This window comes from Bos taurus, chromosome 24 (genome assembly GCF_002263795.3).
Source record: "Bos taurus isolate L1 Dominette 01449 registration number 42190680 breed Hereford chromosome 24, ARS-UCD2.0, whole genome shotgun sequence".
In the NCBI taxonomy this organism is placed as follows: Eukaryota; Metazoa; Chordata; class Mammalia; order Artiodactyla; family Bovidae; genus Bos; species Bos taurus.
In genome coordinates this window covers 50,037,773-50,296,587 of record NC_037351.1, presented here as the reverse complement: position 1 = coordinate 50,296,587, position 258,815 = coordinate 50,037,773, and the positions used below count along the sequence as shown (strand labels likewise).

The 258,815-nt window shown below is 46.2% G+C and overlaps 1 protein-coding gene and 1 non-coding gene across 6 annotated transcripts; one reads left to right on the top strand and one right to left on the bottom strand.

Moving 5' to 3' along the window:
* Positions 1–15,508: 15,508 nt before the first annotated feature.
* On the bottom strand, positions 15,509–188,799 carry MAPK4 (mitogen-activated protein kinase 4). 5 transcript variants are annotated; one of them, XM_024984294.2, is made up of 7 exons: positions 188,179–188,343; positions 78,640–78,786; positions 77,335–78,528; positions 28,298–28,442; positions 26,648–26,809; positions 22,445–22,646; positions 15,509–18,725 (listed from the first exon to the last, which is right to left on the bottom strand). In XM_024984294.2, exons 3-7 carry the CDS (start codon positions 77,878–77,880, stop codon positions 18,014–18,016), a joined length of 1,767 nt encoding a protein of 588 aa, XP_024840062.1. In that variant the 5' UTR covers positions 77,881–78,528; positions 78,640–78,786; positions 188,179–188,343; the 3' UTR covers positions 15,509–18,013. The 5 variants fall into 5 exon arrangements, with proteins under 5 accessions (XP_024840062.1, XP_010817168.2, XP_059736834.1 ...); XM_010818866.4 differs by lacking the exon at positions 188,179–188,343 and adding an exon at positions 188,714–188,799 and having other exon boundaries at positions 77,335–78,786; XM_059880851.1 differs by lacking the exon at positions 188,179–188,343 and adding an exon at positions 188,615–188,701 and having other exon boundaries at positions 77,335–78,786.
* A 28,019-nt stretch (positions 188,800–216,818) lies between these two features.
* MIR2285CG (microRNA mir-2285cg) lies at positions 216,819–216,877 on the top strand. Its single transcript, NR_162334.1, has one exon. It is a non-coding gene; the product is annotated as a microRNA mir-2285cg (primary transcript).
* The last annotated feature ends 41,938 nt before the right edge of the window (positions 216,878–258,815 follow it).

Here is a 258,815-nt window from a genome sequence, read left to right as displayed (position 1 = left end):
GGGAGGTACCAGTGACGGATGGTATGAAATCTGTTGATTTCCGATTTCTGAGGGCGCTAAATTGGCCTTTTGACAAATGACAAACATCTTGGAGCCTCCTCCCCAGAGGAGAAGGGGTCTCTGATAGTGGAACTTCCTTCCCCACCCTAGGAATGGGGGTTGCTTTCTGTGTTTAGGTTTATTTTGGAGTCCTTGCCATGCTACAGTCCTATAGAGTAGCCAACCCATGAGGCTGGCAAATTCACGATTCAGCTGAGTAGAATCGTTTGGGGAGGTGGGAAAGGAAGGGACACTTCCTTCTGGCTAACTCTCTGTGGGGCTGCCCACCGCCCCTCCCGTCTGGAGCAGGTGGTCAGCAGACCCCGGACAGGAGCCCGGTTCTGTCTGTTCCTTTGTCTTGGCTCAGTCTGGTCAGATCTCATTTGCCTCTCCTTCAGGCCTTCGCAGCAGCTGCTGGCTGCTTTTTTGCAGCAATTTCCCCCTCCCTGCCTGCTGCCCATGCTTCTCCTTCCCCCCGGCAGCACCCCCTGTCCTCCTTGCACTTCCTAGTAATTCCATCACCAGGCGTTTGATCCAATTTGGGGTGCACAGCCTCCCAGGAGTGGCAGATGGAAGGCACCAGAGTCTGCAGGTGAAGAGCTGGCTTGGACTGCACCTGAGGTTGGAGCTGCTCGAAGCCTAGGAGCAGCCACGGTGGATCAGTTTCCAACCTCCTGCACCTGGCTGGGAGGTCCTTTAGGGTGGGAGTTTTGCACATCCTGCAGCTCAGCTCTGAGCACCACAGGGGTGCTTCATCTGCTGTGTTTAACCCTGTCCCGTCCTGCCTGGGGCTCTTGTTGCCATGGAGACTTGCGCAGAGCAAAACTCTTGTGGCCCTAGAGCCATCCATCCAGGTGTGTGTCTACCTAGCTCCGTCTTGTGAAGTAGTCATCTTTCCCACTACACCTATGCGCAGGACTACGTAAGAGGGTGTGCTTCTGGACTCATCACGTGTGCAATGGACATAGGACAGGGTTCACACCCCGAGTTGGGCAGGCGAGGAACCCAGGACTCCTCTCTCCTGGCCCCGAGTCTTCTTGCTACCATGCATACATGTGCCCCAGCCTTCTTGACATTTCTGTTTCCCTGCAGCCCACTTAACGGAGGATGAATCCATTCTCTGCCCTCTGTCTACTGGCCCCACTGGGCTTAAGCCTGGGCTCTGTAGCCTAGTCCCGTATCTCACAGCCCGAGCCCTGCTTCCCTGCCTCGGCCGCTCAATTTCACACACGCTGCCCAGAGCGCGGCTCTGACTCAGCCAGATCCCCTACTTCTGTTCTCACATCTGCCTCAGCACAGGGAGGCCCTCCTCTGGCCCCGACCCTAACTGGACCCTTTACTGACTCTTAACTGGACCCTATCCTTAACTCCCCCCACAGCACCCCTCACATTTGACACTAATTCTGTGAGTATTTTTCAGCAAGTTCTTAGTTTCTTGATGATCTAAAAATAATCCACCTCCTCCCCCTATTTTGAACTATTAACCTCTCTGCTCAGTGTATGAGGTTTGCATTTTGAAGCCCTGATTAAAATTGCTTAATATTCCTTCATAGCTGACAGCCACCCCACTCCCCCCAGGCTCGGTAGGAACACAACAGCAGTAAAGGTAGAAACTGTGGTTCCTTTCATCATGGTCATTATTTCTTGTTTTTTCCCCACTCGCCCCCAATACCCAGGGGAAGGGAGCTGGGAGCCACGGGCGAGGGAGGGGATGACAGGCAGGTGGAGGGTGCTCTGGGGAGGAGGGAGAAGGTGCCCCTGGTGTAAGCCCAGAGGGTCAGCTCGCTTGGCGGCTTCATCCTGGGGTGGTCGCTGATGACTGCACCCTCTCAGTCATGAGGCGATCAGAACGCACCGCCCTCCAAATATATCCGCTTTGGCATAAAGATTATTTTGAGCTGAAGGCAATGAAGAATCAAAAGATGGAGAAAGAAACCCTCTGGGGCTGCTTTCCTCATCTGATTAGAAGCAAAAAATTCTGGGAAATAAGGCTGCTATAAATTCCTTCTAAAGGGCAGATTTACCCTGCAGAAGGGAGAACTCGAGTAAAATCCACACCAAATCCCTCCCCTAGCGGGGCTTTGTGGCCTTGGAGGAGATGGAAAGTTAACTCACACTTGTGTTGTGGTGGTGCTCAGTCGTGTCCGACTCTTTGCGACCCCATGGACCGGAGACCTCCAGGCTCACACTTGTATAGACAAATACTATCACAGACTTCATCTCTTGATTGCGCTCCTAGAAACTCTTTTCCTTTTCCCCAAAGCCCACGAAAGCCTTTTCCGCCCCCTCCCTTACCCCTACTAGAGGTATCCTCTGACTTCAGCTGCACTTGACCCTAGAGCAACTCAGGGGTTAATTTGTGTATAATTTATAGTTGGACCCCCCCCCCTCCGCCGTACCCGAGGTGCCTCTGCATCTGTGGATTTAACCAACTCTGGGCTGAGTGGTATTGTAGTATTCACTATTGAAAAAATATCTGTGAATAAGTGGACCCTCACAGTTAAGATCTGTGCTATTCAAGAGTCCACTGTATTTAGTTACTTCTAAATACTGCTATTGCTGCTAAGTCGTTTCAGTCGTGTCCGACTCTGTGCGACCCCATAGACGGCAGCCCACTAGGATCCTCCGTCCCTAGGCTTTTCCAGGCAAGAATACTGGAGTGGGTTGCCATTTCCTTCTCCAATGCGTGAAAGTGAAAAGTGAAAACGAATTCGCTCAGTCGTGTCTGACTCTTAGTGACCCCATGGACTGCAGCCCACCAGGCTCCTCCGTCCATGGGATTTTCCAGGCAGGAGTACTGGAGTGGGGTGCCACTGCCTTCTCCACTTCTAAATACAGTTACTTCTTTTCTTGCCCTCACATGTAGGCAAATGAACCTTTTTCTGTGGTCAGTCTTTTGTCAGTTGAATTCATGGACCTCAGCAGAAGAACCTAAGAGGAGAGAGGAAAAGTCTTTCCTCTCTAACAGTTGCAGCTCATAATGTGGACAGTGACAGCCAGCGGCCTAGACTCTGGACCCAGGTTCAGATCCTTGGTCAGCAGTGAGGGTCCTTTCAAGGACCACCCCCCCATCTTCCTGTGGGAACCCCATTCAGCTTCTCTGGAATACTGCAGATAATTTTAACTTAGAAGGCACAATTTTCTGCTGCCCATTACCCCAGTCCCCAGAGTGAACATGTTAAGCCTTCATCTGAGGTGGTTTACAGAGGGGGACTGATATAATAATCATAATAATAAACAACTTTTTGCTTCACAGTCTTTACACACAACAATCCATATTCATCATTTTTCGCAGCACCCTTGAACTGGAAGTACAGCTATTAAAATCAAAGTGAAAGTGTTAGTGGCTCAGTCATATCTGACTCTTTGAGACCCCATGGACTGTAGCCCACCTGGCTTCTCTTGTCCATGGAAATCTCCAGGCAAGAATACTGGAGTGGGTTGCCACGCCCTCCTCCAGGGGATCTTCCCAACCCAGGGATCGATCCAGCATTGCAAGTGGATTCTTTACCGTAACCTCCAGCAAATGAGAGTTTGTCACCGTGTTGCCGTCTTATCAGTTGCTTGCTTCTCATTAAAACTTTGTAGAGCTTCGAGTGTTGTAAACAATGAAGCATCGCACTTCCAGGGAAGGTCAAGGCCTGGCCCCAAGGAGTAATTATGTCCTTGGGGAGGGGAGATGCTGGGGACGGCTGGCTTCCAGCTCTTTCCTCTCTTGCATTGCTCTCGCCTTTGGTTCCAGGAAGACCATTTGCTGTGCTGAGAAGGGGCCAGGGAGGTGGAACTGGCTTGGGGTTACTCCAGGGCTGGTTATCTAATAAATAAATTTCCTCGAATGGAAACCCCTTCAGGGCGCCTGGATTCTCAGCCACTCCTATGGTATCTGTCCTTGGTCCTTTCCTTCCTTGTAAGCCGTCGCTAAGTCAGATGGTGGAAGCTCTGGTCCCGGGGGCACGTCACCCCATCTGGGCACTGGCGGGGGTGTGCAGGTGGGCTGAGCCCTGTTTGACAGACCATAGGATCAAGCTGGCGATTAGAGCAGGGAATTCTGAGCTTGACTCTGATCTGTCAGTCCGGCCTCCCCAGGAACCCCCTCCCTAGAGGGGTCAATTCCTGAGATTCCAGGCCATGCATATTGAAGACCAGTCTATCCTCCCATTGGTTTGTGCAAAAGAAACGTCTCCCTCAGGCTGGACAGCAGCAGGTGAGGGAATAAGTGAGGGGAGACACTGAGGCGATTGATCTGAGCCAGCAGCCTCCACAGAGGCCGTGATAAGAGAAAGGAAAACAAAAGTTTTACAGAGCTCCTAGGAGGTTTTCCCTCGCACCGGCTGGAGGCGTTTATGGCGAGATTCTCTGCTTCAAACTGCTCTGGGCTTGGAGGGCTGGCTCCTGCCTTGCCTCTCCAGGCAGAGGGACGTGGGGGGAATCTGGGGAAGGTGGGAACAGCTGGGAACAGCTGGCAGGCTGCGAGATGATGACCACCCCACGTACAAGCCAACCCCAGGGTCCTAAACTTGGCGACTTCACAGAGCCCAATGCCACAACCTAGCAGGATGTCCCCCTCCCTCTTTGAAACCAGTAGATATTTTTTCTAGAAGAGAAGAGCCAAAGAAGTGACCCACTTCTCACCTGCACGACAGGGACGCTGGCCTGAGCTCTGGAGCGCAGACAGGCCTGGCCCAGTCAGAGGCGGGTGGGGAGGTCCTGCTGGGGTCAGTTTACCTCAGGGGGCTGAGCTTTCCCCCTCCCGCTGTCCAAGCGAAGGGAGTCCTGAAGCAGCAGGAAGAGGCAGGAAAAGACAGAATGGAGTCATGGAATCATGAGAGGCTCTGGCTTCCGCGGGAAGGGACCCTGAGGAGGGCTTCACGTAGCTTCCCTGTACCTACTGCCTTGATGACATGAGTCCCAGGGGCCTCCCAAGAGATATGGCTTCTCAGAGCCTGAGCTGAGCGGGGGATGTGGTAGGTCGCCCTCACGGGGCGGCTGAGGGTTCTTCTTCAGGGCACAGAAGAGACTGGCTGAGGCTGGGAGTCCTGCAGGATCCAGCCAGAGAAGACACGAGAAGTGCCATCCCAGTGCTGTTGCTGCCGCCGGCCAGCTAAGCGGTCTGACTGCTCCGCCTGGGGTAACGTGGCAGTACCGTCTCTAAGAGGAGAAATGGGCCACTTGGACTTCACTACCGAGGAGAGACCCACTACAGGGCTTTGGGGTAGTAACCAGGCCAGCCCAGAAGGCAGCATTTGAAATGCTGAAGGCTCCCAATGTGGAAGGAGAGAAGGCCAAGTTCTGGGGCCCCACGTTTCCAGGGCTTTCTGATCTGAGAGCTCCTCCTCTGAAATCCCCATCCTGTCAGATTCTCTCCGGGTCTGACCTGGCTCGCCCTCTTCTGTGACAGATTTCGGAGACTTTGTCCAGAAAAACTTTCCCCAGAGGCTCTTCCCTCTGCTGGTGGAGATTTCCCCTCATTCTCAGCCCAGCTCAACCTCCAGCATCAGGTTCCCATTCTTCCTTCCATCTGGTTTCCATCTTTCTTCCCTTGAACAGAGGTCTCATAGGAGAGCTAAGCATCATAGATTTTCATTTGGGACTCTAATAAAAGATTAACAGCAGAAAAACTGTTTATTAGCATGCAGTGCACATCACATGGGAGAAACCGAAAATGAAGCATATCTCAAAATGATGATTCAACTGTGGAGAACTACGCAGAGATTCCTCAAAAAGCTGGGACTAGAACTTCCATATGACCCAGCAATCCCACTGCTGGCATACGCCCCGAGGAAACCAGAATCGAAAGAGCCACATGCACCCTACTGTTCTTTGCAGCACTATTTACAATAGCTGGGACGTGAGAGCAAAACTTAGATGTCCATCGACAGATGAATGGATAAGGAAGTTGTGGTACATGTACACAGTGGGATATTACTCAGCTATAAAAAGGAATGCATTCGAGTCAGTTCTAATGAGGTGGATGAACCTGGAGCCTATTATACAGAGTGAAGTAAGTTTGAAATAGAAAGACAAATACTGTATGTTAATGCATATATATGAAATTTAGAAAGATGATAACGATGATCCTACATGCAGGGCAGCAAAGGATACACAGATGTAAAGAACAGACTTTTGAACTCAGCGGGAGAAGGTGAGGGTGGGAGGATTTGAGAGAATAGCATTGAAATGTGTACATTATCATATGTGAAACATGACCAGTGCAAGTTCGATGCATAAAGCCAGGCCCCCAAAGCTGGTGCTCTAGGACAACCCAGAGGGATAGGGTGGGGAGGGAGTGGGGGTGGGGGTTCAGGATGTGGGAGGAACACATGTATACCTATGGCTGATTCATGCTGATGTATGGCAAAAAACATCACAATACTGTAATTATCCTCCAATTAAAATAAATAGATCAATTGAAAAAAATGGTGGCTCAGATCTCTGGTTTATATAGCATCTTCAACAGACGACAGTGTGTCTGTAGAGAAATAACAGTCAGAGGAAGCAGTTTCAGGCTTCCAAGGGTGGCAAGTGGCAGGAAGGTAAATGAATGGGAGGAAATAGAGTGAGGTTTGTTTGTAGAATCCTCTGGTGCCTTCTCTGGGCTGTTAAGAGTCTGTCTCCAATAAAGGGAAAATTTACATCTTCTCTCTAGGTAGAAAGAGGACAGATAGGGAGAGCTTTCTTACACTTCCATTCCATTCAGTCACTCAGTCGTATCCAACTCTTCACGACACCATGAATCGCAGCATGCCAGGCCTCCCTGTCCATCATCAACTCCCGGAGTTCACTGAGACTCACGTCCATCGAGTCAGTGATGCCATCCAGCCATCTCATCCTCTGTCGTCCCCTTCTCCTCCTGCCCCCAATCCCTCCCAGCATCAGAGTCTTTTCCAATGAGTCAACTCTTTGCATGAGGTGGCCAAAGTACTGGAGTTCTTACACTTACTGCTTCTTAATTGCCTTCAGTTCAATATAATTTTGAGGCCAATGTGGCTTATTTTGGCATGGTATATTCTGCTACCCTTCATTCCATCAGAGGCTCAGACTTTTCTGCCCATCTCACCCGAACTTCTCAGACCTCTCTCTTTCTCTTGGGCTTTGCTTTCAATCTAGCTGGCAAACGTGTTTCACCAGCTAGTGGTGAATTTAGCTGGTGCAACGTGTTTTTCCTTCCAGGTAACATGGTGCATGGGAGAATGGAAGGACTGAGATGGGAGACATTGGCTCTGGGACAGGCTGGAGTAGCAGGGTCAGTGAGCGGGGTTCTTCACTGCGGGGCTTTGTTCAGTCCATTCGGGGAACATCTGGCACGCTGGTGAGAGGTCTAGCCTTGACCACCTTTTATATCTGACCAGGTCCCCTTAGGGTTTTAAGGGATGACTTTTTGTTTTTATAGTCTTTGACGTATGGAGATCTTCATAATAAAGAGCTATCTTAATGAGTTCCCTCCCCTTTTGACCTAATTTTGCAAGCTCCTTGATGGCAAGGAGGTTCGCCTCCCCCCGCCCTTTACTTGGCACTTGGATGTGCCAAGTGGCTATCCTTGGCACAGTGCCTCCTGTTTTCTGATTCAGACTGAAATTTCCTCTACATGCACAAGGCAGACTGTGTCGAGTCTAATAAATAAATCACAGCTCAGAGTGACGGGATCCAAATGTAAAATGCAGCGTCTGGCACCACTGGAGATAAAATAAATTACCTGTAGTCTGGTAAGCAGGTCATCTTGATCCTCTGCTTTGTTCTGGTGACTTCTGTGATTGATTTTGCTAAACTCAGAAGAAGCAGAAAGACATTCAGATTCAGGGCTTTGAGTGAAATGAAAGTGGTTGGGCCAAGAGATGAGATAATAACACTTTTGCGAAGGGAAGTGAAGAGAGAAGAGCTTTGATTCTCAGCTTCTTCAGGGCTTCTGTCTAGTCCTTCCTGAGGCTGGACTCTGCTTCCGGCCTTCAGATTTTTAGAAACACTATTGTACCTGTTTTTGTTGTTGTTGTTCGTCATTAAGTCGTGTCCGACTCTGCAACCCCATGAACCACAGCACGCCAGGCAATAAATGCTACTTTTGTTTGTTTGTTTAGGGCAATTTAAGTGGGTTTGCAAACAATCTTTAAGAGGCCAATGCTTTTATAATTTGATTTGATTTGAAAGAGACCTGCCCCACACAGACTGAATGGTGTTTGGAGTTCTGCTAGGAGAGTCACTTTTTTTAGCTTGAAAAGAGGAATACCTCACTGAAATGAAATATTATTGTAAAAGAATTAAGGCCATAATCAGCTCATAGCATTCTAGAACTGTGCTGTCCAACAGAAGTATATAATTGAAAACTTTTGCATTAGCCAGCTACTTTAAAAGAAGTAAAAAGAGACAGGTGAAGTTAGTTTAAATGTATTTTAATATGATTTCAAAATGTTATACTTTTAATATGTAATCAATAGAAATAATTATGAATGAGATAGTCTACATTCTTTTGAAGGAGATACTAAGTCTTGGAGATTGGTGTGTATTTGACACTTACAGCGGAGTCCCCAACCTTTCTGGGACCAGGGACTGGTTTTGTGGAAGGCAGTTTTTCCATGGATGGCTGGGGGAGATGGTTTTGGGATGATTCAAGCGCATTACATTTATTTCTATTATTATTACATCAGCTCAGATCATCAAGCATTAGATCCTGGAGGCTGGGGACCCCTGACTCACAGCACATGGCAGCTAGGATGAGCTACATTTTAAGGGCTCAGTAGCCACATGTGGCCAGTGTCTACTGAATTGCATAGTGGCTGGAAATCATGCAGGAATAAGGCTTGCAGATAGGAGCGTCTCTGGGCCGATGTTTTCTCCCAGGGAGAAAAGGTGATAGTGTAAAGGAGACATGAGCAGGTATGAAACCCAGGGAGGGTGATAGTGTAAAGGAGACACGAGCAGGTATGACACCCAGGGAGGCGGTCTAGTGAAGAGGGGACTGCAGGTATTTCTGAGAGCAGCTAACGTGTCCAGTAAACATCTCAGGAAACAAGCTGGAGGGACAGGATGACTAGAGGACTATAAGTTAAGAACACAGTAGATAATGCAAGAAGGTTTCCCAGAGTGGCAGGAGTGGGTGAGGGTAATATATGGCTGTATCTACAAGAAAGCCCAAACTCTGTGGTTTGAAACTTTTGTTTGTATGTTCTAGGAAAAGTCAGATTCTTTGCAATAAAAGGCATATCCTTGAACAGAAATATGCTGCTGGGATCAGCCAAGAGTTTGTCAAGCTACAGCAGCCCAGACTGCAACAGTGACAGGAATGAAGCAGAATAAGATAGTGGAGGAATTAGGGACCTAATAAATCTTTATTCACTGGGATGCGTTCAGCGTCCACTGGGAGGATTCTAAGTCTTGTAACTGAAGACTAATTGGCTTAATCATAAGGATATTTATTGTTTTCTTAACAAAAAGTCTGAAAGCAGGCAGTTCTAGGGCTGGTTCAGTAACCTAATGACATCATTATGAACTTGGGCTCTTTCTATTCCTCTTTTTCGCCTCCACAGTCTGTTTGACCTTTTGTCCTTGGGTTTGTTGCCTCATGATCTTAAGATGGCTGTGGCAGCTCCAGGATTGCATCCAAAAATCAAAAAACAGGAAGCAGAGGTAAAAGGTTTTTGTCTCATATGTATTGAGAAGGTTCTCAAGAAATACCCTTTTATATCTCATTGACCAGAACTGTGTCAAATGGCCATGGGTTGCTTCCAGGATGGTTGGAAAAGCAAAGTTTTCTGCCTTTAGGGACAGAGACAAAAGGAAAGGGTGTTGAAAGTGATTCTTGGATAGCCAACCACAGTGAATACCTCAAGCCCCAAGACAAGGCACCCTGCTATAGTAGGAAGAGCAATGGATTATGAGCCAGGAGCCACTATCTTGCTATATGACCTTCCTCTGGTCAGCTGGCCTCTCTGAACCTACAACTTTATCTCTAGGGTAAGATTCAGTAGACGATCTCTTTCTGCCCTAACGCTACTGATTTTATTAAAACTCCTGGAGGGCCTTGAAGGAGCTATCCAGTGCTAATGTAATTAATTTAATGATATCCATTTGGTGAAAAACAGCTGTGGCTCTTTTCCTTCTTATGGTCAGAGGACGTTTGTTGGCTGGATAAACTCTCGTGCTCACAGATTTTGATGGAACTTTAATTATAACAACATTTTAGTGTCCTTGATCTCTTGAAGTTTGTTCCCGATGACAGTGTCAGAGAATGCTGTTCAATAGAAGTAAAATATGGGGCACTTATGCAATTTAAAACTTTTGTATTAGCTAGTCAGGTTTTTTTTTTTTTAACGAAGGAGATAGATGAAGTTAGTTTTAATGTATTTTATTTAATACAACATCAAAAATGTCACGGGGGCTTCCCAGGTGGCTCAGTGGGTAAAGAATCCGCCTGCCAATGCAGGAGATACAGAAGATGCGGGCTTGATCCCTGGGTTGGGAAGATCCCCTGGAGAAGTGCATGGCAAGTCACTCCAGTATTCTTCCCTGGAGAATCCCATGGACAGAGGAGACTGGTGGGCTACAGTCCATAGGATCGCAAAGAGTCAGACATGACTGGAGCGACTGAACATGCATTCACGCACACACAAAACTGTTATGACTTTAATATGTAATCAGTATAAATATTTATGTATGAGATATTTTACATTCGTTGCGGGGGGAGGTACTAAGTCTTTGAAATCTGAATGTATTTGGCGCTTACAGCACATCTCAATTCAAACCAGCTACATTTCAAGGGTTCAGTAGCCACCTGCAGCCAGTGGCTAACAACCTGGACGGTGGCTGAAATCATGAGAATGGAGCTTGCAGGTGGGAGCTTCTCTTGCCACTGACTGGCCGCTGCCCTGCTCAGGTCAGGGCAGCCTGAGGCAGAAGTCTGGAGGAGATGAAATTAGCCCTGAGGTCCTGCCAGAACTTTCCCTCCCACCCATGGTTTTCTGCATGCGTGCTAAGTTGCTTCAGTCATGTTCAACTCTGTGTACAGACCTTATGGGCCATAGCCCGCCAGGCTCCTCTGTCCATGGGATTCTCCAGGCAAGAATACTGGAGTGCGTTGCTGTACTCTCCTCCAGGGGATCTTCCCGACCCAGGAATCAAACCCGCATTTTTCATGGACGCCTGCATTGGCAGGTGGGTTCTTCACCACAGCGCCACTTGGGTTGGGTTCACCCAGTTCTGGCCCAAGGGGAAGGCTTTATCTAAACGCCTCCCATTCCCTCTCACCTGGAAGTCTATGCAGTTTCTTTCCTTTTGAGCAAAGTACTGCTCACAGGAGGCTGCTGTGATGAGCTTCCTGTGCCAAAACGTGAATGCATACTGGGGGGACAAGGCCCCCCACATTCAGGTCACGTGTGGGGGTTCAGCACGGGGCTTGGACAGGAAGGCAGCTGAGTCAAGGCTCTTCTCAGCTGTGAGAGTCCACTCAAGGGAGATGCACAGAAAGGGGTGTTATTCTCAGGTCATGGGGTAACCTATGGGGATCAGGGACCGGAGGTGTAGTCAGGGCCCCGTGAGCAACTGAAACTGGCAGAAACCAGCACTAGGGCAGTTCAGTTTGTCTCTCCCTCTCTCCTCTATTGCTGCTGCTAAGTCGCTTCAGTCGTGTCCGACTCTGTGCGACCCCACAGACGGCAGCCCACCAGGCTCCCCCATCCCTGGGATTCTCCAGGCAAGAACACTGGAGTGGGTTGCCATTTCTTTCTTCAATGCATGAAAGTGAAAAGTGAAAGTGAAGTCACTCAGTCGTGTCTGACTCTTCTCGACCCAATGGACTGCAGCCTACCAGGCTCCTCCGCCCATGGGATTTTCCAGGCGAGAGCACTGGAGTGGGGTGCCATTGCCTTCTCCACTCTCCTCTATTACTGCTGCTCTATTCCTGTCCTGCTGTGATTAAAGACTCACAGTGAATTTGGTCATCTCACAGTTCTGAGGTTGCTTTGTCCTCAGTTCAAGCAACAGCAAACTCTGACATCTTAAATCTACATTCCCATCTTAAATCTTAAATCTACATTCCCATCTTAAATCTTAAATCTACATTCCCATCTTAAATCTTAAATCTACATTCCCAGGAAAGAGAACATAGTTGGTCCAGTTTGGGTCGAGGGTGTGTACCCTGATCCAGTCACCAGGACGGGGGTGGGAAGGGTGAGGGCAGAAGGTCACCATAGCTCCAACTTGAATGGAGCAGCCTCTCCTGTGAATGGGGGAGCCGGGGTACACTTATCAGAGAAGGGAGGTTGTGGGCTGAGCAAATACTTCAAAGGGTGGGGTTTTGCGGCTGATTTTTGTTTTTAACGGAGATGTGGATTTTCTACCTGTTTGACATAGAGCAATATAAAAATCCCAGAGGAGAAATAAAATTGAAAGTATCATTTATTAGGTACAAATTTTGGATCTGCCATTTAATAATCTTGTTTCTTTTAATTTACTCACCAAACACATATAAAACACTTTCGACATGTCAAACACTGTATTGTACAAACACTAAGTGCTTTACATAGTTTAACGTCTTTAATGTTTGCAATGATTCTGAGACAGGTATTACAATTATCCCCATTTTACAGATGAGGAAATGGAGGCATAGAAAGATGAACTTGAGTAAGTGATGAAAGTGAAAAGATGAAAGTGAGTATGTGATAGTGCTGGAATTCCAGCCCATGCCGTATGGCTCAGTTATTCCTGGCTGAAATCCTTTGTTATGCTGACCTTGGTAAGTTACTTAACTTCTCTGTCCCTTGGTCTCCACACTTGTAAAATGGGTTTGATGACATCTGCCTCCTCAGTTGTGGTGAGGATTAAAATGGATGGTGCACGTCAAGCCCTGTGCTCTCACTAGTCAGGGTTCTCCTGAGAAACAGGCCAATAAGATGTGGGTGTGGGTGTGGGTGGGCTTGGGGACCCCCAACACAGTCACTTGACTGAGAGTTCCATGGTAGGGAGCGGTGGTGGAGAGGTAGCTTTTAGGCAAGTGAACAGCAGAAAGTTAATAATGAAAGGGCTGGACCTGGGCCTTGGCGTGCCCACCAGGTGAGGAACTTGGAAGGTCTCTTGTTTGCACCTCAGAGGGTTTATATGTTTGCCCCACTTATCCACTCAAACCATAAAAATCTGCTGGGCCGGCCCCCTTTCTGCCTCTTTATCCTCTCCAGCGCCTAGCACAGGGCTCTGTGATGTGGATGGGACTCTGCCCAGACCCCCTTCAGCAGGGAGTCTGCCTGCTGTCCCATGGCTGTGGGTTTGACCGCTGAGTGGCTCACAGCTGCTTCTAGAACTTCTTTTGGTGAATAGGTCCTGCCCCTCACCACCAACCCCCACAGCCTGCAACCAAAGACTAGCTGACATGGAGACACAAAAGGCTGTCCTCTCCTCTTCAAGGTGGGGCCAATTCCACGGCACAATCTGTGCTGCAGAGCTCTCTGTGGGGTCAAGCTGAAGCTAGTTTCTCGCCTGGACCATGTACTTGCTGAGTACTCGTCCCCAGTCCTCCTCTGTGTCCCATACCCTCCGTCATCTTCAGGTATCTCCTCCATCAATCACTTGCTAAGGAATCCCCACCTTAAGATTCCCGAGAACGAAGCCAGGACAGTAGTAACCGAAGTCTGATGGCCACTGGGACCCCCACAACCATATTTTGATGCATCTCTGCACAGCTGATGGTGTCTTTGTGTCTGCAAAGGAATTTCTCAGTCATTTAAAGCTCTTAGTACTGAGCCCATGAATTAAAGTGGAGAAGATGTTAAGCCTTGCTTTGGTCCAGAGTTCTGGAAGACAGGATGGAACAATAGTTGAATATGCAGTTTGGCTCTCAGACACAAACTTGTCGTTCACATGTTTGTTTTCTCCCACAGCAGAGCCTATTTTCGACAAGCCTGTCAACTAAGCTTGATGGAAGGGACTGGGGTGGGGCAGGTGCTCCGAGGGCCAATCTGATCCCACAGTAAGGACCTTGAGACTGATAATCACTCTAATGCTGTGAGTAGAAACAAAGCCAATCACTATTCATGAAATAGAATGACCCAGAATATAGCTGAGTTGCCCAGCCAAAGCCCTGTACCAAGGAGACTGCACCTGCAGGCTCAGTTGTCTGGTAGGCTGGGCTCTGTTTCCTGACCACGATTGTACTCAGAACCCTGCCATATTTTATTCCCGTGGGAATTAGCGACTGGGTGCTAAAAGGTGCCAATGCGTAAAGAGAGTTAACATACCTGTTAGTCAAGAACATGCAGAGCAAGAAAGAGACATCAGCGGAAACTAAGGAACTCGAACTTTGAATGTTTCTCATGATCTTCGTGAAGTTCTTAGTGTAAAAAGCAGAATTCACATCTCAAGCTCTTGCACGGACACCACAGGCCCTGCCAGTAGGGTCTGACACAAGGACCCCCATCTGTTTGACACTGAAACTTCTCAGCAGTGACAGCAACGACTGATCCCAGAGTTGGATTAGTGGGACTCGTGGCGGGGACACAGATGCTGGGCTTGGGATGTTTAGGAGATTGACATGAAAAGCCATGGGTAGCTCAGGTAGCAGTCACCTTAGTACCTCCAGCCTCTTCCACCTCTACATTTTACCTGCAACTTCCTGTCCTGTGACAGGTTTTAATTCTTGGAGGCAGTCAAGAGGGGACAGGAGGGGTTGAGAAACCCGGAGTGTATTGCCGACACTAACAGGTGTTCTAAACCCTCTTCACGTTAAGTCCTGCTGCTGACACCTCCGAGTGTTGGTGCTTTACTGAGATCTACTTGGTCCTTGTCTTTCTGCGCTTGTCACCCCAACTTTCACCTGCCAGTACCTGTGTCCTCTTGTCTGTGGCCTTTCTTTCGCTGCTGGAACCTGTTCTGCTGCAGTGCAGGACAGGCCAGAAGTGCTGGGAAGTAACAGTCCAAGAATATGGTCATCCTACAAAGATGCGCCGGGGGGCGAGGTGGATGTTCCTCTCTAATCGAGCTGCCATCGGGATTAAGCTGCCATGCCCACAGTGGTGGCATGCACCCTTCTTGGCTTCTTTCCCCTCCCCCTCACTTCCCTATCACCTATCTGTGTCTCCTGAAGCCATTTCTCCCGCCCCTTAATTACTTGCACTTGATTCTTTGTCTCTGAGTTTGCTTTTGAAGGAAACTAAGCCAGTGCTTCCTCTGACTTTCCTCACTGATAGAGCTCCAAACTAGGAGGAAGCTGTGGGACCAAGAACCAACCTCGGTCAGAAGGTTTGGAGTTGGCTCCAAGAGATGGTTTGAAACATACAAGGTGGACACTGGGCCTGACCCAGGTGATTGTGGAATGTCTTCCCTTTTTACCAATCCTTGTAGATTCTCTCACCTCCCCTTCAACTTGCAACCCCTCAAAACACCTCGTCTTCACAGGTACAGGGAGAATCCAGCCATGTTCCGATGACTCAACTGCTGTTAAAGACAGCAGATAACGTGTAAATGAATGAGAGTAAGTAGACGAACAAATGAATCTATGTTCCAATAAAACTTTATTTGGCCCATCCCGATCAAGTTTAATAATGTTTAATAGATATTTTTAAAACATGAGTAATAGCAATTCCTCTGTAATAACAATTATATATGAACTCCTTGTCAAGATCAGCAGCTTGTTCCTTTACCAAAAAAGTAAAACCGCCCTCTGAGGACAAATGGCACGTGAGAGCGGTGAGCGTCTCCTTTTCTTAAAAAAAAAAAAAAGAAACCCCAACACTTCATATTTACATATTTCCCAGGTAAAAATTGGTCAGTATGGTTAACTGTTTTTAAATATAAGTTTCTAATGTGTTGCAGGTTTCAATGTACAGATCCTAGTTAGCTGATTAGATTTAAGGTGCTGTTGAGGTGAGGGTGAACACAGCCTACGATCAACACTGGGGGATCCTCTGTTTACAGACCGGCTCCTATGGGCATCTCTGGGGGGAGCTGAACGCCGGTGGTGGAAACGGAAGAGCGTTTGCCGGGGACCGGACTCCATGCCTCTGCAGAGGACCTGCCATGCTACACACTGTCCCCTGAGGCTCTGTGAACGCGTGCACCTCTGGTTTGCTAAGTCACTTCAGTTGTGTCCGACTCTGTGGGACCCCATAGATGGCAGCCCACCAGGCTCCCCCGTCCCTGGGATTCTCCAGGCAAGAACACTGGAGTGGGTTGCCATTTCCTTCTGCAATGCATGAAAGTGAAAAGTGAAAGTGAAGTCGCTCAGTCGTGTCCGACTCTTCGAGACCCCATGGACTTCAGCCCACCAGGCTCCTCCGTCCATGGAGTTTTCCAGGCAAGAGCACTGGAGTGGGGTGCCATTGCCTTCTCTGGCACCTCTGGTTTGGCATGCTCCAAATTCATCCTAGCCTAAGCTAGGGAGAACATGGTGGTCTCAGGTCCCTTCTTTTGTCATGGGGTCCCCATGCTGATACCTGACCCCTGAGGGCCCTCAATGTCAGCACCCCACTTTTCAGACCTTCCTGCCTTTCTGGATTCCTTGTCCCCAAGGCCCCTTGCTCTCCAGTACATTTCTTCAGGGCCTGCTGTTTGCTAGGGCTAAATTGATGATCAAACCAAGGGCAGAATTAATGAAGGTCGATGGATCCTGTGTGAGAGCGTCTCTCCCAGCACATCTGCTCTGTTGCAGGCACTTCACTGTTTTCCTCCAAAGGGGCAATTTGGGCTGAGAACACAAGCTCCCAAGGTAGGTTTGGAGTGGGGCTGTGTGTACTAGGGGTGCGGGGCAGGCTGCAGGGATTCTTGGAATTGCTGTCTTCAAACTCACCAGTGTACGGCATTCCCTGGGGAATAAGAGCTGTGTCACTGTGTCTGCGCGTGTGTCAGAAAAGTGCATAGGAAGTTCTGGAAAAGGTGTGTGCACAGGCCTAGGAGGATGGGTGATTTTACCCACAGATCCCAAACTGGTCTGATCTGAAACCAAGAGTTCAGATCACACCGGGGTGAGGCAAATGGGAATATTCAGTAGTTGCTGCTACTGCTAAGTCACTTCAGTCGTGTCCGACTCTGTGCGACCCCATAGACAGCAGCCCATCAGGCTCCCCTGGCCCTGGGATTCTCCAGGCAAGAATACTGGAGTGGGTTGCCATTTCCTTCTCCAGTGCATGAAAGTGAAAAGTGAAAGGGAAGTCGCTCGTCGTGTCCGACTCTTAGCGACCCTATGGACTGCAGCCTACCAGGCTCCTCCGTCCGTGGGATTTTCCAGGCAAGAGTACTGGAGTGGGGTGCCATGGGAGCCAGGGAAAAAAAAAATATACGCTTGTTGACAAGGGGAAAGAAGCTGGCTCAATGTCCAATTTCAGAATTCACAGGACACGGCTCTGAGTAAAAGCACACGGAATGGGTAAGCTGGTAATGGATAGGGAAGAAACGTCTTGAACCAAGTTTTCTCAGAAAAAGGCCAGAGTGACCCCAGTAGAGGAAGACATTGTTCAGTGGACAGATGGACAGACACTGGCCTGGGGGCCAGGAGACTGGGATTCAAGGCTTGCCCTGACACCGGCTAGGCCCCGATCTTATTAACAAGTCACTTGGCTTCTCTGGACCTCACTGTGTTTCTCATCTGTGAGCTGAGGCTGCTTGGACTAGAGAGTTCCAACCCTCTCTGCCAGGCTCCTCTCCAGGCAGCCACCCAGGTGGGGCCTGTTGACTGCTAAGACCTTTCTGCCCTGGCACCACCGCTGATAAAAACACAAGGGCCTCTTCTTTGCTGGCAAAGTGATCAACCCCCCCACACCCCCCAGCCCCCAAAATAGGCTCCTGTTCAAACACGCTCCCAGAGGTTAAAGGCTAGTTATTAAGGCAGTTTAAGAAATGGACATTCCTCTCGCTCCTCGGATCCTTCCTGTTTCGCTAACCCCAGGGCAGCAGAGAGCGGGTGGAAGGGCTGATGGAGGTGCCAGGGGGGCGGTCCCCTCCGGCCTGGGCTGGCTTTCCCCGGATGGTTTCCGGGGGAACGGGCTGAAGCGCCCCTCTGCCCTCACCACCTTTCTTTGGAGAAGGCCTCGGTCTGCACGAGGTCACCGGGGTGCTCGGAGATGCACGCGCCGTTGAGGTCGCCCAGTTTATTGTCCGGCAGGTCCTCGGGCTTGGTGCAGAGCTTCAGAGCGCGGGAGATGAACACGTCCAGGTCGAACTGCGGGCTGGCGCCCCCGTCAATGGGGGCCGGGCGGCCGGGTGGGGATCGGCGGCGTTCTGGGCCGTCAGGGGGCGGGCTAGCGCCGCGCTCGGGGCCGCCCTGCGTGCTCTTGACCCACTGCGCGATCTCCAGGAAGAGGCTGGCCGGCTCGTCGTCTCGCGGCCCGGGGTCCACGGTCACCGTGGCCACGCCGGCCACCCCGGCAGCGGGGGGCGCGCCGGCTGCCTGCTTCCAGTGCGACAGGTCCAAGATGAGCTTGGGCTCCGAGTAGTGGTGCGGCTTGCTGTCACGCCACAGCAGCTTGTCCAGGTAGGACGGCGAGCCCACCTTGTAGTCGCAGGAGCGCCCGTAGTCGGCCTCGAAGGCGCGCTCCATGGACGAGTGTGACTGCTCCAGGAAGCGCTCTGAGCTGCTCTGGGAGTCCTTGCGCGGGTCCACCTGCACGTCCTCCACCAGTGGCGCTGACCCCGCGCGTGGGTCACGCTGCCCCTCGCTCGCGTCCTGGCACCGGTCGGGCCGCCACTCCAGATCCGACGACAGGCTCACGGGGTACCTGCACGGTAAGACGGGATGGCCGTTGGACACCCCCCTCTTGCCCGCCCCGCCAGCCAGGGTGGCTTTGCAGAGGGAGCCACCCCCCTCATCACTGTTTGCCCCCCAACAGCCAGGCTTTCCATTCCTTCCTAGTCCCCCCAGCTCCTGCTGTCCCCCACCTCCAAGGTGGGAGGGACATGGGACAAAGGAACAGTAATGGTGAGCCCCCAGTGCGCACGTGGAGGGACTGATTGTTTCCTCTTGTATTCAAGGGGCTTCCCTCAGAGCTCAGTTGGTAAAGAATCGGTCTGCAGGAGAGCCCAGTTCGATTCCTGGGTAGGGAAGATCCGCTGGAGAAGGGATAGGCTACCCACTCCAGTATTCTTGGGCTTCCCTTGTAGCTCAGCTGGTAAAGAATCTGCCCGCAATGCGGGAGACCTGGGTGCGATCCCTGGGTTGGGAAGATCCCCTGGAGAAGGGAAAGGCTACCCACTTCAGTATTCTGGCCTGGAGAATTTCATGGAATGTATGTATAGTATTCATTCAATGTGTGTGCGTCCTGAGTCACTTCAGTCGTGTCCCACTGCTTGTGACCCTATGGACTGTAGCCCGCCAGGCTCCTCTGTCCATGGGATTCTCCAGGCAAGAATACTGGAGTGGGTTGCCATGCCCTCCTCCAGGGGCTCTTCCCGACCCAGGGATCACGCCCTGCACTGTCACACCCTTTACCACTGGGGCCTCTTTGGAAGCCCATTCATTCAATACCCTACAAATATTTCTTGAGCACTCCTCTGTGCCAGGTGCTATACTGGGCATTACTGGACACAGCAGGCAACAAAACCCTTGTCACCTTGGAATGCATTTTCTAGTGGATCCATGTATGTAGTGCTCCTCAAACTGTGATGTCCACACAAGTCACCTGGGGACCTTGTTAGAACGCAGATCTTGATCCAGTAGATGAGGTGGGGTCTGAGAATCTGCGTGTCTAACAGGCTCCCAGGTGATGTGATGCTGCTGGTCCGTGGCCCACACTTTGAGTAGCAGGGCTCTGATGAGTGCTTCACCACCTTGGCTCAGATTAGAATCACTTGTGTGTGTGTGTGTGTGTGTTTGTGTGTGTGCGCGCGTGCGCGTGTGCATGCGTGTGTGTCGGGGGAGGGGGAGGAATTAAAAATAAAGTTCCATGCCCGCCCTGCAACTCCAATGCTGATTCAGTATGTCTAGGGAAAGGCCCGGCAGTTCATCAGACCTCTCCAGGTGTTTCTAAGTTCCAACCAGGGCTAAGAACCCTGCCCTAGGGGTTCCGGTTGGAGGCTCTTCAGGACTTTGTGCAGATGTGAGCAGGTGGGGCGTACCAAAGAAGTACCCTCTTTGGTACCTCTTGGCGTACCCTCAAAAGAGGCCAGGGATCCTTGTAATTCTGCCCTCTGTTGACTGTCCTGGGGCCTTGGAGAGCAGCTGCCCAGTGAAGGGCAGGTGGGCAGGCGGGCAGGCCATCAGCCTGGGCTGAGCCCTCCCCATGTCAGGTATTCTATGCAGAATTTAGGGGATGGGGAGGCAGGGAGCACAGAAGAAACCTCTTGGAACAGGAGGCCGAGTGCTCACACAGGAAAAACCAAGGGCAGGCTGGTTTGACTGTGTAACCAAGCAGGCAGGCAGCTGCGGTCCATGCCTTGTGGTTTGTGAAGCACAGGAAGGTACCAGTTCTGCCTGTTGATGCCATTAGGGCAGGAGTCACTCCTCGAGGTGAACACTGCCTCCTCCCATGAGGGTACTTGAAATGGCAGAGATTTCAGGAGGAAGAACTTGTGAAAAGCGTCACTTTTGGATGCTCTGTTGGTTCTATTAGAAAGAAAGTTCTGTTAGTTTGAGGTTTCAGAATCCCCTCAAACCTGGACCAGCATCTTGGTAAGGGTTAGGCTGGGACCCTGGACAGAGTATGAGTATGTGCAGATGGCATTCCTGAGGATTCAGAGCTTCAGGGAGCCGTGAGTGCTCCAGCTGCATGACTCACGGAACTGTCTTGCCAGTTTCTACACTGGCTGGACTGGGCATAATTCAAAAAGGAAAAGCTCATATTCATCCCATTCTTCTGCAGCTCTGTGAAGGCATTTAATAACACCCCAATGGGATGTCTTTCACTGTTGGCTGCTACATTGCTAAGGGCCAAATGTATTGGGTTAGCCAAAAAATTTGTTCGGGCTTGTCCACACGGTGGTATGGAAAGCCCTAACAAACTTTTCGGCCAACCCGATAAGTTGTCCGCAGTCTCCAGGGCAACCCTGTGGAGTATTATCACCTGCTCCATAGGTGAGGACACGAGTGTTCAGAAGTCAACAGCTTGCCCAAAGCAGCAGGGCCTGTGGGCAGGGGCTTGTCACCGCCTTCGTCATGCAGGTGTGATGGGAAAAGTCAGAGCAGAGAAGCCCCAGGTTTAGAAGTGGTCAGAGTTGATGGGCAGGGGCCAAAGAAACCCTGCTACAGTTTTTCAGGCACCAGCCTCAGGCCATAGCCGTGATGAGCATGGATGAACCCTGCCACGCCAATGCGCTGTGCCCTAGACGCTGTGGAGTGGAGGGGGCGGGGCTGCAGGGACCACATTCAAGGGCACGCCTAGCACGGGAGCAGCAGAGAGGGTCTTCGTTAATCTCTGTTTGCTGGCAACACTTGATAACAACCATTGACAACAACCAGCCTGTCCCAAAATAGCAAGGTAGCCCTGACCCTCCCTTGGAGCCTCCTTAATCTGAAACCCATCATCTGTCAAAAGACCGAAGAGGAGACACTGCTCATCTGTCACTTCTGTAACTAGCTGTCACTTTCTCACAGCAGCAGGGCTCCCACTTCGGCCCCCTCGGAGTCCTAGCTGCTAAGCCCTGGAGTTCTGTTTCTAAACGGAGCAGCTACCATCGCTCCCCTCCCAGAATTAGCAGGTGGTGATGCCTAAACGTTTCTGCCTGATCTAGAACATCAGAATGGGAAGGGCCCTGAGAGATCATTGTGTGCTTATGTGGAGTTTGTAAAAAAAAAAAAAACAAAAAAAACCATATCTTCTCCCCAGCTCTGACTCATTGGTAGTGACTTCTAGGCACGCTGGGTTGAGAAGGATTCTGAGGCCCGGCCCAGCTTAGGAGAGAAGAGTTCTGCGAGTGTTAACGGTGTCTGACATGAGACAGGGGACTGCCCCTCGTGGCCAGGTGTTAGCCCTGTGACACGACACCAGTCTCCAGCCTCTCTGAGCTGTGGCTTCCTCGTGTATCAGTGGGCAATAATGATAATGGTGCCTGCTTTACTGGCTTCTCAGGAGATGCAAAGGGTATGAAGAGCAGGAAGGTGTTGTGTGATGGTGAACTGCACCTTGTTTTCTTGCATTGCTGTGCTTTGCTTTTCTGGGGCAAATTCCCAGCCTGCAAGACGTGAGCTCCAGCCGCGGGTGCACATGAAATGCTTGCCCAACTCTGTGTTGAGCCCGGGTGTGCGGTGCAGCTGGGGTGGGGAAAGAGGGTGGCGGAGGCACAAAGGCAGCCCCTGACCGCACGCGCAGGACACAGCTGTTCATCTACAGCGAGCATCTAGGGACAAGGAGGAAAGGGCGGGAAGCCAAGCTGGGGAAAGCGCCCCATGGACTTTAGAACTCGGAAGACAGAAGGAGATGTCATGAAGGATCAGAGGCAGGTAGAAATGGGAGGATGGGGCCATGGACCCCAACCTCCAGGGCTGGGGCCCCTGGAGCCGCACCTGTCCCAGTTGGAGAGCTGGCTCTGGCTGGCGGCCATCAGCAGGATGTCGTCAATCTCATCCTCGATGCGGAAGGGGTGCTGTGAGGTGGGCTCGTCCTCCGGGCAAGAGTACGGGCTCATGTAGGGGTGCTGCAGCCCCATCTCGGCGGTCAGGCGATCCATGGGGTTAAAGGTCAGGATCTTCTCCAGAAAGTCGATGGCTGTGGGGAGCAGAGCAGGACGGGATGGTCATTGGTGCCCTTGCCACACTGAGAATGAGACTCCTCAGCCTAGGGATGCCCCCGAGTGTCTGTACTTTTCCATTTGTGAAAGGGCTTTTTACCCGTTCCCTTTCTCATGACCCTCACCACAGTCTAGGGATAAATTCAGAGCAGATGCTGCTTTCTGACTCCACAAATGAATTAATGGAGGTCCAGAGGGCTTACCCTGGTAGCTGAGCTCGTGAAGAATCCACCTGCATTGCAGGAGACCCCGGTTTGATCCCTGGGTTGGGAAGATCCCCTGGAGAAGGGATTGGCTACCCACTCCAGTATTCTGATCTGGAGAATTCCATGGACTGTATAGTCCATGGGGTCGCAAGTTGTCGGGCACGACTGAGAGACTTTTACTTTCACTTTCAGAGGGGTTAAGGTCTTCCCAGGTGGCACTTGTGGTAAAGAATCTGCCTGCTCATGCAGGAGACCCAAAAGATGTGGGCTCGATCCCTGGGTCAGGAAAATCCCCTGGAACAGGAAATGGCAACCCACTCCAGTATTCTTGCCTGGAAAATTCCATGGACAAGAGGAGCCTGGCAGGCTACAGTCCATGGGGTCGCAGAGTCGGACATGACTTGACTGCCCACATACATACAATACATACAGAGGGATTGCAGTGACTTGTAAGATAAGGTCACCGTTGGTTACGGGAGGTCAGGGCTAGAACTTTGCCTTTGGCTGGATTTCTGCAGAGACAAGGAACGGGGTGGAGGCACTTTATGTGGCAGTGACCCCAGGAAGCACCGGTGGGGGGTCGGGGAGAAGCCAGCCAAGGACGTGCCAGTGAGAAGTTCCTGCTGAAGGCACTTGGGGCTCCGTTCCACTGGGTCCTCCGAGAGACAGCGTGGGACACGCCTCGGAGGTGGTCCCACCTGGAGGGGGGAGGCAGTGGCATCTCCATCCCCACCATCAGGTGTCGTGGGTTGAGTGCAGCTGTGGGGGGAGCCAGTGGAGGGCCCTCCTCCTGTAGGACTCAGCAGTAGAAAGCCTGAGTGAGAGCTGTCACCATGGAGGAAGGCGGGGGGACAGAGCCTGCCAGCCCAGGCCTCCTGGGTCCAGAGCCCTTTCTCCCACATGTTGCCCCTGGAGGTTTGGCAGATCAAGGCCATCTTCTTCAAAACCTCCTGCACGTGTGTCTGCTCTCTTTCCCGCCTCTGGCTTCCGCTGGAAGTTGGTGCCTGTCGGAGCCTTGGAAGCTCTGATTGAAGATGGCAGAAGGCCTGTGTCCTGGGCAGAGGCCCCCATCTGCCTGGACTTGAGTTGATCAGTGCCTACATCGCTAGCAGGTAGGCCATGGAGATTTCATGTCTATCAGCTACAGCACTGGCTTCCCCTTAACGCATGACCATCGCCCTCGCTCCCCAACTCTTTCTTCTTCTGCAAGTTCAACCTCCCACATGTTTTTGTGGGTTTTTTTGGTGCTTCTGATATAATGAGGCTTCAGAGAAGGCAATGGCACCCCACTCCAGCACTCTTGCCTGGAAAATCCCATGGACGGAGGAGCCTGGTGGGCTGCCATCTATGGGGTTGCACAGAGTCATTCACGACTGAAGCGACTTAGCAGTAGCAGCTGTGCAATCATGTGACTTTTATGTGGCCCCACTGGATTCCCAGCTGGGCTTTTCAGAGCCCCCAGGGTTTCTGGAAGGATTCTCAGGGAGGGGCATCTCTGGTGATTAAGAGGCGGGGTGGGGGGCAGGGCCAGAGCGCTCCTCTCCCTGTTTTGGGAAGAGACTTCCTCATCGGCTCTGTCCCCTGCGGTATAGTTGCTTCTTGTCAGCACAGCTCAGGACTGACGCCCTCGGGGTGCGGTCTCGGGCCTGCTCCCTTGTCCTGCAGCTGTGCAGTGGCGGCTGCTTGGGGGACACAGTCCACCCAGACTGTGTCCTTCGTGCCTCTGAGGGGGAAAGCTAGAGAGACAGCCTCTTCCCAGGCCTGTAGGCCCTCAGAGGGATAGCCCAGGGTGAGCCGAGGGACAGCAGCTGGCTCTTTGGGGCAGGCGGGTGTGATACCCTTTTCCCTACTGAAGTTTCGTTTCAGCCATACCTCTCTCCCCTGAGGTCAGGCTAACCGGGGTCACTTTTCAAGCCCAGAGACGGATGAGAGAACTGTGGTTGAAGCCAGCACATTGGGAGGGTGAAGCCGGCCCGGCTTTCGTGAACCTCTATTTGGCTCCAGGATCCAGTCCACACACGTCGCCTGGGCATTCAGAGCCTTGTGGGCTCTTGGCCTTGCTCACCCCTCCCGCTTCACTTCAGACGATCAGATCCTGCTGATCCCAGCCCTCATCAGCTCTCCGGGCCGGCTCTCTGTCCCTCTCTGTGCCCGGTGGCTCTCACACCCTCCCCAAACCCCCAGAGCTCTCACTGGCCCCTTAGGATGTGTTCCTTCATCTGCTCATCTCTGACAGGTATCCGTCTTCCCAGGTAGACCATCTATCACGTCTCTGGTTTCTCTGAGACAGGCCCACAATGTTCAGAGAGGCTGCTGTGTGTGTGTGGTGGTTTGGGAAGAGACATGGATGACTCACCCCTGATCCAGAATTCCTGAGAATTCTGAACCTCCTGTCACATGGCAGGATTTCTACAAAGGCCCAAGAATCAAAGAAAATGTGGATGGGCTGAGACTTAATTTGTAGGGAATCAAATTGCCTCTCTCCCTTGATGACAGGGAAGCTGAGACAGTTTATTGATTGACAGGGGATTATGGCCAAAGACACGGTTAGTCCGAGTTCTTGGTTTTTCGATGGGGCAGCAGGGGGAGTGTGGCAGAGACGGTAGCTGGTACCCATGTCTGTTCTCCTCTTTCAGAGTAATGGACACACAGTGCAGTGGTTAAGTTTCCATGTCACAGCCTCACTGCAGCGAGGTGGGGCCAGGTGACTTACGCTCTGGCCAACAGGACATGAATGGAGGTGAGGTGTCCAAATCCTGGCTCATGACTTTAAAGGCAAGGGGCTGCCCTCCTCCCCCACCTGCCTCCAAGGGGTAAGGGCAACACCCTAAGGTGGTAGAGATATAAGACAGAAGGGGCTTGGACCCCTGGATGACTGTAGACCAGGTCTACCTCAGGGGCCCTGGACTGTCTACTTTAGATTCTTATATGAGAGAAGTAAACTCTTTTTTTTTTCTTAAGTAAGAAATAAATATTATTTAAGTTGTTGAGAATCTGGGTTTCTCTTACAATTGGCCAAACCTATATCCTATCTGATATAGGAATTTCCTCAAGCAGAGGATGAGATGATTAGATAGCATCACTGACTCACTGGATATGAATCTGAGTAAACTCTGGGGGACAGTGGAGGACAGAGGGGCCTGGCATACTTCAGTCCAGGGGGTGGCAAAGAGTCAGACACGACTTAGCGACTGAAGAACAACAAGGAAGCCTTTAGCAGGTATGAGACTGGTGATATTCTAACATCTCAGATAATGGAGAAACTATCCTATGCCAAGGACTTTACAAACTCTATTTTATTTACTTGTCACAATGACCCTATGTGTCATGTATTAATATACCCATTTTACAGTTAGGCAAACAGATGCAGAGAAGTTAAGAAGCTTGCCCAATGCCAAACAGCTAGTCACTGGTGGAATGGGGAGCTGAGCCTGCGTCAGACTTGGAAGCTGATGAAACCGTACCATGCCTTCCAGAGGGGAAAAAGTAAGGGGAGGTGGAGGAGAGGGAGGGAGGCAAGTGAGAAAGAAGGAAAAGGAAACAAAATCAGGGTTGAGTGTGGAGGACCAGCAGTGACTGCCTTGAGGGTGGCCTGACGGCTGAACTCGGTCTGGAAGCAGCGAGAGCAAAGACCTGCTGCCAGGGGGGTCCCCCGCTTCTGTGTCTAGGGACTCTGGTCCTTTCGGAAAAGACTGCCTGCCCCGGGCCCCAGGGTGAAGCCAGGGCGCAAAGCGCAGCCTCCAGACGCCGGCCGGGCAGTCGGGCGGCGGTACCTTCGCTGTTCACTTCCGGGAGCAGCTTGCGCAGCGGCCGCTTCACCTCCCAGGTGCTGCTGACGAAGGAAGGCATCACCTTGAGCAGCTCGTCCTTGTCCTCCTCCCGGATCACGGGGACGGTCTCCAGGATGAGCTGCATCTGCTCCAGCTCGTGAGCCCCTGGGGAGGCAAATGCCAGATGGTTACGCGTGCCGCCCACCGGGCTGGTGGGTGTGGAAACCCCAGCGCCTAGGAGCCTAGGACAGTGGGAGCCCGGGGGCCTGGGTTCATTCTGCTGCTAACTGCTGGGTGACGGTGGGCAAGTTGCTTGCCATTTCTGGGGCTTGGTCAAATGCAGAAAGAAGGGCTAGTCTCTGGGGCCCATCCATTCTCGTAGCATTCTGTGCCTCTGGAATGGTCCAGCCTCATACAGCCTGAGTCAGCCCACGCTAAAACGATGGGAGCAGCCCGACCCGAGGCTTTCCAAGCGTTCCTTCCTATGCACCTCTGTGGCTGTCCTTTACCAGGCTGGGGGAGGAAGAGATTTTAAGGCTAAAAATGAGTCTTACCTTTTGGGTTCCCATTAGGAGGGGGAAAAAAAAATCAGGAATAGCAAATTAAGTTTGGGACATGTCATGAGCACACTGACTTGTGCTCCTCCAGGCAGAGGGAGGAAGGCAGGGCGTGCCAGGTCTGTGGGACAGGAGGGAATGGCTCATTCAAGCACTCATTCACTCACTCATTCGTTCACTCAACAAATATTTATGGAGTGTCCTCTTCCTGCCACGGACCATGCCACATGCTGGGAATGAATAGCATCTTCACCCATAAGAAGCTTCAGGCTTTCTGCTTCTCGGAAACTCAAGTCCTCTTCCACACCCAGGCCATCACTGATGCTGTTTCAGAGCTTTGATGCTGCTGGGGTGGGTCAGGTCTGAATCTTTGCCGCCCTCTGGCCTCTAGGCCATTCCGTTCCTTTTGTTTTCCCTTTTTGCATGAGTAGTCTTGCCATTCACCTCTACTGGGTTAAATCCAACCAAGCCAGTCTTCCTTCCTGACTCATCCAGCTGCACAGAGCAACCCCCACCATCACTGAGTCCCCTGGGGTCCCAGTCTTCCAGAAGCTGGAGGCCAAGGGCAGGGCTCTCCCGTGTCGCCCTGACGATGCCCTGTGTGGCACTAAGCGCATGCGAATGCTGTGAATGCTGAGCCAGAACGTGGCAAAACATCAGCGTCTGCTCTGAAGGAGTCACTTGGCTTCTCCCTGCAGTGGCCTCAGGCAGAGTCGGTTCAAGGACTCTGGGAGCCTGCGGGGTCCCCTCTCTAAATGAGCACTCCAGATTGACCTCTCCCAGTGGCAGGGAGAGGGGAGAAAGGAGCTGAAAAGGTTGGGTGGGTGTTTTCATGGGTCAATCTTAAGGTGTTTGAAGAGACACGATTTCTTGATTTTGGAAGTTTAGTGCTCAAGATGTTTTTTTTTTTTCTTCTTCTTTTTTTTAAGCCAGTATTTTGCCTGAAATGGTTGATAACAAGGTGCCTCCAAGTAGTGCAGTCAAAGTCAGAGGCAACCTCAAAGAGGAGGATAGCAGGTTTTGTGATTAGCATGTTTCCCTTCCTTTTACTGAGCTGCAGCAGAGGGGTAGGAGGGTGGCCCGGGTAGCAGCTTACCAGCAAAGAGCATCCTGCCCGTGAGCATCTCAGCCAGGATACAGCCGGCGGCCCACATGTCGATGGCTTTGGTGTAGTTGTTAGGGGAGAGGAGTAGGCGTGGTGAGCGGTACCACTTCGTTACCAGGCCTTCTGACAGGTAACCCTGGAAGACAAAACCCCAGCTTCCAATGGTCAGTCATTTGTGGACACCCTCCCTCCCACAGGGCTTCCCTGGTGGCTCAGCTGGTAAAAGAATCCGCCTGCAGTGCGGGAGACCTGGGTTCGATCCCTGGGTTGGGAAGATTGCTTGGAGAAGGGAAAGGCTACCCACTCCAGTATTCTGGCCTGGAGAATTCCATGGACTGGTCCATGGGATCACAGAGAGTCCAACATGACTGAGCATCACTCCCTCCCATACCTTTCTTCTTGTCCCTTCTCTGGGAGAAAAGACCCCTTTCACTCTCCATCCTTCCTGTTGATCATCTGTTTAGAGGGGTTCAGGCAGGTTTGAGGGGCTCAAAGAGTTTGGTGGGGGAATCTTATGAGGCCCTGGAGTTCTTTTGTTCTGTGGAATGGGATCCAGGATGCCACTATTTAAGGAGCAACGCTTTCCCAGCCCATCTTGATGTAACAACATGTAACACTCTACCCTCATCTAGTAAGAAGATGGATAAACAGGAGCCGTACTCGAGTTCATTATCACCATCAATAGAGTAATGACGAGAAACTGGAATTTCATTTATTCAGTGGGCTGAATCTCAGAAATAGCTGGAAAATTGAAATCAAGCCAGTTGCTTTGGTGCTTATGATTAAATTAATTCTGCTACAATGCCAGACACCAATCTTCTGCTGGGAATGGACGAAGCTAGCTTCATCATGGGTGTGGGTGAAGGGCTTTGGGGAGCAGCCCTAAAGGGCAGACTGGACACAGCTTTTGTTGGCCCAGAGGGTTCTGGGAGTTCTACAGAGTGTGGGGTGGATGCTCTAGCTGATTTCAGCCACTGCTCAGTGTGTGGCCTGGGGTGGAAGCCCTTCCTATGGGAAATAATGACGTCATAGGTGCTTTAGGGAAATATAGCCAGGCCATGTGGAAACTGTTCTCTGTGTAATTCAGAAAGCATGTGCAACAGTGAAATCTGCAAAATGTCTATTTGCATTACCTGGAACGGTCTCTCTAAAGTGAAAAAAAACAGACCTATTTGGTGGTCAAGGTCAGACAGTTAGCACCAGGGGTATCCAGTCAGGGAGTCTAGGGAACATTTTGTTATTTGCTGTTGTAATTTCCAATTTGGCATCTAATTTTCTTTTTCTGCTGAAGTAGAAAGTATCACAGACCCAGGTTAAAACAGAGGAAAAGTTAGGAAGCTCAAGTCCCCAGGAGCTTTTAATCAGTTAATCTGAAATCTCTTCACTTGTTGAGCAAAGATTTATTGTGTTTAAAACCCGAGAGCCCTCAGTTACAGCAGTTTTCTCTCCTCGGTGACACATGTTTCTTCAGAGCAGGACCTCAAACTGGTGGAAGAAAGGAAGAAAAGACTAGAGCACTCCCACTCCCCAGCCTCGAGGCTCCCAAATGAGCTCCTTGTAATTTTTAAAACGTGCCCCCTTTCTCTGTCCTTTGGGCCTTTGCGTGTGTACCTTCCAGGGATGGGTGTCTTCACACCCACTGTCCTTCCCGGCTAACTCACGCAGGTCTGCTTCCTCTCAGAAGCTCCCCAGCTCCCTGGGGTGAAGTTGAATGCCCCCTCCCAGGAGCTCCACCATCCCTGTTTTGTCTCTGTTTCTTTACTTCTCTGGGGCTTCCCTGGTGGCTCAGTGGTAAAAGACTGCCTGCAATTCAGGGATGTGGGTTTGATTTCTGGGTAGGGAATATCCCCTGGAGGAGGAAGTGGCAACCCACTCCAGTATTCTTGCCTGGAAAATCCCATGGACAGAGGAGTCTGGGGGGCTGCAGTCCCTGGGGTGGCAAAGAGTGGGACACAACCGAGCACTTTACTTCTCTGCTGTTCCCATACCACCTGCCTCACCCACCCAACCCCCGGGACCACTGGACAATTCCCCCCTCATGGGCAGAGGCTGTATCTTGTTTCACAGCCGTTTCTGCCTTGCTCGTTTCTGTCCCAGGTCTGCCTCTTAGGAAATGTCCAATGAACACTGTTGAGTGGATGGACGGATGAATGAGTAAGGAAAGTCTCGCATGGTCTGAGCCCTTTCAAAATGGGGCCCCTACTGGAGAAACCACTGATCCCTTTCTTTAACAGACCTGATTTTACAGGGAGATCCAATTCCCACTTTCAGCAGTGAGTGAGGAGTTTACAAAAGTTGATGGCTTTTGCCTTACACTTTGCCTTGTTCCAGAAAGGACTGGCAAGTGTACTTTTTTTTAAAGCCAGGTTTATTGATGTATAATTTATAAGCAGTAAAATTCACTTTTTAGTGTATAGTTCCATGAGTTTTGACAAAGTATAAAATCGTGTAACCACCGTCACAATCAAGATGTATAACAATCTGTTATCTCACACAATCCCCTCCTGCCCGCTTCAGGTCACCCCTCAGCCGCAGTTCCTTAGAAACCACTCTTTTCCATCCCCTTAGTTTTGCCTTGTACAGAATGCATATAAATGGAGTCACAGTGTGTGGCCTTTTGAGTTGAAATTCCTTTGCTTAGCCTAATGCATCTGGACTCATCCCTGTGGTTGTATGGAGACTAACTCGTGAGTTTAAGTCTGAGTCTCAAAATGAGAGACAAGCCCAACTGTAGGTGCGCACATCTGGGTGGGTGCGTTATAAATAAAGAATGGCCCAATGTTATTCTCCAGCCAGAAGGTAAGAGTGTCAGAGGAAGGCAAAAGCAGAGTGCTCATTGGGGAAGATACTGAGGGGAGTTTACTCTGATGTGTTAGTGAGCAGGCTGTTATGGAATTCCCTATAATTAACACCTGTCTGTCTGCAGAATCTGGGGCTGAAGTGGATGCAGGGGGCTTCCTTCTGAAGCACCTGCCCTGAATGTAAAAGATGTTTGCAGAGGCAAGGCTGCCCCTGATGTGTTTCAGGAGCCATAGGACGGAGGTAAAGAATCTGCCTGCCATGCAGGAGATGTGGGTTTGATCCCTGGGTCAGGAAGATGCCGTGGAGAAAGGAATGGCTACCCACTCCAGCATTTCTGCCTAGGAAATCTGATGGAGAGAGGAGCCTGGCGGGCTACCGTCCAGGGGGTGGCAAAGAGTTGGACATGACTAGCGACTAACTCACTTTCTTCCTGTGGCTTCTGCCAGGCTCTGGAGCAAAAGGAGCCCTGGGGAGGGAGGGATGGGAACAGAGGGGTGCGGGCATTTCTGGGTCAGGGCAGACTTGGGGGTGGGGTTGGGCAAGGAGGGGAGGTGGGTAGGTGGGATTTCTATGGAAGGTCCTGGGGAGGCCTGTGCCTGTGGTAGGGCTCCTGTAGACTCCACTAGAGGGAGGGCCGTTCGTGGAGCCCTGGCAGTGGCTGCGGGAAGCCTGGAGAGGCTTGCAACTCAGGTGCTCTCTGGGTAGCCGGGGGTTAACAGGTTCAGGAAGGGCCCCTGGGCACCACACTTCCCTGGAAGAGGGGAAGAATGCACACATGGATCCTGTCTGATCTAGAAGAAACTGGGTCAAGGGAAAGAGTTATCAGGCTATGGAGAAGTAAGAACTTTTGACCTTGAGGGGGTCAACAGGGCTGTGGCATGGATGCTGTGATTTTGTGGAGGTGCAAGTTCTCAGGAGAGTTCCCGGCGGATGTGCTGTGGAAATAGAAGCACGTCGCCCAAGGAATGGGAAAGACGGGGCACTTAGAGCCTGGGGGACATTGCAGAGGAGGGCATGAGAGCTGCCTCTGGATGTACACAGGGCTGTCATACAGATGGGGAGTTAAGCTTGTTCTCTGAGGCTCTAGGGACAGACGTGAGCCATGGCATGAGGCAGGAATCCAGGCAGTATAATAATAGCTCACGCTTACTGAGATACTTGAACTGCTCTCATGCTTCCTAGGGATTAACTCTTTTAATCCCTGAGACAACCCCATGAGTTAGGGACTCTTATGGCAGTCATTTGACAGGGAGGAATCGGAAGCACAGAGAGGGTAAGCAACCCATCCATGGTCACCCAGGCTGCAAGCAGCACAGCTGGGATGCAGCGCCAGTTTGGGACGACGTAGTCCCTGTGATCTGAATAGATGGCTGAACTGCCTTTCGAAGAAAGAGAGCCCTGGAATCCACCAGGCTGTCCCAGGGTGGGGCTGGGCTCCTAGGCAGACAGGGATGGACAAGCTCACGGGAGATGAGCCAGCAGCACCCTGCAGGCCGCAGATCCTCGGACTCTGGCTTGCACTTGAATTCTTGGGCATCTGGGCTGAACACATGCAGATTCCATTTCATCAGGCCAACAAGGTGGTACCGATGCTGCAGGTTGGGGGACCGCATTTGAACCAGCAACACCCTGGATGATCTTTAATATCCTGCCCTGCCCAAGGGATTAATGCCTTGCTCACAGGCCAGGCAGATTTCTCTAACTGAGCAGCAGACTGACCTGTAATAGGGGTTAATTCTTTGTGTTACAAGCACTCACCAAAAGATCATTTAGAAAAACACCACCTTCTCAGAGGCCCAGTTTAAGCAGAAATACATGGCCTCCCTCTCCACAGCCTCCTTCCTCCGAAGGTATAATTCTTATTTGTGCCAATATCCATATCAGGCATGTTAGAAGCTTTTTAAAACATAAAGAACACCACAGTGGAATCGCCTTTCTTCTTGCTGACTCCAAACTCATTCTGTTAAACTCATTTCCATGAAGATATGCAGCAGGGACTCTTCTCAAGCTGAGGAAAGGAACGCACAGTCTTACAAGCCCAGTGTACAACACAATCATTGGTAAGTCACCGGGTATGTTCTGTTTACAGCTTCCCTGGTGGCCCAGTGGTAAAAAATCTGCCTGCTAATGCAGGAGACGTGGGTTCCACCTCTGGATCTGGAAGATCCCCTGGAGAAGGAAGTGGCAGCCCACTCCAGTGTTCTTGCCTGGAAAATACCATGGACAAAGAAGCGTGGTGGGCTACAGCCCATGGGGTTGCAAAGAATCAGCCACCACTGAGCGACTGAGCATGCATGCACATTCTGTTTATGCAGCTAAAACACACATGGTAAACAGTGTGGTTAAATCAGCTGCCCTGAATTTTCATTAACTTCTCAAGTGAAAGTGTTAGTTGCTCAGTCATGTCCAACTCTTTGTGACCCCATGGACCGTAGCCCGCCAGGCTCCTCTGTCCATTGAATTCTTCAGGCAAGAATATTGGAGTGGGTAAGCCATTACTTTCTGCAGGGGATCTTTCCAACCCAGGGATTGAATCCGTGTCTCCTGCATTGCAGGCAGATTCTTTACCGTCCGAGCCATCATTAACCTCTAAAGTGGATGCCCCTTAAGTGCTGATCTGATGCCCTCCTTTCTCAGGGCTGCCCCCTCCCCACTCCCTGCTCTGGATCCTCTCCAGTGAAATTCATCTCTCCCCCGGTTTCCATGGAAATAACCAAAAGCCCAGTTAAGTTCCTATAGGCCTGCAGCCCCCATGTGGTCCCTTCCTTTTACACTAAAAAAAAATCAGAATTGCTTTAAAAAATGACTTATTTTTATTTGTGATAAAATACACATAAAATTCACCGTTTTAACTGTTTTTAAGCACAAAATTCAGTAGTATTAAGTACATTCACATTGTTGTCCCAGCATCACGACCATGTGCAAAACTGAGTCAATGCCTATTAAACAACAGCTGTCCACACTCCAGCCCCCAAAGCCCCCGTCGACCAGCACTCTTTCTGGCACTACTGAATGTGACTATTCATATAAGTGGGATCATACAGTATTTGTCTGTCTGTGACTGGCTTCTTTCACTCAGCATAATGTACTTCTCCCTGCTTTAAACAGCAGGAAGGTGGGAGCAATGGAGCTGAGCTTCTTTTTAAAAAGTACTTTCTCAAAATGTGGTTGTCTTCTCACTCAACTAGAGCTCACATCACAGATAAAAGCTTTGCATGTTATCCCTCTGGGATCCTAATCATCAGCTCTGAGTCCTGTTACAGTGCAAGACATGACAAAATGTTTCATTTGTTTGGATCGCCAGTTCTAATACCGCCGTCCTTGCCAGGACCAGGGCTGGGCTGGGTGGACAAAGGCTTGGTGCAGCTGCTCCAGCCTCAGTTTCCCCATTTGCTTGTGCTGCTGGCCTCCAGGATTTCCTCTGCGGGGCGCTAGAGTCCTAGAAATCTGCATCTCAGTTGCTAGCAATCTCTAAGTGAGGGGACCCCGCGGGGCCAAAGTGATTAATTTTTAATGGGCTGGACTGTGAGCGAATGGCCCCTTTTAGGAAGATGCATTAACCAGCAGGCCATAATTAGACACTTGTCTCTCGCTGACTTTCAAGGGGGAAATCTGGCAGCAGTCTTGAGCAGCGGCTCTCAAACCTGATACACATTAGAAGCACTTGGGCAACTTAAGACAAATCCCGATGCTTAGGCCACCAACCATGCTGATGACATCAGAGTCTCTGGTGGAGCACCCAGGCATCAGTCATTTTTAAAACTCTCCAGGTGACCCCAATGTGCAGCCATATTTGAGAACCAGTATCCTAGGGATCCCTGGCTCATTGGCTTTGGAAAGGTAAGCAGTATTTTCACAGTTCCCCAATTAGTGCAGGCTTCTATTTCTGGCTCCACTCAAGATGAGATGAATTCCTTGAGTGGCCACAGCAGTCTTCTCCAGACGGCTGACCCACAGGAAGGAAAATTTTACTGGAAAAGAACCAATAATAACAACATCTGCCATTTATTGAGAACTTAGGATGTGCTTGGCACTGTGCCACGTGCTGCTTTATTATCAGTGCATTTAATCATCAAAATGACCCTATGAAGACAGCACAGAGAAGGAAATAGTTTGACTAGGGCCAAATCAGGTCCGAACTGGCAATGCTGAGATTCCATCCTGGCAGAGAGCAAAACAAAGTCCTTGTAGACATGCATTTGGTAGGAAAGACAGCCGAGGGAGCGTAAGGAATAAAAAGTCAAGCAGGGTAAGGAGATACAGTGAGGGACTGGGTGGGTGGTCTAGGAAGGCCTCTGTGATAAGTGGGGAAGTGAACAGGGACCAGAGTGACTCAAAGGAGTGGCCCCAAGGCCTCCCTTTCTGTCTCCCGTCCTGTCCCCAAACAGAAACACTCTCACCTTCACCCGCTCACCCAGCAAGCCCTCTTCTCAGGCCCTTGTTAACCCCAGGTGTAAACCACTGACAACAGGTTAGGAGGACAAGGGAACGAATGTTTGTTGAGTCCCCGTTAGGCACAAGGGAGTTTGGCAGCATTAACTCAGCTGACCTCCAGACAACCCTGGAAGGTATTTCTTTTTTTCATTTTCTCTCTGGGGAAATTCTTGCAGGTCCCTCCCCTCTGCTTGGCTTAGCTGGTAAGCCTTTGTGATCCTGGACCTCTTTATCTCCAGATCACAACTCCATGGAAGGGGAGGCCCCGAAGGCTGTTTTTTCTAGGGTAGATGCTCACTTTCAACGTGGTGACTGACTTGGATAAAAATCTAAGCCAAAGGAATGATTGATACGCCTGTGGTGGAATTTCAGACACTGATCACTGGTCAAGGGGAGATTATTTTGAAGTTTGTGGGCCATGTTTGAATTGCGGGACAAAGGTAGCTGCCACGTTCAAGTCCAGCCCTCTGAAATCTAGGGGCTCCCTCAGATGTGAGGTGTGGCTGTGGATTTCTGTTTGATGTGACCTTGATACTGGGAGCTGGGCCCTTGGGGCCAACCTAGAGGTCAGATTCAGGGCTTTAGTGCAATCCCTTCTAATTCACTCTCAAAAAAGAAAGAGAATATTCACCCCCCAAAGCACTACTGAGTGATGCAGACAATAGTCATGTTTGCCAGGAGCTGACCATGTCCTGCTGCTGCTGCTAAGTCGCTTCAGTCGTGTCCAACTCTGCATGACCCCATAGATGGCAGCCCACCAGGCTCCCCTGTCCCTGGGATTCTCCAGGCAAGAACACTGGAGTGGGTTGCCATTTCCTTCTCCAATGCATGAAAGTGAAAAGTGAAAGTGAATCGTTAGTTGTGTCCGACTCAGCGACTCCACGGACTGCAGCCTCCCAGGCTCCTCTGTCCATGGGATTTTCCAGGCAAGAGTACTGGAGTGGGTCGCCGTAGGTACCACCTGAGCTCTGCGTCCTTTCCTTTGATTATCAGTTTCATAAGGTGGGGGCTTCCCAGGTGGCACTAGTTGGCAGGCGCTCATGCCTGGCAATGCAGGAGACATGAGAGATGCGGTTTCATTCCTGGATCGGGAAGATCCCCTGGAGGAGGAAATGGCAACCCACTCCAGTATTCTTGCCTGGAAAATCCCATGGACAGAGGAGCCTGGGGGGCTACTGTCCATAGGGTCTCACAGAGCCGGAGATGACCGAAGCGACTTAGCACACACATATGCTCACAAGGTGGGTGCTGTTACTGTTCCTGATGGGAGGGGGTGGGAAGCTGGGGCAGAAGGTCGGTGACACAGTGCCAAGGTCACCAAGTCCCCCAGAGGACAGTCCAGTCTCCGAAGTCCCTCTCCTGCTCCCAACCTCCCCCACAACCTCATTTCTGCTCACTCATTCCCTCATGGAAGGTTAAAATTCCCCCTTGTTCAGCATACCCAGAAGAATGAAAGGCACTTCGTTGGGCAACTCCTTCTCTGAAGGCTCTGGGGTGTAAACTACCACCTGTATTGAAGGTAACAAAGATGGAATGAATCGGCTAAGAATCAGGAAGAGAGAGCCCTCGTGGCCTTGCTTGTTTCCATCCAGGATCAGGTGGAAATTAGAAGGCAGACTTGAGAGCATCCAGGTGGCTTCACTTCACAGATGTCAGTGGGAGGGGTCAGGCCTTGGGCTGCAGGTGTTAGAAACCCCTCTCTCCCGGGTCCCGAGAAGGGGAGGAGTCGGCGGGAGGAGGTGGTGGTCATTCAGGGCTCCTGATGCAGGAAGGCCCCTGACCAGGGGAAGGAAGCCTGTGTGTCGGAAGGAAGTCGCTGCTGGTAGAAGGAGCCAGAAGCGCCCCATGACTGCTGAATTTGACTACCTGCCTGTCCTGGCGAGTCTCACCCACAGTTGCTGCTTGTAGTGAAGGCAGTATTTCCCCAGATGGGTCCACACCCCAGAGGGGCTACTAGGGGCAGGTTAGGCGTGTGGACAAACACCCTGGGACAGGTTGGCAGTGGCTAGTAAGTTTTTTTTTTTTACCGTCTCAGGGGCTAAGGATGCAGTCTTTGGTACTTCTCTCTGTCAATGTAACCACTTCTCTTTTCTAGGTACATCTTAGGGACCAGTTGTTCACAGGATGTGCTGTGGGAAGTCCCAGGTAAGGTCCTTGTTAATGTGTATACCTGGGAGAGGAAACACACTGGCCCATTTGCGCCCTGTCTTCTACGGTCGCCGTGGCCGCTGCTGAGTGTGCTCCGTGTGGATGGAAACACACTTCCTCCCCCGTTTATCTCTGAGCCTCCGAGGGCCAGGGCCACTGGACTTGCTGAGCCAAGGCAGGGGGGCTGCCTGTTACAGAAGCCATTAGAGGTGTGGGGAGTGCAGGCACTGAGGCCAGCCCACTGCCCAGAGCGCACACAGGCGGCAGGGTGGACGGGAGACCGCAGACTCCAGCCCTTCTCTGCTGTTGCTTCTGGCAGGGTCTGAATGCAGGCTCAGTAACCCTGCCCAACCCTGACCTCGAGAAGGGTCTTCTCTCCTTGCTGACCAGGCAACCAGCCGGCTCAAGTAATCCATCAGGAGCCACATCCTTTCTGCGGAAACCCTTCTCTTCCTACAAAAGCTGCAGGTCCCCGGCATGAGCCTTCTTTAGAAGTGTCCCAACGCTGAGAGGCTGCCCGGGTCACCTGCGCCAGGAACACCGGTCCTATTTCAGACAGGTATTTTTAACAGCATTTCTTCAGTGTTTCTGGTGGTGCTGGCCCTGGGCGTGATGCTCTAAGTTAGGGGACTATCCTCAAGGAGCTTACAGCCCAATTCTAGACAGTGAGTTTGCTGGCTCAACTGCAAAGACAACCATTAAACCAGCAACAAGTCAACGCTGGGTGAGGGACAGAGAGGGGAGGAGGCAGGCACCGAGTGAAGAATGGAGCAGAAAGGGGGCAGGGTGGATCCATGCTGGGGGTGGGGGGGTGGTGGGGGTGGTCCTTAGAAGTTATGAAATTGGGTATGGAAGTGAATATTTATTTTTGAATCAGAAAAGTGCAGCAAATTAAAAATTCTGAAAAGCTGGCAAATAGCACAAACATCACAACATTCATAAAAATAACATTTTTACTAATTAGCTGCTTGGCAAAGTGCGGGTAGCAAACACGTGAATGGATTTCATAATCTCTGATCTTGTCTATGACAGCTTTGTAATATTTTTTACAGGCAGAATTTAAAGGTAATACAGTGTTTGACAGATGATTGAAAAGGTAACTCAGTCTTTCCTCTAATACAGTCGATTCTTTAGTTGGGTAGATAGTCTAGAAGTTTCTTTTACCTTCAAAACTCGTTATCACCAATGTATAAATTTTCAAGATTATTGTCAAATTTGGGAAAACCTTACTTAGATATCCTTTTGCTTATGAGCTGTGAGATTTGGGGGCATTTCCAATTTTCTTACATGGTGACTAAACATCTGTTCTTTGAATCCATGACGCTCATCAACCCAGTTGTCCGTGATGTCCTACTCGATTTGTACTGTGAGCTACAGGGTGGGCCCTGCTGTTTTGTCGTGACACTCGTGAGTTGATTTGGTGAGCCACAGAGGTATTCCTGGAAGTTATTCCTACACCAAGATGCTGGCACTAACTTAACTCTATGTAGAAGTAGCTGCAAACCATGTAAACATATCCACAGTTAAAACCCTGGACACTGAAAGTTAAGTAAGAGTCCCTGGTTGGTGATACACATCAATTTGCTGAGAGGGTGGCCAAGAAGCTTCACATTTGGGACCCTCCTAGACCTTGCCCCGGAGAAGGCAATGACAACCCACTCCAGTACTCTTGCCTGGCAAATCCCATGGACAGAGGAGCCTGGTAGGCTGGAGTCCATGGGGTAGCTAGGAGTCAGACACAACTGAGCGACTTCACTTTCACTTTTCCCTTTCATGCATTGGAGAAGGAAATGGCAACCCACTCCAGTGTTCTTGCCTGGAGAATCCCAGGGACGGGGGAGCCTGGTGGGCTGCCGTCTATGGGGTCGCACAGAGTTGGACACAACTGAAGCGACTTAGCAGCAGCAGACCTTGCCCCATGGGCCTCATCTTTTGGCTGGTTGTGGTCTGTATCTGAAGTTTATTGGATTAGCTTTAAAAAGTCCTATTTTAAGTATAGGGCTTTCCCGAGTTTTGTGAATTGTTCAAGCGAGGGGGTATGGGAGTCCTCAAATTTGTAGCTAGTTGGTTATTTTTGCAAGTGGCCTGGGAAACCCTGAGTTTGTGGTTGAAGTGTAGGTAGCTCTGTGGGGGGAATGCCCTTAACCTGTGAGGTTTGTCCTAACTCCGGGTACGAACTGAATCACCAAGTTATCACATATTGTTTGATTGCTCTATATATAATGCTATAATATAGCAATTATATAATTGCTATATATATATAATATAATGGTATATTATTTAAGATTATGTTTTCTGCTTACAGCCAGAGTATAGAAATGAAGTTGAATTTTATATATTGATTTTATATTCAGTAACACTACTTAAGTCTTTTTATTAAATCTATTAATTTGGCTGTAGATTGAGGCTTTATTTACACAGTCAGATCATCTGTGAATAATAACAGTTTTGCCTTATTTTGCTTGCCAGGACTAGTGTAATGATGAGCAATAAGTGACAACCTTAGCATGTTCCTAGCTTTTAAAAAAGGTTTTTAACATTTCATTGTTAAATAAAACATTGTTGAGATTTTTGGTAGAAACCATTTTTCAGTGAAGGAAATCCTTTTCTTCCTAGTTAGTATGAGTTTTTATCATTCACAGATACTGAATTTTCTAGAATGTTTTTCTGTATCTGTTGAAATAATCATGTGATCTTTTTTTTCCTCCTTTGTTTCTGACTTCGGTAGCAATGTTTTAATGTAGCAGGGTATTTCCTCTTTTTAGGTTCTCTCTAAGAGTTTGATTAAACTTATGTTATTTAAAAGTTTGCCTGTAAACTATAAGGCCTGAGGTTTTCGTTGTGAGCTTTTAAACTACTGATTTAGTTTCTTTAATGGTTATTGCATTGTTGAGGTGTACTTTTTGAGTCAAATTTTGATAAAATTATATTTTTCTAAGAACTTATTCACTTCATATTACTATTTAATAAATATATGTATTTAATAAATGAACATTTATGGGCATAGGGTTCATAGTATACTCTTAATTTAGAATCTGTGGTTATATTCTTTGCTATTTAGGGCTGTTGGGATGGTCTGACTCTGGAGGCCACTGGCCACTCTGTGGAAGGCTGACACTGAAACTTGCCAACTTGTTGCCCGATTTGATTTCCTGTTGATCTGAGATGTGCCACCCACAGGAGTGTGTGGGCAAGGCCCAGTAGTGTAACCTAGGCCCTGACTGGGTTTCTGCCTTCAGGAGAATTAAAACCATAATCAGCTGTCATTTTGATTCCCAGAAGGAAAGAGCATTTTTGTCCTTTAAGGAGCTCTTGCTGTGATTTAGCACTTTTCAGAGTGACAGAGGAATATGGGTGAGCTCCTGTAACTAAGTTAATTGGCCCAGACAAGCCCATCCCACAAAGCAGCTCTGAGAAACTGCTCACTGGGCAGGGCCCACGACCTTGCACCTGCGGGCTGTCTGCCAATAGGGGGCCTCACGTTGAGGAGTTAGGACCCAGACTCATCTGGAAACCTCCAAGCTACTCAGGGGCCCTTGAGAACTCTCTAGATGGCTGAGTTACGCTCTGTACTTGTTGGGCCCAAGACGCACAGGTGACCAACATTGTCCTGTTTCCTTCTGTTCCCCTCTGTGGATGAAATGACAGCCTACCAAACTCCTTTCTCCTCCCCATTTAGAGATTTTGGTGCACAGTTAGAACCCGCGGAGGCTGTGGACCTGATCTTCTGACTCCTCTCTAAAAGGGATGATGTAGGTCATTTCAACCAAGCCTCTCATTTTGCAGAAGGGGAACTCCTAACCATCACCAGCATCTGTCTATAACCCGCATGATCAGGAAGCACTTACTAGATGCCTGCCAAGCATTGCATCAATACTTTACATGCAGAACTTCAACGAATACCTCACCATAGTCTTGTTGCATCACTAGCGTAGCAACCATCTACTGAGCTGTCATGTTCTAGCTCTGAGTCCTGGGGCAGAGCAGTGAACAAAGCAGAGAAGTTCCCACCTCTGCGGTCCACTTGCTGCTCCCGTAGGGCAGGTGTTTTTATTCCTATTTATAGATAAATAAAGGCAATGGCACCCCACTCCAGTTCTCTTGCCTGGAAAATCCCATGGACGGAGGAGCCTGGTAGGCTACAGTCCATAGGGTCACTAAGATTCGGACACGACTGAGCGACTTCCCTTTCACTTTTCACTTTCATGCACTGGAGAAGGAAATGGCAACCCACTCCAGTGTTCTTGCCTGGAGAATCCCAGGGACGGGGAGGCCTGGTGGGCTGCCGTCTATGGGGTCGCACAGAGTCAGACACGACTGAAGCAACTTAGCAGCAGCAGCAGCAAAGTAAGGCTTGGGCTTCCCTGGTGGCTCAGGGATAAAGAATCTACCTGAGATGCAGAAGATACAGGAGACCTGGGTTTGATCCCTGGGTCGGGAAGATCCCCTGGAGGAGGGCATGGTAATCCACTCGAGTATACTTGCCTGGGGAATCCCATGGACAGAGAAGCCTGGCAGGGACTACAGTCCATAGGGTCGCAAAGAGTCAGGACTAAAGCGTCTGAGCACGCACAAAGTAAGGCTTAGATAAAGATACAGTGACCCAGCTAGTTAAGTGCTGAAGCTGTGAATGAGCCCCGTCTTGTTTTGAACAGCTTCGTGATGCTCTACATCAGCAATTCTCAAACTGAAGCAGGTATCAGAATCACCTGGAGGGCTTGTTAAACTCAGAGCCCTGGCTCCACCCTCAGAGTTTCAGAGTCAGTCTGAAGCAGGGCCAGAGGATACGCTTGTCTAAAAAGTTCCCAGGTGATGCTGACGCTATTGGTCTGGGGGCCAGCCTTTGAGAACAACTGTTCTGTATACAGAACCAGAACTCTTGAGTTTCTCGCTGGTTCTTTCACAACCCACTTCTCCTCCTCACCACGCCTCTCTTCCAAGCATGTGCCAGGGGCCCCATGCGAGGCTGACTGCCTACACGTTCCCAGGACCTCAGCCTCACTGCAGCCAGCCAGTGCTGCCGTCACTGTCTGTGTCTATGTGGATAATCACCCCAATTAAACATGTTCTCGGTTACACTCCGTGTAAACAAGTTACGCTGGGAAAAGGGGCTGTTCCTGCCCCTGACTTCCCAGGCTTTGTTAAGGGCAACACACAGCTCATGGCAGCTGATGCTGGCTGCTCTGGCCCTTGGCCAAGTGGGGAGGAGAGTCCCTGGACCCAGAAGAGACCCCAGATTGGAACCTCATAGTCTTTCCCAGGGTGTACGGTTAGGCCACTTGAGATGCCTGTTCTCTTGTGTGTCCTGCTCAGCCAGTCCCTGCTTCACTGGCATGACCATCCAGTCCTCTTAATTATAAGGCTTAATAATCGCCCTCGGTAACTGACAAGCCCACCTGACGTTACTTCCCCCTATAAATGATGGCCTCTTCCTCCCCGGAGTAGTCAAGACGGCTACCGTGCCTTGCTCCTCACACGGTGCTGTGTTGCTCCGGGACCCTTTGCCTCCGACCTGTAAGATCTGCGGTGTCTGTCACTGTCTCTGGGTTCTTGCTTTGGTCTTGAGGCCGGGCAACTACAAGGCCCGCAGGCCCACAGGGTACAGCCCAACATACAGTGAGTGCAGTAAAGCCACAGTATAACCCAACATACTGTTCTCTCGGACCTGCAGTTTCTGCAGGATGGCTTTTGCTTCTCTCCCAGGGAAGCCCACGATGTCCCCACGCAGCTTTTGGGGTTGGACAGTGGGGTTCAACGCCAGGGAGCGCTGTCTCATGCTATTCTCTTGACTCAAGTGTCCAAGCCTCATCCCACCTCGAGGTCAGGACTTCATGGTCTGTTCTCTCCACACTGCTCCGCTCGTGGGGTCGCCCAGGCCAGGAAGAGATCTTTAGAGGCCCTTAGGACTGATCTAGCCTGGTGCTCCTTTCCTGTAGGTACTTCAAATAAAATCTACAGAAACTATAAATGTAAGGAAGCCTGTTGTAGGGTGAATTGTATCCTCCAAGATTTGCATCTCGAAGTCCCGACCTCCAGCACCTCAAAAGGTGACCTTATTTGGAAATAGGGTCACTGCAGATGTAACTACTTAAGATGATGTCATTAAGGTGGATCTTAATCCAATATAGGAATATAGGTCTCCCTGGTGGCTCAGTCAGTCAAGAATGTGCCTGCAATGCAGGAGACCTGGGTTTTATCCCTGGATCAGGAAGATCCCCTGGAGAAGGAAATGGCAACTCATTCCGGTATTCTTACATGGAGAATTCCATGGACAGAGCATGGCAGGCTACAGTCCATGGGATCGCACAGAGTCAGACATGTCTGAGAGACTAACACTTTCACTAATCCAATATGGCCAAATTTCCCCACAAATCCAATATTTCCCCAAAAAGGGGAAATCTGGACATGCATGCCTGCTGGGAGAAGATGAAGGCAGATGTTGGGGTGATGCTCCCACAAGCCAAGGAATGCCAGAGATGGCCAGCAACTAGAGGAGGGGCAGAGGGCAGATTCTCCCTCACAGTGCTAGGAGAAACCAAACCAAATCTCCTTGATCTTGGACTTCCAGCCTCCAGAACTGTGAGACATTAGATTTCTGTCATTCAAATTTGTGATGCTTCATTGCAGCAGGCCTAGCAAACTCATACAGTGTCCAGTGAAGTCGCTCAGTCGTGTCCGACTCTGCGATCCCATGGACTGCAGCCCACCAGGCTCCTCCATCCGAGGAATTTTCCAGGCAAGAGTACTGGAGTGGGTTGCCATTTCCTTCTCCAGGGGATCTTCCTGACCCGGGGATCGAACCCAGGTCTCCTGCATTGCAGGCGGACGCTTTACCACCTGAGCTACCAAGGAAGCCCAATACAGTGTCCAACAAGGGTCTAATTTTCTTCCCATGATGATGACTTTGATTTTTTTTTTTTGCCTTTTTTTTTTAACAGCAAAAGTAAACACACACACACAGAAGTTGCTCAGTCGTGTCCGACTCTTTGTGACCCCATGGATTGAACCCCCCAGGCTCCTCGGTCCATGGGATTTTCCAGGCACGAATACTGGAGTGGGTTGCCGTTTCCTTACTCCAAAAGTAAAATTCTTTACAAATCCTCCTAGGTGTTTCTGCCCTGCTGGGACCCTGAATCTTGCACTGAAGTATCTTTGGGCTTTCTTAGCAAGAGGACCTGACTCCTCATCCAGGGCAGCCTGCACTGCCCCTCCAGACAAAGATTTCTCCGATGCTGGGTATCTGTGTTGAGAATGTGAGCCTGGGTTCAAATCTTGGGCCAGTGATGTACTTGCTGTTGATTCGCAGTAACTTTCTTAACCTCTCTGAGCTACAGATTGCTCATCTGCAAGACAGAGCTCACACTTGACCAGGTTGCTGTCAGGGCTCAACAAAAACAACGCAGAAGCTCCTCAGCTTTCCCTCTGTCAGTCTCCGTGGTGAGAGAGACTTTAATGGTTCTTTGTCTCTTGCCTTGTCTTCATACCCGTCAGCCTGCTCTCTTGGGTTCTTCCTGCTCTGCCCCTCCCCCAGTCTCTCTTCTCCCCTGGAAAGGCTCCTCCCTCCCTTCCTATTTACATCCTAACAACCCACAGGGCTCACTTCACACCCTACCCCCACCTCAAGACATCCTCTTTGACCCCTTCAGTTCTAAGTTCAGTTCAGTTGCTCAGTCGTGTCTGACTCTTTGTGACCCCATGGACTACAGCACACAAGGCCTCCCTGTCCATCGCGAATTCCTGGAGCTTACTCAAACTCATGTCCATTGAGTTGGTGATGCCATCCAACCATCTCATCATCTGTCGTCTCCTTCTCCTCCTGCCCTCAATCTTTGCCAGCATCAGGGTCTTTTCAAATGAGTCAGCTCTTCGCATCAGGTGGCCAAAGTATTGGAGCTTCAGCATCAGTCCTTCCAATGAATATTCAGGACTGATTTTCTTTAGGATGGACTGGTTGGATCTCCTTGCAGTCCAAGGGACTCTCAAGAGTCTTCAACACCACAGTTCAAAAGCGTCAATTTTTCGGCACTCAGCTTTCTTTATAGTCCAAGTCTCACATCCATAAGTATTTCCTTCTGATATATTTCCCAACCCAGAGATCGAACCCAGGTCTCCCACATTACAAGAGGATTCTTTACCAGTTGAGCTACCAGGGAAGCCTTCTACAGCTCCAAAATGACCTCTAATTGAGAGGGGGGGAAATGGGGCCAGAAAGGGAGGCGGGGAAAGGAAAGTTTTTGACAAAGGACACTATCTGTGTCACTCCCTCCACACTGGCTAGATGCCACCTTGTCTGTTTTGCTAAGATTTTAGTCTGTGTTCTGGCTTTCCCCTTGGATCGTCAGCTCCAGTCATAGTCAACACTGCTATTTACCAAGTGCTTACAATTCAGACCGATTTCTGATAGTGGCCAGGTAAAGGAGAAGTCGTATAATTTCCCTCTTAAAATACCCAGTCCAGACTGTCTGCATTCAGCAAGTGTCTGCCCGTGGTCACGGTGGTGACACGGGAATGACTAACATCTGGTGTCACTCAGGCTCTTTCCTCCTCTCGGTGAGGCGGCTGTGGGTGCAGAGTGACAAAGTGAGACGGGCCAGCTCTTCCCAGGTGACTTAGTGGCCACCGGTATGGTGTCACAGAAGCCCTGTGTCTGCAGATGACGCTGCTGGGGACCTGTCACAGGGCCCGATGTTACCCTCAGATAAATGACATGACACGGCGGTACTCTGGGGGACGTGAGGCCACTGTTAACACGCAGAAAGATAACTGTCATTCATTCAACAAGTACTAAGTTGTTGAAATACAACAGGCGTGAGCCCCTGTGAAAGAATTTAGGAATGGCTTTGTTGGGCAGAGGACACCACGTGAAGTGATGGTGCTGGGTCAGCTGAGTATCACTGAGGAATTTGCCAGGTGTTGCCTTGAGGTGAGGATGAAGAACTCGTGTGGCCCATGAGAGGGACTGTAAAGATCCCTGATGGCCCTGGGTGGCCTGGGGACCCTGGGTGCACGTGTAGGGGATGGAGGAGGGGCGTGGAGAGTGCAGGCTGAGATCTTTCCATCTAAGGTCAGCGACTGAGCCCACCTGGGGCAGCCTTTGGGGAACCTGCCTCCAGCAGGACTGGACATCCCCAGAAAAAGCCCTTCTGGCCGACTGAGATTTCTGGAGAGCAGCAGGGCTCCCCTGTGCGCACACAGCCCTGTGACTTTCTTTTGATTTTAATTGGATAGAAATGTTCCCCAAATATTTTGGGCAACATTTCACAGTTTTTCTTTCTTCCATTCTTTTTCTCCCCCAGGCAGCAGGATCTTATTTTATTTTCCTCATCTAAAGACTCCTGCGGACAAATACTGAGCAATCCTCATTGCATCAGAGGTGGGAAGTCACAGCCCTGCTGGGGGAGGGGGCGCGGTGCCCCTGTATCAGCCTCCGGGCAGAACCCTGGGGTTCCCAGGAACACAGTTTGAAAGCATCCACGTGGTGCAAACAGCACTGGACTGCAAGTCAGAGGTCCTGGGGGAAGCCCAGCTCTAGTCCACACTAGTCACGTGAGCCGAGGCCCGTCTCTTAGCCACCCTGAGGCTTCGCTTCACCCTCTGTCAAATGGGAGACGATAGCAGGAGTCCTGCCTTTACCCCAGGATTATCATGGGAATGAAATGATAATGAAATCTGTGGACAGCCCATGCACACTTGAACATCTCCCCCGCAAGGTTCTGTTGTCCTTCACGTTATACACACCGCTGGCTGCTTAACATGCACTGACTGTAGCTGAACATCCTTCTGCAGGGTCAAGAAATTGGACATCATAATTCTGAATTCTGAGCCATCACACACCGCAGCGCTCAGAAATCAAAGGGAGGCAGACACTCTTCCAGAGCCTGATGGCTGTGACTCCTTGTTAATTCTAATGTCTGTCTTTCTAGTTTTCTGTCTCCTTCCTTGGCAGACTCCCGGCTGTCACTTCTGTCTGCACTTCTGGTGCCTGTCTCACCCCAAGTTTGTTGCCTCTCATCCGTGGTGGCCTTGACAACTGGATAATGAATTTTGTGAGAACCACGTATAGAGTGAAGGTACACAGGCTCAGGTAAAGTGTATGATAAACGTCGTGCACCAGCTATGTACCATCTGCTCAGCAGCTAACGATCCTTTAGCTTCTGTCTTGCCTGTGCCTCAGATGAGTGAGGCTGCATAACAGAGGGACTGCCGTCCTGAGTTCTCCTTACTTACAAGCCATCATTTCCGATCTTGTGCTGGGCTTGGGAGCCGTCAGCCAACCCTCACGTGTACTCTCTCGCTGCACGACCCATAGGAGGCCCCTGGATCAAAGCAGTTGACAAGAATAGGTGTCCTTGTGCCAAGTTCTCTGATCCTGGGGGCAGAGAACCCAAGTTCTCTCCACCTTTGGGATTTTGGGTTTTCTTTCCTCCCCTGTGCCTTGCTTTGTTCCACCAAGTAAGCGCTCAGATTTCCTGAGGGCTTCCGGCCTGCCAGGCCTCGTGCTGAGCACTTTGCCTTCTTGATCACAATCCATCCTTAATACAACACAAGAAAACAGAAGCCATTACGTCCTTCTTCCAGGTAAGAAAACTGAGCTGGGAGAGGATGACTAGCTTGCTCAGGGTCACACAACTTTTTAAATTAATTAATTTGGCTGTGTTGGGTCTTAGTTGTGGCATGCAGGGTCTTTCACTGCAGCACATGGACTCTCTAGTTCTGGCGTGCGGGCTTAGTGATTCTGTGGCATGTGGGATTTCAGTTCTCCGACCACGGATCGAAGCCACGTCCCCTGCATTGTAAGGCAGGTTCTTAACCACTGCATCACCAGGGAAGTCCCAAGGTCACACAGTGCTCTCCAGAGTTACCTCTCCTGGGCTCTCAACAGTGAGTCCCAGGCCCTGCTGGGTCCTGGGTGTCCAGATTCTCTCCTACAAAAGGTGAGTGGTCTGAGCCAGAGACCTGACACGCACCATTTAGAGAACAATGAAAGGAGAAAAATGAACAAAGTGGAGAACAATGAAAAGTATCCTCCGGAGAGCAGAGGGGGCCCCCCAGGACTGGGGGAGGCCCTGTACTGAGCCTCTGGGCAGGAAGACCCAAGATCGAGGCAGCAGTCAGGTGGTGTGCTTTCTGGAGAAGGCACTGGCACCCCACTCCAGTACTCTTGCCTGGAAAATCCCATGGACAGAGGAGCCTGGTGGGCTGCAGTCCATGGGGTTGCTAAGAGTTGGACATGACAGCGACTTCACTTTCATTTTCATGCATTGGAGAAGGAAATGGCAACCCACTCCAGTGTTCTTGCCTGGAGAATCCCAGGGACAGGGGAGCCTGGTGGGCTGCCGTCTGTGGTGTTGCACAGAGTCAGACACGACTGAAGTGACTTAGTAGCAGCAGGAAGGTTGCTTGAAAAATATTGCCTCCACCTGCTGGCTGTTGCCTGGAAATTCCTTTCCCTGGGATTCAACCTTCCATGTCACAGAAAAGAGTAAAACTTAAGATATAAAGACTTCCTGGAGAGGCCGCGGGCGTGGGACGGCGGGGCAGGTGGCGGGGCAGGCGCATGGTGGGGCCACGGGGTTCCGGGGCGGCGCGCGGGGCGAGCTGGGCCTGAGCCCGCAGCGGAGGGCAGCCCGGGGCACGGGCTCCCCGACACCTCCGGCGCAAGGAATTAAAAAAAAAAAAAAAGATATAAAGACTTCCTGCTTCTGTGGCCATATGTTAACATTCATACTAAAATGTAAATGACTGATACCAGCTCCCTTTAAGATCCGTGGAGGGTTTTGAGAGAAGGAAGAAGCACCCAGCGGTGCTCCTGTGGGTATAAGGAAGGATGGGAAAGGAGATGGGGCATCGCAAAGTGAGGAGGGAAGCTCTAATGTGACCAAGGGATGCAGAGAGGACACTAAGATACAGACCCGACCAGCTCTGCAGTTTTGGCTAAAACTGGTCCTGGTTCCACATACTCACTCTCTGAGACCATCAGAGGTGTTCTCTGCACAAAGGTACATGGGGCAAGAGCCTCAGTTGGAAAGCTTTCAGTAGTAAAACCTGAGAGAGATAAAACCTATTGTGCAAAAAAAAAAAAAAAAAAATTTGCCAGGCTTTATCTTTTTTAATGCTTTGACCTGAAGACTGGTTTCGGAAAACTGCCTCTACTGAATGCCACATGGGCGTTTAAATGACCATGTGCGGGTGTGCAGGAAACCCCATACGTACAGAGAGAAGGCTCTTACACAGAATATGCTCCAGGATTTGTTAAGTTCAATAGCACAGGCCTCCATCAGAAGGCAGAAAAAATGTTAAATTTCAACTGACCACGAATCCTCTCTTTACAAGTGAGAGTCAAATTCTCGATACTTCCTGCCTCTCAGGTGCCCTGCCCTTCCTGAAGATGCTTTGCCTTCCTGGCAGATTCATCTCTGGAGCTTTCCTTTTGCTGTCTTGCAAGATAGATTTTTGTTTTATTCTTTAATTGCAAGTTGGTATAGGTTCACTTAAAAAATCTCAGCCACTAAAGAAATAATCTTTCGAAGTGAGTTATTCCTTGATTCTCAAGGTATCACCCCCCAACCCCATTCCCTAAAGGGAATCACTTCGGCTGCTAAGTCACTCCAGTCGTGTCCGACTCTGTGCGACCCCATAGATGGCAGCCTACCAGGCTCCTCTGTCCCTGGGATTCTCCAGGCAAGAATACTGGAGTGGATTACCATTTCCTTCTCCAATGCATGAAAGTGAAAAGTGAAAGTGAAGTTGCTCAGCCCTGTTTGACTCTTCGTGACCCCATGGACTGCAGCCTACCAGGCTTCTCCGTCCATGGGAGTTTCCAGGCAAGACTACTGGAATGGGTTGCTAGCATAATTCTCATTTTTTCCTTTCCTCTCTCCATCCACACACATATATACTTTCTTTTCAAAAATGAAATTATTATACTTTCCCTTCACCTGATTTCTTCACCTCAATTACAGATGACTTCTCTTTGGGATAAAAGGAGCTTTTTAAGTGGTTACATAGTGAGTGTCAAATTCTTTTGTCATTTACAGTCTCTATTCAGAGCTCTTTAAATTTTTGTTCTGAATGTCTTGTTCTCATTGTGCATCTGGGTGCTCTGTAATGTGTCAATGAGGTTAACTCACTGTGTCAAGCGTTGTTAGTAGCAAGATGCTTTTCTGGAAGCAAGTGAGGATAATTTATATATCAACTCACACCTGGATCTAAAAGAGTAGGAGTGGGAGAGGCTTAGAAATGTGAAAGCCCAACCTGAACAGTATCACTTTAAAACAGGAGTACAGCGATTACTTTCCTTTTCTACTGCCTATTATTAAGGAGCCCTGGAGAGAAGCAAGGTCACAGCTGCCCGGTTGCATAGGTCACTGTAATGACCTGAAACAGCAGGCAGGTGAAGCAGAAGAGTTAGCTTGGGAGAGACGAGCCTTCAGGGGCTCTGACTTAGGCCTTGCATCCCTCCTTTCTGGGCTTTCCCAGTCTAGGCTTTGTGGAGCAGGCTGGGGGCTAGGGGGTCCTGAGTCTAAGGTGGGTTTGCTGGGGATCTCACATCCATTCTGTCTGGCTTCCTTGGTCTCACTGCTCAAAATCCGTGACCTCAGTCCTGATTCTGCTCCTCTCTCCTCCAGTCAACCAGAGTGGAGTTGACAAAAGCAGTACTCCTTTCTGGGATGGCCGTGGGCACCCACATCGCCAAACAACTGAGAAAGATGTCAAGGAAGTCTTGTTGCACAGAGCAGATGTGTCCCAGAAAACTTGGGCCCACGCTGGCTGCAGGAAGACCTCAACCTGATTACCATGTACAAGCTTAAAGGGAAGCATGTTTGCAAAATGGACTTTGGGTTTGGAGTGTGAACAAACATGCCTTGCGTTAGCTCTCCAATAGCACAGAGTAGGGTGGTTTGGTTTGCATAAATCAGGAGGCACTTCTGAAAAGAAAATCCATTGTTCAGGAAGGAAGCAGAGTGTTAATATCATGCAGAAGTTTCAGTGCTTTTGTGGAGATGATTTGGTGTTCTGGCTAAAAGAGAGTTAAGCAGAAAAGGCTTTTTGTTTCAACCTCTGTGTCTGGAAATATCTCTGAAATGTCCCCATTTGATTTCCGGCCTTGGTGCCTAGTACCCAGGGAACAGAATTCAGTTTGTGATGACTGAGTGACATTCTTCGCTTCCGGGTCTTTCTGAATTTTAGTTCATCATGGCATCAGGCACCAGAGAGAAGTGTAGACAATGTGGAAGACATTTGGCATTTGGTCTACAGAGTATTCAGACTTGGAACCAATGGGAAGTTGATGGTCCAAAGGACAAGGAAACTCGTGATCCAACTTGTAGTTGTTTTGTGGTTATCTGCTCGTCAGAGTCAAGTCTAGACTTTACCATCATCTTGGGCAAGACACTTGTGGGAGGGCCTCCTTGGGCAGTGAGAGGAGCTGAAATCTAGGCTCTTACGTGGCCCTCACGTCTGTGTCCCTGAGAACCACGCCACTCTGGTTGCTTGAGCATTCCTGTTAATTGTTATTTTGCTGAGTGTCGCCTGCCCCGAGCTAGCCAGGAAATTCGTCAAGCACGGACACGCTGGCTCCAGTGGCAGGATTCCCCGTGAAAGCAGCAGACATACATCACTGTAACAACAGAGCCCACGGGGGAGCTGGATACGCTGAGGGTCATCATTTGGCACCGCTCAGGATGATGATGGTCTTTAAACCTGGCTGCTGCTCCCGAACGCAGTCTGGGGGTGATGTGAACACAGCTGGCCTTCCCGGAGGAGCAGGGCAGAGACCCGATGATCAGGGACGAAGGTTGCTTTGATCCCACGCGGTCTCACGGTTAGAATTCTGGGGTCTTTGTCTTGAGATGGACTGAGGGGAAGGCCCTGGGATGGGTGGGGGAGTCCTTGACTGCCTTGATCATCAGTCTCGCTGCTCCCTCTGTGGTCGCTGTGCCTCCTCACGCACACGTGGCACGTCCGCGTCTCTGAGCGTGTCCTCCTCTTTAAACTCTGATCTTCCCCACGGCAGCGTGTGGGAAGCAGGGGTGCTCTGTCATTTGACAAGTGAGGAGGCTGAGGCCTGCGGGGCGGGGTGACTTGCTCAGGGTCACAGTGGTAACATGGGGAGGCTGGGCTGGGACTGGGGACCCCGACGCCTGTCTTTCTTCTGGTCTCTGAAAGCAGCCCACATTACTTTCAATTCTAATCGTGTCTCTGTGCCCTCAGAAGAACGGCCACTGTTCCCGCTTCCAGATGGGGAAACCAAGGCACACAGCAGTGCTATTTGCTCCTGGTCACTTGGTGAGCCGGAGGGGAAGGAAGCCTAGAAACCAGATTGTCTGAATCTCAGGCCAGGGTTTTGCTCCCAAATGAGTCACTTCCTTAGTCTGTGCATTCCTGATGGGCTGTGGGATGCCCACCACGAGCGTCCTGAGCAAGGAGCCTCCACAAAGGAATCCAGAAGGTGTGACGGGGAGGGGACCCACTGGTGAGCACAGGTGGGCTGGGACCACCTCCAGGGAGCCAGACCTGCAGATGTGACGACCCCTGTGGGTCACCACACACGCTGCTCCTGTCCCTTTGTCCCCAGACCTGCCCAGAACCTGCTTCTCGATCCCTGCAATAGCCTCCACCCTATTCAGCTTCCTCCCAGGACCTCTCTGCTGATGGTCTCTAGAGCCCCCGGGGTGGGGAGTCCTCCTCGGGACAGACCTTCCTCTCTACTCTGTGGCTGCTCTGAGGACATGGAGCTGCTCTAAGGAAGGATCCAGCCCTACCTGGTGAGGGCAGAGAGTCGTTCCCCCTCCACGCCTCGTCTCCAGCTCTCCCGAAGACCCAAAGGAATGACGGGACTCAGAGCTTGTCTGAGTCGCAATGACAAAGCCAGTGAAAGGAGTTTAAGCAAAAAGAGAGGTCCTCCAAGGGTGTTTGATGGAGGTTAGGGTGAGGAGAAGGTCCCCCAAAGACAGGAGGGGCCACCAGGCCTAACCCCCTTCCTGCTAGTCAGGGTAGGAGCATGGTTGGTGAGCCAGAGGCCTAAAGGGGAACCCCCAGAGAGAAAGGAGAAAACCCAACCGTGGTTCTTCCGGAGCTAAAGCCCAGCTCCATGCAGCCCTGTATCCAGCCCTCCTGCACTTCTGGGAGGGAGGGGACGACTCCACCTGGGGCTGAAAGGATTGTGTGGGTGAACCTGAGGACTATTATGAAGTATCTAGTCTACCTAAGCTTCACACTTAAATATAAACTCCACGCAGGCAGAGCCCTTGTTTACAGTCTTGTGTTTGTTTTCTGTCCCTAGCACCCAGCCCATGGCTAGCGTTCAAATATTCGTTGATAGTTGATATATAATAAGTTACAGGTATATAACAGTGATTCATAATTTTTAAGGGTTATACTCCATTTGTAGTTACTATAAAATATTGGTTATATTCCCCATGTCGTACAGTACATACTTGTAGTTTATTTTATACACAGTAGTTCCTACCTCTTAATCACCTGGCTCTGTCTTGCCCCTCCTCTTTCCCTCTCCCCACTGGTAACCACTGGCTTTTTCTCTGTATCTGTGAGTCTGTTTTCTTTGGTTGTTATGTTCACTAGTTTTATATTTTAGAGTCCATGTGTAAGTGATGTCATATAGTATTTGTCTTTCTGTGACCTGTTTCACTTAGCATAATACACTCCAAGTCCGTTCATGTTGTTGCAAATGGCAAAATGTCATTCTTTTCTATGGCTGAGTAGTATTCCAATAGTATTCTTCTTTATTCATCTGTTGATAGACGCTTAGATTGCTTCCCTACCTTGGCTACTGTAAATAATGCTGCCATGAGAACTTGGGTGCATGCATCTTTTCAAATTAGTATTTTCATTGTTTCTGGATATATATCCAGGAGTGGGATTGCTGGGTCAGGTGGTAGTTCCATTTTTAATTTTTTGAGAAACTTCTGTGCTGTTCTCCACAGTGACTGCACCAGTTGCCTTTCCCACCAGCAGTGTACTGGATTCCCTTTTTGCCACATATTTGTCAACATTTTTTATTTGTGGTCTTTTTGATGACAGCCATTCTGATAGGTGTTTCTCTGATAATTAATGATGTTGAGTATCTTTTCATGTGCCTCTTGGCTATCTATATGTCTTCTCTGGAAAAATAGAAAAGACTTTTCTATTCAAGTCTTCTGCCCATTTTTATTCTTTATTTTTATTTTTTTTTTAGTTTTTTTTTTCCTGCAATTTTTAAATTGCATTTTTTCCCCCGATGTTGAGTTGTATGAGCCATTTATATATTTTGGATATTAATCCCTATTGGTCATATCATTTGCAAATATTTTCTCCCATTCAGTGGGTTGTCTTTTCACAGGGTTTACTTGGCTGTGGAATAGCTTTTTTTTTTTTTTTGTGGAATAGCTTTTAAGTTTAATTAGGCCTCATTTGTTTATTTTTGCTTTTGTTTCCTTTGCCTTAGGAAACAGATCCAAAAAAAATATTGCCACATTTATGTCAAGGAGTGTTCTGCCATGTTTTCTTCTAGGAGTTTCCTGTCTTACATTCAGATTTTTAATAATTTTGAGTTTATTTCTGAATATGGTGTTAGAAAATGCTTTAATTTCATTCTCCTGCATGTAGCTGTCCAGTTTCCCTGGCACTGTTTAATGAAGAGAATGTCTCTTCTTTATCGTATATTCTTGCCTCCTTTGTTATACATTGACCTTCAGTGTGTGGGTCTATTTCTGGGTTCTCTAGTCTGTTCCATTGATCAATATGTCTGTTTTTGTGCTAACACCATTAATATTTTGATTATTGTAGCTTTGTAGTATAAAGGCAGGGAGCACGATACCTTCAGCTATGTTTTTTTTCAAGATTGTTTTGGCTATTTGTGGACTTTTGTGTTTCCATATAAATTTAAAAATTATTTGTCCTGTTTCTGTGGAAAATGCCTTTGGTATTTTGATAGGGGTTGCACTGAATCTGCAGATTGCTTTGGGTAGTATGGTCATTTTAACAATACTGATTCTTTTAGTCCAAAAACACAGCGTATCTTTCCATCTATCTTATCTTCAGTTTCCTTCATCAGCGTCTTAAGAGTTTGCTGAGTTCAGGTCTTTTACTTTCTTAGGTAGGTATATTCCTAGGTATTTTATTCTTATTGATGTAGTGGTAAATGGGATTGTTTGCTTCATTTCTGTGATAGCTTGTTAGTATATAGAAATGCGACAGATTTCTGTATATTAATTCTGTATTCTGAAACTTTACCAAATTCATCGATGAGCTCTAGTAGTTTTCTGGTGGTGACTTTAGGATTTACTATGTATATTATCATGTCATCTGCAAACAGAGACAGTTTTACTTCTTCCTTTCCAATTTGGATTCATTTATTGTTTGATTTTTGGGGCTAGGACTTCTGGTATTATGTTGAATAAAAGTGGTGACAGTGGACATCCATGTCTTATTTCTGATTGTAGGCTTTTCACCGTTTAGTAAGATGTTAGCTGTAGGTTTGTCATATATGGCCTTTATTATGTTGAGGTAGGTTCCCTCTATACCTACTTTCTGGAGAGTTTTTATCATAAATGGATATTGATTTTATCAAAACCTTTTTCTAAACTTACTGAGGTAATCATATGCTTTTTATTCTTCAATTGTTAATATGGGGCCTCCTAGATGGCACAGGGATAAAGAATCTGCCTGCCAATGCAGGAGACGTAGAAGATGTGGATTTGATCCTTGGGTCAGGAAGATGTCCTGGAGGAGGAAATGGCAACCCAGTTTTCTTGCCTGTAGAATCCCACGGACAGGGCAGCCTGGCAGGCTACAGTCTGTGGGGTTGCAAAGAGCTGGACACGACTGAGTGACTGAGCATGCATGCACTTGTTAATGTTAATGCACATTAATTTTGCAGATATTGAAAACCCTTACAGCCTGAGATAAATCCCACTTGACCATGCTGTATGATCCTTTTATGTATAATTGGATTTGGTTTGCCAATATTTTGTTGAGAATTTTTGCATCTTTGCTCATCAATGATATTGGTCTGTAATGTTCTTTTTTGTTGTATCTTTGTCTGATTTGGTATCAGAATGATGCAGGCCTTGTAGAATGAGTTTGGGAGCACTTTTTTGGTGCTGTTTTGTGGGGGATGGGGAATAGTTTGAGAAGCCATGTTAATTCTTCTAAATGTTTAGTAGAATTCACCTGTGTAGTCATTTGGTCATGGACTTTTGTTTGTTGGGAGTTCATTTTTTTTTTTTTAATCACTGATTCAATTTCATTACTGGTAACTGGTCTGTTCATATTTTCTCTTTCTTACTGATTCAGTGTTGGGAGACTACACCTTTCTAAGAATTTGTTCCTTTCTTCTAGGTTGTCCATTTTATGGGTAGAGGATGAGATGGCTGGATGGCATCACTGACTCGACGGACGTGAGTCTGAGTGAACTCTGGGAGTTGGTGATGGACAGGGAGGCCTGGCGTGCTGCAATTCATGGGGTCGCGAAGAGTCAGACATGACTGAGCGACTGAACTGAACCGATAGTTGTTTGTTTTAGTCTCTTATGATCTTTTGTATTTTGTTGCTATCAATTGTAACTTCTCCTTTTACATTTCTGGTTGTATTGATTTGGATCCTCTCTCTCTTTTTCTTTTGATCTCTCCAGCAAATCTGAATGAGAACCTTGCTCTCATTCAGGAAGAATTCTACTCAGGTAGAATATTCTTGGTTGTAGGTTTTTCTCTTTCATTAGCTGAAATATATCATGCCATTCCCTCCCGGCCTACAGAATTTCTGCTGAAACGTCAGCTGATAGCCTTACGGGAGTTCCCTCGTATGTTCTTTGTTGTTTTTCCCTTGTTGCTTTTAATACTCTATTTTTTGCCATTTACAGTGAGTCTTGTGTTTCTCTTTGGGTTGATTCTGTTTGGGACTCTCTTCTTTCTGGACTTGGATGTGTGTTTTCTTTCCCAAGTTAGGGAAGGTTTGCAGCTATTATGTCTTCAAGCATGTTCTCAGTTCCTCCCTCTCTCCTGTTCCTCTGGGACCCCTGTACCATGAATATTAGTGTGCTTGATATTGTCGCCGAGGTCTCTTACACTGTCCTCGTTTCTTTTCTTTTTCCTGTCCAGCATCGGTGATTTCTACTACTGCGTTCCAGGTTGCGGATCCATTCTCCTATATCATTTAGTTTACTACTGATTCTTTCTAGCATATTTTTCATTTCAGTCACTATATTCTTCATCTCTGTTTGTTCTTTATATTTTCTAACTCTTTGTTTAAATCTTCTAATTTCTTGCTCTGTGCATCAGTTCTCCTGAGTTCCTTGATCATCTTTACGATCCTTACCCTGAAACTCCTCCTTGGGTAGATTGTGTATCTCTACTTCACTTGGTTATTTTTCTGGGCTTTTAACAATCTTATTTCTTAATCTGGAACATGTTCTTCCGCTGCCTAATTTCACCTAAATTGCTGTTTTTTTATTGTTTATTTTTATGTATCTGGTAGGGTGGTACCTTTCCTGACCTTGGCTCTTTTGCAGAAGGTATCCTATGAATCCCAGCAGTGCGGCCCCTCTGGTCACCCTGTGAAGGCTGAGTAGGACCCAGTTTGTTTACATGGATGTTGATGGATCTGGGTGGCTTCTAGTTTTTCTCTGTGAAAAGAAAGCTGCTATAAAATTTTATACACAAGTCTTTGTATGCACATATGCTTTCATTTCTCTTGGGTAAATATATAGAAGTGCAATGTCTGAATCATGGTCGATGTAAGTTTAACTTTTAAAGGAACTGCCAAATCATTTTCCAAAATGGTTATAACATTGATTTTCAAATATTAAGCCAAACTTGCATTCCTGAGATAAAACATACTTGACTGATGTGCATTTTCCTTTTTATATGTTGCTAAATTCAATTTGATAGTTTTGTTTAGAAATTTTATATCAGTGTTAATGGGAGATATTAATCTGTTGTTTTCCTGTAATGGTTTTGCCAGGTTTGGCTTCACGGTAATGCTTAGAATGAATTGGAAAGTAGTCCATTCTCTTCAATATTTTGAAAGAGCTTATAGAATTGGTACTTACTTCCTTAAAGATTTGGTAACATTTACCTATGAAGTTATTTGGGCCTGGGGTTTTCTTTGTGAGGTAGTTTTTAACTACACATTTAATTTCTTTAATAGATACAGTGATATCAAATGATCTGCTTAATTTTTTAAGATATAATTCACGTATCATAAAATTCACTATTTAAGAATCCAGTGGTTTTCAGTACATTGGCAAGATTATATAAACATTATTACTACCTAATTCCAGAATGTTTTTGTCACCCCAACATAAAACCTCATTCTTATTGGAAGTCACACTCCATTTTTCCCCAACCTCTAGCTCCTAACACAAATTTATTTTCTGTCTCTCTGAATTTGCTTATTTTGTATATTTCATATAATGTATTTGAAATGGACTCATATATAAATAAATGGACTCATACAGTATGTGGCCTTTTGTAACTGACTGCTTTCACTTAGTATTAACAGTTTCAAGATTCATCCTTATAGAATGCATCCTTTTTATGACCTAAATAGACAAAACAATCTTGAAAAAGAACAATGTTGTCAGACTCACACTCCTGATTTCAAAACTTATGACAAAAATCTCACATCTTATATAAAAGTTAACTCAAAATGCATCAAAGACCCAAATGTAAGAACTAAAACCATAAAACTTTTAAGAAATTATGGGTTAAATCTTCATGAACTTGGATTAGGCTGTGGTTTCTTAGATTCGACACCAAAAGCAAGAGCAAGAAAATAAAAAGTACATCAACTGGATATCATCAAAAAGAAACACTTTTGTGCTTCAAAAGGTAACACCAAGACAGTAAAAAGAATAACCCAAAGAATGGAAGAAATTTTTTTTTTTTGCAAACTGTTTATATGATAAGAGACTTGAATCTAGAATATGTAAAGAACTTGTACAATTCTATAAAAATTTTTAAAATGGATGAGCAGAGGATATGAACAGACAGTCCCCCAAAGAAGATATACAAATGGCCAATAAACACATGAAAAGATACTCAACATCATCAGACATCAGGGAAATGGAAATCAAAACCACAATGACATGCCACTTCACACCCACCAGGATGGCTAGAATAAAAACAGAATCTCAAGTGTGTGTGAATATTTAGAGAAATTGAACCCTCACACATTGCTGGTGAGAATGTAAAATAATGCTGCCATTTTGGAAAACATCCTGGTAATTCCTCCAACGGTACCATACGACCCAGTAATTCAAGTCCTATGTATATAATCCAAGAGAAAGGAAAACCTCTGTAAACACAAAAACGTGTACATGAATGTTCATAGCAGCATTAATCCAAAACCCCAAAGTGGAAACAGCTGACCTATCCATCAGTTAAGGAATAGATAAGCAAAATGTTGTATATACAGTGGAATGTAATTCAGCAGTAAAAAGAAAGGAAGTACTAAAATCTTCCACCACGTGGATGAACCTTGAAAACACTAAGAAGTCAGTCACAAAGAATCACATATTGCATGATTCCATTTATGTGAAATGCCCAGAATAAGCAAATCTATAAAGAAAGTAGATTTCTTGCTTGCCAAGGATGGTGGGGAGGTGTGGAGACTTTGGGGGATGGTGACTAAGGTGGGTGAGATCTTTTAGGAATATGTCTGAGGACGTTTTAAAATTGATTCTGGTGCTACATGCATGACTCTGAATATGCTAAAAGCCATTGGATTGTACACTTTAAATGGGTAAATTGTTTATTTCAGCCAAATTGTTTTTAAAAGAGTTTAAAGGCAAATATTCTACTGAAAAGTGATACCCTAGCTGGTAGCACTTTTCCAACTGGCTGAACGCTGGGGTAGCGAGCTCTGGTCCCTTGGTGGGAGCCTGTGTTCCCAAGAAGCAGGCCCTGGGCCTCAGTAAGTTTCCAGTGGGGAGAGATGGAAGAAGAGGGCCCGTGGGAGTGCTGGGGGACAGCAGGAGGCACGTGGGAAGGTGGGAAGAGACCCGCAGAGAGGAGGGCGGGCCGAGGACACAGGGACCGTCAGTTCCCGTCTGGTTCCCTGTCTGCTCACCGTGGGGTGTGGAGAAGGTCACAGAACTGCTCTGTTTGCCTCGTGTCCTCTCGGGAAAGCAGAATCAAGTGCCCCCTGTCTTATGACTCTTCCCTCATCACGGAAGGCGGCAGGGGAGTTCTCGAGTTCTGAAGCTGAGCCCAGCTGCATCAGCTGCTCCTGGTGCCCAGAGGCAGGCCTGGTCCGCCGCTGCTACTTATTAGCAGCGGGTCTTAGATGAACCTCTCAGCCCCTGGGGCTCCCTAGTCCTCAGCTGTCAAGTGAGAACAGTAAGTAATGTGACCTGCCTCCCTCAGAGGGTTGGTGGGAGGACCCAGAGTTATCAAGGATGGGAAAGAACTTCCAGGCCTCACTATTGTGAACTGCGGGAAAATGTTCAGGTTCGAAATGACGATATTGGTCCCCTAGCTGGAGTAGCTATCACCTGTTTATTCTCTCATTAGCATCTGACCCACCCACCATATGCAAATTGGTTGGGGTCAGGAATAAGGGCAGCTGGTGACCACAGAGCGGAGCTCATATAAAAAGCCAAGACAACCAGACTTACAAGCTTAGTCTTCTGGCTTCAGACTCCTCTGCCTTCATCACGCAATCTACAGACAACCTCCTTCCTCCAGGGTGCTGGCCTGTGGAGCCAGGCCAGGATGGTCACTCTGGGCTCACTCTCTTACACAGGGAATTGTGACTCCAAATCCAAAATCAACAGTGTAGGGATGTAAAGTGGGAAATATTCATCTCCAAGAAGATGAGTCCTGCAGATCATAACTGTTTAACTGAGATTACCTCAGGAGGACTCATGGTTTCTACAGATGGCAGCAGTTCTGCATAGCAGGTGCCACACAGAATAAAATCTTCACGGCCATACTCCAGAGGCCCCGACATCTTGGAAACCTGCCGTCCAGGTCATGTGGGGACACAGGAGGGGCCAGCACGGCCCAGCAGGGAGACTAAGGAACAGCTCCCCAATGCCTGCTGTCAGAGGTGTGGTGGAGAGCAGAGGGCAAACATGGTGTCATGGACAAGAGAAGGAAGCAGGAATGAGAGCTCGGGGCAGCTCTGGGACCAGGGCTTGGCTCTCGATTACTGCTCTGCGTGCCCAGATGTGGAGCTGCTGGCAGATGTCTAAAGGAGCATCTCTGGGGAGGCAGGGCTCTGCCTTCCAGGCTTTGTAGAGTGAGGTGTGCAGAGGTAGGGATTTGGGTGCTCATAGCAACCAGGATCCATGCTGATTGGTCATTACCAACGTCTGTTTCGATTGGTTGGTCCCAAACCTTAGCAATTAAGTGTTTTGAATATCACTCTTAGTGTAAAGAAATTTCCCTGGTGGTTCAGACGGTAAAGCATCTGTCGACAATGTGGGAGACTGGGGTTTGATTCCTGGGTTGGGAAGATCCATTGGAGAAGGAAATGGCAATCCACTCCAGCACTCTTGCCTGGAAAATCCCATGGACGGAGGAGCCTGATAGGCTACAGTCCATGGGGTCACAAAGAGTCGGACGTGACTGAGCAACTTCACTTTCACTTTCTTAGTGTATAACCTCTGTACTAAAATCACTTTGGCTAAATGGCCAAAGTGTCAAAAACTAAGGCAGGCGGCTCCCTATTCTGATCCCTCTTTGGGTTAAATACACTTCCCCCAGTGCACTGCTTCCTAATCCATCCATTTGGACAAGTTTATTCAAATAAAGGCTTTCTGAACTTTTCCTCTTCTTCACTCCTTCAATTTGTATCTTAGAAGAGAAAATAAAACACGGTCAACTGTCTCAATAAAATTTACTGTTAGTGAAACTGAACAGGACTCTGTGGGGTTCCTGGGAGTGGAAGCCATTCTGTGTCCCCCATTTCTTATTTGTAGGAAATAGGCTTCAGCCTCCATGACCTTCTTTGAGTTCTAGAGGGCAGGTTCAAAGAGTTGCTAATAGGGATGGGAGGGGACGCAGAGACAAAAGAGAGTTGCATCAAGAAACGACAGTGCAGGCTTGGGGCAGGGGTCCGGTTCTGCCTCAAAGGATACACATGGTATCTTTGAACTCGTCTACAGAACTGAAACTTCCAGCAAGTGGGAGATGTTAACTTGATGAAGCATTCTTCATTCCAGAAAGAAGGTCACAGTTTGATAACCTCAAGAACCAGAGACGCTTATCAAGAGACCACCTGAGGTCAGATTAAAGAAATGCAGTGAAAGTCAAAGTTGCTCAGTCCTGTCTGACTCTCTGCGACCCCATGGAGTGTAGCCTGCCAGGCTCCTCTGTCCATGGAATTCTCCAGGCAAGAATACTGGAGTGGGTGGCTGTTCCCTTTTGCAGGGGATCTTCCCAAACCAGGTCTCCTGTATTGCATGTAGATTCTTTACCATCTGAGCCACCAGACCCCACACAAACCCTGATCCTTATTAGCAACCTCCTCCCACCCTCAACCACTGCTATAAAACTCCTCACCAAATACCCCCCAGCCTGGGACTGGGTTTGATTTGAGATTTGAGAGCATGAGCCTGCATGTCGTCCTTTGCCTGGCAAGGCAATAAAGCTTTTCTACTTCACCTAAAACTCTGAGAATCGATTCGGCACTGGTGCACAGAGGCTGAGTTTTGGCGTCATTAGTGGTCAAATTTCAGGTATCATAATTCCCTCCAATGGTGATTCATAATCATAGTAAAAAAAAAAAAAAAAAAGAGCCACTGTTTACTGAGTCCTTCCAAGATAGCTGACACACACATTACATGCATCATCTTCTCGACTCTTGCATGGCCCTGAGAAGTAGAATCGATCATGAGAGGATGGAGCCAGCCATCAGAGGCTTGTGAGAAAGGTGAAGTAATTTGCTCAGGATTCCATGGCAGCAGTTAGCATCTGGCCACCCTGCCTCTGAGGGGAGCAGTTCTGCTTCCCAGGGGATGGCACAGCCAGAAAAGCCTGCCCCACGTTCCCATGGAGCCAGTGGCCAAAACACAGCTGCCACCCTGGGTGGGGAGGTAAGATTTACACACTCGACAGCATGGGCACCTCCAGGCAGAATGCAGACAAGGGTCAGCATGTCCAGCCTCCTAGGCCAGATGCCACGGTGCTTGACCCGGCTCTCTCAGAGGCCAAATGATCTGAGTTTACCTATTTTTGCAATAAACATGCTTTTGCAAGCTTACTCGTCCCACCCAGCAAACAAACTTCCCCAGCTTCCTACCTGAAGAGATCACTGGGACAAAATTGTGCATGTTCAGGCTTTCCTGGTGACTTGGTGGTAAAGAATCTGTCTGCCAGTGCAGGAGACACAGGTTCGATCCCTGGTCTGGGAAGATCCCACACGCTGCAGAGCAACTAAGCTCGTGCGCCCCAGCCACTAAGCCTGTGCTCTAGAGCCTGGGAGCTACCACTGCTGAGCCCTCACACCGCAATCACAGAGGCTCGCAGGCTCTAGACCCCATGCTCCACAGCAAGAGAAGCCGCTGCAGTGAGAAGTCTGCGTGCTGCAACTCTCACTGTTGCAGAGAGCCCCTGCTCGCTGCTGCTGCTGCTGCTAAGTCGCTTCAGTCGTGTCCGACTCTCTGCGACCCCATAGACGGCAGCCCACCAGGCTCCCCCGTCCCTGGGATTCTCCAGGCAAGAATACTGGAGTGGGTTGCCATTTCCTTCTCCACCCTGCTCACTGCAACTGGAAAAAAGCCCTCGCAGCAACGAAGACCCAGCACAGCCACAAATAAAGTATTTTTAAAAAGTGTGCATGTTTATATTGTACTTTTGGAATGACTGGGGAAAAAAAAAAACACCATGTATAGTCCAGTCGTTAGCATTTTGGAGTTTTTACTTCTCATCTGTTTTTTATATATCTTTCTTCTCTGCTTGCTTTAAACTCTTATGATCATACCATCTATCCAATGCTGTATCTTCCTTTCTAAACCCAATCCTTATTACATATACAGTTTCTATGCTATTCTAAACTCTTCAAAATCACCATTGAAAATGGTTGTATATCTTTCTATTTAGTGGATGGACATAGTCTACTTAACCATGCCGTAACCTCCAACATAAATGTGTTAAGTTTAAATTTTCACGTCTCAGGTTTTCTTTAAGTAAAGAGGTACTGTTTGCCAAGATCTGAGTTCCATGTATCTAGGAATCATAGTTGGTTATGCAGCTTGAATTGGGATTTTTTACTTGGGGATGAATTTAAAACTGTACTGAGGTAGAATGAGAGGATACTATAGACAATGTCCCTGAATCTCAACAAAGCATTTAGCTCAATCTCTCAGGACGTCTTTGTGGACAGTGAAGAAACATGGGTCAGACCACTATAAAATGATGTAAATTCACAAGTGGTTGGACAGCTAAACCCAAAGAATTCTGGCTTAGGGTCACTGTCACCCTGGAAGGAAGTAGCTGGTGGCCATGAGACTAAGCCTTTCACCTAATCTCTTCACACATTTTAAAATCAGTGATATGGGTGAAGTCATAGAAAATTGGCTTGTGAATTATGAAGCTGTATGGGATAAGATTATGTGATAGAGCAAAGAGCCAAAAGACCTTGTCAGGCTGAAATATTTGCTGGAAGCCAAGGAAAGAGAGAAGGGAGAAAGGCAAAGTTTTGTACTTGAGCTAAAAATCAATGATATAAATGTGAATAAACAAACAAACATACATACATGTCGCTCAGTCGTGTCTGACTCTTTGCGACCCCATGGACTGTAGCCTACCAGGCTCCTCCATCCATGGGATTTTCCAGGCAAGAGTACTGGAGTGGGTTGCCATTTCCTTCTCCAGGGGATCTTCCCCACCCCGGGATCAAACCTTGGTCTCCCACATTGCAGGCAGACGCTTTACCCTCTAAGCCACCAGGGAAGCCCATGAATGTGAATAGGGAATACCAAACTTATTAGAAGTTAGTTGGCTACAACCTCAGTATGAGCCAATAGAGTGACATGGCTGCCCCGCAGAATATCAGCACAAATACACTGACTACACTAAAGCCTTTGACTATGAGGATCACAGCAAACTGTGGACAATTCTTAAAGAGATGGGGATACCAGACCATCTTAGCTGCCTCCTGAGAAACATGTATGGAAGTCAAGAGCAACAGTTAGAGCTGGACATGGAATAATGGACTGGCTCAAAACTGGGAAAGGAGTACGGCAAGGCTGTATATTGTCACCCTGCTTATTTAGCTTATATGCAGAGTACATCATGTGAAATTCCAGGTTGGAGGAAGCACAAGCTGGAATCAAGATTGCTGGGAGAAATATCAATAACCTCAGATATGCAGATGACACCTCTCTAATGGCAGAAAGTGAAGAGGAGCTAAGGAGCCTCTTGGTGAAGGTGAAAGAGGAGAATGAAGAAGCTGTTTAAAACTTGGCATTCAAAAAACTAAGATCATGGCATCCAGTCCCATCACTTCATGGCAAATAGATGGGGAAACAATGGAAGCAGTGACAGACTTTATTTATTTGGCCCCAAAATCACTGCAGATGGTGATGGCAGCCATGAAATTAAAAGACACTTGCTCCTTAGAAGAAAAGCTATGACCAACCTAGACACCATATGAAAAAGCAGGGACATCACTTTGTCAACAAAGGTCCATCTAGTCAAAGCTATGGTTTTTCCAGTAGTCATGTACAGATGTTAGAGTTGGACCATAAAGAAGGCTGAGCGCCGAAGAATTGATGCTTTCAAACTGTGGTGTTGGAGAAGACTCTTGAGAGTCCCTTGGACTGCAAGGAGATCCAACCAGTCCATCCTAAAGGAAATCAGTCCTGAATATTCATTGGAAGGACTGATGCTGAAGCTGCAGTACTTTGGCCACCTGATGCGAAGAGCTGACTCATTGGAAAAGACCCTGATGCTGGGAAAGATTGAAGGCAGGAGGAGAAGGGTTGGATGGCATCACTGACTCGATGGACATGAATCTGAGCCAACTCCAGGAGATGGTGAAGGACAGGGAATTGTGGCAAGCTGCAGTCCATGTGGTCGCAGAGTCGGGCACGACTGAGTGACTGAACAGCAACAACAAAATACCAACAACATGAATGGAGAGTCATTTATGGAGCAGAGATGTCACGTTCCCACTGACTCCACAAGGTATCTGTTCTGGAAGACTTTAGGAAAGGGTGTGACAAGTAGGTCAGTCAGTGAAAGGACAGTCGGAATATATGACCTTTGGAAACACTGTCATCTAAATAGCCAACAAGGCAGTATGCTCAGTGGATAAAGCATGACCTCTGAAGGCACCATGAGGTGGTTATTCTATTAGGCTTTGAAACTTTTAAACCCAACTCTGCCATTTACTAGCTGGGGGACCTGGCACAAGTTACTATCTGTGCCTCAGCGTATTCATCTGATGAATGAGATAGATACTCTTTCCTAAGGGCCCTACTATCTATTAGGGTAGAGGCATCATCATAAACATTTTAGATAAATAATCACAATGGCATGGGGTTAACTGTTATGGACAAGCAGAGGAAGGTGTGATTAACTCTCTGGAGAGCTGGGTGAAGCTTTACAGAATTGGGGCTTTTGAGTGGAGTTTGCAGGGATAATTAGGGGTGTATGTGGGAGCAGAGGGAACAGTGTGGGGGACTAGACCTGTCACCAAGTATTTTCCAGCAAATGCTGAGAAGTCAGTGATACAGCACAAGATAATTGGGTGGCAGCAAATGAAGCTACAGATAAAGTTGGTTCTCTCCCAGCTCCAAGTGTAGTGCTGATCGAGAAGCTAACCATGAATGTAAGGGTAGGCATAGCAATCTGATGCTCCCCTTGAGCCTTCTGTTTCTATACTGCTGTCTTCTCAATAGACTACCACGGTAAAGGATGAAGAAAGAAATCACAGTTCAGGAGAAAATGAAAAAGGATTTGATCCAATTTTCTAATCCTCCTTCTTCACTATAAACACAGGAATATCTGCCTATAGAATAAGTGTGTCATGTTCCTGAGACATTTATAACCTTGGAGTCCCTAAGTAGAGAGACTGGAGTCAGTACTGGAGCAATTGGGATCCTTCCCACCAAGACTGAAGGGACAGAAGATGCTATCTGGAAGGAGTTCCCTTCCTAGCACATCTCCTAGGCAAAAATGATGGAGGAACACATTATTCAACACTGATCTCCCAGACTCTCCATTTCATTACATTTAATAACAATCATTAAGCATGCTACAGGGATGTAGATATAAGTCATCAACACTTCCTCCAAGGTGCTTGTGTGCTAGCTTTAAAAGATTCACAGCCACACAGAGCCTTACATCATTAAATGTTAGGGCTGGCCATTTCTGATCATGATGGAGTAACCAGTGCTGGATTTGCCCTCCTGCTGAAATCAAGTATAAAACAAATATACACAGCAGTTTTTAGGGATTCAACAATAGAGTCCCTTGGACTGCAAGGAGATCCAACCAGTCCATCCTAAAGGAAGTTAGTCCTGAATATTCATTGGAAGGACTGATGCTGAAGCTGAAACTCCAATACTTCAACCACTTGATGGGAAGAACTGACTCACTGGAAAAGACCCTGATTCTGGGAAAGATTGAAGGTGGGAGGAGAAGGGGACGACAGAGGATGAGATGGTTGGATGGCATCACCTACTCAATGGACATGAGTTTGAGTAAACTCCGGGAGTTAGTGATGGACTAACTGGAAGCCTGGCGTGCTGCAATCCATGGGGTCGCAGAGAGTTGGACACGACTGAGTGACTGAACTGAATAGGCTATACAGGATCCCTGAAAAAAGGGAAAGAAACACATCAGGTGAGCTTCGTGTTCACCTGGCACTCTGCCTGAGTAGATTTCCAACCACCACACAGGAAGGGGGAATAAAGCAGAGTACAGTTGTCCTACCGAGTTGAGGAATTAGAGGCTGGGGTCTGCAGCTACAGAAGCACTGGAGCCCATGGGGCAGGATACTGGAGAGGAAGGAGCTTCATAGGGGACATGCTCAGGAGTTTGTAGAGGGGGGAGATCCCCCACAGATCTCTGGCCGAAGGCTGGTCTGCCCATACACAGGGTGAGATCTAGCGAAGAGTAGTTACTTTGGAACTTAGAGCAGAACGCGGATAGTAGAAGTTGCAGAAACCCTGGAAACGTAGGCGTTTCAATCTAGCCAGAGGGAGGAAACTCCTTATTCACATTCCAGACATTCAAGTGAGACAACAGCAAGGTCATACCACAGGAGTAAGGATCACATTCTGGAGTCAGGTCCACGCTAGGCCTGCCCGGTCGAAGCATGAACCCAAGCCTCAGCGGGATCAAGGATCCCATAATTCACTACGGGTGAATTAACTCCCCGTCAGAACAAAATTCAACACTTATTAAAGGAAAACAGTATAATTCAAGCTCCTTTCAGGGTAGCAACTGTAATATCCACAAACAACCAAAAATTACTAGAAATGCGGAGGAGCAGGAAAAGTGACCCAAATTCAAGGAAAACAATAGGAAACAGATGCTGAGATGTCCCAGATGTTCAAATTAGTAAAGACTTTAAAGCAGGTATTATATGTTCAAGAACGTAAAGAAAAATATGATCTCAGTGAGTGAAAAGATGGGGAAATCCCAGTATATAAGTGGAAACTATGAAAAAGAAGCAAATAGAAATTGTAGGAAAGTACAGCATCCAAAATGAAAACTTCATCCAATGAGCTTAACAGCAAATTAAAGATGGCAGAAGAAAAGGTCAAGGAAGTTGAAGACAGAACCATAGATATTATCCATTCTGAAAAAGAGGAAAAAGATTGGAGGACAAACTTTTGCGACATACCAAGCTGAGTAACACACGTATAATCAGAGCCTGGAAGGAGAAGAGAAAATGGGGACAGGAAAAAAATGATTGCTGAAAATATCCCAAATATGGTGGGGGAAAATACAGGTATCTGAGAAGTTCAATGAATTATCTAAATGGGATAAGTACAAAGAAAACCATACCTGGGCACACCACAATCAAGCTTCTGGAAGTTAAAGATCAAGAAAGAATCTTGAAAGCAGTTAAGAGAGAAAAATACATTACATATGGAGGAACAATGATCCATATGAAGACCTTCTCTTGAGAAACATTAGGGATAGGAAATAAAGCATGGACATTTTTAAGTGCTGAAAGAGAAAAATATAGATTCAGAGCTTTCTGTCCTGGGAAAACAAACTTTTTAAATGAGAGAGAAATAAAGACACTTTCTAGATAAAAGAATTTGTCCCCAGAAAGCCTGAACTACATAAAATACTAGCCACTCTCTAGCATTCCTAGCAAGAAGGCTGACTTCCTGCTTCTTGAATTCTCCTAGAGCTTTGGAGCTCACCGTAGGAGATGGCAGCTCTAATTGTGAGTAGGTGAGTGAGTAGGCGGGTGTTGACAGGAAGGAGGGAGGTGGTGATCTCTCTGCGCTATTTAATCAACCATTCACCCCCCAGTGGAGAACCAGACCCAGGTGTATGGGAAGGACGAACTTTGACATTCAGAGAAAGGCAGAAAAGGATGACAGGTACGCACTGGGACAGTTAGGCCAGCTGTCAGTAAGGAAATACCTGCAGACTGGCTGGGAAGTAGCCGCTGCTCCGAGCTCCGTTCCCTCGCTCATCACCTTGGCCTCATTCCCAGATACTCCCAGACGTCCCTACGATGGAGCAATGAAGGATCAACTTCTGGCAAGCAGGGCACCTCCAGGACTCTGCCAGTTTCCTTTCGAATTGGTTGATGCTTGGGCCATGCCAGTTATTAAAGGTTTACGATGTCACCACTGGAGCTAAGTGGGGTTGCTTCCCTGTGTGTAGGACTCTGGCAGTGGGTAGAGAAGGACCAGAGGAGGCCTAGGGACAGAATGAAGACTCTGCTCCTGGGGCCAGGGGCGGGTGCGGGGGGTGTGCAGTAGGAACCAGGGAAGCTCTGAAAGCCACCAAAATCAACTTTCCCAGGTCAGCCTGAGGTTTCAGGGACACTTGACTCTAGAACAACCTCTGTTCTAATCCCCTAGGTCATAGTTTTCCATTTTAAAATGTGATATTTCATAGCCTTTTAAATAAACCTTTTCACCTCCACTGATTGAGAATAATGTTCTTAGCAGCTTAAGAACTTCTAGCTGGGCCCCCAGCAAGTTGTCCTTCAATGAGTCCACTTTCTCATGAAACCCTGGACCTCAGGAGTGGCTGGCCCCTCCCAGTGCCTGCACTGTGGACCCCGGTCCTTTTCTGGGATGCCAGGCAAGCCCCTCCTCCCTTCCTGCGCCTACATATCTGCATCTTCAAGGTGGAGGCCATGCAAAATAAAGGCACACAGAACAACAAATGGACAGTCTCTTGATCAGCGACAAAGACTCTATTTCAGCCACAGAAATGGACATTTCTCCTCCTAGGTTCAGGTTCAAAGGAATCTGTGTGTCTGCCTAGGCAGGAGGAGGAGGGTTATCTTGGCCTAGACAGACAAGAAGCCATCAAAGGCAGGCAGAGTGGCCCAGAGGAGGAGGAGGTGTGGTAGATCAACACAATCTCACCAGCAAAAACACAGCTAATCAAAGCTCTATGCACAGCCTTTGGAAGCTGCCTGATACATTTTCCATCATGTACCTCTTCGCCTCCTTTGGGACCTTGAACCACAAGTCTTAACAAACTGCAGTAATTTGCTGAGCCCTCAATCAGTCTCGCTGAACTGTGAAAGCAATGTCTTGTCTTTAAATAACATCTAGTGAGGTAGTTTACACCAGGATAAAAACCATGTTTTCTAAAATCATTTCTTGTATCACCTTGTTGTTTTTTTGCAAGTCTGTCTGACTCTTTGCGACCCTATGGACTGTAGCCAGACAGGCTCCTCTGTCCATGGGATTTTCCAGGAAAGAATACTGGAGTGTCATACCACTTCCTTCTCTAGGGGATCTTCCTGACCCAAGGATCAAACCCATGTCTCCTGCTTGGCAGGCAGATTCTTTACCACTGAGCCACCTGGGAAGCCCCAGAATCACCTAACTCTTGTTAAAGTGAAACCTAAACAGAACCAGCACTCCTGATGGACTGTTTTTGTGCAGTTTTCCACCAAGCTCAAGGGATGGTGGACCAGGCGGTTTCCAAGTGATGTGACTAAAGCCTTAAAAGTCATCCTGCCGAAAACCATCTTCATAATTCCCCATTACAGTGCCTGATATCGCCACCATTAAGTACCCCTTTTGGTTAAGGTACCTACTTCAAACACACCTATGTTACCTGCGAGGAGTTCTTAGCCTTCTTCATTGAGCTCAAGTTTGAGAACCTCAACTGCACACATCAGCAGATACACCAGGAGGGTCCACTTTCTGGGGACTTTGGTGGTCCAGTGGTTACAAATCCACCTTGCAATGGAGGAGACATGGGTTCGATCCCTGGTTGGGGAAATAAGATCGCACGTGCCTTGGAGCAACTAAGCTCTCACTTCACAACTACTGAGCTCATAGCTCAACTAGAGAGTCGGTGCAGCACAACAAAAGACCCCACATGATGCAATGACGATTCCGCGCCCCAACCGAGACTCGACATAACCAAATAAATAGCAAGTATTCAAGAAAAAACTAAAAGGAACACTCACAAAATAAAAGTAGCTTGCTCACAGACAAGCTACTCCACATCTTCAGATCAGTGATGCTTAACAGTTCACCCGCGTGAGAATCACCTGGAGGCATGTTGAACCGCAGCTTGCTGGGCCCCCACGCTGAGTTTCTGATCCCGTAGGTCTGAGATGGGAACTGAGAACCTGCATCTCTAACAAGTGCCCAGGTAAGGCTGATGCTGCTGGTCCAGAGCCACGCTTTGAGGATGATGGTACTAGTTGATTTCTAAGGAAATCTTCATGAGATGCAGAGGCAGAGTGTGAGAGCATTCCGATCATGAATTATAAGGTAAGAAGATGGACGGTTCTGAAGTATTGGGTTGGCCAGAAAGCCCAGGTTTTTCCATAACATCCTATGGAACTGTCTGGATCTTAAGAACCTTCTGGCCAACCCAATAGGAAGGGGTAAGGACCCAAAGGCAGGCCAGCCTGGCAGAAAACTTGGACTTGCTTGAATGATCCACCAAGACACATGCTATGGGCCTCTTCCTCTTGCTTTCTTTCCTTTGCAGTTTTCTCTGCTTACCGCTTCCAGGAAAGGCAGGTCCACTGGCAGCCCCCGGCAAGGACAAAAGATGGTTCCCTCTCCCAGGCCCCTGCCTGGAGGGACATGTTCACACAGCTAATCAGGCTGTCAGTGCCCTGTTCAGCCTTCAGCACCCTCTCCTGGGGGCTCCTGACATTTCTCAGAATTTACACAGAACTTAGTGAAGTCTTAAACTACGTTTTTTCCCTCTTTTGAGCTCATCTACTCCCTAATAGGATAAATTCAAAGGGAAACATGCTCTTCCAGCTGCCTCCTCTTGACACACACAAGGAACTAATTAGCAGGCCTGCCGAGGAGGCGGGCAGAAAAGGGTTCATGACAAGAACACAGGCCGGCAGCCGCCCTCAGGAGGTGGGGCCTCCTGGCTTGCCCTTCGGCCATCACGTCAGGCTGTTCAGTGGCTCAGTCATGTCTGACTCTTTGCCACCCCGTGGACTGCAGCATGCCAGGCCCCCCTGTCCGTGGGTCCATATGTCGGTGGAGGGGAAACTGACATTGGGTGTCTGCCTGGTGTTACCACGGCATCTACTGGGCAAGCGGTTGTTAGTGATTTAGCCTTTCGCGCATCAGGAAAGCCTTTGACATCCCTGCTTTCACTGATGCTAACAAGGATCCTATGAAATAAGCAGAAGGGGAATGATGGCCCCATTTGATAGATCAGACAGTTGAGAAGGAGCTCAGAAAAAAACAGTGGACATGGTACTCTAGGCTCAGCCAATCCTTGTGTGGTCTTAAACAGATCTCTTTCCTAGACCTCAGTATTTCCATCTGTCAGATGGAAGAAATGGACCAGGTGATTGGGAGGTCTCCTTATAGATCTCTTATTCTGGGAATGACCTACACAAGGTAAAAGAATTGAGGTCACATGGTGAATGACACAGAGAAACCAGGGGTCCCCCATGCCGTGTCTGATGAGTGAGAGCCGCCAGAGTACCCCTATTGCTACCCACTGCCACATTCTACTGTCGGTGTGGGTCAACCAGGGCCTCTAGTTGCCCTCTGCCTTGCAAAACCAAAGACCCTTGGGGTGGTGTGGGAGGGGGTCACGTGCCCATAATGTTTGCTGACTGTAACTTGATGCTCCAAAGGGGTCAGATACCCATTAGAGAAGAGAAGGCCTTTTCCTCCATGAGACAGACACAATGGACACCTTCCCTGGGCCCTGCTAGACGAGGGGGGATGTGGACGGGAAGGAGACTTGCTGTCCACTCAGGACAGAGTTACAACAAGGACAAGGAGGACCAGCTGCTGCATCCATGTCCAGCTCCTCCCCCCACTTCCTACCCCGCCGTCAGATCACAAAGCCTGTCCCTGACCCTGGGCTGTAACCCACACAAAGGCACTGGCTGCAGCCCAAATGTGCATGAGCTTCTTCGGGGCAAGCGTAGGATCCTTGAAGCTTTCAGAGGGGTCAAATTTAGAGCCACTCACATGAAGGCAATCGTCCTCCAAACACACCGGGGAGACCAGGTGCCTACTTCTGACTTCCGTTGGCTGGAAGAATGCCATGCTCTCTCTCTGAGAGTCAAACTGTCTAAGCACATGGAATCAATGACCCCAAAGCTTGCCATCTGCAACATGCTGGCCCATGACAATTCTTCCGTTTGTTCACGACAGTCAACACAATCACCTGGGCCATGTCTCGGGTACAGGATTAGACTCCCTGGAGGAAACTGATATGAACGTGATACAGCCGTCAAGATCCACGGAGCTCTTAGCCTAAGAACACAGAAGACAGTGGCAGAAATACCATAAAGCAGTCAATGGTGGGTGCTAGGAGATCCAGGTTATGGGGGCGGGGAATTCAAAGGAAGCAAAGACCCAGACAGCCTCCATGGAGGAAATGGCGCATGGAAAGACCATTCATCAGGATGCTCGAAGGCCAAATTCTTGTGTCGCTTCTGCTGCAGTCAGCCAAGTAATCTTGAGAAAGCCAGTTCTCTCCATCTTAAAATGGACCATTTGCCCAAAGTGCCTCACGGCATTATGAGAATTAAATGAGAACTGATTTAAATGCAATCAGATAAAGGCACTGAATAGAAAGCTTTCGTCATCACTTGGGGAAGAGTAGGGAGGAAGCTAAAAGCAGAGAGCATACGAGGGAGGAGGCTGACGGGGGTGGGGATACCCGCCAAACCCAGGGCTGATGTCAGCTCCTACTGGGCCTGTCACTGGCTCCATGATTTTTTTTTTTTCTTTTAAACCTCCCACAGTTAATTTTATTGAAGAGAGCCCACAGAAGAGTAAGTCAGAGCATCTAAATTCCTCTGCATCAGGAAAATGAAAGTCCCGACCAGAGAGACGGTGGCTTCCCACCCCTGAGGGACAGGCGCACGGCCAGCGTTGGTGGTCAATGAACCTGAGGCTCCTCCATGGCTCCCAGTGTAGCTCCCAGGCCCCGTGTACTCAGCCAGCACTCTGAGCAGGATGGGGTGGGGGTGGGGGTGTTCCTTACTACTTTCTAAGGGGCTTTGCTTTTATGTTCCATTTTGATTCATAACCTCGATCTAGGGGGGCAGGCAGGGCACATACGATCACCCTTATCAAAGATGGGGAAATAGAGGCTCCTGGGGGTGACTGTGTCCCAGGCAGCATCCCCAGAAGGGAGCCCGGGTCTCCGTCTCCATCACAGCATCACCTCCTCACACCTCCTTAGGAATCACTGCCACAGACACTGCTTGCCCCAACAACCCCCTGCCCTCATTTTCCTGAAAGCCCCCACCATGTGCTGTTCTGCGCCTGTTCCCATAATAGCACTTCACTTGCATCGAAGAAAAGCTCCTTTTATTATTTCCAAACGTCCTGGTTTATTCCAATTCAGAAAGTGGTTTTGTGCATCCCAGAAATAACAGTATCACGGATTCTCTGGTCCTTTTTACCAAATAAGGGCAGATTTGGGTTAAAACCTTCAGTTCAATTGTTTGGAATCACTGTTCCTTTGAAGAAAAGAGAACCAGCACAGGGAATTAGGAAGACAGAAGGGCATGGGATTTTTTTTTTTTTTTTTTTACCGTGGACATTCCTTCCTACAGACTCGGCTGTCAGGTTTGACAGATGGCCTGGCTGCAGGAGTGGGGACAGAGGGCAAGCTCGTGGTTCAGGCGGCACCAGGCAACGAGAGCCAGCTGGGCTGATGCAAGGTCTGAAATCTGAGCTGGATCCCAGGATCCAGCCAGGGCGGGTGGGACAGGGAGCCCTGCCCCCCAGCCCCCTCCCCCCGCCACCCCACTGCCGCTGCGCCAGGCAGGTCAGCACCTTTTCTCAGTGTCTGTGACCTGGCTGGAGGCAGATAGGGTGGCAAGGGAGAGCAGAGGAACGGGGCCTCAGAGAGAAGGCCGGAACACGTTCAAGGTCAGAGATGCCCTCCCCACTCATTGCCCACCCCAGCCCTGTGGCTGGTAACAGGTTATGATGCACCCATCTCCTGAGGAATGCACTTATTCTCTTGGGTTGGCCAGAAACTTCATTCGGGTGTTTCTGCAAATTGGGACGAACTTTTTGGCTAATCCAGTAGTAAAAATTCATGATCCACAAGTTTTGGCAGAAGGCCGGAAGTCACAGCCACCCCACAGCTCTGTTGAGGGGTGCCTGCCTGAGATGCTCAGAGGCTCCCCTAAAGTCAGAGGAACTGGGGTAAGGAGAACAGAACTTCAGAGAACTCCTAGCTTCTGAAGGGCCCAGTGGATTAGGTAAGAAGAAGTCAGGGGCCTTGAGAACGAGTGTCAGTGTGGCCGGGGCAGCTCTGATCTCTGCAGCTGCTGGTGTGTTTAGCTGACCACCATGTGGGGTCTCAGCACCAACCGGACCCTGTGGCTTCAACATCACACTGCGGGCCCAGGGCATCACGGGACCTGGGAGAGCTGAGCCCCTAGCTGGATAAGGTATGCCGAGAATGAGTTTATCAGATTCACCGTTTGTGCCACTGTCCACAGAGAGAATGGAACACAGAGTGGGGCAACTTTGATGGAAGGAGGAGGCAAGATGAGCCAGAGAGTAAGACTCAAATCCTGGGAGGCCTCCCGGGAGTCCTGAGTAGAGGGTAGGGAGGGGAGGAGGTTAGGCGGATGGCAGGGATAAAACGGTGCCAGAGGCAAATTCACCAGCAGCACATTTTTTTTTTTGGCTGTGCTACATGGCTTACAGGATCCTAGTTCAGCCAGGGATTGAACCCAGGCTGCGGCAGTAAAAGCTTGGAATCCTAACCACTAGACCACTGGGGGAGCTCCCCAGCTACACAATTACAAAGCCACAGAGTTTAGAACTGGATCATCTAATCCAACCGCCTCCTGTAGAGCCATGAATCATTGGTCATGGCCACGTGGCAGAGGCAAGACTAAGAACCGGACCTCCCCTCTTTCTCGCACCCTCCAGCTTCCCCCTAAGTACTGAGCCCAGTCCTCTGATTCCACTGGGCTAGGAATACCCTCTCGAACACCGAGTGTTCTTGAGGATTCCAAGGACCGCCTGTCTCAGTCATTCCAGCCAGACATACCTTGTGTGAATAGTGCTGATCAACGATCCTCGCCAACCCAAAATCCCCAATCTTGAGCACGAGGTCCTCGGTGCTGATGAAGATGTTGGCGGGCTTCAGGTCCCGGTGCAGCACGTTGGCAGAGTGGATGTACTTGAGCCCCCGGAGCAGCTGGTACATGAACAGCTTGGCGTGCTCCTCGGTCAGCGTGCCCTGCTCCAGCAGGCGTGCCAGGTCGGTCTCCATGTACTCCTGGACGATGTAGGCCACGCTGAACTTGAACAGCTCGCCCTGCAGGTCGGTGCCCTGGGGCCCCAGCACCTCGTACACCTTCACGATGTTGTCGTGGTCCAGGCGCTGGATAATCTTGATCTCCCGGAGCGCGTGCTTCCTGCTGCGGGCGTCACTCAGGGTGATCTTCTTCACCGCCACCTTCCGGCGGGCCCTGCTGTCCACGGCCGACAGCACCAGCCCGTTGACGCCGAAACCCAGGGGCTGGAAGTCAACGAAGTGCCCGCCCAGGTCATAGCCATAGACGCTGGCGAGGCAGCCGCCCTTCTCGGCCATGGTTGGCTCAGTGGTCAGGCGCTGCCCGTGGGACAGAGGGGCAGTCAGGAAAGACCAAGTCCCAGCTCCCGGCTTCCCCAGCCCTCCTCATTCTGTCAAGTCCCAAGGCTGAAGGATGCCTTTTCTCCTGGTGATGTCACTGCCACCGGCTCTCTGGAGACAAGAGTGGCATCTGTCCATACCCGCTGAGCTGCAGAAGTTGGAGGCTCAGGCTGTCCCCTTAGCCTTGCCCTGGGAAGGCTGTCCACCAACTCCTATGTGCCCTGAGCCTCCCTGGAAGCTTAGAATGGCTCATGATTCTTTCAAATACAGTATTTTGGAAAGAAAACCCAGTCCCATTATCTATGTGAATGGAAAGTTTTCTCTCATGATGGACCACAAAGTAAAGATGCAGAAACTCTCCCGTTTAAATCCTTTGTTATAAGAGGTTCCTTCTGGCTCAAATGTGCAGCCGTTGCTGAGCTATGTTCCTTTCCTTTTGAAGGTCCAAAGTCTAGTGGTATCACAGCCTCTGGCAGCCTGGGAGCCTCTGGCAGCTGCCCTCCCAGTCCCAAGCAGTATGAAGGGATCCCAACAGTGGATTGAGAGGCTTGTAGGGACTTCTCTGTACCTCTGCCAGCGTTCCTTTCTACCAGCTCCTCTCAGATTCTGAAACCCAAACCAGTCTGTTGAATGTTGGTGAAGAAAGCTGGAGAAATTCAAGCACCTTTCATGAACTCTACACCAAACTGCACCTGAAGTCCCAGACCTGGGTCTCACCTGCCTGGCCTGGATCCTCCGGAGACTTCAGAGGCAGGCAGTGTCCTCTGTCACCCCCTCATCCACATCACCGTGAAGGAGATTGTGTTCTGCTGGACCCAGAGAGGCTGGCAGGAATGCAGCATCTTTCAGACCGAGTCTCCTTCCCTGTCAAAGAGACAATGTTGGGTAAATTTCCACACTTTGGCTTCCAACACCTTCCCACTTGGGTGCCTTTTGTTAACCAGCCCAAGTGTTATTTGATCTGTCCAGCCAGCTGAAACATTGCTTGCTCAGGGGATTCCAGGCTTTGCACTGCCCAAGCCACCCAGCCTGCTGTGTGCAACGCTCCCCTGGAAGAGAGAGAAGATGGATTGATTTGATAAGATCATCAGCTAGTGTGCCTTTAATGTAAATGCCTTCTCCCCGAAGGTTAACATGCACAAGCTGTGGGTGGCAGTGATCAGCTCTGACTTTTGCAAAAATCATTCATTATGCCCTCCAAACACACAGAGCAGCACTAGCAGAGAAGGGTAACAGTAAAAAAGAACTCATTGCAGACGGAAAATAAGGGATCCATAAATTTGTTTTTCTACTTGGACCCCTTTTCTTCCTTCTTTTGCAAATGTCTTTGAATATTTTGGGAGAATTTGCTAAACACAGATTTAATTATTTGTATCTCTTTCTTTCCATGTAATAGCACATGAATGCATACATACAAACTATAAGGAAATTTTATTGCCACCCTAGACAAGGAACTTTCTGCACAGCAAAACAGGACATAGGCTTCTTAGCAGGACAGTAGCATTGGCACGATGAACTGTATTCTTTCTGATAATGGGGACCTCGCTCTAAGGGGTCGAGAAGAGTCGGACACGACTGAATGACTTCACTTTCACTTTTCACTTTCATGCAACGGAGAAGGAAATGGCAACCCACTCCAGTGTTCTTGCCTGGAGAATCCCAGGGACGGGGGAGCCTAGTGGGCTGCCGTATGGGGTCACACAGAGTCGGACACGACTGAAGCAACTTAGCAGCAGCAACAGCAGCAACTCTTGAAAGCAATGAGTCAGATCATATCCTGATTGCCCCCTGGTGGTTCCTGACTCAAATTGCAGGCAAAGGACTTCACTGGGGAGGAAAAAAAAAATGGCAAAAATAGCAATTCAGATCTCTGAAGAAAAGACAATATTATAGCTTCTTAGGGAGTCACAGGTTTCCTAAGTTTGTTAAATCTACACATATACAGAGAACAAATACTGTATCCTGTGCAGAAGAGTGAATCTAGCCAGGGCTGCTGCTTCATTCTCTTCATACTGTAGGGTCCCCTATAGGGCTACGTACACATCTGAACTTTGCAGATGGTAAATGAAGCAAGACAATTGTCAACTCAATGCTCTAAAATTAAGAGGACAAATTAGAGGACACAAGTGATCTGAAATGGTAAACAATCAAATGCTCTCTGCTGCTGCTGCTGCTGCTGCTGCTAAGTCGCTTCAGTCGTGTCCAACTCTGTGCGACCCCATAGACGGCAGCCCACCAGGCTCCCCTGTCCCTGGGATTCTCCAGGCAAGAACATTGGAGTGGGTTGCCATTTCCTTCTCCAATGCAGGAAAGTGAAAAGTGAAAGTGAAGTCGCTCAGTTGTGTCCAACTCTTAGACCCCATGGACTGCAGCCTACCAGGCTCCTCTGTCCATGGGATTTTCTAGGCAAGAGTACTGGAGTGGGGTGCCATTGCCTTCTCCGAAATGCTCTCTAAAGACTTCTAATGAAAGGAATTTGCCAAGAATCTGAAACATAATAATTGCTCAACAGATATTATCTGTTGCTGCTAGTCTTAAAAATTCCCTTTACTTGCATAAGATGTACCTGCTATTCTGATGTTTCATCAACCTTCAGTAATTCTACTGTACATGTTTTTATTGGGCCCAGCCACAAAATAATCAGAATTTCAGATTGGGAAGCAACTGTAGCAAACAAGTCCAGTGGTCCTTAACTGAGGGTGGTCCTGCCTTCTTTGGCTACTCTGACAAGGAGTCACTACAGGCCTTTAATGGGCAGAGTTGGATTTGCTAACCATCCTGATGAGCATCTCCACTGAGAGACTGCAATTCTAGTCCGAGTTCCCACTTTGGAGATAAGGGCACTGGGGCTCAAAGAACACCAGCTTAGTGCTTCTAGCACAGACAGGGTCAATAAACACTTGAGGAATTGATAAACACCATTCACTTTGAAGATTCCAAGCCAGTTAGAGACAGTGCTAGACCACCCACTGAGTCAATCTGTGGCCTGTGCAGTGAAGTCCACTTGGTCACCTAATTCGGGGGAACAAAAGAACCACCTGGGGCCCCATTCCATCCCTCCTCCAATTCCTGCTGCCCAAGTCAAGGAATAGAAACTAAACTGGAACTCCTTTCACTTTCCACCCATATACTTGGCCTGGTTCCCAAGGGCAAAGCAAACAGAGGCAATTGTATATTTTGCTTTATGAGGGGAGACGCTGAAGGCTTCTTCCCTTTCTGGCTCCCACTGGGCGGTAAACAGAGACGGGAATGAGCACCTAAACAGGGAGATGACATCACCAGCAAGCTGCAGGCAGGATTTGTTCCAGATCAGCTGCAGTGCAGATAATCTGTGGATAATTAAGAGGGACTTTATTTATTTTTAAAACTCTTTCTTCTTCCTCTCACAGGCAGAGGGGCTGTCGTGTGTGTGTGTGTTTGTGTGTGAGTGGTCTGCTCAACAAACTATTGGCAGGTACCTCTTCACCTTGGGAAGGCTCTATTCCAGCTACTGCACTGTTCTCATAGCCTCTAAACACACTCTTTTAACTCCTGCCTTGCTTCTTTGCTTGCATCTTCCCTGTTCCCGAAATGTTCTGCTTCCTGCCCACTTGTTGAAACCCTGTCCATCATTCTGAATCCACTTCCTCCCTGAAGTGTCTTCAGTGACATTCCAATCTTTCCTGAACTCCTGTACATTCGTGTGTATATACTTTATTTGACATTTGCCATATACTAATCTGGGCTGTTATTTAACTTTTTATACATGTCCATCTCTCAACTTGACTTTAAGCTTCAAGTCCAGGACACAAAGCAGCACTTAGAACATAATGGATTGGAGTTACTTTCGGTCCATTTGTTACATCTACAAAGCCGCAATGGCCAACTTCCCGAGACAGTCAGCCCGCCCTCCCTTCCGTGGCTGCCCCAATGCAACGTGTTCACTGCAACAGGACTCTTCACACAAGCCTCAGCTGCTCAGACAAACCAATATTTCTGAACTTAGATGCTGCCTCTCTTAGCATTTCAACACAAACCAGGCAGCCCTCGTCTGACTATTTCTCAGTTCCCATTTGAGTTTACTGTGATTCATCCCTTCTCAAACCTATTTTCTAAGTTTTCCCATATCATTCCCCTATAATTTCTACCATAAACCCTTTGCCTTTCCCCACAGGTGGACTGATTATGAAACACTGATTACCTACAAAGTCTCAGATTAGTGGTTCTTTTCTGGCGTGGGCCCATCAGGCCTGGGGAGTCCCAGACCCCACACCTGGATGTGCCCTCCTGGGCAGAGGGTGGATGGCAGCTCTTGATGTGATGAAGCTTCTAGAGCAAAGCACAGCTGTTCCCCATTTGGAGGTGGTGGCTCAGAGCTGCTCTGAATCACAGGTGTGATTCGGAACTGGGGAGCTGGCATTCACCTTGAGAGGCGGAAAGGTCATGGTCCAATTGTGCTCAAATGACACTCAGGGAGAAGAATGCATGTAATTCTTCCAAGGGCAGCAAGACTCCCATGATTCCATGGGGAACGTTGTAATAAAACACACAAATGGAAATCTCCACCCCCGAACTCCGTTCAGAGGAGCTTCTCCTCTCCACCGATTTCTCACCAACTTTCCACCAATCTCTTATTTGAGGCCAATTAATTATCCTCTCACGCATTCAGCTTTTAACATGTAGAGGCAAACCAGAGACGAGCTGGTGTGTGCCAACTGCCCCTTTCGAGGACTCCTGGGGCTCTGGTTTACAAAGTGGCTTTGGAAAGTCTAAATTTAGACTCACCTACTCTGATCCTCCCCAACCTCACATTGGCAGCTTTCAGCAGGAACTATGGCCCCCAGCGAGGTGCTGACATTTCCCAGACACTGCTTTCTTCCCACTCCTGAGCATCTAAAATCTTACAGGAAAGCCTCCCCCAGCGGGGCTGATGTTTACCATTGAACAGGCTATCCGCTGCACAGTTCCAGGTGCTGTCATTCACATCACAGTTGAGTCTGCCTGACTCAAAGCTTGGTGATCCTCATTGCTGTAGTCTATGTGAATGAAGTGCCCTAGCAGAGACTGACAACTTTTTTTTTCTATAAAGAGTCAAGAATAAATACCTTAGGCTTTATAGCACCATCTCTGGTACAACTACTCAACCCTGTCTTTGTATCACAAGAGCAGCCACAGACAATACCTAAATGAATGGCATTGCTGCATTTCAGGAACACTTTATTTACAAAAATAGGTGGGGGGCTGGGTTTGGCCAGGGGGTAAGTTGCTGACCCCTGCTCTGGATCATGTAGGAACATCTTCTAGCTTGTTTCCAAGGAGGCACTGAAGTATGCCATAACCAGGCCCTTCCTACTCTACCTCATTGACCCTCGGAGCTGCCCTAGGCCCCAAGCCTGCCCTCCATAGGAGGTTCCCTGGGCTCCGGACTCCATCAGGCTTAGTTCAGCTCATCTGTAGGTTGCATGCCCTCAGGACCCAGCTTTCCAACAAACTACCTACCAACCCTTTGATGATTCTATGGTGCTGTTGATGGGCCTCACTCCCAAACCCACATGCATTTTCACGGAGGCTCTCTGGGGAAGTGGCGAAGACAACATGATGAAGACGGGGTACCTACACACAGGGAGGGTTCACGCTGGGCCAAGGGGCTGACATTAGTTGGTTGGGTCTCACAAGAGCCCCTTGGGATTGATGTCATTCTCCCACGAAGCCCCCAAGGGAAACAACTTTCCCAAAGCCATACAAGCAGCCAGAGGCGAATCTGGGGGTGTAAACACAAGTCTGTCTGCCGCCAAAGTCCACACTTCTCGTCCCTGAAACATATTAGCTGAGCCCAAGTAAGTGATTCCCACCAAGAACTATCTAGGCCCAGTGTGACGTCCCAGGATTAGTGAAGCACAAGTCTGGGGGAGGCACAACTTGTGGTTCTCAAAGCACAAAGCAGCCCCTTTTCAGCACGTGTTCAGCTCCAGTATGGAGATCACAGGTAATCAGCCCACTTGGTAAAAAGAAAAATGGAGAAAACATTACAATGAGATTGGGTGAAAGAAAACCAAACCAAACACAAAGCCAAACCAATAAATAAACAAAACTTCTGCTAAGTTCAAACAACCACAACCCTGCCTTCCAACCAGTACCTGACCTCTTCTCTAACTGTAAACCTCAGATGCCAGAGCCCCTGGCTGCAGGGACTGGCCATCCTAGAGGGAAGCTGAGCTGAGCATCCTCCCAGCTGGTCCCATAGCTGCCACTGGCCCCTTGCCCAGGAACTACTCCCACTTCCTCCAAAGGAACAGAGACCAAGTCTGGGTCAGCCACTGAGCGGCTGAGCCCAACTCAGGGATGACCCATGATTGGATGGGGGCTCTACAGCTTCTCAACATCAGCACAATTATGATTAAGTCATTCTTGGGGCATCCCTGAAGGCTCAGAGGGTAAAGAATCTGCCTGCAATGCAGGAGACTCAGGTTCAATCCCTGGGTCGGGAAGATCCCCTGGAGTAAGGGAATGGCAACCCACTCCCGTATTCTTGCCTGGCAGACCACAGTCGCAGAGTCAGACACGACTGAGCAACTAACATTTGCACTTTCATTCGTGGCCGCAGGCCTGGCCTGTGCACTGTAGGATCCCCGGGCTCTACCCACTAGATACCAGTAGTGCCCCCTAGTGGTTGCAACCAAAATACCTCTAATCATTGAAAACCATCACCAGTGGAGGAGGCACAAAATCATACCCAGTAGAGAACCACTGGTCCAAAGCAGCACTCTCTAGCAGAGACAGCATTGTCAGTTTCACAGTAGAGTTACTTGTTTCCCAGAGCTCAGGGGGGCTCCCAGGTGGTGCTTAGTGGTAAAGAACCTGACTGCCAATGCAGGAGACATAAGACATGTGGGTTCAACCCCTGGGCCAGGAAGATTCCTTGGAGAAGCACATGGCAACCCACTCCAGTATTCTTGCCTGGGAAATCCCATGGACAGAGGAGCCTGGCAGGCTCACAAAGACTGAAGCAACTTAGCGCAACAACATGGTACAGTATTACTGAAAATTTAGCAACCCTAGCTCTGCCCCACTAAATGCCAACAGCACCCCTGGTTCCTGTGACAACCTCACTGCCAAAATCCCAGAGGGTGATGACTTCTCCCACACCCATCCCCACCGAGGGCCATAAGTCTAAGTCAGTCGTGCTAATTCAACTCCCATTTGACAGTGGGTGGTTTAGAGGTGTCATATGATCTAGTTCTGGACAATAGCCTTATAGCAAAGATCACTGGAGGGACTTCATTGAAAAAGTTCTTTCCTTATTCCCTGTCCTTAGATGCAGTTGTAGGATGCAGTTGTGGTGTCGGTGCCACAGCAGCTATCTTGAGACCATGTGGGGACAAAGCCAGCACACTGGAGTTGGCAGACGAGCATGGGGCCTCGCAGACATCGCTGAGTAGCTAAGCTAAGACTGGAAATGCTTGCCTCCAGCTTTCCTGCCAAGTGAGACGGTCAAGTTCTATTTTTGTTTAAGGCATTTTTTACTGCCTTGTTTTTAACCTGAAATACCTGATAGAAAGTATATGGTTGGTCTAAGTGGGAAATAAAGAGATGTGGAACACATGGCTCCTGACCTTGAGGAGCTTATATTCCTACAGGGAGAGCAGGCCCACATAACAATTACAGAAACGGTGCAAAAATATTCGGGGGCCAGCTTCATGCTTCTCCTACAAGGGCAGTAGGAGTTAGGACCAGGCGCGTCAGTCAGAGAAGCCTCCTGGAGGAGGGGAAGGTCCCTACCTCCTGGCTTCAGGCCCTGTGGAATCCCCTCCCCTAAGTGTGTATGGACTTGGTGGCTCACTTTAAAAAAAAAATTATTTTTTGGCCACAACAAGGCATGTGGGATCTTTGTTCCCCAACCAGGGACTGAACCCGCATCACTCTGCAGTGTTAGCATGGAGTCTTAACCACTGGGCCAACAGGGACGCCCCCGACTCACTTCTAAGGAATATGGTGGGAGTAACGGGATGTTACTTCTGAGATCGGGATACAGGAAGACTGTGGCTTCCAGCCCAGGTGGAGCCAGAGGCTGCGTCGTGAGGCGGCCCCGAGGCGGGGCCCACGTGCGATCTTACAGTGGGATCTTCTGAGGCCCACTGGCCGTCACATGAGTGAGCTGGGAAGCGGATCTTTCCCCCAGTGAGCTTGAGGGGACTGCAGCCCTTCCCGGAGGCCATGGCCCCGCTGAAGTCTCACCCAGACCTTACACCACAGGCACCAGCTAAAAGCTGGGCCCAGATTTCTGACCCAGAGAAACTGTGTGATGTCAAGTGCTGCTTAAGTTCGTTAAATGTGGGGATGTTTATTGTAGGCAATAGGTGACTAACGGAGGGGAGGGAGCTGGAGGTCTCAATTTTTGACATGGCCAAGACGGAAAAGGGGCAGACTTGGCCTGAGACCTTGCGTCTACCGGGCAGGGGTTCCTGGGTCAGAGCTGGCTTAGATCCCATCAGATTCCAGAGCCAGACAGGACCCTGGGGAGTCAGGGTTGCTGGGGAACCTTACCTTTCTTTATTCACTGACATAACCCCATGGGTGAGTCCAATGTCTGACACACAGTAAGGATTCTATAAATAAATGCCAGTTGACATAGGGATGGATACCTGCTTGCAGTAAGATTAGGTTATGACAAAGTATAACCCATGTGGAAAGACAACTGCCCCCGAGCCCAGATTAGAAAGCTTTTTGAATCCCTCCAGGGAGGAGTGGGTAGAGGAAGCTGGTTAGGGTTAGGGCAAGCCACAGTCCATGGGGTCACAAAGAGTCAGACATGACTGAGTGACTAACACACACACACATACACAGGCGGTGAGCTGGGGATAAAGGCGGGGCTCAAGCAAGGATGCCACCCAGACCTCAGAAGAGAGGTGACACGTGGCCTCACCAAGGAAAGGGCTGCTGATCCCGAGGCAGTGATCACTGGGTTCTCTCTGGTTTTTAGCACTGAGCCTCTGTGCGTCTTGCACTAGGCAGCTGCCATGGGGCGCCCAGGAATCAAGGGGAACAACTCTTCCTGGTCTTTTGACTCTTGAAGTACCACTCCCTCGACCCAGGAGGTGAACAGGCTGGGGGGCGTTCACGGGTAGAAAGGTGTCTGAGCCCGGAAGCCCTTTCTGTTTGTGGGAACCCACGTGCAGGGGCAGCTGGCTCTCCCCAGGGTCGACACCCATGATGCCGACTCAGGCTGCAGGTCCTACGCCCCAAGCCTCTCTCACCCCCAGGACCACTCCAGCCAAGGTCTTCAGATACCCCTTCACACACCAGCCAGCAGTTCAGCCACCAACCCCAGGCCCAAAGCATTGCTTGGCCTAAAATACACGTATGTCCCAAACGGGGAGCCACTGACAGGCCTGGTCCCCAGGCCAGGCCCTAGTGAGCATCTTCCCCTGAGATGTGCAAACACCTTCACATCCCCGCGAGGCAGTGATGCCACCAGCCCTGGCTGGTTTCCCGTTTACAGCTTCCTCCAGAACATGCCAGTGGGGATGCCAAGTGTAAGAAACAGGAGGGGAACCTGTTTTATCATCATCTCCTTGAGGGGGGACGGGAGGAGAGCTCCAGAGGGGCTGGAAGGATAAAAGGAGCGGAGGGGACATCAAATTCTGGGGTTATCGCCTCCCCCAGAAGCAGACTCTGGAAGCATTCAGTTCAGTCTCTCCTCTGCCTTTTCTCTTGAAAATTACGTAACCAGCCAGGGAGAACAAAGGCTTCCCAAGCCTCCCAACAATACTGAAATAGCTCGGAGAGAAATTCCAGCGACCTCATTGGAGCTCCAAAGCCCACATCGGTGCAGAGCTGGGGGCGGGCAGTCTGGGTCCTCGAGTGGTGGGGAGTGGGTGCTGGTCGCCACGGGAACAGCATGGGGGCAGGAGCTGCACCTGCCCAGGCTCGAGGCTGTGAGTGTGACTTTCAGATCACAAGTGTGTGAGGCTATGTGTGTGTGCCAGCACTGAAATCCTTCTGATTTGACACAACTCCTCCATTTGACCTTTATCAACGCAAAGGAAAAACTTCTCATTTTTTTTTCCTAAGGAAGAAAACCTGGGATCGCAGAAGATGTTGGCCTCTTTCAAAATCTAAATCAGGACAGCTCTGACTTCAGTGGCTAAATAAGGTGAGCCCTTTGGGGCTTGCTTTGTTTGGACTGTGTTCTAAAGGGCAGAGATCCCAGCCAGGGTCTCAGCCTCTCCAAAGCAGAGCCTGCCTCTTTCATTTCTCCCACACTCACACCAGCACCCACTGCACGGTGCCCACAGGCCACTGTGCCTTCCTGAATTCCGGGACTACTCTCTCTGAGCCCAGACTTCATGAGCCATCGTGGTCCCTGGAGGAGTTCAGCGTTCAGTTCTGATTGTTCCTGCCAAACGCTGGGGCCCATACAGGGAGCCACTTCCTCCCTCCCTGTAGGGTCAGCGGATGGCAAGGATGCTGAAAGATCCCTGGTTTGTAGCTAAAGGATACAGCGTTATCTTGCCTTTAGATCAGAAATGGCAACTTGCGTCACGTGTACTACTATCAACCCACTTTTGCACCCACAGCAGATGCTGATAACCAGTGATCACCCCTCTTTCCTGACGAGCCAGGAAGATGAGAACCCTTCTCCATCAGCATTCTGAGAGGCCCTGTCGACGGCCCACAGCTGGTGCTCAGGGCAGAGCCTCTCTGCGTGGACGGGCAGGCTCTCTCTGAGCTCCTGCCCCCACTGGGATCAACCCCCACCGTGTTCCCCAGGCACGCAGTCTGACTTGCTGGTGTTTATTGAGGGCCTACTATGTGCTGGGCACCATCACACACGGTCAACAATGTTTGAGGCTCCATGGCACATGGCGGGGAAGGCATAATTATTCTCAATGTGAATAAACACGGCACCAGTGATTTGTGCAGGGCAGGCACCTGTCCCCTCCCCTCCCTTCCGTGTCGAGAGAAGTGAACTGACTTGCTCAAGATCACACACTAGATGAGGTTGACCGCACTTCCTGATCCAGGCTTGGTTGCAACCCTAGTGCATTCTGTCATCTCCTATGGGGGCTCCTGCCATGAAGCTCCCACCGCCATCCCTCTCACATTTGAGGACTCACTTTTGTTTCTTTAGTCTCCCCACTTCCTTGGAGGAGAGGCCTTGCTCCTTTAGATCACCTTGGAAACTGGCATCACTTCTAACGGTCTCAGCCTCTGCCTCATAGCTTCCTTGAGCCCACTCACCGGCCATCCACTGAATACATCATCTTCTCTCCTGCCTCTAGGCCTCCATGCATGCCATTTCCTCTCTTCCTCTGGCTAATTCTTACTTCTCCTCTGGGTCTAAGCTTAAATGCCTCTTCGTCCAGGAAGCCTTCCCTGATGCTTTGTTCCCTCTCCAGACTAGCTTATCTGTCAGGCTGTGTTCTCCCCTCTCATACTACTTTCTCCCTTTTAGTCTGAGCTTTAATCTCTTGTCTTCAGTGTTTGATTGGAAGCCTGGAGAGGCAGTGGCCCGTGTGCATCACTCTGGCCCCGATGCCTAATTCTTAACTTACTTAATAATAAATAATATTTGGGCAGAACAATCTGCCTGCAATGCAGGAGATCCTGGTTTGATTCCTGGGTCGGGAAGATCCCCCAGAGAAGGGATAGGCTACCCACTCCAGTATTCTTGGGTTTCTCTGGGGTTCAGATGGTCAAGAATCCTCCTGCAATGCAGGAGCACCTGGGTTTGATCCCTGGGTTCGGAAGATCCCCTGGAAGAGGGCATGGCAACCTTCTCCAGTATTCCTGCCTGGAGAATTCCCATGGACAGAGGAACCAGGCAGGCTACAGTTCATGGGGTCGCAAAGAGTTGGACACGACAGCAACTAAGCACCACACAGGGCAGAACAAATGGATTCTGAGAAGCCCTATGGTCCAGAGTATCATTTACAAATTCATATTTGTGATACTCACTTCTTTCCTCCTCATGAGAGATGCCACCCAGATGCAAGAATTTCACAAGTTTTTTCCATGATTCGAATCCTGTGTGCAGTACAGTACCTTTAATAAACTTCACTGAGTTCTTGACTTCCTTTCACGGGTCTGCTTCCCACCCAGGCACCTGGCCCACTGTCCTGTGGACATGCCACAGGCTACCCCCTACTATTCCCACAGAGGCTAATCATTTCCAGGGGTTGCGCTCAAAGGTATAAAGAAATCATTCGTAGAGCAGAAAGAGTGTTCTCTCTCCTGGTGATTGCATCCCCCTTTCCCAAGTGACAGAAGAGCTGGTATTCTGACAGCTCAGATGACAGCAGCAACCGCTGGCCCACATGGCACTGTCACAGCTGAGGAGGAGAGCTGTGGGCTGGGAGCCGGGAGGCCTGGGTTCAAGTCTTCTCACTGCCTGGGTGCTCTCCAGGAAATGGGAAAAACCAAACTTCCCCACCTCCAGATCACAAGAAACAAACCTCAGGTATTTATAAGCTACTCAGTCTATGGTACTTTGTTGTAGGAGCCCAAACAGACGAAGACAGTTCAGTTTAGTCGCTCAGTCATGTTCAGTTCTTTGCGACCCCATGGACTGCAGCACACCAAGGCCTCCCTGTCCTTAAGCATCTGCCAGAGCTTGCTCAAACTCATGTCCATTGAATTGGTGATGCCATCCCACCAACTCATCCTCTGTCATCCCCTTCTCTTCCTGCCTTCAATCTTTCCCAGCATCAGGGTCATTTTCAATGAGTTGGCTCTTTGCATCAGGTGGCCAAATAATTGGAGCTTCAGCTTCAGCATCAGTTCTTCCAATGAATATTCAGGACTGATTTCCTATAGGATTGACTGGTTGGATCTCCTTGCAGTCCAAGGGACTCTCAAGAATCTTCTCCAGCACCACAGTTCAAAAAGCATGAATTCTTCGGTGCTCAGCTTTCCTTATAGTCCAACTCTCACATCCATACATGACTACTGGAAAAACCATAGCTTTGACTAGATGGACCTTTTGTCAGCAAAGTGATGTCTCTGCTTCTTAATACCAGGGGGCTAACCTGGCCCATCACGGTGAGGCCACCTGCTCTCAGTGACCTCCAAGTGTCCATCGCCCTCTCCTCAACTCTCCCTGTGAATACCTCCTTCACTGAAAGGTTATGAGACTCCAAGACTCAGAATCTCATGCCACAGAGATCACATTGTAGGAACGTGACCCACTGGAAGGGAAACGTGCTGATGGGTGCTTGCTTTTTCATTTTCCTCATCGCTCTAGCAGAAGACATACCAGCAAGTGTCACTGGCCTCTTAGAAACAATGAGGCCCTGCAAGCCTGTGAGAGATTCTATATACAAATAGCCCTCTTATGTTTGATGGTCAAGGTCATTAAAACCTACTGGACAAGGAAGCAGGAGGGAAGGAAGTGATCAGCCTTTCGATTATGAGAACTCCCTGGAGAAGAACGGTTCCACTGCCTGGGAAGGGAGTGGAGGAAGACTGGGGGGAAAAGCGATGGAAGCAAGAGAGCAAGAGGAAGCAGGGAGATGGGCAGGGGACCACCCGCCACGCCCTCACAACTGCCCCTCTCCCACCCTGGGGTTCTTAAGATAAACGAGGCAAAGAACAAGAGCCCAGATGGTGATACTGGGTTTTCCAGCTGGCACATGTGTTCTTAGCTGGTTTCAATTTCATTTGGAGAAAGGTGTCCATCCTGGGTGTCAGAACACTGCCAGTTCAGCTCACACTAATTGCCCTCAGCCTTGCCAGGTGGCTTAGCCAGCAAAGAATCTGCCTGTAGAGCGGGAGCCCTGGGTTCGATCCTTAGGTCGGGAAGATGCCCTGGAGGAGGAAATGACAACCCACTCCAGTATTCTTGCCTGGGGAATCCCATGGACAGAGGAGCCTGGTGGGTTACAGGGTTACAGTTCATGGGGTCACAAAAGAGCAACTGACACTTTCACTTTGCCAGATGAGGATACTGGGACCCAGAAAAAGGAAATGAGTCTTCAGGTCTCTCAGAGAGGCGAGAACCAGGCTTTGTAGGGTGCCCCAGGCTGCCAGTTTGGGGCGCAGGCACCTCCAGTGGTTTCTTGGGCCCCAGGACCACCATGCAAATGGCCAGGACAGCCTCCATCAAAGAGGAATGGCGTCCTGACCAGGCTGCCAGAGAGCAGCACGCGGCCAGGCCTGGCAGGCTGGGAAGGAGCAGCCCCGCCTCCGCAAATCATTAAGTAATTATTCAGCAACGGGAAAAGCGTCGCATACGGACCGCGTGGCAGCAGCTGTCAGCCTTCCAGACTGGACTCCTCTCCCCTCACCGACAGCAGCGCTGGGAGCCAGGCCGGGCTGGGGGAGGAAGAAGGAGGAGGGGATGGTGACTTGGTCCCTGTCCCCACCGAGGATGCGCAGGGCTGGTGCCCAGCACGGTGCCGCAGGGACCCTGGAGGGACAGAGCCAGTATCCGTGGTGTCGGGAAGGCTCCAAGTCTATTTTGGACTGGGGAGAGCTAAGCTCTCATAGGCCAGGAGCAAGAGCCCCCTCTGTCTGTTCACATGAAACCAAGACCATGAAGGAAATGCAGGGATGTGCATGGTCTTAAGCCTCAAGGTACCAGTGAGACAGTGGGCATTCAGAATCCTGAATAGAGGCAAGGTGGGGGCCCAAGCTGGCCCAGCTCCTCCGAGCAGGGCTGAAGAGGAGGAACAAGGTGGAAGAGGAGACCTGGGAGGAGAAGTGAGGAGAGAGAGAAGGAGGGGTAAGGGAAGAAAGAGGGACCCCCGCCCCACCTTACCCCCAGGCGCCACTTCTGCCTCCTAATTGAGTCGCTGGGCAGTTGTGAGCACTTGGCACCCAGACAGTCCTCGCTGCCCGGGAGCCTTAGACAGATCGTTAAAAGTCCTCACTGCAGAAAGTGCTGGAACCTCGAGAAGGTCAGCAGCATGACCAACACAATATCGACATAATCGCGCTGCGGCCACCAATTCCACGCCTCTCACAGGTACAGGGAGTCCTGGGCAGGGACTGGATTTTTTTTTAACCTGCTGGGCATCGTTAGCTGGAAACTTGGATCAGGCTGGCAGCTGGGCCAAGGAGGCGTGAGTGTCTGGGCAGAGCAGGGACGCAGGGAAGCGTTCCTTCACCCCACCCTTTCTCTACAGGCTCCAGATGCACCAACCTCAGGATTTAATGATTCTGAGCACGAGCACAAACCAGGCTCTGTGTCCCTGTCATGCTGGAGTTTTCCAGTGCAGGGAACAAGAGAAAAGGCAAGGGTGTGGGCAGGGAGCTGCCTGGGGAAGCGCCCAGCCACTCCGAGGCTTAAAGGCAGATCCAGTCTCCAAGCCACATCTTGGGAGGAAGGCTACTGGGTAGATGTTGCCATCAATACCTATCAATGCTTTGAGGCCAGAGCAAACTGGGGCTCAAAGGGGTAGGTGAGGCAGTTGACTGGTGTGCATCATAGACAGAGCTGCCTTCCAGAACAGCTTCAGGAAGGGGTGGGCTGGAAGGAGCTGTCCTCTCCAGCACTGGTCACCTCTCACTTGGAGTAAGCAGAGAGAGATGACCATCATCCCCCAGAGTCTGTGGTCCAGGAAGTCCTATGGATACCAAAATCTAAGGGAGCTCAAGTGCCTTATATAGAATAGCACAGTATCCACAAGTTACCTGCACACATCCTCCCATATACTTCAAATCTGGAGACTATGTATAATGCCTAATACGATAAGGGCTTCCCAGGTGGCACTAGTGGTAAAGAACTTGCCTGCCAATGCTCGGAGATATAAGAGACGCAGGTTTGATCCCTGGGTTGGGAAGATTCCCTGGAGGAGGGGATTCTTGCCTGGAGAATCCCATGGACAGAGGAGCCTGGCAGGCTATTGTCCATAGGGTTGCATAGACTCAGACATGCCTGAGCGACTTAGCACTAATACAGTAAAAATTGCTACATTACTAGGTGCTGGAGCATGACAAATTCAAGTTTTGCTTTTTGAAAATTTCTGGAAATTTTTTTCAAGCAGTTTTGACCTGCAGCTGTTTCAATCTGCAGATGCGGAACCTACAGATACAGAGGACTGACGCCCCTACTCACTGAGGGTGGTGGGAGCAACCCCTACCATCAGTGAGAACCTTCTAGGTGGGAAGAAGTTTGCTGTTAGAGTAAGACTTTATATTACCAATGACAAAACCATTTTCTTTTTTCGAGCAACAGTATGACTTGTTTTTGGTTTAGAATCTGTTTTAACCACCCAAACTGCAAATTAGGATCCCAAGTGTGGGTGGCTACAGAGTCTTGGGAAGTAGCGCCTGTGCCCACGAGGCAGGGCCCCAGGAAGTCTGGAGAGGACAGGGGGGTGGGTTTTGTCAGGATGGAGCCAAGGGGCTCCATCAGGAGCAAGAGTCAGGGTGCAAGAGTCCTGACCAACCGGAATGAGGTGGAGAGCCCGGGACCCATGGTCCACTCATATCCCTTTGTTCAATTTTATATGATTAAGGTGAGCTTTTCTTTGAAATAAAGCAAAAAGCAAACCAAACACTGACTTTGATCATCGTCTCTTTGACCCTTGGATCGATCTGTTCCATTGCTCTTCAACACAACTGCAGACAGGAACGGGCTGTCGGCTTCGACCCCACGCCCACGGGCTCCAAAGAGGCTCTGATTTCTTTTGGGTTGTCAGAAAAGGCGACTGGGACGAAGGCCTGGAAAAATCTCAGAGCCCTCCCACCCCCTGTGCCTATGCTCAGGGTGTTTTCTGAGCCTGGACTTGCCTTTCTCTTCCCACTCCCTGCCGCGGTCTCCAGTGGGATGACCTCCCAGGGAAACTGGTGAGGGCTGTGACGGGAGAGAACATGGGGGAGGTGGTGATGTGGGGAAGATAAGACTTTTTCTTGGAAATATTGCCACTTGTCCCCTTTTTTTCAGCCACACAGCCTCAGCTTAGGTCCTGGATATCCCGACAGGTCCAGAGCCTGCATCGGACCACCTCTAGCTTTCACCCCACTGTAGCAGCAAGGCGCGAGAACCATTCACATTGGCTTCCCTGCAGCTGAGAGCACTGTAGCACTGTGGCTGCTTCCATGAGCAGGATTAGAGTGAACGAATGAATGAATGAAGCCTCAATAGCCTCCAAATGCTCTCCCCACCACCTTCCTGCATCCTCTCCAATCCATCTTCCTTTCTTCTTCCAGTGATCTCTGAAATGCATCTGATCATTTCATTCTCCTGTTTTATAAAAGATTTTCAATAGCTCCCCACTGTTCAGAGATTGAAACTCAAGCTTCTCCCACAGCCCCCACATTGGACCTGATCTATTTTCCTGCCTCACGTCCAGCCACTCCCCAAACTGCACCCCACAACACACAGACTAGGGCAATAGTCCCTGACTTGCCATTTTCCGACTTGCCATTTTCCCAGTACACACAGCCTGATGTCAGTGATCCTGCCCTCTTAGGGCCCTTGGAGCAGTGGCACCAAATGTCAGCCCTGCCGTCCTCAGAGTAAGCTCTCCCTTCTCCAGGACGGTGGCGCACAATGCCTACACCCAAGGCGTCATCTCACGGGGCTGCACCTCCCTGTGGGTCATCCTTTCCAATTCTGGATGTCCCGAGAGCAAGAGTACGGTGGCTGGTTAATCCTTATATCCCCGATCGTGTACAGTTTCTGATATGTAGTAGGTGCTCAATAAAAATTTGATGAATACTGCAATATTATGTATTTAATTTTAAGGATGCTATAATTCTAACTTCTTTTAATGAAGCAACTCCATCAACCTGAACTTGAGGGAAGGCCCGCCATACACAGGTTTGGAATGTGGAGGAGGAGGACCCGGGTTGTGACCTGTGCAGAGTACAGCACACAAAGGTAGGGAGGCAGTGAGCTGGGCTCACCAGCTGAAGCAGGCACGAAAAGCCAAGAAGGGTCAGGAGACATGGAGGTGCCTGTCCCCTCAATCCCTAAGACATTTGGAAGGACTGAGTCTCTCACAACACATAGGACAAAAGATTTGAGTCAAATCTCCAAGGACAGGTTGACCCAGAGTGACAGTTTGGATATAGAAAGTGTATTCTCTCATCAGGAAAACAGGAGGTTAAAACTTAGATGTTCAAAATTTGGACTTTTTGTGTAACAATAGCAAAATTAAAGATGCCAAATAAAACTTAATGGTCCAAAACACTTTTTCCAATAAAAAAGGACAGTGTAAGAAATGTTTATATGACCTTTTATAATAAGTTGATAAAAAAAAAAAAAAAAAGCAAAGGGAGAACAAAATGGTGGAGGAGTAGGCAGACATGGAGAATATCTCTCCCCACGGATACATCAGGAATACACCTTCAGACACAGAAGTGCATGCAGAGCACCAGCTAAGAGTGGCCAGGAGTACCTGACCAGTGGAAAAGAATATATGCTGCTGCTAAGTCGCTTCAGTCGTGTCCAACTCTGTGCAACCCAATGGATGGCAGCCCACTATAGAACCATGCAAAACTCGGTAGGAGGAAGGAACTAGGGGGAAAAACAGGAGTGTTAGTAGGACTAGACCTGCGTCAGTGGGTGGGGAACTGAAGCAGGGGTCCGATCCCCACAGTGGGCCAGTTGTCTGAGTCAGGGGAGAAACATTTAAGGCTGAGAGTGAAAAAGCTGATCTGTGGCAGCCTAAATGGAATGATAATCAGACAGTCCTTGCCGCAGCCAATCATACCCCAGATAGGAACACTGGCCTCCTGGAAGGCACAGTGGCTAGGAGCTGGAGTTTAGGGATTGTGGAGCAATCCCAGGGTGAGGGCCACTGCTGACTGCAGAGAGACAGATTGAGGGGATGTGAGGAAGGAGATCGTGGTGGGAAATGCCTGTGGAGGAAAGCCTGGCGGCCATGGAAGCAAGGCGATACTGCTGAGTCACTCGTAGGGGTTGGAGCCATCACCACAGCCTCTCTCTCCCCACACGTCAGCGTCTTTGGTCCTTGGGAACTTCATACCCCACCATTTTCAGCAGGCTGACTGGTTTGTAATCTTCCTGTCTTGGCTTTCCATCTTCCCTCTGGTCTTGACTCCATCCTTTCCAGTCATGTTATTTCTTATACTGAAAGTTTAATTATCTTGTTAAGTCCTGCCATTTATTGGGGCATCTCTTCAAGATCTCAACTTACACCTAATGTTTCATCTTGGCATATTCCCAACCAAGACATTTTTTTCCCCCCTGTGAGGAATTTTGACACCTGTTGTCAGTCCCTCCTGGCACACATCCCTCCTCTCTCCTTTTCAATTACATGAATTTAAACCAGAAGAAGCCATACCGTCTTTGGACTAAACCTTTTGGTATTCTCATTATTTTAAGTGTCTTGTCTCATTTCATTAAAAAATATTTAAGGTTATTATTTATCTTACATCAAAAGATCTCATGAAAAAAGTATGAAAGCCATATATGTTGTCAAATATAATAGAAGCGAAAATAAGTAAAAGTGAAAATATCAGATCAGCTTTTACAAAAATTATTTAACATGCATTATTTCAAAAAGTTTTCCTCCACTGTTGCATTAAATTTTATTCCTTTTTTTAAAAAAAAATTTTTTTTTGATAAATAGATGAAGAGATGGGTGGTAACAGAGCTAGGGACTTGAGAGTGGAAACTGTTCGGAAGGGGCACTTGGGGAAGTGACTCATAACGGCGCCTTGCCTGGAGGGGCGGTGTGCTGGTGGAAGCCTGGTCGGCTCTCTGGACAACAGTAGGATATTCATGGGGAACAAGGGGGCGGCTGAACAGTGAGCTCTGAAGATCAGTCTGGGCCTACAGACTGCGCTGGGACAGCACCCACCAAGGTGTGAGGGACAGTGAGGTCTGGTGGGAGCTGATCAGAAGTATGAAGGCAGATAGTTGATTTATCGGGAGTGTTGCAGAGAGTCTGGTGGAGCTGAAAGAAGCTGGGACCAGAGAAGGGCTTTTGCTGGCTGATTCCTAGTAACTGCTTTTGGGCATCATTGGCATGGTAGGAACAGACCAGCTCAAGCAAAAATAAACCCAGACAGCAACTGCAAGCCAATCCCTTAGGTGTTCGTTTTTTTCCTTCTCCTAACTTATAGATCATCACACTGACAAACTCAGGATGCTAAATTCGGGTTGTTTACCAAGACTCCCTCCTCCAGCTCACTTGTCTACTTTCCTTCTTCAGAAGCAGACATGCCAAATAGCAGGGACTTCCTACGAACTGTCCTGCCTGATTTATCTGGGAGCCTCAGCTGCCGCAGACCGTTCTTTCCTTGTGTGGTGGCCCCACAGACAGCAGTAAAATGAAGATGAAAACACATTTGCAAAGCAACTTTCCATTGTCCAAAGCATTTGTGTGTGTATTTCCAAACATTTAATACTTCCATGGAATATTTATTGCATCATTTTGTACCGGGCAGTGGGTGGGGAGGGACCCAGGGCAAATTAAGCAGACACAATCCCTGGCCCCAAGGAACTTACAGTCTGAGGGTGGAGAGGCAGGTATGACACAGATACTGGCACAAATAGAGCCTACTCGTGACTACAATCGGAGAAGGCAGTGGCACCCCACCCCAGTACTCTTGCCTGGAAAATCCCATGGATGGAGAAGCCTCGTAGGCTGCAGTCCATGGGGTTGCTAGGAGTCAAGACACGACTGAGCGAGTTCACTTTCACTTTTCACTTTCATGCATTGGAGAAGGAAATGGCAACCCACTCCAGTGTTCTTGCCTGGAGAATCCCAGGGACAGGGGAGCCTGGTGGGCTGCTGTCTATGGGGTCCCACAGAGTCAGACACGACTGAAGTGACTTAGCAGCAGCAGCAGCAGTGACTATGATTGTGATGAGTGTGTGATGGGAAAGTACAGGAGGTGATGGGTGGGGGGGACAAGGAGACTTTGATGAAAAATGGCAGATTCTCTGAAGAAGAGACATCTAAGCTGAGACCTGAGGAGTGAGCAGAGGCTCTCCAGCTGGTGGAGTGGAGATGGGAGGGCTCTAGGCTGGATGTCCTAGGGACAGTGGCCATCGCAGGCCCTCTGAGAGTCCTGGTGAATGCCCCTGACTCTCCGGTCCCCCTTGACTATGCTTGGGCACTCTGAGAGAGGCGGGGGGATTTGCTGAGGTGCTCAGGCTCCATCTCCTGTTCCCAGAAGCCGCCTACTCTGACTGACCAACTCTAGGTGGGCCCCAAGTGCAGAAGATGCAGGTGAAGAACCAAACAACGTCACCTGACTCTCAGGAAACAGCCAAGGGAGACGTACTCCTGTGATGTCCCATTTCTTTTTATGCAAAGCTTCCCGTGGATTTTGGGGGACTGCCTGGAGGAGGCAGCATCTCCCCTGGAGAAGGTGCCCGTCAGGCACAGTGGAGTGGCGAGCCTCTGGCTTATGAAAGAACTCTGGGTTCATTCCGACCTCTGCCACTCACAGAAGACGTGACCTTGAGCCTCAGTTTCCACATCTACTAACGGGAATATTAACACCTTCCATATTATATCTCATAGGGCTTTTGTGAGAGTTAAAAGCAGTAGCCCTGAAGGCAGTGTGAAAAGTAAATACCACATAAAAGATGGCTGCAGTAATAATCCCCATAAATATTATTCACCTCCCCACACTAAATGACAACTGATAATGATGTACCCGTCTCATTTAAAATTCACAAGGATGTTCCCAGGAATGTATCAGTATTGACTCCATCTTACAAATGGGAACCCGAGGCACAAACTGGCGAAGGAACTTGCCCAAGCTTACCCAGCTGGGAAGTGGCAGGGCAGGACTTCAAACCCCCAACAGTCCACCTCCAGACCCCACGCCCTTACCATGAGGCTATTTGACCCCATAGACTGCAGCACACCAGGCTTCCTTGTCCATCACCAACTCCAGAGCTCACTCAAACTCATGTCCATTGAGTTGGTGATGCCATCCAACCATCTCATCCTCTGTCATCCCCTTCTCCTCTTGCCCTCAATCTTTCCCAGCATCAGGGTCTTTTCAAATAAGTCAGCTCTTCGCATCAGGTGGCCAAAGTATTGGAGTTTCAGCTTCAGCATCAGTCCTTCCAATGAATATTCAGGACTGATTTCCTTTAGGATGGACTGGTTGGATCTCCTTGCAGTCTGAGGGACTCTCAAGAGTCTTCTCCAACACCACAGTTCAAAAGCATCAATTCTTTGGCGCTCAGCTTTCTTTATAGTCCAACTCTCCCATCCATACATGACTGCTGGAAAACTCAAAGCTTTGACTAGACAGATCTTTGTTGGCAAAGTAATGTCTCTGCTTTGACACGACTGAGCGACTGAACTGAACTGATGCTGTCGAGTGAATTAAATGCCCCAGGGCACTGAGTATTAAGAGCTGTCCCAGTAAACAGCCTATGGAGCCACTGTGGAAAGTGACACCAAAAAATTGCCACTAACTTGCTATGTGCCCCTTGACAAGGGACTGTCTTTCTCTTGCTTCCCTTTCCTTTTGTGACCAGGGACAGCAATCACATTAATGGGCTCATGGTAGGAAACCCCAAGAAAGGTGCCTAGTTCCAGTTGTGAGTATCAGGTGGCTATATATAGTGTCTAATAATCACCCAGCAGCAAGATCCTACAAAGACTCTCACAAGCCCATCCTTCTTGCAGCTGCAGGCTAGTCTCTGCCACATTGGAGAGCCTGTGGTGCTCTGCCAAGTTCTAGGGTCATTTTGGATGGCTTGTCAGCATTCACCCCTCATCTTTAATCCCATAGGTTGAAATGTGTGGCAGAAGGCTCCTTGGCCTTCCGTCTTCACTCTCTGCAGTCTTTCCCGGCCAGCCCCTTGATGAACACTGCTCTCTCCTGCCGCACCGTCTTCCAACTAGAGCATTCTCCCCTGCCAGTCCTCATCCTGTCCCATATTCTGCACTCCAACTCTGATTAATATCCCCTCAGAACAGCCACCTGGGAGTCTAGGAAAGAGGATGAGGGGCAGGTATGAGTGGGATGGGAGGATGGGGAACATCCAATCACAGGCAAATGGTGAGGAAACATCTATCTGGATGATTCCAAGGTCACTTTCTGTTCCTTTTCTTTCTCTGCTGTCCTATCGCTTTTTTCAAACACCCAGACCCCTCCCCATTAGCACCTCCAGAAGGATTTGAGTCTAGCCATCTAGTCTTCTCCGTAACTAAGATACCAGGTTCCCTCTCCCAGGGGATCTATATTTTAAGCCCTAAAGCTAACCATGGAATGAAAACCTGTGTCCCGGTTAGGAAAGGTTAGGCATCACCTTGGCTATTTGGGGGATGGTAAACTGACATCACAGAGGTCATTTCCCCAGGTGCCAAGAAAGAGGAGGACAGAGGGTCATGGAGCCTCTTTGAGGAGAGGGGTAATGGTGCAGTACTGGCACCCCAAATCACTGCTGCCTTTTGTCCCTGTTCAAACAGCTCCTGAGTCTTTTGCTTACACGACTGAACAGGTTTGGGGCCTTCCAGATACCAGCGACAGGTGTTACTCGGTTCTCAGTCATCTAGCCGATTTTAGCCTCGGAGTGGTTCCAATCTGGTGATTCCCTTCCCTTCTGTCAACCCCATCAATCTGCTGACACCAGCTCTCCCCTTCTCCCTCCGCCTCCCAAGCGTTATTTACAGAGGGAGGCTGTTACCAAGGCAACCAAATGTAGACATTATTTTACACTATCATACTCCGTTTTTCCCTTCACTCTTCCCTCTCCCCCACCCACCCAAATGAACAGTAATCTAAGCAAGGTCTCCTTTCCAAAGCAGAAATTCCAAATCTTCTTGTGCTTCCATCCTGCCGGGAGGCAGCTGCAGAGAGAGGAGGCGGCAGCTCAGATGCTGTTCTAGATGTGGGCCAAGCAGGCATTTGATGTCTCCCTTTCCACTGAGATGGCATTAAAATGCTCAGAAGGGAGTCTTTAAATCAACTATTGTTGTCTAGCCACTAAGTCATGTCCAACTCTTTTGCAACCCCATGGACTGTAGCCCTCCAGGCGCCTCTGTCCACGGGATTTCCCAAACAAGGATACTGGAGTGGGTTGCCATTCCCTCCTCCAGGGGATCTTTTTGAACCAAAGATTGAAATCGCGTCTCCTGCACTGGCAGGTGGATTCTTTACCACTGAGCCACCAGGGAAGCCCTTTGAATCAATATAAACCCATAAAAGTGGAGACAACAGGAGCATAAAAACCAGAAGACAAGAGATTTCACCACATTTCTGAAAGGGTGGGAATTTGGAAGTCTCTGCTCAGGAGGCACGTTGAGGGCGGGGCAGGGGCAACAGAGGAGGGTGCTCTCCAGTAACAGGCAGGTGGGAAGCAACTCCTGAAGCTGGAATTCTTTGAAGGTTTGCACGGGAAACCACTGGACGCCCTTCCACATCACCCCAGGGTCTCCCTCCCCTTCCTGCTCTCTTCTTAAACCCCAAGTTCTGGGAACATGGTTGTCACTTGCCGTGGAGAATCAGCACAGGATCAGAGTTACTGGGGAAGGGGACATTATTTTCACAAACCCATAATGCAAATGAATTTGACATCTACTGGTTTTCCATTTTTAGAATCAATCTATAGGTGCGTATGTCACAAACAAAAGGTAAATATCATCAAATTTGACATGTACAAGAAAAGATTCAGTAGCAAATAAAATTTGGAAGGTGGAAGGGAAGAAGGAGGGAAGGAAAATAAATACATTCTCAAACCAAGTTGAAAGCTAGTGCTGAACTCTAATGGAAAGAGAAAGTTATAGTGACTATAAGGACTGGAAGTTAAAGGATATAATATAAGCTCTTTAAAAAGTGATAATTACTATCAAAGTCAAGTATCACAATGCTTATTTTCTAGTGAGAGAGGAATTAAGGATTCACCAAAAAATAAATATTACCCTAACAATATCAGGTTATTTCATAGGCAGACAAGCAGATTTTCACTCTCTAAATTACTCCCTTTCTCTGTCTTGTTCTTTTTTTCTAACAACAAAAGTGAGCAAAATCAGAAAAACCACAACAGAGCAAGTAAAGTACATTATTTAAAAGATATGACACCAAACAACAAAACAACTAAAGAAAGAAACGCTTGAAAATTTGCAGTCAAAGATGGGAAAGATCGTGGTAGCTTTTCATTATGAAGCCCTTTTGAACTTTTTTAAAAAAACCATGGCTTGCAGAGATTAAAGTGAGAAAGACTTGGAAGTCATCACTTACTGTCAACCTCATGGTCACCAGGGCAAAGCAGAAAGGATGTTCTGAAGATGGAAAGTTGCTTTGGTTCCATGGGACAAGATGTTGAGAAGAGAGGGCTCTGAGAGCTGCCTAGAGAACCATCTTTCGAGGGTCTCTTGTCAGTGACTGGGCTTTTCCCTTACTGCCCACCCCATCCTTCTCCTCACCTTCATCAGGTACCTTGATATTTAACCCACTGATTCTCAAACTCAGCAGCAGACTAGAACCACCTGGGAAGTTTTTAAGTTCCCGATGCCGCAAGAGAATGAGAAGATAAGCCCAAGGCTGGGAAAAAAATATTTGCAGAAGACATATCTGATAAAGGACTGTTATTTAAAATATTCAAAGAACTCATAAAGCTCAACAATAAGAAAACAAATAACCCGATTAAAAAATGGACCAAAGATTTAAATAGACATCTCGCCAAAGAAGAGACACAGATGGCAAATAAGGATAAGAAAATGTGTTTCACGTCAGCATACAGCCAAGAGGAGCTGGTTTGTCACTCCTACAGACAATTGTAGAGTGCCGTAGGGTAGATGTGCGTGTGTCCACGTGTGTGAAAGCAGCCACCAGCGTGTGTCCACGTGTATTCCTGCTGCTCCAGCAAGCCCATCCATACCATTTTCTGTCAGCAAGAAGGACTGTCCAGAACCAGAGCCAAATGAATACTTCGGGCATAAGCCCAAGCTTCCTCTCAGGTCAGTTGGTATGACGTCAACAGAAGTCCTCAGACCTGACTCCAGAATGGCCACCCTGCCTGGGTGAGCCATGACCCAGAGCAGCAGTGCTTAAGACTTGAATGAGCATCAGAAAGACCTGGAAGGATCCTTCAAACACAGATGACTGGCCCCACCCCAGAGTGTCTCATTCAGGAGGTCTGGGAGGGGTGAGACTGGAGAAGCTGCCTTTCTAGCAAGTTCCCAGGTGATGCTGATGTTACTGGTCTCAAGACCAGCCTTTGAGAACCACTGGCAAAGGGGAGACTTGGAAGGTGGAGGGTAGGGGCAGAAACCTCTTTCCCAAGGCAATACGAAGCCATCAAGAAAATGATGGCACAGTAGCTGATCTGGTCTCACTCAGAAGCTCAAGACTGAGGCTGATTGGTTACCAATCACCCCCTGCAGGGTGCTTATCACAGAGGAGCATTTGAGCTTTGAACAAGAGATGCTCCTGGCTATGCTATTCTCTGTTCACATATGCCATGATAGATCTCATGCCCAGCACCATTTAACCCCTTAAAACATCAATAATAATCAAATGAGGGGCATCTGTTCTGTCCAGGGATATCAGCCGTAAAAAGGAGTTCTATTTAATACTTCACTGAATTTATATTATAGGGCAAAGCTGCCCCTGAAAATAACTTCCCAGTAGTCCTGCCTACTCAAGTTTAGGCAATTTCTTGGACTCTACTTATAAAATAAGGGAAGGAAGACGGAATGCATATACCAGCAAGGTTTCTCTAAACCAAATTTGGAGTCAGTACTTAGTAATTTAATTTAGAATAATCAATTGAACAGTTGTCCAAAATCTATTCCTTAAAGTCCCCTGGGATGGAATTCTTTAGCACTGGTGCGTAGGCTAGTCTTTGCAATCTCCAAGTAAATTTCCTCTTCCCCAAAACACAATAATGCATTTCAGCTGACAACCAAACAGCAGCCAAGCAGTGGGGAAAATAATTAGCAAATTCACTAATTATGATTCTGCTTACAGTTCCTTTATAACGGTTATCATTTACTTAATTTAATTAGTTATTTTAATCCCCTGTCTTTCACTAAAACCGTTTAAGGCCATTAGTGTATACTATAATGTTTGGAAGGCCACAAATACATTTTGTTTTACATATAAAAATGTAATTTACATAGAATGTCAAGTCTGAGGGGTTCTCAGAGGTAATGTTGCAGAACATTTTTTAAAAAAAAGATCTCACAGAAAACCAAATACAAATGATGGAAAAACACTAACATTCTAAATAACTTCTAACAATATCTATCAGACAGACTCTGAACTATGCTATTTAATTTATTACATTTTCAGTATAAATTCTAATCATTATAAAGACAATGAGAACATTGAACCTGATTCTTATGTAATACTTGTCCAGTTTATGTCTAAATTTTATTAAATTTATATTATTGAAAAAAGTCCTGATTCACAGAGATAAGTTATAATAATTGTGTTAATAGCTTTTTGAAAAAAAAATATAGTTCACTCTGTCAATCTCAAATTATATTTAAGTTAAAAAGAGATGGCAGAATAAACTTTCAGGTGAGCTAAAATCAAATTAACAGATTGAGTGTGCTATACACAACACATTTGAATGTGACTGGGGGTTATAATTCTTAAAAGAAATAAAAGAAGTTCAATGCAAATATCTATGCAACACCAAAGTACCTTCAAACACAAAAGATAAAATCTATATGACTTTTCTATTTTTACAGATAAGGCAATCAGGGGGCAGACAGACAGGGAGACTTGCCCAAACCCTACAGAGGGATTTAGTGACAGGGTAAGCTTCAAACCAACTTCTCCTGACAACACGGCCAGGCTACTTTTGGTGTCCCATGTTTCAGAGAAAGAACACTTGAAAGAGATTATTTGTAGAAAGTGACTCCAGGGTCACTTGGTGACTAGTGAAAAGACAAAGAACAGAGGCTGACTTTGTGTCACCAACTAGACTTATTCAACCATTTTTTCAGGTGGCAGCTCAGATGATTCTCCTGAAATTGACAAATAATAATCTTGGGCAATAGCAAAGCGAAAAAACAACACCGATTTGTGAATTTGTAAATAATTTTTGTTTGCTATTGGACATTCATCTTCTCCTTTTCTAGCTATATTCATAGAAGCCAGCTCCATCTGCAGATCTGTAAGATGTTCCCTCTTCTCCTCTCTTGGCTGCTCAGCTACAAACACACAGGCGTGTGCAGGGTGTGTGTAGGGTGTGTGTGTGTGTGTGTGTGTGTGTGTGTGTGTAGGCCAATAGAAGGGTTGGAAGCAGTCACAATTCCTGTTCCTATGGCCAAGATCATTCCTAATTTGAGACTGGAGTATAAACCCTAGTTTCCTTGGTGGGACCCACCCCGCCAGGTGGCCAAGCATGGCTTCTGAACAGCCATGCTGCTGATGGGAACCCAAGAGGGCAAAAAGTCCATTTTGTAATATGTCTTTGATTGTCAGTCTCCTTCAAAACATCTCATATCTCATTGTAATAGGAACTTTTCTATTCCCAGTATGGTGGTTTTTGCCACTTGCCCTTTGCTTTTATGTATGTGTATATAAGGAACGTTATGATGAACCTAGATAGCATATTCAAAAGCAGAGACATTACTTTGCCAACAAAGGTTCGTCTAGTCAAGGCTATGGTTTTTCCTGTGGTCATGTATGGATGTGAGAGTTGGACTGTGAAGAAGGCTGAGTGCTGAAGAATTGATGCTTTTGAACTATGGTGTTGAAGAAGACTCTTGAGAGTCCCTTGGATTGCAAGGAGATCCAACCAGTACATTCTGAAGGAGATCAGCCCTGGGATTTCTTTGGAAGGAATGATGCTAAAGCTGAAACTCCAGTACTTTGGCCACCTCATGCAAAGATGACTCATTGGAAAAGATTCTGATGCTGGGAGGGATTGGGGGCAGGAGGAGAAGGGGACAACAGAGGATGAGATGGCTGGATGGCATCACTGACTCGATGGACGTGAGTCTGAGTGAACTCCGGGAGTTGGTGATGGACAGGGAGGCCTGGCGTGCTGCGATTCATGGGGTCGCAAAGAGTCGGACACGACAGAGCGACTGATCGGATCTGATATATAAAGAGCAGGCTTACCCAGTGGCTCAGGGGTAAAGAATTCACCTGCAATGCAGGAGATTCAGGAGACGCAGATTCAATCCCTGGGTTGGGAAGATCCCCTGTAGGAGGGCACGACAACCCACTCCAGTATTCTTGCCTGAAAACTTCCATGGACAGAGGAGCCTGGCAGGCTATAGTCCATGGGGTTGCAAAGAGTTGGACACAACTGAAGTGACTGAGCATATATAAAGATCACATATGTGAGTGGATGTATATAAAGAACATTGGGTTGTGCCCACACTTCCCAAGATGAATCATCTTTCAGAATTAAAGGTTTGTGACACATTCGAACTGTTCCTATTAGGACAAAAGAATGTGAAGTGGCTAAAAATAGCAGATACTGCCACTAGTTCAGACCTCTGTTAGTTGATATTAGAGATAATTACTAGAGAAAATTGTATATAAATAGCATTGATTTCCCAAAATAGACACCTTGTCCTGCTATTGGGAGGTCCCTAATGGTCATCTACCAGGTGAGCTAATCAAGGCAAGAAACTCTCAACGAACAAAAGGACTTAATTAGATTATGGTACATCATCCATTAGGGAGAAAAACTTCCATTCAAAAAGAACAACATTTAAAGAACAACATTATAGTGCTAAGTGATAAAGGGTTACAAAGTATGATCCTTTTTTTGGTTTTAAAATTATATAGAAAAGAGATTGGAAAACCGGTCTTTAAAATTTTTTATTGTTATCTGAAAGCAGTAGATCATTGAAATTTTTTCTCTTTATAATTTCCTGTGTTATTCACACTAATTTCCTGCAATAACCATAATTTTACAACCAGAAAAAAATCGGTAAAGGAAAGGTGGTTTGACATTGAGAGTACAGTTCTTTCCCATTCTTCCCAACCTCTCTTGATAAAACACAAAACTTTCAGAGATCACTCATATCAGCAACCAGGAAATAAAGTCCTTTTGGTGTGTGAACTACAGTCACCTTTCCATCTCCACAGGTCCTGCCTCCATAGATACCAAGAGCCGACTACAGGACTTAAGCACCAGGGGATTTTGGTATCTGCTGGGGTCCTGGAATCAGTCTCCCAGACACTGAGAAAAGGCAGATGACAAGTTGCTGTCTTGGGATTTAGCTAATTTGGCTCAACTGTCAGAACTTCTGCTTTCCAGGTTCACTCCCTTTCCAGTCATCAAGCTTGGCATCAGCCCTTACTTTCGCTTCTTCAAGGCAGCTTGCTTACTCTCCCCATAGGCAGAGTTGAGCTGTATTTTTGCTGTGTTTTTCTCCATTCCCTGGATATCTGAAGGGGCGAGTTCATTTCAGCTCTGGGCACCAGGCGCTCCTTTGGGACTTCACAGGCAGCTCTTCTGCCCCATCCATCTGGTCACCCACGTGATGTTCCCGGCCCGTGCCCCGGGAGCCCCTGAGCAGGTTCCCTCCTCTGGCTTTGGACACCTTGGGCAAGTTGTTTAGCCTCCCCAAGCCTCAGTGCCTTGTCTGAAGAAAGGGGATCATCAAACTTACTCTGAGGGCTGAGATAACTCACCTATAGAGTTTTGCTTGGTGCTTGGCATAACAGGCTCTCAGTCCATCAACAGCAGTTGCTATTTTTCAATGATGCTGCTGTTGCTGCTTCTTGGTTCTTCCTTCCAGGGAAGAATCTGGTCTGTCTCTAAAGGCTCCCACAATTCTTTTTTAAAAACCATATTAAACTTTTAACAGAAATGCTAATTATAGAGACTATCAATTAGGCATTTCAAAAATTTTAAATTTTTTTAAAATTTTATATTGGTGTATAGCTTATCTGATAGCTTATACATCACTGGGATAGCTTCAGGGGACAGCAAAGGGACTCAGCCATACATATACATGTATCCATTCTCCCTTAAACACCCCTCCCATCCAGGCTGCCACGTAAACATTGAGCAGGGTTCTTCATGCTATACAGTAAGTAGGTCCGTGTTGGTTTTTAATTTTAAATGCAGCAGTGTGTACATGTCCATCCCAAACTCCCTAACTATCCCTTCCCTCCATCGTTCCCCCCCAGTCCCCTGTCTCCTGAAACCATAAGTTCGTTCTCTGAGTCTGTTTTGCAGATAAGTCCATTTGTATCATTTCTTCTTAGATTCCGCGTGGAAGGGATGTCTTTCATGCCCACGTCACCATGCTAGCACATCTTCAGTAACTCAGCACCACTAAATTAAAGTTTCTGTTCTCCTGGCTCCTCCTCTTGGCCAGCCCACCTCCTACCTTCTGTGACTTCAGAAAGGTAGGCTTCCAGGAGGAAAAGGAGGCCAGAAGCAAACACAGGAAGGGCCAGGGTACAGCAGTGGGGAGCTCCAAGATTCCTCTTGCCATTTGTATGCAAAGTGTTAATGCCTCAGTTATTCAGCGGCAAGAGGAGGGAGGCACTGCCTTACTGGAGGCCGAAGAAGAAATTCACATATGAAAGGCCAGCTACCACCCTTGGATGAAGTATGTCATGCAAGTTGGAAGGCTTGTGACTTATGATAATATTTTTCTAAGACTTCAAGGCCTCTAGTGTTAATTCAAGGGCTGTAAACTCTGCCATAAGTGATCTAAAATGAGGGAGAGTTTTTTTTTCCACTCTAGAAATAGCTTTGAAACTTTTTTTCCTTGAAAACTGCAAAGCCAGTTCTTTTAGCATATGCAATTGAAAACATCTAGGTTGTTAGGTCAGTTTTCATTCCAGTCCCAAAGAAAGGCAATGACAAAGCATGTTCAAACTGCCGCACAACTGGACTCATCTCACACGCTAGTAAAGTAATGCTCAAAATTCTCCAAGCCAGGCTTCAGCAATACGTCAACCATGAACTTCCAAATGTTCAAGATGGATTTAGAAAGGCAGAGGAACCAGAGATCAAATTGACAACATCCACTGGATCATCGAAAAAGCAAGAGAGTTCCAGAAAAACATTTGTTTCTGCTTTACTGACTATGCCAAAGCCTTTGACTGCATGTATCACAATAAACTGTGGAAAATTCTGAAAGAGATGGGAATACCAGACCACCTGACCTGCCTCTTGAGAAATCTGTATGCAGGTCAGCAAGAAACAGCTAGAACTGGACCTGGAACAATAGACTGGTTCCAAATAGGAAAAGGAGTACGTCAAGGCTGTATATTGGCACCCTACTTATTTAACTTACATGCAGAGTACATCATGAGAAATTCTGGGCTGGATGAAGCACAAGCTGGAATCAAGATTTCCATGAGAAATATCAATAACCTCAGATATGCAGATGATATCACCCTTATAGCAGAAAGTGAAGAGGAACTCAAAAGCCTCTTGATGAAAGTGAAAGAGGAGAGTGAAAAAGTTGGCTTAAAGTTCAACATTCAGAAAACGAAGATCATGGCATCTGGTCGATGGGGAAACAGTGGAAACAGTGTCAGACTTTATTTTTTTGGGCTCCAAAATCACTGAAGATGGTGACTGCAGCCATGAAATTAAAAGATGCTTACTCCTTGGAAGGAAACTTATGACCAACCTAGATAGCATATTGAAAAGCAGAGACATTACTTTGCCTACAAAGGTCCGTCTAGTCAAGGCTATGGTTTTTCAAGTGGTCATGTATAGATGTGAGAGTTGGACTGTGAAGAAAGCTGAGTGCCAAAGAATTGATGCTTTTGAACTGTGGTGTTGGAGAAGACTCTTGAGAGTCCTTGGACTGCAAGGAGATCCAACCAGTCCATTCTAAAGGAGATCAGCCGTGGGTGTTCTTTGGAAGGAATGATGCTGAAGCTGAAACTCCAGTACTTTGGCCACCTCATGCGAAGAGTTGACTCATTGAAAAAGACCCTGATGCTGGGAGGGATTGGGGGCAGGAGGAGAAGGGGACGACAGAGGATGAGATGGCTGGATGGCATCACCGACTCAATGGACATGAGTTTGAGTGAACTCCGGGAGATGGTGATGGACAGGGAGGCCTGGCGTGGTACAATTCATGGTGTCTCAAAGAGTCGGACACAACTGAGAGACTGAACTGAACTGAACTAGAAATAGCTGCCAAAGAGACAGATTCCACCCAGTGCTCATTCGCATGCTGCCAACAGAGCGTCAAGTCTCATCATTACCCTGGGATAAAAAGATGGATGTGGAGTCAGAACCAGCAGAGAGAGAAGGTCAGGCATTAACTGAGTGCTTAACTCAGGTACTCTATCCAACACGATGTCCTCGACACTGCACAAAACTCTCTTTGGGGCTGTTTTGGGCTGGATTGTGTACCTCCTAAATTCACATGTTGAAATCCTAACTGCCAGGATCACAGAATGTGACTGTATCAAGTAAAATGAGATCATATAGGTAGGCCCTAATGGATACCAGTACAACTGGTACCCTTATTAGAAGAGGAGATTAGGACACAGACACGCAGGAATATGGAGCTAAGACCATGTGAGGACACAGTGAGAAGTGCCGCCTGCAAGCCAAGGGGAGAGGCCTCGGCAGAAACCAGAGCTGCTGACACCTTGATCTCGGACTTCTAGCTTCCAGACTGTGAGAAAATAAATGTCTGGAGTATTGTGTTATAGCAGCCCAAGAGCCCTGATACACCTACTACAGGTACTATTTCCATTTTCTGCATATGGGAAAACAGGTGTACAGAAGAGCCCATGTTGGAATCAGACAGCTGATAACTGGCAGAGTCAGTCCTCATACCAGATCAGTTTGACCCAAAGCTTGGTATGCTTTACTTTAGTGACTTCTACTTTAGCTGGTGAAGAGTGAGGGCTTTGGAGCCAGTGATCCTGGGTGGTTTGAATCCTAGCTCTGCCATTTCCTGGCTCTGTGGTGTTGAGCAAGTTACTTAACGTCACTGTGTCTGAGTTTCAACATCTGTAAGACTGAGCCACAGAAAGAGCCCTACTTGGTTGCTTGTAGAGGGGATTAAAGAATCTAAAACATGTGTGAAATAAAAGGATATATATATATGTCTCTGCATCTGGTACCTGCTAATATTTAGTCTTTGATCTTGCTTCCTGACACAGAGCTTTTATATTCTTTGGAATTTCTTGAGTGATAAGAGCATCTTTTGTTCTACTGCGATGACTCTTGGTGGGCTCCTGGATGGAGGCTGATCACCAGCAAGACTAAGCCATGATAAGAAGCTTGGAACTTTCAGCTCCACTTCTCATTTTCCAGAGAGGAGACAGGGGCTAGAAGTTAATAATCGATTATGTGGTGAAGCCTCCATAAATCCTTAAAATACGGGTTTGGAAAGCTTCCAAGTTGGTGAATAAGAATGCATCCAAGTGTTGGAAGGTGGTACACCCCAAACTCCACAGAGACAGAAGCTCCTGTGTTCAGGACCCTTCTGGACCTCACCTATGTATTCTTTAATATCCTTTGTAATATACCAGAATCCTGGGTTCTGTGAGCCATCCTAGCGAATTACCTGAATCTAAGTAGGCAGTCATGGGAACTTCTGATGGACAGCCAACTGGTCAGAAGCACAGGTGAAAATCTGGACTTGCGATTGGCATCTGAAGTGGAGACAGTCTTGCAGGACCAAGCCCTTCACCTGTAGAATCTGATGTTAACTCTAGGTAGACAGTGTCAGAACTGAATTGCAGGACACCCAGCTGGTGCCACAGAACTGGTCAATGTCGAAGAAAAGCCCACACAATCTGGTGTCAGAAGTGTTGTGAGAAAGAACAAAGGAAAAACACAGCATTTCCCCAAGACAATTAAAATACTGACACATAGTGCTTGACACGTGGTAAGTGCCCAATAAATACTAGCTAATATCATTATTACTACAATTTTCCCCGTTAGTATTACTATTACCATTATTAAGACTGAAGGATCCTTAATAATCTGGTCTTAACTTTTCGTTTTATGAAGTCAGTAAAGTGAGCTCGAGAAATGGGAAATGTCTTAGAAGGTCACAAAAACCAGTAATCAGGATCGAGGCTAATGTTCTATCCATTGATGTTCAAAGAAACAACTGTTGGAGACAGGCTTTAGTTTCTAGTGGTTTTTAAAGTGGGGGAGGGGGGTTGTGCAGTGGATTAAAGGCAACCAGGAGGCTGTGATGGGAACAGGGAGACTGCAGTCCTGGACCCTGTGTTTCTCTTCTATAAACACTGATCCTCTGAGCATCACTATGAGGCCACAAACACGTGTAAAAGCACATGGATGACGTAAGACGCTCTGGCATGGGCTCTAAAATAAAAAAAGAGCAACTCCTGAAATCCCTACTGGGCCAAAGGGCAGGACAGAAGATACACCTTAAGCCTAAAAAATTAAGATTTGGGAAAGTTCTAAGGAGATTCAGAAACATCAAAAGATTCCCATAGAAAAGCAATTGATGGACGTGGATATTAATAGATCTTTAGGAGGCTGCTGAAAATAGGGCAAAGCAGATGCGTCACGTGGAATCTTTCATAGGACTGTGCGGCTAGGAACCAGCATGGGGTCTCAGGCAGGCGAGGTAGCCACTACCTAACAGAAGAGGAGGCAAGAGAAGCCACAGCTACTCCCAGGCACGGAGCTCTGGGACAAAAGAGGCCAGGCATTCAGTCCACAAGGGCTTACTGAGCACATTCTAGGTGTTCTGCCCTTTGCTTGGCACGGGGGAGAGAATGAGCAAAATCAGACACAACCCTGCCTTCATGTGGCTGCAGTCAGGCGGGGCAGAAAGACACAGGTCAGAAAATCACTCAGATGGAAAGTGAGCTACACACTGAGATAAAAACACTCATGGAGAAGTGAGCCCGAGGCCACAGGACCATGAGACAAAGGAGTTTTTAACAGGTCTAAGAAGGCTTTACGGGGATAAGGGCGCTTAAGCTGAGAACTGAAGAAGCAGCGACAATTAACAAGGCAAAGAGGGAGGGGCATGTGGGGAGAGCCTTCTTTTAAATGTAGAGGCCCCAAGACTGGAAGGAGTGCAAGATTGAAGGAAGGGAAAGAAAGCGAGAGTGGCTGGAGAGCAAAGATGTGGCAGAGAGTGGACTGAACGGAGACTGCGAAAGCGGGTCAGACCCTGGGGTCTAGTGGACAGGCCACAGGGATGCGAGGACCAGACCATGGGGTCTCGTCCACAGGATTAAAGAGTTTGGTCGCCAACCGCAGTGGCACGTCACTGAAGTGCTTCAATCGACGGCCACACAATCACATTTGCGCTTGGTAAAGATGATTCTGACTGGGGTGGGCAGTGGATTGGTGAGGCCGGGCTGCGTGCAGGCAGCTGACTGGGCAGTTCTGAGGTAGTTCAGGGGACTGAGGGCGGGACCACGGATGAGGATGTGGGTGAGGATGGAAACAAATGCGTAACCATGAGGCAGATTTAGTGTAAAATCCCCATAGTGGCGCTAGTGGTAAAGAGACCACCTGCCAATGTAGGCGACATAAGAGACACGGGTTCGATCCCTGGGTCCCAAAGATCCCCTGGAGAAGGAAATGGCAACCCACTCCAGTATTCTTGCTTGGAGAATCCCATGGACAGAGGAGCCTGGTGGGCCACAGTCCCTGGAATTGCAGAGAGTCGGACATAACTGAAGCGACTCAGCATGTACATCCCATAACGAAGGGCTGGGAAGCTGGGGAGGGCTGGGATGGGCATCAGAGATGAACCTCAAGCTCTAGCTTGTGCTACTAGACAGATGGGGATGCAAATGCTGAGATGCGGAAGCCCCGGAAGAGGGATGGGAGGGTCTTAGAATCACACTGAAGTTATGTGACACCCGTGAGGACATGGTGAAACAGGAGGCACTGACACGTCTGAATACTCTCTCTGTGCCAAGCATTCTAGGAGGCCCTGGAGATAAAACAATGAAGAGATTCCCCTCCTTCAAACACCTCATGCTCAGCATTGGCCTCACGCTGGAATCACCTGCAAGTCTGACAGCTACTGATGCTTAGGTCCCACCTAGGGGGTCTCAGCTACTTGGGCATCAGGGTGTTGAGGAGTGATCCTGGGTGACTCTGTGGTGGAGTCAGGGTTGAGAAACACTATTGCGGAGCATGCCAGACCCAGCACAGCCTGAATCTAGTCACATAGGAAGGAGAAGTAGCAAAATGACTCAAGATCTTAGGCCTCAGAGATTTAGAACAGAAAAACTAAAACACATGGGTATAATAGGGATAATATTCTTTGGATATTAAACCAATATATTTTCATCCTTAGTAATTTCTGGTTCCTAGATGCTCTGTGGCTCCCTCTTTAAGAACTGGGCTTGGCTGTCTTGGATCATAGAGCTTCTCCCATGACACAGAGAAACACCTCCCATGGTTATGGGAGAAACAAAGTTGAATGACAGATGATCCCTTCTCTGAAAGAGCTGATACTATAATAGAAGACGGAAGTCAAGTGTAACATAAGGCGGGTGTGACCCATGCCAACATACAGGACAAAATAAACGCCAAGGGACATCAGCCTGCTCGTGTTGTACTCCTCTTGCAAAGTCGCTACAATGGACCACTCAGCTTCCTCACTCCTGGAATTGAACCCACCTTGCCCTTGAACTCACTCTCAAAGACATTCCTCAATTTTCCTTGAAAGAAAAAAAAACGGGCAGCCAGGCTGAAAAGAAGTAGCACGTGCCAGGCAAACCCCACGTCAGCCACAGAGCCCACAGCTCACATCCTGCGCCCTCCAGGAGCAGTGCCCAGCACCACTCAGAACCTTCCCACTCACCTTGGCTTCGGGCTGATGGGAAGGGAGGGTTTCATCAGGCCTGCTTGAAAAGGAAAAAAACGAGGCACCTGGGAGATATGAAAATGTGGGAGCGGCAAGGACCCAAAAAACACAAACCTAAACTTCAACCCCCAACAAAACTAGTGTTCCCCACTCTCTGCCCTGACCTCACACTCCGCTCAGTGCCCAGTGCTCCCCGAATTCTTCCTGATGGCCCCTGACTAGAAGCAAAGTAACAGCCCACAGTGAGACCCTGATGGTGCTGGACTGTGCTTTCTCTGAATACCTTAGGATGGAGGGTCAGCGGACAGACAGAACCTTCTAGAGCCCTGCCATTCTCCAGAAGCAACCACAGATAAAATCAAACCAACACTCAGCATTTTATCACTGTCCATCTCCACTGTTCTGAGGTCATTGGTAAGGAGTATCAGAGGGAGGCCTGGACCTCAGGGATTTCAGAGTAAGGAGTTAAGGTTGTATCCCTTCTGCAGTGTGAGGTCACTGAGGGTTGAGAGGATCAAGGTGTTTTAGATAGATCTAGCTGCCCAAGTGGCTTGGCCCGGTGAGTCACTAAATAAAGGGAGGAGGTGACAAGAATCACACCCTCAGAAGCTCACGGGTCCTCAACTATCCTAGAGACGCACTAGAACATTCTCTGAGCCAGTGTGTGTGACAGTATTTCAGTCAACTAGGGCCCCTGCTCACTGCTCCGGAAGCAGGACTCCTGGGCCCTCCGGCCACCACGGCTCAGGCCACTGGACCCGGCCCCGGCTGCCTGGGAATAGCTGTCCCTTCCCAGGCAGGTCCTTGTTTCCAGGCAACCATTTTAAGAAAAAAAGATGTCACTTTTCCCTAAAGATCCCCCAGGAAAGGGATTCCTATGTGTCCTTCTCGACTTGACCAGGACTTCCTTGTGTCCCTCCCACCTCTCTCAATCAGCCCCTCCCTCACCACGAGGTAGAGAAGAGCTAAGCTGACGCTTGCCCAGGCACAGACACCTGGGACAGCTGAGAGCCTGCCTTAGTCCATTTCCTTATTGCCCCAGGGACCCAGGTGTAAAACTGTAACCTCTGTTAAGGTTTCCAGCAAGTGACTCCATCCGTTCAATAGATAATTTATGACCTTCTTGGTATTGTACTCAGCACAGTTCAGTCCAGTGGCTCAGGCGTGTCTGACTCTTTGCGACCCCATGGACTGCAGCACGCCAGGCTTCCCTGTCCATCACCAACTCCCGGAGCCTACTGAAACTCACGTCCATCAGCACAATAGTACATTAAAAAAAAAATCAGATCCAGTCTCTGTCCTCAAGGAAGATTAAAGACCAGAAGAAGCTTAATATTATTCACAAATGTCCATAAAGAGAGAAAGCACACGACAGAATGTGAAAGAATCCAAGAGAACCAGCTGAGGGAAATACCACAGACAGAGCGCACCCATGAGCGGATGCTTGGAAATCGAATGATTAGGACAGTGGATTGTGACAAACCACAGAGAAAAACCACACAAATCTAATTATGTGGAAATCAAGGAAATGGCACCCCACTCCAGTACTTTTGCCTGGAAAATCCCACGGATGGAGGAGCCTGGTGAGCTGCAGTCCATGGGGTCGCTAAGAGTCGGACACGACTGAGTGACTTCACTTTCACTTTTCACTTTCATGCACTGGAGAAGGAAATGGCAACCCGCTCCAGTGTTCTTGCCTGGAGAATCTCAGGGACGACGGAGCCTGGTGGGCTGCCGTCTATGGGGTCGCACAGAGTCGGACACGACTGAAGCGAGTTAGCAACAGTAGCAGCAAGCAACAAGAAGAAAAACAGACTTCTCTCAAATGAATAGAAGAAACACGGGTGGATGTACCATCCACCACAGCACCCACCGGCTCCGGAGAATCCCCGCAGCCCAGGGACAGGGCAGCTGAACCCCAGCGGTGACCACTCCAGGCCACGTGAAAGTGGACAGGGATGATGTGACCTCCGCCAGAGAGCAGGCGGCACTTTTGGGAGGCAGCAGCCTCCGGGCCATCTGAAATCCCACTTTCTCCCCTCAGCAGCATGACGTCCCTGGCAGGTTGGACACGGTGGGGTCCTGGCTGGGATAGCACTGAGTCAGGCTCTTCAGGCCATGTGGGTGCCCTGTTGGCCTGGAGTTTGGGTAGCCCCCGACCCCCAGGGGTCCCTCCCATGGATGCCAACATTAAAGAACACTCGCATGTCACTTTCAAAGCTCACTTTGTGCTTTTACAAACATCTCTGATTCTTCCACATCCCTGGGGGGGCAGGCGCTCTACGGTTTTTCTTGCAGCTCATGGTTCTGTTGAGTCATTCCCTGCTGGGTCTAGCATCTCTCCGTAAGCACATGCGACTCTAACAATTTTTCCACCTTTGGCTTCAGGACATCTTCACTGTCCACCTCCCTGGGAAGGACAATGTGAGGGCCAATGGTTTTCTGCCCTCAAGGGACTTAGTGTCCATCTGGGGGTCACAACTGGAGGGTTAATACTGAGGGGGCACCAGAAGGCAGGGTTTGGGTGAGTACTCAACAAAATGCACAGACCCTGATGCAAAATGAGCTCACAGGACAGACAAAGCACTGGATCAAGCAGGAAGCGACAAAGTACCAGAGGGGGTTGAATGATATCTGACACTTAGTAGAAACACAAGGCTTTTGTGGCGGGCAGGGGCAAGGCTGATTCTCATTATTCATGGCAGCTATGCCCTATATGGGCTCCCCAGGTGGCGCTAGTGGTAAAGAACCTGCCTGCCAATGCAGGAGACATAAGAGATGCAGGTTCAATCCCTGGGTCGGGAAGATCCCCCGGAGGCAGGCATGACAACTGACTCCAGTATTCTTGCCTGGAGAATCCCATGGACAGAGGGAGCCTTGGTCTCTACAGACACTGAATTAGTTACCTCGGAACCACGGCTCCCAGGGCAAATACAGGGTGAGGTTCCTCGGAGCCTCCCTTGGGCAAAACAGTGGAGCCACTGACATACATTTTGCTGAATTTCCTCTTCCTTTTTCTGGATGTGCCATATTGTGGATTCATTAACACTGAACCCTGGGTCGGCAGCACCATAACACACACCTGAAGGATGCTTATCAAATGTGTATTACATGTGTATTCTCCTGCGGGCACATCACAGTCTTCTGGCCCTTAGGAACGCTAGACAGCCCTTCAGCTCTCCACCCAGGAGCATTTTAAACAATGAAGTCACCGACAAAATGCCCAAAGTGGCACTAAAGAGACACAGAAAGGAAGCTTGTTTAGCGTCTGAGACCTGAAACAAGAAGCCAGCGTTACCTTAGTTGGATCTCAGCTGGGAATGTGAGCGACTCAAAATTTTGCCTTTCTGCTCTGACCATGAACAGCAGAGAAAGCCGCAGAAGTCCTGAGCCGGGGGCTTACAAATCAGTGTTGGTGGGTAGGTGCGTTGGCAAACGCAGACTCCGTGAACAACGAGGATCAGTTGTACCCTGTTACAGAAGGCCTGTGAGGAGAGGCACTCGGTCCCCATCCGCCGATTGAATCTGACTGTAAACACAGGTGAAGGAGGCTCTCAGGTGGGGGAAATGATCGAGGCTGATGAAGCGAGGGTGGGAAGCTGGTTCTGGGGTAATGTGGTGATGGGAGGGGGCGTGGCCAGCGAGGCAGAGGTGGTCAGATAGGGGGAGGGCCGTGACTATCCGGACAAGGGATCAAACTTTACCCAGCAGACCACAGAGAACCTGGCAAGGGCAGGACTGGAAAAGAGCATAATTTTAGGACCTTGAAGGATGGGTCAGGAGAGGATGCTCTGGACAGAGGCCGTGTGAGGTCAGCACCAGGCCACCCCTGGATCCTTAGAATGGCGCTGAGAGGCTGGTCTAGAGTGAGTGAGAAGAGGAAATAGCTTTGTGGTGTCAGACTCCCAAGTCTCCGTATCTGTCCAAAAGGAACAAGCCAGGATCCAGGCAGGCCAAACACCCAGGGGGCGGCCTTCCCTGACCCCGTCCTCCGTCTCCCTCTTGATGCGCCCAGGGCTCCCCATCACGCATCACGGCTGTTTACCTGCCTGTCGTCTTTGCTGACATCCATTAAAACCCTTGAGGTGTCCAGACACTTGCACATGATAACTCGTGATGGGCATGGTCCTCACGTCAGAGGTGGGTGTTATTACCATTCAGCCCATTTACAGACGGGAAATGCACACGGTTAGTGGAGCTCTTAAAACTCTCCAAGCTGACAGGCCGACGCCAGAGCCCGCAGCTGTAACCATACACCCAACAGCTCTTGCTTGCTCACGGCTGAATCCCCGCAGCTTAAAAGTGACTTGGGGCACCCAAGTGACTCCAGAAATATAATCTGAAAGCCTTTCATCTCTGACCTTCCAGGCAGCGCCACTTGGTACACAGACCCCTCCTTAGCCCAGAGCTTATAACCTCCCTTCTCCAGGGCTTCAAGGGCTTCCAGCCTCTGCGACCTCACGGGTCCCACCCATGCTCAGAAGGACCTTGCACTTGGTTTAATGCTCTGCTGTGGCCGTCTTGAAAATTCTTAATTTTGAAGCAAGGGGCCCCATCTTCCTATCACACTGGGCGCCTCAGATTCCACAGCCAGTACCGCCCCTGACTCCCCCATCTCCTCTCCCACAAGTCAGTGCAAGCGGCCTCCACTTTGTTGAAAACTTTCCATCCCAGATTAACATGTACATTTCTATTCTGGTTCTGGAGCCAACTAATGCGTGTAACTTAATCACACTGTTGTTTGTTCAGTCTGGCTGTAAACCATGTAAACTCCATCCTCCCGGGAGCTTTCGCTGCCGCTTGGGGAATTAACAACACACGTCAAGCTCGTTACATGACTCTCCCAGGGTTCTGCTCCAATGTCTGCTCTCAGAATTTCTAACCCTGAGCAGGCTGCATTTCAGCCCTGAGAGATGCCTGCCCTTCAATTACTGAATGTGAGCTCCTACCCTTAAAGTCCCCTCAGATCAGAAAGAACAAATCCAAACAAAGAAACTCTAACCACGTACTGTTTCTATCTCTGCTCACGGGTAAATGACAAGACATAATACCTGAAATCTGTCTCCGTAAAGTGTTTCCAAAAAGATAAGAAAAATGGATCCTTTTCTCCTCCCTGCTCTAATCTGGATATAAAATGAAATTTAAATCAACAAATAGGTGACTGTGCCTGAGCCTTAGTTTATTAATCAAACAAGTGGGTCGAGCAACTTATCTAAATTTAATACCTTGGCCAAACAAAACTGCATTCAGCTCTCAGCCATGAGAATCATGAGATAGACATATCCAGCACTGCTGAGCAGCTCGTCTGAGCCAGCTTCCCTGGTGGCTCAGATGGGCTGAGAGACACAGGAGGTTCCAAAGGAAGAAGTGCACAGGAGAGGGGAAGAGTGGCGGGGTTACCAGGAGACCCTGGATCTGGCCCCAGGTTCTGCTACTGGTTAGCTCTTGGGAGTTGGGTTGATAGCATTTCACTCTCTGGACTTTGATTTCCTACTCTAAATTTTTTAGAGTAATTGTTAGTATTTTACTGACATAAAAATATTTGGTGATAGTGAGATTAAATACGACCATCAACCCAAAAAACGCTTGTGAAACCTTAAAGTTTTATTCTAAAATATGAGATGCTATTGGGACAAGATCTTGCATGTCCTAAAGGGCCTTCACAAGGTGCACATTTGACTCAAGCAGGTCCCAGAGCCACTGCCTGGACCCCGAAAGGGTTTCAAGAAACCCAGGCTCCAAGAAGGCCAGATGAGAATGCAATGGAAAGAATTTTACTCCCCTGGCCTGCCAGCCCTTGGCCTCCTAAAGCGATCAGATGCTGGATTTGGAAACAGTCAACCCGATAGAATTCTTCACACTTCTAATTACTTCATGATTTGTACACATTTTGGCGGTTGCTTCAAGGCTGTTTTATTAATTCACAGATTTTCACTATTTTTGCTTCTCCTTCTCTTGCCAATTAGCTGAGCTGGCTGCAACTTGGCATCTGGGGAGCGCTTCAATGGGAACCAGCCTCCCCCCAGCACCCTGGACCCCACCCCCTGGGAACTGCAGCTCAGCGTGAGAGTCACAAGTCACCACGGGGCCCAGATGGGTGGGGGCGGCCTGGGGGAGCTAATTCCCTGGTGACTAAACCTCTGCTTTGGAGAGAAGAACCTGTGTCAGCTCGCCCACTCCCCAGCCCCGTGGCTCCACTCAGAACCTAACACCGCAGCGGGACGCGGCCGTCACCAGACTTGTCTCACTGACCTCACGAAGATGCTTCCTCCAGGGCCCAGGAAACCACGAGAGAGCACCCCGTGCAGCCAGGTCTCTGGGGTGGCCTGTAAACACCCTCCAAAGGCATGGCCATGGGAGACCCTGCCCTCTGCGCCATTCCTGGGCAGGCCATACTGGGCTCAGGATCTGGTTCAAGTCCTGCCACTCAGGGGCCTCACCTGACCTCGCAGAACAGGGGTGATCACATGTTGTGTCCTCCTCATCCGGGTGCTGTGAGGGACAGAATGCCCTCAGTGCCAAATGCCGCCAAGAGGCCATTACTACCAGCCCAACCTGCTTTGAATGCACCCTGGTGGTGCGATGTTCTGGTCCCACTTTTCAAATCCTTTTCAGGTCAGAAGGATCTCAAAGCTGACTTCTGGAAGGAGGAGGAAGCGTGGTTGAAGCCTCTCCTTTTCCCGGACCCCAGGCCAATGCCGAAGCAGGTGGCAAGGAGCAGGAAGGAATGTTCTGGAAGGTGTTGTTTTCTGCTTCCTCACTGCTATCCATTGGACCCTCCTAGATGATTTTTGTCCGCTTGTTGCTTCTAGAGCCCCACCCTCACCCACCCACCGAGGGAGGTCCAGGCAGGATCTAACTGAGGAAACACAAAGGGAGCTGAAATAAAAGACACTTGGCCAAGACTTGAGGGGGGAGTGCAAAAGTGCATTGGAAAGGAAAGATGGAATGCTCTACCCTCCTGTACATACAGGGCCGAATGAAAACACCCATCTGTCTTGCAGATTGATGGCGGGCTGGGGAGAGCAAGGAAGCCGGTTTCTCTGTGCAGGCAACATGCAGAGGCTCCCTTAAATTACACCTACGTGATAAATGACATCACATACCAATTAACACCCGCAAAGAGCCACTTGGGCACCAGGTGTGGGAATACCAACAACAAAGGCTTTCTCTGAACCTCACAGAAGCCTGGGTGTGTGAGTGACACCATGGACCGAGGCTGTGGCTCATTCTGAGGATTTGGAATGAAGCTCCCTTGCTTGAGCCTCTTGTGAGTGCCGGTGAGCCAGCCAGGCCTTCTCCTGTCTGAGATTTAACCTGAGAGAGGACAGCAAGAAAAGACAGGAAGGCAAAATGGAGGAGAAAGAGGACAAGTAAAAGGAAAAACAGGTTCTCGTGGTGGGACGGTATGGGGGCAAGTAGGCCACAAGAAATGGCCTTGACGACTCCTTGAGCCAAAGCTCACCAACCCCATTAGCCACGCCAGCATCCTTGCAGCCTCTAGTGAGATGCCACCCCAAGCCCCTCCTGTGGCTTAATATTCAAGGACAGTGGGCCCCATGAAGCCCAAGGATGGTCCATCCTCACCTCTCCCAAGGAGCTCTCTCTGCCCACTCTGTCCACAGCAATCCTTCCCTCTGTTGACCTCACATCCAGAGATGGATATACCAGGTGAGATGGGTAGTTTTATATGCTAATTTGGCTGGGGCATGATGCAAGATATTAGGTCAAATACTAATCAGGAAGTTTTAGTAGGGGTGTTTTGGGGTAGGATTTACGTTTAAATCAGAACACTGAGTAAGCAGATTGCCCTCCATAGTATGGGTGGGTCTCATCCAGCAGAACAAAATGCTGGCCTCTTCCAAGCGAGAGAGAATTCTGCCAGCAGAAACCCTTTGGAGTTCAGCTCCAACATCGGCTTTTCCTGGGTATCCAGGCTATCGGCCCACCCTGCAGATTTCGAACTTGCCAGTCTCCACAATCAAGCAAGCCGATTCCTTAAAATAAATTATGTATTTTTCTCTCTCTCTAAAGATATATGAAATCTCTTCGTGTGTGTGTGTGTACACACACATCCTATTGGTTCTGTTTCTCTGGAGAACTCTACCACACTAGGAAACTAACAAACCTTAAGCCAAGGGCTCCTCACTTGCAGGGCCCCTTTCAGAGTCCTGGGAGGGGGCCTAGTAGGTTCATCTCTCTCCTTTTTGAGAAGGCCTCCAATGTGGCATAATTTTTCGGCCTCTCCAGGCCTGGATCCAGCCTGGCCTTTGAACTGGGCACTTACTCCTCACGTCCACATCTTCACTCTGTCCTGCCCACATGAGCACGTCCACCCTCTCTCCTTCTAGTGGAAGCTCCACGATGGGGAGACAGTTCTTCCCCTTGGCGTCTGCTGTGTGTGTCACGGTCCTGGCACCTGCTAAGTGCTTGATGCACATTCATTTACAGAATGTTGGTCCTCGACTTTGGTGGGACTATGGAAGGAAGAGGCCAGTCAGGGGCTCTCAGAGAGGAAACAGGGCCCGGGAGAGGAAACAGACCAAGATCAGGGGCAGGGTGAAGGGAGGAAGGAGAAAAATCTCACCATTTCAAGCCCAGTACCCTTGCTCTCCCTTAGCATCCCAGGACTTTGGTCACCAGAGGCTCAGTCTCCTGAGGTCAAGACCCCAGGCCTCCCCAATGCAGACCCTTTCCAAGGCCAGTCTCAGCTCCCCCTGACCTGCACCCACTCCACACCTTCCTCTGCTCCCCAGTCCACTCAGGGAAGCACAAAGCCAGCTGAGTGTGTAGGGCGACCTGAGCTTCAGCCACTCAAGCTGGTTCCCTGGGGAAGGAATCAGAACGGAATTCAGAGCCACAAAGGACAAGGTTCTGGCTCAGCCGTGGGCTCTGACAAAACCTACAGCTGACTCAGTACTCCTTCAGCATGCCACTTTCAAGAGTCATTTTCTGAACACAACAGGTTCTCTGGAGACCCCAAGGCAGTCACAACTTCCCAGGAGACCGCACCAGGAGAGTGTACCAGACAAGGCCCTCCAGGAAGGGATTTTTCTTAAAACAAGATTATCAACAATGGCATCACTACCACCGCCTCCGCAAAACTCCTGTCACTGCTGATTCATGAAAAGCAAGTGAACCAAGGTATGAAAAGTTGGATTTAGGTTAAAAAAAAAACAAAAAAACAAAGCTGATGCTCATTCTTTATTCCACGAAAGGATTCACCATTAGCATGTTTAAGAAGAAAAACAACAAAAACAGTTGCTGCTTTTAAAAACAAGACAGGATTTCCCTGCCGGTACAGTGGATAAGAGTCTGTCTGCCAATGCAGGGGACACAGGTTCGATCCCGGACCTGGGAAGATTCCTCATGCCTCAGAGCAACTGTACCTGTGTGCCACAACTGCTGAAGACTGTGCTCCCTGGAGCCTGTGCTCTGCAACAAGAAAAGCCACCACAGAGAGAAGCCTGAGCACCTCACTGAAGAGTAGACCCCGCTCACTGCAACTAGAGAAAGCCCGCACACAGCGATGAAGACCCAGCGCAATGAAAACTAAATCAACAATGAAAAAACAAATGACAAATTCACCACATAAAAATCAGATAACAAAAATAAGAAAAACAAAAAATGACTTTAACACTCTGGATAATCCTGGCTAACACTTCGATAATACCCTTCTAACCTGTGCTGTATAATTACAGTAACATTTTAAAAAAATTTATTTACTTTTAATTGGAGGATAATTGCTTTAGAGTACTGTGTTGGTTTCTGCCAAACATCATTATGAATCAGCCATAGGTGTACATATGTCCCCTCCCTCTTGAACCTCCCTCCCACCTCCATCCCCATCCCACCCCTCTAAGTTATAAATAGATATAGTAACATTTTTTAAAGGAAAAAAGGATCATATAGTATGGGCTGTCTTATAAGCAACATACTATAAAGAAATCCTAAGAGACTGCATCATCTAAGAGCTCTGGGCATCATCACACAGAGCACTGCGATTTACTCGTGTTGGTTTCCCATAGATAGTGGTCCTCCTTTAATAAAGTATTTGCAAATTATAGCTTCATGTACAAACTTCTGGGAATATCATTAGGAAATCATCATTTGGCTGGTGCTCTTGTATTCTGCTTCCATTTGTACATCAGGCCCTGGAAAACTTATATATTTGCCTGTTCACTCATTCTCTCACCATACGCTGATTATGTGCCTCCTACGTTCCCATCATTGTGTTAGCAATGAGATATAACAGTAAACCAGTAAACTCAAGCTTCCTGCTCTAATGGAACTTATACTGCAGTGAGAAAAGACAGATAATTTTTTTAAAAAACAGTGATTTTTAACAAAACCAGATTATGATAAGGACGATGAATGAAAAAAAAAAAAAAACAGAGAGAGAGAGACAGGTGATGTAACAACGATCTCAGGAGAGAGGGTTATTTTAGCTAGAAGGCCTTTCTGAAAAGATATTGTTTGGGTTGAGACCTGAAAGAGAAGGAGTCATCCATGTAAACAGCTAAAGGAAGAGTAAGCAGTGCAGGGAAAACAGCAAGTGCAAACGCCCCGGGGCAGGAAGGAGGCTGGTATATTCAGGAAGGAGGCTGGTGCGGCTGAAGCAGCAAGAACAGTGTGGGACGAGGTTGAAGAGCAGGGCCCCACAGGATCTTTTACGTCATAAGCAGCAGTTTTAACTTCATTCCATTGTACCAGGAAGCCATGAAGTGCTCGGGTAAGGCAGTGATATGATCTAATTTGCACGTTTATAAGCTCCCTCGGGCTGATTCCTGAAATGCAAGGAATATATTCAGGGGAAGTAAGCATGAAGACAGGGAGACCAGTAAGGAGGTCCAGGTGGACAGTGACGGTGACTTGGATGTCAAGGTCAAGGAGGAGGGGTTGAGAGAGATGCAAGGTGAATTCTAGAAGTGGAACCAATATGTGCTACTAGGTGAGCTATAAGGAATGAGGACAGGGAGAACTAAAGCAAGATCCCTTCAGGATTTTGCTTCACTGATCAGGGGCAACCATCTACATGGATTAGAAAGTCTAGGGGACATGCAGATTCGGGAGGAGTCTAAATGAGTTGGTAGAAAACTACACTGCTGTACGATGTTCACAAATCTTCTGTGATCCATTCCCCCCGCCTCCAAGGAACTTGGTGCTTCAAGCACTGAGACCCAAGTGGTCCCGGTTCTTCAGGGAATTTTCCTTACTTTATGGAGATTCCCCATCTTAACAAAACAAATAGAATAAGTGCTCCCTTCCTAACTCCTACGGCTCTTTTAAAGGCTGAGAAATGATACCCAAAGTTTTTCAACTGGAAAGGATGCTTACCATAAATTATTTTGTTTCTTAGGCTGGCTCCTGAATTAACTAAAATAGTTGTGTACACAGAGATATTTATCTTACTCCAAGGGCTCTCTGTCTCTGAAAAACATATCTTTGGGGGACAGTATCTGACATAATACCATTTATTTGACTGTACAAGTCACTAATTCCTCCCCAACCATCACTAATTGGCTTGGGAACACTGCCTTCCCTCTCATTACAAATGAGGCTGGTATTTTAAAGCCTGAAACCCATACACTAGGCCATTTGTGGTGGCTGCTACTCAACCCTTCACAAAATGGTCTTTCTTGGTCTGGAAAATTATTGTTTTTTAAACAAATGCTGCAATTCCAACCCTACTCTGTCTGCGTCACTGCCACAAGCCAGGGACCCAGTGCCATGGAGACAGCTGCTCTCAGTCAACATGTCCATTGCGCATGGACCTGCCCTACTGCTTAGCGCCCCCTTCAGGAAAGGAGGACTCACTGCACCGGCACAGGGGGCTGCAGCCCCGCCTCAGAACCGCCTCCTCTGTCTTCCTCCAGAATACAGCCGAGGCCAGGCTCCCTCCCTGGGGCAGCCCACGTCCAGGGACAAACTGACAGGTGAGCAGAAAGGGCTCTGAGTCAGGGCAACTCTGAAGAACATTTCAGCTGCACAAGTCTCCAGAGTGTCAGACGAGGCTGTCACTGGGATGGCTTCACAGCCCAACTTATCCTCAACTCTGCTTCACTCTTTCTTCTTAACAAACTCCCTTTACACAAATCTGTGTCACAGAGCCTGCCTCCCAACAGCCACCGCCTCTGACATGTAACACAAGGGGCAGCTCCCCCAGGGAAGACGTGGTGGAACCCCACACCTGTCACAGGTGCTGTGGTCTGGGCAGGGAGATAGACCTGCCGGAGGGAGCCTCACCAAAGCCTCCTGCATAACTCCAGTCCTTCCACACAGCCCCCTTTTGAGGCCTGCCTTCTCCAGAAGACAAGCCCCTTATGAACCCCAGGCCACGCCGGGCCTCATAGCCTCTCCCGCCTCCTATTCTTTGGCTCGCTTTGGGTCTGTCCTCTTAACTTGTGGCCTTCATCTTCCTCCTTTTATAAAAAGTCCCCTGAGATCACAGTGAACTCTAAGGGCTGTTAATTGGTATCATGAACGGGTCCTGTCTCCCCCGACAGGCCACAAACACCCAACGGCAGGGCCTTAACCTACTTTGCATGCCTAGCACAGGGCAGTGCACAAGAGAGTAACTGTCACTTGTGAAAAGATGCTCAACATCACTGACCCTTCAGGCAAATGCAGTCACCTCACACCTGTCACAATGGCTATTATCAAAAAGACAACAAATAGCAAATGTTGGTGAGGATGTGAAGGAAAGGGAACCTTTGCACACTGTTGGTGGGAATGTAAATTAGTGCAGTCGCTTCAGAAAACAGTATGGAGGTTCCTCAAAATATTAAACATACCACGGTGGTGGTTTAGTCGCTAAGTGGCATCCAACTCTTGCGACCCCATAGACTGTAGCCCGCCAGGCTCCTGTGTCCCTGGGATTCTTCAGGCAAGAATACAGGAGTGGGGGGGCCATTTCCTTCTCCATGGGATCTTCCCAATCCAGGGATGGAACCTGGGTCTCCTGCATTGCAGGCAGATTCTTCACTGACTGAGCTACAAGGGAAGCCCATATAAATCACCAATTCCACTTCTGGGTATTTTTCTGAAGAAAACAGAAACACTAATTTGAATAGATATATGCACCCCTGTGTTAACTGCAGTATTATTAAAACTGCAGCCAAGATACGGAAGCAAGTTAAATGTCCATCAAGAAATAAATGGATAAAGAAGATGGGAGATACACACACACACACACACGCACACGCACACGCACACACACACACAGGAATATTATTCATCCATTTAAAAGAACGAAATCTTGTCGCTTGTGAAAACATGGATGGACCTGGAGGGTATTCTGCTTAGTAAAATATGTCAGAAGAGAAAGACAAATACTGTATGGTTTCAGTTATATGTGAAGTCTAAAAAACAAAACAAACAAACATAACAAAACAGACTCAGAGATACAGAGGTTGCCAGAGGGAAAGGGTAGGAGGGAGTGAAACAGGTAAAGGGAATCAAGAGCTACAAACTTGCAGTTACAGAATAAATAAGCCACAGGGATGAAACGTACAGCAAAAGGAATATAGTCAATAATATTGTAATGGTGGCAACAGGGTAAGTAGATTTTTCACGGTGATTATTTTGTAATTTATAAATGTATCAAACCACTATGTTGTACACCTGAAACTAATATAATATTGTAAGTGAATTATACCTCAAGTTTTAAAGAGATAGTAAATGCCAGTTGATGTCACTGGCAGTGATGAGTAGTAGGTGAAACGACAGCATGCGTAATGCTAAAGTCAAATGAAAGCATTGTGGAGAGTTGGGGAAGAGAGAAATTGAAGAAACTCCAGGGCAACCACAAGAAAACTTTTCTAATAACTGGCTCACTGGGGACAATGGAGATTTCATTTCTGGAAGAACCCTGCTCCTGGTAGCACCTATACCCTGAATTATTAAGAATGTAATCCTCCAGCTTGTCATCCCTTTTCCCTCTCATTTGGGGTCCTGTCTGTGCTGATTAACAGCTCTGGAGAGAGAAAAAAAAAGAGTCAAATCCCAAATCTGTAGTGGCTCTGGCAAAAGATCTGCTTGGGGAGTCAGCCGAAATGGATGGCTTTTAGCAGACTGGGGCTCTCTGTGACTTTTCATTTCACGGAGTTACTCCCTTGCCCCCAAACCTATAATAGCAGCCTCCACCATCAAGATAAAGTGTCTTTTTCCTCCCTTGCATTCAAAAGCTTCCAATCCAGTAACTATTTCCCTATACTCCCTCCCTACAGCACCACATATCTCTGGCACACGTTTTAGAAATTAAATACACTTGTTATTGTTGTCCTCTGGTTGTTTTCTGTTTAGGAATGTCTCCTTTCTTCACAGAGATGAGGACCTGAAGTTCAGGCATCTCTGACTTTTGTCTGCATGTTTGGAAAGCAGTGTGGTGAGGAAGAGCATGGGCTTTGGAGTAGGAGGGTTTGAATCTCAGCTTTGCTTCTTAACCAGAAAACTTGATACAAGCCACTTAGCCTTTCCAAGCCTCAGTTTTCTTATCTGGAAAATGGGGATAATAGAACTTTCTTCATAAGATCAATGTGATGAAATGAGTGAATTTGTGTAAAACACTGAGTACAGTGCCCAGTAATGTACCAGATGCTCAATAAAATTCATACTATTTTTTTACTTTAATAGCTTTGGAGAGCCTCGTTTCTTAGGGAGTCAAATAACAAAGCCTACTTGGCTCAAAAGAAGTAAAATTAAGGTGATAGAATTATTGGGTTGATAGATAACCTCTCCCAAGATGACAGGGTAGGTAGGTAGATAGGCTGACGGGGAGCTTGGCTATGGGTGGATTTCTTCTACTTTCTATCTTACTTCAATGACTTTATCATGTTCTTTGTGCTGTAATTTTTTAATGAGTAAGGGTATATGACAATCTTCATATTTAACTGGGTAGCTTCAACAAGTGAATACAAGTAGAAGGCAAAGGTTGATAAGCCAGTGTGACCTAGTGCACATCTTAGATCACAGGGATGCACATTCAGCAGGCAGATTCCACATTAGAATTTCTAAAGAGGGAAAACTAAGACTTTGCATTTTATTAAATAAGTTCCTCAGGTGCTTATTGAAAAAGACCCTGATGCTAGGAAAGAGGGCAGGAGGAGAAGGGGATGACAGAGGATGAGATGGTTGGATGGCATCACCAACTCAATGGACATGAGTTTGAGCAAATTCCAGGAGATGGTGGAGGACAGGGAAGCCTGGCGAGCTGCTGTCCATGGGGTTGCAAAGAGTTGGACATGACTGAGTGACTGAACAACAACGACAGCAGGTGCTTATGTTATTAAATGAGTCCCCCAGGTGCTTACATGCCCCCCAGAGTTTGAGAGGTTCTAGATAGAACTCTGGATTTGGAATCAGAAGATCCAAGCTCTAATCTTAGCCCGGCGGCTAACTGTAGACACAGTCATGTGTCTTCCCCCGTCCCTTTTTGCTTTTCTGCTCTAATGCTGCCAAGTCAATGAGCAATAAGGCCCCTTCTGAAGGCAGAAGGGGGTCAATCACATTCCCCTCTGGGAACCTATGCCAAAGGAGAAAAGCTGGCCAGAGAGTCTGGATTCCTGAGGATAACTAAATAATCTTGGGGACAAATAAATATTCAGCAAGCGATAGGGCCCCAGCAAAAGTGAAGCACATGACTTGTGTTGCCAACCCAAACAGAGAAGCTGCACGGCCTGCGTGTCCTCAGAGAGTCAGGCCCCCAGTTCTGTTCCATGGCCAGCAACCCTGCAGCACAGACCAGCACCTGCCCAGGCCAAGCCCCCTGTGGACTGGCCAGAGGCTGTGCTTCCTCTCTAACCAATGCTGCAGAGAGAAAGGCCTGCAGAGAAGAAGGAAAAGCAACATCAATTCGGTTCATGGCCTTCAGGTTTGGTAAAAGGACCAAGAGGTTAAAAATAAAGCCTAGAAGATTTCCATGGTGTAAGCGTGCTCCCTGCTTGGGGAAGGAAAGATGACGGCAGGAGAGAGGCAGTCGTCAATGGTAATTCAGATCTGCTTGTCTCACTGGGTAAGTCAAGGGTTCTAGGTCTAGTTTAATGTAAACTCCTGAATTTTGATAAGGCAGTTCATATGACTGGGTAAATATGTAATGACTCATGGGAAAACACACCATGGCTCATCATTTCATTTTTTTCTGATGAATATTTTCATCACATTTTCAGACAGCATAATTAAAATGATACATTTTTCATGTCTCAGTGTCAATTCACCTTCTTCTTTTTTTTTTTTAAATATAGTGTGTAATGACTGACCCACATGTCTTTAGACATGCTATAGAAAGGCAGTTTACATAAGCCAGGAGTCTGAATCTTGGAAGTGTCAAATGCCCAACACAGTGACACTCAGACAGTATTCTGCAGAGCAAAGTGCATTTTCTCTCCAGGTTTGGGATGGTCTTGTTTACCCTGATCCACCCCTTCAAATGAGAAGGCTCACTCCATTATGATGAAGACACTGTTATCAATATAGCAAATGCTTTCTCATCAGCCTTGTAGATGGTGCCTAAATGCTAGTGATCTCTAACATTTCTAAAGATAGATTTTTTAAGTACCTTAATACATTTTAGAGGTAATTAAAAAACACAAGCACAGGTATCCTCAAAGCCAAGGGAAATGTAGTAAATAAATAAAAGATGCAGCACTTACCCTCCAGGTTTACTATGAAGGTCTGAAATACAGGAATGGCCACTGGAAAAGGTCTGAGAAACTTGGCAGACCTCAGGTTTACATCTGAATCATCATGACAAAACCATTTTTAGAGCCCATCTTGATACAGAAATATATGCAGAGAAATAGAACTTAAGGGCCCATATATATTCCTCTTCTTATTTTCTCCAACATTAATCAAGCCATTATGGGGGTTATCACATACAGCTTCTAACGTGAAGTGGGGAGGAACTTCCCTGGTAGTCCAGTGGCTAAGACTCCATGCTCCCAATATAAGGAGCTGGGGATTGATTGATCCCCAGGGATCAATGTAAGGACCAGGGATTGATCCCTGGTCAGGGAACTAGCTCTCCAAATGCCCCAATGAAGAGTTTGCGTAGCCACAACTAAAGATCCTGCATGCTGAAACTAAGACCCAGCACAGCCAAATAAACAAATAAATATTTTTGTTTAATAAAGTGAAATGGGGAAAAATGGGAAAACGAAGAGTAAGAGTCAGCACAGGGTATGATAATTGGTTTGGCTCATTCACTTTAACAAACGCACTTTCATCAAAACCAAGGAAGCCCGGAGGGAATGATGAGGTGGTTAAGGGCATCAACATATGAGGGATACTGAGAGCGTATGAAGGCTGGAGATGGAAGTGGGTTGGCTTCATATATTTGAAAGACCCACCTGCAAAGAGGGAACAATTTTAAACGGGGTTGATCTGGAAGGTAAAAAAGGCTGTCAGATATACGCATACATATACAATACTCATATACCAGAAAAGCAAGCTTCAGGGCAAAAGAAAAATTTTCAAGTAAGTTGGCTCTTTCCTCCAAAGGAGTGGCTGCCTCCTAACAAAGCCGTGAGCTCCTCATCATGGGGACACAGTCAGGAAGGAGCAGTAACAATCTGTCAAAGATGATATGAAGAAGACTCTGGCATTGCATAAACTCTGAGCATCACTTCAGTGCTCAGATTTTCAGGTTCTATAAACAAGAATCTTTACAGAGCTAGAAAACAAGATGGCTGGGGTGTAGTCAAAGGCCTTATGGTTATAAGTCAGAGTAAAGATTTAACAGTCCCCAACCTTGGCTCCCTGGTGGCTCAGATGGTAAAGAATCTGCCTGCAATGCAGGAGACCCGGGTTTGATTCCTGGGTTGGGAAGATTCCCCTGGAGGAGGGCATGGCAACCCACTCCAGTATTCTTGCCTGGAGAATCCCCATGGACAGAGGAGCCTGGCAGGCTACAGTTCATGGGGTTGCAAAGAGTGGACATGATTGAGCAACTAAACACCACACAGCACTCATCTTAAGATTTAAAATCCCCTCTCGCACATTCCTGTTAAATCTTTTGAAGTTGAAGTGTTAGTCGCTTAGTTGTGTCCGACTCTTTGTGACCCCATGGACTGTAGTCCGCCAGTCTTCTCTGTCTATGGAATTCTCCAGACAAGAATATTGGAGTGGGTTGCCATTCCCTTCTCCAGGGGATCTTCCCTACCCAGGGATCAAACCCAGGTCTCCTGCATTGCAGGCTGATTCTTTACCATCTGAGCCATCATAAGATGACTGGGTGGATCCAAAGGCCCATTACACTTCTTCCACTTGATTCTGGGTACAACATCAGTCGGCCCACAAGGATGGTTGCAGTCAGTGACCTCCAAGTCTCAGCCCCAGGAGCACACGGTTCTGTGCTGTTGCTTCATCGGCTCTGTAATGTGGAGACTGTAATGTGACCCCCCTCATGTGGAACTGCTGAGTGGAACACACTGGAGTTTGTCAAGGGTTTAACAAACTGGAAAAAGCAGCGGTCTAAACTCAAAAGCAGCTTTAATCCCTAGAAAGTCAAGATTGACAAAAAGTCATATCATGGGATTTTTCCTGCTTATCCTTCTGGTTAACTATTTAAAGTGCTAGAAGCTCTGCATTTTATTTCCTGCCATGTGCGGACTTGATTCATTTTCTCCTTGAATTAAAAGACTGAAATTGCTTTTCTCTGTTGAAAAAAATTATTTAAATAGTGCCTCTGAAATGACAGAACTCTACATCTGCCTCATTTAGAGAAAACCTGCAAAAATCCAGGTGTAAGGAGAAAAACCTGTGGGTAGCCATTTATTTCATAGAAAGGTCCTTCATTATGCGCATCAATTCACAGAAACACAAAGCTTTAGAGCCCAGAGCTGAAGCCTTAGAGATGAGGTCGGTGACAGTGACAATGATAACAACGGTTCCCATTTATTAGACACATCTGTTATACCAGATCCTCTAAGGTAAGCCCTCTCAGGTATATTGCCTCATTTAAGCTTTAAGACAGTCCCAAGACGTAAAGAATAGTAACGATATTTTACAGATGAGGAAGCAATACTTGAGACTCAGGAAAGGGGAAGACCTCAGCGTAAGGTATCAGAGAAAGCAGCAAAGTTGAGGTTGAAATGCAGGCAGTCTGACCCCTCAGTTGTTCAGTCGACAAGTCATGTTCGATTCTCTGTGACCCCATGAACTGCAGCACGCCAGGCTTCCCTGTCCTTCACTATCTCCCTGAGTTTGCTAAAACTCATATCCATTGAGTCCGACCCCTATATCCTACTATATCCACTAGGCACCCCAGTGTGCAGGCATTGTCAAACTTTCATTTTGGCAATAGAAGCTCTCTTCCCTTTTTTCCTTTATCTCACAACCAATAAAAATTAATACATAGGAAATTAAATTAATTAGAATTAATACATAGGGAAGAAAGGTTCAGAGCCAATCCCTAGCTTCTGAAGTGACTCTGAGGATCTCGAAGGTTCCATGGTACTCGGTTCGTAAACCAGTAGTCTAATACAAAGCCCTCATTTTACTGAAAAGCAAACTGGGGCCAACAGATGTAACTGGATCAAGGTCACTTTAGTTGTTTGTGGCTGGTTGTGGATCTGAACCCAGTTCAGTTTTCCACCCACTCAGCTTAAATTTCAGGCAGCCCCCAGCCTGCAGTGTGCTTAAAACCATCCAAAGCTCTTTCCTAGAAGTCTGTTGTTTTGTCAAATACAACTGAACTTCGGCAACCTTGTATCCATGATTCTAAATGATCATCCTTCCAAACTTACATAAAAAAATACATACTGTGACAGAGATTACTGGCTGTCACCCAAACTGTGTTCTCCCCTTCGCTCACAGAAGACTAATTTTTAGGTAGACATGAGAACACCCAATAGAAGACCAATTTCTCAGTCGTCTGTAGACAGTGGGATGTGTGCAGAATTGGTGTGTGCACCTTCAGGGTCAGACTCTTAAAAAGAGGGACAAGCCCTGCTTCTCTTCTTCTTCCTTCTGGCTGAATTAGAAATACAGTGGGAACCACCTTGAGCCATGCTCATGAGGGCAACAACCTAGGGAAAAGGGAACAGCCAGAGAGAAAGAGCCTGGGTCCTGGAGACTGTGAAGCCGTTGAGCTGCCATCTCATCAAGGACTATTATTTGTTGTCGTTCACTTGCTAAGTTGTGTCCAACTCATTGCGACCCCATGGACTACGGCATGCCAGGCTCCCCTGTCCTTCACTATCTCCTGGAGTTTGCCCAAATTCATGTTCATCGAGTCGGTGATGCTATCTAACCATCTCATCCTTTGCCACCCCCCTCTCCCTTCGCCTTCAGTCTTTTCCAGCATCAAGGTGTTTCCAGTGAGTCAGCTCTTCACATCAAGTGGCCAAAGTCTTAGAGCTTCAAGACTATTACACTTGCAAACTATTGTGAGAAGGAAGGCAAGTGCTATACTGATTAAAAAACTAATATTTGGGGCAGCAAACACCCCCTTGTACTCAAACAAGAAGGATGCGTGTATGTGGACCCACACTTCTGAAAGCAATGGGTCTCTCTCATCTCACACAAACACACACACACACACACACACACACACACACACACTCTTATTGAAGAACACATGGGTGCTCCAATCACTTGGGACCCAGTGCTGACACAGCATGATCAGCACCCAAAGCATCTGCTTGCACGTGAACATCATTCAAGCCCCAGGGAAACATTTCTCCACATCTCTTGCCTTAGTCCTCGAAACAAAAGGCCACTGTGTCCAAGGGCTGTGAAAGATTGGGGACTTTGCCACTGCCAGGATCGGGGACAGATGCAGCCGCGGAGGATGGAGAATTTGATCAGTGCCAGCATGGGGGGATTAACTCGTCAAATCTTTCTTCACAGAGCATCAGTGCAACAGATTTCTGCATAATGAAGAGGTATTGTTTCCCAGAAGGTCAGAATATCTGTGGGTTATTATTATTATTTTTTTTTTTTTGCTTCTCTTCATCTTCTAGTTCTTGATTTCATCAGTACCACTGGATCAGTATGCAACAAGAGTTGCATATGGAAAGTGGAGTGATAGTTTGCAATAATAATCTGAGACTAGAAATAATATACATGAAATGTGACCCTGATTCTTTACGTTGGTCCCTAGGCGAACTTTAAAAGCTACAGTTACAAGTGGTTTTCTTTTTAAAAGAATATTTAATAAGACCTTAAACTAAATGTTTAAGAAACTGAAAATTCAGCTGTATTTAAATAACTACGGTTTTTATAATTTATAACTGGTATGTTTGCTTTTTAGTTTTCATAGATTTGTGAATACTTTGGAAAAAGCTATTTGAAAACTTTCACTTAAATTTAAAATTTTTCACTACTTTAAATTTATATTTTGATGAAAATAAAACATTCAAATTTGGCAGACAATCTATTTTTTAATCTTTTAGAGTCTTACTGTCGATTGAACATCCACTATACTAAACAAAATAATTATTGAACTTTTCTTGAAATGGAAGCAAGAAAATATATTTTATCGAAAATACAATAATATATGAATTAAACATTGTTACTCTGTTCAAATATTTTCCATCAGCTAAACAGCCAAGAATGCAAAATAATAATTATATTTCATTATCTTTAATGTTTTGCCATTCTTCAGTGATATAAAGACCTTGACACATATATTGTTATTACAATACATATTTGTCACCATAGCAGAACATATTACATGTAACAGTGATATAACTTTTCATTCTTTAGACATATGGTATGTCATCCATTTGCATTCTTGCCCCAGACCCTACAAATGTTAGAAAAGGGGCTGGTGGATATCGGGTCTCCCTCAGAACAACTAAACTTGTGTCCTATACAAGTTTATTTACTTCTTAGAGAAGTCAAAGCCCACAACAGTGTGAAAGTAAAATGCTGTTATAAATAGCCATCCTTAAAGGAATTCATTGGCCACTTCTAGATCCACTGACTCAGTGGACAGGAGTTTGAGTAAACTCCACGAGTTGGTGATGCACAGGGAGGCCTAGTGTGCTGCAGTCCATTCGGTCACAAAGATTTGGATGCGACTGAGCAACTGAACTGAACTGAACATCCTCTTTAGGGCATGCAGGACTCAGAGTATCTGCAGAGCCATGTGTCACTGAGGGGTTATTTTGATACAACAAATGCTTGCAAATAAGTATGTATATTATCTATTACCATGCAACAAATTACCACAAAGTTATCAGCTTAAAGTAACACATGTTTATCATCTCATAGTTTCTGTGGGTCACGCGTCTACTCTGCTCAGGCCTCAAGGTACTGAATGGGCGGCATTCTCATCTGGAGGCTTGACCAGGGAAGAATCCAAGCTCATTCATGTTGTTAGTAGAATTCATTTCCTTGCAACTCTAAGCCTTGGAGCCCCAGCTTCTTACCAGCAGTTGGCTGGAGGCCACTCAGGTCCTTGAGGCCACCTACAGTCACCTGCCACGTGGCCCTCTGCACAGACCTTCTCACAATCTGACTGTACACATTTCAAGGCCAACAGGAGACTCCCTCTCTAGTCCGCTAAGGCAGAGTCTTATGTAACATAATTATGAGACTGACATCCTATCATATTTCCCACATAATGTAGCCTAATTAAGAGAATGACCCCACCCCACCCCCGTCACCTTTGCCATTTCTGTTGGTTAGAAGCCAAGTCATAGGTTCCATCATGCTCAGGAGGAGGGGGTTATACAGGGTATTATAAAGGGGTTATACTCATTGAGGGTCATGTGGTGACATCTGCCACAGTATGTATTCTTATGTTCTGACAGAAGAGAGAGATCTGAAAAAGTTCCTACCTATCTAGAGAAGCAAGCTGATGTACATAATTTCCAGAAATTCGTATAGGGCCCTATGTTTACCCGAGCTAGAAAGTTCCACTTCAGGAACTCTGCTGAAACTGTCACTGTTGTTTACCATTGATCTCTCCAGGTGTCTAATCAAATCAGGGAAGTAGCCCATTGCTTTCTGCTCTCCGCCTAGTTAGAAAGTTCTAGGTGCGCTACTCACGCCCTTAGAGAAGACATGTTTTAATGTTTGGAGATTTGGGATCACGAATGCCTGTTAGCTCCATGAATGCAAGATCCTATAAGCGATACACAGATGATGACCCCAACCCTACCTGTCTTCTTAAATTCTGCAGCCCTGTTGATAAGAAAACAAGAAAGATGAAATTCTGTTCTAATGCCATTTCCTCCTTCCTGAGCCCTCCAGCCACAGTCACTGCCTCTTCCTCATCTACCTCCACCTTCTCCATTCTCCTCCAGGCATTCCCATAAATACCCAGCTCCTTGTACAGACCTCTACACCCTCTACACCTTAATTATCCTCCTGAGATATTTCACTCCCATTACACTGGGAGATCTTTGAAGGCAGGGTGATTTTACTCATATCTACATGTCCAGCACCTGGCACCATCCCTGACATAGAGCTGTCTTTCAACATGAGTTTGCAAGGATGGGTAGAAGGACAGATGGATGCACGGTTGCAGGGTCACAAGCTGTGCAACAGTACAGGACTGCAGATGTCAAACCTGGTTCAAGCCACGCCACTTCTCTGAACTTTCCCCAAAAGTAAAAAAATTAGAATTGTACAATATTTAGCAAAAGAAAAAGACAAAACTGAATATATTTTCCATGATTCCATTTATAGAAGACTCAAAGCCAGACAAAGCTAATATTTAGAGGAGAGAACTGCCTGGGAGTGAGGGCATGAAGAATTTTAGGTAACTAGAAATAGTCTATAGTCTTATCTGCTTGCAGAGTGTAGACACATGGGAAAAAAATCTATCAAGCTGTACGTTTAAGATTCATAAGCTTTACCGTATGCAACATACTTCAATATGTAAAAATTTAAATGAAAAAGAGGAGAGTGTGCCTGAGGGCTCTGTGTGAAGAACACAGCCCCATTCCTGCACAAGAAGTCGGGCAAAGCAGGGTCAACAGTGTGATCATCTCGAAGGGATCCAGCATCAGAGAGTCCTCCTCAGTCGTTTCATCCAGGGCCCGCCCCCACGTCGTGCTGACGTGGACAGGGGCCGCAGAAGGAATGCTACCTTCTCCTCTGGGCCATTTTATCCTTCTCTGCAGACCTTGAAGATCAAGTGCTGCTTCATTAAATGAGTCCCTGAAGCCTTCCTTTGAGGCCAGGGAACACTGCCCCAGCTGTCGGCTCTCCCTGGGGTGACATCCGCAAGGTAACACTCTGGGCCAGGCCCGGATAAGGAGCTCCGAGATGCCTTCCAGCCAAAAGTCCTCTTTGCTCACTCATTTGGTGGAGCTTTGTAAGGATGTATCCAGGGCTGCTCCCGAGGATGATTTTCTATGCTGAACGTTCTCCTGGGGTCTCAAACATTCATTTTTCTAATGTAGGAAGTTGCACACTATTGTGCTCACTGTGGGATGGCGATGCTGAGGAAAAGCACAGTACCAGCGATGCCAGATGCCAGAGGTGGCAGAATGAGTAGCTTCTCCCAACACACATGTCTCTGGAGTAATTGTGTCTCCAGGTGAGTACCCGAGAGATGGCTAAGAAACCAGATTCCCTTGAAAATCTCCTACTCCAAGCAATGAGGTTCTCTATCCCTTCCCTGGACTCAAACTCCACCTGAATCTACTAAAACTTGAGACTTTTCATTGGGGCTTCCCTGGTAGCTCAGAGACAGTAAAGAATCCACCTGCCATGCAGAAGACCTAGGTTCAATTCCTAGGTCGGGAAGATCCCCTGGAGAAGGAAATGGCAACTCACTCCAGTATTCTCGTCATCATAAAGGTAAAACCCTGCTCTGTGCTTACTGGGTTTATCTCACTTTATAACAAGACTATAAGCTCGTTCACAGCCAGGCCATGCCTCCTGCATGGTCTGCTTCCCTGGCCCTGGGCTGGATACAGTCTGTAGTTATTGAATACTTGGTGACTTGCATATATTAAAAATCCAATAATTAACTATCTCAAGCATACAATGAGTGTCCCCTGTAAGCACTGTCCTTGGCACTAGGCAAGAACTGGGAACGAGGGAGACATATGAGGCCTCAGAATGCTTACTTACCACTGAGCGCAGACAGGGGAAGAGGGAACTTGATTGGCTACATCTTTTGCTGTGACTGAAGCCTAGGAGAGGGTCAAGCGTGCCATTCACCACCCTGCACATCATGTGCTGCATCTCATCACTTCATAAATAAAGAAGTGGGGGCAGAGAGGGTGCTCCTGTTGTGGAGCGCTTATCTCTCCACTCTGAACCACCTGTCAGTTCTCTGCTCAGTGGTGTTGGGGTGAGAATCAGCAAAATGCGATTCACGAGGCCTCTCTGAGAAGGGGCGCCCTGTCAGTTTCTGCCAACAGGGGGCGCTAGAGGGAAACTAAAGCTGAACTGCAAGGTGGGAGGAGAGCTGTTCCTGGCAGCCCGACCCCAGCAAAGCCCTTTGCCCAGGAGTTATCACTGTGGAAACGGAAGGGAACCTGCCCAACCTCAAGTTCTGATTGAGCACAGTCTTAGATGATACACGACAAGAACCTCCTCCTAGGATGAGGCCATCAGTGGCTCTCGGTTTCACTCTCTGACTTGCCACAATATGGCCACGTGAGGTCTTCATTATAACTTAAATCTCATCTACTTCCAAGAAGGATTTTCAGGAACCCACAACAGCATGCTACACGATTTAAAACCTAAAGTCAGAAACAGCGATCTGAACCCAGAGGTGAAGGAGGAAGGGGGAATGGATAGATAATCTACTCTGATCCTGAGTCCAAACAGGTATTATCTCCAAGTATCAAATAAATCCTGCTTCCCAACAGCCAAAGTAAAAAGGGAAACATAATCGCTTATGTAATTCTCACTGGTGATTAGGACAAGGGATCATTTTAACGAGAGAAAATTTTCCATGACACTAAATAGAGAAATTTAATTAAGTGAGACTTTAAATAAGAAATATTGAATAACAGAATGGATAGCGTCTTCAGTGGTAGCTCTTCAGAAGTTATAAGAACTCATTACATGGCTTCTTATTACTTGATCAAATAGAGCTAGGCCTTTGTAACACCAGATTGGAAAATTATCTGCCAAACCATCAAAGATGGCAGTCAGAGCTTGATAGCTTTGTCAGGCCAGCAAGGGGAGTAACACAATTTCTCAAGACTGTTTCAGAATATAATTTTTTTTTAATTGCTTCAGAGAAAGACAAGAACATGGCTGAGCAAGGAAAGAGGACAGCGTGCCTGGGAGATGACTGACAGAAATACAGGAAATACAGGACTGAGAGCCATTGTTCAGAGGTGCCAGTCCCCAGAGCGGTCCTCCTCCTGGGAGCGTCTGAGCTGCCAACCTGATCCATCCCTCTGGTTACTTCCATCTATCTCCTCCACTGCTCGAAACCAGCGCTTTTCTGGAAGCAAGGGTCTTTCTTCCCTCTCCGCCTGCTGCCAGAGCCACTGTGGGTCCTGTCGAAACAGGATACATTGCCAAGAGCAGTGATCAAAGAGGTGAAGGGATAAAAGAAAAAAAAATCATAATCCAAAGACCTGAACCCGAGGCGGGATACACAGAAGTTAAGAATTTAGAAGAGCTAGGCTCAAACCCCAGGTCCCACACTTAACCATTTGTGAGACAGGGGGAAATTTATTTCACCTCTCTGAATGTCCCTTTCTTGTTTCTGTGAAAGGTGGCGCGTGGGAAGGAATTACTGAAACCAAGTTGGTAAAGTCCCCCAGGTAGGGCTTGCAGACACCAGCTGTGACAGTGAGGAGTGGGAGGAGGAGGATGTTGATGGATGACGGTGACACTGTGCACGCAGGGATGATGCCGAATCACTCATCACTCAGCACAGACACAGCTTATGCTATGGTAAGAAACACCACCAAAGTCTCCATGGCTTCACACTGCCAGTTTATGTCTCCTTCAGGCCGTATGCTCATTTAGGGTCCCAGACCAGCAGCGGCTTCACTTCCTCACGTGCTTCCGTGGTCATCACACGCCCCGATCAGAGCTTTTCCCACTGACAATGCATTGGTTCAGGGGTTGCGAACTACAGCCCTCGGGCCAGCTGCCTGTCCTTGTACCTCCAGTTTCACTGGAACACACAGCACCTGCCCCCATGCACACCCATGCACACCCCCATGCACACCCTCTTCCACGCCACGGCAGCAGAGCTGAGCCAGCGCGGCAGTGACTGCAGGGCCCAGGGGCTGGAAACACGTATTCAGTGTCTGGTCCTCAAGAGAAAGCTCACCAACCCCAGCACGGGTCTCAGCAAGTCACTCAGCCACACCCAACTTTGAAGCAGGAAAGCGTATGCCTGCTACGGTCCCGGAAAACAGAACTAGAACCACTTTGAGGACAGCACTGACGTCCACCAGAGTGGCTCACACCAGGCCACCAACAGGGCAGCGTTTCTGAGATCGCCGCAAGCTTTCTCCAGGAGCAGGCACAGATTTGAATGGGAACTGATACTGCGGAGCTCATCTCACTGGAGCACTATTTCATCGGGTGACATCCCTGCTCAGGAAACTTGACTGAATCCCTAATATATAAAATTCCAACCCCTCTGCCTGACACTCAAGACTTTCTGGTGTATATATATATATACACACACACATACACACACACACACTTAGTCACTCAGTCATGTCTGGTTCTTTGCGACCCTATGGACCGTAGATTTTTCAGGCAAGAATGCCAGAGTGGGTAGCCATTTCCTTCTCCAGGAGATCTTCCTGACCCAGGGATCGAACCTGCATCTACTCACGTCTCCTGCACTGCAGGCAGATTCTTTACCACTGAGCCATTAGGGAAGCCAATGTGTGTGTAAAATATTATCCACCCTATAATATTTTCTACTATTCTTAACAAGGATTCCTTTGCCTCTATCTATCTAATCTCCCTCAGAAATTAAGAAAATGTCCATGGCTACACAGTCGGGGACAGGGGGCATTCCCATGTCCGTCTGACACCAGGGCAGAGGCCAGTCCTCTGGAAGTGCTCTTCTGTTACCAGGATACCTATTCCTTCCTTCCCCCGTGAGAAATACAAGCCCTCATTTCACGCTGCAGCCCAGAAAGCCCTGTGTTTTGGGACACCTTGCAGAGCACCGGAATGAAGCAATGGTCTGTGCGTACCTCTTATTCCCTCTGAGGTCATGGCCCTAATCTACCCTCTGACTTTTTCCTCTGACTGCGGCTTACGAATGGACAAGAGGATCCGGAGGAACTGGGTTCTGGCTGAGCCCATGGACAGAAGCTGCCGTGTTCCCTGGGGAAGCAGGGTGGCAGTCGAGTCAGCTAGAGAGAAGAGGAACAGAGGCTGGACCCCCAGGAAAGCAGGCATCCTGCCCTGACGGCCCAGCCTCCAGAAGGAAGCTTGCCGGGCTGGTTCTCTTCCTCTCTACCTCCTGGGAGACATCCCCCATGAAAACAAGGCGAGGTCTGAACTGAAAACCTAAGGAGATCAGCAGTGAAGCTGCCCTGTTAGAGGTGACCCTGAACAAGCCCCTGAGTTGGGCTTGTTGGGAGCGGGGGCACAGAGAGCGTCCCGTGCAGTGGGAGGGACACCCCTGGTGGTTCCTGTGCATTGCTCTGGCCCTAGAACAGAGGGCCCACTCCACAAGGAGGGTTCAGACCAGGCAGTGAGCCTGAGGCCCCATCTGAATGGCTGCGTATCTTCATCCCTGACATTTCTGTCTTAGAGCAGAACGTGCATCCTCCCAGGAGCCCTCTCCTGGCCCCTCTCTGTAAACCAAGACCAAGGTCGGGCTGGTCCTGGGGGATGGGGTGTCCCCAGGTGCTCACCTCGTGGTTAAAAGCACAGCCCTGTCATCTGTCCAGAGGCAGACAGATCTGGATCTCAACTTTGGTTCCTCCCTTTCTGGGCTGTGTGACTTTGGCTAAGTCACTAAGCCTCCCTGAGCCTCAGTCTCCTCATCCTACAAAGTGCCGACCCTATGGGGCTGAGAGCAGCTGAGCTGAAGCGTTGATTTGTGCATGGCGCCTGGCATGTAGTAAGAGCTCCATACAAGGTAATGGCCATGGCAATAATGTCAGAAAGTAATTACCATCCTCTTTCTTAATGGGGAGCGCGTTCAGCAATTTCAAGCTCTGTCTCTTTCCATATCATCCGTCACAGACCTTCAAATCCCTTACCTATTTAACCCGAGTATTTAACTCAGACTGGGTCAGGTCTGAGTCACTGCTGGGGCAAAACCCCCACTCTGGGCCCTCTACCCTTGAGACAAGCTGCTCCCAAAAGGCCAAGGCAAAACGTGGTGACGAGGAAAGTCTTTGCAGCCAAAGCAAAATATTCCACAGGCCTTTCCCTGGTACCTCTAAAATACATCTGGTCCCAACTTAGCAAAACATAACAGTGGATAAGGCCTTCTAGGGCAAGACAGAAAGCAGAAGTTAAAAATAGAAATTAGGAAAGGGTTGCTTTATTACAGGCTTCAGTCTCTTCCTCAGATCTATTATCCTCCACGGTCTGTGTGTTCTCGCGTGTGTCTATAAAACTGTAGATCTGGCAGGAGTCAGATCTGGGGTTGTTTCTCTAATAGAGTGAGCTCGTGTCTCATGAATTAGGGGATATTTTAACAAACATTAACAGCCATAACTATGTAAAATGATGCCTCATTTATCCAGCATGATCGGGGCTCTGGGTATGTTACACAAATTGCCTTAACAAATAAAATGATGATTTATCTCTCATTTACCCCTTTGCTGGAAGTTCTAAAGCTTGTCACATACTTTTTGGCCTCTTTAAACAAAGCATGCTAAAAATCAGTGAATCATCTCATCATTCAGGGCCATCATTACAAGCATCAACCATTCCAGTGGGCTTTTAAAACAATGACACTATTCAAGAACTACTGAGGTATGGGGCTATTCTGGGTTTGTTTCTACCCCCAAAGATTCCAGAATTTAAAAGTTGTTTTGTCTGATTTTATATTTATATGCCTCTTCCTTCATTTTCAGCAGTCTCTTCTTGCTGCTTTGAGGACGCCAGCCACAAATTCCTTCTAATAGGCCTTTTCTAATCTTCTATGAAGTTGGAAAGTAAATCAAGCTTATTGGAACTCCATGCAAACCAAGAGCAAATAATCATAAGTAAGGGCCGACCAAAATGACTCTTTGCTGAGTAAAGAACTGAACGTTAGTACAAGGCCTTGGTGACATCTGTCTTGTTCCATAGACAGATGTTTAATAGAAGTCTGATCCAAACTTCCATGGAGGAATACGGCTCATTCATCCCTCACTAGTATAACAAGTCCAAGTGTTAAGAAAAAGTTTTAATAATTAAGAATAAAGAAAGAAGGAAGGAAAGGAGGAAGGAAGAAAGAAAAGAAAGGAAGGACAGGCAAGCGGAGTGAGGGAGAAAATGGCAGAGGAAGAAAAAGTGAGAGAGAGGGGAAGGAAGGAAGCAAGGGAGGGAAAGGAAAGGAAGGATGAGCAGGCACGGGGAACAGTGAGCTGGGCAGTGAGTGCTCCAGGACCTATGCACGTGTGAGCTAGTTTCCCCACAACAGGCCCACGAGGGGGTCCTATTATTATACTCATTTTCCTGGTATAGACTCTGAGGCACAGTGAGGATAAGACTAACACAAGAGCCTGTGGGTGGAGGTCTGGGTTCCGGGAGGAGCGACAGTGTGCCATCTGCTGGTACAGGCTCCTACCAGAGCCCTCAGAATGCTGGGGGGTGGAGCAGGAAGACGTGGAGGGCAGGGCACCCGCAGGAGCTAGCGAGTGGTCGTCTAGTGCAAAGGTCCCCTCTTTGTGGTCACGGCGGGGAGGAGATGTCCGTGTCTAGGCTTAGATGTCCCTGATGCAGATGCATTTACTAAGGGGGACAAAGGAGATGTAGGAAATGACCGCCCATTGACTGCAAAGCTTGGAGCGGCTGATAACTCCTTGCCCGGCTCAGCATCACATCCAGTACCAGCACCAGAGGGGTGAGGGGTGGGTCTGAGCTTGCTGTCACCTACGGGGACTGACCCCTCTGCTGACTGCCCAAACTGTCTGCGAGACTCTTCTGGTAACTCAGCAGATGGCATGACCGACTCGAGGGACATGAGTCTGAGCAAACTTCAGGAGATGGTAAAGGACAGGGAAGCCTGGCGAGCTGCAGTCCATGAGGTCGCAAAGAGTCGGACACGACTGTGACTGAACTGAACTGAATTGAAGGGCCCCTCGCCACCACCTCCCTACCAGCTAGTACGATACAACTGAAGCAAGTCTTTGGTGAAATTCAGCTGACTGGTTAACACTTCTTAGCCAGCCTGCAAACCCAGCCACATGTATAGTGCCGACAGCTCAGGAAAGGCCCAGCTTGGTCCTCTGATGCCGAGCCCAGCACCTTGTTTCTCGGAGGCTGTTTCAAACACAGGCAGCCAGGGTCCTCCATGGAGCAGGGATCTAATTAGCTAATTAGCCCCCAGGGATAGACACCAGGTAAGCCTGGGATGCTGGGTAACTATCTCTAGAATGTTGGTCCCTGACTAGCGTATCTTATTACACACTTAGCCTGGGCAGGTGGACTGGACTTAAACTGTGTCCGCACTCCTACTGCGACTTTTATATGGAAATATTTGAGAGTAAGCTCTCATACAGACACTCCTGTGCACCAGGCTCTGGGGGTAGGCTGGGGGCATCCTACGGCAGAGATCGGGAGGGAGGGTATTCTGGGTAAGGAAGCCCCAGAGCCGGGACTTAGAGGTGGCAGACCTCAAACGGGTTCAGGGAATTCTAAGTTCTACTCAGTGGGATCCACAGGCTACTCAATAAAGTGGGGAGGGGAGGTACCAAGGGAAAAAGGGGTTGAGGGGCCTTACAGTCATATAAGTTCAGCAGTTGTTTTTAGTCTTTATATAGGATCATTGGGAACTAGACTGTATGGGACCAGGGCTCCCTGGAGGCTCAGATGGTCAGGAATCTGCCTGCAATGTCGGAGACTTGGGTTTGTTCCCTGGGTCGGGAGGATCCCCTGGAGAAGGGAATGGCTATTCACTCCAGTATTCTTGCCTGGAGAATCCCATGGGCAGAGGAGACTGGCAGGCTACAGTCCATGGGGTCACAAAGAGTTGGACATGACTGGGTGACTAACACTTTTTTTCATAATCTATGTGAACTCACTGAGAAGATCTGTGGCACTTTTCAAATTACTTAGTCTATGGAACCATTTTTCTACAGAGCATTTTAAGGGACTATATTCCAAGGAAGATAATGTAAGAAACATGGTATAAAAATACAGGGGCTAGAGCCTGAATCATACCAGCTGGGAAATACTGGGCTGCTGGCTGGAGAGAAAAAAGAAATTTACTTACTGGGCTAAGGCTTAAGATACCAAATTAATGGCTCTTTTCCTGAGGATGGAGGGAAAATAAACCGATGTGTCCATGGAGGTGGAGAGAACTTTCATCGTAAACCCCTCACAGTGAGCTGCTGAGGAGGCAGCAGGCAAGACCAAGGATGAGTAGAGTGGAGAAGTGCCTGGTGACCAAGCAACTATAGGAAAGGGTGAGAAACAATAGTCCTGGGCTTGAATTCCAGGAAAAGACCCTGATGCTGGGAAAGACTGAAGGCAGGAGGAGAAGGGGACGACAGAGGATGAGCTGGTTGGATGGCATCACTGACTCGATGGACATGAGTTTGAGCAAACTCCAACTTGGTGTTGGTGATGGACAGGGAAGCCTGGCGTACTGTAGTCCATGGGGTCGCAAAGAATCGGACACAACTGGGCTACTGAACTGAACTGAATTCCTATAGGTGTCAGTCTGCAGAGCCTTGATGAATAGAAGTTAATGCCATGAAACAGCAAATAGGATCTCCAAGAAATCATGGGGGAAGCCCAAGGGTGGACACTAGTGAAGGGCGTGTCCTATTCCCAAGACAGAGAGGCTGAAACTAACCCTGCCTCCAGGAAGGCAGCTCTATGGACCCCTGCCCACAACAGGATGGCCTGAAGAAAGAGAGAGAAGGGATGCCACGTGGAAGGGCAGAAGGAACTGAGAGCAAATAGCTTTTGGAGGAGAGAGCTGCAGGGGTTTCGGAGGAGGCGACGAATCAAGATTACTTCACAACACCAGCTCCACGCTCCAGGCACACTAGCACAGAACAGATCGGTCCACTCCACCCCAAATATTTGATTTCATAGCATCAAACATGAACAATGTCAAGTTTGAACTATCATCTAATGAATAAGTTTATGGGGAAAAAAACTGATTAGGACCAAATCCTACATATTCTTTAAAAATTTCTAACTGGCTTGAAATGACTTTCCCAAAGTGAACTAGTGTTTCTTGTTCAAGCATAATCTCCTTTTCCAAAGAGGACCTGTGTTACTAAAATCAATCAGGAAAAAATATTTATGGATAATTCTGCATTATCCATAAACACATGATGTATTTAGGATACATTATTATATATTATTCAGGATGCCTTTGGCTGCAAGTAAGGAGAAACTTATCTCAAAGCAGCTTAAACAGTAAGCACATTTGTTGTTTCACAAAACTGAAAGGCACAGCATGGCTCAGACCCCGGCCTTTGCCTGAGATTCTTCTGGCTTCGTGCTCCCACTGGAGCGGGGAGGAGGCTTCCGCAGCTCTGATCTTCACAGTTACAAATGAAGATGTCCATAGGCAGAGGGACCAACTCACATCCCCCTGTAGCTTTTTCTTTTTTTTTAATTGGAGGAAATTTTTATCAGAAGCTCCCAGCAAGCCCTCTCACAGCCTATTTGGGGTCATGTGTACATTCTAAGCTGATCATAAGCCAGAAAGATGAATGCCCTTCAACAAATCAGATCCACCCTTGGAGCTAAGGGTTGGTCAGTTTCTCCTGAGATGCCTGGCTGAGGAGGGGGAAAGAGTATCTGAATAAATTGGGATTCTATTGGGTAGAAGGCAAGGCATAAATGGGTGTTGTGTAGACAATCAACAACACCAACTACAAAGGCGAGAAGCCAATCACTACAGGAGACAAAGCTGTAAGTCACAGAATACACCTTTAAAACATTTAGGGTATGATTGAGGAAACACACAGATGCGTATACATGGAAAATAATTATAATATACAAGGCGATATATTTAAGTACCAAATACAATACCTTCTACTGGACAGAATCCAAGACAGGTTCATCCTAAACCAAACTGTGTTCTATTAGAAACCAAGTCATAAAGAGACTGGGTTGTTTTGAGAATGAAGATATTACATAATTAATGGCATAATCGGCTTTGCACTCCTTAGAAAAAGGTGCTCCATTTTGAGTTCGTAATATAATAAACAGATTAAAATCCAAGGCTATTTTCATGAACATATTCTTTGAAATGACTTAGGATAATGCTTCACAGGAAAGCAGAAAACAATGAGTAAAATATCTGTGGAGACTTACTCATGCTGAGACTCTGTAGATAAGCCCTTTAGAAACACATTCATAGACATAGACTTCCTTAACATACAACTAGGCTTAGAAGTGAAGACAGATGGGTTTTCAGGAAAATTGTTCTATGTACAGATCAGTGAAATGAGAATTAGTGAGATTCTGCTATAATGGCTAATTAGGATTAATTAGCTAATATTCTCAAAGCACAGAGCAAGGATGAAACATAGTACAAGGTTGAATTGTACTGTGGTAGAGGCTGAATAATAATTCCGTTCAAGAAACCTTCATCCAATAGGGAGACTGGGACTGATACATATACATTATTGATAACTATGTAAAATAGATAACTAATGAGAGCCTGCTATATACCACAGAGAAGTCTAGTCAGTGTTCTGTGGCGACCAAAATGGGAAGGAAATCCAAAAAAGAGGGCATATATGTATTGTTGTTGTTCAGTCGCTCAGTCGTGTCCAACTCTGCGACCCCATGGACCACAGCACGTCAGGCCTCCCTGTCCATCACCAACTCCTGGAGTTTACTCAAACTCACGTCCATTGAGTCGGTGATGCCATCCAACCATCTCATCCTCTGTCGTCCCCTTCTCCTCCTGCCCCCAATCTTTCCCAGCATCACAGTCTTTTCTAATGAGTCAGCTCTTTGCATCAGGTGGCCAAAGTATTGTAGCTTCAGCATCAGTCCTTTCAATGAATATTCAGGATTAATTTCCTTTAGAATTGACTAGTTTAACCTCCTTGCTGTCCAAGGAACTCTCAAGAGTCTTCTCCAACACCACAGTTCAAAAGCATCAATTCTTTGATGCTCAGACTTCTTTACGGTCCACCTCTCACATCCGTATATGACCACTGGAAAAACCATAGCTTTGACTAGACCTATGTTGGCAAAGTAATGTCTCTGCTTTTTAATATCCTGTCTAGGTTTGTCATAGCTTTTCTTCTAAGGAGCAAACGTCTTTTAATTTCATGGCTGCCGTCACCATCTGCCGTGATTTTGGAGCCCAAGGAAATAAAGTCTGTCACTGTTTTCATTGTTTCCCCATCTATTTGCCATGAGGTGATAGCTGATTCACTTTGCTGCACAGTAGAAACTAAGACAACATTGTAAAGCAACTAGACTCCAAAAAATTTTTTAAAAAACAAAAACAAAAAATTCAGCCAAATAATATATGTACATACTCTGCTGCAGGAGGTGACTGTTACAGTGTGCTAGGCTGAATGGCCCACTTCCAAAGAAGAGAGTAGACAGAGGGGAAAAGAGTAGCTTTCTATGACAGAGGAAACCGTGGGCAACACCTCCTCAATCAAGGTTACATCATCAGCACTGTCTGTGAATGTCCTGCACCTCGAGATGATGTGACAAGAAGGTCACTTCATCTCTGTAGTGTTCTTTCCAAAAACGTACAACCCTAGACTGATCATGAGAGTCACGTCAGATAAACCCAGACTGGGGGACAGGACACTGAATCAGCACTCCTCAAGACTGCCAAGGTCATGAATAAACATGGGATGATGGAGAAGTTATCACAGACCAGGGGAGACTGGAAAGACATAAGAACTAAGTGTGATGCCTTACTCTAGACTGGCTCCTGGAGCAAGAGAGAACATTAATGGACAAGCTGGTGAAATGCAAATAAAATGTGGCATTTAGTTAAAAAAGAGAGAGAGAGAGCTCAGGGCATGAATGATGAAGATAAAGGTGTGTGGAAACTTTTAAAACAAAAACCATCCATAAATTGAGAACACAATAACCGCAAGTTTATTTATGTCTCTTTCAACAGATAAGAGTAATTTATTTTGGTCCTGTCTTAGAAGTCCAGGAAAGGATTTTTTTTTTCTTGGCTAGGCCGTTCTTCATTGTAGAAAGGAAACTCAGGAATCACTTAATGTGTGAAAAAGCAGAGACTCGGACAAATCAAGATGAACTAGTAAGAAGACCGTATGTCAGTTAGTGAATAAAACAGAGGGGCATGATTTCCTTGAGATTCTTCTCCTCGTGTAAGGGATCTGACCAAGCTGTAAATTCCTGGAAGGCAGGAGCTATTTCTTACTCATTTTTATAACCTTCACAGTGCTTGGCATACAGTAAATATTTAATATTAAAGTCAGTTGACTCAATTTAGATCGAGTTTCAGAGCCTAACATTTCTCAGGGTTTTGGCTGTGAGGGGAGGGAGTCTTAAAGGATGAATGACTAAGGGTGAATTTTCAAATACACAGGGGCTGAAAAAGTTGTTTTACAGCCCCAAGCCCAACTATTGTATTGTTTTGGTTTTCCACTAGCTCAGCTTCTTCAAGGAGCCATAGTGTTGGCTTTGACAGACCAAGCTCCCTAATATCACACTGCTTTTATACATTTCCAGACCTCTAACGACTTCATATCTCATTTACCCTTTACCTATAATCTTGAGATACAGACATCACATCAATCCCAATTTTCAGTTGAGGACTTTGCAGCACAAAGAAACTAAGTGTATATGCAGAGCTGACCTATGATGAATTCCCAAGGAAAACTGAGGTCTGCCTTCTTTATCAAGCATACGCACTAGGCCAGCAGTCTCCAACCTTTTTGGCACCAGGGATCAGTTTCATGGAAGAAAATTTTTCCACAAGTCAGGGTGGCGGGGGATGATTTAGGGATGATTCTCATAAGTACCATGCCACCTAGATGATCCCTTGCACTCACAGTTCGTGGTAGGCTTGCACCCATATGAGAACCTGATGCCACTGCTGATCAGACAGGAGGTGGAGTTCAGGTGGTAACGCAAGTGATGGGGAGCGGCTGTAAATACAGATGAAGCTTCACTCACTCGCCAGCCACTCACATCCTGCTGTGAAGCCCAGTTCCTAACAGACCGTGGACCTGAACCAGTCCTGTACTGGGCTACGGCCCAGGGGTTGGGGAGCCCGGCCTACATCTCTCTCCCAGACACATCACTCTGTGTCCTGTGGGTGCCTCTGGCCCAACACATTCTCATGTCTTCTTTCTGACTGAGTTTAAGGCCAATTTGACATAGCCTATTAAGAGAGCAGATCATTAAAAGGTCTAAATAAGACTTGTATCTCACCACCTGGAACTTTCTAGGTAATTCAATGCTTCCTTTGGCATGAAAAACCAGAAACCTATGCTTTCATCTAGCAGGACTCCCGGGGACCACTGGTCTAGAAAGAAAATGAGCAGGACAGTCATGATTTTAGCACAGGTGAGTGTCCTCCAAGACTGGCTGTGAGTTGTGGACAGCAGTGTTCCCTGCTGGTAAGATCAAATCCGCCCCTGCAACAAGCCATTTCTAGCCTATGACACCCCTTTCCAAGGGACGCTTCCTCTGGGTCTGTGACCATATAAAGTGCTTGGTAAATATTAGTAAACAAAAATTCCAATCTGCTCCAGAAGACCTCTGCTCTCTGGATCAAAACATGCTTTTGGTGAGGATGAGTGGGAATGACTTAGAGAGGGAAATGAGGAAACTTTGGGGGTAACAGGAATATCCTGTATCTTGATTGTGGTTTTGATTATATGGGTGGACATAGTCATTAAACTGAGTTTAATGATCCCTGGTCAGGAATATTCCCTGGAGAAAGGCATGGCAACCCACTCCAGTATTCTTGCCTGGAAAATCCCATGGACAGAGGAGCCTAGCAGGCTACAGTCCATAGGGTCGCAAAGAGTCAGACACGATTGAAGTGACTTAGCCCATTGATTAAACTAAACACTAGATGTCCATGTAAAATCTTCCTAAACGTTAAAATGTAGTAATAATGACATCTGAAATTGAACATGTTAAGATCTCTTCTAAACTGGGACGAGTGCTTTGGCACTATTATTCCATATTCTGAATGTGTGTGTGTGCTCAGTCACTCAGTTGTGTCTGACTCTTTGCCATTCTATTTCTATTAATGTGGCTTGAGTTTGATTTCACTTTAATTTCTTTGTAAGCAGCGTCATCACACTCTTGCCATTTATGGAATTTGTGGCTAATGATAACTGCCAAGACTCTCTTCCTTTCAGGCATGAGTTGCTACCCGGCAGTGTGTCCCGATCTGACTTTATGTAACTGATGTCTATTTGGTTAGATATGTAGAAAGCAGCATGCACCTTCAGGGCTAATTGATGGTATTTAAGGAATTCTTTGAACTTGGGTGTGTGGAAAAAGACTGCAAAGGCTGGGCTTGGAATAAGGTCTGGAGATCGCAAGGGACATTTTCCCTCACCGCGTTCAGCTGCCCCTTCACAGACAGGTTCTCCCATAAGAGTCATGTAAGGAATTCATGAAGTGCTCAGGGTATGATGTTCCTTAGGGAAGTAAACCTAGATTGAGCTATTCTAAGAAGACTAACCAGAGACAGAACAGGTCAAAGTATCAAAATACCAAGCAGAAGCAAACCAGGGGTCAGGCAGAGTGCTCTTAGCCCAGGAGCTAAGAGCAGAGTTTGGGGCATCAGAGCTACCAGGATGTGAATTCCAGCTCCATCCCTTACTGACCACGTGACCTTGAACCAGAAGTCGTTTATTTCCACTGTGTCTCAGATCACCTCATCCTACGAAATGGGCATAATAGTAACATCTCTCCCAGAGAGGGGCTTCCCTGGCGGTTCAGACAGTAATGAATCAACCTGCAATGCAGGAGACTCAGGTTCAATGCCTGGGTCGGGAGAAGGGAATGGCTACCCACTCCAGTATTCTTGCCTGGAGAATTCCACGGACAGAGGAGCCTGGCGGGCTATAGTCCATGGGGGCACACACAGTTGGACATGACTTCGGGACTAACACTTTCACCTTCTCCCACAGAGTTGTTCTGAGAGTTAAATTGACAAATGTGTGTAAAGCCCCAGAGAGTGCCCAGCAGTCAGCAGGACCTCATTTTAAGTTATTGTTATGATTTACAGCATTACTCCATCTTCTGAAATATCTCCTTTGTTTATCTAAGTTCTATTTACTCCTTCAAGGGCTACCTGTAGACCCACTGAGATAAACAAAAAAGGCATTTCAGAAAGGAGTACTGCTTGGTAGAGATTCATGCTGAAAAGAAAGAGAGACTTGGCAGTTTTCATTAGCCACAAATCCCATAAATCGCAAGAGTATAGTGAAGTTGCTGCTTAAAAAGAAAAAAGTAAATACAATCTCAGGCCACATTAATAGAAGTAGAAAGTTTAAATCATGGAAATAAAAGCTCTTGCTACTCTTTAAATCATTAACATATTCAATTTCAGATAGCATTATTGTTCTTAAATGTTTAGGGAGAATTTATGCAGCTCTTACGTATATAACACGTTGTCATGACTATGTCCACCTATGTAACCATCACCCCAAGCAAGAAACAGAATGTTTCTGTCCCCCTAGAAAATTTCCTCTCAGCCTCTTCCAGTCAATTGCTACCCACTCCTGATGAAGGCAAACTCTGTTCTAACTCCTATCACAGATTATTAGTTCTATCTGTTCCTGAACTTTACATCAATAATTTAGGAAGTACTCTTTTTTTTCTGGCTTTTCCCTCCACTCACTATTTTGTTTTTGAGACTCTGTTGTGTGTATCAGTATTTCACTCTTTCTTATTGCTGAGTATTATTCCCTTTTCCATGATCATAACACAATTTATTCATTCATTCCCTGTTGATGAGCTCTTGGGTTGATTCCAGGGTGGGGCTAATATGAACAAAGCGGCAACAAACATTCTCATATAAGTCTTTTCATTTCTCATATACGTTTTCATTTCTCCTGTGTAAAGATCTATTGATAAGAATGAAATAGCTGGGCCATAGATGTATTTTGACTTTATAACAACTTACAAACAGTTCTCCAAGTGATTGTATCATTTAACACACCCAGCAGTATTGTACAAGCATCTCAGTTGCTCAATTTTCTTCCCAACATTTGATATTCCCAGCTTTTCTGATTTTTGTTATTCTAGCAATCATTAATAGCATCTCATTTAATTTGCATTTCCTGTATGACAAAAGATGCAAGCTCTTCACTGGGTTTTGCATATCTTCTTCTGTTCAAGTCTTTTGCACATGATTTTCATTGGGTTATCTGTCTCCTTATTATTGATTTGTAGGAGTTGTTTATTACACTTTAAGTCTTATTTATATGGGTTTCCTAGGTGGCGCAGTGGAAAAGAATCTGCCTGCCAATGCAGGAGACGCAGGAGATGTGGGTTTGACCCCTGGGTCAGGAATATCCCCTGGAGAAGGAAATGGCAACCCTCTGCAGTATCCTGACCTGGAAAAGCCCAAGGCCAGAGGTCACAAAGAGTCAGACATGATAGAACAACTAAGCACGCAAGCACTTATTTATGTGTGTTGTGAATAGTTCTTCCCAGTCATAAGATGGTCTGTTCATTTTATTCATAATATTTCTTCAGGAACAAAAATATCCAATTTTGATGAAGTCCAATATATCCTTTTTTTCCTTTTATGATTAATGTTTCTTGTGTCTCTGCTGCTGCTGCTGCTAAGTCACTTCAGTCGTGTCCGACTCTGTACGACCCCATAGACGGCAGCCCACCAGGCTCCTCTGTCCCTGGGATTCTCCAGGCAAGAACACTGGAGTGGGTTGCCATTTCCTTCTCCAATGCAGGAAAGTGAAAAGTGAAAGTGAAGTTGCTCATTCGTGTCTGACTCTTCAGTTCAGTTCAGTCACTCAATCGTGTCCGACTCTTTGCGACCCCATGAATTGCAGCACGCCAGGCCTCCCTGTCCATCACCAACTCCCGGAGTTCACCCAGACTCACGTCCATTGAGTCAGTGATGCCATCCAGCCATCTCATCCTCTGTCGTCCCCTTCTCCTCCTGCCCTCAATCCCTGCCAGCATCAGAGTCTTTTCCAATGAGTCAACTCTTCACATGAGGTGGCCAAAGTACTGGAGTTTCAGCTTTAGCATCATTCCTTCCAAAGAAATACCAGGGCTGATCTCCTTCAGAATGGACTGGTTGGATGTCCTTGCAGTCCAAGGGACTCTCAAGAGTCTTCTCCAACACCACAGTTCAAAAGCATCAATTCTTCGGCACTCAGCCTTCTTCACAGTCTGACTCTTAGCGACCCCATGGACTGCAGCCTACCAGGCTCCTCTGCCCATGGAATTTTCTCATGTCTCAATCTCTGACTAATCACAATTTTTAATCCCCTGCATTGTCTTCTTGAAGTTTTATGTCTAGCTTTCACATTAAGTCTATGATCTAACATTAGTTTCAATGTGTACAGTGGAGTCGGGGTCAAGGTTCATTTTATTTAGAGAGAAATACCCATTTTTTTCTGGACTTCCCCAATGGCTCAGTGGGTAAAGGATCCAGCTGCAAGGTAGGATACACAGGAGACACGGTTTGATCCCTGGGTCAGTTCGATCCCCTGGAGAAGGAAATGGCAACCCACTCCACTATTCTTGCCTGGGAAATCTCATGGACAGAGGAGCCTGGCAGACTACAGTCCAAAGGGTCACAAAGAGTCAGACATGACTGAGCAGCTAAGCACATGCACACACACCCATTTTTTCCAACACCATCTGTTAAACAGACCTTTTTGACTTGACTTTGCCTCTTTGTAAAAAAAAAAAAAAAATCAATTAATTGTAGATATGTGAGTCTATTTCTAGACTCTATTCTGCTTCATTGATCTATATGTTTTTCCTATGTCAGAGTTACACTATCTTTGATACTATAGCTTTATAGTAAATCTTGAAATCCAATGGAGTCCTCCAACTTTGTCCTTCTTTTTCACTATTGCTTAGCATTTTCATATAAAGTTAGACTGGCCTATCAGTTTCTTCAAATGAGCCAGCTAAGGTTTTGATTGAGATTGTTTGACTCTACAGATCAATTTTAGACGAATGAATACAGATGTCATTATTATAGTTAGACAGTTGCAACAAAGTAACATATCTTTCATGAAGCTCACACTGTGAGTCCTACCCTTGCTCATCTTTACAATGACCCAGGAAGCTTATTTAGTCTAATTTCACAAATGAAGGGCTCTTTGCTGAGAAAAACTGATAAAATATCTGCTCAAGTTTATATAGCTAGTAAGTAAGGAGGCTGAGATTTTCGCTTAAGTAAATCTGATCTTAAATCTCAGGTGCTTTTCACCAATCCAACTGCATGCAACCAGAGGAAGGACCAAGAGCACACAAATCATATGAAAGACCCTGGAACAGAAAATACAAGGGAGCAATTTGATGCAAAATAAGAAACAAACAGTAATTACACAAAACAAACAGCGATTACTCTGATAAGTAGTTACTAAGGTAGCAAACTTGGTGGTTAAGTGCACAGACTATGGAGTCAGACTGCCCGGGTTCTAGTCTTATCTATCTCCGTCACTTACTTGCTGTGTGACCTTAGGTAAGTTACTTAACCTCTTTGTTTCTCAATTTCTTCATTTATAAAATAGGGATAAAAGTTGTGTTAGCCCCATGACTAAGTAAGGACCCACAGCAGTCAGCGTCCGGCACATGGCAGATGCTATGTCAACATCAAAGGGTTAAAAAATGAGATAGAAGGGGCCGTCTCCCGAGAAGGTACAGGCATACACTGGAGATGCTGCAGGTTCAGTTCCAGACCACAGCAATAAAGTGAACATTGCAATAAAGTATCGATTTTTCTTTTGGTTTCTCAGTGCATACAAAAGTTACATTTACACTATACTGCAGCCTACAAAGTGTGCAATATCATTATGACTAAAAAAAAAAGTATACAGCCTAATTAAAAAATACTTTATTGCTAAGAATGCTAATCATCATTTGACAATGCAGGATTGTCACAAACCTTCAATCTATAAAAACTGCAATATCAGCAAAGTGCTATAAAGTGTAATAAAATGAGGTATGCCTAGAAATTCTGACTCTCTGAAAAGTGTTCCCCAAATTTCTGAATTGCCATCAATTAATGTAGTTACAGAAAAGTTGAATGTACCTGCATTTGATGAAAAGTTGAACTACCCAGTTTCCAGGGTTCCTTTTTTGAGTTCTAACATCCAGTGATTCTAAGTCAGCTCCTTCCAGAGTTAGGAACTGAACAAAAGGCATGACAATTCCTTCCTCTCATGCAATCAGCTCTTCTCCCTTCGCTCCATCAGTAATTCCCAGCTTGCTTGGAGACAAAGCCTCTATAACTGGTATGAGGAAATCTGTATCAGTCTGTGCCCTCCATCACACAAAGGAGACAAAAAATAGAATGGAAAAACTAGAATAGAGAAATAAAATGAAAAGAAAGCAATAGGAGGAGTTACGATGAGTTTGCTCCCAACATGAGCTGGTTGCTTTCTCTGGTCTGGCCTTGACTCTCTTACTGAGGTCTTTCAAAGTCCATGGTGAAGGGGAAAGGCATTATTCTAACTCAGAGCAAGTGAGTATTTTGGCCCTCAGTTTCTTCTCTAGCTCTGGTCTTTATAGATTTGCACAATGTTTGTCTAAAATTCCTTGCCCCTTGAGTCCTCCCTGATCCAAATGAGAAACCAAACACAATTTCCCTGTGGAAGGAGCCACTGGCCTGTCTTGAACCCTTTTCTGGGCCTTTTTTTAAAAGCTTCTCCAACCTTTGTGGGCCTCTAGCATTTTCCCATTTCTCCCTCATGACAGGCAGGGTCTGCAAGCCTTAAAAACCCTCTCCTTCCTAAGTCCTTTGCCTGTCTCTGCTTACCTTCTGTCCACTTGGCTTCATTTGAAAATGAGCTGTTTTAATTCACTTCTCACCAGTGTGGCATCAGGAAACCAAGCTTGTCCTTCTTCGTAGAGGAGACTCCACCTCAGCCTCTCACGAGGTGCTCATTTGGAGCCCTGTGGCCCTGGAGTCAAACCACCTCTCCCGAGTTTAACCACATGCTCCAAAATCTCCATGAAATCAGGAATGCGAGGCCAGGAGGGGGTCAACTGTCAGAAATACTTGAGCTCTGAGCCAAGCACCGCCTTGTGCTTGCTCTGTCACCTTGAGCAGTCCACTTGATCTTGCTGAGCCTCCTTCCTCCTCCGTTAGGGAAAGATGATGGTGAGACCTCTCACCTGTGCTTTATGCTTCTGATGCATCAAACAGATGCTGCAAACAGGGCAAGAAAATTACCTTGCAAGCCATAAAAGCACTGAACAAATAGAAGGCTTGTTTAATGACAGTGCCTCTTGGCCACACGAGACGAGTAGACTAGCAACAATGCGTGTTCCAGAGTAACCACATTCTGTGCTGTCACCTAGGCCAGCATGTTCCAACCTCACCCACTTCACTGGGTCTTCAGTTTTACTGGGCGTTAAGAGAAACATCTTAAGCCAACATGGCCAAATACAGCCGTTGGGAGGCTCTACAAAAGGTGGGATTAAGACGAGGATGTAGGATCAAAAGGTGGGAAAAGTCTCGGTTCCAGTTTTTGCAGCATTATTAATAAGCTGTGGGATTCTCTCTATAACTCTAGTCCCACTGAAGAGGGCTGCTGTGAGATACAGCATGCATGAGAAACAATTTACTAAGTTATCAATACAGTGGATGATATTATTACAAGGATATAACTGATTCCTCTATGAAGAACCAGAGACACCTTTTTTCTACGTGCTCAACTGAATCCAAAGCCAGCAGAGGTCAAGCCTATTACTGTGCCAAAAGGAATTCAAATAAGCGTTTTCACTTTTAAGAAGAGGTCAATCAAGAGAAAAGCCCTTATTTCAACTTCTAGTGTCAAGAAGCAGAGAAAGCGATGGCACCCCACTCCAGTACTTTTGCCTGGAAAATCCCATGGGCGGAGGAGCCTGGTGGGCTGCAGTCCATGGGATTGCAAAGAGTCGGACACAACTGAGAGACTTCCCTTTCACTTTTCACTTTCATGCACTGGAGAAGGAAATGGCAACCCACTCCAGTGTTCTTGCCTGGAGAATCCCGGGGACAGCGGAGCCTGGTGGGCTGCCATCTATGGGGTCGCACAGAGTTGGACACAACTGAAGTGACTTAGCAGCAGCAGCAGTGTCAAGAAGAACAGGTTCATTAAAAGCACAAAATAAAGCTGGGGGTAGGAGATGGGGGGTGTGCAGGATGAATTGGGAGATTGGGATTGACATACATATTCTATTGATACTATTCCCAGGTGGTGCCAGTGGTAAAGAATCCACCTGCCAATGCAGGAGACACAAGAGATGTGGGTTCAATCCCTGGGTCGGGAAGATCCCCTGGAGTAGGAAATGGCAACCCACCCCAGTATTCTTGCCTGCAGAATTCCATGGACAGGGGTGTCTAGCGGGCAACAGCCCACGGGGTCGCAAAGAGCCGGACACGACTGAGTGCACACACACACACATGAAATAGACAACACGTGAGAAGCTACCATATACACAGGGAAATAGTGCTCTGTGGGGCCCTAAATTAGAAGGAAATTCAAAAAAGAAGGGATATATGTATACATATAGCTGATTCACTTTGCTGTACAACACTGTAAAGCAACTATACTCCAATATAAAATAATCAAAAATAAAATAAAAAGCACAAAATACACATGTGTAGTCACTTCCCTGCATACGTTACTGGCTTGTCAAGGAAAGGGACTAACCTTCCCTGGGCGCCTACTCAGTGCTGAGCTTCATACTGTAGGGGGCTATATAATTATCACCCAAACAGAACAGTTCCGAGAGTAAAAGGAAACATACTACATAGTAATTACGCAAGGATAAGAAACTGTACTGAGACCATCTCCCTGGTCAACCAGAATGCACGCCCCCGCCCCAATCTCTACACAGCTCATAACACAGTCTTGAAGAACTCCAAGGACAATAGGCCCACTAACCCACCCTGGCCTTTCCGCATATGGCACAACATTATTATTCCACTCCAGTGATATACCTGTGTTTATCTTTCAGCTCTAATTTTAGCACAGCAGAAAAGCCCATTCATTGCTATCGAGAAAGTTTCCTCTTGAATCTGCATGTGGGGCTCTGAGCTGGCTTGGTGGCTCCACAGGCTTGCCAATGGGCCCTAACCTGTCCACCTCCTGGGCAGTAAAGATCTGAGCGGGCACCGTGGAAGTGCTTCAGCCCCTGATGAGCACCCTGCCCTTATTCCTGTCCTGTGTGATGCTCAGGTCCGTGAGGGAATGAATGAGCTCAAATCCCCCTCCAAAGAGAAAGCCACCATCAGGCTGGCTAACACGTTCCTGCTGTCCCCTCCACTGGCTGCGAAAAGCAAGTTTTTACACCACTAACTGAAATTCTACTTAAAGATGCCTATGTTTGCATCTTAACTTCAAGACCAGCGCTGTTGTAAAGCTCCTAACAAATGTTTTAGTCTAAGAACTATCCTTTCATCATGACTGGTCACCATGCCCTGGGCTTTAGGGTAGACAGATTATAAACTGGATATGTGGAATAGAGGAGAAAACACTGAAAACAGGACCTAAGTCTGGCTTAGCCACTTCTTGATCAAATTCGTAACAATGTATTGACCAGAGACATATTAGTACATTCTTTGTTACCTGAATGTTATTGACTGGAGTGTTTCAATATGCATTTATATAACAAATCATCAGCCACAGGCATTAGTTTCTGCAAAAATCCACACCCCCCCCAAACAATAATGTGTTAACATTACTGGACTTCTATTTCCTTCTTTCTGCAAGGGAGCAATCTTACTCAGTGTTATCTTAGGGTATTGCCATGAAAATTAAAATGTAATAATGCATGTGAAAGCTCTCTGAAAAAAGCTCTACAAACACATTGGCAATGCAAATTTGCAGGTGAGAGGACAACTGCACAGAATAATAGGAGCTCCAGCTGGGAATTCTGCTAATTGCAATTTGAACTCCTGTATCCTATTCTCTCAATGCAGTTATGAGCTAACAAAAAAGCTTGCTCAGGAACTAAGAATGTGGTTGGGTGAATGGACGGAAAGACACTGAAAGAGAGGGACCATTTTCTAGACATAAACAATTGGAGAAGTACATATTTGAACTTATTTGAATTTGAACCATAACTCAAATCCAAATAAAAGGCTTTGGACATACCATTATCATGACATGAAGAGTTCATATTTTTCTACCATCCAACAAGCCAACTTTTAAGGCCGTATTTTCAAGCTTTTCCCTCTATAAATATCTATCTGAACTGAGTTTGGGTTAGACGCATAATCTTTTTTTTTCTTTTTTAAAAAAATTAATTTATTTTAATTTGGAGGCTAATTACTTTACAGTATTGTAGTGGTTTTTGCCATACATTGACATGAATCAGCCACGGGTGTACATGTCTTCCCCATCCTGAACCCGCCTCCCACCTCCCTCCCCATCCCATCCCTCAGGGTCATCCCAGTGCTCTGGCCCTGAGCACCCAGTCTCATGCCTCAAACCTGGACTGGCGATCTATTTCACATATGGTAATATACATGTTTCAGTGCTAGAACAGACTTTTGGACTCTGTGGGAGAAGACGAGGGTGGGATGATTTGAGAGAATAGCATTGAAACATAAAGTAATCTTTAAGACCAAAGCCATGATTCCTGGAACTACCTGCAGTCCCAGAAAAGAGCCCCTATGAGAGCCTGGTCTGGCAATAGGCAGAGAGAGGACCCGTACCCCAGGGCTGTTCCTCCACCTAATCTTCACATTGGGCTGAACTTGTTATTCCTGAATTTTCACAAATGCCTTTTGCACATTGGTGGCTTTAACAGATGGTTTTTCCTCGTGCCTACGGACGGTGAGTTTTCCTTAGCAAGTGGACACATGAATGTTACTGTAGTAGACAGAGGCCTAATTTGGCCACCAGCATCTCCTCCCACCATCGTGTGTACATGTCACCCTGCACGCCAAGAAGTGGAGTCCGTTTCTCCTCCCTGTGAGTCTGGGTTGACCTTGTGACTAGCTCTGACCAGCAGAGGGTGATGGGAATGATGTTCACTCTGGGACTCTGGAGCCTGGGTCTCAAGAGAACCATCAACTGCTGCGTGTTCCCTAGGGAGCCAGCCTCCCTATAAGAAGTCTGGCTACCCTGAGACAACCATGCTGTGAGGAAGCCCAAGCCAGACATGGAGAGGGATCACAATGGAAGAACACGAGGTGTGAGGCCTATGAGGGAAGGCTTCTTGGACCTTCTGGCCCAAGCCAACCCAGTCAGCAGCTGAGAGCAGCTAAACAAATAGTCCCATTTGACGCTGCATGAAGCAGAATCATCACCCAGCCAAGCGCTGCCCAAATCACAGAATCATGAGAAATAACAATAAGTCACTATTGTGTGAAGACATCAAGTTTTGGGGTGGGTTCGTTGTGCTGTGTCCTCAGTCATGTCCAGTTCTTTGTGACCCCATGGACTGTAGCCCACCAGGCTCCTCTGCCCATGGAATTTTCCATGCAAGAATACTGCAGTCAGTTGCCATTCCTTCTCCAGGGGATCTTCCCTACCCAGGGATCAAACCTGCATCTCTTGTGTCTTCTGCATTGGCCAGTGGAGTCTTTACCACTGCACCACCAGGGCAGCCTACAGGGTGGGTTTGTTAGGCTGCAGTAGAACAGAACCAGCAAGGTCTCTTCATTCTACCACAAAAAAAGAACACTCAGCAATACTGACATAAAAGACATCGTCAGCCATGTAGACAGAGAACTGCAAACCCTTCTGTGAAGCAAACAGCTGAAATCTTGTATTCAGCAGCAGTCTTGGGAAGTGAAATGTCTTTCATGCGCCCCTTCTTCCCACTTTACTTAATAAACCCTCTTCCGAAGCATCTGCCACCAGCTCTGCTGGTGTAGACTTGGAGGCCTAAGTTCCAGCCCTCACTTTTGCTCTACTGACTTACTCTGAGCTTTGGGCAATGTTTCAGTCCCTACGGCCTGTTTCCCATCTATAACGTAGAGATGATAGCACCTGCTCTATTTACTCTACAGAATTCTTGTCGTAACCAAGTGAGGTAGAATTTGTTAAATGAGCTTTGAAAGGTATGATGCGAATTTTCTCCCAGCTGTCATTTCATAACTATCTTTTCAAATTGAAAATATTTTAAAAGCTATAAAGACAAAGTGTCAGTCAGTCAGTTGGGTTTGACTCTTTGCGACCCCATGGACTAGCCCACCAGGCTCCTCTGTCCATTGAATTCTCCAGGCAAGAATACTGCAGTGGGTAGCCATTCCCTTCTCTAAGGGATGTTCCCAACCCAGAGATAGAACCTGGGTCTCCTGTAGGGCAGGCAGATTCTTTACCATCTGAGCTACCAGGGTGCATGTCTCAAAAAACCCTGCAATTTATGGGTGTCACCACCAGGTGGCAATCCATCCCAAAAGTAAAGATTTAAATGAAAAATGAGCTTCATATTCCCAGGAATGCATAGAAGCACTTGCCTGCAGTGACTGTACTAATACGTCTCCTACTCAATAACTGTTGTCAGAGTAACTCTAAATTCTGTAACTGGGAATCCCAACCATTTTTCACCCTCAACAGCTCACGGGAGTTCTCTAGAGCAGGCTCCAAGTCACCCACCTGAAGAAGTGAGCTCTTAGCAGAGAATGGACTCAGCCACCTCTGCTCATCCCTTTGGTCAGACCCAGGAACCCACATACTTCACGTGGCTTAAAGTATGTTCAAAGGGAGGAACTGAGGCTTCTAGCCAATAGCCACACATGAACTTGACCCCTCCTTCTCCCTCCCAGGGCAAGTCTCCAGATGTCTGTGACCCCAGCCAACATCTTGACTACAACCTCACCATAGACCCTAAACTAGATGTACTCAGCCAAGCCACTTCCAAATTCTGGACCCATAACAACTATAAAATAACAAATGCTTGCCATTTTAAGCTTTCAAATTGGGGAATCATTTTTTGCACAGCAACAGATAATTAATACATCCTGTTTCCTCACTTTTTAAGTAAAAACACTAGTGCATCTTGGTACACTGAGAAGACCCAGAACAAATATGCAGACTATGACCCTTATCACTCACAGAGTAAAGGAGGAATAAATGCGTCAAGCATTCCTATCCAGCCAGTATAAGGCAAAAGGCCCCATGAGCAGCATAAAGGCAGACACGTTCCAATAACAAGTTGACTCGGAGCTAAAGGGAATTCAGGCACCCAGATCAAGCATACAGTTAGACAAAAGCTGCTGTGTGATGGAAAATGCAAAGCAAGAGGGTGCTAGGAAAGTTCAATGATATGTTTACGTTCCTGACTTGAAGGTTTATTAAGCATCTGACTGGCACATTCAATGTCATTAGAGAATTAAACAATTTGTATTCTAATGCTGGTCCACTGGGGCTTCCCAGGTGGCACTGGTGGTAAAGGACCCATCTGCCATGCAGCAGATATAAGAGATGTGGGTTCGATCCCTGGGTTGGGAAGATCCCCTGGAGGAGAGCATGGCAACCCACTCCAGTATTCTTGCCTGGAGAATCCCATGGACAGAGGAGCCTGGTGGGCTATGGTCCATAGGGTGGCAAAGAGACACAACTGAATCGACTTAGCACGCACACAGGTCCACTGGGCAGGGCCGACAGTAAACACCATGAAAGAGAAAGAAAGCAGAGCCCCCTCAAGTGGCCTAAGTACAGACTTTCAGGATGGTACCCACTACATGGTGAGTTTCCTTCAGAGACAAACAGCAGATGGAATCAGGATAAAAGCAGCTCTGCCTTAACTAGCCAAAAGTCAAGGAAAATCTGCCTGGACATTCGGCAAACCTTTTTAGCAGCCCTCCAGCAAGAAGAATCCCAGTTGGCCATGTCACCAGCAAAAAGCCTGGGACAGCCCTCACTGAAGAATTCAGGTTGTGCCTCTTTGGACAGCATCCAGTGACCAGAGCAAACACCAACCGAGGGTCACGCTAGTCCTTTCTTTCTGCTCTTAGTCTTACAATCTGAGGCAGGCTGCCAGCAATTCATTCTGCAATCGAGTCTCACATCTACCGTGTTGGTGTGAAGCAGCAAAGCCACCTCGGCATTGATGACCTGTAAATCTTGATGCCATTACCTCACAGCACAGACTGCTCACTGATGCTGGTCATCAATCTACTTAAGGGGACCGCTGCCTCCCCAGCAGCAGCCCACTCAGAGCTTCTGAGGGAGCCCCTCACTCAGCCGATGGTGAAACCCGACAACCTGCAGGAGGAAGAGGTGCAAAGGGGAGAAGGAGCCTCCAACATCCCTGGAAGGCTCTCTGGGTCCTGACAAGACTTGTAGGAATTGATTTCCTCAAGAGCCACTTGTTGGAGATGGATCAATTACGATGAGTTGAAGAGCCCTATGAGAGGAAACCACAGATCAAATTTTCATTACCAGATGAAGTATGAAGGACCACAGGCAGAATCCACCAGTGTTGATTTTTTTTTTAAGATGGGTCAGGGACAGATGAGAGTGTGCTCTTTACCCAAGCACTAGCTCACTGCAGCCCTCTTTGGGGTTTCCTTCATGCACAATTCCTTAACTACTGAGGTGGGCATGCATGGGTCTTATCTGCTTTGAACATCCCTTTTCCTCCATGATGCCCAGCACTCAAGCCATCTCCAGGGTACTAGGAATTTAGGCAACTGTCCTGGGTAAGTCCCCAAACCAAAGGGCAGGGAGGTGGGGGAAGACAGCTGCCAGCAGGTGGCTGGACTAAGACTCAGATTTGGAATCTGTTCTCAAGGTGGGAGCAAGAGAGGGAAGAGTGACTCCCAGTTAGAGCCAAAAAGGAAAAACTCAGACAGACAACACGCAGAGACCATCCCTCCCTGACCTCATCCAGACTAAACAGTTGGAAATGTCTGATCCCTTCCACACAGGCCCTTCATGTGGGGCTCACCTGTTCTAAGGTTGCCCTTGATGTTTATTTTAACTTAATTTTCCTTGAAACACAGCATCTCTATAGGGGAAGCACAAGACTGATTGCCTGGTTCCACTCTAAAAGCACACACAGCAGACACTCAAGAAATCAGCTAATACACCCACTGGAAATGACTTCGAGTGTCTGAAATACTGAGCAGAGGCAAAGGGTGATGTAAGGACAGGTGATGTAAAGGTCACATCCCCTGTGGCCTCATCACTTCCCAGGGGGACTCCCATGACAGTCTCCCGTGCCTCCTGCAGGCGCTTGCTCCCTGCAGCCCGTTTTCCAACTGGCAGGCGAAGCTGATGGTGTTACTTGCCTACTTAAAACCCCTCAGTGACTGTCCTGGCTTTTGGATCAGCCCAGACTCTTCCATGTGGAAAACAGGCACCCCCGGGATCCACCCCCTGCCTGCCTGTCCAGACTAAGCTCTCTGCTCCCCATCAATCACCCTAAACCACATGGGGCTCCCCACACCAGGCTTGCTCATCTTCCTGCTCATCTTTGCTCACGCTGCCCCTGGAACTCTGCCCCACCTTCTTCACCTGGCAGTCCCCCAGTCATCCCCCAGGATCCCACCCCAGAATCACCTACTCCTGGAAGCCAACCCTGAGCCACACTCCTCCTGCTCATGTGTGTCCCAACAGAGCCCGGGCACTCCTTCCAGTAAGTGGTCAGTACTGTGCTTGTCCCTTTACTGCTGTGTCACCCACCCCCCCAAGACAAGCTGCTCAGTGAAGAACTACATCTTCCTCTTCCTTGTAGCAACAAGGCTTGCACAACACCTGGCAAGTAGACATAATTTTAAAAAATCAATTAACCTATCAATCTTACAGTTGGAGGTCATTTCAATTGATCCTGTAACCATTAGGTAAATTTGCAGCAATCAAGTAACGTCCTTTTGCTAAATCACACAGGTGCCATCTGGGTCCTTCCTCCTACATCACACATGCAAGTGCTTGGCCCCACCCCTGCCCGACCAAATCAGAAAATCTGGGAGCTGCCCCAGTGATCTGTAGTTTAACACAACTCCAGGGGATTCTGATCCACTCGAGTTTCAGCATCAGTGCCCTAGAGCCTTCAAAGACCAACAGGAGGGAGGGTTCAGATTTTGCCCTGTAAGCATCTGCGGTGAACTCCCTGCCTGGCAGTCTCCCCCTTTCCAGGGTGGTGGAGCCTCTCCAAGGCTGAAAGCAGCTGCATTCACCGGGTCCAGATGCGGAAATACTTCCCCTCCCAGTACCCCTTGGACTAATCGAGAGTCACCTAGGGAACAAAGGAAACCAGGCAACTCTGTGCTTCGGGCTCCGGAGAGCTCTCCCTAGCCCTGGGCGGGCGGGCGGGCTGGGAGGGCCCTCGCAGACGCTGGCTGCCCGGGACAGAGTTCACCTCAGGCTGAATCCAGGGCTGGAGCACTGAGATCTCACAAAAGCCAGTTTCTGGCTGTTTTTCTTTAAAACACAACGTGGGACACATCAGGAGTGTGACAGGCAAATCACCCTGCCCATCACAAGCAGATATAATGGAATCGAGCAATTAGGAAGATCTTGGCTGTCAGTTTCAGCTGGAAGTTTCACTGGCGGCCACAACAAAGGCTATGGTTGTGAGCTGAATTGATGAGGTTTTTGACACCCTACTCTCCCCCCAAATCACTGCATCATATATTCAGGCCTGCAGAAAGGCCCGAAGAACAAGGAATGTACAATTTTTCAGCACTGACTTTTCTTATAAATTCTTCTATCTAGTTTTCATTTCAGAGTGAACCATTTTTCTTGAGAACCAACTATGCACAAGGTAGCCAGGTCTCGCTCACTAACCTAGTAGATTGCAACCTTGACTGCATATCAGAATCACATGGCAGGGAGAAGCGGGTTGAAAAGACTCTGATGACTAGACAAGACCCCAGGCCAATTAAACCAGAGTGTCTGGAGTCAGACCCAGGCGTCAGCAATTTGGTGAACCATGGTTTTAAATAATATGGATGTCTGGACTCCATCCCAAACCATGTAAACCAGAATCTCAAGAGCTGGAGCCTGGGCATGTATGTATAAGGGCTAACAAAGTGCTAGTCACTCAGTTGTGTTCGACTGTTTGCAACCCCACTGGCTGTAGCCCACCAGGCTCCTCTGTCCCTGGGATTCTCCAGGCAGGAATACAGGAGTGGGTAGCCATTCCCATCTCCAGGGGATCTTCCCAGCCGGGATCAAACCCAGGTATCCTGCTCTGTAGGCAGATTCTTTACCATCTGAGCCACCACAGAAGCCCTGTATGTTTATTATGCATATGGGTATATTCACATGCACATACATGCTTATACACACATGCATTTGAATACACATGTGTGCATATGCTTATGGTTATATACACATGCATACATATATGTATACATACATATACACATACACACATGTACAAACATACATATATACTCCAGGTGATTCTAATATAGTCAGTCAAGGCTGAGAACCACTTCACAGACCACTAATTCCCAAATTTGACTGCACTTTTAGAATTCTCTTTTCAACTATTCCAAACCTTAGGCCACATCCCAAACCAGTTGGATCACAAGCTCAATCGAGGGTGGTGGACTGGACACAGACCTCAGTGATTTTTGAGGGTCCCTAGATGATTCCAAAATGCAGACAAGTTTGGAGAGCACAGCACAGACTCCAACCTCCAGAAAAGCTGGGCCGGTCTTCTGTGATTTTTACCGTAACTCTCCTACAGCACCTACCGTAAATATTTGTTGAACTGAATTGAATTTTTAGAGATGTCTGTTCCCCTGATGTCTTTTACAACTATGCCTTCTGGAGCTGGTGCCTTTGAGGACTGTATGAATCCAATAGGAGGTGGCACAAAAAAGAACGTACTTCATAAAAAGACGTTCTGTCTCATTAGTGAATCCGATGCCCAGGGCTCCCCCAGTCCTCACACTTTTGATACTGTCGCCCTATTTGGGATTTATCCTTCTGTTTCTCCTCTGCAAAGCTTCAGACAAAAAAAAGGGGGGGGGTGCTTTCCAGCTCCGTTCTCAGCATATTTGAAAACTGGGAATCACTTTTGGGCACTCAGGTACCCAGGGGTGAATTTAGGAACTGGAGGACTCGTCACTCCTCATTTAAGAGGAGAACAAGTGGCTTATTCACCAAGCCAGGAATGTCTTGCATTTTAAAAGCCAGCAAGTAAGATAGAAAACACTATTAATTCCTCATTCACAACTTTGATGCTATGCACCTAGATTTACCCACAAGCGAGGGTGATTTGACTCTATTGTAAATGCTCAAGGTGGGATTACTTATCATCTAAAAGATTCCTAGTCCCAATCCTTTTGTGGAAATTCTGGCATGTATATACCAAGTTTGCTTTAAAAGGAAGTAAACTGCAAAATCATTCACTAAAACATGGAAAAATCAGCTCAATACCTCATTTTGAGGTTACCACTTCATGGTTACTGCGTTAAGTGTGACCTATCTTTTGCCCACATTGACCATTCATCTAAATGCTTGATGACCAGAAGAATAAGTGTCTGTAATGACTGCTGCAGCAGGAGCCGGGCTGGGCTGAAAGAGAACCGTCCTCTGATACCAAGTCACCTCTCACTCCCTGTGTGATCTTGAGCCACTTATTTGATCTTCAGGTTCCTCATTTCTAAAACAAAATAAATACTCACAAAGATGGTTTTCTTCCAGCTCAAATATTATGTGGCTTGAATTCTCTTGTGGACAATGATATTAGTCTTGTGGAAATGGCTTTTACTATTTTGTTTTCCTAAAAATGGATTATTATGTAGGAGAAAGTACCTTGAGTATCCAATTCCATAAAACAAAGATTAAGAACTAATATATGCATCAAATGGACCAGACACAGAAAGGCTAGAGAAAGAAGAGAGATAGCCTAGGGTGATAAAAATTAATGAGGAAAACAATTACACATCTAACCATGATATAAGACAGAATGAAATAGATGCTTATGGCATGAAACCGGAGAGGAGACAGCTTGGAATATTTTTTTAATGTCCAAAATAAATGGCCAAGTTCTTTCTACAAGGGTTAAAGGCACACTGAACTTGACTTCTAGTTCTGAACTTCATGGGTAGTGAACATGGCACCCCTGATAAGTCACCTATCTTTCTTAAGCTTCAGTCTTTTCACCTGTAAAATGGGAATCATATAATACCAGTCCAACATACTGGACAGTGCCATTGTCAGGCTCAAAGGAAACACAGGCATGAGAGGGATTGAAAATATGCTACATAAGATAAGTTACACAAAAGCATGGAGGATGACATAACTGAGTCGATATAGACTTGGGTCTGATGACTCATAAAAGCTAGAATTTCCACTGAGAAAGGAATCCAGAGGTTAAATTCAGAGCTGCAGGATCTCGTATACAGTGGCTTCTTCTCTGTTTTCTACTTTCTTAATTTTCCCCCATATTTACATATTAAATAAAAATATAGGTTCATGCTAAAAATTAAATAGTACGGAGAACTATGAAATTTAAAATTCTCTTCCCTCACCTCTACTTCTGCTTCACTGACTACGCTCAAGCCTTTGACTGTGTGGATCACAACAAACTATGGAAAATTCTTCAAGAGGTGGGAATACCAACCACCTTACCTGCCTCCTGTGAAATCTGTATGCAGGTCAAGAAGCAACAGTTAGAACCTGACATGGAACAACGGATTGATTCTAAATTGGGAAAGGAGTTATGTTAAGGCTGTATATTGCCATCTTGCTTATTTAACTTATTTGCAGAGTATATTGTGTGAAATGCCAGGGTGGATGAAGCTCAAGCCAGAATCAAGATTGCAGGGAGAAATATCAGTAACCTCAGATATGTAGATGACACCACCTTTAAGGCAGAAAGTGAAGAGGAACTAAAGAGCCTCTTGATGAAGGTGAGAGAGGAAGTGAAAAAGCTGGCTTAAAACTCAACATGTAAGATCATGGCATCCAGTCCCATCACTTCATGGCAAATAGATGGGGAAACAATGGAAACAGTGACAGACTTTATTTTCTTGGGCTCCAAAATCACTGCAGATGGTGACTGCAGCCATGAAATTAAAAGATGCTTACTCCTTGGAAGACAAGCTAAGACCAACCTAGACAGCATATTAAAAAGCAGAGACATTACTTGGTCAACAAAGGTCTGTCTAGTTGAAGCTATGGTTTTTCCAGTGGTCATGCATGGATGTGAGAGTTGGACTATAAAGAATGCTGAGCGCTGAAGAACTGATGCTTTTGAACTGTGGTGTTGGAGAAGACTCTTGAGAGTCCCTTGGACTGCAAGGAGATCCAACCAGTCCATCCTAAAGGAGATCAGTCCTGGGTGTTCATTGGAAGGACTGATGCTGAAGCTGAAGTTCCAATGCTTTGGCCATGTGATGCAAAGAGCCAACTCACTGGAAAAGACCCTGATGCTGGGAAAGATTGAAGGCAGGTGGAGAAGGGGACGACAGAGGATGAGATGGTTGGATGGCATCACCTACTCAATGGACATAAGTTTGAGCAAGCTCTGGGAGATGGTGAAGGACAGGGAAGCCTGGTATGCTGCAGTCCATGGGGTTGCAAGAGTCGGACATGACTGAGCAACTGAACACCACCACCTGTGTAACCAGTTACTTCTTACTTTGCCACTACTCACAATGTCTCATGTGTCCTTCCAGAAACAAAGCTTATGATTACACCATAATCAAAACTACGTATGTATATATTCCTGATTCTACTCCCTGTGTCTATAACTATCCACCTCCTTTTCTAGGTATCCATTACTGGACAGGAAAGATCTTATTTCAAACAATCTCAGTTTAAGACAATATAGTTTTAGATTACTGAAATCTGACATAGCTTCGAGTGGTGATAATTAAATAATAATGCTCTTATTATTTCTTACCAATAGAAAAGGTGGAACAGAAGACAAGAAGGTTATTTAATATATTGTCGTGGCAGTGGTGGTTTAGTCGCTAAATCCTCAACTCAGGAGTGCAGAGCAAAACAGTATTGTTTGTTGGTGAAATAAAATTCAGCTGCTAAAGGACCTATACATAGATCTTTGCTTCTGGGGATCTGTTTCTGAATAAATCAGAGAGAGAAGTCAAAGGATTTTTTTTTTTTTTTTTTTACCTCCTCCTATTCTTTAAATGCATTTCAGGTTCAAAGACTGCTCATAAAAAGGGGGTTGTCAGGATTAACAAATTCAGTGAAAGACTCCTGAAGAATGAAAGCATGCACAAAAATTTAGAAATAAGACATCAAGCTTTTAACTAAAATAATAAACTATGAGCATTTTCCTGCTGGACTCCTACTCCTTATTGCCCTTCATCTAGAGACCTAACAAAATTAGTTAAGGATCTAAGCCTTTTATTTGTCTTTAATTTCCATTCAGCTCAAGAAAACGATAAAGTATAGGAAAATTTTTACAGTTATTTAGGCCACGACATGCCCAGAACTATTTACTAGACAAATTCTCACAGTGCAGAAAAAGAAAATTCTCTCTTTACTCTGTATACCCTAAAGTTCTCCCTGTCCATTTGATGGCCTGTATTTCACTGGCTTTATTACACAGCAGATATGTGGGTTGTTAGAGTCAAGACATTTTTCATTTTTGCTCCTTCTTTCTGGAAAGCTCAAAACAGTCACTATGGTTACTCTATTGTTAACATACTTCTCATCTCCTCTTCTAAGTGGTATACTGCAATCATCTCCCTTATTCTCTTCCTACCAATATAATCATTGCAGATTTCTGAATTTCTCTGTCCCTTTTATTTATGTTGAAAGAGCTATCACACTTTACTGTTCTGAGTCTTCTAAAAAGTTCTGACTATTTGGTAAAAAGTTTGGTAAAAGGTACTATGGCTACTGGGGCTTCCCAGGTGGCCCTAGTGGTAAAGAACCCACCTGCCAATGCTGGAGACAGAAGAGATGCGGGTTCGATCCCTGGGTCAGGAAGATCCCCTGGAGGAGGGCAGGGCAACCCACTCCGGTATTTTTGCCTGGAGAATCCCACGGACAGAGGAGACTGGCGGGCTACAGTCCATAGGGCCGCCAAGAGTTGGACACAACTGAAGCGACGTAGCTCTCACGCACACCATCACAGACACGTTCTGAAGGCAGTGTGCAGCTCTCTATGACAAGTACAGGAATTTGCTCAGCTGACTCTGTCGGAACTTCCCGTGGTTCTACACATGTTATTGAAATCACAGCATATTATCTCTTATTAGCAGACAAAACGGTCTCAAAATGGCTGGGAAAAACCTCAGCTTCAAATAAGTGGAAAATCTGATGTTAGAGATATATGAATATGGCCTTGATGTCAAAATAATTATACCTCTTTAGAAAAATCAGCTTAAGAGTCTAAGTTACTGGTAAATAAAGGAAGCTGGATTGTACCGAAATGAATCATGCTGAAGGAATTAATTCACTTCCTTTCAGGCTCAAGAGTTTTCAGATGTCTTGATTCATAAGTTCTTATGGTTGGTGGGGTTTTCTAGTAGTTCTGCCTCCAAAAATAATCATGAGGGGGGCACATTTTCTGGGAGAATAGAAAATGTGTTTCTTCAAAATTAATTAAGTCATTTATCATTTCTTCCAAAGGGATCAGTTACAATCTAGAATTACTCAGGAGTGGACTTGTTGCTTAAGGACAGTTATTCTTTTAATTATCTTTTAAAAATATTTGTGTATTTATCAGTTTATCTCTTTGGCTGCTCTGGGTCTCAGTTGCAACGTGTGGGATCTAGTTACCTGACCAGGGATCGAACCCAAGCCTCCTGCATTGGGAGTGCAGAGTCTGAGCCACTGGACCACCAGGGAAGTCCCTAAGGACAGTTATTAAAAGCTAATTGGAGGGTTTCCATCTCTAGAAATATGCATAGTTATATGCAATATGTTACAATAGTTATATGTAATCTTTCCTACGTGTGAAATATTGTAAAAGTAAATGAAAATCCAAATAAGCTGAATAAATCATCATGGAATACACAAAAGGTAAGAGGTGGTCTCTGAACAGGTGGTGGGGGTACCCTATCCCCACCACACAAGCCTTTCTAGAAGGACAGATCCCTGATAACATACCTTTCATCACTACACCCAATGGCTACACTTCTGACCTGCAGTCCCCTGGGCAGAAGCAATTTTCTGAGAGGACAGTTCTAAGGTTTTCAGGGAAAAAAAAAAATAAGATCCCCAAATAAACACAAGAGCCCTCCCCCTTCAAAAAAACCAAAGGAGGCTCTGGTTTGGTGGGAGGGAGGGCTTCCTGCCATTCTGTGCCCTTTCACCCAACCTTTTCAAACTCAATACAGAGTTTGAAACCCATGGTAAATTTCTCTGGCTTCATGAAAGCTGCTGGGAAAACATCTATAAGGGTTGGATTGAGGCAGGGGGAAAATACAATTGGCAGCTGATTTTGAGAAAACATAGGTAACCATATGCCTTTGAGAGGCCAGAAAGGAACACAGAGCTTCTTTTGAAAAATAAGATTTAAGAAGAGTCCTCTGGAAAGGCCACCCCGAGCCTTGTGGACACAACAGGTCAGTTTCCGCAAGGAGTAGCCTCGGCCAGGGGTGAGAAATTCCGCTTTCCAAATGAAATGCTGGGGCCCATGCTGAAGGGAAGAAATCTCACCTAGCTCAAATATGGTCTAGTTTTTTGTTTTACTTCCTAACAGTTGCTGGAACACAAAGCATCTTGCTCCCTCATCAGGGTCCTTGGTCCTAAATCCCCATCTCTCTGCAGGACAGTATGAATGAGAAGGAAGAAGCCGAATGGAAACATGACTGATGGGGATCCAGAAGCAACTCCTAGAACCGTTTTCTCTGCCAAGTCACCCACTTTATTAAGAAAAGCCTGAGGAATTCGTCTCTTTTATATAGGGAAATATATCTATATTTAGCTATATCCAGTTTGTGGAAATGTATTCATCCCAACCTCCACTTTCCAGTTACAATCCAGATGACATACTAGGAGTGGATGGAGGAAGTTCCCTAACCATGAGCTAGCAAAGAGAAGCTGGTATTCCATGCTCTCCCATCAGTCTCTAAGACAGATGAGATTCACTACTGCCTCCTTCCGACAGTGATAAACTGCATAATTAGAACCAACCTTCCCAGTGACCACAACAAAGAAACCCAGATGAAATGCTTTAATTATTCCTAGAAGTTTCCCAGGTGGCGCTGTGATTAAAGAATCCAACTGCCAATGTAGGGGATGTGAGAGACTGGAATCTGATCCCTGGGTCAGGAAGATCCCCTGGAGGAGAACACGGCAGCCCACTCCAGCATTCTTGCCTGGAGAAGCCCATGGACAGGGGAGCCCGGTGGGCTACAGTCCATGGGGATGCAAAGAGTCGGACACGACTGAGCGTCTGAGCACACAGCACACAAAAGTATCAAAGAGCTTACAACAGAGAGGGGGATTCAGGCTTCAGATCTGGAATATGAGCCTGAGATGTGGCCCTAGGTCTTAGAAGCCACTCTTACCGAGTTGGGGAGAATCTGTGAAGCAGGAAGAGAGAACTGGAAAGCTGAGCATCACCTTCACAGCCTCACAGGGTCAGGGACCCAGAGCATCCGCAAGGTTAAAGCCTGACAAGCCTGTGGTTGGGCGTGACTAAGCCCTACAAGTAAGAGAAAACAAAAAGTAAACTTCCAGTCATCTGAATGCCCTAGAAAATCTCAAGTGCCCAAATTGATCTGGGATTGCTGATACCCGGAAAGCCGGCAGAGGTTGTTTAAAAGGCTCTCTAGAACTCTTGTCATGTTTAGTATCATTCAAAGCCTCAGATTACTTCATTTCATCAACCTTCAGTACTGCTAATTATATGATGCTCTATTTTTTTTTAGGTATGAGCCAATGAAAAAGGGGAAAATGCTACCAACTGTAAACATACATGTCGATCAACTGTAAATTACATCTGAATTTCAGAGATTAAAATGTGAAAAAAAATGCACTTAATTGATGAAATATGGTATTTATACAAATATTTTTTTTCAAAACCACATCTAACACACATTCAAAGATAACAAGGCACACGAGGAGATACAATGACATAAATACAAACCAACATGAGAATTAGGACAAACACCAAACAGAAGAAACAGACATATCCCAGATGGAAAAATTACCAGACACAGAATGTAAGACAATGATACAGTACATAACTGTGCTCATGGTGATAGAAATTGGGCTTAAAATTTTCAGAACAAGGAACCAGGACTATATAAAGTAACATTAAAGATCTGAAAAAGAGCTAAAAATTCTAGAACTGAAATTCAGTAACTGAAATTAAGAATGCAACAGATGGATTTAACTGCAGATTAGACCCAGCTGAAGAGACACCGTGAGACTTAGAAGATAGGTCAGAAGAACTACCAGATGTAGCTAGGAGATATAAAAAGGATGGAGAAGCAGAAGAGCGGCTAAGAGACATAAAAGTTAAGAAAACGTTTAAGGTAACAAAATTACCTTACAACACAAAGTTCTCCCAGTAATAGGCAGTGGAGTAAATAAAAAGTTGCTAGTTTTCCTAAACCCAGCTTCCTCAAAGACTCATGGAGGCAGATCACTTTGGGGAAGACTCAGAGGTTGGAAACAATGGTTGAAAGTTATAATGCTGTGGACTTCCCTGGCAGTCCCGTGGTTTAGAATCCACCGCCAATGCAGGGGACACAGGTTCGATCCCTGGTCCAGGAAGATTCCATATGCCATGGGGCAACTAAGCCCGTGTGCCACAACTACTGAGCCCATACGCCCTACAGCCTGTGCTCTTCAACAAGAGAAGCAACAAGAAGTCCATGCACTGCAACTAGAGAAAGTCGACACATAGCAATAAAGACCCAGCACAGCCAAAAATAAATAGATTCAATATTGTGATTTACAAGGAACATGTATCTGCCTATTCCGATGAACAAAATATGTTTTCCATATATATGGTCTTCATATCAATGGTTCCTGGCTCATAGCTCCCCAAACCCTTGGAATTTCCTGAGCCATATATGCAATGGCAATATCTTTTGTTAACAATATTGTCCTTTGTCCTCAGATCCTGACATTGCTTCAGAGCCAGAAAGGTGAAATGGGTGTCTCTGTGTTCATAATAAACCCCATTCCAGCACACCTGGGTTTGTATTCATGAGGTGATTTTGGAAAGTACCTAGGGATGGGGGCTGGTCGTCAAGGAAACCAACCATGGAAAAAGAGATGGAACTTTCAGTCCCACTCCCTGATTTCCAGGTTGGGGCGAGGAGCTGGAGATTGAATCAACCATCAGTGGCTGGTGATTTAACCAATAATGCCTTTGTAATGAAGCCTCCATAAAAATCCAAAAGGTTTGGAGAGCTTCCAGGTTGGAGAACAAGAATGCTTCCATATGCCACCATGCCGGGCCCCAAACTCCACAAGGACAGAACCTCCTATGTTAAGCCCTCACCCTGGCTAGCTCTTCATCTGGCTATTGATTTGCATACTTTAATATCCTTCGTAATAAAACAGTAATCTAGAGAGTAAATGGCTTTTCCTATGTCTGTGACCACTCTAGCAAATTAATTGAACTCAAGGAGGGAGTCATGAGAACCTCTGATTTAACTTCCCTGGTGGCTCAGACAGTTAAGAGTCTGCCTGCAAAGTGGGAGACCCAGGTTCAATCCCTGGGTTGGGAAGATTCCCCTGGAGAAGGAAACGGCAACCCACTCCAGTATTCTTGCCTGGAGAATTCCATGGACAGAGCCTGGAGGGCCACAGTCCATGGGGTCACAAAGAGTCAGACATGACTAAGCGACTAACACTTTTCACTTTTGTCAGAGACACAGGTGACAACCTGGCCTGAGACTGGAGCTGGAGGGCAGTCTTGTGGGACTGAGCCCATAACCCATCAGATCTGATGCTATCTCAGGTAGAGGGTTAGACTCAAGTTGAACCTCAGGACACCCAGCTGGTGTCACAGAGGATTTATCAGATGTGTGGCAAAAACCCCATGTATGCTGGAATTGGTGATCAGAACCCTTTAAAAGGTATATGGGACCATGGTTATTTTACCTCTCTGTGTATCACTCTCCTCATATCTAAATGGATATAGTAAAACAGTACTCACTTCACAAAGTAAGGATTGAGAACTCAGTGCCTGGGAAGCACTGAATAAGTGCTCCCTGCCTGCTGGCTGGACAAGACGATGGAGCTCCCGGTCCACCCGAGCCTGCTTCGGGAATGGAACAGGCAGCTCCATCACTGTGACAAAGAGTTCAGCCTGAAATACAGCCTGTGACGTATTGCAACTGTGGAACATTAGGGTTAGATGGAACCCTTCATAAAATATCCATGCAATCAGAGGTTTATTGTTTTCCTCTTTAAAAATGGGTTTTCTACAAGCAGATCATTTTTTTTTTAAAGCACTAAACCCAAATAGAAAAGTAGATAATTAACAAAAAATACAAACAGGTAACAATTCTTACGGAGAAAATGTTTAGCCGTGTTGGTAACCAAAATGCAAATGAAAGCAACATATTTTTCACCTTAAATAGTTTAAAAAAATAAAAGACCCTGTGTTGTCAATGATATGGTAAAATCATTTCCAGTTCTGGAAAGCAAGGTATTAACATGGTGCTTTCCCCTGGCTGACTAATTTCACTATCTGGAAATATTTACTAAGAAAACAATCCTAATTGTTAAAAAGTATGAATGCAAAGCTACTCACTGTCATGACACAGTGATCAGATTTGGGAGAAAATAATGGCCACTAATAACAAAATATTGTAATAAGTTAACAGGGTTCCAAAGCACTGAACTGCATAGTCACTAAAAATATGTTTACAAAGCATTTGTAATAACATGGAAATTGCTTATTACAATATGAGCTGAGAAAAAGCAAGATAAAAAATTAAAATTATATGCATGGGCTTCCCAGGTGGCGCTAGTGGTACTCGCCTGCCAACGTAAGAGATTTAAGAGATGCAGGTTGGATCCCTGGGTCTGGAAGATTCCCTGGAGGAGGAAATGACAACCCATTCCAGTATTCCTGCTTAGAGAACTCCATGGACAGAGGAGCCTGGTGGGCTACAGTTCATAGAGCAGACACGACTGAAGCTACTTAGCACAGCACAACACAGCATCATCTCAATTGTGTTTAAAAACGAGCTGAGGGAAAAACACTAAAAACAAACATGGCACAATGTGATCAGATCAGTCTATTACAGGTAGAAGGGTCATTTTCATTCACCTTGCTACTTTCCATAATGAACCCGTACTCCTTTCCCCAATAGGGAAAGAAATGTTTCATTCTCTTTACTGTAAAGACAATATAAAACATTAAAGAAAGTTAAAATTTTTTTCAAATATTTTATTGAGATGTAATTGACATGTAACACTGTATTAGTTTCAGATGTAAAACAATGATCCAATATTTGTATATATACCAGGACTGTTCACCAGCAATAAGTCATCACCAGGCATAGCTACAATTTTTTTTCTTGTGATGAGAATGTTAAAGATCTACTCTATTAGCAACTTTCAAACATATAATACAGCATTGCTAACTATAGTCACTGTGCTGTACATAGGAAGTTTTATAAAACAATCTCGTTCCACTAATCCAACTGTTTCAGTTTTTATTCAGTGCGACCTGTACATGCACACACCTTTGGCACAGATGTAATCAGTCTGAATCAGTGATTAGTTCTATCAGGATTAGGCAACATGGAAATCAGACAAGTTATCAAGCTCTTTTCCTTCCTGACTCTTCCTCTGCCAACATTCACCTAGAAAGATGGAAAGCCTGAAATATAGAGGGGTTTTATTTGTTTGTTTTATTAAGTTTTTAAGTACTCGAGTTATTTCCCCAGTGGTACTGAGTGTCCGAGAGAATGGGACAAACTCCTGACTCCTTGCTCAGCCATGGCCCTGACCTCTGTGTGACCTTGGCAAACCACCTCTCAGCCTCAGTTTCCCCATTTACACAGTGGGGCAGGGAGAGCTGGTCACTGACCCCCAAGATCCCTTGCAGGTCTACATTCTTAGATAATGTGTAAATTTGACTCCAACTCTCCAAACTGATCTTGATTCTTGAAAAGTTTTATAAAACTTGAATCACTTCAAACAGAAATAGAAAAACTACTAATTTTTCAAAGAATCCCTCCTACATCAAATTTTCTAATAAGAGTCTTTATTTTTGTTAAACGTAGACAATGGCAATATTGGCAGATCAGTTTCATGCAGAGCCAGGCACATTTAGATACAAATCATAGCACTTTCTCTTCCTCCTTGAAAATAGGTCAGTTTAAGGAAAAAGACTGTAGACGAATGAAAAGCCTGAAATATAGAGGGGTTTTATTTGTTTGTTTCATTAAGTATTTAAGGACTTGAGTTATTTTCCCACCTTGCCCCCAGAAGATATTTCCTATCTGGCCTGTTTCAATGACAGGAAAAGTCTCACCCCACACTGGGGTGGTCCAAGATAGAAGTCTGAATCCAAATCTTACTGTAAACTTTTCAACTATGATTATAGTGACCCCAAAAAGAGTTTCAGTCACTTTCGGAAGCAATAACTTGGGCAGCAGACCAAACTCACTTACAAGGCCCATTAAGTTACTTCCATTTACTGGACAGAACTCAAGAATCCTGCTGCTAAACTTGAACGAGCCATGCCCCTTCTTCCATCCCACAAAGATGCGGTTGCTGCTAACGCTGTGGAAGTTCTACTTTTGAAGGCAGATAGGAACAGAAGTGTTGGCTACCCTGTGCTCAACCATCCCGTTTTGATCCCTGTGCTCTCCTGAAGTCAAGTCTTTGAGAAGCTTCTCTCAGTTCCTGACAGTCACGGGTAGCAGCAAGCCTCTATATTCCTGTTTGTGCAGCCACTGCCATCAACGATGCCCAGAGCCAGCTTCACCTGAAGAGAATGAAACTGAAAACTCAGAGCCCCATCCAGGGCCAGTGACACTCACGTGGTCATTGTTTTTCGTAAACAGGACAGTTTACACAAGCATCCGATCCCACCAGAACTGGATCCTCGCCCACCACTTCCCACCCCCACTACCACCCACCAGCCACTGTCCGAGCAGTGGGCTGGGATGGCCCTGTGGGCAATTGTGGTTCCCCACAGTGGTTCTACTACCTGCATTTCTGCTACATAAATCAAACACATGCTAGGGGAAGAAGCTGAGAGGTGTCTTGTGTTTTTTTGGGGGGGAGGGGGGTGGTTGTTGTTGCTTTGTCTCAAAAGATTGACTGATGACCAGATTAGGATATGTGACCTGCAAAGGATGTTTATTCTGATTTAGGAAATTATTCACATGGAAAATCCACAATGTACATTACACACCTGTGGGCCTCCCAGGAGGCTCTAGTGGCTAAAGGACCGGCCTGCTGATGCAGGAGGTGTAAGAGACCCAGGTTCTATCCCTGCATCAGGAAGATCCCATGGAGGAGGGCATGGCAACAAACCCCAGTATTCTTGCCTGGAGAATCCCCCGGGCAGAGGTGCCTGGTGGGCTACAGTCCATAGCGTCACAAAGAGTCAGACACGACTGAAGTGACTCAGCACACACACACACCTTATATTTACCAAGTCACCCATCTTGAAAACCAAGTTACAATAAAGGAGGCCTCTTCCAGAAAAGTGGGAATGGTCACATAGCGCTGTACAGAGTGACCAGTACCCTCAGAACAGCTATTCACAACAGGGGTGATTCTGCTCCCCAGGGGACATCTGATAATAACTGGGGGCACTTTTCATTGTCACAACTTGGGGAGGGGACGTGGGGTGCTACTGGCATCTAGTGGGTAGAGGCCAGGGCTGCTGCTGAGCATTCTACAATGCACAGGACAGGTCCCACAACGAATGTCCCAGCTCACGACACCAAGAGTGCTCAGGTTGAGAATCCCAGCCTTAGAATAATGGCACATGTAGGGAAGGAAGAAAGAATCCTGTCTGGAAAAGGATTAACCTTTAAAGAACAGAGCGAGTGAAGGCCAGGTTGACAGCACAGGCAGGACTGCTCTCTGACCTTGGCCGCCACGCCGGCCACCAAGCAACGAAGGCTCCAGACTTTTGTGGATTGTGGGCCCACAGGGACCTTTGCCAAGACTGGCTACAAAAGGAGGTGGTAGCAGCGGCATTTCAGAAGCAACAGGAAAGGCACTTCGCCTCCCCAGGTACCTCCACCAGCCACTTGTCTATGCCTGAAATCTCATGGTGGATAAGGCCTTTCGTTCCATAATGAGGTTTAAAGTGCAAGGACCCCTGGAAGACAGAACAGTGACCTACACTCCTAGTCAAGAGAAAGGAGATGATGACAGGTTGGTTTTGTCCTGAGTTTTCATACAGTGAAAGGCTCTGAGGAGCTGAAAGTGGTAGAGAGGGAGAAAGGTCAGGCCCTGAGGAAGTAGGGAAAGGTGGAAGGAATGGACAATCCAGGGTTCTGGAATAAAAGTCACCTACCCTGCAGACTACGCCTGAGCCTCCAGGGAGGGAAGGATGTAGAGAAAAGACCAAGTTACATTCTTGGCTTTGAAGAAGATTACAATCAAGTTCGGCTCAGGTGAAAAAAACCCTAGGAATGTTGGAAAGAATGGTAGGGATGCAGTGCTCCCTGCAGCTGGAACAGGAGACAAGGGTTCTCACCAGCCACCAGCCATGGGAATTACAGTGAACACCAGGCCAGGCTAGGTGAAGCCCCCACCTGACACCTCGCAAAGCACTGGGCACAGAGCTAAAGATCGGGCAGCGCTTCGAAACTCTTCCAGATGAAGAGCTGTCAGATTTCTAAAGTGCTCAAGAGATGGTTGGTTTTCATCACCCTTAGGCTGACATCCTTTCCATCAATTTAGAAGGGAGGTCTTTGTTCATCTTCTTTGCTTATCTAAATCACATTCTGTCTTTCAAGGCCAGTTCATATTTTTCCCTGTAATTCCTGATTCCGACTTTTTTTTTTAATTAGAGGATAATTGCTTTATAATGTTGCGTTGGTTTGTCATACAACAGTATGAATCAGTCATAAGTGTACACATGTCCCCTCCCTCGTGCCCCTCCCTCCCCACCCCAGCCCGCGCCTCTAGGTGGTCCCAGAGCACCGTGTCAAGCGCCCACTTTTCTGCAGCGACTTCCCACTGTCTGTTCACATATGGCAGCGTATGTTTCAGTGCTCCTCTCTCAGTTCACCCCACCCTCGCCTTCCCCCGCTCCCGTGTCCACAAGTCTGTGCTCTGTGTCTATGTCTCTATTCCTGCCCTGAAAATAGACTGATTTTGACCTTTTTTTCCCTCCCTCCTCTTATAAGTACAGGGCCTCCAAGTCATTCATCTAGTGCTTACTATACTTCCTAGGTATCTTTCACAATGGGGCTACTTCCAGAAAAGATCTGAAGGGGGCTTTCAAGTTCATAACAAAAAATTAATAACTTGTAGTTTAAAAAAAAAATTTTTCCCCCCAAGGGCGATTGGAAATGATTTGGGAAGAAAAAGATCAACCTACCAAGAAGCTAGGGAAAAGCAGTTACCAGAAACTTCTGGAGGCCAAGTTAAAAAGACTTAGGCCACCTGATTTGAAGAACTCACTCATTGGAAAAGACCTTGATGCTGGGAAAGATTGAAGGCAGGAGGAGAAGGGGATGACAGAGGATGAGAGAGATGGATGGCATCACCAACTCAATGGACATGAGTTTGAGAAAGCTCCGGGAGTTGGTGATGGACAGGGTAGCCTGGCGAGCTGCAGTCCATTGGGTCTCAGAGTCAGACACAACTGAGCGACTGAACTGAACTGAAGTTAAAAAGACAACCATACTAGACACAGAGAATTTCTCACTGTCTGATAAAGGAAAGCCACAATTCCATGAGCATAGAATTTTGTTTTTGACGTTAAATTCTAGGAAGACTTTGCTCCTAGCTTTTCATGTACGCTGCCCAAGCCACCCGTTTATGTGCTTATCACAAGAACTCCAACTAGACTACATCATACCTACTAGTCTACATTTTCCTGATAACAGCCTATCAGTTCAGTTCAGTTCAGTCGTTCAGTCGTGTCCGACTCTTTGTGACCCCACGGATCACAGCATCCCAGGCCTCCCTGTCCATTACCATCTCCCAGAGTTCACTCAAACTCACGTCCATCGAGTCGGTGATGCCATCCAGCCATCTCATCCTCTGTCGTCCCCTTCTCCTCCTGCCCCCAATCCCTCCCAGCATCAGAGTCTTTTCCAATGAGTCAACTCTTCACATGAGGTGGCCAAAGTACTGGAGTTTCAGCTTTAGCATCATTCCTTCCAAAGAACACCCAGGACTGATATGCTTTAGAATGGACTGGTTGGATCTCCCTGCAGTCCAAGGGACTCTGAAGAGTCTTCTCCAACACCACAGTTCAAAAGCATCAATTCTTCGGTGCTCAGCTTTCTTCACAGTACAACTCTCATATCCATATACGACCACTGGAAAAACCATAGCCTTGACTAGATGGACCTTTGTTGGCAAAGTAATGTCTCTGCTTTTGAATATGCTATCTAGGTTGGTCATAACTTTTCTTCCAAGGAGTAAGCGTCTTTTAATTTCATGGCTGCAGTCACCATACAACAACTATATGCCAAGAGGCTGAGGACCCATGGTTTTCTTGCCAATCTGGATATTCCAGTGTGTCTCAAGATCCCATCAGAGTAACAGACTCAGATCTAATCTCTTACTAGATAGGACCCTCAGACCATTTGATTCTGCCTCTATGTCCCCAGCCACCAGAAAGATAGAATTTTAAAGCCACTCTCAACAGGGTCATGGTTTGGAGCCAGTGGCTGAGTGGTCTAACTTGGCCCTATCTTCATGCTCCACCCCACAAGCTTCCTGGTTTGATTGTCTTTTGTCTTTCTGTCCCCACCATAGACTTTCCCCCCTCTAAGTGTCAATGCTTTGCCTCATTAACCTTTGATTTCCTGCAATAACTACCACCGTGCTTTGCACAAAGAGAACCGCCTCCTCCCTCCTTCTTTTTAAAGTGAGGAAACTGAATTGGAAAGAGGTCCTTTTCATTATTCTGCCCTGCTCCCGTCTGATAAACCCCTCAAGCTGGAGTGTACCAGACCAGCTCTTCCTACACCACACAGCAAGCAGTCCGGGAAGGTTAAAGGCAGGTTACCAAAGGAATTGAAGGGTTAGAAGACATATTTTGGCTTCCTTGCCTCGACGTGTCCCCTGCCCCCAAAGATACACTGGGCAGCCCTTCAGCAACAAAACAAAGAAAAACGTCCTTGTACGCTGTAGTTGCTCAGTAAATATCTATTAAGATACGGTCAGAGCATCGGTACCGTGAATACAGTAAGTACTCAATAAACTCCGCTAAACTGAAAAGTTCGTAACACACCTGCTTTGCACACAGTAGGCGCTCCATTAAGTATCTCTTGCACACAGTAGGCCCCTATAAAAGGCTATTAAATTAAATAGAAGCAGACGCTCGCTCCTCAGAGAACCCGGGCAGAGGTGACATTAATCAAGTCCCAGACACAGATCCGTGAATGGCGATGCGCGTTTCGAGGAAGCGTTTCCGAGAGTGCGGGAGCGGCGCGTGACGGCGCGCGGCCGCGGCAGACATCCCACTCTTCGGCAGGCGGCCGACCCACTGCCTGCTCCCCAGCATTGATCAGTGATCGGGATCTCTTCCCCACTCGGGGGCGGGAGACAGCTGCCGCCTCCAATTGTCACTTTGGGCTTGCACCTGGAGCTTCCGCCAAGGTCCCCCTCCCGGGGATATCGGCCCGCCCGGGCTTCTCCCAGGATTCCGGAGAGTTACCGGCAGAACAAAAGCAAAAAAAAAAAAAAAAAAAAAGGCAGCCGGGATTCCTTTTCTGACGGAGGGCAGCCCGGAAAGAGGCTGGGGGAGCCGGCCGGGGACCACGCTGTGATGTCAAATCTCCTCCGCCTGCAGCCGCCCGCCCTCCCGCCGCAGATACGCGTTTGGGGTTCCCCCAGCCGGGAACGCGGCGGGGCTTCCTCCCTCTCAGGCGTTCGGAGCCCCCGCCCTGGGGCCGCGAAGGGGCAGAGTGGGCGCTTCGGTGGGGTGGGGCGTAGGGGGCGCTATATTAACCCTGAACAAGACAGGGAGAAGGCTGGAAAGCAGGGTGCTAGGGGACTGGGGCAGACCCCATAACCGAGATCCAAATCTGAACTTACAGTGCGAACTGCCCCTCGGTGCTCCAGAACGCGCCGAGCAGTCCTTGGAGATGGGGGTTCCCTCCCGGCAATCGGTCCCCACGACCTCCTCCCCTACACCCCCCGCCCCTCCGCCCCGGGGCAGCCCACCGTCCACTTTCACGTCCAAACCGCCGATCCAGGGTCTACACCCGCGCGCTCAGTCGGCGGAGCAAGGGGTCACAGAGGGCGGCGGCGCCGATCCCACGGGAGACGTCCCACCGCTCGGAAACTCGCGAGTGTGAAATCGGCTAGGGTTTTTGTTCAGGAATTTTTTTTAAAGGTGTAATGAGGACTGCAGAGAGAGCGGGGAAGTGTCATTTCTTCCTTTCTCTCCGGCTCCTCGGGAGCCCGTGGAACTCCGAGAGGAGCAGGCTGCCGGGAGAAGAAAGAAGACGCAGGGGGGAGCCACTTACCCAAGGCAGAGCCCGAGAGCGCGGCGGCCCGGGAGCGAGCGGCGCCTTTGTCTGCGGCCGCGGCGCCGGCGCGCTCTGCCCAGTCGGTCCCAGCCCCGGCGCGCGGCGAGCTCTCGCGGGCGCCCGGACAGCCCGGCGCGCGGCTCCGGCTCCGGCTGCCTCTCTGGCCCCGGCCCGGGTCCTCGCCGCCCCGCGCTCTCCGCCGCGGCTCCGCCCCGAACTGGGCCCCGCCCCCGGCCCGCCGGGCCCCCACCTGCTGCGGCGGCGGGCGAGCGGGGGAGCCCGGCCTCGGGCGGCAGGGGGCGGCTGCCTCCCCCGCGCGCCCGGCTCCCTCCTCCCGCAAGCCCTGGGGCCGCTCCGCCGCGCTGTTCCGGGGCGGAGCGCGCGCAGTGTAGACCGGCGTTCTCCGACCCAGCCCTCTCGGAGGCAACCTCACCTGGGGGGCCTGGGACTCGCGTTCTCTGAGTCGAGCCCAGCTCCCCGGGGTAGCCTGCCCTTCCTGCCTGGGAGCACGCTCCCCAGAATACTCCATCACCTTTGGAGCCCGTCCTCACTCCTCCCCGGGGGAGGGGACCCCCCTGAGCTCTGCCGCGAGGGATGGGGCGGCGGGAAGCGGAGTGCTTCTGCGCTCGGCCGAAACCCTGGCCTCTCTGCCGGGTCCGCCCCGCTCTGATGCGGCGGCCGGAGGCGGGGACGCCCGGGAGGAGAAGGGGCCAGCCCGGACTGGGTGGCGCGGTAGAGGGGACCCCGCCGAAGGTTGAGGGGCACCGAGCGCACGTGCACCAGTCCAGAGCCTGGCGCCCGGGCTGTGAATCTGTGCTCCTTTGCACGACCGGGATAAAACTAACAGAAGGGAAGCAACACTTAAGAAGCTAGAGAAAAGGAAGGCAGAAGCCACTAGACCTGTACACTAGTAATAATTAGCGTTTAGGTGGTGCCTTCGGGCAAATCCAAAGTGTTCCACACTGATTAGGGGCGTCGCTTAATGCGTGCGCCGCAGTGGGATGGATCGAGAAGCCGCTTTTCTAGGCAGAGAAAAATACGATAACCTAAATATTGTATAATGAGGTCACTAGTGGCTTTAGCTGCCCTTGAGCCCTCCCTTCTCCCAACTTCCAAAGCAATCAGTGCGAGAACTTCACTTCGACACTCTGGAGGGTCTGCCATGTACTCTGGTTCTGCTTCACGCCCCCCTCAGCCTCCAGGGCCTCGTACAATTCCAGGTGTGTAATAGGCGCTGGATAACTGTTGAAAGAATTACTGTGTGAATCATATAACTGTGCTAATTGTAACACGGGCAAAAACAAAAAATTTAAATTATGAGATTATATTAGAAATATGCATTAAGTGGTTAGAATAGTGATGTCCATGTGAAGGATAATAAACGGTAACTGTAATTACTGTACAGATACAATTGCTATTAATTATATGTGTATAGGTAACAGGTTTAAGTGTGTGTGCTTAGTTGTGTCCAGCTGTTTAGGACCCTATGGACTGTAGTCCACCAGGGCTCCTCTGTCCATGGAATTTTCCAGGCAAGAATACTGGAGTGGGTTGTCATTTCCTTCTCCAGAGGATCTTCCTGACCCAGGGAACGAACCTGTGTCTCCTGCGTCTCCTGCATTAACAGGCAGATTCTTTACCACTGCTGCCACCAATAGGTTTAGGAATAGATTCTAAATTAGAGACAGCAGTGATCTGATCCTCATTAACCTAAAAGAATACACTGGGATAAGGAGAGAGTATGCAAGAAGCAGATATGTGTCCATCAGTGGTGAGACATTCCAGTGTATCTTCCCCAAAGAGAACATTTTAACATTTTGCTTCTTTAATTTTCATTACAAATAAGTGTTATCAATTCAGTGGGTAGGCATAAATCTGAAATGCTGTGTGTTGATTTATTTCTTTTATAACATATTTCCTAGGAAGGAAGAATAAGAGGGTTCACGGATGCTCATTTTATCCAAAAAAGCTGGAAGGGCAAATGTCCCACCTCGTCTGACCAGGAAGACCCCAGGAAATCGCAGTCTCCCTCCTGGGTGCTTTAGATCAGTGTCTTGGGTCTGTGGAACTGCTGTGGAAGCGGTGTTCTTATCCACGTGAGCTAATTTATCTCTTCCATTTGGCAACTGGGAAAATGTAATTTTCTCTGTGTGATGAGCATGAGTGAATGGCTCATGCATAGTGAATGGCCATCCTCCAAATCTGGGGACAAGGGTGTGAAATATGCATTTTAATATCGGAGTCCATTACTGCACAATGCCAAGGGAATGAATAGGAACTAGACTCCCTCCATCACATTGATATCACATGCTGTCATCCTCCTGTGGATGCTGCTACCAGGAAATAGGTTGTTCCTTATTTTTACCCTCAAGAGAAGACACCTAAAGAAACAGCTGGCCTAAGTAGGGGTGAACCAGCAGAAAAGAACCACACAGAGCTTAGGGGTTGGGAAAGCCACCAGGTTATTTTGGACTTCTTTCTTCCTGGGGGAAAAATATACCAGCATTTTCCTACTGTCTGTGACTGGATATGCAAGTTGTACCTTGGTGGCTAGGCCAGGGTCCTGGAGTACACAAGCAGGGAGTTGCTGCCTTAATCAGGAAAATGCCATGCCCACCTTGCTTAGGGTGGATAGATATAATTTTTTAAAATTATTGTGGCTATGGAATGAATGCTGTGTCTCCTCAAAATGTATATGTTGAAACCTAATCCCCAGTGTGATGGTATCTGGGGACTTTGGGAGGTGATTGGGTCATAAGGGTAGAACTCTCAACAATGGGACTAGTGCCCTTATAAAAGGGCACAGGTTGAAGACAATGATCTAAGAACAAGGAAGCTGGCTCTCACCAGACACCAAATATGCCAGCACCCTGATCTTGGACTTCCCAGCCTCCAGAACTGTGAGAAATAAATGTTTGCATCAGCCACTCAGTCTATGGTATTTTTGTTATATCAGTCCAAAGGAACTGCAACAATTGTGCTAGCTAAAGCTCTTGTGACACCCATTTTTGACTTGGGCCTAGGTGGAGGAGGGGAGGCAATTTAGATTTATTAAACAATTTCCCCACCCCACTCCTTCTGTTCCAAGGAGAATTTGGCATCAGTGTTCATGACTTTGTGGCCTCTCTCCTTGTGGTATGGACTGGTCATGCTTAAGGAACTGACTGGACTGTGACTTCTGGAAGGTGGAGTCCCAGTAGCAGGGGCATAAAAGTAAGCCTACGCTGGGCCAGGTGTCCTGCTCCCTCTTGGGGTGCTCTATTTTGGGAGAGATCTGACCTATATTCATTCTATCTGCCTGTCTGTCTGTCTTTCTATGTATCTGTGTATCTATCTATCTAACTCCTCTCTATTCTTATATGTGCAGTTTGTACAGTTAGGAAAGTGAGACAGGCCTAGGGTTGTTCTCACAGTGTGGGACCTAAGGTTGACAAATTGAGGCAACTCACTCTTCACCATCACCCCAGGATGCTCTGGATATGCTCTTTTCTCACCAGCAGAAAAATGAGACACAAGAATAGAGTTGGAGGAGTGGAGTTTATTTAAGCCCTTTGGTTTGCTTGGTTTTAACTATAGGCCAGTGACTCCAAACCTACACGTTCACTGGAATCACCCAGAAATCATTAAATACACTGAGCAAAAGAAATAATAGGAGACTACAATGACCCACTGCCCAGTGTCTGTCCCCATTTGTCCTGTTCTGCCTTCTCGCCTCTTATTGTAAATAAGCTGTCCCTGCTCCATCTGAAGTCACATCCCACTTACGTGCAAGACCCAGCCTCTCACTTAAGGACATGACTTTATAAATGCTCCCCTCTATCTGCAATCATTGGAGAAGGAAATGGTAACCCACTCCAGTATTCGTGCCTGGAAAATTCCATGGACAGAGGAGCCTGGTAGGTTAGAGTCCACCCACAAAGAGTTGAACACAACTTAGCGACTAAGCATACTCTTTGATCATTAGTTTGTCCACATAAAGAGGTCATAAGCAGTGGCTTTCCCATAGGGTTTAATGTCTTGAATCTTGAAAACAACAATACAAAACAAAAACTCTTTTGACTCTCTTCCTTTGGCAGCTCTCCCAAGTCTCTTCCTTCTTCTATAACAAATCTTGGCAAAACAAAACTTATCTCTGCTTGGTGTCTCTAATTCTTCTCTTCTGTTCTTTCTTTAACCAATTCTAGTTACTACTGTATGGAAACTGCTCTTGTCAAGGTCATCAGTGACCTCCATGATTTTAAATCTAATGACCAGTTCTCAGGCTTTGTCTTACTTGACCCATCCAGCATTCGACATGGTTAATCACTCCTGTCTTGAAATGGCTCCCAGGACGCTTCTGGTTTTCATTCAACCAGTAAGGGCCAGGAAGGTCTCTCAAGGAAAAATAAACATGAACTACTCAAAATAGCACAGCAAACAGCATAAAAAATAGAAAATACTAAAGCCATTTCCACCAAATTCAGCAATAAGATAGAGATGTGTGCTATCATCAATGTTGTTAACATTGTTTAAGTGGCTAAAATAAAGCAATAAGACATGAAAATGAAATAGTAAATACAACTTTTCAAAAGAAAGATACAAAACAGTCTTTATTGTAGATGCTGTAACTGTTCAATGAAAAACCTTGGGCCTCTAGCTATTTTAGATTTAAGAGATATTTTATTTATTTATTTATTCTTGGCTGCTCTGGGTCTTCGTTGCTGCTCACAGGCTTTCTCTAATTGCAGCAAGCCGGGGCTCCTCTCTAGTCGCACTGTACAGGCTTACCATTGTGGTGGCTTCTCTCGTTGTAGAGCATGGACTCCAGAGCATAAGCTCAGTAGCTGTGGTGCATGGGTTTAGTTCCCTTGCAGCATGTGGGATCCTCTCAGACCAGGAATGTAATCCATGACTCCTAACCGCTAGACCACTAGGGAAGCCTGAGATATTTTTAAGAAATTGAGTGCCATTCCCTAGTAAGACATTTAATTTAAATTCATTGTTTTAACTGTTTTTTTTTTTTTTTTTAATCAGTAACTGTTCTTGCTTTCATAGAGCTCATAGTCTAGTGGGGAGACATATATTAAATACATGCTTACACAAATAATTGAATTTCCTGGTATGGAAGTACTAATTGGCAGATCTAGTTTCATTCCAATATGTATGGGGGATGGGATCAAGAAAGAATTCATGGGGCAGCAAAAATGGCGCTGTGTGTGGATACGAAAAGTGGCTCAAGGGGAGGGAAGAGTACAGGGAAGGCCAAGGAAACAGCAAGAGCATTTGAAATGATCACAGGCTGCACAGTAGGGTGAGGGAAGGAAGAGCAGTCAGAGAGAGGGTCAGAGCACAAATCATTAAGGCTGTTTGGCCTGTGGCAAAAATTTTGGCCTTAATCATAAATGTCATGGAAAGCTGGTATTTTAAATTGGGAAGAGCTGCATCTCTACACGGAGAAGGCAAAGGCACCCCACTCCAGTACTCTTGCCTGGAAAATCCCATGGATGGAGGAGCCTGGTAGGCTGCAGTACATGGGGTCACTAAGAGTTGGACACAACTGAGTGACTGCACTTTCACTTTTCATTTTCATGCATTGGAGAAGGAAATGGCAACCCACTCCAGTGTTCTTGCCTGGAGAACCCCAGGCACAGGGGAGCCTGGTGGGCTGCTGTCTATGGTGTCACACAGAGTCAGACATGACTGAAGTAACTTAGCAGCAGCAGCAGCAGCGTCTCTGTAATGTAAATTAGCTCAGCTGTAAGGTCTGCAGATATTATAACACACAGCAGGGCAGTACTTCCCACAGGTTTCTGGTCCCTAGAATCCCTAAACATCCACTGGATCACAGAAAAAGCAAGAGAATTCCAGAAAAACATCTATTTCTGCTTCATTTACTATACTAAAGCCTTGACTTTAGTTTGTTTCCACAGACAACAAACTGGAAAATTCTTCAAGTGATGGGAATATCAGACCACCTTACCTGCCTCCTGTGAAATCTGTATGCAGGTCAAGAAGCAACAGTTAGAACTGGACATGGAACAACAGACTGGTTCCAAATTGGGAAAGGAGTATGTCAAGGCTGTATACTGTTGCCCTGCTTATTTAACTTATATGCACAGTATATCATGTGAAATGCCAGACTAGAGGAAGCACAAGCTGGGATCAAGATTCCTGGGGAAAATATCAATAACCTCAGATAGGCAGATGAAACCACCCTTATGGCAGAAAGTGAAGAAGAACTAAAGAGCCTCTTGATGAAAGTGAAAGAGAAGAGTGAAAAAGCTGGCTTAAAACTCAACATTCAAAAATGAAGATCATGGCATCTGGTCCCATCACTTCATGGCAAATAGATGGGGAAACAATGGAAATAGTAAGAGACTTTATTTTGGGGGGCTCCAAAATCACTGCAGATGGTGACTGCAGCCATGAAATTAAAAGACGCTTGCTCCTTGGAAGTAGAACGTCAAGAAACACCTGGAGTAACAGGCAAATTTGGCCTTGGGGTACAGAATTAAGCAGGGCAAAGGTGAATAGAGTTTTGCCAGGAGAATGCACTGGTCACAGCAAATACCCTCTTTGAACAATACAAGAGAAGACTCTACATACAGACATCACCAGATGGCCAACACCAAAATCAGATTGATTAAATTCTTTGCAGCCAAAGATGGAGAAGCTCTATAGTGTTAGCAAAAATAAGACTGGGAGCTAACTGTGGCTCAGATCATGAACTCCTTATTGCCAAATTCAGACTGAAATTGAAGAAAGGAGGGAAAACCACTAGACCATTCAGGTATGACCTAAATCAAATCCCTTACAATTAAACAGTGGAAGTGAGAAATAGATTTAAGGGACTAGATCTGATAGACAGAGTGCCTGAAGAACTATGGACGGAGGTTCATGACATTCTACAGGAGACAGGGATCAAGACCATCCCCATGGAAAAGAAATGCAAAAAAGCAAAATGGCTGTCTGAGGAGGCCTTACAAATAAATAGCTGTGAAAAGAAGAGAAGCGAAAAGCAAAGGAGAAAAAGAAAAATGTACCCATTTGAATGCAGAGTTCCAAAGAATAGCAAGGAGAGGTAAGAAAGCCTTCCTCAGTGATCAGTGCAAAGAAATAGAGGAAAACAATAGAATGGGAAAGACTAGAGATCTCTTCAAGAAAATTAGAGATACCAGGGAACATTTCATACAAAGATGGGATCAATAAAGGACAGAAATAGTATGGATGTAACAGAAGCAGAAGATATTAAGAAGAGGTGGCAAGAATATACAGAAGAACTGTACAAAAAAGATCTTCACAACCCAGATAATCACGATGGTGTGATCACTAATCTAGAGCCAGACATCCTGGAATGTGAAGTCAAGTGGGCCTTAGGAAGCATCACTAGGAACAAGCTAGTGGAGGTGATGGAAATCCAGCTGAGCTATTTCAAATCCTAAAAGATGATGCTGTGAACGTGCTGCACTCAATATGCCAGCACATTTGGAAAACTCAGCAGTGGCCACAAGACTGGAAAAGGTCAGTTTTCATTTCAATCCCAAAGAAAGGCAATGCCAAAGAATGCTCAAACTACTGCACAATTGCACTCATCTCACACGCTAGTAAAGTAATGCTCAAAATTCTCCAAGGCAGGCTTCAACAGTACATGAACCGTGAACTTCCAGATGCTCACGCTGGATTTAGAAAAGGCAGAGGAACCAGAGATCAAATTGACAACATCCATTGGATCATCAAAAAATCAAGAGAGTTCTAGAAAAACATCTATTTCTGCTTTATTGACTATGCCAAAGCCTTTGACTGTGTGGATCACAATAAACTGTGGAAAATTCTGAAAGAGATGGGAATACCAGACCACCTGACCTGGTTCTTGAGAAACCTATATGCAAGTCAGGAAGCAACAGTTAGAACTGGACATGGAACAACAGAGTGGTTCCAAATTGGGAAAGGAATATGTCAAGGCTATATATTGTCACCCTGCTTATTTGACTTAAATGCAGAGTACATCATGAGAAACGCTGGACTGGATGAAGCACAAGCTGGAATCAAGATTGCTGGGAGAAATATTAATAACCTCAGATATGCAGATGACCCCACCCTTATGGCAGAAAGTGAAGAGGAACTGAAGAGCCTCTTGATGAAAGTGAAAGAGGAGAGTGAAAAATTTGGCTTAAAGCTCAACATTCAGAAAACTGAGATCACGGCATCTGGTCCCATCACTGCATGGTGAATAGATGGGGAAACAGAAACAGTGAGAAATTTTATTTTGGGGGGCTCTAAAATCACTGCAGATAGTGACTGTAGCCATGAAATTAAAAGACGCTCACTCCTTGGAAAGAAAGTTATGACCATCCTAGACAGCATATTAAAAAGCAGAGACATTACTTTGCCAACAAAGGTCTGTCTCGTCAAGGCTATGGTTTTTCTGGTAGTCATGTATGGATGTGAAAGTTGGACTATAAAGAAAGCTGAGTGCCGAAGAACTGATGCTTTTAATGATGTTGGAGAAGACCCTTGAGAGTCCCTTGGACTGCAAGGAGATCGAACCAGTCCCTCCTAAAGGAGATCAGTCCTGAGTGTTCATTGGAAGGACTGATGCTGAAGCTCCAATACTTTGGCCACCTTATGTGAAGAGCTGACTCATTTGAAAAGACCCGGATGCTGGGAAAGATTGAAGGTGGGAGGAGAAGGGGATGACAGAGAACGAGATGGTTGGATGGCATCATGGACTCAATGGATATGAGTTTGAGCAAGCTCCAGGAGTTGGTGATGGACAGGGAAGCCTGGCATGCTGCAGTCCATGGGGTCACAAGGAGTCAGATGCGACTGAGTGACTGAACTGAACTGAGCATCACTCAGTGATACTGGCCACTAATATCCCCTACCTGCTCCCTATCTTAGCCGTTTCATGGAAATCCTGCAGTGCCTTCAAGGCAAGTCAGTCCAGGTATGAGGTATCAGATGATTTGGGCAAAACTTGATGCTGGCCTGATTCCCATAGGCAGGGCTGAACTCTTAACCATGCTAACTTCCCAGAAGTTTCTTCACTGTTTGGACCATCCCAGCATTCTCTTCTTTCAGCCTGCGATAAGACCTCACTGAAATTCTAACTGCACGTTCCCTGCTCTGTCCTTACTTCACCCAGTCATCTGCTTTTAAAACTATATGCCATAACCCCAATAATTATGAGCTGTGAAATCAATTCAGCAGATCTGGCCAGCATTTTTGAAACAATGAAATGGAATTGAAAACTTCAGAGTTCACTGTGATAAGAGCATCACTTGATGCTATTTTAATTTCAGATATATATGTTGTATGAGGATGACAATGTGTGAGCATACACACTCACAGCATCAAATTGTTTTCTTAATTAGAGGTCATAATCAACAAAAGTCTGAGATTTACTACTTTTCCTTCCTCCACCTCTGCTCTGTATAGAAATTTGAACTCAAGAGAGTTGACTCTTCTGCTTTACCTCATTTCATTTCTCCAAGTCATTTTATTCATCTCCTAACCTGTTAAAACATCCTGTTCCTCTCAAACAATCCACTAGTATTATAATATATTGGCATTTATCTCCTAATCTTGCTCCTTAACTCTAGTTTTACTGTTATCAACAGTGACTTGTGCTTATCAAAGTGACCCATGGTTTAATCTGTAGCTCACACCCATAAGGACAGAAAACTCATCACCTGTGCCTCATTAGTACCTGATTGAGCTTGCCAGCCCTAGAATGGTCCATGAACTTCAACCTTTGATCCCTGAAATCTTCATTAGGAATACTCTATTGTGCTAGATCAGTAACAGATATTATGCCAAGCTAATAAGGTCCTAGCCCCCAGGAATCTACAAAACAACTGATCTGACTTTTGCCTCAATCAATTATTGAGTGCTTACTACATGCTTAGACTAGTGTTCTGTATTTAAACTCTGATAGTTACAGCCCACAGGACAAAGGCTCTGAGTTGTCTAACTTTTAAAGCTTGGTCTCTTTGTTCTCTTCCTGCCCTTCCTCCTCTCCCCACCTCCAGATTGGTATTATCATCACCCCAGTTTTTCTGAACCTGAATGTGGACTTGACAAATATGGGGTCTGGGGGAAGCCACACACCACCTCTGTAAGCACTCAGTAAATGTGGAATTGGATCTCTAGCCCATGAATCCCAATCTCCCAATGTCAGAAGGAGATACACACGACTACAATTGCAAATGCACCCCAGAGGTTTTGTAGTTGAATGAAAAAATCTCAAGGGACATTTAGGAAGTTTTTTCTTAATTGCTGAAATCATTTTTGCTTCACCAGAAATTGTGAAGACCATTATATGAGACCATTATAAAATATATAGGCAAGAAGAGACTGTAGTTTCTATGATACCAGCACTCGTCTAAGCCAGCCTCTGTCCTAGGCATCAGGAATTTTGCTAATAATGACAGATACAATGAGCAGCCCAGCTTATGTGAATAATTTTCATGGAGAAAGAAAATTGCAGTTGAGTAGATTACACACAAATGTGTTTTTAATATTTTTATTATAAATAACACACACAGACACACAAATCTGCAGTGAAAGCATAATGAGTTCCAGTTATTTCTCCAGGGCAATCAGTCAACTATCAAAGAGCAGAATATACATTCTATTCAACTAAGTCAAGAATATAACAACCTAAATCTCTAAGGAAGTACCATTATTTTGTGAATAGAATTTGCAGCCCAAACTGAGTCCACATAAAGGGTATCTCATGGCCAGGACATGCGCTCACCAGGAGGGAAAGCAAAGATTAGTGAATGTATTAGGAATGTGGGCTTGCGCATTGTAAACTAGTGCATTTGTTTTCACAGAAGTTCTGATGTGTCAGTTACTTGTTGCCTGTCAGTTATTGGGATTGTGCTTGAATTCTTGAAGAGTGAGTGAATTCCTTAAGCATCATTTCCTAGGAGGCATTCAACCCCAAGAAATCATTTCACAGTTGCTATAGACTGAATGTTTGTGTACCCCTCCACCCCAAATTCGTAAACTGAAGCCTAATCTCCCAAAGTGATGGTATTGGGAGGTGGGAGGCTTTGGGAGGTGATTAGGTCATGAGGGTGGTGCTCTCAGGAGTGGGATTCACGCGCTTATAAAAGAATCCCCAGAGAGCCCCACTGAGAAGACAGCATCTATAAATCAGGAAGCATCTCCCACCAGACACTTACTCTGCCAGCGCCTCGATCTTGGACTCCCCAACCTTCAGGATGTGAGGTAAACATTTTTGCTGTCCGTAAGCCACCCAGTCTCTGGGATTGTTACAGCAGCCTGAAAAGACTTGGACAACAGAGTAACAGCTCTCAGGAAGGCCCAGGGTTTCAAAAGAGGTAGTAAATGACCATCTTTCTCTGTAAACTAAAGATATGACTCATTTACTGTGGGGTAATAAGAAATGGTTGATCTTTGTCCCTCGTTCCTGGCAAGAAGCTCCTCAAACCCTAGGAATTTCCTGAGTGACAGGAGTGTCTTCTGTTCTTCATGAGGAGGAACCCCTTTCATCACACCCGAGTTTATGCTAATGAGGGGACTTACGGTGAGGCCACTGCATAACCTCAGGATGGGGATGGTCACCAGAAAAGTGATTAGAGGACTGGAACTTTTAGGTCCAGCCACAGCCTCTGGGTATGGACAGGGGGAATGGCTATAAATTAAACTCTATAAAAACTCGTAGAACCCAACAGAACATTGTAAAACAATCATCTCCCAACTAAAAAAAAAACTCCTGAATGATGAGATTAGATGAGCTGCTCGGTAGGTGACCGCTCCTACATGCCAGGAGGGTGGCACACCCCAGTTCTATGGGACAGAAATTCCTGAGCTCAGGAGCCCTCCCGGCCTCGCCCTGTATACCTGTTCATCTGGCTGTTCCTCTGTGTCCTTTCTAAGAAACTAGTTGTTGTCGTTCAGTTGCTCAGTCATGTCCGACTCTTTGTGACTCCATGGACTGTAGCCCACCAGGCTCCTCTGTCCATGGGATTCTCCAGGCAAGAATACTGGAGTGGGTTGCCATTTCCTCGGGATGGAACCCATGTCTCCTGCGTTGGCAGGCGAGTTCTTTACCGCTGAGCCACTAGGGAAGCCCTTAATAAACTAGTAAATGTAAGTGAATGTTTCTCTAAATTCTGCGAGCCACTCTAGCTCTGGCAAAGAAATCAAACCTGATGAGGGAGTCATGGGGGCTTCTGATCTATAACTGTCCTGTCATAAGCACAGGCAACAACCTAGATTTGTGATTGGCATCTGAAGGGGGTGCAGTTTTGTGGGACCGAGCCCTTAACATGTGGGATTGGAGGCTATCTAGATCAGAGGTGGACAGTGTGGACATTGAGTTGCAGGCAGGACACTCAGTGTCCACTGAGAGTTGGAGAACTGCTTGACGATGTTGAAAAAAGCACACTGTGGATTTATGAACGATTAATACCTGCCCCTCAGTTTGTTTTTGTGTTCTGGAAGAAAATCTATTTATGATTATATTATAGTTATGCCTGATTTGTAACCTGTCGATTACAGAAAGGGACAGGAGGCACTTTGCAATATTAAAAGACATATGAAGCTATAAAGCACTCTTCTAAGTTTTAGTACACCAGTCTCGGTTTACAATTATTCTCAGGATTTTATTAAATAAAGACAGCTGCTATTCAATTTTGGCTAAGATGAGCAAAACCCCTGCCTGATATGGACAGATGTGGCTGATCATAATAGACTTCCACTTAGCTTTTACAGGGTTGCTTTCTCTGAACTCTAAAGACAACTGGCTGACCAAAAAAAAAAAAAGTTCCAATTACGATGTGCACACAGTCTGTGATAGATGGAGTTGGTGCCAGAGTCACTTGGGAAATTCAATTCAGAAGGATCAGAGCTTTGATTACGCTTTCTTGAATCAAGAGGAAGAGAAGCCCCCCAAATCATTCAATGACCCAGGGCATGGTAAAAGAGCACTGGCTTGAGAGTCTTGTGTGCAGCTTCTGCCACTCACTGGCCGTATACATCAGGCAAGTCTTCTCTCCTTGCTGAGTTATAACTTTCTCATCTGTAAAATGGGAGTGCTCATCCACTTATCACACTCTCCTCGGTTGTGGTCTCATCTTATTCTGGCTGCAACAAGGGCTGTCCTTGCTTAGGGACTCGGAGAGCTCCTCGCCCCCCATTCATGCTGCGTGCCCCTCACTCGCCTCCTGCCCCGAGGCCCACCTGTTTCCTCTGATGTGTGGGATGCCACAAGACCCACTGGGTGCCCTTGCGTATAATGGACAGGGGAGTTAAGGCACTTGGGTGATTCCAGTGGGTTCTGGGAAGCAGCAGATAAATTCTCTTCACTTTCTCCCCAAGACAGATCATTCGAGATGCAACAGGTCATGTGGCCTCTCAGAAGAGACAAGATTAAGCCATCCATTGTACTTGAACATGAGTGGCAGCTGGGTCCTGAAGATGTCCATTTATTTTCTCTCCTTCCCTCTCTGCCCTGCTCTCTTTTCCCCAACTCCAGCTTCCTAGGCAGGACTGCATTTCCTAATAAAATGTGCTCATTTGCTCAGTCATGTCCGACTCGATGCAGCCCCATGGACGGTAGCCTGCCAGGCTCCTCTGTCCATGGAATTTTCCAGGCAAGAATACTGGAGTAGGTTGCCACTTCCTTCTTCAAGGGATCCTCTCCACTCAGGGATCAAACTCCAGTCTCCTGAGTCTCCTGTATTGGCAGGTGGATATTTTACCACTAGTGTGACCTGGGAAGCCCCTCCTAATAAAGTATTGACATAAGTTTTTGTCTTGGAATCTGCTTTAGGGATCCCAAGCTAAGACAGTAAGATAAACAATTCCTCAGCGTCCTGAAGATTCTCAAAGGAGCTTAGTCCCCACTCCCATCCACTCTGTACAGGCAGAGGAGGACTATAAGGCAAGCATGTGAAGTTCATTTCAAGCTCAGACATTAAAACACATTTGAAAGCTCTTGGACTATTTAATGTTGGGGCAAGTTTGGGAGAAGTCAGAGGGCGACATGAGTTCTGATGGTGGGTTGTGAATGCACCTGCAGGGAACACTATGGCCTAAGGAATCTTAGGAGAAAAACCAGGAGGGTAGCTGGACTCTGGATTGGAGAGACAGGATTTGAACTTGTCATGACAATGTGGGTAGGAAAGAGTCTGTATTTGAGTTTCAGGTTCCCAGAAAGCAAGTCAAATGGACAGAGGGTCGAGGAGAAACTCTAAATCACCAATGCAGCAACTCTCTCTATTGACTATGCAAAGCCATTCTCGGCCTTTCTGTCCCCATTTTTCCTACTAAGACAACACTGGTTTGTTCAGATAGGAGGTTGAGATCGCTTGATCTCAGGAGCTTAATCCTTTCCCAGACCTCCAGAGGATGAATCATGATTGATTTAAGGACCAATATGTGTCCCAGTTCTGGCTAATGAAACATAGCAAGCAGTCTGCTAAAGAGAACTCCCTTCCTGAATTAAAAGGTTGCAAAGAGACAAAGTTGCCACATTCTTCCTGTCCTGAATATAGATGTGATGCCTGGTTCTACAGCAGTTGCTCTGTGATCTTGAGGCAACAAGCATGGGAAGAAGGCCAGGGGAATCTCAGGGATGTTGGTCCTAGCATCTTTGAGCTACTAAGCCGGTTTCAGCAGTTGCACTTCATCTTTTTTGTGTGTTTATTTATTTCAGATTGTGTTAGTAGGGTTTTCTGTTAGAGCAAAAATCACTCCTGAGCCTAGAAAGATGTGATGGAGAAACCAGAAATACAAAGATGCAGAAGGCACAGTTTGAGGAGGAGAGAGTGACTGCCAGTAAAAATGCTACAGAAGAATCAAAAGGAAGATGAGACTGGAAAATAGGTGTATCAAGTAAGAAGTCACCAGTGAACTACATGAGAGCCATTTGAGAGAGGCTGATGGGGCAAAAGCCAGATTTCAGTGGGCCAAGAGGAAAAGAAAACAAGGATGGATACATCAAATGTAGACAGTTCTTTCAAGAGGTTTTGACTGTGTATGTACCAAGAGCCTTAAAATATTGTTGAGCTTTGACCTAGATTTTTCACTTCTAGAGATCTATTCAAAGAAAATGATTAGAGATACAGCAAAGATTTAAGCATAAGGATAATTGCAGTTTTATCTATAACAGAGAAACATCGGCAACAACATAAATATCACACAACTGGAAAATTGTTAAATACTGTTCCAGCCAATATATGTGATATTTTGAAAGAATTTTTTAGCAGTGGGGAATAATATTCATAATGAATCAAGAAAAAAAAGAGCAGGCTGTAAAAATACGATTATAAATTTATGTGTAATATTAATATATTATTTATATTCAAAGAGAAAGGCAGGAAACAAAAACATTAAACTATCAAAAGTTACAGGAGAACCTCTTAAATTTATACTTTCCTCTATATGTTTCTAAATTAGCATTTATTTTCTATGCAGCATTTGTTCCCCCCCCACCTTCCTAGCAGCACCACAGCCCCCTCCAAGTCCAGATGCTTATGCCTTAGGTTAAGTTATTCGGGACCTCAAGAAGGCATGAGTGATAAAAGTTATTTTCCCCTGGATAGATTTTATTATAGAACATTCTCTGGATTTCCTTAAGAACAAATGAGGAACATGATTATTAGGCTGTCAGCCATCCTATTACATTTAAATTTAATTCTTCTCCAGGCAAACAGAGGCCTGTTGTGATATTCCTCACAGCAAAGGAAGGAATCCACTACCCAGCCTAGAGATCTCCCCACTTCCTCCCACACAAAATGTTTCTGGGTATACGTCACAGTGTGGTTATGGGGGTCACATGAAGTTACTAATATGCAAAGTCTTTGTGAACCCCAAGAAACCACATGAGTGCTGGTCACTGTTGTCACTGCTCTATGGGGAAGGCAAAGTCTAAAGTGGATACCCTGTCCCACTTCACTTTCCTTGACTCCACGCCATTCGGAAACTCCTTAAGCAAAGAACTGATCCTGGAACCTGGGTATCCGAGAGGAGAAGCAAGGGAAGTGTGGACCAAGGGGCTGAGTGCAGGAAAAATGGTGCTGTCCTAGAGCTGCCATCGACAAAAAGGAGATGGTTAGTAAAAAAAAAGAACAACTGGGCTCCAAATGCTGCTTGGATATGAATGAATCAGGGATGTTCTGAAGCAGCAGGACGAGAAAACAAAGCATAAAAGACTTGCTTGGAGGTAAAACACGTGACAGTGATCTGTGTTTAGTCAAACGGCTGCCATATCTTGAAAAGAGCTGGAGTTAGTTGCTTATTCATCCCACAGGTATTTCCTGGACACTTGCTATGTACATAGTAAATTCTAGACACAGGAGTGAAAATAAAGTGATCTTTGCTCATGGTTTCACACTGCAGGCACTTGGAAGTCAGTAGAAAAGCCAAACGGTTTGACATAGCAGAAAGATAAGGTCACAGGCAGTAGGAGACAAGTGACAAGTAAGGTCTCAACGAAAGTGCTAGAATTTGAAAGAGGGAGAGGTGATTTAGGCTAGAGTTCAGGGGAAGCTTTTGTTCAGGAGACGGCTTCCCTGATAGCTCAGTTGGTACAGAATCCGCCTGCAATGCAGGAGACCCTAGTTCGGTTCTTGGGTCCGGAAGATCCGCTGGAGAAGGGATATGCTACCCACTCCAGTATTCTTGGGCTTCCCTGGTGAATCAGCTGGTAAAGAATCTGACGGCAATGCGGGAGACCTGGGTTCAATCCCTGGGTTAGGAAGATCCCCTGGAGAAGGGATAGGCTACCCACTCCAGTATTCTGGCCTGGAGTCGGACACGACTGAGCGACTTACACTTTCAGGGCAAGTTTTGTTCAGGAGATGCAAGCTGACCTTGTCCTTGAAAAAGGCATAGAAATTAAACAGTCAAACCAGGGGCAAGGCGCAGCACCAGCAATGACAAGGAAGCAGGAATGCACACGGGCCGCGGAGGCAGTGGTGACCTCAGGGGTAAGCTCTGAGTGGGGAAACGATGGGCAGCAAGTTCAGAGATGGCCTCACTGAAGAGGCTTTAAAAACGCCGCCGAGGCTAATCCCGTGCCTTAGCGCCCAGCAGCTCGGACATCGTGCCTCTCTCCGGACAACTCTACAGACCACGTGTGAGAAGCAGCCGCCGGGGGAGCCCAGGAGCCCAGTGTGTTTACAGCTCTGGTCAGTGCGAGCGGCCAGTGCCTCAGGGAGAAACCTGAGCGAGATTTTTCAGGGGAAGCGACTTAAAAACACCAACAGTGCTTTCCGGGAGACGTCTGGCTGAGGGGCACTGAAAACAGAGATTTGAGGAAATTCTCTCAGGGTATCTGGACTTGCAACCTCAGCAGACCCGGAAAATAATGTCAAGTTGAAAGGAAGCTCTGGAAAACGTGCGTCTTCCCTCCCCACCGCCCCCCAAGCACGGTTTCCAGTGGTGAGGAGACGGCCACGCCCCGCAAGCGGAGGCGCTGACTGAAGGTCATGAGTTCCTAGGTTTTCAGAGATGGTTCACTGTGCTTATGGTTGATGTTGGTCCTAACCCTTGGTTTACCTCTTAATCCCCTCTCCTTTAGGCAAAAACAGCAATGTTCTTTCATTCTTTGGGGTCCAAAGGAGATTTTCAGCCGGTTCTATTTAAGTCACACACAAATACAAATGTGAGTGTGGGAACCGGTCAGTTTGGGGTGGATGCTTTTTCCCTCTCTCCGTGATCCAAAGTCAGGCACAATATCCACCCTCAGCTCAGGCAGTACTGGAGACCCACGAAAGGACACTCACTCATCTGCAACTGTGCACTCGGATTCCATGTGACTCTGGAGCGGTTGATGCCAAGACACCTTTTCTCACCTGTATCGCTGTGGAAAACACCTGAATACTGGACAACCGATTGTTGCCAAGCTTTGGGAAAAGTTACTCCCATGTGGCTGAGGGAGGGCAAAGTGGTATAAACCTACAGAAGAAAATGAGGCAAAATCTGCCAGTATTCCATATGCATATATGCTTTGCCCTAAGAATTCCACTTTCAGGAATTCATCTAAAGTCAATCTTATACACATATGAAAGAGTGGTTATCAAAGGGGCTCACTGCAGCCTAGTTGGTGAGAGTAAAAGATGGAAAACAACCCAAGTCCATTCAAAAAGCTCGATAAATAAACTAGGATACATGGACCCAAGGGAGAAGCATGTAACTTTACAAAAAGGAATGAAAGGAAGTTACATCTACTGATATGAAAAATATTTTCAAGATGTGATGAATAAAAAAGAACTAGGTGCATACAGGGTAGAGCGTCTCCATTTCCAAGAATGACCTAATAGAAACAGTAACTCCCCATTTCAGTAGCCAGGACACAACCGGAAGCAGTCGTTTTTCAATCAACACCTATGATTGGGTAGATGGAGAATCCAAAGACATCAAACCTATGGGAAATACTAAAAGTTAATTTAGCAAGGTTGCACAACACATGATCAATATGAAAATTCAATTGTATTTCTCTATAGTAGCAACAAACAATAAGGAGAATAAAATGGCTAAAAACTATTATTTATATCATCAAAAAGCATAAAATACTTAGGAATAAGCTTGGAAAAGGATGCACATGACCTTTACACTAAAAACTACAAAATACTGCTAAATAAATGGACAGATCCCTGGAGGAGGAAGTGGCAACCCACTCCAGTATTCTTGTCTGGAGAACCCCACGGACAGAGAAGCCTGGGGGGCTACAGTCCATGGGGTCACAAAGAGTGGGACACGATGGAGTGACTGAAAAACAAAAAAATGGAGAGACAGAGATAGAGATAGAGTGATTGGAAGACTCAGTGATGTCAAGATGTTAGTCCTTATCACGGCCATGTTTCCCAGAGATGTGAGTGGGAAGACTGTCTCCATTTTATCTGCATGAGCCTTTCTCTCTAAGCTTGGTTGTGAATTTGTGAGACTTAGGAGGACAAATTTGAGAGACAGACTTTTGGAAAACCCAGAATCACCTCTGCTCTTTGATAGCGAGCCACTGTTAATGAGCCAGTTTTGTGCCCAACCTTTACCCTCAGAAGGAGTTCTTCCCCAGGTGACACCTCCATCTCTCAGGCAAATTGTGAGGAGAAGACCTTTAAGGAGATCATGTGACAAAGACATAAAGATATAAATCTTGACCTGATAGCACATAAACTGAATGTTAGCCTTATATTGCTCATCACAGCAGTATGTGATTTTGTTCAAGGAATTTTACATTTCTCGAAAGGAGGAAATTACGTTCTGAGTACATTTTCCACACCCCAGCCCAGCCCTGTCCAATAGGACTTCCTGCAATCGTAGCCATGCTGTACATTGATAGAGTAACCACTAACCACAAGTAGCACTTAAACATCTGAAATGTGGCTGGGGGACTGAGAAGCTGAATTTTAAATTTTATCTCATTTTACCTAATCAAAATTTAAATTTAAAAAGTGACATGTATCTGCTGCTGCTGCTGCTGCTAAGTCGCTTCAGTCGTGTCCGACTCTTGGAGACCCCATGGACTGCAGCCTACCAGGCTCCTCCGTCCATGGGATTTTCCAGGCAAGAGTACTGGAGTGGGTTGCCATTGCCTTCTCCAGACATGTAGCTGGTGGCTCCCAAATTGGAGTGCACAGGTTGAGTCCTTTCAAATCCCGAAGAAGTCCCTACAAATCCTAATCACGTCACAGCAACCATTGTCCACTGACCCCCAACTCCCCACATCAGTTCCAGAACTGTTCATGGCAAATGAATGACATCTCATCAGCAGAATTAAACATGTCCTCTGAGCCCAGATGTAGTTTCCTCTTTCTTTGGTCTCCTAAACAGTGCTTAGATAAACCAAGTTGCATAATATTTAACAATTACCGTTTATTAAGGTAGATGATAGGAGGGAGAAGTGAGAGGAAACATTTGACCAAAGTTGGATCTTCCCATGCTTATCTTCTTCACCCCATCCATTGTGTGTGTATTCAGGAAATCTGCTCCTCCCCTGTGCCCTGGTCACACTCCATGGACATCGCCAGTCCTAAGCAAGCTAATGACAATGTTTAGCTTCTCTGCCTCTTGTGTTTCTCATCAACCATCACATCATTTTTTTTTTTTTTACGTCAAAAATATTTATTAAAACAGACCGACTCAAAGAGTTTATTCTTATCTGTATAGTCACAAAAGTTACACACCCAAATATCTGTGAAACTCTGTAATCCTGTCTCCTTGCTCTGCTTTAGTAGGGGTATAGCTAACTCTAGACATGTTTCCCCTTAGTAGGGGCCATCAGTTCCACACTCAGTGAGTCCTTTTGCCCCTTTGTTCAACTCTACTTGTTACTTCCAATTTGAAAGTTTCTAGGAGACACCCCAAAATCATGTTTTGGAAGAATGTCTTCCTAGTGAGAACAAAAGTACAGCTAGAATCCATTTAAAACGAACTCTGCCAGCACTCAAAGCCTGTCATTCTTTTAGGCAAAGACTGTTAAGATGCCCATGAAATGGTGTTGTAGGAAACTCCAAGAGACCATACCTCTATAAAAACAGTGAATAATGTCAAATCAATTTTATTGGGACTCTAGAGATGAGTCAAAGGTTTATAGCAGCCAGATGAATGCTTAAACAAGAAAAAGGTGGCTGAATCTTGGTAGGAAATCTTTGTGACATTGTAGCTTATCCTGGCTCCATCCCCACCTCCCTGGATTGCCTGCAGTCTTAAAGATGGAGCCTACATTGCTGGTGTGGGCTCCTGGTGCTGGTAGATATAGAGCAGATCCAGTGCTCAAATAATTATGGTTGTTTAGTTTGACCTGAATGGTGGTTCCCTCTTGTTTATATCTTACTTAGACTGGAACTCTCACAGAGTAGAGAGGCAGCTGCCTGAAGGGACATTTGTCAGAAATACTTAAAGGCAGATGTATTAGCCATTGCTGCCAGAGGAAGGGATAACAGTTGGCACACAGTATACATACCCAAGAGCTTGGGAAGAAAGGATAGAGAGTGAGATTCTTTAGGAATAAGGGCTTTGAAAACCCATATTCCTAGGGATCTAGAAGGCCACACACATGCCCAGGGTAGGGCATACGCTTTGAAAAGACCAGAGAGGGCTTTAAGCTTTCACCTCTGGTTGACCTGCATGTTCTGCAGAAGCAGGAAGTGAAGGCTAAGGCAGAGTTGTAACCTGCCCAGTGCACAGTGGGAAGCATGCCCCAACACACACATGCACACACATCTGCACAGACCTGGATATTTTTTTGTGTTTAGTTCTGGGCATTTTAGGAAATCTGTTGAGTCGTTGTGCTAAGTCACCTCAGTTGTGTCTGACTCTTCGTCACCCTATAGATTGTAGCCTACCAGGCTTCTCTGTCCATGGGATTCTCTAGGCCAGAACACTAGAGTGGGTTGCCATTTCCTTCTCCAGGGGATCTTCCCAACCCAGGGATCAAACCCAAATCTCTAACATCTCCTGCACTGGCAGGTGGGTTCTTTACCACTACTGCCATTTAGGAAGCTAGCTGACAATTAAGCAAATCAAACAGACTTCAGTGGCCACACATGACAAAGAACAGATTTTTTTTTTAATTGGTTCAGAAAAAGTCACAAAACTAAAAACAAACAGTAACCACAAGCATTAACAAGAAACCCTGAGGAAGGAGGAGAATCTGATTTCTAGAGTTGGCATTCAAGGTGTCTAGTTATCAATAACAACAACAAAAATGATGAAGCCTGCAAATAAACATGGGTAAGAGGAAACAGGAAGTGAGTACCTAAAGGGTACAGGGTTTTTTAGGGGAACATTGTGAAATGTTCTAGAATTAGATAGTGGGGATGGCTGAATCACAATCACAACACTGTGATTATACTGGAAACCACTGTACTGTACATTTTAAAATGGTTAAAATGGTGACTGTTACGTGAATTTTACCTCAAAAAAAAAAAAAAGAAAGACACAGCAAAATGGATTTTTAAGCAGTACGCTGCAGCTTTGCTTTGATACAGTTTAATGAAGTCATTTTGTTAATTTCCTCAGTGGTTCCCTTTTTTGTCTTCAGATACACACCTCAGTAATCCCAGGTCAGCCAGGATCACTGTATAAATGATCTGTAGTTGAAGGCTTATTTCTGGGTGGCATTTGCCCATGGATCCTGAGGGCTGTTTCAGACTGTCACATGAGATGCATGGTTTTATCCCAGCATCTCCCCATTGCAACATATCCAAAACCTAGCCCTGATTTCTTCCCATACTTGTGTCCCTCCATCACTCTACATCAGCAAAGAGTGCTTCTCCATGCCATTTTGGATAGCTCATTTAAACCTTATCCAATTAACCCCTACGTCTGGATATTTAACCTTCTAAATGGCTTTCAAATAGATTTACTTCTCTTCATCACCACTGCCACCACCTTTGTTCAATATGCCCCCATTCCTTATCTATACTGTTTAATAATAGACGCCCAGCTGGCCTCACCACATGTTCTCTTGACCCTTTTCAGTCTATTTCCCCTACTCTATCAATTTGCATTTTTTAAATGCAAATCTAATTATTTCACTCCTCCATTTAAAGCCTTTAATTGGCTTCTCTTTGCTCTTCAAATAAAATCCTCAAGCGTTGAAATGGTCTGCAGAGTCCTATGTGACCTGGCTCCTGCCCACCTCCCCAGCCTCCCCATGGAGTCACTGCACTCCACTCATGGAAACTTCTGTTTCCCACTTTGTTGTATAGTTGTATAGTCACTAAGCTGTGCCCAGCTCTTTTGTGACTCCATGGACTATAGCCTGCCAGGTGGCTCTGTCCGTGGAATTCTCCAGGCCAGAATACTGGAGTGGGTAGCCTTTCCCTTCTCCAGGAGATCTTCCCAACCCAGGGATTGAACCCAGGTCTCCTGCATTGCAGGCAGATATATTACTACTGAGCCATCTGGGAAGCCTGTTTCCCCCTACCTCAGGGTAATCATAGACACACTCATTTCTTTCTAGAATATTCTACATCCTTGCCTCTCTGCACTTACCCAGTCCTACCCATTTTCAGAACTCAAATGAAAGGTCACTTCATGAAGGAAGTCTTCCTGGCTCCTCAGGGTTAGGGAAAGTCCCCCTGAAAAGGCTAAGTGCCCAGGGCTTCTCTTCCATAGTACATCTTACTCTAATCATTCCTGTGATCAAGGGCTTAATATCTGACTCCCAACTAAATATGAGACCCATGAAGACAGGTACTGTCTTATTCAATGCTATAGCCCCGGTACCAACCACAGTGCAGTGTGTACAGCACGGGGTTCATACTTGTGAACTTAATATTACAAAATGCAATTCGTTCTCACAGATAGCACCTTACTAGTCAGTTGGTGCCTTAGTAAAAATGAGTTGACAGCCTGCCAGGGCAAGAATGCAACCCAGGTGTGCTGCTAGCTCTATGCTACTTGTTGCAGGAGCAATGTGGGGCCATGGGAGTGAGGATGAGGCATCCGTCAGCAAGGAACCCTATTCGGAGCCAGCCAAGCATACTCAGGATCCTAGAAGAATGTATGTATGAGCAGTCCTTCATTTCTCATTTCATTTCCACAGCCTTCCCCAAACAGTGGAATTAGGGAGTGGAGTATCCCTTGTGTTCAACTGACCTGCCAGACTGTTCAATCAATGCAGTCTTTTCTCTAGACTCTCAGATTCCCCAAATGGCCACCCCCTTGTCGGGAGCAGAGAAACATCTGGTCCTGGAATCCTCCTTGGTTCTCTTGTACCTCGTTCCCTCAGCCTCTGAGTCGTTGTTAATTCCTTTGTTCCTCCCATAGACCCCGTCCATCCGCAGTCCACTCTGGAGCCCCATGTCCTCTTGGGCTAGGTTGCCAGTGTCAGTGCTCAATCATTCAGTTTCATCCATTATCACTACCAAGTGGAGTCCAGCAGTGGGGAGAGAAGAAAAGGGGAGAGGAGAGGTGACAGGCCCACGTCATGATCTAACCTCAGGGAGAGATACAGGTAAGATACAGTCAGATCTTCCATTCTGCCAAGGTCAGCCCCCTGCCAATTTATTTCCTGGACATTATAATGCTAAAGAGAATGTGTGTTTTCTACATCACCTCTAGCTCTGTTACCGAAGACCCTTCTGTTATTTTAGCTTGAGTGTGTGCCAGGCAGGATCCCCAAAGGTAGGAAAGAAAACCCACAGAGCCTACACACCAGATGGAGTGGCCCCATTGGGGGGGAAGTGGGAGCTAATACAGAAGATGCAGGGCAGCTACAGATAACCTTCATCAACGTCACAGGTTTTCTGAGAGTCTGACATAATTCTGGTTTCCCTGCAGAAAACAAGTATCAGGGAGGGATACTGCAGAATTGTTTCCCTAAGCTGTCTGAAACTAAAAATGATGTGCCAGGAGTGACATTGAGCAAATAGACTCTTAATCCTTCCCCATGCACGTCAGCTTTCTCCATCAAAGAGAACAAGCCTTGGACTGCAAAGGGCAGAACAAACGTGCGTGAGGCCAGGTGGTCAGAGATGAGTGAAAGCATATCTGAAGAGTGATGAACTGGGCCAAGCACCTCGAGCCTCCCAGCCTAGGTGGGCTGCCTCCTGGGGAAATGAAAGGACTCATGAAGGAGATGGATCGGCCACAGCCATAACTTCTGAGGATGTGCAAGGAGGGACGAGGTGCCGGAAGACTGGAAACAGGTTGTTTGATGTCAACTCAGATGATGAAAGAGATGATTTGTGGGCATTGAGTGTAAAGGAAGGAGTGACCATAGGACCTGAATGGAAACCCTAACCTCATTTTCTACCTTAGTAGGGATTCTGGGCTGGGAAATAGGATTACACAGTTGGTGATGGATCTGGGTTGCTACAAAGTATTGGACACTTTGAACATCTAAGAGCATCCATGCAAAAGCATCTGCACCATCCCCACCTGGAGAAAGAATTCCAGAGACATTCCTCAGGGCTTTTGCTTCAGCCTGCTCTGGTCCCCAAACTGTCACCATGAAATTTAGCTATCCTTGTGCTGAGCCTGTATTTGTTTATATTTTCCAAAGGGCAAAATTGAATAAAACTAAGCAAGGAGATCCAACCAGCCCATCCTAAAGGAAATCAGTCCTGAACATTCATTGGAAGGACTGATGCTGAAGCTGAAACTCCAATACTTTGGCCTCATGATGCGAGGAACTGACTCATTGGAAAAGACCCTGATGCTGGGAAAGATTGAAGGTGGGAGGAGAAGGGGAAGACAGAGGATGAGATGGTTGGATGGCATCACCAATTCAATGGACATAAGTTTGAGTAAACTCAAGGAGTTGGTGATGGACAGAGAAGCCTGGCGTACTACAGTCCATGGGGTCGCAAAGAGTCGGACACGACTGAACTGAACTTAACTGAACATAAGGTCCTATACTTTGGTCTGAAAAATCAGCTGCACAGCTGTAACACAAGAAAGATGTTTAGCTAGAGTGGCACACTAAACCTCTTGAGAGTTAATGATGATTTGCTTTGTTCCAAAAGGATCCTCACAGCAAGTGCTACTGTTGGATGACAACTCAATGTTGCATGACCTCTGCCCCCTCTTTGATAAGAGTCTATTAAATTTATCATCAGGTATCAGGGGATCTGCAACCTGCTCTCAATTCGCATACAGACTGTTTTCCTGAAGAGCTTCAAAGTGAGTTGATCTCCTTTCTCAGGGACAGGGTAGGAGTGTCTTTGTCTTATGCATTTGCATTTGTCATCCAGTGACTAGATCAGAGTTCAACAACCAAGCATTTACACTAGAGGGAACAATGGAGAGAAGCCACATCTAATTAGGCCCCTTGTATTGGTACCTTCTTCCCTAAAAGCTTCAAAGCACTTCTCATCCATCTCACTTGAGCCTCCTCTTGTGCAATGCTATGAGATAAGCCAGGTAGCTTTCTCCAGCTGACTGATGGGGAATCAAATAACCTGAGAGAGGCAAAGGCTCCCCAGCTTCTCACTGTCAGAAGTGGGCCCAGAAGCCAATGGCAACATCAAATCCAACTTGCTACACAGGAAACTGTGCTGCAGGTATGTGTGCTTAAAAGAAAGAGTTCGGAACTTATTTACAAAACAGAAACAGACTCACAGACATAGAAAACAACGTTATGGTTACCAAAGGTGAAGGGAGGCAGGGATAAAGTAGGAATTTAGGGTTAACAGATACACACTACTATACATGAAATAGATAAACAGTAAGGACCTACTATCTAGCACTGGGAACTATATCCAATATCTTGTAATAACCTATAATGGAAAAGAACCTGAAAAAGAATATATGTATATGTATAACTGAATCACTTTGCTGTAGAGCTGAAAATAACACAATACTGTAAATCAAATATGCTTCAAAAAAACACTGTAAAAATAAAAATAAATAACAGCTTAAAATCAGATCGTCTTATGAAAGCATTCCCTGTGTATTTAATTTGAAAACTATTAATTATTCATATTTCTCATGCTTAGTGGCTCAGTTGCGTCTAATTCTGCGACCCCATGGACTGTTGCCTGCTAAGCTCCTCTGTCCATGTGATTATCCAGGCAAGAATAGTGGAGTGGGTAACATTCTAATCTTCCCAATCCAGGTATCAAACCCAAGTCTATTGCATGACAGGCAGATTCTTTACCGTCTGAGGCACAAGGAAAGCCCTATTCATGTTGAATAACTGTTAACTATTTATAAGAACTTCACCAAAAAGGTCTGTCTAGTCAAGGCTATGGTTTTTCCAGTAGTCATATATGGATATGAAAGTTGGACTATAAAGAAAGCTGAGCACCGAAGAATTGATGCTTTTGAACTGTGGTGTTGGAGAAGACTCTTGAGAGTCCCTCGGACTGCAAGGAGATCCAACCAGTCCATCCCAAAGGAAATCAGTCCTGAATATTCATTGGAAGGACTGATGCTGAAGCTGAAACTCCAATACTTTGGCCACATGATGCAAAGAACTGACTCATTGGAAAAGGCCCTGATGCTGGGAAAGATTGAAGGTGGGAGGAGAAGGGGACAAAAGAGGATGAGATGGTTGGATGGCATCACCAATTCAATGGACATGAGTTTGAGTAAAATCAAACTGGGAGTTGGTGATGGACAGGGAGGCCTGGCATGCTGCAGTCCATGGGGTCACAACGAGTTGGACAGGACTGAGCAACTGAACTGAACTGATTTATAAGAATGTATTATGTGCAAATCACTGATCCTTAGGTGTGGGAGGTGCAATAAATAGGAGTAGATGGAATCTCAGCCTCAAAGGCCCTCAGGTGTCAGGAGCTCAGATGGTAACAGTGCCGGGTCCTGAGTGGAGACTGTGAGCTGGGGGAGGACAGAGTTCACCAGTGCAAGGCAGAATTGGAGTTGGACAAAGATTTATAGACTTTACTCTGGTTGAATTCTTTGCAAGTTCAGATGGTAATGCCCAGAGGTCTCGTTGTTGCTTTAGATGGAACCATACCACTAAGATTTCAGACAGCTATTGACAAGGCAATGGAAGAAATCTTTGGTCTCAAAGACCCTTTCTCAAATGTTCCTTGACTCCAAGTGCACAAGCAGACCCTCTGTATCTGTCTGGTCTCCCTGGCTGACCGAGCAGAGGACCAATCTTGTCCTCCTCTTTCTGCTAATTGAGTCAGTTTGGGACTTCACATCCTTGGCATCTTCCTCCCCAGGACCACATTGATGTAAGCTTTTCTTGTTCCTGACCCTAACCAAGCCTAATTCTGGTTTTTCTGAAGGGCACTGATGCACCAAGTTTGCAAAACGAAACTCCAAACTCTTCCTCACCACTGTTTCAGATCCATGGTCTTCAAAGCATGGTCCTCAGACCAGCAACATCATTGTCATCTAGGAAGAGGCTAGAAATGCAAATTCTCAGGTCCCATTCCCAGTCTACTAAATTCGAAATTCTGGGTTTGGAGCCCAGAAATCTGTGTTTTAGCACAGTTGTAATACAACTTGTTAATATAAGTCCTCCAGGTCATTCTCATGCATGTTCAAGTTTGAGACCCACTGGTTTTGGAGAACTGAAAGGTCAAGCAGAATGGCTTTCTTTTCTTTGCCCATTTTCCTGTCCCTTCCTTTAAAAGGCAAGTCATGCATGCACTGCTTCCTCTTGTCTCCTGTCCTGCTGGCTTCCTTTGGCCTCATCCTCCGAGCACCACTCACTGGATTTGATCCCGCATTGTCTTGCCTTTTCTTCCTCATCTATGTGTATGTCCGTCTTGGCTCTCATAATCTGGCTTGCTGGCTGGGTGCTGGTGCTCCAGTGTAAAAACCCAGTGTCCCACATTCAAAGCATCTAGAAGGAGCACACGGCCCACATACCCTTGGCTGTCTTTTTCTGTGACATCGTCTGGTCTCAGCACTTGACTTTCCCATAGCTAGGGACACACCATCTGCCCCAAGACGACTGCTCTGTTCTACTGTGGAAACTTCTGCAAGTTCTTCCCTGCTCCTTGTTTGACTTATCCTCCTTTCACCCAGGAAATGTGTGTCATTCTCCTGCACATCATAGCCCTGGCAGGAAACCCATCTTCCTGCTCTGTTTGAGGGACAGATTATTCCTGATCCTGCTGGAGGCATCTTCTCAGTATACTACCTGACCACGTGGCCCAATCGCATGTTCTAACTATTTCAGCCAATGACATCCTCTTCTTACCCAGCTGACACTATGTTCATGTTTTATTCTATTAGGTTGGCCCAAAAGTTCATTCAGGTTTTTCCATAAGATGTTACAGAAAAACCAGAATGAAACTTTTGAGCCAACCCAATATCTCCTCCTTTGCTGGAATTCAGGATATGTGTCCTCAGTGAATTCGTATCCCATTCTCCAAACCTGAATCCCTCCTTTCTTTATCAGTTCATAGTCTTCTACCCACACTTCATCAACAGAATGTCCTTGAAGGTTTTCAGCGGGCTCTCCCTTTCTGATCACCCTAGCAAGCCATTAATGATTATGCAGATGTGTGATCAACTATGGTTTGTTTGTCCATCCAATTTCCCTTTGTAATCTCCATCAAGTCAAAAACAATCATCTATACACCTAAGGCTGGAGAAGGAAATGGCAACCCACTCCAGTATTCTTGCCTAGAGAATCCCGTGGACAGAGGAGCCTGGTGGGCTGCCGTCTATGGGGTCGCACAGAGTTGGACACGACTGAAGTGACTTAGCAACAACAGCAGCAACAATAGACCTAAGGTATGTATAGGTATATATACCTAAGGTACCTATACATATGTATAAATGAATCTTACCAATAAAGAATTTTTTAAGGGTGCCAATTGCCTGTTTTATCTACTCCAGACACAAAATTGTGCATGTAATTGGGTTCACCAAGTCCAGATAGCTACACTCAACATTCCAGGCTGGTTTCTTTAACTTGAGGCTTGACATCAAAGGGACTAGCATCATACTCTATGAAAAGCACAAACTTATAGATGAACTGATATACCATCCTGTAGCTCTTTCTCACAAGAGTTAGGCCTTAATCAGTGCAGCCAAGACCATGTCCTATTGGGCCAATCTGAGACAACTGTTACGCATGTCTGCTCAACTGTTATATGGAGATGCCTATTTCATGCCTTAGGCTACACCCTCACTAGTAAGTTTCCCACCATGACAAGTGAGTAGACTTCCACTTAAACTTCATCAAATGGTTTCTATAAAGACTGTTCCCACCAGTACCTTGCAGGAGATGCTGGCTGCCTGCTCCCTTAATAAACAAAGTAGTGCCTCTATGATTGTCTAATATGGATGATTTGGGTCTCTGTATTCTTTGCTGGCTCTTCCTCTCTGCAGGACCAGCATTTTCTGCACATGGTGGTAATGGAATGAATGTTCAAAATCTCTCTTGGGGAGAAGAATTTCCTGGATTGGAGAGGGATCCAAAATTTGATCCCCAGTTACTCAATTCCAAGACACTTTCTGTGAAACACCATTAAACATCCCTAGGGGTAGCAACAAGGCAATATTGTTTAATTACTACTTGCCTCATATTACGAGGGTTCTAATGGATTCCTCACTTAAAGAATCCAAGTCTAAAGATCCTACATGATTTGTCCAAAAAGACCAAGCTCACATGAGGCCAGAGCAGGGTCCAAATCCACACGCCTACTCAGATACACTGGCTCCAAGCCTTGGTTAGGGGAGGCATCACTCTGCTCCTCCATCAGCTGAGCTCAGCCTGCACTGCTCCTCTTTGACAAGCAGTCCCACCTGGACCATTTCCACCTAGACCTCGAGATGCTCTGTATTCTTTCCATGTCCATGGTATTCTCAGAGCTGACTTACTCATTGGGAGGGCTGGAGCCGCACAGAGGTAGGTGCTCAGAGGGTGGACCCAAACTCTATAGGTTCACATACAAGCTCTACTATTAACTGGCAGTGTGGCTAAGCAATCTGACCTTGGACAAGCTAATTACTTTGTCTGTGCTTTGGTTTTCTCATTTGTAAAATGACAAAAATACTAATAATCGACCACCTATCTAATATCTGACCACCTACCTACCTCATCCCTGGAGAAGGAAAAGGCCACCCACTCCAGCATTCTGGCCTGGAGAATTCCGTGGACTGTCACAGAGTCAGACACAACTGAGCGACTTTCACTCACTCTCCTTCCTTGTAGGATTATGAACTGTTAATACCTTTATAGGTAAAGCACTTAGAAGACTGCCTGTCACACTAGCGCATGTGTGTATATGTGTGTGCATGTGCATATATATATTTGCTACGATTTTCAGTCGTCATTTCTTTCCTTTGCCTTCCTACCCTCTCTGTCTTTGTGCTTTAGGCCACTCTGCTTCCTCCCTCTCGTGCTCTCTCATTCACCTCCTCTATCCAGATCTTCAGACCAATTACCATTGGAAGGACTGTATTCTGATCCTTTTCATGAATTGTGAACACAAGGATCAACTCCCTTCTTTTGTTTTTTCCTTCTGTGTTTAACTACTCTTCCTATACAAGAATGGGTGGGCATGGACCACAGATGGGATGGGTAGAGAGACCTCAGTTCAGTTCTGACTCTGCCACTTAGAGATGCTGGATCTTGGGTAAGCTATTTAAATTCCTCAACCTCTGAACTCAGAGAAAAATAAAACCCCATTACCACGTGACTGGTTGCCCAGCCTTACTGCTGAGTTGCAGGTCTATTTAACCAATGATTGATCGTGGCCTTCTGAATAGCATGCCTTGGCCCAGCCTCTCCCCAAGACTGTATTCACTCAGCTCCCTGAAGCCTCTGAAACACAGCAACATGGCAGCGAGAAAGTCTGAGGGACACGCCTGCCTCGCATTTCACTGCTGTAATCCTGCACACCAATGCTGTTTCTCACTGTGGTCTTATTTATCAGGCTATATCACAAGCCTTTATCCCGGACCTCCAGCAAGCTCCGTGCTGGGAGTCACAGGCATGGTATTTGAGAGGTAGAGAGGAAATCAGAACCCTATAATAAATTGCCTACCACATGTTTATCCCTGAAGGAGTTCATTCTAATTTTTGTTTTCTTAATATCCAGCTGAAGTCTGAAGTGTGCTTTTATTGCCATTTCCACGAAGGTGAGGTACCATTCTTGTTACCTGGGAGAACTGTTGGGCTGCAGTTAATTTAGGGAACCAACTCCCTTTGTTTTTAGCTCCCAGCTTCAAAGGACTGTGGGCCTCTGCCTTCAGGTGAACTGGGGATGTACTTCTGGGAGCAGTAAGCCTTGAGGATCCCATTCTTCAGCTCAGCCACTGGCTGGTGTGGCTTGTTCCCCCTTTGCTCTTTATTTGTTGCCATAGACAGTTTCCAGTGAAACTTCATCCATGGAATTCCACCGTGGCTACCTGAGTTTCCCAGAAAGACTGCTCTTCCCATGACAATGTATCTAGCAGACCCCTCAGTTTCAAGACACAATATGATTTGGGGTGGGGTGGGGCTGATTCCTCTGGTAGTCCAGTGGCTAAGAATCTGCCTTCCAGTGCAGAGGACACAGGTTCGATCCCTGGTTGGGAAACTAAGGTCCCACATGACCCAGGGCAACTAAGCCTGAGCCGACCACGAGAGAAGGCCCCATGCGACCAGGATCCAGCACAGCCTCCCCCCGCCCCCCAAAAAATACAATACGACTTTTTAAAATAGCATCTTCTAGTAATTTTAGAATTAAGCTATGTCATTTGGCGCAAGGTCAAATAATTGTGGCATATGTGCCTTACTAAAATGCAGAGGGACGAGAGGAGAAGATGCTGACCATGGATTTGACTTCTCAGCCTGGGAGCTCAGGGCTGCGGTGGGCCAACTGGAGGAGGACGAGGATGAGAAGGGGAGATCTGGAAACTTCGGTTCGATGGTTTCTTTCAGCAGCCAGAAGAGGTGTGACAATGCGGTCGTTGTTCAGGGGACAGTCCAGAAGGCCCTGTGGTGGGTGAGGAGAAGGCAGGGGCAACAAGAAACCCTACTGGGCACTGCAGCTTGGATGAGTGGAAATAGGGCGCTCAGTTCCCACAAAAGTTACTGAACAAAGGCCTCAAAATTTTGCATCTGGGCCCTAACGATCTCAACAAAATGTCTCATTCAGCTGCAATTAGTCACCTAATTGGATGGCTAAGTTTGAGGGGAAAAAACAAAAGGTATGAAATAGTCACAGAACATTTTGACTACACTGCATTTTCAAATCGTTCACGTGGTTCCCCATTCCTGAAACTAATTATTGTTCCCTACTCCCTCTTCCCCTTGCCAGCTAAATTTGTCTGATAATCATGTAATTCATTGCTCTAGTCCAGTTGTACTGGTCTCAGCTCAGCAAATCACTTTAAATCACTTTTGCCCCTAAAAAGTGTCGTTCATAACACACAAGATGAGATTTTAGATAACTGACATACACGATTACCCAACATAAGGATTTTATCTTTTCTTGTTTAATCAAGGAACTCCTGTAGAGTAAGAAGTGATTCTCCACTGTGGTTCCCAGAGCATCAGCATCAGCATCACCTGTAAAAATATTGGAAATTGCAAAGTCTAGGGCCACCCCAGACCTCCAGCATCAGAAACTCTGGAGGTGGGAGCCAGCAATCTGTGAAACGCTCCTGGGGATTCTGATGCAGGCTGGCATCTGAGAACCACTGTTCTAAAAGATCTTCCCAGCATGCTGTACTGGACAAGTTGTGTTGGCAACCTGGAAAGTCCTCACTGTGAGGTTGTAGCCTAGGAGACGTGTGGAGGGGTACTGACTGAACAGAGACCATCTCCTTGGAATTTCATTCTTAAAAGAGTCACAGGTTGGAAGTCATCACTGTGATTTCTGACCTGAACTTGGTCTGACAGCTTCAGAACCTTGAAAAAGTCACAGCTTCTCTTTGTTCATCAGTTTTTTCATCTGCAAAATCCGGGAAATTGAAATGGCTCATCCTTTCTTATGCTAACAACCTTTCACTCCTATCTCTTTTTGCATGTGGGGTTGCCAGATTTAGCAAATAAAAACATATCCAGTTTTTAAAAATAAGTAGCCAGTAAAATTTGAATGTTAGATAATTTTTAGCATACATATATATACTAAATGTATATGTGTGCGTGCCAAGTAGTTTCAGTCATGTCCGATTCTTTGCAACCCTGTGGATTATAGCCCTCCAGGCTCTTCTATCCATGGGATTCTCCAGGCAAGAATACTGGAGTGGGTTGCCATGCCTTCTCTAGGGGCTCTTCCCAACCCAGGGATCGAACCCATGTCTCTTACATCTGCTGCACTGGCAGCTGGGTTCTTTACCACTGGTGCCACCTGGGAAGCCTACATATATGTTTATGTATATATATAAACAAATCCATTTTTAGTATATATGAACGTGAAAGCAAAAGTCGCTCAGTCGTGTCTGACTCTTTGTGGACCCATGGTCTATATAGTCCATGGAATTCTCCAGGCCAGAATACTGGAGTGGGTAGCCTTTCCCTTCTCCAGGGGATCTTCCCAACCCAGGGATTGAACCCAGGTCTCCCACATTGCAGGCGGATTCTTTACCAGCTGAGCCTCAAGGGAAGCCCACTATATATTGTGCAGATGATATAAAATTGAGTCCCTGTTGAGGGGACATGACTGACTTGAGATGGAGTCAGGATCAGATTCCTTTTCTAGGGTGTCCCCCACCCGAGAAGGAGCCCCTCTGAGGCCTTTACATTCTGGGAGGGATTTGGATCAGACCTTTCCCATTGATGTAACCTCTGATTAAATTTGGCATTCAAATAGAGTTGCTCAATTCAGCAAATAGAAATAAGGACACCCAGTAAAATTCGAATATCAGATAAACAACAAAAGTTTTTTAGTATAAGTACATCCTATGCATACTTTTGTTGTTTATCTGATATTTGAATTTTACTGGGTGTCCTTATTTCTATTTGCTGAATTGAGCAACTCTATTTGAATGCCAAATTTAATCAGAGGTTACATCAATGGGAAAGGTCTGATCCAAATCCCTCCCAGAATGTAAAGGCCTCAGAGGGGCAGAAGAAGCTGCCCAAGGGTGGGGGGCACCCATGAAAAGGAATCTGATCTTGACTCCATCTCAAGTCAGTCATGTCCCCTCAGCAGGGACTCAATTTTATATCATCTGCACAGTGAGAAGTATTGGACCAAATGATCTCTAGAGTCCTGTCCAGCTCCAAATGTCAGTATTATTTTTGGCTTTTTCACTGCTCTTTGGATCTGTGAAAGGCATTTCACTGGTCTTTTTTCTGATGTTTTCCTTGTGAGGGAAATGGATTAATCCTATGAAATTTAGAAAAATAAGTATTCTTGAGCTATGAGCTGAACTTCTTGAAAATGGCTTTGATAAGGTCAGGGACCGTAACTTTGATATGTAGAGTCTGCCTTTAAGAGCCTCATAATTTAGTTTCCATAATTTATTTAACACTTAACATCTGAATTAAATATCATGAGTAAAACTGTAATGGCCATTTTTATAGCCAAGGCTTTCACATGTGTCTGATCATTTCCTTAGATACAATCCCTGGAGTGGGGTTGTTGGGTCAAAGGTCAAGGTCTCTTGGAGGAAAACATCCTCTCCTCTTCTCTCCCCATCCCTCCCCTTTCTCCCGTCATCACCACCAAGAGGTCAAGAGGGCTCTGTATCCATCAAACCTCAGGTCTCTTAGGGGCCTCGTTTTCTGGGCCAGCACAGGTGGCTGGGGCTTCCCTGGTGGCTCAGTAGTAAAGAATCTGCCTGCCAGTGCAGGATCCCTGGGTCAGGAAGATCCCCTGGAGAAGGAAATGGCAACCCACTCCAGTATTCTTGCCTGGAGAATTTCATGGACAAAGGAGCGACCCTGGGGTCGCAAAGAATCAGACATGACTGAGCAACTAACCAAACAACTGGTGGCTGGGGTGGGATGCCACGTGTTCCCCAGTGACCGCTGGACCCAAGGCCACTGCCTACCAGGGCAGGGCGAGCCCAGGGCCTAAGTGGCCCCTGTCCTGACTCCTCTCTCCCCTTGGCTCCAATAAGGGCAGCTGTCATTCCCCTTGGGCTCAGGACTGGAGGCTCCAGATGAAGCAGTTTATAGTCTGCTTTGATTCAAAGCCATTTAAGCCCAATTTTCAGAAAAAGGAGCATTCCATGTGATCCAGCACAAGTCTAATACCAGACTTAGATCCAGAACCCCTCCTCGTGGTTAGGAGGCCCTTCCTGGCCTTGTTTCCTTTGTGCATTTCTCTCCCGTGGGCACCATGTAAAGAGGAAGATATTCTAGGTTCAACAACATTCGTACAACCAAATGCACCACCAGACATCTCCAACAAAAGGGTTTTAGGGCTATTCAGATATGTTGCCAAGTTCTATCATGAACATTTATTATTTTATAAAAAGAAAAAATAATTTTTAAAAAGCCTTATAAGTAGTCCCAACTGTTCATTTTCCCAGCCATACATTTTTGGGGTAACTGGAATGCAATCCATTGCTCCTTGATCGACTTGCTTTGTGTAACAGATGGAGTGTGTGACTACTAATTGGGCTGATGATATTTAGACAACAACAATAAAGACATGTATAAATGGGTCATACTCGCTCTCCTCAGGAATGAAAGAAAAGGAGAAAAGTGGTAAACCCAAGGCAATGACACAACTAAGAAAACAATAAAGGAGAAGCACAGCATAGCACTCAGTTCTCAGGGAGTGCATGGCTGCAACTGCCTGGTGGTAACTATTGCTGGTCCAAGACTAAGAAGCTGGGGGAACAACGTGGAGAGCCAGCATGCGACCCCCAGACTCAACCATTCGTGCAGAACCAGTGATTGCCCTGACAAGTGGGTACGGAGCTTGCTCTGGAATTGCTTTGCTTTTGTTTGTGTCTGTGTGCGACGTATCAAGAACTTTAAGGTTTAGATTGTGAAAGGAAGTATTGATACCAGCATTAAAATATCTTTGTATCAGTTCAGTTCAGTCGCTCAGTATCCAACTCTTTGTGACCCCATAGGCTGCGGCACGCCAGGCTTCCCTGTCCATCACCAACTCCCATAGCTTATTCAAACTCAAGTCCGTCGAGTCAGTGATGCCATCCAACTATCTCATCCTCTGTCGACCCCTTCTCCTCCTGCCTTCAATCTTTCCCAGCATCAGGGCCTTTTCTAATGAGTTAGTTCTTTGCATCATGTAGCAAGTATTTGAGTTTCAGCTTCAGCATCAGTCCTTCCAGTGAATATTCAGGACTGATTTCTTTTAAGATGGACTGGTTGGATCTCCTTGCAGTGCAAGAGACTTTCAAGAGTCTTCTCCAACACCACAGTTCAAAAGCATCAATTCTTCAGTGCTCAGCTTTCTTTATAGTCCAACTCCTATGTCCGTACATGACTACTGGAAAAACCAGAGTTTTGACTAGATGGATGTTTGTTGGCAAAGTAATGTCTCTGCTTTTTAATCTTTGTATAGTTTATTAAGTTTTGCATTTCTTTTGTAAAGACTTTCCATTTTTAGAACAGTTTTAGATTCATAGCACAATTGAAAGTACAGAGATTCCCCATATGCCCTCTGCCCTTATGCACACGTTGCCACCCTCCACCCTAATCAACATCCCAGCCTGAGCAGTGCACTTGTTACAACTCCTGAACCTACACTGACACGTCCTCATCAACCAAAGGCCCTAGTTTGCCTTAAGCTGTAATGCATTCTCTGGGTTTGGATAAACGTATAACCAGATAATAATGATTATCCATTCATGATAATCTATAACAAGTATTCTCTGTGTCCTAATTCGTTTCTATTTTTCCTGTGTCATAATAGTAACTTTCTCACCCCTACCATAAAACATCTGCTCCAGTTACTAAGTCTGAAAAACATGCATGGGTGAGACCTGGAGGTTCTTCAGTCTCCTTCCCTGGAACAAGGAAGAGAATTCAACCAAAGTGATGACAACCGAGAAGAGCAGCTGAAAGGGTGTGAAGCAGTAGGAGAGCCAGAGAAGATTCCGGAAGGTGTTTCTCTTCCTCTGTTGAAGCACTACAGCCCTGAGGCTATTTACCTGAGTCTGATCCTCTCTAAAGATCTGATTCTTGGCTTGCAGAGAAGTCCTGCAAAACGTCAAGAGCCTCAGGGCGGTAACCCTTAAAGTAAGTTCAGCTGAAGTTCTCCCTGCAATTTGTTCACAGGAGAGAAACTAGAAGTTAGCTGGGTCCTTGGCCTGCTTGAATGCTTGAAGGAAAATTAACAACCAGAAAGGCTTAAAGGAATTCCCAATTTTGTGTTTGTTTAGACCATCGTCAGATCACCCACTGAGCAAGAAAGAACATTCAGGGTTTACTAATTCTTTTCTCAGGTACATCGCTAGATCAAACAGTCCTTAGCAAAGGAAATACATTTGTCTTTACAATCTAAATATCATCAGCTTAGTTATTCACCTTTATTTACATAATTCTATATGCTGAAAAATATCATTGATATAAATTATCTCTTCTAATTTATTCTTATGATATAAAAATATCATTGGTATAAATTATCTCTTCTAATTTTTCCAGGGGTTTTATGAGGTGAGCAGTGAAGGTCTGTCACCCTGTTGCGCAGAAAAGGAAGTCGAGGCTCAAGGTCACACCGTGAGTTAAGTGGCAAATCTGAGACGCAAACATGGAAGTTTTTACTCCTGGTCTAGAGTCCTCTGCATCTCTGAGCTGATCAAATCTAGGGCACACTCAACCCTCTTGATGTCAGTGGTAATGGTTAGAAATGTTGAACTTGGATATTTGTTTAAAACACAGCCTTACACAAGAAGTACATCGTTAGAGAATTGAGTCAGAGGAGTTCAACTAGAATGCTTATGGAGATTGAACCATTCTCTCTCAAAGACAGACTGAAATGAATACAACTATTAATTGTAATCAAATACAATGGATTTGCTCGAAGTTGCAAATTGAATTGCTCAAAGTGACACCAAGCAGGCTGTTGTGGGGCTCCTGGGCACAAAAGCCTTCCTGTGTCCCCCAGTTCTCCGATTCTTCACTCAGCTTCCGTGACCTTCCCTGAGTTCCAACAGGCAGGTTCAAACAGTTGCTAATGAGGGAAGGGAGAGAATGGGAGACAAAGGAGGAACGGTAGAGAGGAACAACATTGCAGCTTGGGGCCAGGTCCTGGTTCCTCTTCAAAGGACACGTGCACCAGTATCCTTTAGCTGTTTTGTAGATTCTGAAACCCCCACCAGATGGGAGACGTTAAAGGGTGACAATGGTATGCTGCCCACAAGCACGTAAATCCCAAACCAGTTGGAAATGGAGGGTTTGAAGATGCAGACTCCAACTTAACCTCACCACCAAACAGTCAGAAAAATGTCCAGGAGCTGATCACGTGCTCTGGGAACTAATATTATAAAACTTCTCACTATCCTCTCCAGGTGGGGACACACAGTTTTGAGGACATGAGCCTGCTGTTGGCCCCCTTTGCCTGACAAAGCAATGAAACTATTCTTTTCTATTTCACCCACTGCTCTGTCTCTGAGATAATCAGTGTCAGGGTTCAGAGGCTAGATGTGGCTTCAAATGGGAACAGGTGAAGGGGACTGATGAAAGGAATATCGCTTTCATGTCGACATTAGAAACCAGACGTGACTTCCTTGATTTGGCTAATGTTGTTCTAGGATGAGCACAAACAGTAGGATTGTATGGTTCATTATCAGCCGAGGTAGCCCTGCCTGTAAAGAGCTGGAGAAGGTTTGTTCAAACGCCCATTCCATGACTGTAAAAAGTCTAAGCTCTTACCACCAATTTTTATAAATTCTCGGAAGCTTGGGTTTTTCATGGTCACCTCTGGCTCTAATTTCTTTCTTCTGATGACATGCTTGAGTTAATCAACCTCACATTATTCTATGCTAAACCCATCCCCGTAGGAAACTAAACTTGTTTCTTTGATTATCCTCACCTTTCTCCTACAAAAAATAAACACAGTCTGATCATAAAGGTTTCTACTTGTGCATCAATGTTTACGGGGAAACCAAATGTGTTTACACTGCAGAACACGAACTGTTTGAAATTTTGTATTAGATCTCCCTTTTCTAAAGGTCATTTTGGCTACTGTTCCACTGGACATTTCACTGAATGACATTTCACATACATTCAAGGCACGATGCCAATTAGCTAATTCCTTCTTTTCCTTACCCCTCAGTCTCTTTTCTTTACTCCTCCTTCCCCAATGCTGTCCCCAGAAATTAAAAATTCTTGTTATTTATTAAGACCTGAATGTCAATTCTCTAGACCTCAATGTCAGTTCTCTTCAACCCCTAGTCCTTAACCCATTCAGGCCCATATCGAGTCATCAATTGAAAAACAGGGCTTATTAGCATATGACAACTTCCCAAATGGCACAGCGGTAAAGAATCCTCCTGTCAATGCTGGAGATGGGGGTTTGATCCCTGGGTTGGGAAGATCCCCTGGAAAAGGAAATGGCAACCCACTCTAGTATTCTTGCCTGGAGAATCCCATGGACAGAGGAGCCTGAAGGGCTACAGACCATGGGGTCACAGAGAGTCGGACACGACTGAGCACACATACACAGCATACGAGAAGCCTGACAAAGACTCTGCTATGTCTGACCTTGAAGGCCACCGTGATTTTGAAAAGCATTTTCCCCTTCTTTGCAATATTGTCTTCTCAAACTATCAAAGAGTACCAGAAGGCTTTGGACTCAAAAAGTTGAAAGCTAATGATTACCCTGAGCATCTCAAAGGTCATTCAGTTCAGTTCAGTTCAGTTCAGTCGCTCAGTCATGTCCGACTCTTTGCGACCCCATGGACTGCAGCACACCAGGCTTCCCTGTCCATCACCAACTCCTGGAGCTTGCTCAAACTCATATCCATTGAGTTGGTGATGCCATCCAACCATCTCATCCTCTGTCATCCCCTTCTCCTCCTGCTTTCAATCTTTCCCAGCATCAGAGTCTTTTCAAATGAGTCAGCTCTTCCCATCAGGTGGCCAAAGTATTGGAGTTTCAGCTTCAACATCAGTCCTTCCAATGAACACCCAGGACTGATCTCCTTTAGAAAGGACTGGTTGGATCTCCTTGTAGTCCAAGGGACTCTCAAGAGTCTTCTCCAACACCACAGTTCAAAAGCATCAATTCTTTGGTGCTCAGCTTTCTTTATAGTCCAACTCTCATATCCATACATGACTACTGGAAAGACCATAGCCTTGACTAGAAGAACTTTTGTTGCCAAAGTAATGTCTCTGCTTTTTAATATGTTGTCTAAGTTGGTCATAGCTTTTCTTCCAAGGAGTAAGCGCCTTTTTATTTCACAGCTGCAGTCACCATCTGCAGTGATTTTGGAGCCCAAAAAAATAAAGTCTGCCACTGTATCCATTGTTTCTCCATCTATTTTCCATGAAGTGATGGGACCGGATGCCATGATCTTTGTTTTCTGAATGTTGAGCTTTAAGCCAACTTTTTCACTCTCCTCTTTCACTTTCATCAAGAGGCTCTTTAGTTCCTCCTTACTTTCTGCCATAAGGGTGGTGTCATCTAAATATATGAGGTTATTGATATTTCCCCTGGTAATCTTGATTCCAGCTTGTGCTTCATCCAGCCCAGCATTTCTCATGATGTACTCTGCATATAAGTTAAATAAGCAGGGTGACAATATATAGCCTTGACGTACTCCTTTCCTGATTTGGAACCAGTCTGTTGTTCCATGTCCAGTTCTAACTGTTGCTTCCTAACCTGCATATAGGTTTCTCAAGAGGCAGGTCAGGTGGTCTGGTATTCCCATCTCTTTCAGAATTTTCCACAGTTTATTGTGATCCACACAGTCAAAGGCTTTGGCATAGTCAATAAAGCAGAAATAGATGTTTTTCTGGAACTCTCTTGCTTTTTTGATGATCCACTGGATGTTGGCAATTTGATCTCTGGTTCCTCTGCCGTTTCTAAAACCACCTTGAACATCTGGAAGTTCACGGTTCATGTATTGCTGAAGCCTGGCTTGGAGAATTTTGAGTAATACTTTACTAGCATGTGAGATGAGTGCAATTGTGCAGTAGTTTGAACAATCTTTGGCATTGCCTTTCTTTGGGATTGAAATGAAAACTGACCTTTTCCAGTCCTGTGGCCACTGCTGAGTTTTCCAAATTTGCTGGCATTTTGTACTTTTATAGCATCATCTTTTAGGATTTGAAATGGCTCAACTGGAATTCCATCACCTCCACTAGCTTTGTTTGTAGTGATTCTTCCTAAGGCCCACTTGACTTCACATTCCAGGATGTCTGGCTCTGGGTGAGTGATCACACCATCGTGATTATCTGGGTCATGAAGATCTTTTTTGTATGGTTCTTCTGTGTGTTCTTGCCACCTCTTCTTAATATCTTCTGCTTCTATTATGTCCATACCATTTCTGTCCTTTATTGATCCCATCTTTGCATGAAATGTTCCCTTGGTAGCTCTAATTTTCTTAAAAAGATCTCTAGTCTTTCCCATTCTATTGTTTTCCTCTATTTCTTTACACTGATCACTGAGAAGGGCTTTCTTATCTCTCCTTGCTATTCTTTGGAACTCTGCATTCAAATGGATATATCTTTCCTTTTCTCCTTTGCTTTTCACTTCTCTTCTTTTCACAGCTATTTGTAAGGCCTCCTTAAACAGCCATTTTCCTTTTTTGCATTTCTTTTCCTTTGGGATGGTCTTACTCCCTGTCTCCTGTACACTGTCACGAACCTCCATGCATGGTTCATCAGGCACTGTGTCTATCAGATCTTGTCTCTTAAATCTATTTCTCACTTCCACTGTATAATTGTAAGGGATTTGATATAGGTCATACCTGAATGGTCTAGTGATTTTCCCTACTTTATTCAATTTAAGTCTGAATTTGGCACTAAGGAGTTCATGATCTGAGCCACAGTCAGCTCCCGGTCTTATTTTTGCTGACTGTATAGAGCTTCTCCATCTTTGGCTGCAAAGAATTTCCAGAGGCTACTACTTCTGGGATACTTGAACTGTAGAGTTCTCTCAATGTGGATTTTTTATCCTTATCTTGTTGTAGGATCTACACATGAGGAGGAAGAACACAGGGAAGTTTCTTTTTGCCTTGTTTAGTAAATGGTCCTCAAAACATAATGAACCTTCCCTACCTATTAGGGTTTAATTAGGTTAATTGTATGTTGAAAGAGTATGTGTGAAATGGGCCTGAAAGAGTGAAAAAATTAGATCTCATATCCATTTATCACACAAGATATTTGCTTCTTATCTCATAACGGTAATTTGAAAAGAAAATTTCTATTAATTTACTTTATGCTGAGTTTTGAAGTGTGAGAATATTAATGAGAAAAAGGCAGAAATTATTTAAGCAGGAAATACCAGGAATAAACTGTTGTCTAGAAATACTAAGCCTAGGAAACCTAAACTGCTAACTTAAGAATTTTATTTTTTTTAAGTCTCTTAATCACAGTCTAAGAACTTATTTATATGCAGTATTTGAGACATTAAGTAAATATATTAAGTTGGTAGTCAGAGCCCTTTGTTAATCAAGTCTGTTCCTCCCAGTTAAAATAAACTTTAACACAAATCACATCAATATTATCAACCTCAATTGTACTTTACTCACTTAGTAAAAACTGGTAGAATATTGTCTAGCATTCTATGTGTGTGGTTATTGTGATTATAGCTAACAGGTTTGAGTGCCTCCTAGAAGCAGAGGCAGATGCTTTACAAAGGCTGTCTTTATTTTCAGCTTTTCATTATGAAAAATTTCAAACACACACAAGGGTTGAACACCGCCTTACACCAAATGATCAATTTCTGTTATTCTTTAACCCACTCCAGTACTCTTGCCTAGAAAATCCCATGGACAGAAGAGCTTGGTGCAGGCTACTGTCCATGGGGTAGCAAAGAGTCGGGCATGACTGAGCGATTTCACTTTACACCAAATGATCAATTTCTGTTATTCTTTTTTCATGCATTCCCCCAATTTTTTTCTTTTTTTAATTAACTTATTGTTAATTGGAGGATAATTGCTTTACAGAACTGGGCTGGCTTCTTCCATACATCAACACAAATCAGCCACAGGTATGTGTGTGTTGCCTCGCTCTTGAACCTTCCTCCCACTTCCTACCCCATCCCGCCCCTCTAGGCTGTCACAGAGCACCGACTTTGAGCTCCCTGCGGCATACGGGAAATTTCCACTGGCCATCTGATTTTACATAGGTAATGTAGATGTTTCAGCGCTCTTCTCTCCATTCGTCCCACCCACTCCTTCCCCCTTTGTGTCTGCGTCTTCATTGCTGCCCTGAAGACAGGTTCGTCAGTACCTCTAGATTCCAAACATTTTTAATGAATTATTTTAAAATAGATCCCAGACATCATATCATTCATCTCTAAATACTTCAGTGTATATCTCTAAGAAATAAAGACTTTCTAAAAGACTACAAAACCATGTTACAACCAATGAAATTTATAATAATTCCTCAATATCATCTAATCCTCAGTCCATGTTCAAGTCATCCTGATTGTGGCAAAAATGTCTTTCACAGTTGGTTTGTTCAATGCAGGATCCATATAAAGTCATACCTCAAATTTTGCTATTACATCTTGTCTCTTTTAATCCACAGTAGTTTCCTCTGTGTGTGTGTGTGTGTTGTGTGTGTGAGCCAGTTAATTTTTAATAACATGGGCAATTTGGGGTAGACTTTAGAATTTCCCACCCTTGGTCTCGATTGACTATGTCCTGTGGTATTGCTAAATATGTAGCACCATCTCCTGTATTTCTCTGGTAGATCTAAAACTTGACTGGATTTAGGCTCAATTTGTGAAGGGCAGGAATACTTCTTAGCAAGTGCTCTGTATCTGATTGGATCAAATTAGGAGACACTCAGTGACTGCATGTCCACTTTTAATGATGTAATGACTGGCCAGTGGGTTCTTGTGAAGCCAGCTTAATCTCACCCTTTTGGTGCATGTAAATCTTAGATCCATCTGAACATTTTTTCACCATAAAGAGTGACATAAGGGAATTCCCTCGTGGCACAGTGGATAAGAATCTGCCTGCCAATGCAGGCGAAACCAGTTCGATCCTTGGTCCAGGAAGATTCCACATGCTGCGGGGCAACTAAGTCCATGTACCACACCTGCCAAGCCCACGCTCTAGGACCTGCGAGCCACAGTGACTGAGCCCCTGTGCCGCAGCTCCTGAGGCCCACGTGCCCTGGAGCCTGTGCTCCACAGTAAGAGAGGCCACCACAATGAGAAGCCCCCGCACCACAACCAAGAGGAGACCCTATTCGCCACAGCTAGAGAAACTCCACGTAAAGCAATGAAGACCCAACGCAACCAAAAAATAAATAAATAAACATAAATTTTAAAAAAGAATGATGTAGGGATCTAATTTTAAGCCGTCATTGAATAAATAATCCATCTTTTCTCCAATGATATGAAAGGACATCTTGTTATGTACTATTTTCATGAAATAAAGACATTTTAATATATCAAAAGTTCACCACCCACAGACTCTCACAGAGAATACTCCCCCATTAAGAAGGAAAGTGAATTCAGAAAGAAGTAAAGGGATGGAAGAAGTAATAATACACAGATAAAAGTAAACTATATAATAAGTTTTACTTATAAAAATATTATTTTTAAAAATAATTAAGTCTAAAATTCTAGAAGATAACATAGGTAGGTATGTGTAAGGCTGTAGAGGCACCAGGGGAGCAGTGAGAAATAAAAGTATGTTAACATCCTTCTCCTGTCCCAGGGGAAAACACACACACACACACACACACACACACACACACACACACACACATATATATACACTTATTGAGACTTGAGAATAATGCATATTAAGTACGCATGTGACAACTTTATAATCACACCTAATCCACTGGCTAAATTCTAAAAGCCTGACAATACCAAGAGTTGGAAATGATGTGGATGGACAAGAGTACTTGAACACTTCCAGGAGTAGTATACATTATTATCATCACTTTGAAAAACTGCTTGGTAGTATCTACTAAAGGTGAAGAGTCTCATACTCTGTGACTCAGCATTTTTACTCCTAGTTATGTATGCAAGAGAAACTCGAGCACATATGCACCAAAACACATATACAAGAAGAGGCTCGTGGTAGCAATGTTCTTAATACTCAAAAGCTAGACACATCAAAATAATCAACAGTAAGACAGAAAATACATTGCATTATATTTAAATATGTGAATATTAAATACAGTTTGGAAGGAAAAAAAAGCCAGACATTAAAAATATGTACTATTTCATTCCATTCATATTAAGTTCAAAAATAGGTAAAACTAAACTATACCATTCAGATATATAAACTAAGTGCTAGAAATTGATTACTATAAGAGTTTGGATGATGGCTACATCTGGGGAGAGAAAGGAGATTGTGCTTAGGAGGGCATAAAACAAATGTAAAGCATAATGATAATTATAAAGCAAATGCCCTGGTATCATGTAAAGTAGAAGATATTTATATTGGTCTTTGCCCCTGTTTCTGGCACAGAGCTACTAAACCGTTGTAATTTCCTAAGTGCTAAGAGTAACATTTGGTCTTTGACCTCAGTTCCTGACACAGAACTTAATCCCTTGGAATTTTCTGGGTGATAGAGGTGTGTTTTGTTCTGATGAAGCAGCTCTTAGTGGGCTCCTGAATGGGGGCTGGTCACCAGAAAGGCCAAGCCATGATTAGAAGCTTGGACCTATTAGCTCTACCCCACCACCATCCAGGAAGAGGAGAGGAGCTGGAGACTGAGTTTATGCCTACGTGATAAAGTCTCCATAAAAACCCCCAAAGTGCAAGGATCAGAGAGCTTCTGGGTTGGTGAACAAGTCCAGATGCTCAGAGGGTGGTATATCCCAACTACACAGGGATAGAAGCTCCTGCACTTGGGACCCTTCCAGCTCTCACCTCATGTACCTCTTCATCTGGCTGTTCATCTGTGTCCTTCATTATATAATAAACCAGTAAACATAAGAATGTCCCTGAGTTCTGTGAACCTTCTAGCAAAGTACTGAATGCAAGAGGGAGTGACAGAAACCTGATTTATAACCAGTATAGATAATAACCTGAGACTTGTGACTGGCATCTAAAAATGGCAGTGGGGAGGAGCATGTCTCGTGGGAAGCAGCCCTTCCTGTGTAAGGCCTGAAGCTATCTTCAAGTCAATGGTATAAGAATTAAGTTAAATTGTATGGTATCAGAATTAAGTTAAAAAGGACACCCAGTTGGCATCAGAGAACTACTTGATGTGTGGAAAATCCACACATCTGGTGTCAGAAGTGAAGCAAAGTGTTGGCAGGGGTACGAGCATCAAGGAGAAACACGGAGGGTTTCCCCTTTATACAGCACCACCCAGGTCCATAAATAGAACCTTGCCAGTATCCTGCAGTCCCCATATGCTCTCCCCAAATTAAAAGAGCCAGGAGAACGATTCCAAACGTATCAGTAATCCAAATACGAATGAGTTAAACTCATTTATTAAAATATATATCAACTGAGGGAGTACTGACACCATTATAACACTGAATCTTCCTATGTAAGAATTAGTTATATTTCCCTTTAGTCAAGTCTTCCTTTATGATCCCCAGTAGAGTTTTAAAGTTTTCTTCATTCCCTTGTGTTCCTTTTCCTGTAGTTGATTTTTGCTTCTTTGGTGTTTTTAAAAATGTTTAAGTAGGATAGTCAACATTTATACCTGTTAACTTTTAAGCTTTGGGTTTTTATCTGTAATTCCATTCTGTGCTTGCTTCACTCCCATGTCTATCTTCACACATATCACTGATATAAAATGGAGGCCCAAACAGAGCTTTATCTCTGTGCCATGCCATAAAAGATTCCCTCCCAGAATGACACATGATCCATTAGTCAAAAGTGTTTAAGAGCAGTTGTGTAAACATCTATTTATATTGTTATATAACAATACTGTTATATAATCTGTATGTCTCCATTTTAACTTCAAGGATATTATGGAAAAAATTTAGAATGCCTTTCTAAAATTTAAATAAAATATATTTGCCAACTGAAGACAACACAAACCAATGGAAAGATGTTCTTGAACTGAAGGAGTCAGTATTGTTAAAATTACACTACCCAAAGCAATCTACAGATTCAATGGTGCTGCTAAGTTGCTTCAGTCGTGTCCAACTCTGTGCAACCCCATAGATGGCAGCCCACCAGGCTCCCCCATCCCTGGGATTCTCCAGGCAAGAACACTGGAGTGGGTTGCCATTGCTTTCTCCAATGCATGAAAGTAAAAAGTGAAAGTGAAGTTGCTCAGTCCTGTCCGACTCTTAGTGACCCCATGGACTGCGGCCCACCAGGCTCCTCCATCCATGGGATTTTCCGGGCAAGAGTACTGGAGTGGGTTGCCATTGCCTTCTCCAACAGATTCAATGCAATCCCTATCAAAATACCAATGGCATTTTTCACAGAACTAGAACAAGTAATTTTAAAATTTGTATGGAAATTCAAAAGACAGCAAACAGCCAAAACAATCTTGAGAAAGAAGAACAGAGCTGGAGGACTCACATCCCCTGACTTCAGACTATACTACAAAGCTACAGTAATCAAAAGAGTATGGTACTGGCATAAAAAAAAAATGGACACATAGATCAATAGAACAGGATATAGAGCCCAGAGATAAACCCATGCACTTACGGTCAATAAATCTACAACAACAAAAGCAAAATATACGATAAAAAAGATAAGTCTTTCAATATGTGGTGCTAGGAAAACTATACAGCAACATGTAAAAGGATGAAATTAGAACGTTCTCTAACATCACATACAAAAATAAGCTCAAGATGGATTAAAGACCTAAATATAAGACTGGTTTCTATAAAACTTCTAGAATAAAACATGCAGAAAACATGCTCTTTGACACAAACTGCAGAAATATTTTTTGGATCTATTTCCTAAAGTAAAGGAAATAAAAGCAAAAATAAATAAGAGAGACAAAATTAAACTTAAAAGCTTCTGCACAGTAAACCATTGATAAATAAAAATACAATCTACTGAATGGAAGAAGAAACTTGCAAGTGATATGACTGATAAGAGATTAATACCCAACATAGATAAATAGGTAATACAATTTAACATAAAGAAAACCAAACTTCTCATTTAAAAAGTGGGCCAAAGACGAATTTCCAAAGAGGAAATTCAGATGGCCAACAAGCACCTGAAAAGATATTCAACATTACTAATCAGCAGGGAAATGCAAACCACAAGATATCACCTCACACCTGTCAGAAGGCTATCATCAAAAAGAACACAAATAACAAGTATCAGCCAGGATGTGGAGAAAAGGAACCGCTCCTACACTGTTGGTGGCAGTGTAAATTAGTGCAGCCCCCTACGGAAAATGCTACAGCTGTTTCTCAAAAAGCTGAAAATAGAAGTATCATATGATCCAACAATCCCACTCCTGGGTATTTATCTGGAAAAAAATGAAAACACTAATTTGAAAAGATACATACACCTCAATGTTCAAAGCAACGTTACTTATGATTACAAAGATATGGAAGCAAATTAAGTGTCCATTAACAGATAAATAAATAAATGTGGTATATATGCACAATGGAGTACTACTCCGCCATAAACAAGAAAGAAAATTTTGCCATTTGCAGTAACGTGGAAAGACTTGGAGGGTATTATGCTAAGTGAATGAGTCAGAAAGAGAAAGGCAAATACTGTATGATATCACATACGTGCAGAATCTAAAAAATACAACAAACTAGCGAATACAACAAAAGAGAAGCAGATTCACAGATTCAGAGAACAAACTAGTGGTTATGGGGGAGGGGACTATAGGGATGTGGGAGAGGGAGGTACAAACGATTGTGTATAAGGATGTGTTGTACAGCATAAGGATTAGCGTATATAGCATAGGGATAGAATGTAGGCCATAGGGATGTATTGTACAGTGTGGTGAACATAGCAGAAAAAAATTTAGAATGCCTTTCTAAAATCTAAATTAAGTAAAACTGCCACATTCCCTGGATTTGGTTCTAATGCAAATCTAAAGGAGAAAAAAGATCTGAAAGTAGATTGACCTGATTTACTCTTAATGAAGTTATACTGAATCCTTACAGCTGCCATTCTCTTTTTTTTAAGTACTCCAGAACCACCCATTAAGTAATCCCATTTGGAATTTACTGGGAATCATCATCAAGTTTTGTTGTTATTGTGCAGTTGCTAAGTTGTGTCCGACTCTGCAACCCCATGGACTGCAGCACCACTATCTCCTGGAGTTTGCTCAAACTCACGTCTATTGAGTCAGTGATGCTATCCAACCATCTCATTTTCTGTCATCCCCTTCTACTCCTGCCCTCAATCTTTCCCAGCCTCAGCATCTTTCCCAGTGAGTCAGCTCTTCCCATCAGGTGGCCAAAGTATTGGAGTTTCAGCTTCAGCATCGGTCCTTCCGATGAATATTCAGGGTTGATTTCCTCTAGGATTGACTGGTTTGATCTCCTTGCAGCCCAAGGGGTACTCAGGAGTCTTCTCCAGCACCACAGTTCCAAAGCATCGATTCTTATTTTCCATAATCAACTCTGTTATAGCATGGATTATTGCTACTAATTCTCCACTCTCCTACATTGGAATAATATATCCACGTCTTTTCCTGTGTGACACTGCAGGATTCCCATGGGAACTGGCAGATTCTATTTCCTCCCAGCACTGACAGTGGTGTGGCCACGTGGCAGCTCTGGCCAGTCAAAGGAAGGCAGCAGAAGAGATGGGGGAGATGCAGAGATGCAGGCTTATAAAACATACAAGAGGCCCTATACATCCAGTCACTCCTCAGGTGCTCCTACCATTCACCATGAAAATCACCTGTGCCAGGGATTGCTGGTCCACAAGAATGAAAGACATATATTGCTGATTTGAACCAGACCCACAGTGTGACTCAGAGCTGCCCTAGCAGACCTGCACACCTGGCAGTGAGAAAAATGAGTATTTGTTGTTGTGAACCATTGAGATTTGGGGATTGTTTGCTGTGCAGCAAAAACGAATGTTTTCCTTTTCGAAAACCAGTCCATCTACAGTCTTTCAACAATTCTATCCAGTGATTAACATGAATTTTTAAAGGTTACAAATAGTGTGTATATATATATATATATATTTACAATGGAATATTATCCATCCTTACACAGGAAAGAAATTTTTTTGATAAAAGCCATCCCAAGAGGTGTGACGTGATATTTCATTGTGGCTTTGATTTCCATTTCCCTGATGATAGTGATGTTGAGCATCTTTTTATGTGTGTGTTGGCTATTTGAACACAGTAGGACTTCTTGAGGTGATAAAAATGTTCTATATCTTAATTGATGGCAGCCATTCCACAACTGTGTCCATTTGTCACAGCACATTAAACTGTATAGCTCAAAAGGGTGACTGATATATATGGTAACTTATACCTCAGTATATCTGAATTAAAAAAAAAAAAAAAAGACTGTAGTTCTGACCAATGCTACAACGTGGTTGAAACTTGAAGGCACTAGGCTAAGTGAAATAAGCCAGCCACAAAAAGACAAAATAAATGTATGATTCGATTCATATGAGGTCCTAGGAATAGTCAAATCCATAGAGACACGAAGTAGAATGGTGGTTACAATGGCCGGGAGGAGGTGAAGAACGGGGACTGGTACGTAACGGGTGCAGGCTTTCAGCTTGAGAAGGTGAAAGATTTCCGAAGGTGGATGGTGGTGACAGTTGCACAGCGATGTGAGTGTAGTTAACGCCACTGTGCATTAAGGCGAGGAAAACATTCTGTTTCTTGATTTATGGTGGCAGGTCCACAACTACGTTCACTGATCAGAACCCACTGAACTTTATGGCTCCAAAGGGTGAGTGTTTCTATACGCAACTTGTATCTCAATACATCTGAATGTTTAAAAAAAAAAAGGAATGCAGTTCTGACATGACACAACTGGATGAAACTTGAAGCCACTTAACCTTAAAAATGGTTGAAATGGTAAATGTTATATTATGCATATTTACCAAAAAAATTACCTAGTGGAGCCTTCATTTGGGTTCCTGGAAAAGCAGATTTTGAGACAAGGACTTCAGGGACTTGGGTTTAGGTTATCTGGGAAGTGAAGTCAGGAGGCTCCAGGGAGGAAACAGGGAAAGTGAGATGGAGAAAGCCAAATGCCCGTGCAAGGAAGCGCCAAGGAGCAGCCTCCATCTGTTGGCAAACTGTTGCCTTACCCTGAGTACCAGGTGGACCATGACTTACGAGCATCTCTCTGGAGAATGGGGGAGGTTGAGGCATCTATCACTGGCTCCTATTTCCCATTTACTTCCCAGAGACTTGCCTCTGTGAGCATTAACCCCACTTTGACTTTCTGGGTTGTGCCTGGGAACAGTCCAGTGATGCCTGGTGAGGACGGAAAAAGGCATCACACAGAGAAGAAGAGAGGGTCAGGTGCTTGAGCTGGGAAGCCGGCAGCATGCAGAAACTGCTCACCGTAGCTGCAAACTCGGGTGGTTTCCAGGGATATGGGACAAGGCATCAAAATGTCTGCTAAGACGCTATGCCCATCTTAACTGCCTGGAGGGTACTTCATCTGGGCAGCTAGGAGCTCTCTTAATTTCTTCTCACCTATCTTGGACTTTGGGCACAAAGGTATTGTTTATTCCACTTGATTCAATGTGATTTTTCCATCTCCTTGATAAAAAATGGTGGAAAGAGTAGAATTATGTCCTGTTTCCATGATTTATTCATATTATGTCACCCACCTCAGGCAATTGAATTCTATCCTCTCCCTAACTCATAACTAGGAAGTTCAAGATGCTTCATCTTTTTGTGGTTTTTCTTATTCCTCCCAAATGTACTACCCCACCATGGCCACTTGTTTCTATAAGCAAGAGAGACCATTTAGAAAGTTGGAGTTGCTGATTCCAGTCTGCTTTGACAGCGATGGTCCGGTGTAGGGTGTGTGTGTGCCAGAAAATGCTGAATGTTCCTGAGACTCCTCAACTCACTATCATTAGACAGACTTGGCTTCATAGAATTTTGAAATTTTGAACTTGGATTCACTGACCTGGTAGGTGAGGGGAAAGTCCTCACTTTGGAAGACTGTTCCGAGCTTGCACACCCTTCTGGGGACTCGTTTTGTGTGTTGGTCACTCCTGGGGCAGGGGGTGGACCGAACATTTTATAATTAACCTCCCACGAGAACAACTTGTTCCTTAAATTCAGAGGCCAAGAAACTTTGAATAGAATCAGTTGAGAGGGACTGGGTTGTTTTTTTAAAAAATTCAAGTGGAGCAATTCTTATTCAGTCAGAACCAAAATCCCGTCTAACTTTATTTGCATCACACTTGTTGGCACAGATCGCCTGGTGATGAAAATAAAAGAGCCTGTGTAAAGATCTGGGAATAAAAACAGCAGACACGAGAGAAAAGGAAAAGGAACAGTGAAAGGAGACAGTGCCGAAGAAATAGAGCAAGAAGGGAGAAATGGGGGCGAACAGGCACAGGGGGAGGGAAAGGGTGTCCGCAGAGAACGCTTGCGTTGCAGGTTCCTTCAAGAACGGTACTGCCTTAACCACTTATCTTAACGGTGAGACCATCAAGACACAGTGTCACCCAAATAGTTAATGACAAAGCCTGAACCACGGTCTCCCAGCGCTTGTTCAGTTTTCTTTTCTTCTTTCTCTCCCCCCATGTGGGTTCATTCATTAATTTTTTAATTGAGTTGACTCAGTGTGAGAATACAAACAATCACCTCCTAGAAAAGATCAAAGAAAGGTCTGGATGTATTCAGAAGACCAGGAAAAATCCAGGAAATTTTTAGTCAACATTTGACTGACAGATATTTGTACATAGTTATTTACTCATCTGAAAACTGAACTTTGAGTTTCCTTCTGGTTGGAAGCTAGTCCCCCCAACACAGCTTCTGTGTCCAGCACAGAAGCCCCTTCAGGGCAGATTCCAAAGCTCCAGGCAGTGGCTCTGGAAACTGGTTATTGTCCTCAGAAATCTTGCTGTGATCCATCCCCAACCTGGAGCCAGAGGTGTGCTCGGATTTCCAGAAGGGAAGAGAGTGAAGCTGGCCGGGGCTTCCATTCTAATCTTCTAATCCTGATGTGGGTCAATGTCTCACACATACAGTCACATGATACAATTTGCTCAAGGATTTTATCCCTCTTCACCCATATCTACCTCTTGTACCAACAACAATACAGCTGCAGGAGGGAGACAGTACCATTTTAATTCACAAAACTTCTGGAGACCCCTTCCCTGAAATAAAGGTCCACTTCCCAGAATGACTGTAATAGGGTGTTCTGAGTTTCTCTGACACCCCATGATGGGTGTTCAGAAGCTGGTTGTATCTAACTGGTGGGGGTGTTGGAAGTATAATGGAGGAAATATTAAAGCAGAAAAGACCTTGGGGTGCTGTCTGCATGAGGGAAACTATGAAGTCTGGGGGACAAGCATAGTTGCTGAAGGGCCTGAGAGCCACAGCCAGGGTGGATCTGGGCTGGAGATTTCTGTCTGGGACACAGTGTGGGTCTCGATGGACAGAGACGAGAGGGAACGCAGATGGGAGTGTTGGCATCTGAAGTGCTCTGCTGTTCTTCGAAGGCTACTGTAGCCTAAGTAGTGCAGTGCATGCATGCTCAGTTGTGTCCAACTCTTTGTGACCCCACGGACTGTAGCCCGCCAAGTCCTCTGTCCATGGGATTCTCCAGGCAAGACTACTGGAGTGGGTTGCCATGCCCTCCTCCAGGGGATTTTCCTGACCCAGGAATTGAACCCACATTTCTTGCGTATCTTGCTTTGGCAGGCGGATTCTTGACCACTGAGCCACCTGGGAAACCCGTCACCTATATAAGGGGTAGTCACTGGTCTCAGAGAACAGAGTTGGCAGCAGCTCCAGTGGTGAGATACTGCCCTCAAGTGGTTGGAGGGCAGGGGCGCTCAACAAGGAGACAAGCCAATTGGTCTGAGACGTATCTGAGACCAGAATTAACTGGAGGACACTGAAAATCCTGCGGTTGTGAAGGTACTGATAGCAATGGTGAGCTAGCAAATTCCTGTGTGATGTTAGCATCGGGTGGGCACCTGGAGGAGATGCCCAGGACAAGGCCTTCCTCTCCTTCTTCCTCCAACACCCCTGCTCCACCCCTCTCCAGCATCCCCAGATTCCTGATCCACATCAAGCAGGCCATTTCCCCGTATTTTCACTCCTGCTCCCTGTAAGTGTACAAGCTGTATATCACTCATGTTTGTGCAAGCATACATTACACAACTGTGGGGAACCATTTACCCCATAGATGTCATATAGAGTTGTACCATTATTGTGGACATTTTGTGACCAATGGCCGTGAAGTGACTTGATGGTCAGGCGCTTTTTTCTAATTTACATAAAGTTACCATATAGGCTAGTAGAGTTCCTTCAGCGCAGGCTTCTATTCTAGGAGTGGGAGCCAAGGCGGCACCCAGGTAGATAGCTTCAGGAAAAATCCATCACCAGGACTGAAGCTAAAATGGAAGAACTATTAGATTTCCTGAAATGATCACTTAGCAGGATGGGTTATGGAAAGTGCAGTGAAAAAAAAATCAGTGGATTCTTAGCAATTTAACTTCAAATTATGAGATGATCCATAAAGATGAACTTATCCCATACAGGTACTGCTGCTGCTGCTGCCGCTAAGTCGATTCAGTCGTGTCCAACTCTGTGCGACCCCATGGACTGCAGCCCACCAGGCTCCTCCGTCCATGGGATTTTCCAGGCAAGAGTACTGGAGTGGGGTGCCATCACTTTCTCCAATACAGGTACTAGTTCTGGACTGAAAGCTCTGAGGACAGAAACCATGCTCTATTCATCTCCGTTTGTGAGGTCTCAAGGTAATAATACCCATCACCTAGATGTTTGTTGAGTTGAATTCCCCTTTCAACAAAGGTTATCAATAAGCATGTCAATAGCAGACAAATTAGGAGTTTTATAACCTCCCATTAGACTATGGTTCGGGGGTATAATGCCAACTGTGTGAGTCTTTTCTCTGAGTCTTCCTGGGTTGGAAGACTACCTAAGGGAAAGGAACATGATAGGGAAAAAACGAACACTTACTGAGCACCTACTATGAATACTGAATACTTTCATCATAATGAGGGTTAGGTGTAAAGGTTTGAGAGTTCTAGTCTTTTATTCCCCTTCCTCCCTTACCATTATAAACAAGCAAGTTTATTCACTGGGTACAATAACCAAATGGTAAACAAAGAAACGCTTTAGAAACAGCAACCTCCATCTAACCCCAGTACTGAGTGAGAGATTGGAAAATTGAACTTACGGAAGGGTCTCTTGATTCTTCCTCTCTTGAGTCTAAGATGGTCAGTTCCCTAGAGCAGACCCAATTTGATTTACCATTTAGTTCTTAGTAGAGCTGCTGGAACAAAGAGAGAATGTGTGAGCTAGGATTCTTTCAAGGTCTCATATATCGTGGAAACAGAAAATAAAAAGAAAGAAATGGCTGGTCCACCCAAAGGACCTAGACCCTTCTTTTGAATTAACTACATTATATTTGTTATGTACTGCAAGCTACCCTGATCGCACAGATGGTAAAGAATCTACCTGCAATACAGAAAACCCAAGATCAATCCCTGGGTGGGGAAGATCCCCTGGCGAAGGGAATGGCTACCCACTCCAGTATTCTTGCCTGGAGAATTCTGTGGACAGAGAAATTAACGCAAAATTTAGTGGCTTAAAAACAACAACATTTATGATTTCACAGTTTCTGTGAGTCAGGTATGCATTGGCTGGGTCCTTTGGCTCAGTTGCTTGTGGGCCATTGGACTCTGATTTGTTGGCCAGGGGCCGCCCTCAGTTCTTGATGGTTAGGCCTCTCTATCTGTATGCAACATGGCAGCTTGCTTCATTAGAAAAAGCAAGAGCTTGTACAAACAAGATGAAAGCACTAGGTTTTTAAAAAAAATGTTTATTTTTTTATTGGAGCACAGTTGATTCACAGCTTTGTGTTAGTCTCAGGTATACAGCAAATTGATTCAGTTATACATATGCATGTATCTACTATTTTTCAAACTCTTTTTCCCATTTAGGTTATTACAGAATATTGAGCAGAGTTTCCTGGACTATAGTCTTGTTGGTTATCCGTTTTAAATAGAGTAGTGTGTACATGTCAATCCCAAACTCCCCACCAATCCCTCCTCCTAACCCATGCCCTCAGGAAACCATAAGCTCATTCTCTAAGTCTGAGAATCTGTTTTTGTTTTGTAAATAAGTTTATTTGCATTATTTTTAAAGATTCTGCATATAAGCAATATCATATGACATTGTCTCTCTGACTTACCTCACTTAGTATGATAATCTCCAGATCCATCTATGTTGCTGCAAATGGCATTGTTTAACTCTTTTTTAATGGCTAAGTAATACTCCATTGTATATTTGTAGCATATTTTCTTTGCCATCCGTCCGTGAATGGATGTTTAGGTTGCTTGCGTGTCTTGGTTATTGTAAATAGCACTGCAACGGAAATTTGGGTGCTTGTATCCTTTTAAATCATGTTTTTCTCCAGATATGCCAAGGAGTAGGATTTCTCATATGGTAGCTCTATTTTTAGTTTTTAAAGGAACCTCCATACTGTTCTCCACAGTGGCTGTACCAATTTGTGAAAGTTTGTGCAAACAATATAGAAGTACCAGTCTTTCAAAAATCTAATCACAATAGTGATATATTCTCAATTTTGACATATTCTATTCATTAGAATATGTAAGGCTTTAGGAAATTAAAAAATACGTGGAAAAAGAACATACTCCTACTAAATAAACCCTGGTGGCTCAGACAATGAAGAAACAATCTGCATTGTGGGAGACCTGGGTTCGATCCCTGGGTTGGGAAGATCCCCTACAGAAGGGAAAGGCTACCCACTCCAGTATTCTGGCCTGGAGAATTCCATGGACAGAGGAGCCTGGCAGGATACAGTCCATGGGGTTGCAAAGATTTGGACTGAGTGACTTTCACTTTCACAGCAAAAATCAAAAGGGAAGTTAGAAAATACTTTGGCAATGAGTGAAAATAAAGATAGAGCATACTAAAACTTAGAGAATGCAGCTATACCAATATTTAAAGGAAAGATTTCAAATCAATAACCTAGACTTCTACCTTAAGATACTGGGAAAAAAAAAAAAAAACTTATAGCCAACAGAAACCCAGAAATAACAAAAACTAGAGTGGAAATTAGTGAAATAAGAAATAGTAAAAATAGACAAAAAGCAATGAAACCAAAAGTGGATTCTTTGAAAAAAATCTATAAAATTAATAAACCTTTAGCTAAATTGACCAGGAAAAAGACAGAAAACTCAAATTAATAGAGTTTTAAGCAAAAGAGAGAACAGCATTACCAATCTTACAAAAATAACAAATTATAAAGGAAACATACGCAAAATGAATGGAATTATATGCAAAATAATTAGATAAACTAGATGAAATGGACATATTCCTAAAAAGACACAAACTAACAAAACTGACTTAAGAAATAGACAATCTGAAAAGGCAAGGGAAGAGACTGAATTAGTAATGAAATTTTTTAAACTGCTCACAAAGAAAAACAAAACCAGCTAGCTTCTCTGATGAATTTTATCAAGCATTTAAAGAATAATTAATTCCAAGTCTTCACAAACTCTTCCCAAAAGCAGAAGGAGGAAGAACACTTCTCAACTCATTCTATGAGGCTAGTATAACCCTGTCTTATCAAAGTAAGGCAAACACTAACAAGAAAACTACAGATCAATAGCTCTTCTGAATATGTATGCAAAAATTATTAAAAAAATACTAACAAACCAAGTGGCATATAAACAGAATTCTAAACTGACTACGTCTATCCCAGGAATTCAAGGATAGCTCAACACTAGAAAATCAATCAAAGCCATACACATTAATGGAATGAAGGGGGGGAAGATCACATGATCATTTCAGTTGATACAGAAAAAGCATTTGAGAAAATTCAACGTTTTTTTCATGATAAAAGCATTCAACAACCAAAGAACAGAAAAAAACTCCCTCAACTTCATAAAGGGTATCTGTGAAAAATCCACAGTTGAAATCATATTTAATGGTTAAAGACTGGAGACTTTCCCTCTAAGATTAGTAACAAGGCACGATGTATACTTTGAGCACATTTTTTCAACATTGCTCTCTCCAGCTAGGGTAATTAGGCAAGAAACTCCATTTCACCTCACTGAGTCACAAGTTTATTACTAGCTGCAGGAAAGCTGGGAAAGTATCTGGGAAGAAGTATGGGATTATCATATCTGTACAATCATGAGTTATCCCCAGGGGATAAAGGAGGGATCGATCTTACTGAGTTTACCATCCAATTGAGTATATCAGGGTTCACTCAGCAGGAAAAAGGTGAGTGATATAGCTGCTGGGTAGGCAACCAACCATGTTTACCAGGCTGTGCTATCACTGGAAAAATATAGATAAATAACACATGACTCCACATGACTCAATGCAGACCTTCCTGTCTTGTGGCTGTAGGCCCTTCCCTCCTCCTTCAGTAGGATACAGCAAGACAAATGGACAACCCTGAGCAGCCTCACCAGCAACCACTCGCAATTTCCAAAAAAGGAAGACACTGTGAACTGGACTATGGTCATCCCTTTGCTGATGTGCAATCTCACCCCTCACACCCACTCTTCCTACCTTTAGCACATACTGCACTGAGCTGTCAGAAAGATCTTTTATAACATAAGCATAGAAGAATAACAATTTAATCCTACAACCTGCTCAAAACTTTTCCATGGATGACTTTATTTTTAAGACAAAGATCAAAGTCCTTGACACAGACAACAAGGCCCTGCATGCTTGACCTCTGACTGTTTCTCCAGCCTCATTACATACTTCCTGGGGATGTCTTCCCCCAAGAGTAGGTCAGGACTTTTAATTATATATTTCTGGAATCCACTGAAATTTCTCTTTACTTCACTTACTGCAACGTGCAATTTTAGTGTTATTTTCATGATTGTTGGATTACTATTGTTGGATTACTATTGTTGGATTACTATTTCATGATTGTTGGATACTAGAGTATAGCATTATAAAGACAAGGACTGTTTTGGCTCCTATGTGTGTCAGAGATTGCTCATGACCTTCCAATATCTGGTATCCACTTTTTTTAATTAGAAAAAGAATCCTAAATTTATTGAAGGCAGCAATGTACCCCACTAAAATATTACATGTTCCAGCTTCCCTACATGTTCCAACTTTCTTACAGGTCCCAGCTTCTCTTGCAGCTAGATGTGACTATGTGAATAAGCTCTGACCAATTAGATTTAAGCAGAGTGTGGTGTGGTAGCTCTGGGAAGTCTCACAAAAAGGGAGAGTATGAGCTCCTCTCTAGTCCTCATTTTGGCTTGCTTGGATTTGGACATTAGAACTGAAGATGCAGCAACCATCTTAGACTCTGAATTGCCATGCCAAGGATGACGGAACAGCAAGCTAGAGCAACCTGGGATTCTGATGACTCTGGAGCTACCATACAGGTCCTGGACTACTTTTCATGTGTGAGAGAAACAATGTTTTTTATTTGAGCCACTATGTTTTTTCTTTCTGTCATATTCAGCCAAACTTGATCATGTGCTGTGCTCAGTCACTTTAGTTGTGTCCAAGCCTTTGCACCCCATGGAGTGTAGTCCACCAGGCTCCTCTGTCCGTGGGATTTTCTAGGCAAGAATACTGGAGTGGGTTTCCATGCCTTCCTCCAGTGGATCTCCCTGACCCAGGGATTGAATCCATGTCTCATGCATCTCCTGCATTGCAGGCAGATTCTCTACTGCTGAGCCATTGAGGAAGCCCCAAAACTTGATCATAACACAGTATTGAATCATCTGCCTTGTCCGTAATAGAATCTCGATCAACATCTGTAGAAGAAAAGAAGGAAGAAGGCAGGAAGGAGAGGAGGGAGGAGAGGGAGGGAAAGAGGAAGGGGAAGGAAATGCTGGTTTAGAATGATAGGTATCATGTATAACATATGTAAGCAAAAGCCTATGAGATTCCAGAAGACAGAAAAATTTACCCCAGTTAAGGTGGTCAAGAAAATTCCTAAGTTTAGTCCTGGTAACTTCTTTCATTGCTTCCATTACTCACCGTCTATATCTTTTTGATGGCACTGCCATGCTGTGTTGTTTTTGTTGTTTTATTTTATAAGTAATGCTTTCTCATTGTAAAAAGAATGCTTTCTGAACATATGGAGGGGTATAAAGTGGAAAGTAAAAATCTCCTTGCCTGTTTCCCCAAAGCCAAACCTCCAGAAATAACCAGTTATCCTCTATGCTTCCAGAAATGTTCTCTGCATATATAAGCATATATGTCTTATGTCTCTCCATATGTATAAATAACTCTTGTTACTCAGATGGGAGTGGGTATTAGTCAGGTGGTCTGTTCCTAGCTTTTTTCCTCTTCATCATGAATCTTTGGCCACTTCTAGGCTGCTTGGGATCTTCTCTGGTGGCTCAGATGGTAAAGAATCTGCCTGCAATGCAGGAGACCGCAATGCAGAGGACCCAGGTTCAACCCCTGGGTTGGGAAGATTCCCCTGGAAAAAGGAATGGCAACTCGTGCCAGTATTCTTGCCTGGAGTATTCCATGGACAGAGGAGCCTGATGGGCTACAGTCTATGCCATAGCAGAGGGTTGGACACAACTGAGAAACTAACAACAAAAAAAAGGCTGTTTACAATGGTCTGTTTTGGGGTTTATCATGTACTGGACAACAAGCCTCAACAGACATGAGTCCTGTGTTTGCTCATCTTGGAAGTTCTGAAAACTAAAACATGTGCTTAATGTAAGGGCTGCTGAATGAATACTTGAATGGGCAGCTGGCAGAGGTGGAATTTTCCCAACAAACCGTTCTTTTGTTTTCAGTTTTTATTCATATTGGAGTATGGTTGACGAACAATGTTGTGTTCGTTTCAGATGTGTGGCAAAGTGATTTAGATACACATACACATGAATCTATTTTTTTTTCAAATTCTGTTCCCACATAGGTTATTAAAGAATATTGAGCAGACTTCCCCTTGCTATGAAACTGTTCTTTGTTTACAGACAGCCTTGTGGTCACTAGACATACATCATTCTTATGTCCCTGAGTCCTCTCAGGACTTTTCAGTGAACCACAGCACTGGTGCTTCAGAACGGAGAGCTAAACTCGTCAGCTGGAGTGCTCAGCATTGCCCAAGACCCAGAAGGAAAAAAATAAAATTAAAAAAGCCAGTCTCTTAAATGAACCTGAGTGCTGGCTCCTCGCATCCCCAGAGTTGTCCCTTGGGGTCTCATTAAAATGCAGCTCCAAATACAGGAGGGAGGGAGGCCCCTTCCAGGCCAGCCCTGAGGAAAACAACCCAGATTTTTTTTTACCATGAAAAGGTGCTAAAAAGAGATTCACGGCCAGTCTCAGAACTTTGAACTGTGGGCACTTCCACCAAGAAAATTCGTGTCTGGAAATAAAACTGAGATGCAATAAAAGGGAAAACAGAGCTACTTCTAGACCCTTTCCCAAAATTCTGTATCATTTTTAGTTTTTTTCCTACTCTCAATTTTCATTTATTGATTAAAACCCAGCTTTAACACACCTGACGGGACCCCAGTTTTGCTTCCTGAAATTCAAGTGGGTTTGAATAGAAATCCATTACTATTACGTGTGATGGGTGTGTTTGTAATGACCTTGCTGGCTCTCTCCCCTTCTTTGCCCCGCCTCTGGCTCCTCAGCACCCTCAACACCTTGACCCCCCAGCTCTGAGACCAGCCCTGCTCTGAATCAGGAAGGATAGAAGGCGGCTCTCCTCTAGCTGAACTTGAAGTCAACCCTGCCCTTGCATGTTTCCCAATATTTTGCTGCCCTCTGAGAGGCAACTGGAGTTCGTTGCCTCTGTTGGCTTAGTGCTGACGGGGGAAACGCACTTCAGTGGAAACTGTGGATTTATCCAGACTGTAAAGGACACCCCTGGGGTACCCTGATGCTATGGCAATTTTACTTGTTGAAAAATTGTAGACATTACACCAAAATAATTCTTGTCTATTGACATGTAAATTGTGTCCTTTCGGATAGAGGTTTCATTGACATTCAAGTGAACCCACATTTTATTGCAGGCAGTAAGCAAGACGGCCCTCTGTCCAGGAGGAAGATATCCTTCAGGTGGTTTGCTATCAACGCAATCCTGAAAAATGACCTTGCAATGTTGCGCATGCCCAGAAAGACCATGTAGGAGCACAAGAGACCCATGGGGAACTCTCTCTCCATGTTGACATCTGGTTGAGTGAAGAAAGCAAGACATAGAACTGAATGTAAAGTAAATCCCATTTTTATAAAACTGTATATAGATGCCTGAAAGGGTATCTAGCAAGAAGTTGGTGCTTGTCATTGGATTGTATAAGGTCAGGTGGTATTAAAACTTCTTTCTTGGTACCTTTTTGTTTTGTATGAATTCATTTCAATGAAAATGTGTAATTAAAAAAAAAAACATAAAGTTATTCATTTTTAAAAACTAGATAGGATCAGAGCTCAGAGTGAATTGTAAGATTAAGTCATATTAGGAAGCTAGGTTGATAAAATCCAGAAGCAAACCACAGAAAAGAGATTGGACGTCATCAGGAATGGGGGAGTGGGAGGTAACCAGGAAGCTGGGAGATGACACATGTTTGCTGGTTTTTAATGCCAAAGACAAGGGAACAGCCAGGGCCATGATCAAATTCTTTTTGACATTTGGGAAGCCTGAATCCGTGGCAAAAATCCAGGAATAACCAGGTCCATGTGGACCACTGCTCTGACATCATCTTAGCAGATCCTGTCCCTTCAAAATGACAAGTCCAAATTAAGCAGAGACAGGAAAAATCAGGGTTCTCCCCCTTAAGTCAGTGTCTTTCTATATCTCTGGGCTAAGTGAAGTCACTTTTCAAATATAGCACCACCCTGTTACAATACGGCTGGTTAAGATATGCAGTGAGTTAAAACATGAGCCATGAAATAAAATGGCAAAAACATCATGATTCCAGACAAATGCAGGAGTTTCACTGTAAAACTGATGCCCTTAAAATGATATCAGGTTTATTGGCACATAGACATCTGAACTGTAATCACTTTGATTGCTAATGAGTAAATTCACTTGCTTTGAAAATGACAGACTGAGGCAAGGGCATACTCTTTTGGGGGGACCTGGATTTCAGAGGATTAAAGCTGTTATTAAACTGGTTGTTCCTGTGGCAATTGTTAATATGAAGTTTCCAGAAGGCTCATACCATCCCAGAAAAGTAGTTGCTAATAACTCCAAGCTAAGGCACAAATGGAACCATCCATGGGCCTTGGAGTGGGGGTGGGGGGAGGGGTGCAGAGGGCTAGAGATGTCTCCTAATGACCAGATTTAGAAAAGAAGCAACTGGAGATGGAGTTGTCAGGAGGGTTGTTTGCGGAAAGCTGGAAGGTGATCCACCAGACCTGGAGCCAGGGGAAGGCAGCCAGAGATCAGGAAGAGAATCTGAAATGGGTGCAGACTCCAGCAGCCCAGACACAGGTGCAGGTACAAAGCACAGCTGGCCAACCAGAAGCAGCGATGTCCAGTGGGATTGTGCCAGCCCGGGTTCTGGTTTGCTCAGTGGCCACATGCCCGGCAGTGCTGGTTCCAGAGCAGCTGCACAGAGAGAAGGGACCAGGGATGTCCTGAAGCCCCTTTCAGCACTCACATCCGCCGGCTGGTCATCAAGGCTCCCTCTGTGAGCAGGGCCCAGGAGCATTGCCAGGCCAGGGCTGTGCAGCAGGGCAGATCCCCGGCCGCTGCTCTCCCCTGAACCAGGACACGCATGACATACCCAGTTCCCTAGGGAAATAACCTGGACCCTCACCACCGTTTCTGCTCTGCTGCTTTGTTAACGGAAGGTTAATAATTCCATTTCGTGGTTAATGTCAGGTTAAAGATCAAAGAAGTCTTGAGTCGCTGTTCTCATCGTTTTAGGTTTAGGAACACCGAGCACCTTCCCCAGAGTAAATACTCGATATTTATTTTTGTGAAATGACCAGAGGAAACATCCAGTGTGTGCTGGTAAGAATGACCCATTTCCCTGTAGTGTGGCCAGGAGCATTCTAAATCCTTGCATGGCCTTTCTTCAGAAAGGAGGACAGTCTGCCCGGTCAATGGTCCTTGCCTAAAAGCTAAAACTTCTATTTCCAAAGAAAGGAAAGGACACTTTTCAAAAGTTTTTACGAGTTTTAGGTAATTCAGGGCATCCGACAGGGATGAATGGTTCTGGCTGGCAAGACACTGAAGTGACCCTCATTTTCTTAGACCACACTGAATCTCGGGCATTGTCTGTAAGCTGGAAAGAAAACACCAAAACTGCTCTGCATAGCAATAGAAAGGGCATGATGGGAAGGAGGGGTGGGATGGATTACGGCATACTCACAAAAAATGTTTGTCCTTCCTAAAGTGGCTTAATGCTACCACACAGTCTCTAACAATTATTGTTCGCTCACTGAAAGAACACACAGTGTGTGTACACGTCCACGTGTATACACGCATACACACGTGGATGTTTCTGATTGCATTGGAAGTGTTTTCCAAGTGTTGCATTTTAATTAACTCTGGCAACTAGACTGTAGGAACCCTGAAGCAGACCCAGAGTTAAAACTCACCGCACTTCTACAGTCAGGTGGACGGAAACAAATCACATGGCAAATTAAAGTTAATTCCCCAAAGACAAGGCTCGTTTTGCCCGCTCTGCTCTGATCAGAGGAGCAGTTCAACTGATTAGAGCAGCAGTGTCTTTGCCAGGGAACCTGGACTGAGAAGTGAACCGCAGCGACTCTTCCTGTAGAACGCTGATTCGCTGCGGCCCGGTGGATCCAGGAGGCAAAGGAGAGGCTGACCGTCAACCCCGCTCAGGGTCACTGTGTGCTGGACTTCTAGAAGAGGGCAACTCAGAGTGACTGATCTTTTTTCTACTAAACCTTGTGACTAAAGGGGGATGAAAAAGGCTTATTTTAATTAGCTCATTTTCCTTTCTGTGTGCCCACCACCTGGGATTGTCAGTATAGTAGGTACATTAGGAGAAGAGTAGGAGGTGGCATTTCCCTGGGCAGTGGAAATTTGCACTGGATAGGGGTCAGGAGACCTGGCCTGGGATCCCAGCCTTGTTTACCAGCTGTGTGACCTTGAGTAAGTCACGATGCACATTTGCAACTGGGTGATCTAAGAAATGGCCCAACACGTCAACACACAATCCCCCAGGATCTCTGAATGTGAAATTCTAGACCACAGGTTGGCAAAGCACAGCCCACAGACCAAATTCAGCCCACCACCTGCTGTTTAAATAAGTTTTGTTGGAACACAGCCAGACCCATCAATTGCATATTATTTCACCTTGCAATGGCCAGAGTTGGGAGGTTGCTACAGAAATCACATGGTCCATGGTCTCTATTTAGTCATAAATATTTACTATTTGGCCTTTATAAACAAAAGTTCTTGCCCCCTGTTCTAGACTCATAGTACATGCCCCTTATTCTAAGCTCATGTCCTGACTCCTGTTGACCTTGGAATTCCAGTCCCCACGTACCATTTCCTTATCAGAAAGCCTGGGATGCCAGAGAATAACTAAGCAGGTGCTTTTGAAGTAGGTCATCGCCTGTGAGCACCATCTCACCATGGAGAGCCAAGGAGCTTCCTTTGACAGAAAGCCCACACTCCCTCAGAGCCCCACAGAGCAGAGGGTGGGCACCTGCCTGCAATGCTGAATGGTCCTCACTTACTCTTTTTATAAATTTTAAAACTTCTTACTGAAGGATGGTTGATTTACAATGTCATATTAATTTCTGCTGTACAACAAAGTGATTCAGTTGTATACATATATATTCTCTTTTCCATCACGGCTTATTACAGGATATTGAATAGAGTGCCATGTGCTATACAGTAGCACCCTGTCGTTTATAATATATATATAATTCCTTACATCTGCTAACCCCAAACTGCCATTCCGTCCCTCCCCCAAAACCCTCTCCTTGGCAGCCACAAATCTGTTCTCTATGTCCGCGAGTCCGCTTCTGTTTCACAGCGAGGTTCATTTGTGTTATATTTTAGATTCCATATATAAGTGATATCATATGGTATTTTTCTTTCTTTTTCTGACTTACTTCCCTTAGTATGATAATCTCTAGTTATATCCATGGTGCTGCAAATGGTATTATTTCATTCTTTTTTATGGCTGAGTATTCCATAGTATATATGTATCATACCTTCTTTATCCATTCATCTATCAATGGATATTTAGGTTATTTCCATATCTTAGACATTGTAAATAGTGCTACTGTGAATTATAGTTTTGTCTGGATATATGTCCAGGAGTAGGATTGCTGGATCATATGGTAGTTCTAATTTTAGTATTCCGAGGACCCTCCATACTGTTTTCCATAGTGGCTTTATCAACTTACATTCCCTCCAGCAGTATAGGAGGTCCCCTTCTCTTCCCACCCTCTCCAGCATTTATTGTTTGCAGACTTCTTCATGATGGTCATTTTGACTGGCATGAGGTGATATCTCACTGTATTAACAGTTTTGACTTGCATTTCTCTAATAATTAGTGATGTTGTGCATCTTTTCATATGCCTATTGGCCATCTATCTGTCTTCTTTGGAGAAGTGTCTATTTAGATTTTCTTCCCATTTTTTAATATGATGGTTTGGATTTTTGTTGTTGAGTTGTATGAGTTACTTGCATATTCAGTAAATTAAGCCTCTGTGGGTCACATCATTTGCAAATGTTTTCTCCCATTCCATAGATTGTCTTTTTGTTTTATGGTTTCCTTTGCTGTGCAAAAGCTTGTAAGTTTGATGCGTTCCCATTTGTTTATTTTGCTTTTATTTCTATTGCCTTGGGAGACTGACCTAAGAAAACATCGCTACGATCGCATTTGTTCCTAATGCTCCTGCAGAGTCGGGGTGCGAGCAGCACAGGGTAGCCCCAGCCCGTACTGCAGTGGTCTTCTCTGCCTCCCTGCAATTGTCTTGTTTCATTTCTTTGAAATCGGAGAAATCAACCAAGGTGATAATATGGCTTAAGGGCAGCAGGTGGGCAAGGATCCCTCTGTGTTTATGGAAATAAGACACTTTCTCCGTGGGACCTAAACAATGGGGAAAGCTTTCTTCACTAGTTCATGGTGTGAGTGAAAAAACATTGCTGCCAAATCAGTAAACAAAGGACGTTGCAGCCATCGAGCCGCTACAACCAGCCCCGAGGGAAGACAGGATGGAGCCAAAGATGGAGCCAGACAGGCTGCCAGCTGCCAAGCCCTCAGCCGCTGCAGTCACTCCCGACTGTGTGCCCTGAGGGGATTCGGGGTGGAGAAAAGCAGGACACAGGCCGGGATGTCTGAAGCGCCTATCACAGGCAAGATTTCAGTGAGCCCAGGCTTTCAAATCTTCACAGACACAGCGTGTGTGTGTGTGTGTGTGTGTGTGTGTGTGTGTGTTAGTCACTCAGTCGTGTCCAACTCTCTGCGACTCCATGGAGTGTAGCCCACCAGGCTCCCCCCTCGTCTTCTCGGAGCAGTTTCTCAGAGCATCTGAAATGCTGCCTCCTGGGCCCCATTCCTCATTTTGCCCCCAGTAAAACTTATCTCACAACTCTCACGTTATAAATTATTTTTCTCCAACTCTGGTCTCTAAGAGGTGTGAAAGCTGTGATCTAGAGTTCAGATTTAAATAAGAGAGTGACACAAAGAGCTTTGTTTTTCCAACAGATTGCCTTCCCAGACGAGAAAGGTAAAATCCAGGTTATTTGTTTATAAGGCAAGATTAGAATCTGGAAGCCCAAGTAGGGGCCAGTGTGGGCAAGGGAAGGCCATGGCCTCCATCAGGGCAGGCAACAGAGGTGGAGGAAAAGGGGGCTGATTTGGCAGATGCTTACAAGTTACCCCAGAAAGGACCCCCTCGGTGTCTGGCAATAGGCCATGGAGATGACTGCACCATGTTGGGGGCGGGGTGGGGGGTGGCGGGTGGGAGGCAAAGCACACGTCTTCTAATAAGTTTGCTCCAGGAGGTGGGTGTGACTTTCCTGGTTTACTGTAGTTACCTCCTCTAAGGATATTCTGCACTCTCCTTGTCTTTACGTTATGATGCGATTTCTTCAGTGCTACGATTCCTACTCATCTCGTGTGAAATATATGGGATTTAAGCTACGTTAAGACATGATAAGTAATTCAAAATGGAGTCACAGTGGTCAAGGTGCTCCTGCTGCCCCAGCCCCTCGTCCTCCTCCACTTTTCTAAGTCCACATGAACCAGCTGCTGTGAAGCCACCGAGAAACCTCACAGGGCATGCCCCAGCCTCCTGCCCACCCCCAGAAATGGCTTCTCTGCTTGCTGCTTCCCTAGGGATTTGGGGGCCCTGTGGGTATAGCTGAGTTTAGTTTAGATAATGACAGGGAAGCACATGAATGTTCCCGGTGACTGGCATTCTTTCTGTTCGCCCACTCCTGCCTGCCTCCTGCAACCTCTGCCAGTACCAGGTGGCATCACCAAAGCCCTGGGGGCCCCGCCAGGCTGGCAGGGCACCACCTCCTCCTGCTTGCTCATTCCGCAGCATCTGGCTTTGCCTCCCCATCATCTGGCACTTGTGGGGCCAGTGCCAGCGACTGGGTGATGAATCAGGAGTGGAGCCCTGTGTGCTGTTTCTGAAAGCATCTGCTCCCGTGTGTTTTGAATTCCTCTGGTACTTGTCACCCTCTCTGCTCATTTAGCATTTAGCTTATGATGCCTGGAGTTTTAGGTTCATCTTATGGCCCCACATAATATCTCTCCAACTGGCTAGTAAGCTCCTGGGGAAGCAAGCCGGCTGCACCCAGTGCTGCGGGGAGAGTAGAAATTCTCAGTGTATTGACTGAAAAAAAGGCTTGACTGGTCTCCAAAGATTTCCAAATTCCCAGAAGCACAAACAATCTCCGTAATTCATATCTTGGAACTGTGGTTCAGGTAGACTTGACCTTAAGACACCCAAGTTGAAGAGAAAAGCCAGGAGTAAGTGGACTCAAGGCCAGGTGAGGTCCCAGACATGCCAACAACCCACACTGGAGGATTCTGTTGAAGTGGAAGTCACCTTGGACTGTACTGACATCCAAGGGGGGCAGGGCCCTCCATCAAGAATGAGAAATGGCCTTCATCTTGATAGCCAACACTAATCTGAGTGGCTGCTTAGAATAGTATGTAGAAAAAGATCTTGAAGCTGCATCCATGACAGTGGGAAAGCCTGCTGGGCTCACTGGCCCTGCTGGCGTGGGTCCAGGGGAGGGGAGAGAGTGTGTCAGCCACCCTTCTCTGGATGGTGCTGGGAGCTGGATGAACGGCAGAATCATGGTTCCAGGAGATCCTTCTAGAATCATGTCTAGACATGAAGATGAAGAAGGATGTTCTGACTTTCATGTCTGAGTGAGTAGGCCTAGTCCAGGCAGCTCAGGATAGCTCCCCTTCGGACACCTGGAGCACAGGTCAGGAAACAGATACAGAGGCGGACACAATCAGGTAGACGAGGCAGAAACAGATGTGCCCAGGAAGGTTGGGCTTCCCAGGTCCACGGCACATACCACAGACACTAAGCTCCTGGCAGCTAGTCCCACTCCAGAGCCCACTCATCAGTAGAACAGTGTTTTAATATTAGATTGGTGAAACAGTGATTGTGGTTTTTGGACTGTGAATTTTAAATCATTATAACTAGGCTCAAACACATCTTTATTAATCAAAATAGGAACCACTACAATCAACATGTTTTTGCCAACGGGAAATAAATTTGTTTATTCCTGTAGCATAAAAATCTGTGCTCCAGGATTGGACAAACTCTTGGAAAGCATTTTCTGCCTCCTGCTGGCTATGGAAGCGTTTTCCCCGCAAAAAGTTGTCGAGATGCTTGAAGAAGTGGTAGTCAGTTGGCGAGAGGTCAGGTGAATATGGCAAAATGAGAGAGTCATCTCCTAGGCAGGTTGATAGGGAGTCTAAGGGTCCCCAAGGAGAGAGGGGTCTGGAATTCTCAAGGAGGAAGAAAGGACAAATTTTTTTTTCTTTCTCCACATTCCTTAGGATTATATAACAATAATGTATCCTGCCTAAGGACAGTCTTTGGAGTCAACCTTCTGTTATCTTAAAATGTTAATTATGGGAGTAGACCTGGTCTTTACAAGGATGTATCTTGCCTAAGGACAGTGTTATCTTAAAATGTAAATTATGGGAGTAGGTCTGATGAGGTCTTTACAACCTCCAGATATTCTTTGGAT

Excerpts from the sequence above, each read along its gene's own strand:
- MAPK4 (XM_010818866.4), bottom strand. The coding sequence starts at position 77,880 with ATGGCCGAGAAGGGCGGCTGCCTCGCCAGCGTCTATGGCTATGACCTG. Across the intron at positions 28,443-77,334 it reads ATCAGCACTATTCACACAAG|GGTTACCTGTCAGAAGGCCT; the intron begins GTATGTCTGGCT and ends TTTGTCTTCCAG. Across the intron at positions 22,647-26,647 it reads CCCGGAAGTGAACAGCGAAG|CCATCGACTTTCTGGAGAAG; the intron begins GTACCGCCGCCC and ends TGCTCCCCACAG.